A 221,233-nucleotide genomic window follows, 5' to 3' on the forward strand; every position below is an offset into this window, starting at 1 on the left:
TCGAGGATTCGAGGAAATTTCAATTTCGACGGGAAAAGTGAATGCTTGCGAGCGTTTGCATACGACGCGAGAAACTTCCGTGATCGACGCCCGACCATGCAACGATACATCGATATGCACAGTTTTCTTTAATCGTAAGAACCATATAGAACGATTCTGCTAACCGGACCAATATTTTGATCCTAAATTGGGCATAGCAAACTGATAACCCACGGGTCGCGTTTGACCATTGCTCGTACTTGAAAAATTCGAACACGATAAATAAATCTGATAGTTTTGAAAGCGTTAATCGTTAAATATAGAAAAAATGCGATCATATTTTTAAACGTTTGTACAATCTCATTATATACTTGTAGTATGATTAGATATTGATACACGAGTTGGTACTTCATCTAATACAATTAGTGGTTTATCAACCGATACAAAATTATTAAGATAAACGGCAAAATAAATCCATCAATTGTGTTTATTTATAATAGGAGGATTAACAAGAAAATCAATCAAATTTATCTATCGATATTACTTTACATGATGACAATTTTTATCGCGACCACGCGATCCTGTCTAACATTTATGGATATAAAATTAACATTAATCCTCGTTCCAAAAATGGAACAGTTATATTAATTTTTATCGTATCAGTAAGATTCTTTTCCAAACATGTAATTGATCAAATATTATTATAATTTTGTATTAGGCAAAATCACTTTCAAAACGCTTTCAATTTTTTCCTATTTTCATTTTTGCTTTGCCTATTTCCTCAACTACTGGTGCACAGAGACAGAGAAATTGATCAGCTGTAGTCGAAGTGGAAGGGGAGGTCGTCCAGTGGTGGAAAAACACTAATTACAATGAAGAAAAGTGGATCGCTGCGTGACAAATGTTTATCTTCGATCGAGCACCGTAGATCACGATTGTTTTACTTCTACTCCCACCTTCGATCTATATGCTCGACTATCGTCGAGCTACTGATCGAGAAAGTTGTATTTACAGCAGTCTCTCGATCATCAGACCTGATAAAACATTGCGAAACAGCTGTAATCGCTGAACCTTACCGTTTCGCCTTGCCTTTTCTATTTTCATTCGACGAATCGTTACATAAAGATAATAGGGACGAGGGTTGGTCGTGTATTTGAAAGAATTCATTGAACCAAGTATCAATGAAACGATCAAGTAACTCTGAACAGCTTCGACAAATTTTGTTTGCAAACGATTTTGTCCAAACTTTTGATCTATAGTGTAGGTACAAATAACATCTATAAATAACAACGGCGATAATAATAATAGGTCAATTGCTCATGTAGACTTTGTCTCTGATAACGCACAAACGAAATTGGCTCTAACCTCGTTACAATACGACGTAGGATACAGATTCGTGTCAAACAACTGATAACTTCGTAAGCAGCCGCGGCAAGATCCGCGTCGCGTTAATTAACTTCAACACGTCGTTCTGCTTTACGAGAACGTTCGCGTATTATTGCCCGAGTATTATAGAGATCAACGACGTCAGAAAAATTCCCACCCGTTGCAAAGTCATAGTCGTTTAGAGTTTCTAATCCCATATGAACCAGGAACGATATCAATTGTACGATTGAAACGCGCAATACATATAGGGGCTTTGCGACTATTTGCAAGATTGCTCTTGTATTTACACAAAGATTAAATGGAAAATTCTGGTCGTCCAATGTTACTAAAATTGTACACAATCCGATACAATTGAATAAAATAAAACAATCGTGGGATTCAATGAGTTTGACTCGGATTATTTCGAATTTCTTGAAATCTGTTTCTCATGTTTCTCTGATCCTTCGATTATAACGATCTGGTAGGCAATTTAGATATACTTTATTCAGATTTTTCTTTAGATCAGGCATCCAAATTTCATCCTGCCTTAGACCACGATGGTATAATGCGCCACTGGTTTATACTTTGTACGAGACTTTGGTTATTGCGGAAGGAGCGTTCAGGCGTAAACGCACGATCAAAAATGAATCTAAATTCGAGCAAATACGCTCGCACTATAATCGCAATTTAATGCGTATTAGCCACGCATGGCATCATCTTTAGCTAGGTAATATCGTCTCTACTGTGCAATACACCAACGTCACGAACGAATTTATAAGGATTTCACGCGATTTAAAGGATCTCCATTTTATCACGAGTCCCTTGGTAAATTGACTCGATGCAAAAAATATCTTCATTATCTTCGTAATTAACGGAAAACTGCTTCTACAGTAACTTTATACGTTTCCTCGTGCTCAGAGATTTTCGTTACAAGCTGTTTCTCAATTTATGGAAATTGCAACTGTTTTTGAGGATTTCGTACGAATTATGATCCTCGAGAAACGTAAAAAATTAAGTGGACGATAATCGAAACGGTGAAATCACGTACGCGTGACAACGGCCGTCAAAGCGTTGGCAAAACGGAGCAAAAAACTGAATTTTCTACCATAATTTTACTGAGATTATTAAATGCAAGGGATAGAAAGCGTGCGTCCGCTTCTGGTTATTGGAAAAGTGCGATAACATACACCGGTATCCGCTACAGTGTTCAATCTGTTAACAGCAATTCGATTGCAACCGATGTGAATGCTTTCGAAGCAGCCGTTTTCATTTCCGCGGGAAACGTTCGCGTTCAGCTTGTATCGTAGAGTGAGTCATCTGCGCCAGTCGTAGATCCACGCATCCTGACCTCGACTAGGTGAGAAGTTACCCGACCTCCAAGCTGAATTAGGTAGACACACTGAATCTGTCACGAGGTCACGGAACACGGACAAATTTTGCAATCCAAATTAAACTTCATTTCAAATGAAATTCACGTTTCTCGTTGATCAGACAAAGCATACTGTATTTAAAAAGAAATTTTTTTAAATTGAGGTGTCGCTTCCTAGGCTCGCCGCCAGAGGGGTCGCGCTCTCACAAGCGCTCGACCGACCCCTCGGTTGCTATAAAAAAAAAAAAGTTTTGACCCCTGCAGGTGAGGACCACCCCGACGTGCACGCTTTCCTCGATCTTTTCACATTCTCCCCCCGTTCGACTTTTGTCCCCCCCGCTCATTAAATACTATTTCCTGAAAAAGACCAAGTATCAAATGTTACACGTTGCACGCTGATAATATTTATAAGTTTCCTGATTGCTCGCACGGTGTGAGAGACAGGGGAAACCCAATTGGGAGGCAGTCTTGAGTCATGTTTATCGCGATTCGTTAAAATTCACTCCCACCGGGAAGATCGAGTCAGTTTGCAAGAAATTCCTGCACGGTGCCAAGCGATATCAGGTACTGTTCCTCGTGTCTCTTTATTCTTGTTTCGTACACAAATATTGCGCGATGTTACACACGCCCGTGCGGTTACGAAAATCGGTAATAATAGTAATTTACCAACGAGAATAAATAATAAAGGCCATGTTACGAAAAGGACTACAATGGAACCAAAAATGGGTTTTCAATCGAAGTATAGATGACCAATTAAATTAATACACAGCAATTTATTTACGACGTTTTTTCGACCGGGCAGTTAAGTTTTTATACGTTCGTTGTAAGATGTTCCATTTTACGTCACTTTTATTTCGAATCGCTCGGGATTCTGTCAGTGAGCAATATTTGCATATTTCGTCACCCTTGGTTTATATTATGTACATATTTTACACGCTTTCGACTAAACAGCAGTATGGCTAAAGGCATAATTGAATACGTCAACATCGACACTAAAAACGACGAACTTCTTTAGAGTCTAACGGAGTGGTGGGGATAGTCGATATATACTACCGCACGAGCCACGCACGTGTAGTAAAATATACATAACATTTGATTCTACGTAACAAATTGATACGTTTATTGAAAACCATAAAGGAAAAATTCAATATTTATCTATTTTTATAGTAATCGATTCTTCTGTTTAAATCATATCTTTAAAAAATATTTGTTGTCGAAGATTATAGCGTCCACGGTACTGGCTAAGAGTGGTTTTCCATTTTATTAAATTTTACTTGTACTTTCACTTGTTTTACTAAATACTTATTTCTTAATTAACCCCTTACGAGTGAGACTGCTCTGAACAACATTATTCTGAAATATTTGTGGTATACGTTTTTAATGTGGCTTAGGTACGTATGCAATGTATAAGACTTTTTATTTTTCCTTTCTAGAGAAGATTGAGGAAAAGTTTATTTGATCTCGATCCTTCTTGAGATTGATAGAAAACGTTTTATAAAATTTGTACAAATAGTGTATGTATATCCGTGGGCTGATTACGATCGAAATCTAATCAGACCTTAAAACGAGAAAATAAAACGTAAATGCAGAGTTTCATTGAAATTCATTCAGCAATCATTAATCATGTTAATAGAATACATACATAGGGGTCTTAAAACGTGTATTTCCACTAAAAAAATTTTCAAAATTTTCATTTCGTTATGGTATTTTCCTATGTATATCTAAACAGTTCGTAAAGTAAAAATGTTTGGACAATCAAGACTTGGAATCGTATGCCGATTGTCGCGAGGTCGAATGTCAGCTGTTATAAAAGAAAGAAGGAAAGGCTTACAGCCGCCTTCTTTCTCGATTTCCTCGCCACTCCGTTAGACTCTAGGAAGGAAGTTCGTCGTTTCTAGTGTCGACGTCGATGCACTCAATTATGCCAAATCTGGCCACACTGCCATAGCACAGTGAAAGGTCGAGGTTCATCTGTTTTATAATCTCACCCAAAGTTATGAAACTGAACTCGACTCATAACTTCAAAGGAATGACTGAATTTGTAGATATTTTTAAAAGAGAAAGTTATTGCTGTAAGTTACAGTTCATTGAAAATATATTTTTTGCAAAATTTCATTCACTTTGGATTTTAATTTTTCCGTCGAGTATTTCTACTCCCACTCCCAATCGGAGGAGAAATTCTGAGAAATTCCACCAATCTGATATCGTCAATGGTAAGGCAAACAGTACTGAGTGCCATCTGCTGAACGAATCTTAAAAGATTTCATCACCTACGGAAATTTATATTCTATATGTAGATATAGTTAACTCTTACTTGACCGACCTCTATTTATGAGTCATTATTATTAAGCAGATGAATTGAATGCCAAGTATAAATGCAAATAAGAATTAGTCATATAAAACATTGCAAAGATACGCAGTAAAATTTCTAGATTCACAGTAATTGCAATTTACTCTATGCCAATTATAAGTGTAGAAGCTGACTTGCTATGTTCCACAAACACATTCAATAGGCATAAAGTGTAAAAATACATGTTGCTCATAGATTTTTCTCTTTGTTTTCTTTCTGAATGCCCTGTAGCAACCACAGTTCACAAATCACCTGTCATTAGCAACGTCTAACATGTATGGGACTGGAAGTTATTTGGGACTCCTGCTAATTCTATGTCTTTCGTATAAGGTAAAGTTAAGTAAGCTTAGATTAATCTGCAGTTTAGCAGCTTTCCTCGATTTTAAGTATTTGACTTCATCGTTACTTTAAAAGCCTTTATCGTATCATCGAAACAAGGCATTTGTCTGAATAAATTAGAAAAGTACTATAGTTTTTGTTATTAAATAAACTTTAATATATCTATATAATAAGGATGTAATTTCTTGTTGAAAGATTTCGTTATTTGCTGTGTAAAATAGGTGACAGGGCAACAGCAATCGGATTACTATGTAGGAGCGGTGGTAGAATTCTCACCGAATTACTTTAGAGGTGATGCTTTGGCAACTCTGGGAAACAATACCAAATCTTATGTAGAATACATAGAAAAAGCCAAGCAACAGGTGAGACACTTTCATTACATACAATGATGTCGTTAACATTCTTTAAGAGTTTGCCTTTGACACTTTTATATACTTTCACTGTTGTAATTTCTATAATACCTATTAAATCTATTGTATTACTAAAGTTCATCTTTTGGTCGCATAAACTGTACTTTTACATAAATTATACAGAATGCTGATATTGTCGTATTCCCGGAAGATGGGTTGACGTCGACACGGATGCCGACTGTATCCCAAATGGATGCTTGGTCAACGATAGTACCTGCAGTTGAGGACGAATACGTCCCGTGCACGGGAAATTTGATGGGTGTTAGCGAAGTAAGCGATACTTTGTTTCTTATTGCACTAAATCGTTGACAATCGAATATCAGAGTCCATCATGGATAAGATCGCGGCACTACTACGTTACATTAAGAAATCGGTATACTTAATTCGAGACATTCTGTATTGTCATAGACGTTAAAGAACATATCGTGCGCCGCGAAACACAACAGCATTTACGTGTTAATAAATATCGCCGAGAAGGAACGTTGCAACTCTACCGATGAAACGATTTACCACAACACCAACGTGGCGTTCGACCGTACGGGGAAAATAATTGCCAGGTAATCGCGTTTCTATGTTACGGCGACCGATCGTTGACATATCCCGTAGCGATAATGTAGCTTACCCATTATTACGCTACGAACAGGTACCGCAAAGTGAATCTCTACATGGAGCCACGATTTCGCCCCACCAAGATACCGGAAATCGTTACCTTCGACACTGACTTCGGAGTGAGATTCGGCACATTCATATGCTTCGATATATTATTCTGGATTCCGGGTTTGAATATGACAAGGACGGCAGGAGTTACGGATTTCCTCTACCCGACCGCTTGGTTCTCCGAAGCGCCATTTTTGACGGGTAAGTTGCGAAGTCTGCTTGCGTACCACAATTTTGTGGGCTCCATCGTTTCCCGTACTCGCCGCCAGAGGGACCGTACCTCTCGTAAGCACCCGACCGACCTTCCGTCTGCATCTACATATACGATCCTCGACTGACTTTCAATATCCCTGCGAAGATGCTTTTACCGAACGAGTCCGCTCTCCCTATCCTTTTAAACGCGCTCTGTCGATCCCTAGAGAATTTGTATGATAACCAATGGTTCCTGATTTCATTTCAGCCGTTCAAGCTCAATTCGGTTGGTCCTATGCCGAGGACGTCAACCTGTTAGCGGCTGGGTATAGTAATCCAGCTTCCGGGAGCACAGGAAGCGGTATTTATTTAGGTACGCGTACGCCATATATTTATCGAGCTAATATTTTCTGATCGCTGTTTTTTTACATTCTTTATAACCGTTCAACTCTTCAGGTCGTGATGGAATAGCCAACGCGACGTTCTCTAGTCATCCTAAACATCGACTCTTAGTCTCCCGTATTCCAAAGAAGGAATTGAAGAAACCCCGATCGGAGATAATACAGGAACGTTCCTCCGATTTAACGAGATACACGCTTGAGATGACAGGGGATGTTGTGGACGGAGTATATCTTTTGCACGACAATGTCACGTTATTCAAACATATTCCTGTGGAACCGTTGATGACACAAACATCCCTTTGTCACGATGGTTTCTGTTGCCACTTCGACATTCGCGCGAACATTGTCAAGTCATCGATAAACTATCATGCCGTGGTTTACAATGGAATTCGTCGCTACGGTCGGGAAGTAGAAGCGGGCATTCGCGTGTGCGCGGTGATACAATGCTCCGACGAAGCGGGCATTTCCTGCGTTTCCGTTAGTCGATCGGACACTGTGTTTAACGAATTGAAAATCACGACGACCGTCGACGACTACGAACAGGTCCTGGCGATGCCAAGTACATTGAACGCCTCCATGCTTCCGTTCGAAGAATGGAAGTACACTAACCGTCTGGGTACAACTGGAACAAACCTGACGCTAGAGCTAAGCCAATCGGCCAAAGATCTCGTCACATTTGGATTATACATCAGAAACTTTGACAGAGATTCGTGGCTTTCTAAAACCATGGAAACTGCACCTACTGTTACCGGTGCCGGAAGTTTGTCCAACCCTTCCATAATCAATGTTTCGTTTTTCTCAATGTTTCTTATCTTTTCTTTATTTGCTCTCTAAGCTCCGACTTCATTCAAACCGACACTAATTTGTCGCGCGATTCGTTTGCGCGAAACATAAAAATATTATTTAGACATTTGTTCGCGTTCTTTTTTTTTTGCGTCATACGGCCAAAGAATGGAAGATCGACGAAAAATGTCGCTCGTCAAAATGTCAATTCGAATATTTGGGAACTGGTTGAACGCAAATCTCGTTTGCTTAAAGAATCGGTACGCGCATACCGACTTACCGGAACCGGATTTTGAAGAATATCGCCGGAAAAATATCCAAGAACCGAATGTATCGGCAAGACGAAGCAACGATGAACGGAAAATGGCGACTTACGCGGCGTCTTTCGGTACGTGTATCACGGTTTGTAAATTGTTCTTCAGAACGAAAGATACAGTGAGCGTAAAGTGAAAAAGAAACAACAAAATGTTTTTTCAATGGAAGTAACCGTAGACCTGTATAATAATATCTCAGTCTTTTACTTCGTGCAACGTTATTTAAAAATGATCGAAATATTGATCTATCAAAAATAACAGTATTGACATTTAAAAAATGTTGGACCGTTCTATAAACTTGCAGTATCATCAAAATTTTTCAAATAAAAAATTTTGTTTATTTACAAAAGTATTATTTACTTGTCAGTTGCTAGTGTCGCAGCCCTATACACAATGAAATCTCACATGTTACATTGTGTGGTGTTCATGGCTGCATCACGAGACATACTAGCAGAAGCGCAAATCGAAATTAGTTTGCAGAATATAACGTTAGGAAAAGTTTCGATTTTCAAATGGCGAGGAAAACCAATTTTCGTCTACCATCGGTATGAATGAAATAAATTTTTATCGGCTCAACAAAGATGGACAAAATTTATAGCGATTTATTCGTGACGTTTATTTAATCGAATAAAATTTGTATTGTTGTTAAATAAATAATGAATAAACACTCGTTATTCGAAACTTGTAGCTATATACAAGTTTTGCCCATCCCTTGGTCGGTAACTTGACGTTTTCCATTCGAACCTATTCCCAACGAGATTATTTATTAAGATAAACTACCCTTGGAATACGTTTTAGTCCTCAATCCATCATAGAACAAGAAAAGCTCGTGAATGTCACGCAATTAAGAGATCCCGAAAGTGACGACGAAAGAGCAAAAAGACAAGAATGGTTGATCGTTATTGGGATTTGTACTCATCTTGGTTGTATTCCGATTCCTAATGCTGGTAATATACCCGGTGGATTTTATTGTCCATGCCATGGATCACACTTCGACGGGGCTGGACGCATACGTCAGGGACCAGCGCCTACAAATTTGGAAATACCCAAATACGAATTTCTTGATGATACTACGGTTCTGATTGGTTGATTTGTCAAAAATAAAAATAATGCACATACGTTTGCTGGACAAAACAGAATAGTCGATTCGAGATATTATTTTCTTTATATCTTCATTGTTATTGTTATTATTGTCGGCAATGATTTTTGTCAAATACGAAAGAAACAACGTTTCATCGCAGACGAGGTGTACGAGTAGACCTTTCACGTTATGGACTTTCGCGGCCGAATCTGACTGCCATACCGACCTGAAAATTCGGAGGTGATTTTAGCGTCCTCTTCACATGAATGGTGGTCAGTTGAGAAACTATTCACTGAATTAATATTGATAGGCAAACAGCTGTAGTGTTACGTAAATACATGTGAGTTGACTATGGAAGAAATTAAAATTCATTTCTGAATCTGTTGGTAACGTTGCGAATGACACGAAAATGGTAATGGAATTAAGAGACCCCATAAAAATAGGCCGCAAAAATACATTGGATGAAGGATCTACTTTTATACCACATCTGTGACAATACTCTAGAATCTTTGATGAATCAATGAGAATCAAAACTAACTCTATATTTATGATGACCTATGCAAAGCAGATCGCAGCCAATTTGCTAATATTATTTAGTTTTTAATTAATAATTGCATTACCCAGCTAAAAGTGATACGATTATTAATTAAACGCTAAATAATATTACCCAGGTCTCACCACGTGGAGGTTGCTGCGAATGGAGACCCGCCCTAACCGATTCCCAACCACCCTCCATTAGTAAAGATCTTTTATGACCAGCGATCGTTTATCGAAAAAGCAATAAACGAAAGTGCAACCAACGAAGGAAACAACCAACGAGAGAGTTTTTTAAGAAAGAATTTGCCTCTAAATTCTCATCAACAAAACAGAAAAATAGACCAAAATATTGCCTGCCTGATATAACGATTAATATAGAGAACCAAACTCCTGCCTAACTATAAATCTAAATTCGTTTACATCCTACCTATCTAATTATCTAAGAAAATACCTAGAAAATGTATTCTTCCTTGTTTATCCTTTGATTATAAATCTAAATTATTAAAACATAAACTAAGCAATCTGAAACAAAATACATGAAATACATTCTTCTTTCTTCTATCTTCTATTTGTCCCACGATGATTTCCTGTAACACAAACAAAGCAATATCAAACAAAATTGTAACAATTCTTAATTCTTACTTCTATAAACCTGTAACTTCCATAGGAATATGCTCTGTAACAGAAACTTGTTTAATAGATTAGTAAGAGAATCTGTAAAACTACAAATACTACAACTACAGGCAAGTGCAGTGAGAAAGTAAAAATAGTACATAATATACGAGGTTACTTTGACTCTAAAATGTATTAGTCGCGAAATATCTTCTTGCACGTCAATCTAATGATATATTTTAATAAGTAAAGAAAGACTTTGGGTATCTTCGATATCGAAGATACCCAAAGTCGTCAACTGAATTATGAAAGTGAATTTAATTATTGAAGAATGTAAAGGACAATCGGAAGCTACTAATTTGACACTCATTCTAAAATTAATATAATTATAAGTATTATAAAAGATATTAAAACCATGACTCTACTTTCGATTGATATTACGATATTTGTCATATTAAAAATTGCGGCGTGTAAAAATATCGCACGCTTAAATAAAACGCGACGCGACACGTGCTCATAAGCGTGCAGTGAGTGTGGGTATCAGATTGATCCCCCCCGGCCTTGATTATCAGAAAAGCAAGTCGCGCCCCTGACCCACGTCTATCGGACCTCTCTACGTACAACCGCCGGGTCCTGGAGGACACAAGATCACAACAGGACCCGCTTAGTACTCGAGAACGGATATGGGTCAAGAACTCTCACCGGAGGTCATTCTCTTTTCCGTATAAAGAGGAGAATATATGCGCTCGGTGAGGCCCCACTTAAGCTGAACCAAGCTGCACCGGGGTTGAAGCGGTAAGAGCTATCACACCTAATACACAGGTGTCACATGTTTCATTCTATCAAACAGAGGTGATCGAGCGAAACTCTCCGGACCTTTCAGTCAAGACATAATCTCGGAAAGCGAGAACCAGAGAACGAGCGGACGAAAGAAAGTGAACTACTCATATATGTATATGTACTCATTATATATTCATTTTAAAATTAGTGTCAAATTAAAAATGAATCTACTATGACATTTGTCATCTTAAAAATCGCGGTGTGCAAGAAGATTATAATTTTAAGCAAAAGATACTAACTACACTTGCCAAAGAAAGTACGTATACAACCAGTTGTTTTACCCATTTGCCTTACGATTTAATTTCCAACTGTGCGTGCCAAAAGCGTCATCAAGGTTCGGCCCGGTAGACTTATCACTTCTCTGAGGCGTCTTGTTCGTGTTTGGCCCGATAGACTCATCATGTCTCTGAAACATCATTAAGCTAAGGGGTTAAAAAGGAGGTTTTTAAACACTTAAAAATGACCTATCATCTAGCTTAAAAATAAAAATTCATGATATTGTATACAAATATAGTATACGATTGAAAACAATGTTACATTAATATATCCTGCAATATTATACATATCGAAGCAATCATATAAATTCGAAGAACAATGTAAAAGTGGAAACACGGAAAAGGAAGATTCATAGTAACCAAATGAAATCAGATAGACAAATGAAGTTGAATTCACATCAAACAAACAAATAAAAATAATAAAATATAAATAAGTGGAGTGGACTTACTACTTGTTGTCAGTACATAGGGTAGTTACCACTGGGCCAACTGTAAAGTAAGAAAATATTCATATTATAGCAACGTCAGTTAGGCAAGCAAGACAAAATCAGTTCATTGAAGCGAAATTGGTATCAAACGATAGAATAGAAGAGGGGAGAGAATTTTTAAATAGTTCTTACCGTTGGTCATCACCGTCCGGCACTGGTCAGTAGTGGTCAGTAGTGGCAGGAACGCGAATCAGCACTGGTCAGTAGTGGTCAGTATTGGTCAGCCATGGTCAGCTGTGGTCAGCAACGGCCAGCAGGGGTCAGCAGCGGTCCCCGGTTCTCCTCTGGCTACTCGACACTCCCGAATTCGCGACGCGACTGAAGAATTATTCGCAGTGACCCTGCTTATATGTCTAAGGTGATGAAAGGGTGGGGAGACCAGTCAGAGCCAAAGTTGAAGTTAACAGGTAAGACTGCCTCGTCTACAAAGAAACTATTTCGATTGGTCCCACCTCTTGATCATTTCTGGATTTTCACTGGACCGCTGACCTTGATGTCCACCTCACTGTTGACCACCAGTGACCATAAGCTAGTCATTGTTGATCATCGACCCATTAAAACCATTACGAAGATTAAAGCCTTCTTACGAGGATTCCCTTACAATTTGATGCATGATCTTTTTAACATTTTGTTCCACTTTGGAAGAGTGTATCTCGTTAATTTTTGTCTTTTTGTACGTCAGTTCGAACAATTGCCATACTGAGCGAAAAATTCGAAGGTGATTTTAACGTCCTCTTCTCATGGATGGCGGTCAGTTGAGAAAGTATTCACTGAATTAGTATTGATAGGCAAACAGCTGTAGTTTTGCGTAAATCCATGTGAGTTGACTATGAAAGGGATTAAAATTCATTTTTGAATCTGTTGGTAACGTTGCAAGTGACACAAAAATGGTAATGGGGGTCCCGGGACCCCAGAAACTCGGGCCGAAAAATTACATTAGGTGAAAGGTCTATTCATGTACCTTGTCTGTGGTTTTATCTTTGAACGAGTTTTACAAACTAGTGTCGTTGCAAATCAGTAAATAAAATAAGAAGTACATACTAGCGCCGCGATTCGGCTGTTTCCGGTTATATTCGATTAACCTTAAAATCGCGGTTTTGCCATTGTGCCGTTGTTCAATTTTTTTCTGTTTTCTACTCTTCTTATGATTAGTTTTTTCCGTTTACATACGAATCGTACAAATACAATTGATCTTCCTACGCGATGACACCACCGATGGAAAGGATACAGATCTTGGAAACGATCGAGAAAGATATTATTGTGTGCCTACAAAGTGCAGGTGATTAACGCTACTCTAATTCGACGGTCATTGCCTAACCTTTTCACTGCTGAATTAATTTTATAATTTACTTGATAAATATATGGAAATATTAAATAAAAAAGTATAATATCTGATAGAATTGCCCACAAAAGCCAATAAGTTTATGTACTTATTTTCTTTAATTTCTACATCTAGAATAATGTTAACGTTTAAAAGGCAGATGTGACAACGATTTCTGTATTACGTTACACGCTAGTTTTTATCACTGTATAGGACAAGCATTTGTGGAGCTCAGCAAAGAAAAATCTAGCTTGAAGCAAGCCGAAGCACAAACTCAACAATTTCTAAAAACACTAGGTCATGTGGAGTCCAAGTTGAGCGAACAAATCAACTATTTGACACAAGTTTCAACAGGTAAGCATTGTCTATAGATAATTATTTTAAATTTTGATAGAAATGATATAACATCATCCTTGGAGGAAAAACATTATCTGAATAACCTATTTTAAGTTTCTCATCTTGTATATGACCAACAAATTTTATTTGGTACAATACACTTACTATTTCACTAAACTGGCATAACAACCAGTCCAATAACTGAAGATCTACTTCAATTTCAATGAATATAACACGTTTTACGAACTATTTTTTTAATATCGCGTCATGCAATGTTGACGGGTTTTTGTTAAAGCACGTCGAAATCATAGGGTTAATATATGTCAGGTATGTTGTTAATTTCTGTTTCAGGACAACCGCACGAAGGTTCCGGATACGCGAGTCAAAAAGTTTTGCAAATGGCGTGGCATAGGTTGGAACACGCGCGAAGCAGAGTGAACGAGCTCGAACGTATTAAAAACAAACCGAGATGAGAGCATATTGTAAATCGTTTTCGACGAATTATAATCTTAATTGTAACGCTCAAATCTAGTCGATGGATATTGAGATTTTACAATGATCGTCGATCGTATACCTTCTACGTTTTGATTCGATAATCGCGAACGATCGATCTTGTTCCAGTAAGCGTCGATGTGCGAACAATCTAACAGGAAAGATGAAAGAAAGGTATACATAATTTTGTACGTTTATTTATTCGTCCTTGCTACGTCTTTGTTAGAAAATAACGCGGTAGAAAATTTATGGTTTAAGGAACATTCCCATCGCGAAACGCAGATCGCACCGTATTAAAAAATTACGGATGTAACTTAACGTTTGTTGACTGATTATGGTAAGGAGTCGATTTGTGCGAGGTAAAAATTCAGGGCACCGATCCATCTACGACACCCATACTGCGTTTTACTGTAGCAGCTAGTGAAAGTCTCGATCTTCTCTCTTCGTCCAGCTGTTTCGTCAGCAGAGACATTTGTGATTGCAAGTCTGTCATTTGACTTTTCAACGTTTTAACCGTTTCCGATAGTATCCTACAAGAAACATACACTACCGACAGGCCCAAGACATTTATAATAGAAATTCAACGGAAACGTTTACCTGTTGCTACAAAACTCCCAGTTCCCCCTGTTATGCGTTAAAGATGTCCTATCGCGTGCTTTGTGCGAACCATATTCCAACATTGCTAAAACGGAAATAGAACATATGATACGACGTTACTATTCGTTCAAAATCGTTACGTCTTAACACTTTGACGGCCGCTGTCACGTATACGTGACTTCGCGAGCTAGCAGACGTTGGCCACTGTCACGTCTGCGTGATCTACTGTGTTTGTTGAGGTTACATATATAATTCCTTATAACAATATTTCTAGCATCTTCGTGTATCTCACTTTGGTCTACAATATCAATGGTGACGTGCAACAGTCTTCGCGTGATACGTGCGACCATTAAAGTGTTAAAAAAAGAATCAACGGGATCAATGACCTACAAGTCGATTCGCCAGAGTGCACAGTGAACCTAGCATTGACGGAAAGGCAATACGCCTCGATCACCTTCAATATAATCGCATCTTCCTCGAATTGTCGTTCATCTAGAAACGAGAAAGTATATTATCTTTTACAACAGTGTCCTCACAGTTGAAGAAGTTCAACTTGAAATCTTGAATTCGTACTACACGGTCGTGGTGCGCGTGATAAATCCAAACTGGTATCAGTTTTACCAAATGCCCTAAAAGTGTACAGAGGAGGGGCTGGACGTAACGAAGCAATGCACCAAGATGCTCTAATCCCTAGAGGTGGACAAGGTTCCGCAACTGATCGTTGCTGTTGCTGTTTCCCGTTCTGGTGACTGGAGATCTGGTGGATCAGGAAACACGAGAATTAAAGGTGTAAAGCCATCGTGCGACAGCAACAGAGGGCTCGCTATGAATTCGCTAAAATGGAAATTACAGTCTCGAAAAACATGCCCCGTTCACGTGGTCAGTATTCTACGTGTGTCAAAGGTAGAGATTACAAAGAAACTAACCGTCTACTAGTTCGAGACGGGTCCTTTCTTTCAATTCGATTTCTCGCGATGCGTATCGGTATTAGCAAAGCGAAAGCTTACTTCACACAACATGGCTGTGAAATGAAAGCATACGCTCGTTATAAACGGTAAGGTACTACATACATACAATTAGTAAGTAAAACGGGTGAAGACGTTAACTGAATAAAAAAAAAAATATATAGAGAAAACAGCCATGCCATGGAAGCTTGCCTTGATCTGTGCATCCAGAAAACGGTATAGATTTCTTCAACCACCAATGTGCATACAGCCCCGACGTATAGATCTGACTCGTTCCGTCGTGTTCGTCTTTGACGACAGGACGATCCGGTTGGATCGCCATTCTTCCAACTTTTCGTACGATGGTTTGGTGGGCGTACGGTATCGGTTGCGTGAACCTTCTCTGCGTCGAGTTTTCCGACTCGTTCGTCGTCACGTATACCGCGTTCCCCTCTATTTGCGTTTCGCTGGCATCGTGCAAACGATGACTAAAATTACGGGCTCCCGGGTCGGTCGCATCGCGAGCCGAAGGACTCAAAATGTCTTCGGCGCTTTTCGATAAATCGGACAGATGCGCGCTGTCCCTGGGAGTAGAATCAAAGGGCGAGGTGCAAATACATTGATGCTCGAAGTTATTTTCATCGTTTTCACTCTCGACGCAAGAAGTTCTCTCGGGTATTCGGATATCGTACTTGTTGCACGTATACGATTTACACGAGGAATTGATTTCCGAGGAGTTCAGCCGATAGCTTTCGGCCATTCCTGAATCTAACGAACGTATGCTAGCATCCGCGCGAGAATTGAAATCGATCTCCTGTCCAGGTGACGCGTCGGTGTTGCACGCGCGAATCGTCGGACGTTGAACGTTGGAAGCAACGGTGATCGGTTGTTCTCGAGTACATCCGGTCGCAGCGCCCGCGTATTGCTTCTTTGCATTGCCATGCCGATCTCGATGCAATTGTCGAGCGATTGGAAACGAAACGGGAAGATCGACTAAACGCGATCCAGAAACGGGTTGACCGTTGGCAGCAGTCTCGTTTCCGTTATCGGTAACGACGCCGGGCAGAGTAACGGTGGAAGTGAAAACGGTAACGGGTAAACTTTTGGTGGCCTCGCGCATGCTGTTGCGCTCGGATACGAACTCCGTGAAAGACGAGTCGTTCCTTATCCCCACTGTGCTAAGATCGAGATCGCCCAATGCGTATTTCACATCGAGGGTCAACGTTGATTTGTGCAACCTCGACGTCCTATCGTGCAGTTGCTGTCCCACGATTTTACTCGTTTCGAAACTCGACGTTTCGGAATCGTTGGACCGACATCGGTTACTATCTTGCGTCGGGTAAAGGGTATAAGTTGTTACGTTAGGCTTTCGCATTTTTACGTTACTTAAATCCGGCTTCAAAATATATTGCAAATAGAGTAATTTCTTCAGTAGTTCGGGACGTATAATCTTTCTCCTGACCAGCTTGGCAAAATACCTCGAGAGGCGAGCGTACGGAGGTAGATTACAACTCACGCGTGACGTGGTCGACGATTTCACTAGACTGCTGCTCGTTGTTTGTTCTTGGATCAAAAGTTCGATCCAACGCTGCTGATCCTCTTTAGTGGCGCAGAGCACAAGTATGCTCTCGATCATCGGCCCTAAGGGAAGAAGCGAGAAGGGGAAGGAGAACGAGAAACCGAGAGACTTTTATGAAAGGAAAAGCTCGATGGTTTCCTCCATAAAGATAATGATTTATCTTCCGTACTATAGCAAACTCGTATTAAAATCCTTACCTGTAATTTCAAAAGCGTTTCTAATTTCGTCGGTATCTTCCATTGGAATAATATTAATCCCAGTCAACGGGAGCTTTCCCTGCAAAAGGAGAGTGCGCGATATAAAATTGCTTGACCACGTCTTTGTATTGAAATTGGCGGCAAAATAGAACGTATGTGGTTTTGAATATACTTCGTAGACGAAAGAACTCATCCTTGGGCTGGCACTGAGCACCAATAAAGTTGAAGAAAAAAGAACAAAGTATCTATCCCGACGGTCTAATCCGGTCGTTCCGCTTGCAAGAATAACAGATCCGACGTAAAGGATTTCCCCGAGCGAACTTAGTTCCTCTCCCTCCCATCCTTTAATACCACTAGTTAATACTTGAAGCGCCAATTCGCGTTGCTTTCGTATGGACGCGCATCGATCCTGTAGGACGAAACACGGGGACAGTAAATACAGTAACTCGAATTACTATGATGTTTGAACATTAATACGAGTTACTATAGCATGTGGAAATAATCAAAGCTGCGTACCGCTATTTCTCTGTACACGACTATACTGCGCTGGGTATCTCCTCTATCAGGGTGGTTCTTTTCCATATACCTTTCTAACTCTTGAAGCATAGCAGAGTATTTGTCTAATCTTCGAAAGGGTTTACTAAGGCCCGTCGTTAGCACTAATATACCAGGCGATATTGCCCCGCTATCTTCCATAAATTCATTCAGTTCGTCTCTATAACAAAGCGCTGTTTCCGTACGAATTCTCTGAATTTATAGACAAGATCCTAAAATTTTCTTATATGTACCTGAAACGGTCTAATATGCATACAGCCCGTGGATGATTTCCACAATACGTCGTATGAATAGACTTCAATCTTGGTGCTAGCGTTAAGAAAAGATTACCGACTCTTGAAGAGCAACCTTGAGTCATAGCTGCTTCCAAGCTGATAAGCAATCGTTGATGCACTTCCAAAACTTCGTGCACATTACCTAAAAGTTGCTTGTACTCTTCTTTGTTTAATCTAAATGTAATATTTATGAAGAATTTCACTCGATGTGTCACGATACTAAGCATATTTACTTACACATTGGCTGATTCTAACGGATGCAAGAAACTGTTTATCAAGCCTTGTAACTCTGCTACATTCACTCTTTCAGAATCAACTATGTCTTTTAATACGATATCACGATTGAGCTTATATTGCGCAGATGACTCTTGCAGAGTTTTCTCTGGGGATGTTTTGACCACTGAAAGTCCACCGTCTAAGTATGTACAAACACGAGAATAATCTAATCGAATCGTTACGATTGTTAAAATAGTATTCTAAAGTCAATACCTGGAGCCCTGCATTCTTTTACATAATTCGATGGAAACCATCCTGTTTTATCGTTCAATGTACCCTCCCACCAACCTTCCTCGTCCATCTGAGTAATCGTTATCACATCTCCTTTTTTAAAACATAACTAAAAATAAGAATGCAAAAACAATTGAAATTCAAAGCCAACCGTGCTTCTGGAAGATGTACGACAGCTGATAAGAAATGAGCATACTTCGTCATTATTAGTTCCTTTAAAGGAAAAGAGTGCAGTTACGAACTTTGGTGCATCAGACTTTGACATGATCGTCGACTTAAATGGACAAACTCGATAGCAATTTCGAAAAGTCCGTTAGAACCACACAGCTCTATAGAAAGCCTTATACGTCAGCAACACTCTACAGAACAGCTGTCCCGTTTTGTTTTTGCTTTGTTTTTTCGTCAAGTAAACTGCACTTTAAAGAACGAAACGACACGACGTTGAACAAACCGAAGACACTCCGTACAACATTCAGTTCGTGGTAATCGACATTTACGAAAATATGTTTCACGATATTTATCCTCGAACGTTTAATAACAGTGTAGGTACGAATCGTACGTTTAACCTTGCTTCGTCGTGCCACACAATATTCGTTGCCGATTGTAGTTGATCGTACTTGACCGCGTATAACGAGTATTTAGCAGATCGAATCGGAAAATCCGAATTTAACCGAGGATGTACTGGATACATCTGTTGTACGAGGAACGTAGAGGTTACTCTTATATACAGATGTCTGTGACATCTCGGCAAGCAACTATTAATACCCTATACGTGTATGTGCAAAGCGAGTAGGTACCTAAGTATGTATGATGTCACATACATACTGTATGCGACTATTTCACAGGTATATAAGCTCCTACCTATTTACAGAGCTCACATATCCATGATCTTGGCATGGATATGATTTATTTAGAATTCCTGGAATAACCACGCCTTTTATATAGAAAACAGTAAAGGTTGCGATTAAGTCGACCATCTTTTCAGGATTATAATTTACTTTGTAACTTGATCGAAAATATCAACTCAACGTTTAGATTTTGACTCGTATGTTAAGATTCGTGCAGTTATAAATAACTGTTCGAACCTTTTCATAATCAAGCATTTCAATAATGTTCATCGATACGTTTACTTTTACCTATTTGTATCAGAATATCTGATGACATGGATACGTCCTATAAATAGAAAAGTCGTCAAACCCTGTTAATCCCTCTTTTTAACATACGTTATATATTTATTTTAAGTGTAATTTCTATAATAAACGAAACCATGATTATGAATTGATTCGTAGGAAATTTTACAATGATTCTTGTCTAGCTTAAAAATATAGGCGAAATATAGGATATACATATTAAATATTCGATGGAACTTTTCATCCTACGATTAGGAGGCTTTTAAACACAGACAAGATACAGAATAGGAGTTGCATCGTTGCACGCAATGCTTTTTTCTGTCGCACGGATTGGGGGCTTACGAATCTCCTTATCATTTCCGTGTCACAACCAACGTTATCGGTTCACACTAGAATTCGAATTCAGCACCCCTAGTGTTTGGAGTTAAGACTAAATATCGATCATCTATGATCTTTATAACACGGACGAGGTATACGAATAGATCTTTCACCACAGACGAGGTATATGAATAGACCTTTCACCTAATGTAATTTTTCGGCCCGAGTTTCTGGGGTCCCGGGACCCCATTACCATTTTTGTGTCACTTGCAACGTTACCAACAGATTCAGAAATGAATTTTAATCCCTTTCATAGTCAACTCACATGGATTTACGCAAAACTACAGCTGTTTGCCTATCAATACTAGTTCAGTGAATAATTTCTTAACTGACCGCCATCCATGAGAAGAGGATGCTAAAATCACCTCCGAATTTTTCGCTCAGTATGGCAATTGTCCGAACTGACGTACGAAAAGACAAAAATTAACGAGGTACACTCTTCCAAAGTGGAACAAAATGTTAAAAAGATCATGCATCAAATTGTAAGGGGATCCTCGTAAGAAGGCTTCACTTCGTAATGGTATTAATGGGTCGATGATCAACAATGACTAGCTTATGGTCACTGGTGGTCAACAGTGAGGTGGGCATCAAGGTCAGCGGTCCAGTGAAGATCCAGAAATGATCAAGAGGTGGGACCAATCGAAATAGTTTCTTTGTAGACGAGGCAGTCTTACCTGTTATCTTCAACTTTGGCTCTGACTGGTCTCCCCACCCTTTCATCACCTTAGACAGATAAGCAGGGTCACTGCGAAGATTTCTTCAGTCGCGTCGCGAATTCGGGAATGTCGAGTAGCCAGAGGAGAACCGGGGACCGCTGCTGACCCCTGCTGGCCGTTGCTGGCCATGGCTGACCAATACTGACCACTACTGACCAGTGCTGATTCGCGTTCCTGCCACTACTGACCACTACTGACCAGTGCCGGACGGTGATGACCAACGGTAAGAACTGTTTAAAAATTCTCTCCCCTCTTCTATTCTATCGTTTGATACCAATTTCGCTTCAATGAACTGATTTTGCCTTGCTTGCCTAACTGACGTTGCTATAATATGAATATTTTCTTACTTTACAGCTGGCCCAGTGGTAACTATCCTATGTACTGACAACAAGTAGTAAGTCCACTCCACTTGTTTATATTTTATTATTTTTATTTGTTTGTTTGATATGAATTCAACTTCATTTGTCTATCTGATTTCATTTGGTTACTATGAATGTTCCTTTTCTGTGTTTCCATTTTACATTGTTTTTCGAATTTATGTGACTGCTTTGATATGTATAATATTGCAGGATATAATAACATAATATTGTTTTCAATCACATACTATATTTGTTTCTATACAAATTCATCAAGTTTTATTTTTACGTTCTTGCTCGAATTCTCGTAATATTCTACGGAGGTATTTTGGTTCAGTTATTTGGTTGGGTAATTTGGGAGGTATTTCGTTTGATTGTTTGGTGTTGATTCCACTTGGTTTCTCGATCTCAGTTCCTTTCATTATTGCGAATGTTCGGTTTCATACCATATTTGTTTCGATGACTCTGATCAACATAAGAATGTTCGTTTTCATACGAATAACATTCTGTCGATGCATATATCATATTTGTTTCGATTACACTGATTGATATAAGATAGGTGATAGATCATTTTTAAGTGTCTATTCAATTGCCTACCATATCTCACTAATATAAATATGAGTTTTGATTTCAGTTTAAATTTGGGTTAATCGCAAGGACATCGAGGGAGAACGCCTCAATCGCCGAGGGATTTTTAATTGCAAGTTGATTAGTCTTAAGCTTCGTCGCGAGTATTGAAATTAACGTCGAAGCCTTCTTTATTATACGTATCTCCGCGTCCTACCAAGCAATTATTCAATAAGTAGCTTGTCTCTCGCTCGTTCCCTCGTTCCTAGCTTCGGTCACCGCTGTTTCATCGATTGAAACATGTGATCGGCCGTGTAGCTGATCCGAAAGATCTAATCGCCTTCCCTTTGGTAGCTCGATCGAGGGAAAATGGTACTTTGCTGGAAGGTGTGGAGTTTCCGTATCCTGCGGAAACGCATACCTTCCAGCGAAAGTCGACACTGTTTCAGGTACTCTCTCTATGTCAGACAACTTGAGTCGGGTCCTTCGGGCTCCCGGCGGGTTGCGTTGGAGCAATGGAGACCTTCGATTCGGAGTCGCAGCCGTCCGTTATCCCATAGAGATCTAGTTAGCAAGGGCAGTAGGTTCGATCCTCGGATCGGCTGCACGGTTCAGCGTCGCGTCGCGTCGCTTCGCGTGCCCCTCAAATTAACTTCGTCCCTCTTTTTAACCAAATAATTGCTTGGTACAACTAAGTCAGAACATCCAAGGAACTTTGTTTCCTTCTATCGTCCGAATTTTAGTTTTAACTTGACCAGACTCGAGCTTCGACGTTAATTTTAAGTCCCTATTGTATGCGTCTCCCAATATTGCCAAGTAATTAGTTAACAAGTAGCTTCTCTCGACTCGTTCTCTGGTTCCTAGCTTCGATCACCGCTGTTTCATCGATCGAAACATGTGATCGGCCGTCCAGTTTGTCCTGAAAGATCTAGTCGCCTACCCATGATGGATCGATTTCTAGAAATAGAAATCAATCTACCAAGGGCAGTGTCGATTCGATCCGAAGATCTGCCGCACGGTTCAGCATCGCGTCGCGTCGCGTATCCCATAATTTAGCTTCACCCCTTTTCAAACGAAATAATTACTTGGTACAACTAAACTAGAAGATCTTCTATCTCTCTAGTTTAGTAATCCAGCTAAGCTTAGCTAAAAGGGAGATCGATGGAACTTTGATTCCATCTATCTCCCTTCGGGTCTCCACTCGCAGCAACCTCCACGTGGTGAGACCTGGGGATTATTATTTAGTATGTAATTAATACAGTTATTAATTACATAACAAATAATATGATCTAATGGCTGCGTTCTTCTGAAACCATTCCATTTATCCTAACAATCGCGAAAGTATTTCATTGTGTATTAATTTCTTACAAAATTCAGACACTCTCGTCAAATACAGATCGATTTAGGATTAGATCACTTTCAAATAAGCAACTCTCGGCATAGTTAGTTTTATTTCTCACCGTGAACGGCGTTCAATTCTCATTCTATACTAAATCTATAATGTTGAAATGGTAAGGAGGTTTTCTACAGCCCCCAAAGTTTTCAAATAAAAGGTTCCATCGAACATATTCAGCCTTCTCTATGCTTCGTTCGTAATTTTATTAACATTGGTGATATTAATTCTTGCACAGAAGTGTCTCATAGTGGTCACGTATGATCTATGGATCATTTCGCGGTCGGTAACATGGATCTCTCGCTTGTGCTAAAATTAGATGTTCTTGCCCAATTCTTGTCATGTTCGCGCGAATAATCAAAAAGCGTTTTATTTCATAAAAAGAATTACATTACATGAATCACTTGAAATTCGTGCACGGGCCTTTTCGTTATGTATTCGTGTCTTATGTAATTATAACAGTCAACGAAGCAACAATATAAAATAACAGGCTCTTCGTCCACACTCTGAAAGTAATAATACACTTTATGCATTAGTTTGTTCATCTTTGTACAATTTTGCATTCGAAAAATTACGAAGAAAGTGAGAGATATATTGATCGATGACAATTTTATGTGAATTCGAACGAATATGATCAACAAATCTGTGAAAGAAATTTTTCGTAGTGAACGAATGGAATGGTATATTTACAAATATAAATAATACAAATTAAATGATTTGTAGAGATTACAAATTACATATACATATAATTATTAATTGTAAATATTGAAGTATTTAGTAATATGAAAAGTGAGAGGTGCAGTTAAGATTTTTACGAAATTTATTAATGACTAACAAACATTTGAAATATTGAACGTACTTGTGGTCTCTAACTTACAATATTGATTGTCTGTGGTATCGATGTTAAGGAAGGAAATTTTTCTAAAGTGGGAATCGGATCCAGTTCTCTGGTTTCCTTTTTCCCTTTACTTTCACGCTTGCTGACCTTTTCTCGCGATTCAAAGATCTCACTTGGGTCAGTGTCTGCACTAGAGTCGGAAACTTGCAAATCATTAAATATATTGTTATCGCTTTCTTGGTTTTTGCTCTGTAACAAAAATCAAAACTTGTAAAAGTTTGTCTTTGTTATTGATTTCTGAAGATTAGTTTAATATCTTTTCCATTTTGCACGAGCGATACGAATAAATCAGATCGTTCTTTGAAGTTCTTTTTAGTTCTTTTTAGTCAGTGTTCGATGCTTGCAAGATAAAAGGGAGAGGTCAGTGAAGTCTTAGGAATCGTTACGCCGTTCAGCCAATTAATTTCATTAGGAATTATCTCCATCGATTATGTTTTTCGACATACCCAACGACAGTAGTCGAGTAGGATCCAACCTTGTATGAGGTATATAACCATGCAAAATATTGACGTCAAACACATAACGAAATTGTGCATGAAAACGGGATGCTTGAAGTGATCTTCATCGCTGACTTCGTTGAGATCGATGTACATGTCGACGTGCTTCATTTCCATAATTCCTGACAGTAGCATTAAAAATGCCGCCGTGAAACAGCCGATGAGGACCTGTACTGATACATGGGGAGCGTTTCAATTAGTTGAATTAGGAAATTTTGGAGTTAGAATATAAAAAACGACTGTAACTTAAATATTGGGTTGTTCAGAAAGTAATTTCGTTTCTTTTCTTCGTGGAAGGGAACAATTTTCTTATAATATATAAATATTTCACCGAACTATTTACTGGCCATTTTGGTCTACACCTTTTGCCATCTTCTTGGTAGTAGCATGATTCCATGCTCATAAAATTTCTGATCTTTATTTATAAAGAACTGATGCAAGTGATTTTCGACATCGTCGCTTTAAGTAAATGTTTTATCGTTTAAGAAACTTTTTAAAGACTGGAATAAGTAATAATCCGATGATCTGGGGAGTATGGCGGATGTGGTAGCACGTTTCATCCAAACTGCAATAGCTTCTGACGAGTTACTAAACTTGCATGAGGTCTTCACGTGATCACAAATGATCGAATTTGACAAATTTAACCTCTTAACGATTTCTCGTGTTATTGTTCGTCGATTTGCTTCAACCAGCACCTTTATTTCGCCTTCGTGGGCTTTAACTAGCCATCCAGAACTTGGGGTATCTTCCATATCAAAATTGCAGGAACGAAATTTTACTAACGAGTTTTGGCACTACCATTCTGTTAAAACATCATCTCCATACACGACACACAGTTTTGGCAGTACCATTCTGTTAAAACATCATCTCCATACACAATTTTATTCTTGCTCGAACAGCATTCTTAAATGCAGCTTCTTATTTTCCATATTTGACGCGACACCAAAGAAATGCAATTGCACAGAAATAAAGAAAATTTTCTACAAACAAGCCTCGAAGTGTCAGCTGTGAAAATATATAATGAGAATATGGTTTACAATAATAATGGCTGGTTAAAAATGCAATTAACGTGTCTGTTGGCAAGAAAACGAAACTACTTTCCGAACAACTCGATATTTACGAAAGTACTGAAGTATTCCACAAAGTCTTCGTATCGTAACAAGTAAAATGAAGTCAGTGCAAAGACTAGTTGTAGTGTTCGAAGAGTGTTACAATATTTTTAAAAGACGTTGGGTGTATACCACCCACGCTGCGGTTTACTTAACTTTTTTCTATGTTTTAGGGTTAAATACGTTGGAGAAAGTATTCTTGTCCGAGAGAGATGTGTTCTTATCTTATCACGCATAACGTTTTAATGGTTACAAAATGAACATTTGTAGTGTCCCTCCTGCCTATGGGTGTGCCATTGCACATGATTCTCGAAGTCTTCTCTCGAAATAGAAATCTCTACCGATCCCGGTTTCAAGTGACCCAGCGTTATTTACTTTATCATTCCAAAATAGGAATACATAATTGTGTATGAAGTACACAAGGCTCGGGGAACATAGATCCTGGTAAATTTTCTAAGTGCATTTGTAGCTATTACGCGTAGAAACATGTGCAAACTCTTAGAAAATCGCTCCTAATTCTCGTTTGGAAGGAGATAAATTTCATCTGCCTTCTTTCCAAGTTGTCGTAGCTTGATTCCGTGATTTTAACAATACATTAGGTAGAACTGTAGCAATAATTGTCAATGAGAAATGATTGAACTTTAAGAATTATTTCAAATTGGAATGCTTTTGATCCTTTTGGTAGAAATGGTATTAAAATCGATAGAAATGAAAAGTACTGACAATTTGGGGCCTCTTCATAAAGATCTTCGTGAAAAGCCACATAACCGCGAACACGATGCTCGCAATCATACAAATTGGGTAGACGAAGAAAATTGGGTTTCTCTCTTCGGGCAATTGGGGAACGGATTCATCTTTCTCATGAAGATTCTTGTTCACGTAATGATGCGCATGGTGAAATGTTTCTATGGAGAGGGCAATCATCTGCACAAATTTCCTAAAATTATGAAAGTATTTAACCTCTTCACGCCCTTGGCCACATAAATGAACATTTTTTTTATTATAATTAAAGTTACTATCAAAAAAAAAAATCGTCCCTGAAGAGGTTAAAGAAATAAAGGTCAGCAACAAATACTAGTAGTCAAAGATCAAAAGAAATAGTTCACTTCTGTTTAGAATGATAATTATTTCGAAACAGATTTATTAAAAAAAAATCGCTAGAAGGACAATATTGGTAGCACAACTGATATAACTAGACTGCGGATCTTTATGCAAATTCACATTTTTATTAATAGAATTAATGAAACGTAAGCTTCGCAGAGGGCTGTCCCCTAAATATAATAATTCGTATCTTACTTTAAGTATTTCTTATATTTTTGCATATTAAATGCATTCTGTAGTTTTCCCATAAATGCATAAACATCCGCAGTCTAGATATAACAATCGTTTTGTTTAGCGTTCCTGTTAAAAGGCGGACGAAAAATTGGAGCAGACGTAATCGAGCACCGAAACGCAATCCTTTTCGCGAAGTGTTGAATAGTTGGAAACTGATAAAGAAAAAAGAAATTGCCCGCTGACACGCGCGTTTACGTAATGCACTTCGATGCATGTCGAGATCTCGTGTCCGATTACATAATAAAAGCAACGGAACTTCCTCGCGATTCTAAGACCGTCATTGAATCATCCGGGCGATATTTCGCTAAATTGCCCGGTGCAATTGGGTCACGGAACTGCAATCGCGAAGATATTAACGCGTGTCTCGGATTCGCTTCCTGCTGGCCAGGCTTGAACACTGTACGCGCCGATCTAAATAATTCGCGGACACGCGGCTAGCGAAATTGGATCGGCGACAACGTTCACCGACGCGATGAAGGAAGGGACTGAGTCACCAAAAAAATATTTGCGTTATTGTGAGAAACGCGATCACGTTTCATAAATATTTTCAAATTCTTCGCTCGTGTCGTTTCATCCAAGTTTCCGTGACACTCTTTTCTGCCACGAAATTTCGTACGATGAAAATGAAATTGATCGTTCGAACGAATTTTAGTAAATTTAGGGTTGAAACTATGGGCAAAGAAACATTATAATAGTTTGACATTGGTACTGTGTAATTCCTTACAGATTGAAAACAGTGTAAGCTGGCGTGAACGATGTGGGACAGATTCGGGTTCCTCTGGAATCTTTCTTTACCACTGTGATAAATACTAGCAATTTTTGCTTTTTCACGAAGTTCTCTCAATTCGATATCGTCATTTTCGTTCACCGATTGCTCACTGGACACTCGACTTGCCATCGTTCTTTTCGAAGATTGATTAAATTAACGTGAATGTCAAATCTTTATCTGAATTTAATCAACAGCAATGTGAAGTTATGGGATCACTAAATGTTGAACAAACGAATAGAGAAAGTGTCAGCAATTTATTTATTTACAAACGTCACTGGTGACTGTAAAGTATAGTAAATTGTTTTGATAACCTTACTGCACTGTGACATTTTTATTAAATATTAATTAATCGTACAATTCTCAACCCTGTCATTCGCAAAACGAACGTTTAATTTCATATAGATAAGTCGACCACTACTAAAACCACTCGTATTTCATTAATCACTCGTCGCGAAGTCATTTTATTCCGGTCATTCAACAGTAAAGTGATGTCGAAGGATCGAGTATCGTAAAGCCCGCGACATGGCGCGTTTCTTCAAACAAAAATTTGTGAGCCTCGATTATTCGCGTTCATGGCATCCGTTCTGTTTCTCATAATTACCTTTCCGTTATGCCCAGAATCGGGTCGCTGTTACGATCACGGATTCTCGGAAGGCTGAATGAGATATTTTAGAAATTTCCCAGCCGCGTCACCGTCGCCGCGCGATATATTTCGAAAGCGTCGAGACGATTAACGGACGAACGAGAGCGACAACGAAAAGCGAGGCGCGACGAGACGGCCCTTTATGGGCCTTCTTCGAAGCAGAAATACTTTCCTTAATGAAAGCGAACGCCTTATGCCGCCTCGTAATAGGCATCAATCCATTCGAGTGCGTGGCTTGCGCAATGACCGGGTACAGAAACTCGAACGAAGTCGCTCGTTTTTCCTTCCTCGACTGCCAAATCGTCGAACGGCAGAGGAAAGTTTACAGGACCACGTCGAATCGAATCGAAAACGTGGAAAACGCTTCAGGGTTCGATTTATTGCCTTTAAACGATATATTAGGTCGAGTCATAAGCAACTTCAGACATTTATTTTGCACTACTATTATCTATAAGCTTCTTTCATCTTCAGTTTATCAATTCCTTCCTTGTAAAATGTGGTTGGTTTGGACTGGAAGAAGTTTTCGACAGCCAACTCGACTTGCTCTTCGTAATTGAAGGTTTTTCCATTCAAAAAGTTGTGTGAGGAACAGAAAAGGTGGTAGTCTGTTGGGGCAAGATTTGGGGAGTATGGTGGATGTGGTAAAACAGACCATCCAAGCTCAAGAATTTTTTACTCTTTGCTAGAGCTAGCTCACTCCTTGCTAGCTAGCTTACTCTTTGCTAGATAGCTCACTCCTTGCTAGCTAGTTCAATCTTTGCTAGCTAGCTCACTCCTTGCTAGCTAGCTCACTCCTTCCTAGCTAGCTCAATCTTTGCTAATTAGCTCACTCCTTACTAGCTAGCTCAATCTTTGCTAGTTAGCTCACTCCTTACTAGCTATCTCACTCCTTGCTAGCTATCTCAATCTTTGCTAGCTAGCTCACTCCTTGCTAGCTAGCTCAATCCTTGCTAGCTAGCTCAATCCTTGCTAGCTAGCTCACTCCTTACTAGCTATCTCACTCCTTGCTAGCTAGCTCACTCCTCAGTCACCCTTGCTGTATGTGGTCGAGCATTGTCGTGTAAAAGAATGACGTTTTTGCGATTGACAAGTGCAGGACGCTTTTCACAGAGTTTCTCTGACACTGTGTGCAACTGCTGAACGTATCTATCCGCGGTAATCGTTGAATTTGACTTCAACAACTCGTGGTGAATTATTCCTTGACAATCCCACTATGGATTCCCTGAAAATCCTTTTACCATGGATGTTTGCTTTCGAATCTGATAGGGGTGGTTTATCCTTATCAAGCCACTGTCTTTTGCGGATTATATTAAACCCATCCGAGTTTAAAAAAGGCTCAATTTTTACCCATGAGAGCAGACTTGTGGCGATCGACATGCAATCTTCTTTGTTACGTTCACTGAGATTGTTAGGTACCCATACTCCTAACTTGCTGACTTTCCCTAATTTCTCCTAGTGGTTCACAGTTGATTATAATGTATTCAACCTTTCCGCTATACCTCTTGTTCATTGACGTGGATTTTGCTCCAATATTGCCCTTAAAAGGTTCGTCTTTTAAGGTCGTATCTCCAGAACGGAATTTTATAAACCAATTTCTACCCGCCCGATCAGTTATTAATCCTTTTCACCATATACACTGCATATTTTTTCAGCTGTCATCTTAGTACCATTGCCTTCTTTAAATTCCCAAAGCATTACATATGACGAATAGGTCTTTGACTCTCCATTTCAGAGATTAAAAAAAACAGTTTAACGTAATGTGTATCACACAAAACAGTTGACAAAAGGCTAACTGAAGCCTCGTCTATATAGTGAAAACAAAAACAATAGATTAGCTATAAATTAGCGATAAAAACAATACTTAGCTGCATCGGAAGTTACTTATGACTCGACCTAATGCATAAGTGTCACCAAGACAATACGTATTACTATACGAACATGATAGATATCGTGATTAGTACTTAAGTTTCTGCGTTTTAACATAAACGTGTATTCAATTTGATCTTGCTCTCGAATTACAAAATTTTTGCATTCTAGTAACTTGTATCGTTGATCTTATTTTTTGAAAGTCAACGAAACATCTATGAACAAAACTCGAACGAAAGGAGTTGTATTCGTCGGAAATAATAATAATAAATTTTCCCAAATCACTGGCATCGATTCGGTGCAAATGCATGGGTAACAATGACAGACAATAATTTAATCGGTTTTTCTTGGCGCGAGATTACCAGGTCAATCTTATGTCAATTTCTTGAGCGTCTAATTGAATGAACCACTGGAAAAATTTCCACTGGACGTTTCGCGTCGTATATGGTACACGCCTGACAGTGCACCACCACATTTAAACCTGGCAGCCAGATAATTCTTGAACGAACAATAACGTTAATGTACTTTGTATATAATAAATCTGTTAGACTGTGCATAATATTTCCGCGTGTTACGAAACAGTATATATCTGTATTTGTTACTTATTCACTTTGTAACGTAGCATTCGATTGTTAAAAAATACAGAATCCTTACGCAATGCCAGCAATGTATGCGCATACAAGCGCCTGAAGAAAAAGCGTATTTTTTTTAATTCGTTACAGCGCGGTTAGCCTTCCATCAGCTTCTAGGGTAAAAACGCATAGATTTACCGTAATTGTGGCTCATCAATGGCGCCACGGATCCTTTCTCCGCCATCTGGACAACCTTGATGCGATCCTATTCCACGCAGAAAAATACGATTCGATTTTTCTGTTGGCATTTTCCAAGAGCAGAATAATCCGGATTGTTGGCAGAGCTTTGGTAAAATTATATGACAATTTTGACAAGCTTAAAAGTGGAAAAACAGAATCATTCGTAAGAAGTTCTAATTTACAACTTCGTCGCTATTTTCTTGATACTCGTAACGCTATTTTCTCAAACTCAATGTTAAAATCTTGAATATTCGTTAGATTGTGTTTAAATACATAGTTTTCGCGAAAGGTAAAATTTTTCATCCTTGAAAAAGTCGTGAGTCGTTTTAGGTTTATCTTATTTTCTAATGACGTCATCCGGGAACAGTCGGGTCGAGAAAAACCCCCAAAAGTCCTCGAAATCGGACGCGCCTTGACGTGGGTCAGGAAAGAAAGAAACCCTCACGAAAGGGAGGAGAAAAAAACAGGTTCCCTGTGCCGAATTCCTCGCAAGATTAAATGTGTCGGGATCAAATATCTGCCGGGAATTTTGTACTCCCGAAAAAAGAACTTTTCTGGGAACCTCGGGAGGACCTTAGGGCACTAACTCCTGTTTACACAGCGCGAAACAGAACGATAGCACACCGCAAACAATTATTTACTTAAACGTTATTAACGATAGTAGACTCGTATAACGAATTTTCTAATAAGACGGAACATTGAATTCAAATAAAATGAATCGATTTGTGTAAAACAAATCAGTAAGTTCTGTTTAAAAAGAAAAAAACAAATATCTAGATCGCGTTAAACAAAATTTTCTTTCTGTCTCCTACGATATTGATACAAATTAACGAATGCTAAGAAAAACGAGAAATTATTGTGAGATATTTGAATATGAAGATTCTTACTTGTATTGTGTTCGAAAGAAATTCCTCGCATCTTTTCACATCAGTGGGTTGAACCCTCGAGGATCGACGAAGTTTGCGTAATAAGTTATCCACCAACCCCTGTACCAACATCGAAGAATAGTAAAGGATTGTTTGTATTTCCCATCGAGGAAAGTGTCTGTCAATAAAGAAACGTGCTTGGCATAGTGAATGATAATTTCACGAAACTCAAAGACGTGCATTTAATAAAACATATTTGTGACGATAAACGAATAATAATTTAGGGAAAAATTCATCGACTTGACATGTTTACACGTTCCCGTAAAACCATCTTTTCTCACACGTATAGGGTGTACAAAAATATTGCAGGTAAAAACCAGAAATCCGTATTAATGGAGGGTGATTAGAAATCGGTTAGGGCGGGTCTCCGTTCGCGACAACCTCGCGTTGAAATCCAGGCAATATTATTTAGCGTGTAATTATTAATCGTATCACTCTTAGTTAATACAGTTATTAATCACATAGTAAATAATATGAGCAGTCTACGATCCGTTTCAAATAGCTTCATCCTCAAATCCAAACCGATCAGGATTTCGTAACTATCGCCATATTTACTCTTCGCTGGCTTGAAATAATATGGCAATCTCGAAGCGTGAATGAGCTTCGCGCGGCATCGAAAAGCCGAGCAATTAATTAATTAATCTGCTAATTACTGTTGCGAGTCGACAGCTGTGAGCGAGGTTCAAAGAAGGTCGGCGCTGAATGAGACCTTTGGGATTACAGAAAAGTGCTGTCTTGTAGTTTTTACTTTAACGTTCTACTGCTTCCTTTCATCGGTCTTTTCTGCACTCCGTCGAAACGAAGCGCTCGTTAAACCTAATTTTCTTCGAGCTATTTGTTTTAATTAGTCCGTCCAGTTGTGCTACGCCACGTTTGTGTTTCCTCGAACGGCCGTGTGTGTTGAGCTAAATACACGGTATGAGAAACGATTCAGCGAGCGAAAAAGGATTTAACGCTAAAATTTTTATTGCATCCACTGTAACGGATGTTCTTCGATTTACAAAATTTATTCAGGATTTATTATCATTATCGTATATAGTAAACAAGGTCGATGTCATACGATCGAAAACATTTTAACAAAAACTACATGTTTGGACTAAACCATCGACAAATTGTTTTGCATATACAAGCAAAATTGTCTTCTAAATTCGACATTTCCTTTTTTTTTAAAGCTCCGTATGACGTGTTCGTTCATTTTCTGTCTTTCCCCTCGTATTACGCGGTTATGGTTCGCGATCCGCATCGCGAGCATGGAGGAGCTGCAGCTGCAACAGTGACGTGCAACTGCAGCTCATTCATAGGGTCATCCGCGATGCAGGAAACAGGAAATCCTGAGAAGTGAAACCAACCAGAAACGGCGGGAACGCACAGAGCCTCCACTGTCTACGATTCATAGTGGTAAAGGCAAGATTGAGGAGCTCGGGTTGTTTCGAAAGCTCATTGCTTGCTTTCACAGCGGGAGATGCAAATTATAATGCAAATCGGGGAACGTGAATTACTGTCGTCGCGCGGCGAATCAGTCGAAGAACATCGACGTAGTCCTTTTGTAAAGGTAGAAAATAGTAGTGGTTAAATCTGTTTTAATACATGAAATAAGAAGGCAATAAAAGAGTTGTAACATTTTGTTAAATTAAACAACAGGTAATTTAAATTTTTAAACATTTTATCGCAGAAACTATGACTAGAATAATATGTGTAAACGTTCTGGAAAGTAATTTGTAGCAAAGCTATAAAGAAGTAGGTATTTTAGATATTTTTATCAAGATAACGATCCTAAGCATAGATCAAGGATAGTACGAGAATGGTTGCTATAACTGTCCAAGAATGCTGTCTACTCCTCCACAATCACCAGACTTAAACTCAATTGAGACGGTGTGGAAAAACTCTTAATAGTAGAATACGAGAACACTCTATTACAAACAAAATTTATTTGCAAAATCCATTAAAATAAAGTCAAAACGATTACAAGGTATTACAACTCTATTATTGTCTTTTTATTTTGCTTATTACTTTCCATCTTCTATTCAATTCAATATGGATGATTGAGATCTATACAATTCCTTCGAGTGTGAAAGTACAGCTGACTTTAATGTAAGTTAAATTAAATTGGAAAAAGCATCCCAAATTTAAATGGTATTCCTCGTTCGTTTACATCCTTTCCTGGAAAACACGTCGAGCGTTGTATTTACCTTTCGCTGCATTTGTTTTTTCTATTTGCGCGAGCCTAGACGCATAGTTGAGACGCATAGTTCATGCGCCGATATCGCGTAGAAAAATCCAACGAGAAAGCAAAGAATGGCACAAGGTATACCAGGGTATCCGAGTGATTGCCTCGGCCGCAAATCGCGATCACTAATCACGGAATAACTAGTCGTGTAAGCAGCTGCTAGAGGTCGATCGATAATGTAAAGTAACGAGTCTAATAGAAAGCACATTGCACAACGCTTCTATCGAATGCCTTTTACACATGATCACTTTCAACGATCTCAGATAATAAGCACGGCCTGGATAAACAAATTAGATAAATATAGTTGATCTATTCGAACTATGCCGCCGTGCTAATCTTAAGCGCGAGTCTACATCAGTTTCTCCCATATTTCACGTTTTTCTTGAGGTTTAATAACACATACACGAAATATTTGCGCGCCTACGGGCGGATAATAGTTTTTACTTGCCTCTGATCGTGGAATATCTCGATTGGAAAATCTTGGAACAACCAGTATCAACATTCTATGCTTATCGGATTCGATTTATTTAAATTCTATCCGTGGACCTTGATGTCAAAATTTAAATGCAACGAATAATATTTTCGAAAAGATTTTATATGTTCAGAAATGGAGTTGGCTAGATGTCGTCGCGGAAACTGTATCTTCCGAAAGCAACGTTTAGTTTCTTATTCGTGCGTTATAAAAGTTTAAACTGTAAATGGTAGCGTGTGCACGTAAGAGGTAAATGCAAGTTCTCGCGCGATTGAAAATACCAGGTTCCCTTTGCAGATTAGCCAGGCTATATCGCCCGGGAGAAACTCTGGTTTCCCAGACGGAGTCCTCCAATTTCTGTAAACTTCCGTAAATTCTCGTCTGCGCTTTCCACCCCGTTCCTCCGTCGATCTTCCAGGTGGCTAACCGACAATTAAACTTTCATAACCTGTTCATTAGCACGAATTAACGCGGTGCGCTAACTCATCTGGATTCCACTAATGCAACGCACTTAATTTACAGCACCGGCCGTCCTCGTGCACGCTGCAGGGGTGTGTTTGCCCTCCTTCTCCCCGGAGGACACGTCGACGAAACAGAAACAGGGGATAAGTGAGATCATAAACGACACACGAGGAACAGAGACAGGAAGGGACAGGGGGAAGTAACGGGGGAGAGAGATGGAGACAGAGAGACGATAGAGCAACGACAGAGGGACATTTAGAGACTGATGGCGCAAACCTTTTAGGCAAACTAATGCATCGAACCTGTTACATCAGAGAGGCTACTAGCGCTGTCCATCCCCTTTCCTACCCCACTGCATTGCTACGTACTTGGTACGTATTGCTGCGTACGAGCTGGATTCATTACGGGATATACACCCCATGTCAGTGTTAGATGGCGCATTCCTCAAGTTCAGAACTAACTCCTTTGGGCCGTCCAAATGACCGTAGTGTAAACGTGATAGATGACAGATGAAAATTGTTCGCTGGAGTGCGTTTCGTGGCCCTGATCGACATATTTCTGTATTTCTATGTCAAACGGTGAAGCTAACAGTTTGTTTACTGCTCGAAACCCCCTTATAGAAACTGAAATACAGAAATATCAAGCAGAGCAATTACAAGATTTTCTTGAAAATATACGAAATTATTTTTGAACGAGATATCGCGAATCGCGGGACACCTTGTATATAAAGTCGTTTCTACCACCCGCTCGCACGAGAGGACACATACACGCGAGTCCAATTACTTGCTCGCCCCCGTCTACCTGTTTGACTAGAACCTGCACACATAATTACCGCGGGGAACTTGCAATTATTAATTTAGGTATTACTCCACAGACCTATATGTCGATCTCCTTTGCGGGACACCTACGTTGATGAGAGGCGTTTCGCACCCTCGTGAAAATTAATATCAAACGCGTGTTCATTTTGGAGAGCACCATGATGATTTATTTATCTTTTTTCGCGCACTGTATTTAGCGAGAAACCTTGCGAAATTCGTATTAAGGGAGACATCATTAAAACGTTTCGAAAGTGCTGGAATTATAATTTAATTTGACGACGGAAAGTTTTTCGTAATTATTACTATCTTGTAATGTAATGACAAGACTCTATAAAATATCTGTTTCGACCATTAGTGGACATTTACTTGCACGTGGTCAAATCTTTACTCGAACTTAAAATTAAAAAATCTATAAATAGAAACTGAATGTCATTCAATTGAAATGTCATTCAAAAATGATTCGTAACTGTCGATCGACGCCTCGACCACTGGGATTATTGCACGGGTCGACAGTCCTCCACCGAAAAGGTTAAATGTGAACTGAACGATAAAGCGATAACAAGAGAATAACATAGCGTTCATCCGCTGTCATAGTATTGTCAACAGCTATCGCAAGCTCGAAAACAATGGCGGGCGCGTTCCCCCTCGGCGTCCATATTACTTCGATTTCCCTTATCGTGCGAGTTCCGCGTGTCGTCGAATAAGTTTAGCGCGGAAGAAAGATAACGTTACGTTACATCATCGTGCTCGTGCTGGCAAATAAAATAAAATCAAGAGATCTAACGGTGCCAGGCTTAATTACGACACAGCATATGGACCCCAAGTTGGTTCCCCCCGCCTACATTTGTATGAATATCGCATTAAGTCATGAGGGAGAGATAGCTCCGGGCAGGAGCGAGCCTCCGATGGGAAACTATGAATTTAATAGAATAATAAATGGACCGCCAGCGTTACGGCAATGCCGCCGGATGATGGCGTACGCGAAGATCGCCACGTGATAATTCAAACTTTTCCCTCCGAGCAGCTTAATTTCAGCGTTCCTTTCGCGAACGGACGCGGGTGTATCGCGAACGCAGACGCCCGTTTAAATTGCCCCTGTATTCGTAATAATGCACGAGAAATACCGTAGGAACGTTGACTGCTTCGTAACTTTTATAACAGTGATTACGGTAATGGTCCGACGCTATACGTTCGCGGTTCCTTCGGGGAATTTCAAACCGCGGATTATGGATTGTAATAGCGCGCGGTATGAAAGAAGTTCGAGCAACGTAGTTCGAGGGGGGTCGTTCTTTAATCAAATCTCTTCGTCTCTCGCTCTCTTTCCCCTTCTACGAGCAGCAAAATATAAAAGATGGTGTCGACTGACCATTTAATGTTTCCCCCTCTCTCTTCCCACGTTACCAAGTTATCTTGATATACTAAATATAGACGCAGGAACATTTTTATTTTCCCCGTCCGCCGCGATGGAACGAACAAGGTGCTCGTAGTTAATTACATATACGTAAACCGTGTTTTACACGCGGGATCGACGAGTTGCAAAGGGGGGTGGCCGAAAATATGCCCCGATAGCCTCTAGACAGGGCCGTGGTTCGATCACGCTCGCCACCCGGCTGCAATTTTCACCGCGGAGAGGGCACATGTTAGCACAGTTTACAAAATAAACACTCGCGCTTTGCGCATCGGAAAGGGCGGCCGGCGGTTAGGACGAGACGACGGGGTGGGTGGGAGGGGAGGCAGCGTCCGTTGTGCACTGATAACACAATTAGCTTGTCTCGTCATGCGCGACCTCTGATAAGGGATTCCCTTGCTCTTGTCCTCTCTAACATCACCTACCCACCCACGGTCCGCGGGCGTCTCTGTCGCGCCCGTCATCCCGCCATGCCCACCACCGATATTCTCTGCGCCTCGTTCTCTTTCCCTCTCGTCCACTTCAGGCGTACAGCGGGCGCAGGATCGCTCGTCAGTCGAGTAAATCCAGACGAGGAGATCCCCCGGGAGTACACGGCGTTTCAGGGACGCGCGATAAGGGCCGCGGGGGTGCGGAGCTTAACCCTCTCCGATGCGAAGGTTCACAACACGGGGTGAACCGACCCCAACGTTAATACCTTCCGGCAGGTTTTCTTCACTTGATTTATTCCGCAGGGGCTGAAATCGCGTGGCACGGCACGCACGTGCGTGCACACACACGATCGCGCCGGTTTTCGCACGGACACGCGATCGTGTGGGTGTACACACGCCGAGGGGACAGTCCTCCGAGCGAGAACACTTGAACGAAGTCCACGGATGTCCAGATCGTGCCCTCGCTGGCACATTCGGCGAGACGCGAGGGATCCCACCACCCCACCGTACCAACGCTAGTTTCCGGGGGTTTTAGAGCGTTCGATGATTTCGGAAAGAAGCTAATTTTTAAATCTTATCCCGATCGCGCCTGAAGCAATCCGCAAACTTGTTCCAGATCAAATAACGAACGCTGTAGTCTTTACAGGTCACGTGGTAATTTCGATGTAATCAACGCGTGGGGTTGAAAGTTCGTTTTTAGCGGGATGTCATCATTTATTTGCATTTAGTCTTTTCTTTTCGTAACCTTAAATATTCTTTCACTTGTCGTAATTACAGGCAGAGTAGAATAGGGTAAAATCGTATACCTACCATGTTTTCAACGTTCATATTCGACGAGGATCAGAATATTTCCACGATAGTGAAATTTTAGATAACCTATTCGAAACAACGTGAAACTTATTTAACAAAATATTATGTGAATTGTTTTTGCGTTTCCAATTTACTGGTAAATTGGGTCCCACATGTTACGATGCACTTGTTCAATAACCGCGGTACCCGGTTACCCATATAAAGAAACCTGTAGTTACGTGGATTATAAACAGAAGCGTAAGAACATCTTACGAGCAAATTACATAGAACATAAAATTGATTAACTTGATTATTACTGTTTACTTTCGAATAGCGAAGAGAAATTCTTACATCGTATAAATGAATTTGCACGGTCGTGGCAAATCAGTCGTTGACAATTTTATTCTATCAGCACATGTAGAATTTTCTCTTTGCATCGCATTGTAGTTATAAAAGACATTGGATATTGGTCTGTTTAGTATACGTTCAATTGTTAATTTCGCGATTGAACCGACTATCTAAATAAAGTATATATTTCCATACATTATTGGAAGGTCTTTTCGTGCTGATTACGATAATATATCTTGTATTTATTTGCGTTTTCATTGTTCGTGTCGTGTATTTTTAGAACAACTTTCAAGGAATCGTGCCTTTGCGTGGCTATTGGAAATAAAATTACAATCCTACGATTACAATAATAATTGATCGCTGTATATAGTTCAGTAGACTTTGCTCCGTCTATTACCTCTTTTCAGCAATGGTTTACTTTTTAATCGAGAAGTAATTCAACAATAACAATGACATAAAACGTGGATACTTGGAGTATTCAAATTTAGTCATATAAGCAAGTGAATATTCAATATATAATAATATATTCAAAAGAAGAGGGAAAAGTATATTTTAAGTATAAAAAATTGTTTTTTAATTCGATCATTTAGGAAATAGGTAACGATAATCGTTCGACTGCATTCGTAAATATTACTCTCCAGAAATGGTATCCTAAGACGGATTTAGCCTCTTAACCTATTTTTTACCGATACACAACTTGTGCATGAACCGTCTGACCCGGTCCCTCAAGTCACATCCGAACCGGTTTCAGCACGTCAGACGATTATAAAGCCATTGCCAATCCCGGAACAGCATTTTTCTATCGAATATGACAAGCTAAATAATATACGAATCAGCGTAAAAAAAGAAATAGAATATCACAAGTTTCTGAAAATTATATAAAAACATTTCACATGCAAGTGACGATATAACAATAACGATTAAAAGATTTGGTTGAAACTATTACTCGTTTTAAACGATAATATCATTTCATGTTTCGATTCAAGTAAGACGTGACTGCTTTCTAGAAATTTTTCCACGCATAATATAACATAGAAACTTGTATTATCTGACAAATAGATCATGACAAAAGTATGGAGGTAGTTATCATTCCTGCTCGGGGTTCGTTCACGCAGCATACATATAAACACGGTTTTGTTACATATGTACTCGAACAAGCTGGTAAACATGAAACAAAAATACGTACTTCGTTTGCCTGAAATCCTCTTTACCGTAATACCTTCGTACTTACGTGAATTTCTTCATAGAAATCACGATTACCGTAGCAATGAATTCTTTTCCACCAGACGGAATAACGATCTATTCTTTCCTACTTATCATACATTCAAACACGACGGTTCCTTTTCCCTACTGCTCCCCGTATTACTATAACTCACTCTCCATCCCACGATTTATTCTTTATCAGTATTTACCTCCTTCGAGCGCGCAACCATCGCATTCATCGCTGAACATTATCAATAATACCACTTTATTACGTTCCATGGATCTCTGTAGCTTTCGGTGGGGTGTTTCCAAACCCATGAAAAATTAAATTAACCGTAACTACAGAAGTTTATTCTATGTCGTATTCAATTTGTTTAGTTAGAGAATTCCCCGAGAAATGTTTGATAGGTCGCGGAGAAAAATTGTTTCGCGCTTATCAGTACCAGTGCGTAGTTTATATAGAGTAGTATATTTTGCATTATTTATTCCTGGTACATTCCGTGCAACTTGCTGACTTCTTTTACTCTAAAAAATTTCTGTTTCAAAGAGTTAAAAACGCAAGAATTTTCTATGAGAACTCGATATATTTGTGTTTGCAACTATCTCCAGTTACGTAACGTTAAAATGCTCCCACTTAGCACTCTCAATTTTAAGGGCGTATTCTGACCGTTAAGAAAGCTTTTACCATATAGTTACTTTATTTACCTTCTTATTTTGTCCCTTAGCTCGAGATAGAGTGGGTTCCATTTTCAAAAATGCAATGAAAATTTAAAGTGCTTTATTAGAATTGTTTTAATCATATTATATTAAAAATACTTCGGATCATAATACTACAAGAAGATAAATACAACACAAGTAAAAAAATTCCATGTCTAGTTTAGTTTGACATAGGAGCTCAAAGTCAGCATAGAATTGTCTAAAGAATGATTTGTAACGAAATATGGGAAAGGATTAAAGGAAATAAGAATTCGTCTCGAAAGGGTTAAATAACGCCTTAAGGGGTAAATAAAACCTTAGCGAGCTTGTCCTTTTTGTTCGTAACTGTACGGAATCGCGTGCTGTATTAACATTTTTACTGAAATTGGGGGGGAAAAAAACTACGTTCCCTTCGATCGTTTTCTCAAAAGTAATCGCGTATGGAGGTGACTTAAGGGCGAAGGAAGCAACGTGTCACGGTGGCTGCGATTGAAAAGAAGAGGCCACCGGGAAGCACTAGCCATAGGCGGAGGCGCAGTGGAGCATAGGGGGTGGCAACGGTGCGGTAATAGCATAAATCCGTGGTGTAGTCGGCTCTCGATGCCGACGGGGAGGGGGAAGAGACAGGCCAGAGAGCAGTCGACTGTCGGAAGAAACGACAGTCGCCACTCGACGCCTGCATCGAACAGAAGGTGGCTTGTGCGCAGTCGCGAGCCGCATTTTTCGAGAGAGTGCATCCGTTCCTCAACGAGAAACGAAACTGGTTTTGGAACGCGGATCATGATCTCGGTGAAATCGATTGCGGCGTATGAAAAACTGTCCGTGCTCGTCGCGCGTCGTGACGCTGGTTCGTAAACATTGATGCTGCATAGAAAAAGAGTAGATAAATAAAGAAGGAGAAGACGCTTTCGCTTGGGTAGCTAGGCGTCGAACGCCGGAAAGATCGACGTCGAACATGGGAATGAACTAGACGCGCCGGCCAGTGTTTCGAGCGTACGGCCGATACCAGTGACACCGAAGTTCAGCGAGAAACGAGTCCATCGATCTCTCGAACATCGGGATCGCCAGAATCAACATCGTAAAGAGAAAAATAACGGGGCGGGAGGGGGGAGGGGGACACGGAGAGCACACGGCGGGAACGTAAGAGGGATTCGAACGTGGCACGCATGCCGAGAGAAAAAAAGAGCTCGTGAAAGTGTCCGGGCGACAGAATCGTCGGGGACACGTCTGCCGACGTCGACGATCCTCGTCGATGGGAACAGGTGCGACGCGCGTTTTCACAGACGAAACGGAGAGCAGCCCGCTGAGACGGCTGGCTAACTCGACGAGGGTGAAATGAATCGACGAACGGGGACGGGACCCAAGAACGACCGAGGAAACGGCGACAGAATAGAATAGACCCACGGTCCCACGATTTTTCGCGTGCACGTGACTGCACGGAACAAAAGGACACACACCTCCAACTCCCTCCACCCTCCTCCTCCGTGCGAACAGTTTTCGAGGACCGCGTCGGGACTTTTGCTCGAGGAAACGACGCCTTGTGCTGTGAGAGTGTTTCTGTTCGCGGACCCGTTATTTTTGTTTTTGTTTTTCTCGTTTCGTTTGACAAGTGGTTATCGTTTTTCCGTTTCCCTTTCGTGCGCGAGCACACAGCTGATCCCGAACCGCTGCCGGGGAATCGCTAGAAACTCTCGTGCAACGATAGAGAGTATTTGTCAACATCGGAGAGAGGCGATACAGCAGTCGAGGACAAATACAGAAAGGACACGCTGAATAGACGTTGTTTTATCAGATAACATCGAGGGACCTGGTGTGCGACACGAATTCGAATGGTAAGTCTGTTGCTCTCTTAATTTATTCCGAACCGTTCGCTGCGAAACCGCGCGTGAAACGTTGATTTTTTTTACTGCTGTCACGGTTGTCGATTTGTACCGATATGAAGATGGGCAATATTCTCGTTTATATACAAATTTCGATCAACGAACGAAAGCTGAACAACCGTTTGTCCATTGCCGGTTAAATGCGAACGAAAGTTTCACGGTGAACGGATAAAAATTAGTCTTATTGGTTTTTGGTTATAAATTTTACTTCTGTTATAAGAATCATTCTTGTTCTGAAGGTTAGCAAATTGTTCGTGCTGTATTTGTCACTTTAAAATTGATTTGCTATTCAAGCGTGAACGATTGTCGAAAGTCCTACAAGCGAAGGTTTACCTTTCATCGAGCCAATGGCTGTATAAACAAAATACTGTTGTAACCTTCCTGTAAACGGAAAATTTTGAAACGAAACTGTTAGGATAACCATCTGTTTTATTCTTACCGCAATTTCGCTAATTAACATTTTAAGTTTTAATAGAATGTTATCGCAAAAATAATTTATCCTACTATTCTATTCTAGTCTATATTTTTATTGCGTTGTGTCTATAGTTAGATTAATAGCAGTACGTATTTGTACCTCACAAATACATACTTATTTTTGCTTAATATTTACCTTCATATCGTATACAACTCTGACGCAATAAGAACCCATTATTATTGTTTTTAATTTAATACACAAATACGAAGTATTTACAGGAAGTCACCTTTCTTCATTCACTTTTTAAAATACGCGATTGTCATTCGAAATTGTAACGCTTTTGTGTACATGGTTTTTTTTTCTGCTAACGATTTTAAGGCATTTACGTCTTGAAATTTTAACGAAAATAAAAAGAATTTTTCTCGCGCCTCTCGACGAGTAGCTCGCTTTGTTTGGAATGCTTCGTCTATGTTCACAAAGGGGTTGGTTAGCGTTTATCGGCGCTACTTCCGCGATACTAATATCGAACAGTGGATTGAGGTTATTGTTACGGAGCGATAAATCGATACTCGCAGCGATTGAAACAGTTACGTGACCGTTCGATCGATTGATGGTGATTTGGTCTCGAGTACGGGATGTTTGTAAACAAATGACACTGTACGTCTGAAAGTATCCGACGATTGTTGATTAAGCGATTCTTTACGTAATTATTTATTCGCGTTCGCGTTTGCTGTCCATTCATGCTAGATACGTCGCATCCGTGGGTCGGAAACGAAGATAATGAAACGTTTGTCTCTACACGCGTGTTTTCACGGTTAGCAAGCCCAACATCAATCGCGAAACGTAGGATAGAAAGTAGGAAACACGAATAGTCGTAGAACACTTATCACAACGTTCAGTGAACAGTGAAATAGGACATTTTTTAATCTATCGTTTTCTTTCTTTTCTAACTTTTGCCTGCAATTTTCCATTAACTCTCTATAAACCAAATTACTTTTTACTCCTGACAATAATTCTATAACAGGATCAAATAAGTAGGCTGGGAATAATTATTTGAAATTATCCAATCAAGACAATACTTTGCTCTGTTTTTACAAATGATATCGTAAGGATTTTCAAAATATACAATACTTTAATTAAATATAGAATTAGAAGAGTTTAAAGTAACAGAATTGGCAATGATAGGTATATGTCATAAATACTAATGTATTCTAATATCGTGCATTCCTCAAATTGTCTAACTTTCTACAACCTATATCTCGCTCCACGCGAATTCCTACGAAGTCGTGCCAACCGAGCGAAAATCGCGTCTCGATCGAAGACACAATATGTTGTTCGACCATCGCGAGGAATTATTTATGCGTTATCTGTTTCCATTTGTACCGCGATTAATTTGTTTACGACTCGAGGAACATTCTGGGCAATAAACTCGACTTGTCCCTGCGGGCCACGATCGCTAATTAAGAAGTTTCGTACGAGACCAGGCGCCCTTTCGAACCTCGGCCCGCATAAACGTTCAGATATTATTAACGCCTATAAAATACCGTTACGGGGTAATTTTACCTTTCACGAATCTCCTCGCGATGCCTTCAAACTCGGTCAGTTCGTAACGAAGGAAAGAAAAAAAGGAAAAAGAAATGAGAACCCCTGGGAGCGTACTCGTTGATACTGTATGCTTTGGAGATGAGTCTTCCTTCGAGACAGATAGTGGAACCAAGGCACGACGATAAACTGGCGAGAAGGGGATAGATAATGCTCTGTCAAAAGTAAGGAACTTAATGTTCTTGACCATTAGAAGAAAGTCACAGGCAGATACGTTGGATGTCAGATTAATGTCCGACGCGACGAAGAAATATTTCTGTTTCCTTACCCGGTTGGTCGTTTAGTGCGTGCACTCCTCGTCCTTTCGAGCCAAACGGGAACAAAGGAGACCGATATTTCCGGGGATGGATTATTGGGTTTTATGGGGTGGCTCGATGGAACCTTTCCCGGAGCAAAGTTTCCTGCGAAATAAAAACACATCGTAGCGCTTGTTAATCGGTTATACGCTGTGTCCCGACCGGGCAGTTATTGATATCGAAATAGCGTGTTGAGGCGCGATCGCGCGCATAGTCATTGATGGAAAACTCGTCTGCGCCGAGGAATACCAATTTTGTTACGGTACAAAAGAAAAAAAAAAACAAGTAATTGTTCCGTCCATACGATATTTGGGCCAGAGTTTATCGCGAAATATTGCAACGGCTTTAGATTTAATCGGGTTTAAATATTTACCTAGCACGTATCATTTTAAACGATAAAACAAGGTATGGTTGGTTGTTATGGCTGTACCGATATTAAAATTTATTTAAATCGATCCGCGAGAGTCACGAATGCTGAAAACACGAAACTCGATAATTATTCGTTTAAAATTTCCTCGGTGGATAGTTGATTACCTTCGGTGGAGCGCGTCGGGGATCCAATATTTCGAGACTACGATCGATGAAAAGTGTGCCCCGAAGACAAGTTAGGAGCTCGAGGTCAGAGATACCAGGTTAACGGAGGTCAGGATCCGCGTTCAGGTCGCGTCGAGGCCATAGAAAAGCGGATCGAGATCAAAGTAGATTGCGATCATTTGTTGCGCGCCTGCTGCACTTTGATTCGTTCTTTCTCGCGGACGCTTAAAGGCCCGATGCTGTAGCTGGCCACGCAGGTGTAGGTCTTATGACAATATTATGAGCCCCGATCCGAGCCACTTGTCGATCCTGTTTTGTAACCCCGCCGGTGAGTTTATACGTCGATTTTTCTTCCGACAGCACGCTCGTAACGAGACGAACGTTCTCAGTTCCCACGTGATGTTAACGACACATTATCAGCGAAAACCAATGGAAAATAACTTCAATAGCACTTTTGTCACTTATTTTTTAGGAACAAAATTTATTTAACACTATTTCCACCGTGGTTGTAAAAGGTGTCTTTCGACATCTTTGCATTTGAATGGAAATTATTGTTAACGTGAACTCGTTGTTTTTGGCGAGATTTTGCGAGATTCTATATTAAGCTGTGTTCCATATTAGCTGCCTTTACCCTACCTCCGAAGCGTGTCGGCAAAGGGTCATCATTTCCACGCCTTTCTTAATAAACGGAGAACGCCTCGTTGCTCGGACAGACGTTAAAAAGAATAACATAAAGCAATCGATGATAAAAGGAAGAATCAGGTGTATGTAACTCGAGCGTTGAACAAGTTGTTGTTACGTTGGAACTACCTGTCGGGGCCTTAGAATCATGCAACGAAAAGAGTACGTAAGCATATCGAATTTGTTGCATGATTCTCGACACGGGATGCATCTGGAAGATGCAACTGCATCGCTGCGCGGACCGCGGTTATGCGCTAACGTTCGAGTTGTGGATTGCACGCGATGAACACACGTTGCACCCTGTACGTAGGCATATGCAAGGATAAATGATGGCGCAACACTTTCTAACGTGGCTCGATCGGAATATAGGATTCGACGTGGATCTCGATCAAGAACGACGATCACGCAAACCAACAGATTCATCTCACGTTTGCGCGGTTTGACGACGAAAGTGCACGCGAGTTCGTACGTACGCGAATCCAACTGGGTCGACCATGACACTCTTTTTTTCGTAGCTGACCATGCATCGTCGAAAGAAACTTATCGGGGATGTGAGGGAATTTTCGATGAAACCTGTCGACATATTCGTTTAGTGCCCTGGTTGGGTCCATTTTTCACCTTCACGAGCTAACATAGCGGAGTACGTAATAGTTTTCGTTGTTTTTATGGGAGATTTCTTTATTAACATATTACAAAATCAAAGTATAGGCTTTAGATTTACGAGATACAGATGTAATTAAAATCTTCGTGTATTTTTCGACTTTAATCATGGATTTCTCCAGGTATCCCCGTGTTACTAGAAGTATTCAATTATAGTACCGTGTATAAATCTCTTTGAAATACATATATCCGTCGTAGCCACGATCCATAGCTGAATTTGAATTCGAGTTTAGATTTATTTTCGGTACGAAAAGGCCACAGCTGCGCTTAGGTCACGCTGGATTGAAAACGATGGGTATGTAGGTGTGTACGATATACAAACGAATAGAAGGGGTCGAAGGGGTCGATAATTGTGACAGAAATTCAATCCTTTGGATGCTGAACCTAATGCCCTGTACTGACCGCCAATTCAATCAAGTGCCGACCAATCGCGTACCCCGATACGGGATTTTAGCCTCAGATCGTACCGAGGGATTTTGGTACGGTCCAGTGGGGCCAAATAAAATGCCGGCGAACGTATATCGTCGAAACGAAAATAGGTATTAACTATTCAATGGTGCGCACGACGAGGCGAACTGTATTTGTGTGCAGGCCGTTCGTCAATTTTGATCGTGCGAGAGATAGCTCGAAAGCAGATTTCGGCGAGACGCGGCCGCGGGTTTAGCTTGAAATGCATTCACCAAAAATCTGGGAAATGATTCAGTCCGTACAGCTGAAGGGATTTTGGTTCTTTTTATTCATTTCGTTCTTCGGCGGTCGTCGTCGACCATATCGAGTTGTTGCCCCGCAGGCAAATTTTAATAAAAGATGGCTATTTTCGTGAAAAGTTGAACGCGTCATAAATATCGTGACAATCCATTCTTTATTTTAGACCACAGTCCTTAATAATTGTCCTATTTTACACTCGGGTCAGATCAAAATAAAGTTTGTAGATCTCGCATTTAGAGTAATACTAATAAGAATATAGAGTAATAGGTTACCAAATGCAGATCAGAATTTTTTTTACGTTAAAAGTTATTAAAAAATTAAATTTAAAAATTTCAAATCGTTCTGCAAAAATTATTTTTCGTTGCAATGGTCAATTATAATCATTTTTGGTCATTAGATATACCCCCGAAATCCGACGCAGTTTCGAGAAAAAAATTCGAGAAGGTATGAAATTTTTCGACAAAACTAAAATTTCGAATCGTTCTAAAAAAATTATTTTTGGTTGCAGGGGTGACTTATAATCATTTTTGGTCAATAGACATACCCCCGAAATCCTACGCACTTTCGAGAAAAAAATTCATTACTAACATTATAAGAAAATGGTTCCTCAAAATTTCATGCGTATCTTTAAAACACCATAACTTTTGAATGGATTGGAGGATTTTAATGTTTCAAAATGCAAACGACGCGTATTTTGGCGAAGAATATGTAGAAATGCCAAAAATATTCGAAAAGTTGTTCCTTGACCCCGGAAAATGAGAAAAACCCCATAAAAATGGTCCAATCTTCAAACGACCATAACTCCTACAATAGTGAATATATTTGAATAAAATTTTTTTCTGAAGTAGTACTCTTGGATAGCTACAAAAGAGTATTAGACAACATTTCCGTACATCATCAAACAAATTTATGATAAATGAAAAACTAATCTTTATGAAAAATCGTGCTGTTTTTCAACGAAATTGAAAAGTGTCTAATTATTCTGGAAAAATTATTTTTGGTTGCAAGGGTCAATTATAATCATTTTTGGCCAATAGACATACCCCCGAAATCCTACTCACTTTCGAGAAAAAAATTCGAGAAGGTGCCTAAATTTTTGGTGAAATTGAAAAATTTCAAATCGTTCTAAAAAAATTATTTTTGATTGCAGGGGTCAATTATAATAATTTTTGGTGAATACACACACCCTAAAAATCCTACGCATTTTCAAGAAAAAAATTCGTGTAGGTGGAGAAATTTTATTAATAATTTTCAACAATAATTTTGTTAATAACTTTTTAACGAAGCTGCAGTCGACAAATTGGTCTGGGCCTCTACAATTTCTCATTAAAATTTTTCCCAGAGGTGGCCAAACACCCTCTATACATATACATATGTGTATTTTGTGAATCAAACTGATATCGTAAGGTAGTATCTCTGTATACCCAAAGTATGCAAATAGAAAATGAAAAGGAACTACTCGGGCTTCAGTTGAAACAGTAAAGTAACGCGTGACACGAAATTCACGAACGGTAGTCTTCGTCGCAAATTCCATCTTCGTTCCCGTACCCTGCGGACCGAGGCGACGTTTTGCAAGTACGCTCACGAATTCAGCGTCAAACTAAATTTCTCGATTTTCCTTTGTATCGGGTGCCCGTCGAGAAACCGTGGCCCGTTGGGGCTCAGTCGCTGCGTAACTCGGCCCGTAACGAATTAACGACACGTGTTTCGCATTCGCATCGGCGCGTTGCAAAGACGACGGAAAACTTTATGGGCTGGCGTTTCGAGCGTGAAGTCAATCGAATCATCGCATACTTGTAAACTTCGTTACGCGCGCGCATCGGCCTTTTACCGATCGCCGGCACGCGGAGCCGCGCAAAAGCTGTCGTTACAACAAATAACGCGATTTAACGCTTCGTCACACGTCCGTACGCGTTTTCTCGCGCGGTACCCCGGTCGTCGTCGTCCGTTCGCGCGCTCCTGGAACGAAACGCCAGGGCCAGGCGACGTTTCCTCGTGAACAGAAAAACCACAAGGCCAGTCTGGAAGCGTCGCGACAGTTTAATGTTACGGTAAACGCGTGCTCTAACAGTTCTGATGCCACCGTGAAGGTGTGATGCCCGAAGAGGACCGTTTGGTCTGGGCGTTTAACGTTTCCCGCCGACGAGACGGACCTTACGGGCGGAGTTAGGCGAACGACAATCACGAGAAGTTGGCCAATTTCGAACCTGGCAATGAAACTTTTTGACGGGAATCCAAAGTGTATAATTATTTATCCCGGAGCAAAACTGGTCGACCGTCGTTGAGATGATGATACATCGGCAAAATAATCGTTCAGGAAATTAGCAGATACGGTGTAATGTCAATCATATTAAAAAAAAAATTGTTGTTACGTAAGAGTAAGAATCAATTTTACATTTGCACATACACTCGTACGCAAAAGTATTGGAACGTTTGTATTTACAACGTTCAACTGTGGCGACACTTTCCTGACTCGCCAACAGAGGGACACGCTTAACCTGTAACTCTCTCACAAGTACTCGATCGAGAGATGGGTCTTATGTAAAGATTTGTTTAGTATCTTCAAGAATTCATTAAATTCATAAAATTTCAAAATCTTGAATGGAATTATCTAATTCACTTCGAAGATTAATACTAAAGATTAACTTTAAGATTGTTTATTTAATTAAGATTACTCAGTGGATTTCACAAATGCATTTTGTAGCATTTGCATCAGCGCAGACGTTGCAACGAATCGCGGAAGTTATACGCGTCTGGTTCTGCCCGAACAATTAAGGCGCCTGCACTAATTTCCCCATCGTAGGAGTTGTTACACGTTTGCGGTAGTTTTCTGGTACTACCGGTGAACCCGGTTGCGTTCACCTGCAGACGATTTCAGAGTCACGTAACCGAAAAGACTCGTGTTTTAACGGACACAATGAATAGTAAGAAAAAGAACGGTTTTTTTCTCGAACAACCGAAGAAACCACGTTTCCTTTAAAAGAATATTATTCGACTCGTTCGTACGATACATAACAGAAACTGAAAATATTCAAGCAGCAAACACTGCACATTCAATATTATAACATTAAATGTTCATTCTCTGTCAGGTTGTCACAAAGTCATCCCCACCACTTCCCGGAACTGTTCGTGTTATGTTATATCTCACTCGTTCTCAGTGTATCATCCGGTCTTATTGTTTATCTCTCTCGTCCCAGATGTACACAATGGCGAGCAAGTTGGACAAGTGTCAGCGACCATATTTTATCTACCTCTCTGGCAGGTTGTCACAGTTCAATTCTGAGCCCACGATTACCTAACAGAGAGCACTGTACTATGGTAACAATCGTTCAGTTATTTTGTGCAGTTACGAACCCAAAAATTTAGAAAATGTCGCAACTACGTGTGCAAGTGGTTCAAAGGGGTAAAGTCGTACCACAAAATCGTGAAAAATCTTCTAATCCATTTCTGTTTCGTAACGACATATCACATACGCGCGAACAATACGCTCAGACGCGAAATAAGATTACAGAAAACGGTAACATAACTCCGATTCAGTTTTTTTCGCGAACGAATTTCACGTTCAAGTGAACACAAATCCTCCGACGCTCGATGCGTGGGCGTCGATTTTTACCGGCGAGTTTTGGGCGCGCGCTTGTTTTGACCTCGTTTGAGATCCATCTCACGGCTCTGTCTCGGAGAAAGGTGGCTTTTCGAAGCGTGCTACGCGCGAGAAAAAGAAACGAAGAGAGTGGCGAACGAAGAGAGGAGAAAAAGATTAGGTTATTCGTCGCTGACCATCCGGGGGCAAAGTTACGTAATCGCAGGATGTCCGTTCGTCTGCTTCATAAGGCATTCAGTGAGCAGCTACCGTTTCCACCTCACCGGAACAGTTTTGAACCGCGCCTGGAAGCGACCGAGAAGAGAGCTTTTCCGGTTGACTCTCAGTCTGCTTTACGATACATAACGCCACGCGCACGATATGATCCGTTCTGCATTGTACGCGAACGAAACGAACAGAACCGGAAGGACGCTGATGCAGAAGAGGATTCGATGGAAATATTTCGGTTACTAGAGAACAATCTTTTTAGAGGATTTTCTCAAATCATTTCTCTCTGACTAGAATTATTAAAGCGTTGCATACATAACGAGGAAAACGATTTTAATGGTGGTACAAGAAATGATTAGTCTAAATGTATGTAATGCCTCAAGGTTTATCTTTTCCTACATTTTTTTAACAGGTATATCAGAATTTTTTGAAAGAAATAAATATTGTAAATATTTTCAATGTACTTTGCAATTAAATCGAGTCTATGCGAATAATAATTTTTTAAAGGCACTATTATCTATCGGGGAATTAGTGCAGCGAAAAAGAGTTACGCAAATTTTAGCAGAGACTGTACGAAGAAGAAAAAGTTATGCCGAAGACCTCGAATGACAGTTTCGCATGTGTTAAGAAGTAGGGCGTTACATTTACTTCCGTAAAAGTAGTTTTTAACGCACTCCTTTTTCAACTGTAACACATCAGCCACTTAATCGAAGTTTCTTTTCCGCCCGAAACAAAATAGCGTTGCAAGGAAAAATACACGAGACTAATTCGTTTTCTTTTATTTCATTTTAATGCCCATGATTTTCGTATCATGCAAACAAATTGTGTCGATTAAAAGTCTCTATAGTGTACAGGTAATGCAAGGAACCGCTCTTATCCTCTGTCGTAATAGTTTTCATGAAAGAACACGGAATTACTGTATTCTTACCATTACAGTGTCTCTTTTTTCCAACAATCATCGTTGAACACTGCCACTTGCGCTTCAATAGCTAACGGGAATTTAGAAAACAATGCAAAACTACATTGTGTCAACATTGCCTCCGGTATCAATGGTTCTTTTGTTGCGTTATGGCCAGTTCTCAAGGATCTCGGAGATCCTTGCAGTCATTACTGTCACGTATATATGATTACTCGATATCGAGTCAGGTACAAGTGGAACCCATCGATCCAGGTATTTAAATCTCAGTTACCTGACGATAAGCCGACTACGGCGTTGAAATATAACTTCACCTCGAGGATAATACAGCTTTGGTCCTATTTTCAACATTGTTGGAATTTACGACAAAGGATTTTTGAGCATTGTTGTGACACTGCTCCAATGTCCTTTCGCGAGTCAAATGAGGAATACAATAGGACAATATGAAAAGAGAGTGACGGATATTTTATAGCTCCCATAAGATCCATTTTATTCTTGTGAACTACAGGGTAAACCGAAGGGGAGTCCAACGAAAATTACGCTAAATCTATCAAATTATGGTGTCTTTCATAGTTTACTCTTATGAAGGGGATGTTCAGATTTGTCTATATCGTTTTGATAAATGATATATCGAGTTACAGTACAATATGAGATAAATGTACTTTTGCAAAGGCTAAGGTACTGTTACATGCTGTTGCAAATTTAACCTGAAATGGGTAATTAAACTTTAGGAGAATATTTTATTTGCCTTAAGTAGCGCGCGGAGGTTCATTGAAGGTTTACCCGCGGGGTTTAGTCGACCTTCTTTCTCGCCGGTTTTTTTCATGAGAAAGAGGGTTGACCAAACCTGCGGGCAAACAATAAATGGGTCAATAAACATGGGCCCCGGAAACACATCGTTTTCATGTTCATAACCTTTCAAAATTGCACGTTATTAATGTCGAGCCATTTATTATTCGCGTTTAACGCCTTCGACCAACCGTTGCAGTCATCTTCAAAGCCAACTATATTGGATTATCCACATTAAAGGGGCAGAATGTAAATATCATAAATTATACAATGAGAAATTACTGAATATAAAATAAATATAAAATAAAAAGTAAAAATTGCTTAAAAATTAATTGTTGGAATAATTTGAAGACCGAGTGGAGGTACGCAGACTTTTTTTACCAAGCGTATGTACAGTCGTTTTTACTATTTAGTAACCTGGACGTGATGAGTAGCGTGTTCGTTGGCAACGACCTTGTAACCGGAAGTTCGACGTAAGCGTTTCGATCAGTACTAAATTTACATTCCTAACATGTAACTGTAATTAGCGTTGAATATTAAGAAAAGCAGCGTAAGACGCGTACGACCCCCTATAGCCTCAACAGAAAGTAACCAAAAGTCGGTCCAGCACGGAACGTGTTAATATAAAACGTCGATTCTTTATCCAAACAAACCGGTACTCCCTGTCTAAACGTTCGTTGTACGATGTAAAATCGAACTTCCACGAAGCTTGGTCGCGTTTAGCAAATCGAGCGAGGAGTACCACGCAGTGGGTGAATCCTTTCTTTCTGGCACAATCCGGTCGGGATTCGCAGTCTTTGCAGTCCACCGAGCACCGATATAATTCGTTGTGTTTACATGCTTGACTTAGCCACTGTTCCAGTCAAGTCACCCGGCGCTTATTCATTCTACATTCGATAGGAGACGAATCAATTAGACGATCTTCAATTATGGGGGAACGCATTCACACACGCACCATCTGGGATAACGATTAACCAGAGACGTATTGTTCTTGGATTCATCCTTTCACGAGCATTGGATACATTTAATTCGACTCGTTTTTTATTTTTAATATAATAATTTAAGAAATATAAGAAATAAATTTGAAGAAATACGTAAATAAATACACCATGTACGTATTTCAAATCAAATTGTCCCACTTAATAAATGATAAATTTTTACATTTTATTTCATTCTTTTAATTGAAAATAAACTTGAACGAAATTATAGAATACAGTGAGGCTTCGATCAACTCATATGGACAGCAGGAAGTTAGATAAGTTGAGAACATGCATACAGGGTGTCTCTTATGAAGGGTTAAACTGTAGCAGTGCCCAATATTGAGCTTCGTTTAAAAGTTCCAAAGAAATGTTTATAATCAATTCTCAGTTTTGAATTCCGGTTGATTATGCAAGCTTTTGACACCGTCGAGGAACCGAGTATCGATATCGGGGAACGAAACGGGACAAAGCCTTCGCGAGGAAGAGAATTGGCGGGATTCGATGCAGAAATTTGATCAGGTTAAGGGGAAAACCCGCGTAATTATTGGCAACACTGGCTACGATGTTGCCGTAGAGGCGCGTAAGTGGGCCAACCAGTGTGTGGGTCAGTGTCAAACCACGGTCGAACTCGATCTCGACGAGGGATGAGGCTTTCTCAGGGCCAGCGACCGCGGCTACCGAACGTACTTCTGTTTTACTCGCGATCGATCGGTCCCAAGATCGATCCACGAGGCCTGTCTCGCGTTACATCGATCTTCCGTAACGGATTACCGCGAGCCGCAGGCCGCCGCGTTCGTTTGTTTCAGAAGGCTCGTTCGCCGGTCGCTTTTACGTAGAACTTTTCCCGGGGAGAATCGGAGCGCGGTCTCTCACATTTAATTGGAACTTTGTAGACATTAACGATGGAAAGAAGCGAGGTAAATGATAATTAGAAGGTTGGCTAATTGGCTGCATATCTGGAAAAGAAAAGAAACTGGTGGAAGTGTGCAACTGGTATTCTCGTAATGGGATTTCATAACCACGAATCGGAGTTTGAGGAGGAAATTAGGGCGGAAACAGTTTTTCTGAAGAAAATTGTTTTCCTTTTTGCTCTTTGGTTGCTTAGTAAGAGTAATAGAAATTCGCGCGAATAAATTGATTGTTTGGAGCAACAGTTAACACGGTAGATAAGCTCTTTGATACCTTAGTTCTTAGATACACAGTATGTAATCTTTCTGTGCCGTAAATTGCGTATTATTCAGTTTAATGAAATCTTTCAGATTACCGGTACGGGCAATATTTGCTCTTTGTTCAGCGGACTTCTGAGCTAAGACCATCCTGACCCATATACGGGTCAGCGGAATGTTAACGTGCGAAATAGAAGTACTTAAAAATTAAATTGATCGAATCGAAAGAGACGACGATTAAAGTTTAAAGGAAACATAAAGAAATTAGAAGATTGTGCATAATTTTTCGGGAGTACAATAAAATGCAGATTCCAATTTTTATTTTATCGTTATTAAATTTTGTATGAAATTGGGTCACGTTTTAACGCGTCAAATAATCTCAAATTGTTCTGGATATACTAACAATTAATAGAAAAATAATATTGGACGGGGGGGACTTAACGTCGAGAGTACAATAAAATGCAGATTCCAATTTTGCTGTGCTCCAATTCTTATTTTATCAATATTAAATTTTGCATGAAATTGGGTCACGTTTTAACGCGTCAAATAATCTCAAATTTTTCAGGATATTCTAACGGTTAATAGAAAAATAATATTGGAGGCAGCGTACATTTTAGAACAAACGTTTAGAAGCCACTGACACAAAATTAGATACAATACGAAAGTGGGGGGGGAAAACTTAACGTCGTCTGGAGACATAGAATGTAAAATAGGGTTGCGAAAGATACTTTATGCGAAGCTTGAGCCTCTGCGGAGGAGACTAAGTTAATCAGATCAAAGATCTTGTTTTTCGTGTGAACGATACTTAAATCACTCCGAGACGATGCTCGGTGCAAAGCGGTCTGGTGGCCTTAGGCTGTCGGCCACTGACACTGTTTCACAACCCGTGTTCGACGCGCTCGACGGTCTCGTGTCACGTGACAGCGAGCCAGAATCGAAGAATAAGTGAAAGATTCGTAAAAAAGCGACCGTTCGTTCTGTCCTCTTAAAATCACATTAGCCCGTGGCCAGTCATCGACTTCGTCCTCCCGAAGCCTCGCGTGAAAGGTGACTGAATTCTAATTTCGAAGCGACGCGACGCTAAAGCGGCCAAAGTTCGGATACCTTCGTCGCTTTTCCTCGTGGAGCTTTAATTATAACTTACGCTCACCTGACGTCTAATCGGAGACACAAGAAACCGAGAATCAGATAAAACAGTTGCACGACCTATATTCCTCCACGCTTCCGTTCCCATTATGATTGTTTGCTTTTGTCGGAACAGTTAGAAACAGGAATTATTTGTACTTGGTCGTGTTGAACGCTGAGAAGGAAACTGAGAAGGAAAGAGAAACAACGTTTAGCTTTGCAGTTCGCCTGTTGCGCGATTATTTCATATCAATTTCTCAGTCTATAAAATCCTTTTTATTTTTAGCCGTCTAAAAAAGAAGAACATTCCGTTGTAATTAGATATAAAAATACCACTTCACTTCACGGATTACAACCATGAATATTAATCGTAACACTTGCGCCATATGCCAGACACGAAAGCCGGAACGATTCGACATTTTCTTATAAACGTTTGAAGTATGGAAATTGGTTGGCAGTAAAAGCGATATTAATGGGCGCGTATTATTGCACACGGACCATGAATATCATTCCGATTATTCAAATTCATGTATATATTGTAATCTCCTGTTCTAAACTGTTACTTTTAAATCGTAAAAACCCCGCTCGTTTGCATACCCATCGGTCTTCGGTGCAAGATATCGGTAGAAACGCGAGCCACGATGGTCAATTTAAATACAATGAGATATAAAGTAATCCTATCGCAATGGAACTCCGTAAAACTCCCATTACCTTCTCTTAATTAAAACAAAGTCGGTCGTTGCTCGAATTACGATTTTAATCGTCCGGGCGAAGCTCGCTAAGCGCGATCTTGAATTCAAGGTAATTACCTTTCGGAACTATTTCTCTTTCAAGCGAATGAAACTCGAAAGCCCTTCGATAGAGATCGGGCCAGTTCGTTCGCGAAGGGAATCTTTCAGATTTGTTTCTAGAAAGCCCGACGCGCGGGCAGCTCGATCGTTCGTGGATAATTCGGTTAAACGGGCTATCGGTTCAAACGATTGCATCTGTTCTTCCGACTAACTGGTTTAGTTGATGAATTGACCCGACTGTTAACCCTCCTAGACGCGTGAGACGATCATCTTCTCCCGTCAGGATTTCGACGATGGTTTCTATATCGGTCGACTGCGCGCCACGTCTAGATTTGCATTTCTTAAGCTCCTGTACGTATGTACATACTTCGAACCGGTATAGTTAAACCAAGTTTTCACTAACGCTATCGAAATCGAGCCAAGTTTTATCAATTACGTTCCGGAGAATTTACTCGGAGTTAAGTAGATTCGTGAACTGTGCACTTTTCTAAATGGCGCTGATCAGACGCTCGTTACATGCCTGGTAATCTCTGCTTTTAACCAGAATCGCTGACAATGTTTCCATGGAAACTTTAACAAATGTTGAATATCGTGGCTTAATGTTAAGTTGACCGTTTCTCTATCGGCTGCAAATTAATAAAAAATAATTTTATCTATTAAAAAAAATCGAGGTTACATTGACATTGTTGAAACGACCTTGAATTCAAGAATGTAGGACCATTTTGTTTCAGTTTCGTTTAGAAATTAATACAAGAAAACACCGTAAAAGATCAAGGATCTACAGTAGTGTTCAAACGATTATTTTGTTTCTTAATTTTCATCGGTAAACCTACACGATTTATTTTTAACGCCATTATGCACGTTATTATGGCGTAATTGCAAGAACTGCAATACTATCTTTCGCTGGATAACCTCACGACTGATTTTAGAATGCCCTTTAGCGAATGGTAATGGATCAGAGTAGCGAGTAGTCGTCTTCTCACCGTTTGTCGACGTTTCGTGCTGAAACTCTTCAAGGTCGCGGAAAAGTCGGGCTCCTTCACCGAGTGAAGGTGGCCTGTCGATCTTCCGCTTGGCTAATCGAACAAGACAATGGTACGAAACGACTTCGCCGCAAGTCTCCCGCAACTCGCTTAAAAAACCAGTCGCCATAGTTTCGACGCGGGAGCACGACGATCATTTCTTTACGAAGTACTCGAAAACTCGGTTCGAAAGGTTCTGCGCACCACCGAAACATTCTGTTGACCGTTCGCTGAAACAACAGCCCGCTTAAAATATCCTGGTCGAAACGGTGTTTTAGCTGGATTGTTTTCGCGAACGAGAATGGTAATGGACGCGAGTTGTAAGATTGGGTGTCGGTGTACGCTCGTACGTGAACGTAAAACCACATAAACGAAATTGGAACCTGATTCGACAATACGTTTTATCGCAAACACGTAAAATTACAAGAAACTTTCATGGAAACACAATAAATGTTATTTAAATATTCCGTGTTATGAATCTCTGTACTTGTTGCATGCAGTTTGGAAAAATTGCGCGATTGACATGGTATGCGTTAAGAGAAAACGTATGATAGACCGTATTCGACAAATATGGAGATCGTTGCTTGTATCGTGGCCCGAAAAATTGGTAGAAAGCATGTCGAGAAGATGCCAAGCTATAATTGCTTACGAAGGAGATTGGACTCATTCTTAAAGTGAAAGCGTATTAGTGTTTTAAATGTACATTCAATTCATATAGAATTTCTTTTACAAATTTTGTATTTAAGAAATATATAGCCGATATGGTCTTTTAGGACTGACTGTAGTCATTGTGTTTTCACTGAAACTCTTACCGAAGCAAGCGTTGTAATTGCAACAATGAAGCCGATTACGCAATCGCCCCCTTTGTTTTCGCGAGTCCGCAACAATTTCCAGCAATAATGGTTACGCTACCGCGGTCATCACCGACGAACGTAGTCATCGAAATTCATCAAACTCGTCGAAACGCGCGAGAAATTTTCGTCGGTTTGAGTCTTATCGCGCCCCGATATAAACGGCTCGATGCTCGTCTGCTAATTGTTCAATTACGTCTAATTACCCTGACGAGAACAGCGACTGGCAACGAGATGTATTTTCGTCGAGTACTAGGCAATTAATAATTTACTTGAGGTTCGGAGTAATTAGCATGTCGTGTTAAACGTAATTAGCGGGGAAGCGTATCACGGTGTTTGTTAGTATATCGCTGTCGAAAATAGTGGGTTGCTAAGATCGATGTTACTGGTGGATTTAAACAAACGGAATTTTAAACTTGATTATGTGATCATTTACTTCAGTGAAAGTTCATTAAACTTAACAAAAATGAAGAGATATACAATGATAGGTTCGATTTTATTGCTGTCAATAGATCATAGTTTTTCTTGGTCATTTGACGAGGAGGTTATCACAGTATCGAAAGTTCAGTTCGATTATTTATCATAGTATTGTGGCGACACTTCTCGTACTCGCCAGCAGAGGGCTACGCTCTCTCACAAGTACTCGACTGACCATCTACTTTTCTAGAATAGGCTAGAGTTGATTTACTGACGAAATCCCTATAGTAGTCCCAAGATAAGATGGAAACAAGACATTTTCTTTCTTCCTACAGCCACTGGTAGACGACGCAAAGTAAGTTGGAAAATGGAGGAACCAAAGCGGCGGGGGACTCCTCGAGAAGAAATTTGTAGCGAGACGAGCCCCCCCCGGGACACGTTCCAGAAGCATAAAGCGAAACCGCGATTTAATATAAAAGCCCCGCCGCGTTTTCGAACATTCCGTGGATGTCTGCGCGAAAAGGCTGCAGCAAGAAAACGCGAATTGAAAGCTCTCTCGATCAGCAGCGCCGGCTACGACCTCGGGATAAGATGCTGGGCGTAGAAACTGAAAGCGTCTTTCTCGCGATGTATCTTGGCCTTCGGCCAAAACTTTCCAGACAGTTGGGCGCATTACTCGACAGAGCGCGAGGCAACATTATCGAAGGAAAAGCCTCATCCCGGTGGGAATAATATTTACGGTTCCCGGACGTTGATGGAGAGGAGAGGGTTGGTACGATCGTCGACATTGAGACCAAACAGACAGAAGCCACCTACGTTCTAGCTTATCTTGGGCTGCTTCCCCTTGCTATCGAACGTTCCGCGTGATTCCTCAGCTCGAAATGCGGGTAGTTGAAGGTGTATACAGGGATTTATTTAAAAATTATACGATATTTAAAATAGGACAATTTTTTTACAAAATATCGATCACCTTTATAATAGAATAGCTAAAATCCACCCCTTCTTAACCCTCGTGTCAAGAACCGAATTTACCCTTTTCCATATTTCATTATACATATAACGATGAAACGATCATAGGCATAATTTTTTAGCTAAATTTAGCTAAAATTGAGAAATTTACAAAATGGAGTCGATCGATTTCCTATTTTGTTTTACCAGAATAAAACATTTGATTTTGTCAATCATTAACCGAATAGAATATTGTTTCTTGAAATGTTTCGAAAATAATTTGGTATCTGGTTTCATCGAGTAAATTGCGCGACAGTTAAATATTTCCGTAAAATAAGAAGAAGTTGGATCGGAAGGGCATTCGCGAGCTACGTCATTGATTTATCGTGTAATAATCGATGCTGAAGGCTTCTGGAGTTATTTCGGCTTATCTTGGCTGAACTTGTTATCGCACGACGTGCAAAACTATACGATTTATGGATTTCTTTCAAGCCGCAGCAGATGCTCCACGTTCGGCGATAAATTTAAGCGAAGAAGCGGGGTGTGCTCGGGTATTAGAAAGATTTATACGTAAAATTTACGCGCGAAGCGTGCAGAACGATTTTCGGGAAAGGAAACATTTTAGACGCGAATATTTGGCGGTCGGTGGTGTTCTTTGTCGGGGGGGAAAAGATCGGTATCATTTATTTAAACGGATACCGCAACGACGTCAGAAAGAACGTTTAACCCTGAAAGACAAATTTATGACAAACTTTAAGAGCGAGAATTGCTGTCGTAATTTACAAGATACCGCCCGATGTATCACGGGATACAATTTTTTACCCATTTCCAACGTTTGGAACTCGAATGGAACTTGCTCTTCTTCAAGTTAAACGTCACATTTCTATATTAGGTTGCTGCAAAGGCAAAGTAGACGTCGATCTTAATAAACATCTTATATTCAGAATTAAGCCATTGACTTCTAATATACGAAATGTTCGATTCCTCAGGTTAAAATTCTTGTTGAAATAATTAATTTAAAAAGTACCATGGATGGATTCTATGAATTCTATTTAACTAAGCTTCTAATATCCAGGATACCTCAAATTAACGAACAAAGCATCTTTAATTTCTCGATTAAAACAAAGTGCGTGCTTACATATTCGCTTCTAGACACATTATGTGGTGGAAAATAGATACGAGAATCATAAAGAACACGACGGAATTTTATACTAAATATCGAATAAATTCACCATATATTTCTGCTGTCTGTCCATTGTATCTGTTGTAAAATATAACGCACTGTATGAGATATAATAGTATATTTAAAAGAAAGAATTACATGTGGTTACTTTGTGAGCTCGTTAACGACTGCCTAATATTCAGCGCAGATCGGCATCGCGGTGCTCGCGTACGCAGCGACGCCAATCGTTCGTCAATCGGTAATGTCGGTTACCGACCATCAGTATCATCCTCGAGTACGCAAACCATCCAAAATTAACGCGTAAATTGTTTTTAAGCTGTCCATTATCTCAAAAACTTCAAGCTCGTAGTTGTTATTATCCATCTCGAAAATCAACCATAATTTATGGATCCTGCTGGAAGCGTGTTCCCAGAGCATAAACGTTGCCACTCGCAATATTCGACACGGTAAAAACAATGTATAAATATTCTGGGGTCGCTTAATAGGATTGCAAGCCTGAAAATAGTATGAAATTGTTGAAATTAACATTATTTCATATTTTAATAAATATAAAAGCAGTCGAACGATCGTGGTTTTGATGACTTCTTACATGGCTAACAGCCAGCAAAAAGTCCTTAGCCTTTTTAGCGTCAACATACATCAAGATCGTAGATAAACCCGAGGCGCGTAAATGATACCAGCCACCATTCTATTTGTCGTACAACTTTGATCTCTTCTAACAATTCGTCTTAATAAGCTGGACGATCGCACACGTCGTGTTCAGTTTATTCTTCAAGGACATTTATTAGATCCCTGCCGCACGTGTTCCCTCGCGTTCCGTCGTGTCTATCTTTAAAAGAATTCTGTCTTCTACGTTTTTATTAATGCTCGCACGTACGCGTCTACGCCGTTTCGATACTGGCGCCATTTATGGATCGTCCAACAAGGAAACGTCGCGAACCCGAAATTTCAGAAAATTTTAGGCAAACGTTGGGCACGGTTTTTGGACTATACACTGACTCAAACATCGATTCAGACACGACGATTCTTCGATAGTCTATCAGAAGTAATCCAAACGATTAATTATTGTCGAGGAAACAAGCAATTTCCGATAACTATTAAATTAAAGGTTACCCTGTACATACGTAACGTTATAAATTGCCCTTACCAAGGTCTTAACATATAATTTAAACTACCGGTACGGACAAAGTCGTTATTAACCCTTCGCGGACAGGTGGGATACACCGGACAACAGTTTCTACCGTTTTATACACGCGTTGGAATATTCTCAATAAACTCGTGGACACGAATATACTAAAACCGATGTTCGTAATACGTGTGTAACAGCTCATTAACATGATAAACCCTGACTAATCACTTTTAACCCCTTGCCTTAATTTAACGATTTAATTTCCAACTGTGAGACGTCATCGTAAGCTAAGGGGTTAATCTTATAGTAGCAATATGCTCTTTGCTTCTTGCGCTACGGTGACGCGTTGATCAACGATCGAACCAGTGAGTTCTATTGATCTTTGTTGAATTTTTACAATAAAGTTTAATAGTTTAATCAATTTCAATCTGTAAACTTTTATTTCGCGCGTCGTTTCCGCGCAGATTTCCTTTGTACGTTCAAGCGCGTATCGTTTCGAACGTGGCAGACCCAAACTGTGCAAAGTAGGGTCAACCTTTCGCGCGTGTTTCGACACGAAGCAAGAAACACGCCCGTAGCAGCGAAAGCGTCGTAAAAGAGTCGAAGTCCCAAACGGCTAAAAAAGACACCGAGGGGTTTTAAAGGGTTTAAAAATACACACTCGGTCCGTGATTCACCTGAGCTCCGCACAATGGGGCCCCGTTCCTCGAGAATAGTGGCGCGCGTCGCCTTTGTTTATTTTCGTGCGCGTGCACCTTGCTGACCCTCTTACCTTGACCGTGGCGCAACTGAATCCCCCTCGATGACTCCATAGGCGTAACTTCAAAGCGAACTCTCTCGCCAGGTTTTTACCTGGCCGCCGATAGGCTGGGAAAAGGGGAATTTCCTTCGTTCGCTCTGGCATCCGGGATATGGTCGCTGGTCGGCCTTAGGCGGCCCGGTATAAAAATATTTATTAAAATCCAGTGGATCTTTGCCTGCGGGAACTTCAAGGTGGACTCGAAATTAAAGGAGGCAAGTACTGCTGGGTAATCAATTCATACGCGTACGCACAGCCGGGAGAACCGGACCTACGTGACGCACGAGGAAAGTTTCATCGATGTTTCTCCAGTCGCATAACGTCTGAAAAATTTTGATAAACTGTGGGTCTTGATGTGAACACTCCTTGGATCACGTGATTCCTATAACGCGGTACGTTTTCTCATCGAAAATATTGCTTTTGTCCAACATGCTTTGCTTGAAATAGACGATGCCTGTTTTTACGTGTTTGACTTGATAATAATCTTTCTTCCCCATTGTACATTGTGACTTTGTTTCTTTTATAGATATCGAGATCAGAGTCGAAGAATTTTAACCTCGTGTTTACAAATTGCTTGGTAACTGGGAGTGTAACTTGAAAGGGGATGATTCTACTTAAAGAAATAGGCCAAAAATACAGAATAACATTTTTTCATGCTATGCTCGGTTTTCGAGAAACTTGACAAATCCAACCATAAATTATTGTCTCAGTTCAGATTTATAATTTGTGAACACTAGCAATGTCTATCTTACTTTTCTCGTTATAAAGAAGCAGTCGCTATCTATCAGATAGGTCGTGGTGGAATATAAGTTTGCCCATCACGCTCTAACTGCGCCTAATCTAACTTCGCCCGGTTTTTATTTGTGGAGCCACAAAGTTAAGAGTCCTCCTTCCGGTTGTACCACCAGTTACCAAACACTTACAATATTAATACACTATTAATATAATACGTTATGCTTTAATCTATCAACAGACACAGGTTACGAATCACTGATCTGATACATGTTTTTAAAAATAAAACTATATCAAAATACTATATAATAAAATAAAATAAGGTCGAAATTAATTTTTACAGCGGTCATTGTATGCAAAGTTTTAGTGTATATTCGGTTTTAATTGAAGAAACTTGGTCGCTATCGGCAATATTCGTATTTAAAAAACAAGAGCAACGGCTGTTGAACGAGTTGACACCAAAGATTAAAGTGACCGTGGTGTGATAAAGTGTAGGCACATGCAGGATCATTAATGACAGAGTCATCAGCGGGTAGCCAACAAATTTACGGCTGTTTACACGTTAGACCGCTCAACGGGGAATAGCGGTAATAAAAACGTGTATTTTAGTTGCGCAGGATCAAACGGACGCCATTTAATCGTGTAATTTGTTACGGCGAACTTTACGGTTCGCTCCTGGTCGAACTAAAAATTTTTCGCAAAATTCGTTGTATTTAATGGCTCGATCCGTGCCTCGCCGAACGTCGAATGTTCTCTTTTTGTACAATTCTCTTTTTCCATGCAATTCGATTCGAATCGATGGTCGGCTATCGTGTGAAAGAATTCATTGACTTAATAGCACGGATAATTGTTTCAACAGACCGTTCCTCGGTCGATTAATACTGTAGTTTTACATCCGAACGATCGAAACGTTCCGCTTTCTAAAGTTTATTATTCAATCGGCTCTAACAGTAGAGATCATACGCTGTTTTACAGAATTAATTATTGTGCAATGAACAACCCAGGTCGTTGCACTTAACATTTCAATTGTACCATTTTTATTTTCAAAAAGATCGAAGTGTGTTCAGTGCAGGCAATGGAGGATGATTGATAATACTAAAAAAATGTACTAAAGAATTAAGTAAAAGTAACGTTTTAGAAGAAAGGAGAGGGTAAGTATATAGTAAGCAGCGGAATAATGCAAAATTCTTGAAACCTGGATTTGAAGAGTATGCGAAAGACGGATAAAAAGTAAGGGAAAATAGATCAAGTCTTTTCTCTTCCGTATCTTGCGTGAACCTTTGATCGCGAAGGAGTGTTATATCGGAAATTCAGCACCTTTCTGATACAAGAGATAAAGCGAAAGAACTCGAGTGTCGCTCTTCTGCCAGTTCTTTGGAATATCTCCCGCCATCGGTCGATTCGGCACGTTTCTCCATATCGCAAAATATGTAAACTTGTTTCCTTCTTAAGTGTTCGCCGAACTTTCGCTGGCTCGTTCGTTCGACATTTTGTTCCGCAGAATCTATATCGAGGGATTTACACCAAACGTTCTCTACGTTTTTTAACTTCATTAAATTTATTTATTTTATCATTTATATTTCACGTATTTGTAATACGAACAACGAAAATTTCTTAGGTCTGAGATTCGAGTGGAAATAAACATAAAAAATTTGACTCGTTCGAAGTCGCTTCTCGTCGCTATGTACAATTAGTTAATTAATTTGTAGACGAACTTGAACGACAGTGTAACAAATACGAAATTATCGGACGCGCGTGATTTGTATCTCATGCTGGACCGGAAGTGGGTCATATCGCCGGCACGATTGCACGAGTTCGCAGTTTTATGACTGCGATTATGTTTCGCTACGAGAAAACAACGCGAGAAACATTTATTACTTCGACTGCAAAATTTGTGAACATTTTTGTACATTAAAATTATTGTCATAAGCACGTATAACGGATCTATTGTGCACGATGAATTATCGTCATACACGTTTATCCACAACAGCAATCTAGCATACTATAGACCAATAATAGTATTCATGGATGCTGATAAATATGCTTACAACGTAATTGAGTGTTTGTTTACATTTCACGATCGGTATGGCGATTACACAAACAATATATGTGTGTACAACTGTAGAAGACACGGAAGTAACCAATCAGTTCCTTCGAGAAAATTATTTTCCATTGTACTTGACCTTTAATCGCATCCAACGACCTTTAACCACAGATCGTCGTAAAAAAACATATCACTCCACTTAAAAAAAAAAAAAAAAAAAAACGACATTAACCTTCCTATCTCCTCTATACGTGCACGCACGAAGAAAAAAACTGTTGACATCAGATTACGTACTCCCTTAGAACTGATCGAAATGATGCATTTTTTTGTGTTATCAAATGTGGACAAATTATGCAGGTGACAAATTAATTCTCAAAATTAAAGAAAATAAATCTAGATAAAACTTCTGAATTTTAACGAGCTTGTAAAAATAAGTTCTATGACAAATTGTGGGTGTACTGGTTTCCAATTTTCTAAAAACATTGTTTTGGTAGTCGCCATAGTAGCACACTCTACACGATAGTAAAATTTATCTCAACGTTGGTAAAATATTTTAGACAATTACTCCATTTTACTTCAATGAGTAAATAATTCATTTGTGGAAATATCTGTATCTGAAATTGGAGTTTGAAGACCGACGTTACTTTCTTACCAACCTAATGTTTCTAACGTTCTCCAGCAGATGTTACTAATTATAACAAAAACTGCTTAAAAAGAGACCGATCGCGGATGAATGGAATTTTTTATTTCGTGTTATGAGAATAATCTCAAAGGCCACTGTGCAGTACGATGTACAGCAGGCCTTAAGAGGTTGAACGACTCAGTATCAATTTTCACCGTTTCTCGCCACTCGACAAACATAACATCGTCGATCCTTTTTTTTTATTAAAAAAAGGAAAGAACGGAAAGAAATTAATTAAAAAAAAAAAAAAGTAGGAGTATAGTTCGCGATTTCCCCTTGTAGGTTGGGTTAGGTCCACCACCAACGTGCCCCTCGAGTTGTCACCGTCGATTTCCGTAATTCACGCGCGAATGGCCGCGCGTGTCCCATTAACAGCGCCACCACGCCCGGGCGTTTGAAAAAGGCCGTAGAAACAGCGTTTCGCAACGCTCCCTTTTGCTCCTCCTCTCTGTCTCGCCCCTGTGTTCTTTGCACTTTTTTGTTCTCTTCCGGTGTGCACGCGCGAGGGTTCACGCGTGGAGACGCTTTATTGGCCGGCGTTTATGGCAGCGGATCGAAATGAATCGGCAGCCGGCGCGCTGCGACCCTGAATCGCGGCGCATCGGTGTTACTTCATTCGTTGACCCTGAGTTAGGGTTGCTTTCGTAATCGTGGCAACGAGGAATTCACTTGGAATTCATTATGCACGCTGAAACTACGAGCGGTAATCAGGACCGTTAAATTCCTTGCGCGCCGAGTGTCTTTAACCTAGTAAACTGCGTCGACGAACACAGATCGGCGCCATTTATAGATTTCCCCTTTGTCACGCGCTAATGCGTTTCGATGCAAATCTTATGACCAATTAATCTCTCCTTTTTCTTTTTTTTTTACATTGAAATGTTACTTTTCAATAACGCGCTCGAGCGGTAGGTGTATCATTCGCGTTCGAAAGTTAATCTTATCCGCTCCTTTCACAATACAGTTTCGCTTGGAACTATTGGGTTGGCCAACGAGCAATTGCGTTAATCAAACAATGTATTCTGAAAAGAAATGTTATACCAATTAAGTACTGCAAACAATTACTTAGAAATAATAATTATTAGTGATCGAATACTGGTTTTATAAGCATTACGAATGTCTATGTACTCAAGAATATGATTCTTCATATTTCCATCCTGGTCTATGAATAAAAGATACGTTGTTATAAATAATAATTTATCGAGAAATAGATGTGGTCGGTACTGTATTACAGCGCATGATATAAGCACGCTTATAACATTAGAAGTCGTCGTAGGGCTATTCGAATAGGTGATCATGTTGACGATATTCTTTGACCCAAGATAACCCAAACGAGGTGTACCACTAAAGCCAATTTGTGTGTATTAGAGTAATTATCGCGGGACCATTTACATCCACGAACTCATAAAACACTCATCACTGGCCATCCCGTTAATTAAGCGATACTGCAATAATTATCAACAAGCCGAGCGACGTTTCACAAGCGTCCGATGCGTCGCTACTCTTTTCATCGTTACGTCTCGAAAATGTCTAGTTTTCACGGAGCCAATGGCACCGTTGTCACACCACTAAAATTCTACTTGTTCGCAGAGCCGCTGGTACCTGCGACAACTCGAAAACTCTACTTCCTCGTGTTGCTAATAGTACTGTTACGACTCGAAAATCCTCTTATTCCAAACACGCAGGCGATTCTATTATACCGTGGCCTTTACAACTCTTTCTTGTTAGTGGAAACACATTCTCCGCTTTACAATGGCGCCCGAGTGCCATTTCTTGCGTCTTTTGTCGTATTACGTACAAAGTAAATGAAGGAGAACGTCGTAGCAATGTTTTCTGCATGCGCAAATGTTGAAAAATGTTATTTCTATCGCAGTGCGATACAATGACGATTATACTTAGATATAGAGCGAACAATCGATATATTCTACGATCAATTTCGATCAAATCCGACTGTTCAGTATTGTGATTTTTAGAATACAGAAGTAACTTCCACCGTTTTGAAAGTTTCCCATCGGTGGATCTGCGCATCAGATTTTATTGCTTATTCTTAGTTCTTCGTTTTATCGCTCAACTTACATAAAATACACGGCATAAGAATTCGATGATGCCATAAAACGATTATCAAGGCATTATTCCTCATACCAATAAATAGCAATTGCTGATCAGATACCGCTAAGTGGTAGTTATAGTTTTTTTTCTTTTATCGAAACTTCGAAGCGCAAAAGCAAAGAAAGTTGATCCCGAGATTATCGTCATTAGTATATTCTTAAACGATACTTCAACGTTAGTTAAAACCCTAATAAAAACAAACAATGATTACGTAATTATAAATATTGACTCGATGGAACGTTATTCGGATATTTTCTGTACATTTGCGTTGGCTAACCGTTAAAATAATCACGATTGTTCAATGAGGGGAGATATCTAGGTACTCCAAACGCTTTGCTCGAATAAGTCAGATATAAAATAATGACTTCCACGCTTTCTCTAAATACTTTTCGGGAATAATAGAGTGAAACATGACGGAAATGTCCTTTTCGATTTTCCATATCAAGATATACAGTAAATTTGCCGTTTAAACGAGTTCTAGTTGCGAGTTATCTAGGCCTGTGATGTAACCAATCGTACCAACCGTATCAATGTATCGTGACACGTTGCGACCAAATGTTGTATCGTGCGTTGGAAATGGCGGAAAAATTTTCCGATCGCACCACGTGCCACGGGATAGGATTTCGCAGCGGGTCGAAAAAAGACCGCGAAGCATCTGCAACCTCGCGCGCCTGGATTCAATTCTTCCGCGACGAATTCCTTCGAATCGATTTTTTACGGTCACTTTCTAAATTCTTCAATGCACCGGAACGCGACGTAGATAAATCCAAACCCGATAGTACAATAATGGGCACCGTTCCGGTACCAAACGATCGTAAAACGAACGATTTTTCAAAAGACTCGAATAAATCATTTAATTAAAATGAAATTAGAAACGTTAGCGAGCAATTCGATATAAAATATTAGATCCACTTTTTACATCGACGCTTTTGCATCGTGTAAGTTCAAACAAACAGTTGATTCGTATTCGAACGATGCAAAGGGTAATTAGTATTCAACAATTTAATTTACTTCGTCCAGCAACAGCACCGCGATACGGGAATCTTAACTTTACCTTACGGCTTCGAAGTACAGAAAAGAAAGCGTTAATAGCGTCGGTGAGCCGTCGAATTGCGAGAGACTCGGCGTCGAAGTCTATCAGAGCGTGTCTGAAGGAGTTGCATTGATTTTTCATCGATTCCAGTTTGCTGCTGTCATTAAATCGAACTGCCCGACAGGGTCGGATCTAGAATTTTCTCGAATAATACGTAATATTGCTGTGCAACAGTAAATAAATAATTGTCTCCCTCGTGGAATTTCTAACGAATCGGTGGAATTCGTGATGCGATATTATATGTTACTTAATACGCCGCAAGAACTTTTATTCGTTCGCGTGTTTCTGTTTCAGAAGTAATGACCGTGACACGATGGCATGATTTCGGTCATCAAAGTTAATTTAAGACTGAATAGTGCGACAGAGACGAGTTTCTCCCGGAAAATTTACTTACCGCGGAGACGTCAGTCTGGTTTTAGATAAAACGAGGCACGGTAAAACCTTGATAATCGCTGAAAAACGGAGTTGGAAATTCGTGCAAGTGTCGAGATAACCGATCCAATAGAGGATCCGCTGAAATACCTTTTCTTTCTACCTGCAACCTTGTTCGTTCGACCATCAATCAACCTTTCTACTTGGGAACGTAAGAAAACAAACGAGGTTCTTATGTAATCGTCAAAGTTTTACAGCGGTTCGAGAATAGGAATAGTTTGGGATATTTTTTAATTTTTACGGTGGAAAACGAAGGTCCAGAAGATATCACATATTGCTATTCAATAAAATTAAAAATTTCGTAGTTGAAACTTACAATTTAAGAAGTCTCGTTCCAAGATTGATTATTAATATTTCAAGAAAGGTATTCGTACGTTTTTATATTGCGTTGGAGATATTTACACGTAGGACAAAATGATTTTTATAGTCGAGCAAGAAGTAAATTTATGAAATATATAAAACGTAAACGTAAATTTTTAAAAATCCAAGTCCAACCAGAAACTATCGTACACGCTCCGTGTAGCTGATAAGAATTTACATAATTTTCTTTTCTGGTTCCGGCAAACGAACTAGAAACAAGCTCTCGTCATGCGGTTGACCAAGTCATCAGTAGTATGCATACACGTACGTACGCATGTATGTACATCGAAAGCAAGCAATTTATCGAGTCAGTTTTGCGTGAATTTTTTATCGAACTGTTAGCACGCTAGTAAATTTCCCCAGCTTCGACCTTAATCCTTTCTTTTCCTCGACTTGTTCAAGTTCTGGATACAGTATGATTTCAAGGAATTAATCATCTTCGAAAGATTTCATTTATGTTTAATCATTAATTCAGATTTAAAATTTGAGCCCCGATAAACGTAATAAGTTGAATGGTGGCTGGCGAAGTCACGTATACGTGACAACGGCCGTCAAAATTTTCATTTATTCCGAACTTAACACAATCTCTTTAACGGGGAAAGTCATTAAACAACGAATAGAGAACTCGTCAAATCAATTTCGTTTTTTTTGATCAGACGATTCGCAGGAACATGCTCTGAGGTCGAACAACCGCATAGTTGAGTAACACACGTACGTTGTTGCTTTATGACGCCGACTGCTGACAGATTAATTAGTTTATATAAAACTTCGCTGATGGCACCAAAGCGAGACAGTTGGTCCCAAGGTCCCGGCCGCTGTTACACACGATAGCCATAAATATTACTTAATGTTACAAGGAAACTGGAGAATTCTTAGAGTCAATATTTCCACGCCGCTTACTTCAAAGGCGTAAGAAAAACGCGCAACGATCTATCGTTGCTTAACACGAGAAACGGTAATCATAGTAATTACATAATGTAATATTTATGGTTTGAATAGTCCGCGTAGCTTTCAAGATGGTAAATCGTTTGAGGATTAGCCGAGAATTTTTTATCACGATCTCAGTGTCAATTGTGTTTCGCCCATTCTTAATAAGATTCGAAACACTATACTATATCGTGACCAACAAAGCGAAGATTTTGGCAAACGTTTCGGTTTGTCGTTCAAATTTAACCATAATAAGTAATACTTTAGCTCGTTACGCTGATAATGTGTTTTAAGCTATAAATGCGGCGCGACTATTGGCTGAACATGGTTATTTTATAGCGATTTATGCAACTATTGCACAGAAGTTGCTCTGGATTGGGTTAGATATTTCGCAAGGCTCGAACCGCTCGATCGTACAGTCGGCGGTAAAATGATTTTGCGCATTTGTGTCGCGCAGCTGTCAAGCGACTTAGCGCACGTGACCGAGAAGCGTGCCGGGAAAGGGAGGGGATAGCACTTGCCCCTTCGACGGAACGAATCCACGCCGGTCAGTGTACACAAAGAACTCTCTCGGCGAAGCGTGGAAACTGAACAATCTAAAAAATTATATTACCGCTAACTATTACAGAAACAATTAAGTGAAACAACTAAACACAATATTCCACCGAACTATATAACAGCACACGCGAGAAAGAAATGGAACTCCGGCTTAATTTAGACCGCAATCCTGTTCGATACGCGGACTTAAATAGTGCACGCTAAACGATTCATTCGACTCTATTTACAAGCTCATTAACTTTGTAAAAAGTACGAATAAGATACAGTCATACCTCGGGCTTGCGTTTTAATTGGTTCCGAGATAGCAGACGTAAATCGAAAAATACGCGAGTCAGGGTAAATATAATATAAACTACACACGGACATGCGCGTTTATTATACCGTGTACACGTATACGTAACTATTTAAGTGTTAATAGTACACGCGTGTCATTATTAATATATTATTCTTCAGATGGTCATAAATATTTATGCTGTCTGCATATATCTTACAAAAAAAAAGCCATCAAGCTAGCTCTCTATCTTATGTTCTAACTTGCACTGAATTTCCTGATAGCCTGAAATATAGTCATCTAGTTCAAGTATGCGATGGTTTATGTAATTTAAACTCTCTGTTATTTCATAAATACAAGAGCAATTGTTCTCACGAGATGGAAATATGAGAAAGCAGCCAAAAGTAAGATTTACCAGTGTCGACTATGGGAATTGGATCGTTCATTGAATTGAAATGTTCAGGTGCGATTCGTGGCATTTAGAGTGCGTTCCAGTATCATTTTTTTCACGCTCGAGAGATCCCGTTGAAACGCGGCAGACTTAATTCTTCATAAAGCGGTGGATACGTTTTCCCTTTCCAATATTTCCACGTGAAAGAATTTTAGCTCTGGGTGTACGGCATAAAAGTCTTGAGGCACGTGCATACACACAACGGGGCACACTGTATAGCAATGGTTGTTCAATGCACACGAATATTGAAAGTCGCCTGTCCCGAGGGCGCGGGTTCACAGCTCACCGGGCAAGAATGTTTTTGTCAAGCCTGAAGAACGCGGGGCCCTCCACATCCATCTCATTTTATTGCGTCTTATAAGAGCCACGTCGTATTGCCTCCGCGCGCGTTAACAATTTGGGACTGGGCAGAGCGAAACCCACAGAAAACGTGAAAATGTTTCGAATGAAAACAAACAGAAGATCAAGACTTCTGGCTATGAATTATTCCTTTCAAACATTATGTACGATTGTAGCCACGAAATGTTTAATATTCAAATGGAGTACTTAACAATTTTAGAAGAGCCAACCGCTAATGGCAGTTAAGATGTTAAATCAAATTGAAGATAATTTTATTGAAAAAACCAACATTTCATATGTTGTGCCCAGGTCAGGAACAACGTATACGATTTCACCTGGCCCTCGACATATTCTTTATTTTTTTCTGCCTGATCCTCGTGTAAGAACGGAATAAATCCGTACGAAATCGTTGATCCACCCAGAAACGGAAAAAAACGTGCGCTAGCAGACTGAGAGAAAAATACATTTGCGGCTAAATATAACAGGTCGTCGGACGGATTTAGAAATCCTGCTTGGTTCGTGTTTTTTAGAGATAGGCATAAAAAGACGGAGGGATCCCAACGGTCGTCGAGATTCTTCTGGCAGCGCACGGTTCTTTAACTTTTACTGGCCACCGAGTGCCACATTCGCCTCCGCAGACGCGTACACCCATAAGATTAAAAATAATTCCCGCTTTTTTTTTCTCGAAATAAACTCCGTCTCTTTCTTCACCCACTTTCGTCAATTATCAATTCAATTTAGCGACACCGTTTTAAAAGCATCCCACGTATTCAAGACGTCTACGTTAACATCAAGAATTATTGGCAAACGACCGCGTAGTTTGAATCGTTCAATGGACAGTAGCCACAAAGACTTCCTATCCCCGAGGAATTCGTTTGATCGATATTACAGGATTTTTATTCGCGAACATTCCGCGAACGCAGTAATTAACCAGGGTTGATCTTGCCAACGCTCGCTCAAGAGATTGCCGACGCGATGTTTATATAGATTTCCAGTGAATGGTTAGGCTTGCCGCGTGTTGCTAATTAATTTCTAGGAATTATCGTCGGCATGTTTATCATCTCGAAGTGCAACATTCTGCGAGCTGCCCCCAATTCAATATCTCTTTCTATGCTACGGAATTACGACGTTTCAAGGTGTTCCCCGCGATTAACTTCTTTCCTACCTGGCGTTAGGGCTAGCTTTCGCTCTACAGGGTGTCCCACGCAACTGCTAATGTCTCTGAAATCTCGTAAGATAAAATTAATGGTGCAAACTAATTTTAATTATTTTTAAGAATTGCTTGTCATTTATTCGTTGCATAAAATTTCTGTTTTCTTCGACTTTGTCGCAGCTTTATGGAAGCCTCGTGTATCCATTTGAAACGAGCATACCCCTCAGAGACATTCTTCCAATTATAGGCGCCGACCTAGGGCGCTGAGCTTTAGGGGGCGCCTACTTTCAATGCATAAACTCGATCTCAGAGTCTCTGCAAAAAAAATTGTATCAGGTGGTACAAAGCTTCTTTCGGAGCCCCTTTCTGTCTCCATTAATAATTCTGTTTCGATCCAACACGACTTAATGCCAGAAGCCTGTAGCAGGATATGTAAATGTCCTTTGCAAAATATATGCAAATTTTTCTAGGGTTGATTCTATATTTGCACATTAAATGTTTACAGTATCTAGAGTATACGATATCTTAAAGAATTATTATTTTTAAAATTAAAATTATTATTGGTATGGGAGTCACCTATTGCCTAGGGGTGTCGTATACACCTGAGCCTGAACTGCCTAGCGCGATCATTCATTTTTCAGAAGGCAATCTCGGGAAAGTATCGCGGAGCTGCAGCTGAGAGGATCGCGATCTACGCGCTTCGAACGTTGGAAAGATTTAGGGGATCGTACCACGAAGTTGCAGTAAATCACCGAAATAACGTAGCAGAATGGAATCCGCGCGTAAACGTCGTAGGAGCATTCCAATTTCGTGTCTCGTGCTTGAATGAAAACAGAACGTTGATCGAAGAAGCAACAAACTCAAAGGTTGTAATTCCCATTAAGCGACATGAAATTCAGATCACATAAAAAATTTATCTGTACAGACTACCAGACGGAAACTTTTTATCGTGTAATTTTAGAACGTTTAAGAAGGAAATAATGTAATCAATATCGAAAAATGTTACGACCAGTTTACATTTTCGTAATGTAAAAATTCCTCGAAATCTTCGAGGGACTTTTACGACCAAAGTATTGCTTTCAACCGAAAACAAACGTACTTCTTTGGGCAGAAAATACGATGTTGATAATGTCACTAAAACGTTAAAGTGTTATCTGAGTACCGCTCTCATTGTTTCCTGTCCCTGAGAACGTCTTTGTAACGCGTATCCGTTCCTGATTGCGGGTAACGTTAAACCTCCTCACACGGGCACGATCGCCAAGCGAAACCTGCGATACCTGTAATTCACACAAGTGCTTTATTACTGGTGCTCGAGTAATTGTTGATTCAGGGGTAAAGAGTGCTTGATACGCCATTAGGAGCAGTGTTTCTCAAACTTTTATGGCTACAGGTCCACTCGACCCTCCGATCATTTCGAGTCACGTGAAACTCATAAAAATATGCTATTTATTTCCATAAAATTATTTAGTTTTGTACGCGCCTTTTATTTATGTTACGTTAAGGCGACTATTTCGTTCCGCAAAATGGATAACATTACGACGTGTTAAATATTCAGTTTGATCGATTGAATATTCGTACCGTGTAGATGGTTGTCAAGTATCGAAAAGAACAAGCAGATACGACGGAAACGCGCGTTAAAGCGCAATAAGAATTATTTATAAATTCACCGTTCGGAGCGCCGCACAGACAGTGGGCATATGCAATACGAAAGTGCGCAGAAAGTGAATTTAAGAATACATTTTCCAAAACTTTTATCCCCTGGAATCGCCGAGGCGCGCGTGAATCGATTTCCAATCGCTATCTTGTAACATTAACGTCCCGATAAGCGAACCAATGTCAAATATTTTAACAATTATTTACTCATTTCCAAAATAAACAGGAAATCAAATATACTGTATTTCTTTACAGGTATTCCGTTATTTTGTACGAGTTCTAACTATTAATCGTTAAGTTATCGTTGAATTTTTAATTTCGTTGCTTTGAAACAAAGTCACGCGATAATCTCCGTTACAATAAAACGTTTAGGAAATTGCACGTGACGTCACGTATTATGGAGCGTGAATGTACCGACGTTTGCATTACGCGAAAGTGTGCTAATTCCATCGTGGCAATCGCCCGTGAAAAATCGCTTGTCCAAAAGGAAAAATGATAACGCGCCGAGAGACACAACACGATGGAAGAAGTCTTAAAGTAAACAGAAATCGCGTCGCCCAGACTCATTACTCAACCTCGAGGACAGGTGTTTATGATTAAGAGTATGAGGGACTGGTGTTTAGGAACGGTGGCAGACTGGCGGATCGCCAAAGTCTTACTTCTTACAACGACCCAGACGAACTTTTGGTCGTACCGATTATTACTGCTTCTTTCCAACCTCCTTGGCCACCGGCCAAACATGTTGCAAACATGCTCTGGAATTCCCCGCGCGAACACCTTCGATACGTGCTCATCGTACGCCACGCGATCTTCGATTACTCACCAGGAAGAAAAAGCTGTGAGGGACAGTATTTTCGGCCGACTCGAAGTTAAAACGATAACAATGGTCGGGTATAAGTGCAAAAACTGTTAGGCTGTTCGGTCATCCCATTCATTCTGTCATCGCTTATAATATGGACCCTTGAACAATATCAGGACCTAATAATCCAATAGAAAATGTTTGGGGTTTACTTAAAACGGTTGTATACTCATCCTCCAAACACTACAGTAGGTTTGAAAGAAAAAATTGTAGACGCCTTAGAAAAATTGTAAATTGTAGGTAGTCCTAATTCGATGGGTTTAAAGAAACTTCTTACTGTGTACTTGTTACGATTGTCAAGGACCAGGTCACTTTTGTTGAAAAGTGACGAAAATCTGAGACTCTGTTTGTCGGGAACGGTACACGCTGGTTAAACGCTCATTGTACTCGAAAGCGCCCTACTAATGATTCCCAAAGTGGCAAGTAGGTAGAACGACGAGGAAAAAGCAAGGAAATAAAGCAAAACCGAAGGAACGAACGCGAGAAAGCCGCGTGTGCACCGCAGAGTAGCCGCCGGTATACGATACACGTACGCGCGTATACACGATCGCGGAGCATCGCGATACTAAATAGCGGGGACCGGGAAAAAATAAAAAGAATAACAAGAAGAAGAAGAAGAAGAAGAAGAAGAAGAAGAAGAAGCAGAAGCCGCCGCCTCCGGGAGAGGAGGCCTCGAGGTCGCGGCTGCGTAGTTCCCTACGTTGGCTCCCACGAACGAAGCCACCAACAGTCGTTTTCCAGATCAGATTCATTGACCTCGCTGAAACTCTCTCTCTCTTTCTGTGGACTTGGCCGCTGGTGCTTTTTCTTCGCGACACCGACACACCGAGATGAAGTGCGAGGAGCAGGGAACCACGGGAAAAGAGAAAAAACGCCGCTATCGTGTCCACGATTAATGCGATCTTGCGACGAACGACGACCACCGAACGATTTCTTGCCCCCGAGTTTGGTAACGGTGGCGAAGAAATGGCGCGATTTCACGGTTACCCGTTGATAAGGCGAGAGAAAAATTAAGGATTTCCGGGGACTCGATCTCGAATTTCGGAATAACTTTCCCTCCGTTTTTTCGAAGTTCCAACGTCGGTGGAACGATCATTTCGTTTGTAGTTTGTCACTGCTTTTGTGCGAACGTTCGAAGTACCAGCGCTTGGTAATCGTCAGTATTTAGAAAAGTCAATCAGCGAAACTAATTGCGACTAGGAGTGCCCATTGTCAAGCCCTTGGCGCACTCGTTGGGGAGGGTTGCATTTTACGAGGGTGATCGACAACGCCGGGGAATTTTTCCAGGTACCGACTTTCGGTGTCTTTACCGTTACGATTATGTGTCAGAATTACCTTTCAGAAAGGATTTTTCTAAGCGACGTTCGCCTTAAAAATCATTATTGTAATCCGTTTCTCAAAGAAGTGTGTCACGTCTGATTATAGCGGTGCTCGAGATACATCGCACCAGATTCTGCGTCGACCTAATGCAATTCACTACTCCTTTTTAAGTATCGCGTCGGTATCTTTGCTGGCGTCGGTTTAATAGAATCTAGATCATTTGTACGACGCTGCTTTTATTCGATCCTCTCACTGACACATTTTCCATTTGTGCGACAGGCGCGCGATGAAACATGAAATTTATTGCAAAGGCTATTACGCTTCTACACTGCGTAGAAACGTATTTTGAAAATTACTATAGTTCTATCGAGGTATCCTTACGTTCGCGATTGAACTGTTTATGCTTTTGTACAAATGTCAATTGTAATTTCGCTCGATGGAAAACAGACTTAGGGGTGTTATAAAAATAAACGGTGGGCGGTAAATAACTATGCTCCAGTTTAAATATTTTTGTGGGTCGCTTCGAGTACTTAAGTATTTTTTATCGCATCGTAAATTCAAACCTGGTTCGTTCAATGATTCGCCTAAGAGCAAAGTCTGTGACAATCGAACTGCAAATTGTACGAAGAATGATAAACCTCTCAGAGGTCGAGCACAGCGAACAATCGTCGACGGAGAAAAACAGGACGGTGTCTTTGAAGTCCGTAAAAATGCAAAAAAGAGGGGGGATGAAAAAAATCATGCTTCGAATATCTTCGGAACTGGAACACGATCGCTGGCTGCCGATCGAGCAGAACCTGGCTAACAGAGAACCTAGGAGAAGCTGGTTTACTAATCACTCGAGAAACGCCACGATTACAATCCCGTGGAATGTGCTTAGAGCCGTCGTTTCGAAAGGCTTCTACTCTCACGTTCTAGCGACCGTACGTTTTTACATACATATGTATATTCGAGGTGATCGCGTGTACTCGCTATGTGCACCGGCTGCAGGAATTTGTCTAAGACCGGCAAGATCGCTTTTAATATACAGGGTGAGACGGTCAACTTTATCGCCGAAAGACAGGGGGTTACCAACTTGGTCGCTGGAGACCACCGGACGGACCCATCGATTTTATCCGCCACCAGATATATTGCCAGAGGTCGTTCGAGGATCGTGGAACAAATTCATTTTTATAGGAACTATAAATTTTTATAGAAATAAATATGGGAACGTGAATTTACCATCACGTCTTCGGAAATAATAAACGCGGCTGGTGTTTTACAACGCGTAGTATTTGACGGTATAAAACTTTAATGGTTCGTCGGGAATTAATCTTCTTGAGAGGGGATGTGAATATTAAATTAAGAGAGAAATACCATCGATGGTTTTCGAGCACATTTGTTGTTAATCCAAATATTTGCCCACGGTTTTATCTATTTGAGAAAATAATCTTACAATCCTTTATTATTGGATGAAAGCCTTGTTAATTGCACAGTGTTGACAAAAGGAGGGGATAGTCGCTAAGCAACAAGTAAGGTTTGGGTAGTAAGTACGACGTACGTGATATTTAGTTTATAGGTTGATGTAAACAGTGTTGGACGTATATGGACCATTTTGCTTGATTGATCCAAAGTAGTAAAGTCAAGTGCCTCACCCTATATATGAACTATCTCGCGTACTGTTCCCGACCTCCTTAGATCAGAGAACGTTCGATATATTCATTGAAATTGTTTCGAAACCATTCGCATTATCCTAAGGAATTCCATGTAAATCATAATGATTAATATTACACGTAATTCGATTAACGCCGTGTATGGTTTGCTGATCTTGAACGAAGAATGGTATTTAGTGCAACTTCGATTTCATAATTTTACGATGCGAACGGTTATGGATCGATCTCTTTAATTCGCGAACCTGCGTTGATAAAAATGTTAAGAAACTTCGTACGATTTTCTTTATCCTTGCAATTCATCACGTTTATGAATTTATTAGCAAAACTGTTGAAGGATAGAGATATCTCAACCGCACGTATTTATCTCTTATTACTTTCTGAAACTGTAAATTTTTCTCGAAAGTACATTTTTGAAACTGATTTCCAAATTTGCAAAGCACGAACGATCTATATCCAGTATTGCCGAAGAAGTCGAGTTTAGAATAAATGTAACTATTTTTAACCCTCGTCAATTCGATTCACTCGAACCGGTTTGATTACAAATTTCCTTTGGCAATACAGATATCATACGATGTAAATTTCTGATATTAATCGTGTAGACATTTTTGTTCAGGCGTGCCGATAGCGAAATATTTCTGAAGTTAATACAGGGATACTCGGAGCATACTCAATTGATATGAAAGTTGATTCCCTTCTTTCAACTAATGATTACCAGTAGTTAATATTGAGCAACACAACGAAGAGAAAGGTATCCTATTCATTTCATTCTTCTTGTTTCGTTTAAGTTGTTCTGCCCGCTTCGTTGTACCTTTCTTCACGCCCCATGTAACTCACTTCATTGTACTCTTCCGTCGACTATACGCAGGGAACATGGTATTCCGCGTGATCCGTGCTTTTTAGAGGTTCTTATATTTAATAAAATAATAAGAACAGGTTATTCGCGAACGTGTTTTAACATCTTCAACGTCATTTTTGTTCCGACGACAAAAATTTCACCGAGTTCTTCGAATCCTTCGATTAACGATGATTAACGGATCTGAACTCCAGAACACGCAAATATTTTCATTTCTCGTTCAGACGTAGAACAAATGAATACTCTTGCAAGTCGAATTACGAAAAGGCTCGAAGCAGGTAGACTTTCTTGCGTTGAGGTGATTGGAAAACGCGGGAATTCAATTTGAAGTCGAGAATGAAATATTACCACGGCGAAATAATGTGTAACGTTCCTCGGATATTACTGTACATCTAGAATTCCTTCTGTTTCACGAGTTAAGAATCGCTGTTAATCCTCAACAAGTAGGGTGGGGACAAAATGACCCACCCTGTTACCCTCCTTTCAAAGCGTATTTGATTGGTTATAGCAGTCGTCTACCTGAAACTTTCTGCGCTCTTTACTCAGTCTATCTTTGAACTTTATGGGAAGTGGTGTGCGTTAACGTGTACGGACATTGTCCAATATAACATCAACGTAAGTACAGACACGTATTTCATTGGACGCGTTGTGTGCGTCCATTTTGTTTTGTCGTTTCTCGTCCTGCATTAAATAGATATAAATATTCTTTCGTTTAAATCGACCGTTTGGAAACTAATGAAATACGAATTCAAGGAGAACAATACATCTGCGGACAGGATTAAAAATATTTTCAACGTGTATAGTGAACGTGTTTTAACACTAGATTTACGAAAACCGTCAATTTGACGGATGTCAGGTTCCATATTTAAAATTGCAGAACGCGTAAATATTATTTTTCAACTTACGTTGAATTTGTTTAGTGCAATGGTATGAATACATATTCTAATTAAAAGAAAAATTGTATTTTAAGGTAATCGTCAACACGAAAGGTATCAATAAATCTAGTGTTAATCAAGTGCGTCAACCTTGAAAGTTTTAATCGCGGTAGAACCACTTTTTAACGGATCGAATTCTACCAATACATCGTGTACATCGACGTTTAGCCAGAATTAGAAACGTAACGAGAGTTAGGAAATGGGTTCCGCGCGAAACGTCAATGGCGTACTGTGTTCTAACGCGCGAACAGTTGCGTTTCGTTTCGATGAAAAGCGAGCGGTGAACCGCAATCTTAAACATAAACGATGGCGGATAACGTGATGTAAAAACCTGTATCTTATCCGAGACCAAGAGCTTCATCGGAGAAAGATATTACTGTGCGCGTGTTAGGGGTGTGATTCATTTCAAACTTTTAAATCAGAATCAGACTGTAACAACAAAGATCTATCGGGAACAACTTTATCGGTTGTTTACAGCTTTAGAGGGGGGAAACGATTGTTTTTTGCGAATCGCGAGGGAATTCTCCTTAATCGAGGTATCATAATAATAAATTATCATTTATTTCGATTGGTAAACAATTTGAGATTCGTTAAGTTACTTGGCTGAGAAAGTCATCGTCGGTGCAATGATGGTTAAAGATTACCATAAATGTTAAATCGTCCAGATATTTCTACCTATTAATTAACAGACAAAATGTATCGATACTTTTCGAATTATCGAAGGAATTGAACAAGTAAAATATAAATTAGAAACTAGAAACTGTGATAAGCATTTGTTAAAAAAAGAAAGAAATCGTAACACAGTAAAACGTCTCTTCTGTTATTGCTGTTATTGCGAATCGGTGAATGGAGCGAGTACAATGAATTCGTTCGACAATGTACTACTGACTGTAAGTGGAATCGAGTATGCAACGATAACGTTATCTCGACTCGTTACATTGACAATCGTAGCGATTCCTCGAATCGCTCTTTGAAGTAACGTTCTTATCTGGCGTAGAGAAAGCCTCCGATATCGAAATGTTGTTCGGCGTGTATACGAGTAACGAAAGGGGCTAATCCATTGACGACCGTGGATAGTAACGCCATACACTCTCGCCCAAGGAAGAAACTGCTACCGCGGCTATCAGTGAAAGAGCATACATACATAGAAATGGCAGCTAGAAAGCGCACGGGATCGGTAACTTTCGTTACTCGCTCACGATGAAACGTCCGATAGAAATTTCTGTTCCTCGATTACGCAACGAAAGTTCTTTTTTCTCCTGAGAGTTCGGCACAGTATGGCGCGAGCTACGTTGCATTAGATTGTATTAATATCAGTTCCACGAAATAGTAATTTATGAAAAGTAACGGACACGTTGTGTCGTTTTTAATTCGACGGATATATTGTTTTCTCGTGTAATAACTTACGAGGCGATGGCTATGCGTAATCCTACAAATCCCCCGTGGATATTCACGAAAAATGAAGGAGTTATCACTGTTTCTTGGCGCCAACTCTGATTAACGAGTCTGATGTTGTGCTTGAAAAAAAGATAAGATTGATGTTTCCTTTTTGCCCCCGCTAGAATCCTCTCGCGCCCGGTTCGCCGGCGTTATTAAACTGGATTCTCCTTTATTTATAATATCTTAAATTTCCATAAGTCGTAACATTCGCGGAGGTTCCACCGACTGGCCAAGGGATCCCATAAAGTTGTCTTTTTCCGTCTGAATACTCCCTTTGGTCGTAAAGTTTTCGAGGGTAAACCCGCGTCGTGGGAACACATTCATTCTCAAGTTTTCTGCTCGCGATTCTTGGTAATAACAGTGAAATTGTTCTTTTTTCTTGAACTGTTTTTTAAACAAAAATCTATTCTATCTTCCTGTTACAGTTGAAAACGTCAAACAGTGTTGAAAACTATAAACAAAACGAATTAGTAGTAGCTTCGTATACGGTGAGGTATATCTACGTATAATTATTCTAATAATGATACAGAGAAACAAAATTTTTGTATATTCCCTTCTATACTTCGTAAGTTTCACGCGTTAATGTCTTATTTATTTGTGTATACTATGTTAGGGCATTTTTCCCAATTCTCGAACCATGTTGAAACGGAGACCTGTACCATACAAAGCGTTACAAATCGTTTCCTTCAAAACCATTAAAGGCAACAATTCTTTCGTCGGGTTTTAAAGTTCAATCGAGCCTTTTATGTGCAGGTAGTAACAACCCTGTTGTTCAAAAACAAATTTTTAAGAAAAATCGCCAGAGGGTAGATGGACAAATTTTTCGATGAAATTAAAAATTTCAAATCGATTAAAAAAAATTATTTTTGGTTGCAAGGGTCATTTATAATCATTTTTGGTCAATAGACATACCCCCGAAATTCTAGGCAGTTTCGAGAAAAAAATTCGAGAAGGTGTGAAATTTTTCCACAAAATTAAAAAATTTCGAATCGTTTTGAAAAAATTATTTTTGGGTGCAAGGGTCAATTACAATCATTTTTGGTGGATAGGCATAATCCCGAAATCGTACGCATTTTCGAGAAAAAAATTCCTTACCGAAAATCTAATTAGGTGCCTATTTCAACGAAAAACAAAATTTCAAATCGTTTTAAAAAAATTATTTTTGTTTGCAGGGGTTAATTACAATCATTTTTGGTGAATAGACACACCCCCGAAATCCTACTCACTTTCGAGAAAAAAATTCGAGTAGGTACTGGAATTATTCGACGAAATTAAAAAATTTCAAATCGTTTTAAAAAAAATATTTTTGGTTGCAAGGGTCAATTACAATCATTTTTGGTGAATAGACACACCCTCGAAATCCTACGCATTTTCGAGAAAAAAAATTCCTCACCGAAAATATAATCTGTGGCAGAATAATTGTTTTATAATAGGAACTACCTTTAATCTATCCCCATCTTTCGAACAGTTTCATAGTTTCTCGTCCGTACAAACACTGCTTCCCTTGTAAAAAAAAATAGTCAAGAGGAATTTAATGGTCCGCAATGGTGAAAAACATTTACCGTTGGGTCTCGAGTCTTACGAGAACCGTGCATTACCGTTATTGTCCGAAACGCTATCCGTTTATTGCCAAATTGCTATCAATGGTCGAAATTAAAGGTAACGCAAGCGACCGTGGCGATCAGTTTCTGAAACCCAAGCTTAACGTGTTTGCATTCAACGTCCCAAATCGTTCGAACAATTCGACGCACTCTGGTTTTTCCCAAGCTACGGTCAGCCAGGTCAATTGGCGAACCGCCTGCGGTCACTTCCGTTACCTTTTGTTCAGTCGATTAATAGCAATTTGGCAATAAACGGTCAGCATTTCGGGGAATTAATAATATCGTTTCCAGTCTCGAAAACATCAAACTTATTACCATTTCTAGCCATTGGAAAAAGAAATTTTTTTCATTTTTCATTTTTTTATAGCTTACGATCTTAAAATTTATGTTGTTAAAATTTCTTACTAAAATTCTACAAATATTTGTGCACTATACACCTGTTACGAGAAAGGCCCTTTCGAATCGTAAATCCGGACAACAGAATGTTATTGCTACCTTTACTTAATCGAGACCTTTAATGATTTCCGAGGAAACGACTTGGAACATTTTATGTGGTATACCCTGTACACGACCTCTTTCTTATTCTCAACCTCGCTTTCTAGTTTTTCATTTGTGAATACCTTTCTATACTCTTCGACCTGTTCGGTTCTTTTGTCTAATATCTTCGTGCCTCCTTGTATATAAATCTCTTAATTACTGTTACCTTTTCACACGCTACGCCTCTTTTACACCTGAGTTACACATAAATTCCTTCGCTGCCTTCTCACGCACAACCCATTCCCCCCATTCACCTACAGCGAGTCACAAAATTATTCCCTCGGACAGAAACACGTAAACGTGTGTAAATAAATACTGTCGAGGTTGAATAATAGTTTCGGTATTTTACGGGTTAAAGTAAATAAATAAACGAAAGAAATTTGCTCGTTCGAACACACGTAGGTCGCGTGACTTTCTTGCAAATACACAAATCGCGTGTGTAAACCGCCGTCGCAATCGTCTGGAATAATATCTTTACGGTTATTTGTTTAAGTACGCGGAAATTGTGCGGGATCGCATAATTTACTGCGTTATTTTTAGTTGTGCGTGACTCACACGAAATCATAGAAAGTGAGTCTGCGTACACGGACCGGTCGGTGTTGTCTATCGCGATGAAAATACTTATTTCTATTAAAAACACACGTTATTAATCCTCCACGTGACTTTTTCCATTTTGTACAATTTCAATGACAAATACGTATATAACAGAATCTCGACAATTATAGAAAAGCCCCTAAAATTGGGGATATCTTTGGCAACCACCCAAATGGCGCACAGACAAAAAATCGTCAATGGAGTTTTTAATTTTTTTTTTTTGTCAGCTATCTTCTGAACGCGTCAATATTAAATTTCTTAACTCCTTTTCAGATGGTTTTGCAAACTGCTGATTAAGTAATGATCCGATGTAGTCGCGTCGAAAGAGTAAAGAGACTGAATCATTATTTGTCATCGTAGAATTCATTAATTTTTGACTAAGTGCTGTAGAGACACATTTACGTTATACGATTTTGTTCTCTGATCGATTATACAAGGAATAGATCCATTTCGAGGCGCTGAGATCCAATCGATCGATCGACGTGGAAGTATATTATTTATTGCAGTCAGCATTGAATTAAATCGGCCTAATTTCTCTAACAGAAAACGTGTTTTTCCCATCAAGATAACGCCCGACTGCATGAGCAAATCAGACTCCAACACAAATCAATTAATTCAAATAGGAATGAATTATTCACGTTCCTTTTACTTTAGACACGTTTTCGTTCAATTACTGCTTATCCAGGAGTTTGCAAAACTATGTCGCTGGAAAGGGAAATCAGAATTTGCAGTATACTATACTGATTTCCTATATTATTAAAGTAAATAGAATTAATATCATTTTATTTAAAACAAACTAATCCCAGTAATCGAACTCCTCAAATTCGTGGTGTATCCACGATCGAACGTAAGTTGATCCATTCATTGAACATAATAAAATTAAACGAGATGCTTCGTCAGAATCGTTTACGATAACACGATTTGAATTGAGTTATTTGTACTATCAGCACCAAGTATGAATAGAATGGTCATGAATGGAATTAAAATTACTATACAGGGTGTTCGGCCAACCCTGGGAAAAATTTTAATGGGGGATTCTAGAGGCCAAAATAAGGCGAAAATCAAGAATACCAATTTGTTGATGGAGGCTTCGTTAAAAAGTTATTAACGTTTAAAGTTCCGCCTGTACTGAATTTTTTTCTCGAAAGTGTGCAGGATTTCGAGTGTATGTCTATTCACCAAAAATGATTGTAATTGGCCCCCGCAAATGAAAATAATTTTTCCAAAACAATTTGAAATTTTTTTTCTCGTCGAAAAATTTCACTTTCTCGAATTTTTTTCTAGAAAGTGGGTAGGATTTCGAGGGTATGTCTATTCACCAAAAATGATTGTAATTGTCCCCCACAACTGAAAATAATTTTTTTAGAACGATTTGAAATTTTTTTTTCCCTCGAAAAATGTCACACATTCTCGAATTTTTTTCTCGAAAGTGGGTAGGATTTTTGGGGTAATTATAATGACCAAAAATGATTATAATTGACCCCCGCAACCGAAAATAATTTTTCCAGAACGATTTGAAATTTTTTTTTCCATCGAAAAATTACACACATTTTCGAATTTTTTTCTCGAAAGTGGGTAGGATTTCGGGGGTAATTATAATGACCAAAAATGATTGTACTTGACCCCCGCAACCGAAAATAATTTTTCCAGAACGATTTGAAATTTTTTTTCTCGTCGAAAAATTTCACACCTTGTCGAATTTTTTTCTAGAAAGTGGATAGGAATTCGGGGATATGTCTATTCACCAAAAGTGATTGTAATTAACCCCTGCAATGGAAAATAATTTTTCCAGAACGATTTGAAATTTTTGAATTTAATTGTTAATAACTTTTCAACGAACCCTCCATGAACAAACTACCCTGTATGAAAGTACCCTAATGTCTTCGTATTAAATAGAAAGTCAACCAAATGTACGATCATAGATCATAAGAGGAATAGAATTTGTTCCACGTGTTGGAAATCCCGGGTCTTGTAAGACACGAAAACAGGGCTAAATAGAGACAATTCCCATCGTTATAACGCAGTTAGTACCTTAATAATCTTTGATAAAGATACACGGGCTGTTCACACGAGTCGTTAATTAACAGTGTGCAAGAATGTAGAACATTCTTTCTGGTATCTCTAAATAGATACTTAAGGCACGCGATTATTCAACCCCCGAACAAACCCATTATCGACATTATCATTTTATATTGCTTGTTATTCAAAGTTCGTCCAGTTACGATAATAGCTATCAATGTGCTCATGTTGGAGGCATTTGCATTCTTCTCTCAATTTTTTCTAATCCGTTTCACTTTCAACCTTTGATGTCGGTTATCAAGGAAAAGATTAGGAATTAGTTGGAGTTGAAGTATCGCTGGATTTGAAAACAAGTCAAGTAGTCTGATCTCCTTTAAAGACCGATGTTAAATGGATTCTTTAAGACTTTTCTGTTTAAAAGTTTCTCGATAATCCTGATTTATGAACGGCTTCGAGCCATTTATCTTTCTTCGTTTCGTATTCCCTTTGATAACAAGTTTCGTCTTTAGTGCAGGATCAGAGACTTCAAGTTGACCTAAACTATGTCCTCGAAGAGCAACGAAATTACCCTACTCGTGATTTACATGAGAAAATGTAGACTCTTAGAGTAATCTGACCTTTGATTCTACCTTGTTCTGACGCTTCGTTTTAATGTAACTTTCATTGTCCAGAAAGGTCGTGGTGAATATACGAGTGTATAAGATTTTAGAATTAAGTAATAAAAAGCGGCAAAACCATCGATTCAGTCTATTATATGCTGTCATCGTATCAATAATCCGTATTCGCTGTTTACGGTTGAAAGCTTACATAAGTAAATCAATTTTTACCCCGGATAATTATATATTTGTTTCATATACGCCATTAAATTTTTTTCCAGCCCGACTTGCAACAAGTTTTTCACAATGCAGAACCGATTGTACATTCGACCTAACATTTTCATACCTTTAAAGATCAAGGATATCACGTGCACGTTATCGATACGCAACAGTCAAAAGGCCATTAAATACCAATAAGGATTGTAGCATAAATGTTTCTATAGCTGACATAAAGGTGCCTTGGCAATACGTTGATTTTTTCGTGAATCCTCATAATCGAAATAGATAGACTCGGTTGAAAGTAAATTACAATCGCACGAAACAGTTTTACATGAGTGCACTTCCTCTACACATTCTGTTATTAATTCAATCAGATGTTACTTAAGTACAATAAATAATATTTGGTGTAAAAATGAATAGAAAGAATTTAAAAGAAGATTCTTGCCATTTATAGCGAATCCCCATTATAGTGAACGAATACGATAAAGAATTGTTTACGAGCCAACTTAACATAAACTAATAGATTAATAACAGTTTGAATAAGATGTCCTCTTGGTCCATTAATACAAACGAAAGTACGTGAGTGTGATGATCAAGAATGAAAGGAGCGCGTGAGAAAATCTGACGAAATGATCGATCACGAGTGAAATTTCGATTAGGAAATTCGTCGTCCGTGTCCTGTGTCCTCCGTTTCCAAAGGTGTTGATGCCTGACACGTTCGTGAGGCCGAATCTCCTATTTATACGGCCTATTCACGATGTAGACATAATCGTGGCGTGGCTGCATAACGGTAAAAACAGATCGGCGTGCATTCACTTTTCCCCGTTCCATGCACATGCAGTTGAATGCATACGCGCAGACGAAGACAGCCACGGGCATGCAATACCTTTTAAACTGACGAGTCATTGATCCATCCAGTCGCGGTGTACAAATAACTCTAATGGAATTACCCTTTCCTTTCGGCGTTACACTCGCAAGAACGTGGCCGATCCGCAATCTGCCTCGATTCGCTCTCGATTTTCGTACGGTAGGGAAAAAACGCGCGGAAAAATGAAATCGACAAAGGAAAACTCAATTCCGTGGAAACTGATACGCTCAGATCCGACGTGGGTCGAGTAAAAATAGTAGGGAACAGAGCGCGGAATAAGGATCGATAACAAATTTAACCCCTTCGGGTGTATCGATACGCGTAAATTTGATTTTAGAATTTATATCCCAACCAAAAGAAAAAGGTACATTAATGTCCGTAAATTTAGTGTTAAATGTTACAGTTTTTTTTAAATGTTAGTTTCTTGACGAAACTAAGTAAAAGCAGACTTTATATCCCCGTTGCTTGCACGTTGGAGACAAATTTTGGGAAACTCGAAGCGTCTCGGTTAATTTAGAGACTTGTTACTTCCTCGAATTCCTCCCTTTAGGACTCGAAGATTTATTGTCGCGGATCGACGCGTGATACTAATTAACTGTGCAGCCCCAGCTGTGATTTCGAGCGGATATCGTCGCAGGAAATACCAATCTGTTAAATAAGTTTCCGGAATGTACGCAGATGTCATCTAAGCAAATGGCGTCTATTAAAGCTGAAAAGTAGGCTACCGCGGCAATTAGAGATGATTCAATGCTGGAGTGAAAGTTCTGACAACCGATGCTGAATGCAAATATTGTATCACGAGCTATTTTCTTTCTCGATTCTGATTCTTCCTGAATGCTCTTCTGTACGCCGTGTTATCGATAACGGGAATAGAAGCTTTCGAACTTTCCTTGAATTATTTAATCGTTTGAAACAGTTTAACGAATCTCTGACGTCCGACGCGTATAACGCTGTCATGTTTATTTGCACGTCTGAAAATAATTGAATTAGAAGAATACTCTTAATATGGCTATGGCTCCACTTTAGACAAAATTGGGTTGTTGTTAATTAGTTATTTCGGGAAGCTAAAAATTGCAATATCCTAGAAATCGTTCAGTCATAATTGAACACGGTACGCTCGACGTTCGACCGGCGACATAATAATTATACACATATTGTTATCTTTTTGTTTGCAGACGTTTCCGATGCGTCGAGCCTCGAGAGGAAGGTGACGAGCAGGTTTCAGACGAGAATCTTCAAGATACCTCGAACGAATCCCGCAAGAAACCGCATCCAATAAAAAGAAAATGGTCGCGATAAGCCAGAGACGAAGGCATCCTCGATGGAGAATGCTCTTCGTTGCTGTCATCTTTTCCGGTCTCGTCAGGCACTGCGAACTGGTGCCTGCAAAAAGATTGACCGACTCAAATTCATCCTCCTTGTCGTCCACGTTATCAAGAAGCTCCTCCGAATCGAGGTCGCAGAACTTAGGCTCACCGAGCGAACTGGCCTGGCAAGCTTGGCTTCTCTTGGATTCTCAAACCGGGGTGCACTCCAGCTTGGATTCGTCTAGTTTCCTTCGACGTATAACACCGAAGAGCGTCTTCATTGCCCCCGAATTGCCGGCGTTGCCCCCGTGCGCGGAGGGCTACCACGCCGACACGATGGGCAGATGCGTGAAAAGCGTGAACATCGACCACGAGGCCCACTTCGATTTCCTTCTTCAGCGACTGAAGAATCGATACGCGTCCAACAACAATCCGAAGAAGTCCAGCGAACCTTTCCAACTGAACATACCCCTGTTCTCCAACGCGAACTCTCAATCCTCTAAAGTCGATCACGAGGAGACCAGAGATTCCATAAAGATCCCGATAGTGGTGCCCCATTACGACGAGATAAATCCGAACGAAAGAAAAGGCACGTCGGAGCCTGTTATCACGACTCATCAAACGAAAAATAGTACCAAGCTGGAAGAGGAGGAGACCACGTATTTGCCTAGGACTTCCAGTCCTCCTCCGTCCGGCAAAGACGATCAGAGCACTCCGTCGAAGCTCGACGATGTGATTCCGGTGGCGGAGTTCGTCGACGATACTAACGAGACCAGCTTCTCCGAAGTGGTCGATTATAAAATCCCGATTGACCTGAAAAAGCTCTTGAACATATCGGGCTTGAGGACCATCAACGTTAGCGAGGATCAGGACGCATGGAAGAACGGATCGCTGTTGAATTCGACCGAGGTGTCGCCCATGTTGATCCTCCTGCCGTCGAAGGCGACGTCGCTGAAATCGTCAACGCCGAATGGGGAGGATCTGGAACCGGACAACAGCACCAGCTACCATGCAAACGTTGGGTTGAGCAACACGACCAGGAGCGACACCGATAAAGAAACTGTCGGTGCGAATGCTCCGGAATTTACATCGGTGAACAAATTACTCGAAATACCACGCGCCGTGGTAGAGAAACTCGAAGGGAACGAGACGCAAGATGGTAACTCGTCTGAAGTTTGGAATTCGGACGGAAGGGAGTCGCAGGAAAAAGAGTCTTACTACGACGACGAAGAGGGAATGGAGGATCACGTCGACGGTACGGATTTGCCGGACGAAGAGTCGTCGGAGAGAGAAGGCGGCGAGATCTTGAAGCACGGAGAGGCTGGAATGGCGATACGCGTGAAAGACATAAAACGATTGCACATGGACAAGCATCGGCAAGAAACGGAACGGTCGAACAAGACGAGGAGAAACGAAACGTCGAGGGTCGATTTTTTTGACGAGATTTCGATCCGTTTCAACGATTCCGCCACTCCGGAGAGGGAGGAGAAGGACGAGGCTGGCAGCAACGTGTCCAGCGAAGTTAGCATCAACGGCGACATCATCTTGGAGACCACGCTTTTGGACGTGACCACGGAAAAGGCGCGTAACAATTCGAACGCGACCGACGCTAATCGTGCGAGCAACTTCGACGAGAGCGACGAGGATTTGAGAGAGCTGTTCGAGTCGGGTATGGAGCCGAATTCGGAGCCGGAAGTGGTGTTCTCGCCTCAGAACGTTCACGGGACCGTGTCCACCAACGTGCACGGGAGGATACGAAACGAGCAGGAACAGATCGATCTGCGACCGTTGGACGATCCCAAAAGCGACGAGCTGGAAGCCGCCCCGTCCTCGTCCGAGTCTCTTTTGTACGATCCTAGTTTTCGCGATCAGTACACGGAGGACGATCCCAACACCGAGATCCACATGATCGACGAGCAATCCGCCGAGAACAAGGAGTTCTTAAAAAAATCCCAAGCCTCTAGCTCCGTGAAAACTTTCGAGCCGGAGGCGTTGAATTTCAGAGCAATTCAAAACAACAGACATTCTGCCTATCCCAAGCAACCGATAAAGTTCCCTTCGGAGGACGTGAACAGTATACACAATCAAGACTACAAGGAGAGAGTTCCCTATCCCCTGGACGATGGACTACATTCCAGCACGAAGAGCAGCGTCTTCCCTCATCAGAAACCCTTCCACCGAGGAGCGTCTCTTTGGAGAACGTCGTCGCGACAGCAAACGGCGGGTCAGCAGTTGGAAATGACGTCTACCAGCCAGAGACAGAGACAGCCGCCGTTCTCTATGTCATTTTGGACGACCATGCCTCTGATGAGGGATCCTGGTCTCTACTCGACCGACCAGAACGTTCACGGAAAAACGACGAACAGTCAACCGTACACCAACAACCGATTCCCGGAGGTGTCGCCTTCCTGAAGGGCCAATTTCTACCACGCATTGTTCGCCGCGTGATGCAAATGGGGCTCTGCTCGTGCAGAAATCGGGGACACCTATCGGTGGATAATGGTGTGTCGCCGGGATTCTTGGTGTTTTCACGCCTCGTTGCTCTCAGTGGGAACGTCTACAGACTGTGGAACTGTGCCAAATAAATTAAGAGTCGTGAACTCTTGCCGACTAGCAATTTGCGTGCCGCCCGATTCGTCCGTCGCTGAGAACTGATAGACGGGTCGATTGATCGCATAGTACGCGTACTTGCGATCGAAGCTAACGAAGACGCAGATCCGCGCGAGCTGCGCCCGATACGCGGCACTACCGCTAGCATTGCGTAATTTCGTTAACAGACTTTACGCGGCGGCGTTGGAGGAATTTACGAGCGATCGTTTCTCAGAGAAGAAATAAATATACTAGATCTACCAAGGACGAGATGGGAATCATGTTGAAACTGTTCGAAACCGTGGATCGTCCACGGAACGTTTCACGATTGCGAGCGAAAATGCAATGCGCTACTAGTGGCATTCTACGAACACACACACACACACATGCACCTACACTATCAGCGACGCGAGTCTATGATCTTTCACCGAACGTTCGTTCAGGCCTAATTTCGTCACTTCCAACTCGATTTAACTAAATTCCATAGCAATAAAAGCGACTGTACAATGGATTAAAAAAAAGTATTTGCACGTCCAGTCATTTTTACAATAACTTTTTTTTGAAAGGGAAAAAAACGTTGAGACATACTTTCTTCGATGATTGACTTTAAGGAAAAAGGGACAATTTCAGAGAAATAAAAAAATGTTTTAATATTTTTTTTGCCTTCCATTTGCATCAATTATTGCCTGCAATCTTCTTGAGAAACTTGAGTTCAAAGTTTAACCAGTTTGACGATGACTTTCACCTCTAGAACGAAACAAAATAATTTGATCTTGTAGAGAAACTGATGTTCTGAAATCCTTGAAATACATTACTGTAAAAGATTTATTTGCATCTTTTAATTTAGTTTCAAAGCCATTTAGAAATAGCCATTTTGGGAATAGTTTGTTGACTATCAGATTTACGTTTTCGATTACTTTTCAAGGTATTGTAATTGTTATCGAGTTATCGAATAAAATACCTATCAGCGTTATTGTTTTTCTTCGATGAAAGTTATTGCAAAATACCTGAACGTGAAAATACTCTTTCCACCCACTGTATACGTAGATTCTTTTTCTTTTTATACTTTGCTATAACAGTTCGTAATTTCCGTTCGAAGAAAACTTACGTAGGCCTAATTTATCGATTAAGGATCTTCTGTTAGTAAGATTGATAGTATTAATAGCGTGAATATCCTCGAACTAATCGTGTAAAAGTTAAGATCACACGACGTCTTTTCTAACGCAACCATATTGATAGCAATAATATCGTGGAAGATTGTACTACGACAATGAACGAACAATGAGTTTACTTCCATGGATCACGTTGATCTTTCTTTTTTTCTCGTGTTGCGTTTTTTAACTCGTGTGACCTCAGTCATGTGATCAGCAATCCAAAATGCTCTTTAATCAAATTGTACTTGTAGAGTTAATGCTTCGATGTAAGAGTTCATTTAACAAAATTCAATACCTTTAGAGGCTTTCGTATACTCGATACGGTATTATGTTAATAAGGGAAAAGTCAGTACTACTTTAGGCAGAGAAAGTGATAAGCTAGCGAACTGAAACAGATTACGTAATAACGGGTGTTAAAATTCAGCCAACAACTGGACACCGCGAGGAGAGCTTTCTATAATCAAGTGTTCAGAATGATCGAAACAAAATATTTAAGACTTTGGAAGTATCTGGTACTAATTAAACTCTATGTAAAATGCTTAATTAACATAGTAGCAAGTATTAAAAAATGAGGGACACGTATTCATAGGATAATAATAACATATATTACTCCGTTCGTCATAAAAATAATACAAGATGACTTGACACGTGTTTATCTGTTTTGCGGTTTAAAAAATCTCATTTGTGTCGGAAAGAAGCGTGTTAAGTTTAATAATTTTCAATACGTCAGGGGGTTAAAGGATGAAACTAACCCTGCAAAGCTTCACCCCTCCGATGCTATATTCAAAATCATCGACGACGCGACGATGTTTTCAAAACACATTTTGTTATGGTTTTTGGCGGGAAATAATATTGCGTACATATCAGTGAAAAAAGAAAAATTAATAAAAAAGTAAACGAATTACTTTATTTCGCGGAGGGTCGAATCTTTCAGGGCAGTTTCATTCCCTTACGTGTATTTGCACGTAATTTTACCGCATTTATTAACAAAAATACGCGCAGTTGAAAAGGTGCTCTGCACGTAAAAATCGTATACTTTGTGAATTTTTTTTGTCAGTTTAGTAAGTAGAACCTCGCTATAAATTTCTGCAAGTAACAAAACTCGCCCAATGATCGAGATAATTGATCCAATATGGAATTCCTTTTACACCAGTATACATATATGTAGCTCTACTACCTGTTACTTCCGCTCCCGCCTTCGATCGTTGCTAAGTAAACGAGATTCTCGCGAGGGTGCATTTATAGAGGTTTTACTGTACTGTACATACTCTAACAATAAGTCCTGAACCCTTTTTTTAAAATCTTGTAAACTGTTACTGAATAAAAAGGAAATCGAAATTCTCTGCCATTTTGCGAAAAGTAAAACAACGGTAACGATTCGAAATTTTCGCAAAATCTTTTTATTTTTAACGTTCGTACTCTTTATACGTCAGAATCGTATACCTCGTGGCACGCAAACCAGAAATACTTTACCGGTATATCGCGCTATTATACAGAGAACATCGACACATGGAACGTCTGTTATGAAAACAAACGAGCTGTAATAACGACGGGCAAGGTCGCGCTTGATCATTTAATCGTTAACGGAACGTATACAAGATAAGAAATCGTACGCCGAAAATCGTAGCCCAATACTGATACTCGGATAGATCGGAAGCAATTTCTTTACAGTTTGTCGATGCGTCATCGATAATCCAATTTTCGCAACGAATAGGATATACTGTTGCTCGATATCGCTTTAGCAATAAAAAGAAAAAAGTGTAAAGCGATCGAATGTTGGATCTGGGTTAGGTTCATCACCTGTGAAAAATCACCTTCAAAATATCTGTGCATCGCGTATGTATGTAAACGCGGAATCTGAGTTCACGAACTCAAAACACACTTGTGACCCTGGTATATCGAATCAGACTGATTTTTAGCGGTATTGATTTATTTATAGAACACAAAATCACAATCTGTCACGCAAATTGTTCTCTTAAGCAATGAAATATTGTCATTCAGCTTCATCGCGTGAATCATCGTATTTACTTTTATATGGAGGAATATAAAGTGTGTGCATGTTTGTGCAATTGTGCGTGTAAACTTTCAACATTTTATGTCTCTCCAGTATAATTGAATCGAAATTTACAAAAACATGTATCCATATAGTATGAATGTTTTCGATGCATGAAATTATCATTGTTCCGTGTCAATTCTTCGAAAGTAACACCCGGAGCAGTTAGATCGTCATTGAAATCCTTCCCTCTTCTATTTTATGTGTGCAAGAATTTTCCTTGGAACACAAAACTCGTACAGATTTTATACGAAGTGAAATTTTTTACATGAGACTATCGCATACAATTAAGGAAAGAAATTATGTATCTGTCATCGTGGCCAGTAATTGTTTATTGCTCTACGTATGCTTCGATGTGGTGTGTAATCCCTCTTTCTCATATATTGAATGTTAATTTGTGTACATATTAATTTTATTAAGAAGAATTGTATATACAGCGTAATTAAGAAGCATTACCAGCATCTTAATGTGTATTAATTGTAACTGTTTTAAATACTATTGTATTATTTATAGCTAAATATATTGATGTATATTATATTTGTCGTGTTGTGTAGGAGTCTGCTAGATTGCAAATGGAAGAAGTTATAAAATCATTTGATGTTGGTCTTATACCAAAATATTGTACTTTGTTGTTATTTACAACCTGTCCAGGCATGGTACACAATTGTGTTACAAATCATTTTATCCATTAAGCACCTTTTATTGTATATATCTTAATCGTTAATGAAACTACATGTTACACTGTATCAATGGATATACCTTCTACTCCTTTAAATCTCCTAGCTAAAAAAAACTTTTCTGCAGACTCATCTCTTGTAGCTTGCGGTCTTACAGTCTTAACAGATTTATAAAATCTTAACAAATCTTTCTCCAGTTGTTGAGACTTTCCACCGTCCCATAATTTACAAACAAATGTTCCATCTACTCTCATAGTTTTTAAAGCAAACATCAAAGCAGCATATACAAGTTTCACTATATTATCATGATCCAAGTCTCTTATACCACATGCATTTGGTGCCATGTCTGATAAAACTACATCTGCTTTATTGTTTTTTAGGAGTTCCATAACTTTATCTTGCGATGCTGCATCAGTAAAATCTGTTCTACTTAACAAAGTTGCACCTTTGATTGGATAAATTGGCAGCCTGTCTATTCCAATTACATTCCCAATGGCACTGTTGTGTTTGCCATCCGCATTGGTCATTTTAACAGCAACTTGTGTCCAACTACCAGGGGCAGCACCACAGTCAATCACAGTCTGCCCAGGCTTAAATATGTTGAATCTATCATTTATTTCTAGCAACTTGAATGCACTTCTACACCTATAATTCTCTTGTTTTGCCATTTCTACATAAGGATCTTGTAACTGTCTTGCTAGCCATAATTGGGAACTGTGCTTCTTCCCTTTCAAATTTCGGGGTACTTCCCGGAATAAGGTATTACAGGTGTATAAATTCCTTACTATTAAGAGATTCGTATGCAAACTTTTCATACTCGATTATAAGTATAACCTAAAGATACGGTCTAGAAACAAAACTTCTGATATCAAAACTGCGCGCACACAATCAGTGGGAGGACGTTACGACTCCATAAAATATATCTTTTGCTGTTTTCACAGTTTCGTTGTAATTGTAGTCGATAATTGAACAAAAGAATCGATATAAATAAATTGCCCAAACGAAATCACAACACCAAAACACGGTTAGTTGGAATTTCTTGTTTAAATAAGCGCCGCAAAACTACGCAAGACCGCGTCCTGGACCCCGGTTTTGATATCAGCTGATTAATACGGACGAACACGCATGCGTTAAGACCCTATGATGGTAGCGGAACTTCGTAGTAGTTACGAAAAGTATGCATCTTGTATGCTTGCCGGTGAAGATGTGATAGAATTCCACGAGTAAACGATTGTTTGAACGAATGTTGCGATCAAAGAAATAACTTACAATGAACCTAACCACTGGTAATCCTCACGGGAATGGTTTGCTCTATGCTGGTTTCAATCAGGATCAAGGTATGTGACCAACTGCGCTACATTTGACAGTCCATGACCGAACTGTCAAATTTATTTTTTTACTTCTAACCTCTGCATCCAATGCCTTGTATGAATATATCATGACTTTGTTTCTTTAGATCATTAGTTTTATTATAATATGTAGTAACGTATCTTCCTCGCATATTATTTGCTAAAAAATCATTGCAATTGAAATTTTATAATCATTTTCTATTTTCTAACCTATTTCGTGTAGATTTTTTGTTAATTTTTGAATAATAAATTTATGCAATACTTTTCTCGAGAAATTACTTTTGAACAATATACGTTATTTATTGTCTGTTTATTATTTAAATTATTCTTGCAGCTATATGACTAATTATTTTGTAATAATATGTATTTTCATCATCATTGATTTGTTTTGGTAATATTAAATATAGAAATTTCTTCAGTGTTACATAAACTTTTGTTAATATTGTTAGAGAATTTAGTTTTCATAACTTGACTTTTTCTTCAGCACATATTATGCGATACAGCACTATTTAATGAAACATTTCATGATAATTATGTTTATCTAATAGCATTGGTTTATCTTATTACTCTTGTTTGTGTTTGCTCAGATGCATGCATTAAATAAGAAACACAAATGCTTTAAATGCTGTATTGTAATCACAAAGAAAAGAGATGAATATATAACACACAAGCAGATAACAATATCATTATTACTTGTATAACTTTCCACTTATAGGATGTTTTGTTTGTGGTATGGAAAATGGTTTCAGAGTTTATAGTTGTGACCCTTTAAAGGAAAAGGCACGTCATTTCAGTGATGGAGGCCTGGGTTATGTGGAAATGCTATTTAGGTGTAATTATTTAGCATTAGTTGGTAGTGGAACTAAACCTATGTACCCAACTAATAAAGGTAACTTTTTACGCGTTATCAATACTTTAAGTAAATAAGATAAATGGATTCAGATGGATTACTTTTCTTATGTTATGCTTTGCAGTTATGATATGGGATGACATTAAAAAATCACCAGCAATTACTTTAGAATTCAATGCACCTGTGAAAGGTGTTAAACTGAGAAGAGATAGGATAGTAGTAATTTTAGAAGGTGTTATAAAAGTTTACACATTCACGCAAAATCCTCAGCAACTTCATGTCTTTGAAACTAATCCAAATCCCAGAGGACTGTGTGTATTATGTCCAAATAGTAGTAATTCCTTGCTTGCTTTCCCTGGTAGAAAAAATGGACACGTACAAGGTAAAATTTCACATAAAGAATTTAATTGTTTTTCGTTTTGTCCTTTTATTTTATAACTTTTCTATGATGTATAGTGATAGATTTGGCCAATACAGAAAAACAGCCCTTAAATATTGAAGCACACGAAACACCTTTATCTTGTATAGCTTTAAGCTTACAAGGTACCAGATTAGCCACTGCTTCTGAGAAAGGTACATTGATAAGAGTATTTGAAACACAAACTGGGAATATGATTAATGAACTGAGAAGAGGTGCTCATCATGCAAACATTTACTGGTGTGTAAAAACAAAATTCAGTTAAGAGTTTTATTTTATTGTCAAAATGGTTTCATCGATTAAATTGATATAATTACAGCATAAATTTTAATCATGATTCTACTTGGCTATGCGTAGCAAGCGATCACGGAACTGTACATGTTTTTGCTGTAAAAGATCAGAAATTGAATCGCCAATCTAGTTTTGCATCCGCCACCTTCCTGCCAAAATATTTCAGTTCAAGCTGGAGTTTTTGCAAATTCGAAGTCCCAGGAGGTTCACAATGTATGTGCGCGTTTGGGACTGACAGTAATAGTATTATAGGTTAGTTTTACAGTCAACAGTATTTTGATTTTCGATATATCGATATCGAATGTTGTCTGCTTTTTTCTTATGTTCCAGTAATATGTGCAGATGGTAGTTATCACAAGTTTGTATTCAATAACAAAGGTGAATGCACGAGAGATTTTTATGCACAGTTCCTTGAATTAACTGATGATAAAATGTGATTGAAAGATGAGGAGGAGGTAACCTCCTAAATACAAAGAATTGAGACACACACACACACACACACACACATTTTGCAATTTTTTTTTTTTTTGTTTATTTATTGGTTATTAACCAAACGAATGAGAGTGCACTTTTCATACAATGGTTTTAGTGTTCATTGGATATGGTAAATAGTTTACATGAAAAGTGACTGTTGTGTTTGTTATTTAAAGTCGTGCTCTATATGATAGAGGACCAAACGAAACGTACTATTTTTGTTGTTGGTGATATGTGCACTGTGTGTGAATTATAAATGATACATTGTAAAAAAGAACTTTAAAGAACACTAGAACATGTTGTTATTCACTTGTTATATGGGCCTATTGCTGGAATGCCTATTTATAGAGCCGCAAGTTTTTAAATGTTGCAAATGAAAATGGAACACTAAGAATAAAGTTACATTTAATGCGTTTGTGTAAAATATATCTTTCTTACATTTAAATTACAAAATTTATAGTTAAAATCGATACAAATAGTTTGAGGGAGATACCATGTGAAAATAATTAAGTGATCTTTTTGTAATAAGTGTGCTTCGCAATTCAATCATGTATCTTTTTTTCTTTTTTCTTTTTATATTTATTTTATAGAATTATAAACCTTTCGTTTACGATTATAGAAAAATATATCAGGCCTGTAATTGTTTCATATCACTTATTATAAATAAGTTTTGAAATAATATAAAAATATACAATTTGGTTAATTATTGTACACAACTTCGACAATTAGCCAAATGAACGATGAGACATATATAACATATTACAGTTTTATAGTCTTTATTTTTATGATTTCCATACATTTAATATACATATACACAAAACATAACTACATTCAGTTGATACTATTGAAATATTACCACAGAATATCAAGGTTGTAGTGTCATAAAGAAGTTGAATTGAATATAAAATAAAAATTATTGCGAAACCAAACTCTGTATCTATTTATAATAAAATATCGATGACCCGTTGCAAGCGATGTATTTAATTCTTTTTCTTTCTTTGTTTTTTTTTTTTAATTTTTTTTTTTTTTTTTAAATTACCGCGTGATTTATGGATTACCTTGGAATGTTCTAACAATTAAGATTCAGTCTTACAGAAGGAGAATAATTCCGTCGCCTATACGAAAATTGTAACCGAAACGGTTGAATGTAGCGTCGTTGTTAATTTAAATGATTTTATGTTTATCGTGATAGCAAACGAATTGAAAAATATATTACAATGTATGATGCGCCGTCGCATTCCGATATGCAATTTTATCATTACAGATTTAAGAATAATTGTAAGTCTGTGCGTTGTTGTTCAAAGTGTAGTTTCAAAGTATCGTTATTGCACAACGCGAATTATCAACAAGTAATTGTAATGCATGAGCAAGAAATAACATACGTAGTGTATGAAGCAAGCTTTTTGTACTGCTAATTGTTTTTGAGCTTTGTAAAGTGAAACGTCTTCGCCATGTTATACAACATGCACAGTGTTTTTCCAACATGAAATTACCATCTTTATCATCGTTAAACCTTCCGTTCTTTTTCTCGAAAAAGACATGTTCAACTTCTACTAGTTTCTGAAACGTTACGATCATTTGAATCGGAAACTCTTTTCAATGGTGATTAGAAAATTAGAAAAATAATGTTATTTATGAATGTCTTTTAACGGTAAAAATCACGCCATAAAATGGATACTCACGTCCGTTGTAATGAATAAATCCGATTTTCCGTAGTTACTCTTACACCCACGGAGTATCTTTAAACCTCGAACGGCTTATTTGCGCATGTTTGAACAGCTTTCGATATTTGTACGACTGGTACAGGCGATTTGAACGGCATTGATGCTATGGGCTGTTTCTTCACACCGTGAAGTACGTGAGTTAGTCCCTTTTTCGTCTCAAGGCTCTTATAAGTGCTGTAGACCACGAACCACAAGTAAGAGCTTAAGAATATGAGCCAGAGAACTAATATACCTAACAAAATAACCTTCTTTATTAATAATATAACAGAATTACCAGAAAATCATTGATACTTTTGTAGATAAAGCAGAGTTCTGATTTGTTTTTTTTTTTCTATTACGAGTGATCTCAACGTTGTCTTTATCGACTTTCGGAGGCTACCATGTGACGATCTCTATAATTAATACTGTTTTAGTTTTATTTAATCGGAGTTATATATATTTTGTTAATTTAAACATTCAATCAATTATAGCGCCAATTTCGAATGTCGTGTGATAATTTGTTCCCGAACATTACTCGTTTTATCGTTCAACAAATCAGAACGCTGCCTTCGTGGATTATTATTTATTGGCGTACGTTCGTAAATGCCTGCTTTGCCGCCAAGAGCAGCAATAAAGGGACAGTCTTGTTCTACCAAGAACAAGGATAGCGTCAACGCTGATATTATCGTCATCGTGACCATCAACCACGGCGCCATAAGGTGGCGTTTGTTCTACCACAAAAAATTACTTTGTTCAATCAAACGTAAATATTCTTTCCTAGGTAAAATATGATTACCGTTAGCGCGCCGTGTAGGAGCAAAATAGTGGAGCCACAATGGACCATTATAATGCTCAATCCGCAATATATCGTATAAACCATTTCTATAACAAATGATTACGAGAAACGTATAAAATTGTCTGTAATATAAGCTCATATAAAAAAGAACCCTTAAACAAAGCGTAGCCGAATTCGCAATTACGTTATAATTAGATAAAATTCTGTAAGCACCAGTAGCATTGTGATACGCCACATCCATTTTTTTGATGTTAAGATGATTAGATGATATATCTTCCAGGGCTTCTCTCGCAAGAGCGTCTTCTGTATCTCTGACCACCATTTTTTCAACCTCCATGGCATGCTCCAATGCCAAAACCAATACTGTCATACCGGGTATGAATATAAACTACAGTATAAAAATGCATTAAATTAATTGCAATGATCCCAACAATTTGCACAAAAAATATTAAGTTAAATGTTAAGTGAAAATGAAATTTTAATCCATCAAGAAATTCATTGTTTCTAAGGTAATAAACGAAAAGAATTATGGTCTTTTGGAGCATTTCTTGAAAACATAAATATGCTTCAAAAACCATGTTGTGGTTATCAGAGATGTAAATACATCGCGAAACCCTTCCGTGTTCTTTTTTTTCTAGCAGATCCTGTCTAATATCATTATTAACAATTTTTACGTTTATATTACATCGCTAATAATATTACGCCAATGATAATTCGACGATTGTTATATTTACCAATTGACACACAGCTATAAGCACTGTGCCTTGTTTCAAAGTGGAACAGTGAAATTTCTTCATTAACCCCACCTTCATTTTGCTTTTTTTTTTTAAATAAAGCTTCTTGTAAATATTATCCCTGAAAAATTAACGTAAAATTACTTCATGAAATATTAATAACAGTAATTGGTGTTAAATAATTTCTGTCGAAGACGAACCCAAGCAGAGTAAAATAACAACACGAGAATCTCACGGATCTATCGTGATAATAAAATATTGAATTCGATACATTAATCGTGAAATAACATAAAACTGTTATACAAGTTGATAAGAATCGTTGAAACAATTACAATTCTTAGTATAAACATAATGAAAATTGCAAATTAACGTGGAGTCGCTGCAATCGTGTCGCTCGAAGTAACGATAACAACACCAGTATAAGTATTGCTTCTTATAAAATATGTAATCAGGTTGTCGCTCCGATGTTAGTTAAATTTTGAAAGAAAAAGCGAGCATTGCGTATCGTTACTCACCTTGCGGTAAAAAGAGCAGCGAATATCACTGAAATGTATTTCACAATGTGAATCAATAACTTTCACTGTCTTGTCGATAGAAAGCGAAATATCTGATTATCAGGCGAGATGTATCGCGCGAAATCAAAGAAGTCGACTCAGAGACCTAATCCCTCGATAGGCGCCTCTTTCGAGGCTCGTTAGCAGGACGAAATTCGAGGGATGGTGATCTGTGTGCCTTTGACGCGCAAAACGCGAGTTTGCGTCTGTCGGGGGTTGGAAGGTAACTCCTAGTAGTAGATTACACGTCATGCGCACCAGCTCGGTTCATTGCCGCATCCTTCAAGGTGTATCCGTTACCAATTGATCCATTCATATTAGTTTTTGCCCCTTTAAATATTGCGAGAAAAATTGTATCGATATTTCATTGCGATCAAAATTGTATTTCAATTACATTGACATATGAAATCAATGAAAGTAGAAATTTTTTTGTGGCACAGATTACAAAAGTTTCTGAGTTTTTTTAGGACTAATACTCTGGTGCTTTTATTGTAATATTTCAAATAATTCGTTCTTATGTTTTTATATATTTTATATTTTATGCTTTCAAGTTTTGTTTTTAGGTGGTTCCACAGGTGTTCAATTGGATTTAGATTTGCATATTGAGATGACCAGAAATTATGGGACAAATCGAAACAGGCAAGTTATTTAAGGCGATATAAATCGAAAAGTCCTCTGCCATATTGCAATCTGTAGCTTTATTTAGAAGATATTGGCAGTTGTAATTCGTAAGTCTAATTTCCGGGTGCACTTTTTAAATTTCAATCGGTTCAGCGCGCGCCGCACGCCGCGCATATGTGCACGCGCACGCGAGAACCCTGCGTCAGTAACGGTCGCGCGCGTAAACTGGTAGTATTGCGCTAAATGCATCTCCGTGGAATTTAAAAATTTTTAAATAATATTAGTGTTGTTAGTGTTATCAGTGTTATCAAACATACCTGTGATATCTCAATAGAGTTCCCGGTCCCATGCCAAGGCATCTGAGAATCGTCACCATGAAATTTTAGCCGGTAAAGTACGACATTACCTATGGGCCCCCCCTTCGGGAGGCTGTTGTAATATTGAGAAATAACCGAATTAAATAATGCGACAACAAAGGATTTTTTAAAATTATTTAACAAGTTGTATTTTATAAAAACATTCGTAATACAAAAGTCAGTTTTTGGGAAATATAATTAAATATTTTTGGAAACAAATACACGGAATACAAAATTAGATTTCATTAATATATTTTTAGATACAAAGCAATATGAAATATGTCCATTCTATTAAAATTGAGGTTACATATGCTGATTATCTTGTAAATATGGAATCAAAATATACAGCGCGAAAATTACAAAATTCGTAAAAATATATAAGTATATATCTTTGCACATTAATCATAGTGCGAGTCCTATGACACGAAATTAATAAAATTACAATAACATTTCTCATGTTAGCTATGGTCTACATGGTACAAATTACATACAAAATTAAAGATATAGTTCTATTCTATTCAGTAATAAGTACTGAACTGTTACTAGAAAATTGTGGCACGCTTTAGGATGTATATATTAACCCATGAAAATTTACACTTTGTGACAAAACTGTAGGATCATTAAAAATTATTTGAAAGATAAGGGCAAGGATTACAAAACGCAATAATTAATGAATCGCAAGTCTTATGCTTTTGTTACAAAGTGCACCTTCAAATTTGTGTATACGAATGACTGAGAAATGCAAGTAGTACTTATAATCGATCAAATTAAATTATGATATTTGGTTTAGATTATTACATTATAACGAGTACAAGATTTCATCAATCTTTTAAAAATTTCTGTATATTTGAAAAATGTAGCGTTCAAATATTTTGATAAATCGAATGTTTTTTAACTTTTATGGTATTATAATTCCATAATATTATAATTTTTAAATAATTTAAAGTTCTTACATGCTTAGACGTATTCAAAAATCAATCCATTACATTACAAATTTCTGTCTAACATTATACGAAAATTACTTAAAACAGTAAAATGAACTTAAATTAATAAATTATACGTGGAGAATAATTCAAATTCCGGTATTTTATACATACGTCGTTCACAGATATAATTGTTTACCGAAACAATTTACACATATAAATTTTATGCATTAATCAATTTTAATAAGTCATAATAATTCGAAAAATTATAAATATAATTTCCCTTTGTGCATTTTGACATTATCAATAGTAAAATGACATTTATTAACCTTTTTTTTTTTCTTCATAAGATGTTAATAATATTTCATTTTAATAAGAATATAGAGGAAAACTTCAGATTATCTTTCAGCATAAATATAATTTGGAAGTAAATACTCATTGCATAGAATTTTAATTGTTTTCATTACTTATACTGATTGACGGATTTTAGAATTATTATTGAAAGCATCATATGTATCAGGCATCGATTCTTTTTTACTTTATATATTAATGCAATGAACTAATACCAAACGTAAACTTTGCTTTTTTTTTTGATACTATTGTAATTATATAAAAATCAATTATTTGTACGTCTAGGAATTGGATATCGAAGTACTAAAACACTATCTGCTGATATAATTGGTAATACATTGTCACAATGATGATTTACTAAATGACTTACACTATCAAAAACACGATCTTTTGTGCGGACCTGTAATTAAAGTAAATTATAAGTATTTTTTCGTTTGATAGTAAAGATTAAATATCTTGCATTATCAGAGTATAATTTTTTTCCGGAATACTTACTACGCCTAGGGGATCAATTAATAATAAATGTTTTGGTGTACCATTATTCATACCAGTAAGGACATATTGGCCAGGCGAGCCCTGAGATTCACGAACCAAGAAATCACCATCCTATCGAAATCACATATCAAATAATACTTGGATTTTTATATACGTAAATTTATATAGTTATTATTTATCATCTTACTTACTCTTGTCAACATAGATTCAGCTTCAGCACGACTAACACTGCCGTGAAACCATATTTCTTGTTTTAATTGTTGCTTCTGAGAATGTGGACTTAATCTATTCATATCTGATATTGCAGAACTAAATGGCTCTGAAAATGATATATTATTATGCAAAAAAATCTTATATTGCGAATGCTGAAAGTTACTTACGCATGTCAAATACATCAAAGAGTGATGTTTGATCGCGATGGCTTTCTCTGCTTGCTGCTATAACACTATCATTCACATAATTATGTTCAGGAGCTATATTGAAGTTTGTAGTAGACGTTCCATCAGAATTTAAGTCAATTAAATTACCAGTTTCTGCAATAGTGATCAAATTTATAATATAATTATAATATTATAATTATACGAATTTCTGATTATAACAAAAAAAATAAATGAATATTACCTGCCCATTGCTGGTGATGCCTATCAGAATTAGGAGAAAATGAGTCATGTAATATAGAGTTTTGTGCGTTGCTTCGCGATGTATGATTTTGTCCAGAATGATGATGTTTCAAATTGGGTAACGTTGATGCAGTTGGCAAGGGGGGCACTGGTGGGGGGCCAATGTCTGGTGGTACTTTGCCAGGCAGATCATTGTAATAATCTCTATCCGCTTCGCGCATACCATTTAACATAGGACTGTAGAGAAAGAAAAAACATAGAATGAGTAAAATGTAAAAATTACAATACACAATACCGAAATAAGAATTATAATTACTGTAATGAAGCTGGTTTCGTCAGGAATTCTTTAAATCGTAATTCGAAAGCTTGTCCAATAGTAGAAATAACATCTTGTGCCAATCCTCCTCCACATTCTAACACATAACAAGCGCGCCATTCTTGCATATTCTTTGCAACATATGCAACGAAATCCAGTATTTCCTGTTGATATAATCAGTTATTTTATATTTTAAGACTATATAAAAATAAATTTTTTTAAATTGTTACATGAAATATAGTTTACCGTATCTCCGCCCGAAGCAAAAGATATACGTGGCATTTCATGTTTGGCAATGATGTGACCAGTCTCTATGTTAGTCAAAGCTAAACTGCAACTGCTAATAGTCAAATTTATAGTAGCACCTGTATGCTCCATACGTGGCTTATCTGCTATTGCCCTCAGCACTTTTCTATCCACCTGGGTAATGTACATAAAACATGTACCGCTTAAAGTACAAGGGACTACAAGTTTAACATTATTAATAATGTTACATAGTTGTAAACAACAAAAGTTTATCAATTTACTGCACAACATATTGGCTATAGCAGCCCTTTCTTAAAGATAAACCTTAAAAACAAAAATAATTAGTAGTACAATAGAAATTTTGAACATGATAAAAATAATGTGATCTTTTGTTCTTACAACCATATTAGACAATATTTTTATTGAAAAGCTGCATATTATAATTAGGTAATACCCTTCTTTTTTTATCCGCAGATTTTAATCCGGCTGCTTCACAAACTCTGTTTATACATTCTCTGGAAAAATAATTTTTTTATAGACCACATGTAAATCTTCAAAAAGTACACGTATTGAGCATACATTGGAAAACTTACTTGGCAACACATGATCTTGTTTCAAAATCTAAGCTTTTCATAGATGTGTATACTTCGAGACATCCTATGTACTGAAATTCATAACAAATAGATTCGATTAAATTTCATTCTCTGATTACTGAGATATTGAATTTCATTATACAATATAAAAAACTTACCTTAACCGTGTAAGTAATTCCTTCTTTGCTCACTAAATGATCAGGGTGTAACCATCCTCTGGCTGGTTTACTTATAAAACTACTACCTCCTGTTGCCATTTCTAAATTCTATGCACATACGTATAACTGTAACACCATTTTTTGCAACTGTAATTGTAGCCTTTTTAAAACAGCTAAAATACATGTACTTAGAAACAAATTCGTAATATTCGTTCAATTAAATGATACAAAATAATTAATTGTGTTGATGTTCCCTTGCATTTGAAAGTTGTATTCAACAAAATTTGATAGCTGTCATTCATTACATAATGTCGACAACATTGTTTAATTCTGTGATTTAGTAAAAAAATCTTGTGACAATTACAAGGGAATATAAACAATTGAAATATTTCATTAACTGTAAAAACGAGTCTTTTCACTGCTGAACGAATAATATACCAGAAAATGAGATCACACCTCATAGACGATTACTGGGATCATATGTCCACAATCCAGTTATTCTCGGTCGATCTATTAATCATTTCGCAGGAACCCTTTGATCATTTCGCACAAAGTGATATTACGAGAAATGCGTGTTCATTCGTATATTCAGCCACACCACTAACATAAGGATATTCGCTGTTTTGTAAAATTCCATAAATACCAAACGGGTACTATCAATAATTTAATTGCGTTCCCCTTTTCACCGACTGTACTGTTCTTCTTCCGCTCCTGAATCATTAGGTCGGTGCACATGAAATCTTTTCTTTCCCATTGAAATTTAAATAATATTGATGTTTTCAAAACACAATACATTTAATCGAAATAAGTTTTATTGGAATTTCCTAATAAAAATCCTAATACTTTTCTTACTTTTTCGGAATGTGTATATATTTGTATTGTATACGCATATATATTATTACTTAAACGTTATTTAACTTGCTAAATGCAAATGAATAAAAGTAAAGTTTTGTGTCCATATAAAAAATTAGAAAATGCGTCATTTGTTTTAAATAAAGTTGATTTTTGTGACGTCATACTATTATGATAAGAGTGGATAAGCTAACAGACCTTTTGTTGTGGTCTTTGGTCTTTGCCAGTAGCTTACTCTACACGTATAGGGAAGCGTGTGGTTAGGATATTAAAGAATCATTAGAATCATTAGAAGAATTATTGTTCAACGAGAACAATAACCTTTATGCACAGTGCGAGAGATACGTTTCTCGTAGCAGTACAAAAAAGAATGCCAGGACCTCTCTAGGCACGGCCTAGGGTTATGGCGACATTACAATTATAGATTATAGACTACAACAATTAGTCATTTATTCCTTACGCTTTTTACTGCGATTTGTATAGTACAGAAAATTGTTTATGTGCTGAGTGTAAACAGTGCCCTTCAATTCTTGTCGTTGGAGGGGAATACACATATCATATTCCCCTTTCTCGATCGAAACGAATACACTTTTGCATACATGTGTGAATGTGTTTAAACACTGCAGTCCTGTGCGAACTTGATACTTGATTTCTTGAAAATGGCTAACATACCATTTCGTAATGTACATAGAGTATCAAACTTGTTTCAACCGTTGAATAACTCGCATTCCTCTATTAAAAAAACAATAAATATTACGAAAACTTACAAAGTATACAAATATTTATGTACTGTTCATTTTTTGTTTGTATTTATTATTTGATAAATTGTTGAATTACTCGTTATAGAATTTGATCAACTATGGATTAATCAAACCAGTTAATAATGGAATGTATGCATTTCTACCTCTGGGATTGCGTGTCTTAAATAAATTGATAAATCTTGTTGATCATGAAATGGAGAGGTTAGGAGCACAAAAATTAATGCTCCCGGCTTTAACCTCTAAAAGTTTATGGAAACAAACGGACAGATTTGAAAACAGTAAGACTGAATTATTTAAAATAGAAGATAGACACAGGAAAGAATATATACTTAGTCCAGTGAGTAACAAATGACGGCTAAACAATTGAAAGGAATTATTAAATTTAATAGTAAAGTAGTATCTGTTTTTATTTATGTAACTATGCGTGTACTTTAAATAAAATTTAGATCTGTTTTATTGCAGTCGTACGAAGAAACAATTTGTGATTTAATATCATCTGTTGGTGTTCTGTCTCCGAAGCTTTTACCCTTAAAATTATATCAAATTTCTAATAAATGGAGAGATGAGATGAAACCTCGTCTTGGATTTCTTAGAAGCAAAGAGTTTGTCATGAAGGATTTATATACGTTCGATAAAACTCTGGATGATGCAAAGAATACTTACGAGTTAGTATGTGACGCATATGATAATGTATTTCAAAAAATAGGCATAACATTTAGAAAAGGTAATAATTTAAATAGTACTGTATAACAAACGAATTAAAATAGGGATGTCACTTTAATTTCGTGTATATTTAGTTATTATATGTCATCACATTATAACCATAAGTCTGTAATATTATTGTTTGCAGCTGTTGGTGATACAGGATCAGTTGGAGGTTTGCTATCCCATGAGTATCATTATATAAGCAATATTGGAGAAGATATTATTTATGTATGTTCATCTTGCCAATACTCTATTAACAAAACCATATGCGAAGAATCGCATTGTCCTCAATGTAAGAACAAATTTCTTGAACAACACTCTGCAGAGGTAATAGGATAGGTATACATTGATATGAGAATTACTTCTCCAGTGATTATTCTTGTTTAATTCAAGGTGGGTCATACGTTTTTGCTAGATACAAAATACACAAAACCTCTAAAAGCTTTATATAAATCACACAACAACAAATTATTGCCATTGGCAATGGGTTCTTTTGGACTTGGTTTGAGTCGCATCTTTACTATCGCGGCCGAAGCATTGTCCATCGAAGACGAACTAAGATGGCCAAACGGTTTAGCGCCTTATACCGTGTGCATTATACCTCCAAAGGTATTACATTTTATACCAATACTTTTTTGTAAGTGTTAAAAACATTGTGACTTCACAGGCTGGTAGCAAGGAAGATACTGCATCTGAGTACGTGGACCAAATACTAACTATTTTAAATCAATTGAATATTGATACTATACTCGATGATAGGACAAAATTAACTATTGGAAGTCGTCTTATATATGCTCGACAAATTGGATTCCCTTATGTTATTGTAGTTGGTAAGAGAGCCATGCAGATACCACCATTATTCGAAATCCATAATGTAAGTGACTCAGCATATCATGAAATACCTTTAGAAAGTATATACAACTATTTTAATGATGAAAATAACAAAGCTGGGGAAGCGCATATTTCGAAAGTAGCTGTTTGAGGATAAACCAATTAATTTATAATTTAATCAAAAAAGTAAATTTAATTTGTGAAAGAGATTAAGATTTAATTGTACATATACATTACTTATTGTTTTGTAATAAAGCAATCATAAAAACGAAACGAGCAAATTTTACATTAGTAATATTTATATAATATTAAATTGTTTTTGGAAATTCAGTGTTCCAATTTAACTTTAACCCTGTGATATGCATTACAAAGGAAACCTCGTAGATTCCAGATATTTTTGAAACTTTCTGGCTGGACATTGTACGACGCGTCCACAGCTTTCACCCAAATTTCTGTTTCTTTGTGCTCTTTTTTCACAGGAATTTCTGCGTTCCATAATGTCCAACTCCAGTAACGACCCTGTTTAGCACTCGTGTCTTCCGCAACTAAATCAGCTGTTTGCCAAGTTGTACCTTGATCGTTCGTTATATCGACTCGAATTATTTTCCGACCACCTCCCGACCATGCGTATCCTATCGAGAAATTTGATCGAATCGTGAAATCGATTATGTCCATCGAACGCTTTGGAAACGAATTTAACGTTTTACCTTTAACATTTATCTTTCCATTTTTTACTTTGACCGTTTCCAACGGTTCCGGTGTGCAAATTGCGGAAATCACAGGCATTTCCTGTATAGCGGGTGCTTTAGAAAAATCTACGTTATCCCAATCGACGCTAGGTGAAAAACCTTTATAATCGCCTCGTTGCCATTGCGAATGGCTTTCTTCGGTTGAGATGATCATTTTGCCTGCGAGTTAATAACATAGGTAACAAAAGTGTACTATGTTTAATTAGAAAGGTGAACCTTTTTATTTTATTACCAAGCCACTTTACGTTTCTAGCCCCAACAACGCCAGGGACAATTACTCGAATGGGAAACCCATGGTCCCTTGGAATTGGTTGTCCATTCATTTCATAAGCTAAGATTACATCTGCTCTGGGATCCATAGCCTTACTAATAGGTATACTTGCACTGTATGGTGAACCAGAAGGATCTAAATCATATGCTTCAAACTGATTTCATTAAATTATTTAATTTTTAATGGATTATTGCTCGTTAATATATTTTTAGTAAATGTATATTGTGTATATAGGGCACGGCGTTTAAAACAGACCGTCTGAAAAAGTCTATTAAACCAATCTTATTTGGTTTGAAGGGGGAAATTTTATTCTATCACTAAAAGTAGACAAGCTGTTCAAGTTGCTTGTTTTAAGTGCCTTGCTCTGTATATAAGACGTTCCATAATTCGTAATACAACCTAATTACAGAACATCGCATGTAAAGCATCATAATATGTAATACCTGTACATGATTATAATCATTTTCATTGATTTCTAAATCTTTTAGTATGTCGCATAATCTTGCACCGGTCCACGTGGCATTACCGACAGCACCTACGCCCCAACTAAGCCCTTTTAATTGTTTCTCCTATAAGAAGTTGACGAGTATAATTACGTTTTTCTTTTGTTATCAGAACAAAGCGAGCCCGATTTACCTGCGCCATTTCAGACCGTCTATTCCCACCACACATTACAGCACTTGTTATTGTATACTTTGGATATTTTTTTATGTCTTCAAAAGTGAAGGTTTTTTGTGTTGTTTCTTCTACAGCTAACTCCAAAGTATAAGTTTTCATGTCTATTTCGGGAACAGGAAGATGATTTCTAACATAAAATAATTCTCTAGAACAAAGCAATATTTGGGTACAATTTTTGTCAGCAAACAAAATGCTTAAGAATCACGTTCAAGAGTTTTATAATTACGTTGGTGTAATGAAGCTTTCAACTAATAAAGAAGGAGGTGGTTCAGCGCAAAAGGGTTTATGCCCATTAATTTTTAGAGCTTTGTGTCTAGTCGGTTCTGTCGCGTATGGATCATTTTGATTATCTTTATTGGAAACTGAATCTTCTTTAGAAATGTTTCCAATTCTCATTGTTTCGAGCAGCTTATATATTTCTGGTATGTTATGATTAGCAAAGATTCCCCAAAATGGTTCGACAGAACTACCAGCTGCCATTATTATTTTAGAAGGACCACCTGGATGTTTCTCAATAAAATCTGTTATGTCATATACCCCTTGTTTAAATGTCACCCATACACTAGCTTCTTTATTATCGTGTTTGCTTACTTCTTCTAAAGTGTAAGTTTTTAAATCTGCCCTAAACTCTCCACATTGTACATTTGTCTTCTTAGGTTCATCTGTCTTCTTATACACATAGAGATAAGATATAGATAATACGGATGCAACAATACTACAATTGCCAATGTGTTTTGCAACAACTCTGCCTTTCAACCCATTTTCCCCTGTGTAAATTCTTTTATTCCAAAACGAATACAGTCTACATGTCTTAACATAATACTGTACATAAATTCTTGATATTCGTAACAGAGATCTGAAATAATGAATATTGTAGTAAAATAACGATGTACTTTGGCCCTTAAACGCAGCGCGATTTTAATCCATGTAAAGTACGCAATTAGGTTTATTATAGGCCCCAATGAGAAAAATTATTTGTTAGATGACAAATTAATGAATTGTTTATTAAAAAATATCGTGTTATGGCCATTTTATTTGAGAAATACGTATAGTTTTACGCGTTTCGTGAATACGTAATTAAAAACATATGTGTCTATTTAATTTGACCTGTGTAAATATAATTTATCATCTTCAAGTCAATATACAATGTATGAAATACGTAAAGCATTGCGGGAGATTTTTAATCAACCCTAAGACTTAAATTATTTAGTCTCAGCTTATTAAAAGTAATAAAAATATGTAATAGCGGCATAAGATTAAAGTAATTGAAGAAGATTATTTAAAACGGTAAATGATAATTAACTTAAGTCAATGAGTGATTAATAAAATAATGATATCGGAGTTTCTAACAAACCCTGCGCAATCGTCTAAGGGTTAAAGTAACAAACATACTTGTTCCTCAGATGATGTAGAATTGTCGAATGTGAAATCATGGCGCCAAATTCTTAAATCTGTTTTAATAACGAAAACAATGCAATACCGGTATTAAAACACACGTTAATTGTAACAGTTGGAGGAAGTACACGTTTTATTGTTTGTATTCTGTAACGTTTGGTTCCAAAACTGCACGTTACATAATTTATCCAAGTTAATATCGTTATCTATTCTTTTGAGTTTATTTTAACGGAATTTTTTCGAACGGACATTACTTAATAAATATGAAATGGTTATCAATTATTTCTTCGATAATGGCTTCCTGTCATTCTCGTGCAATGGTGTTTTTGTAATTCTTTCTATTATTATTATTTTCCTTTTTTCAGCATTCGGCGATTTTTCAATGAAATCTGTTAAAAAACTCAAGCACAACGAATAGTAATACTTAAAAGAACGCTTAAAACTATTTCCCGAATACTTAAAAGAACCTTTTATACGATGTCAATGAATTACTTACTTTACTAGTGAGTAAATATTTATTACTTGTTTCTCTCATATTTTTAAGAATTTTTATATTCTTCTGGAATTACAATTTTACAATAATTTTAATAGATAAATTCTTATTCGTTCGTGTAAAATAATTTACAATGCAGCACAGAGGTTATGGTAGATAATTGTTACGCATTTCAAATAAAAATTCCGAATAATATTAAGCATCGTTGTTTAAATACGTTACTTATTGTTGGAAATATGTTTACGATCGTTATTTATAGTTGTGTAACATAAGCGATTTATAATACTAGAAATTGTTGTAATTTGAAAATGAATTTACAGGCAAAGAAAATGAAATAAAACGAATAAACCATTATGGCAATGGCAATGAGAAAACGGAGCGTATCAGGCTCCAAACGACAGCATAAAGGAAAGCTCGTACCAATATATGAAAGTTTCTTCAAAGGAGAAGATTTGACGTTAGCACATCCAAATTTTTGGAACGAACTATTCTTAATCAAACCTATGGTCAGTAATTTTGTTATACGTTGCTTTTATTGTATATCAGATTTTATTTTATTATATAAATATAAGTAATAAATCTATAAAAGATATACATTTTTAAAAAGATTTCACAGTTTATAATAAAGGGTTGATATAGTATAAATTGAAGTCTGGAAGTTCTTCGGGTCTTTTGTTTGCTGTTTTCATTACTGAACATGTTTCATCTGTTTTGGATAAATTTGTTGAGAAAAATAGCACTATTTGCATCACGCAACATGTACTTGCACGATACTCATTCTCGGTCAAAGGTTTAAAAGCTGTAGCTCGATTATACCTTTTGCTGTTTCTTTCTTGGATAATTTTCGCGGAAAGAGTAATTCTCATTTTCTTGATACTTTTCATTCTCTTGAGGTTTCTTTGTCTTTGCAGTTGCTACAAATTCGCTGGCAATATAAGGACTTTTTACGCTATTAAATGAAGCTTCGGGAGGCTGTTTTTCTTTCTGTAGTATTTCTTGTTTAGATTGGTTGTCCTTGTCTAAATGATACATGGAATGAAACGGCGGAAGCGCACGTTGATTAACAAGTTAAAAAATCGTTGGAAAGTGTTCATTTCCTTTTTATTATAATGCGTACTTTTAGGTTGAACAGCTTCCTTGCATTCTAGTTCATTCTGAAGACTACCTGGCATAAATTTGCATCTGAAGTTAAACCATGCTTCGCTTGTCTGAACTCTATATTTCAAACATTTTAATTGATACATACATACTCTTCCGTAATATTTTGTTACTTCCCATGATGGCAATGACTGTAAGATTATACAATGTATTTCATATAAATGTTCAACCATGATAGCACCTTTGTAAAACATTGCAGAAATCTTAAAACTTACTTGTATAAATTTAGTAACAAATTTACCAATCATGATGGTATTTTATTAATACACAAAGTTTTAAAACATGAAATCATTAGTCAGTGGTATCATTGTTCAGTATAAAAGAATTTTTCAGTTAACCAAATAGATTGCAATACCTCAGTGAACCAACATTTCTTGTTCACCAGAAAAGAAACAACTGTCAAAGGGAGTAACAAATGAATTGTAGTGATACATTATATACTCTGTGACTAAATACTAAGTATAAACTACTTTTCCGCGAAGTAAACGAAAATATGTTCTCTTTTGATTTATTTAGGTTCCACATATCGAGAGTGAAATTTTGCATATGACATCAGAACAATTAAATGCAAGCAAAGAAAACTTGAATGCCTTAGTCTGTCATTGCGTGGACACGTTAGTCGACGAACATCCATTCAGAGTTGTATATGCTTTACAAACTTTAGCAGCTGTTATTCAATCTATGTATAAGAAGGCTAGTCAAGGCGACTGTGGATTTAATTTGATAGATATTCTAGTAGGATTTGATTCCGCGGAACAAAGGATGACTACATTAATGCAACACTGTAATAATTTTTTAACAGGTACATTTTACAACACATATTGTATGTATTTTAAAGAATTCACTTGTATTAACCCTTGGATGGTCATGCAACTATTTTCTATGCAAAGTATGCAACCCTATCCCAGACCTAAAATATTTAAATAAATTCAAGATAAATTAAAAGCATGTAACTATACCATACAATTAAAGAATAGGGGAGCCAGAGTCGCGTCTAAGGGTTAAGAAATCAAAGATTCAAATATACATTTAATATTTGAATTTTTCACAGTATTTTTCTAAAAAAGTTGTTTATTATAATTTTCTGTAATTCCAGGTGAATACCCTGATAGCTTAAAAGCTTTGTGCTTGAAATTATTATTAATTATTGTAACTGGCATGGATAATGTTAGTCAAAACACTTTGTTGGAATATGTTATGCTTAATAGTGTTTTTGAATCTCTGGTTCAAGTAGGTGTCAAAATTGGTATGAGTATTAATAAAATGGTCAGGAGCATGGTTTAAATCAGGCATTAACATTTCGTATTTCCTTTTTGTACAGTTGTTAAGAGATACCGCAGCTAGAAGCCGTCATGGCCATGACGCAGTATTACTATTAACACTTCTGGTCAATTATAGGAAGCACGAAAGAGCAAATCCTTATATCGTTAAGTTATCGATTTTAGATGACGAACTAGCTCTAAATGGATACGGCCAAGTGATATCGAGTTCATTGACGGAGTTTTGCAGACAATTTGCTCAACAAAGAGCAGGTACAGAAACAGAACTTACTCTGTATAATGTTTATACGAACCTTTTTTTATTACGTCATTTATTATAAATGCAATAATGAAAAACATTTGCATGCAGAAATACAAGCATCTTGGCTATCTTCCCTGACCAGTATAGTAGGAAGTATGTTCGTCGGAGAGGAGGAAGCGAAAACGCAACAAGTTCGCGCGAATAATGCGTTGTTGTTAGCACTTTACGAAGCGACTCATTTAAATCGGAATTTTGTAACAACTTTAGCGTACACGCAGAGCGATACCTGTGCCCCTCCATCTCCAAATAATACCTTGGGACCAAACGTGGTAGCCCCCGGAGCTCAAATACCCGACGTGATGGCTCAACCATTCAATTTACTGGCTACATTTTTACAGTATTGGTGGGAAACGCTACATTCCTTAAATTATACACGACATTCATCTGCACAGACGATTGCGTTGAATTTCACGAATGAAATGCTTTTGCTGTTTCAGTTCGATAGTCATGCAGGTGATCAGAACAGAAGCAATAATGAATAATGTTAAATTGTGCTTCCTCATATTAAGCTGCATCGCGGAGGATCAGTACGCGAATAGTTTGATGCACGACGCAAACCTGGCTTTCAGAGTGCAACTCCATCGAGTACCGATGCATCATAGAAAGATACAAGACAAAGTAGCGCCTGCACAACCTTTGGCTGCTACGTTACTCGGTACAGTTTATTATGCATTTCAATTTTATACCTGTACAGGGTCAAGACATAGTTTGTCGTGACTAACGTAAAAAATTAGAGTAACAAATACACGTCGCGTGATATTTAATATTTTACATATCTAACATACGCGTTCGTTATTTTTTTTTTATATAAATGAATTCGGTTTGGCACGGTATAATAATTTTTGTGAAATTGTAGATCTACTTGTCGAGTTTATTACATCGCACATGATGAAAAAATTTCCTCTTGAACTTTACCATCAATGCATTGGGGTTTTACAAAGGTTGCTTTGTTACCAAAAGAGATGCAGGGTTAAGCTTGGTTATCAATGGAGGGATCTTTGGACGGCGTTAATCAATTTACTTAAGTTTCTAACAACGCACGAAAGCCATCTTATTAAAAAGATGAATATCTTTCCGTTAGCTATCGAGGTAAATTTATATCGACAGAAACGAAAATAAGTACAGATTAAAGGAATCAATTTAAATTTCGTAGGTCGTTAATATCTTAAATTTGTTTATCACGCACGGAGATGCGTTACTACCTTCTCCGAGTAGTTACGACGAATTGTTTTACGAAATAATAAGAATGAGGCTTATTTTTACAAATCTGAATGCCATGGGTATGTAGATAACAAATGACCTTTTCTGTTGTTATTGTTTAACATAAATTGAGTAATGACGGGTAGTGAAAATAAAATTTATACGTTCAAGCGCTCCGATATTCAACGTGCGAATCTTACGAGTATAAAGAACACGCATTAAAATTAACAAATTGTTTGGTGAACATGAGAGACATAGGGAATCACTTTCCACCAAAAATAACAGCATGGCTGGCCAGCGAAAGTTTGTCCACGCCAACGGAACAACAAATTTTAGCGATCATAATACAGAATTACGACAGTCTTACGTTAAAATTACAAGACAATTTGGATCAATACGAAAGATATTCCGAGAAACCAGATCACGTTACATTTTTTGAAGAAATGGTAATGTTTCGATCAATACACGAAAGCGTGGACGTGATACGTTGGCTCTATACATATTTGTATTAATTTTCAGGTAACAGGAGTCGTAATCGACACCAGGGGATCGATAGATTTAAGTGCGTTAGATACACAGGCTATATTACAAGAATTATCAAATATTTCGTAACATAGGTTCAACGTGGGAGTATGAATCAAATCCTGCGCGTCCCTCTGTTATCATGATGTATTATAATGTATTTTCTCTAATACAGCCGGCTTCGCATGTATTTTTTTCATATCGCAAAGAACGTAGCTCACGAAATTTGAAAGTATTATTGCATAGTGTCATTGATTGTTATGCTATATTTCTATAAATTGTGTATACGAGATTTGAAGAGTCATTAAAATTTAATAAGTACTGAACTTTTAATTATTCAAATTATTATGTGTTCTCGTTGAATGGACGCCTTAAAAAATCGCATTCAACTTTGTACTATACTTCGCTGACTTGAAGTCTCGCGAAAGAAAAAGTAGAAGGGACACACGATACACCTATTTCCACGTACACATTGATCTTTAGCTCGCTATTCGTCACGGCAGTTACACACGCACATGTGGACTGCCTGAGAGCAACTGAGCGAGATAGATAAATGGGCGGTTCGACTCCTCTTGCGCCTGCGCTCTGTGTCGTCCCGCGGGACTTCAAGTAAGCGAAGCACAACACGTAATTCCGTACGAACTTTTTCCGATACCAAATAGTTTATTAATCGCAAATGACGAACATGTATGAAATTCATGTACTTTATTGGCCCCAATATTTTCCAAAACTATACAATTACATATATTTTTTCAGACATTCCTTTGCAAGAATTGCAACACCTGCTTTGGACTGATTCTTCCTTTGAAGCTGACTACTGATAAAATCTCCGATGTTTACTATTTGATTAAGGTCCACTCCAGTTTCTAAACCTTGTCCATGCAAAAAATAAAGTAGGTCTTCGGTAGCAACATTTCCAGAAGCACCAGCTGCATATGGGCAACCGCCTAATCCAGCCACGGACGAATCGAATACCCTTATACCATTTTCGAGGCTAGTATAAATGTTTACTAGAGCCTGTCCGTAGGTATCGTGACAATGAATTGCAAATTTATTCAGGTCGTTTAAGACATATTTTAATTCGTGCAGTACTTTGTTTATTTTATTAGGAGATCCTACACCAATGGTGTCTCCTAAAGAAACTTCATAGCATCCAAGTTGTAACATGAATGCACTTATATTGGCTACCACTGTTGGCTTAATTTCGCCTTCATAAGGGCATCCAACAATGCAAGATACATAACCTCTGATTCTAACGTTTTGTTTACTTGCTTCCTCGATGACTGTTTTAATGTTCTTCATACTGTCATCGATGGAACAGTTAATATTTTTTTTTGAAAATGATTCGGATGCAGCGCCAAAAACAGCTATTTCTTTTACACCTACTTTCAGTGCATCTTCTAAACCTTTCAAATTTGGTACCAATACAGGATAAGAAATGCCAGGTTTCTTGTTAATCTTTTGAAAGACTTGAGCATTATCTGCCATTTGTGGAATCCATTTTGGTGAGACAAAACTGGTCACTTCTATGCTCTTTAATCCGCTTTCTGATAATTTATCAATCAAGTCAATTTTAATCTCTGTTGGCACATTATTCTTCTCGTTTTGTAATCCATCTCGTGGTCCAACTTCAACTAATTTTACAAAATTGCTAAACGTTCTTAGATTTTTTAATGAAAATTTACATACATTGCAGATATCAATCACTTTAAACATTTCAATGAATTTACTTTTTTTTTTTGTACACTGTAGAATGATATACAATTATCAATAAATTAGAATGCTATGTTGTCAATTGATAACAGTAGTAACGATTTATATTTAAAAATAATGAATTTAAAATATTATACTCTAAATATACAATAAAGTTCGATAGTTTCATACAAATTATACAAATGTTTTCGTTCGCGACTATTATTACACGCTTGCAATATTCATGCATGAAACTAATCATTAGGAAATGAGATAATGCGCAGATAAAACATTATAGTAAACAAGCAAGATACACGCAACGATGGATTCGAAATTCCATAAATGTATTTTAACGAAAAAAATTATTATATAAATTAATAAGTGGGAATTAACGAAAGATAATACAACATCCTGTGATCAAAGTTCAATTACCTAAAGTTAAGATTTAAATACTACGGTACATTTAATACAAAACTACAACGAGGTTTTAAAAGTCATTTATTAAATGTTTCTTTTTTACTCGTCCTTTTTTCAATCGAAGGGATCGGAGGTACCCGTGTGGGAAAGAAATTAGACTTCCACTTTCTTCAATAAAACTATATATTGCGATGCGGGAACAAAACGTGAAACCGTCTTACGTGGGCAACAGACGGGAGCCTAATCTCCCACGCGGTCGTTACAACCAGCGCGACCGAAGCGCCACCACGAACAACCTTACGGGGAAATCCCCATAGTAGTTTTTAGCGCAATATTGAAATAAGAACCGTTTCCAGTAATCGTTTATAACTTATTAATTACATGTAAAATTAATTTCTTTTTTTTCAATAGTTAAAATATGATCACGGAGTTTACATAGGTCGAAAAATAAAAACGCCCAGGCAGTTGAGATTCGAAATCGTATGCCGTTAATGCGAGATCGGATTTCAGTAATAATTTCCACTAATATATCATAATAAATATAGATGTATCTTATTATTTGGTAGTAAAATAAAGATTTTTGTATGTTACATTATTGTTCCATGACATGCTCTGGAACAACCTTTGCTACTTTTCGAAATTCTTTATGTAATGTTTTAGGACATTGCATTTGAGTCCAACTTATAGGTATCATAGCCACACCTGTAACATAATGGTTATTAGTAACAGAAACACAGTTTATTTTTAATGTCTCACCTTCTTCACTTTGTGCTATAACTACACCTAATTCATTTTCTGCTGTACTTAGTTGATAAACATGTGCTTCTGTCATTGGCATCTAACAATTATATAGGAAATTGTACAAAATTTGTGTTTCCATAATTGACAATGGATTTCATTTATAAGATAGGACAATAAGGATACAACTCTGGCAAGAATAATATCTCCAGGCCTAAAACACTTATACATTTGGATATTATTTTTGTCCATTGCACGAACATCTTCTTTCCTCAAAATTCCCCTGTAAGGTCTTGTCAGTACAATATCACCAACACATTTTATGCTACATTTACAAAATCTTTGATTGACAAGAGTCACCATCGCTGTTATAATGTCACCAGGTGCTGGAACAATACTTTGTTCTGTAATTCCATGTACTTCTATAGTGCGAGACTAAAATACAAAATATTAATCAAATAATTATATTATATCGTCTAAAAATACATCAACTTTGTGATAAATAATCTTCATCTTTACATTTTCTTGTGGTATTAACTTAACTACACCTGCAAGTTTCGAATAAATATAACCTTGTTGTTCGTAAGTTCCAGGTCCACATATGTTTATTTTATCAGAGATGCATAATCTTTGGCCTGCCACAAAACAATAGATTTTCAATTTTCATTTTAATTTTAACATTCTTCGTGTTTCATTTACCTGGTACACAAACAATAAGTTCTTTACGTTCTTCCATGTTACTTCAAACGTTTCATTTACGTTATGCGGTTAATTAAAACTATGCAATTTGGTGATTGTTACGCTAATAATATCGTTTGTCAATAATTAAAAGATTGTGTACAAACTCTATTCAATTCTGTTACGATATAACTATTGCATAGATCATGTAAAAGATAGAATTGCAACATATCAGATACGCCAGACGGAGCCCCGAGTGCACTGGGGAGTCGGAGACCCCAAGGCGCTCCGATAACACTGATTTCGAGTCGCAAACACGTTTTCGCCGAGTTATTTTTTAAATAAATGATGTATTACAATTTAAAATAAAAAATAGAGAATTTGTGGTGTGCATATCAATGAGATACGTCCTTAGGTATTTTAATAACCTTGAAATCTTTAAATAATCTTAATCGATTGATTACTCAAGCATCGATGCAAATTTACGATCCAAAATACACAACTTCTCTTCGTGTGTATTAATGTGTGTTTTGTTGGGCGTTGAAAGATGGAAATTTATACGAAAGAAAGTATCGTATAAAGGACAGAAGATCGAAGAAACGAATACGTGATGTACGACCTTGGTTTTCGACAGAAATTCAAAGATACCATCAGTCTCCTCGAATTTGTTCATATTTTCATGCCTATTGTTTGCAATAATTATTAATTAACATCAGACAATAGTTAAAATAATGCTCGATAGCGTGGGTTGTATAAATAATTGTTTTCAATATCATTTTGCGTAGAATATTCATTTTTCGGTCAAAGGTATGGTTAACCGTTACTTGATTGGTGAACACGCCAAGGACGGTCTTCCCCACCCCTTTAACTCTTCCGCCTGAGGCTAACTGCTGGTGACGAACTCTCTCTCTCTCTTTCTCCCCTGAGCTGGCGGACGTGACGGAACGTCGTGAGTCTGCGCTCCACTTCTACCGACCACTACTGACCACTGACGAGCTCTGGGGGCTAATGCTGACCAGTAGTGACCACTAGTGACCAAGACTGACCACTCGCGAGGACTCGTGGAGAACTTTTGACCACTACTGACCACTACTGACCAGTGCTGAAATACCGTGTGTAACTATGTGACAACAAGTAGTAAGTCCATTCCACTCATTTATCCCATAATTTAGCTTCACCCCTTTTTAAACGAAATAATTACTTGGTACAACTAAACTAGAAGATCGAAAGACCATTGCTTCCTTCTATCTTTCTAGTTTAGTAATCTAGCTTGTAAGAATATAAAAGGGAGATCACTGGAACTTTGATTTCCTTCGGGTCTCCACTCGCAGCAACCTCCACGTGGTGAGACCTGGTAATCGGTGTTACCCACGATAAAAAAGCTTTTCTATCGTGGGTAACATCGAGCTAATAGCTGCAGTTTTAGGATTGCTTCTCGATATAATAAACGAATTTAGATTTATAGCTAGGTAGATGTTTGGTTAGGCATTATGGCAAACTCTAACAGTTTAGTGTTAAGATTAAACAACTGTTTCCTGTTTTAACAGTCACGCGATTTAAATTGGGCGGGAGTTAATAGTAGCGTCGGTAGATAAGAATGGAAAATTATTAATTACATGGTAAATAGGTTTAGTATAAAGATTAATATTAAAATAGCTACTTACCCCCACTTTCAAGCAAAGTCTGAAATCTGGAATCGTGATCTTGAAACTTTGAAATAAGAATTACTTTACTACAACAACAATATGTATAAATTCAATATATCAGTTTTATTAGAGTACATTGGCATGTAATAAATTAAAGATAAAATTAAAAGTACAAGGAATTATTGTCAAATACTTTCTGTACTTGATCATTTTGTACATTTAAAATTGAAAATAAACGCAAGCACAAGAAGTATTTGTGTTCTCCATTTACTTCAATGCGACGTATATAATTTGCCGCATTTTTCTTTAATTAATAGATTATTAACCGGAGAAAACGAGTTGACTCGCCATGAAAATTTAATACACTAGCAGAGATATTGTTGTTATACAAATGTACTATTTCGAACAATACTTTACAGAAAAATATTAATTGTTTATGTATTGCAATAATAACAAATTTTACTTTCACTAGTAAAACCATTTAATAATAATAATATATAACTGAGAAAGTAAAATAAAAGTTAGTTTCTTTAATCGCAATATGTGTCGTGTAAATGGAAATTTATTTATCGAAAAATATCTGTCTGTAATTTCAACATAACATTTTGTATTAAATTCGCATTTACTGTGGACAAGACGAATTAACTCGTCTTTACATATTTGTCATTAAGGGCATGGGAAGTGCATCTCTAAACGAGAAACAACGCCACTAACAGGTTAACATATAGATCATAAAGATTCAGTGCAAAAGCTTTTGTTTTATCTACAAAATTAAATATGTATATTGAAATACTGATTGGAAAATAAATTTGTCATATAAATAAAATTCTTTTCTTTTAACGTTGAGCTTATAATTATTGCATGTACAAGTAGTGCATATTGCTTAAAAGTATAAACTTTACAACTAAACATAATCATCACAGACTTTTAACGGGACCTACCAAACTGAACATGTGATTTCACGTAAAATTGTGTTGGATACGTAAACTCGATATTAAGCTTGTTAGGATTAACATGTTACTAATATAGATATACGCTATAGTTTACCATATAGTGTTTTTAAAATGTATTCCTAATAAAACATGCTATGAACATTAGTACTAAAGTACGGGCATATTATGAATCAATGCATGTATAATTGGATTACAATTACCTCTAGAATAATTTTGATTAACATGCATTTATTATAATTATAAACAAACATTTCTACCTATAATAACGATAACTAATCATTCCGATCTCTCAGAGGAGTCAATGGTTTATGCGGAGAAGAAACGGGTGTTGCATGATCGCTCTTCGGAATTCCTAACATATTTTCCTTCCCTTTACTGTGCGCACGTTTCTCTTCTGTTCTCAATTTTTCTATGATTTTTTGCTGCTGTTCTGTTATCTTTATTTTGACATGTAATTCCTAAAAATATACACTACATTTTACCATTTTAAATTTCCAACAAGAACACATACCAACATAAACGTGGTTAACAAACGGACAAACGAAAAATGAATTCATGCTTTCTTTTTTCTTTTTGAAATAATAATATTTATTTATGTGCTCGTCACTAATATAATGTATGTAATATGTGTGTGTACCGGGCAACAAATCTTCACGCAAAAGGATACTGGCCCAAATATGTATATTCAATGCACGAATTAACAAAAACAGTTTCATTGCATAACAGATAAAGCTAAATATTTGCACGAGTTTAATTTAACGATATAAACGAACAAACATCTATTAATAATAATATAAGAATAGTAAAAACAGATTTAGCGGCAGAAATTGGCAAAGAGAATTGCCATAAATAAATCGAACTGTAACCAACGAGTACTATCGTGACAATGAGAACTGTTGTAATGACGTTAGAAGAATCCATTATCCAATACAAACTGATGGCGAATCCAAGAAAGGCCATCAGACGCACCTGTTTCAGTTGGTTGATTTTATCTTTTAAGTGAGACACGTGCTTAATTCTTTGTTTATGATTCTGATGACCAATTAACTCGGCATACTTGTCACTAATCTCTTGATAATCTTTTGCGAGACGCTCGTTATATTCGAGGAGAACTTTTATTTTCCTAAGCGAATAAAACGGAACTTATTAGTTAACTACCTAATCGACAGAATTTATGAAATGCATAATGCGCGGGGGAAAAAAAAAACTTACATATCAGCTGCTTCTCGGGAGGCTTTCTCCTCTTCAAATAGCTCAGTTTTATCCTATGAAAAAAATAAAACCCCGATAAATATATTAAAATATATTTACTAATGTTTACAAATGAATTATTATTATTCTTTTTATATATTGAAAACGTTCATGAAAAATACCAATTACCTGCATGATGCTATTCTTTTCCTCGAGACCTTTAATTTTATCGCGAAGTTCTTTTTTAGCATTTGTCTAAAAATATCACATAACAATAGATGGTGCTATTTATATTCTATTATCCAACGAAAAAGACGTAATATTAAATATATATATACCTCGTTCAAAGCAATTATTTGTTTTGCCGATTGAGTCTCTAACAGTTTAGTAGTCTTTTCCATAGCTGCTTTATTAGCTTTCAAATGATCGTTGAGTTTAATATTAAGCAATTCCACTCGAGATATCTCCAACTCTTGAGCATCACACCTCTCTTCCAATTTTACTAACATGGTTTGTGCTTCATTGAGATGGCCAGCCATTTCCTCAAGTTGATTTTTCATCTAATATATCAAATTTAATTGCAATTAATCTTTTCTATAGCAACTGTCGGAAACATTTCTGATACAAAGATAGCAACACGCACCTCGATATTTTTCGCGTCTTTTTCGTCACAATCAGTTTGCAATTTCATTACTTCGTTCGTCACGATTTTTCTCAAGTCTTCGAATTTAGCTTCGAAAATAGTTCTTATCGACTCTACTTCGCTTAAACTTTCAGCCTCTAGTTGATTGACCAAGCCTTTCTTAGCATCTAACTGTTCCATTAGAGTGTGTACCTGTACATGCACCATTTGCGAATTGTTACGCATGATACTCAATAGATCACGATGCTCGTTTATACAGTCTTCGCCTCGCTTCAATTCACGTTGCAGTCGTTCTACCTCGGCGTTACTTTGCGCTAAACGTTTAGTTAAGGCAGCAACCGATGCTTGATTTTCAGCCATTACAACTTCGAATCTAAACATTTTAATATTTTAAACTCAGTTACCCCGAATAACTCGTTTATTTTTGGTGGTTTTACATTTGGAAATAAATCAGAAACATAAAATACAATTCTTTTGGACAAGTTTTTTTCCAAGAATTTCTATTTAGAATTTTGATTAATACACGCGCGCTATGTAATGAAATTCAGTTTAATTAATGAATTATATTTATAGATAATGTTTAAGATTAATAATTCTTTTTTTTAATTTCTCCGAAAAATTGAGATTTATATGCAAAGCGTGCGCTTCAATTTCGTATCCTCGAAAGTAATTGTCTCGAAAACGATGCACAACGTAAAATTTAATTCCATGTTTTCGATTTATTTTTCCGTGTAGAATTAATTCACATTTCGATTGTATCACATCACGCTAATACTTTTGGGGGAATGTATCTATATAAATAAATCATTACCTTTTTCTTCTGGACACCATTTCTGCTGCTTCCGATCGAATCTGATCTTTCAAAGCCCTCAGTTCCTCTTTTTTCCCTGCTAATTCAGTTTCAGCGCGATCTAGCTCCATTTGCAAACTTTGACTGAAACTCTCCTAATTTTTGCACATTTGATGACTTAAGATTACGTTACTGATTTCGTTGATTTGTAAGTATCGTTCACGATGCGCCAGACAAAAAAAAATAATTATAAAATACTCTAATTACCTGAGTTTCCGCAGATGATTTTAGTTCTTCGAGGATCACGGTAAGTCTGGCAATTTCATCGTCTTTTTGCACAAGATTCTCGTCCAAAGCTGTCCGTTCCGTTTCTACTCGCGCTAAACATGCTTTGTACCTTTCTAAGGTCAATTTCATTTCTTCTTCCGCGGCAGCCTTCGTTTCTTTGATCATAGTACTCATCTGCATTAACAAGCTTGCGTTAGGCTCTTCAGCGCAGAAGATGTAAAATAATATGTCTTCTATGTTAACACTTTACCGACCGATAGCCTATTAATCGACTGTTTTACCGGCCAACGCTTACCGACCGATAGCCTATTAATCAACTGTTTTATCGGTCAACGTTTACCGACCGATAGCCGATTAATCAACCGCTACCGGTCGGTAAAGTGTTAAGCACATTAGTCTTGCTTACCTTTTCGTCGCTCTCGGCGACTGTTCTTTTCAGTCTGTCCTCATATTCGCCAATTTCCTCGGTCAAATGACTGATAAAAGCATTCAGCTCGGTTTTATCATGCTCCAACGAACTGATTTCGCATCTGTGCCTTTCGGACAACTCGTCAAAGTGCATTAGAAGTTCGTCCATTTTCACGACAAGAGACTGTACCTGCGAACCGCGATTAAAAATTTAAAAAAATCCTACAACGTTTACAAGATTTATTTTCGTAATACTGTCATTCATTTATACTTTTTCCTCGCTCCTGTGATTTCTACTGTTTAATTCAGATTCTAAATCGACCGTTCTTCCCGAAAACTCCGCGATACGTTTCTTGAGAGCTTCTTCAATTTCTTTTCTAGCCTCCGTGTCGCGTTCCTTCTCCTCCGACATTTCTAACAATTTGCGCCGAAAATTCTCTATTTCGAGCTGATGTTTCTCCGTGTGGCCATTTAACACGTCCTGTTGCAGTTTCGCCTGTTGAATAAAATTTACAGATTAGGAATTTGACAATGATAGACAGATTTTTTATTACAACAAACGTTCCACACTACCATTGTTTCTATATCTTTTTTGTGCTGTTCCTCGGTCTCTGTTTGTTTCCGAAGTAAGTCTTCCAGCTGTAGTTCCAACTTTCGTGCTTCCACTTTCATGTCCTCGATGAGCTTCTCGTGCTCCTGTATAGTCTTGTCTTTGTTTTTACATTCCGCTTGGAGATCGGCGAGCTCGTGCTCGGATTTGTACTTCAATTTCTTTACGTTTACCGGAACAAGAGCACGTGGCTTCGCTTTCGAACAGGTCCTCGGCGATACCTTTTTCCGGGGAAGTTGGGGCTGTAAGCAAACACGGTTTAATTAAAATTAATTTTAATTTTTCGTTCGATTTAATTTCTGATTACTTACCGTTCTGAAACTCGCGGCTACGTTACACGTACTTTTGGTAGAAACTGATACATTATATTCTGCGCTAGCTACACTTTTGTTATCGTGGAATCTATCCGATTTCTCGATGACAATACCTTTCACTTTAACTTCGAACTTTGGATCGTACGCTCCCGGCGGTGGCACTTTATCTATAAATAGATCACGCTTTAAATAAATATTCAGCAATATTTTAAATTTCCTTAGATTTTTTATATCAATATTATTTTAGTGTAGAAATCGTTTGGTAAATTCTAGCAATAATAACAAGCACTGTTAATCTTTTTGGCTATGTTAATTTTTTTAAATATAATACATATTCAGTATACAATGTTTCTCGTATTTCTATCTTTAATTATTAATCTTTGATTATTATAAATAAATAAACATGTAGGAACTATGGGAAAAATTTTAATGAGGTATTCTAGAGGCCAAAATAAGACGAAAATCAAGAATACCAATTTGTTGATGGAGGCTTCGTTAAAAAGTTATTAACAATTAAATTCAAAAGTTTCAAATCGTTCTGGAAAAATTATTTTCGGTTGCGGGGGTCAATTGCAATAATTTTTGGTGAATAGACATACCCCCGAAATCCTACCCACTTTCTAGAAAAAAATTCGGGAAGGTGTGAAATTTTTCGACGAAAAAAAAAATTTCAAATCGTTCTGGAAAAATTATTTTCGGTTGCGGGGGTCAATTACAATCGTTTTTGGTCATTACACATACCCCCAAAATCTTGCGCATTTTCTAGAAAAAAATTCGAGAAGGTGTGAAATTTTTCGAAGGAAAGAAAAATTTCAAATCGTTTTGGAAAAATTATTTTCGGTTGCGGGGGTCAATTACAATTATTTTTGGTGAATAGACATACCCCCAAAATCTTGCGCATTTTCTAGAAAAAAATTCGAGAAGGTGTGAAATTTTTCGAAGGAAAAAAAAATTTCAAATCGTTCTAAAAAAATTATTTTCGTTTGCTGGGGTCAATTACAATAATTTTTGGTGAATAGACATACCCCCGAAATCCTGCGCATTTACGAGAAAAAAATTCAATACGGATGGAACTTTAAACATTAATAACTTTTTAACAAAGCCTGTATCAACAAATTGGTATTCTTGAGTTTCGTCTTATTTTGGCCTCTAGAATCCCCCATTAAAATTGTTCCCACGGTTGGCCGAACACCCTGTAGGGAAAATACGTAGGTAGGTACTTTATATTGTTCTCCATCTTCTATACAGGATATTTAAAAGCGATGGAACAAATCGAAACGGAAAATAATTGTTTAATCCAAGACTTTAGTTTTATATTTATACAAAAATTCTTAAATAATGGACTAATTTATTCCTGATTAAATATTATTTTCAAGACATAGGGCACTTATAATTTTTATGCGTGAAAACTCGATGGACATGCGTTTCTTGTGCGCGCGCGCGTAATTGTCTAGATTAATTTCCTCGATGTTAGGCAAAATTAAAAATTGTTATTATTCGACCTTTTCCGGGTAAAGTTCGTTGACCCTTGATCCACGTAAAAATGTATTCAAAGTTATTTGAACCAACGTTCAACTGCGTTAGTAAGACGGATCGTCGAAGTCGAAAATAACCTTCGACCCCTCTGAATCGAAGCCCTCTACGCCCAAGTCGGTTACGTCTCTATGGGGTCATAGAATTACCAGGTGTACGCTGTAACGACTGCCCCTTCTTACAGGGTTCCCCAACGAAATCGACCCTTGCATTCCACTTCCTTTTATCCCTACCCTCTTGCGTTTATTCGTACGTGAAGCATTTAAAAATTAAATATCCACGCACATCGCTATTCTCTTACATTTCAACGTAACGTTAGTTTTATTTTACATTAATCGTTCGTATTTAGTTTATTAATCATTTTGTACATCAGAGAATGTTAAGCTTTCATAGTAACTGCAGGATGCATTTCGCGCCAAAATTCCTACAGTAAATCGTCCACGTTCTGAGGTTGTTTTAAAGGTCGAACGATTTTAAAGAGAGCGAGAACGATTTTACTAAAATCGTATTTTAAACTCAAATGCTTAAAAAATTATTAGTTTCTAGTTTCACTTAAAATACGTGACCAACTTCTAAATCACATGCTCCTTGTAACATAAAATACTCAATAAAGTAAAATTGATTCTAGAATAAATTTGCAACATGTTCCACTGTTATTCCTTGTAAAGTAAATGTCCTATGCGTATTTTAATTCCGACAGTATATTCCTCGTTCAAAGTGGAATAAAACGGCAAAAAATTTAAAACATCAACTTTTAAGAGAGTCGTTGCTAAAGACAGATTTTAATCGTTAAAAAATTCAAAAAAATTCAATCTAGGGACGTAAAATTAGATACATAGTACAATCTATAAAATGATCCCAGAGAAACTATTATACAATTTTTTTTCAGAAAGATACAATAGTTAAAATATAACATTTTGGCCAAACGTAAAAGTGAAGAGTAGAAACATTTTGAAAAGATTAATAACTTAAAGATAATTTCGATGTAAAGCACCAAATAATAAATACGGTGATATTATTAATTTATTATTATAACAACAAACATATCTATTCAAGACGTATGTGCCGTTTGTATGTTAAAAATGAATGATGAAAGAGCATATGTACTTACTTTCACACTCGTTAAATCTTTGGATTCTTGCTTTTGAAAACGACATTTTTAAACGTTTTTAAACTTATTCGTAGAAAAATACACAATTGGTAGAAGCGACGTTAACACTAATTTACAATTAAACACTTAACCGACGTTGTTACGTAGAGAAATAAACTTATACACGCACGTTGAACGTCCCCTTCCTTTGAAGTCTAAACCGCGAATGCCAACGAAGATTCCTGTACCCTGCACTTCTGCATGGCAGACACTGCCCAACGTTTCTTCGTGTTGTACCGGTTTTCTCGTTTAAAATGACGGTTAAAGAAGTTCAACGTGGACGCAACAGCGAATCAACGGACTCGCATTATGCAATTGGCCAATCCGGTAACAGATGCATTTAAGTACGAGACTCAGTAGCGTAATAACAAATCCCTGTCGCCACTTCTGTAAAGTTTTAACAAATATACAAAATGTCTGTAAAAAAAGATAGTCCTCTTCAAAGAGACGATAAATAATGGAGTAAAAAAGTCCTACAACGTTGTCTAGAAAACATACAGTTAATGAAAAAAATGTTATCAAACTTATTGCAAAAGATATCGATGCATAGCATTGCTTTTGTTAAGTAACGTTCAACTTTGAACACAGTATAACACCAAAGATGTAATCATTTAAAGTGATTAGTAGAACTCGTAAAGTAAAATAAAATGGTTATAATAAATATAGATCGTAAAAATAATTCTTCTTAACATATTCAGGTTTTTATAAACCAATGTGTCCTGTGCGAATATGTCACAGTTGAGACTTTCAACAATTAATAACAGGTTGTAAAATTTAACTCGTATTGATATTTGGCAGAAATTAATAAATTGCATTTTCCATTGGTTTTTCACTTATTTGTCATAAATCTTTTTGATTGTACGATTTGAGGAGATAAGTTATCTATAGAAGTATTTTTTTCAAATTAAGATTCAAAGAAATATGAAATTTCTTCCTAACTATTATCGCAATGAATTAAATCATGAAAACAAAAAGAGGAAACCACTTTCCCGCGTATTATTTTACGCAGACTCGAATCGAGGGTGATTGATACGATAGTGACTGTAAACATTAATTTATATTCATAGAAATTTATAATGTTTTAAATTTACTTCAACGAAAAGGAAAAGAAAAACTGATGAATCAGTGGTAAAAAGAATTCCTGTTTTTGGCGGGTATCGTATGCGCGAAGAGTAAGCGCAAATGAGATACAGCTGTTTCTAGAAGCAAGCGACACGTCTCTGTGTGTATGTGGAATTACCAGGTGTACCCTGTAACGTACTGAGTGCCCCTTCTTTTGTAACCCCGTAGAAAATCGTCCCTGTGTCATTCCTTCTTTCAATCCACCTCCCCCTACCCTGTACATGTTCTTACGTGCGACACTTAAAGATTAAATATTACACTATAGTATTTCCTGTTCTTTCATTTCAGCATTACATTGTCTACGTGTCCACATTAATTATCCTTTTACGTTTTAATCCAATTTCTAAATAGAACAATGCTAATATTGCAATATACACGATTAAATACTGTAAAAGTTAAATAATGCTTACAGTTCATTATTAAATTGTTTATATACAGGCAGAGTTTAGTAACTAGGCTGGACTATAAATCTGCTCCTATCGAAGATAAAACAAAATTATACGGGAACATTTTGCATTATTCAACATAGTCTATTATCGTGTAGAGCAATTTTTTCCAGAGATGCATCGTTGCAGTTGCAAAATGTAATTGCATCTCATTTTTAATGAAATTTTACTGATCGTTTTGCATGAATCAATTCTTTACGTTAGTCGGTATTAAAAGTGTAAGGAAAGATCACTAAAAACTCAACACTGTAGGAAATATTTCATTTTGGTTTTTAATGTTATAACGCGTAATATAACGTAATATAGCTTCAGAAATTTTTCAATTTTAAAATTTCTCTGTAACAACACATTATACATTAAATTAAAAATTTTTCGAACGTATAGGTCTACTGTAAATGTTTAAAGAAATACGAACGTCTCCAACCCGATTATATTGAAATATTTCTAATATAAATGTATGGTTTTAAACACAACAGATGTCGTAGTATAAAATACTTAATATTTATATTGAGAATTTATTACATTTACTTAAGGAGTGATAAAACTTATTTTACTCAAAAAAATCTAATGATATAAAATAATAAGTTTTATCATTGTTTCAACACTTTTCAAGAGTTGTCAGAATGTTCGCATGTCAAATGCCACGTTGTATCGAACAGACCAATGGGCTTTCCACGATAAATTTGTCATTTTGTCATTACAACGTGTTCCCGGTCGCAGAGCTTTTAACGAGTTTCTGTACCGTTGTTTAAAATGGATTATAAAAATTGTATTATATTCTTAGGGCTTGTTTTGAGTCTAAACTACGTTTGTTGTCAATATAGGACAAAAAATGTGAGAATCCGTTAAATATTCTGTGACACACATGAATATTGACACGTGGAATTAATTTTACAATTGAATTTGTTGGTTTTACTTATAAAACATTCAATGAATCTCAACAAATAGCTTTTATCAATTTCTTTTAATACTTTCGTACAATTCGTAGTTTTCTAATGCAAGAAAGGATTACTTAACCTAAAATGTTAAAAATTAAATAAGCTTTAATTTTATCTCTTTCCTGTATTTTAGACTCAAGGCTCCTCTTTATCAGATCGTGTACAACAATTGTCGGAGCTAGCCCTCACAAGACCTGTAATAAAATTTAATGGGGCAAAGTTTAAAGAATATGTCAGAACTACGCCAAGAAATTATTCTATTGTGGTAATGTTCACTGCCATGGCGCCGCAAAGGCAGTGCCAAATATGCAGGTAAGTGCAATTTTACCTCAAACTTTATTAAATCATAAGTAACTTTTTATAAGTGAACTTTTCTTCCTTTAGACACGCGAATGATGAGTTTGTAATAGTCGCAAATTCATTTCGGTATTTACAATCTCATTCAAAGAAATTATTCTTTGCATCTGTAGATTTTGATGAAGGGTCTGATGTATTTCAAATGGTATATAAAGCATCATCAAATATTAACATATAAGAATATGCAATATATATTGTTAAAACTTAAAACATTTTATGTAGATGAGACTAAATACTGCACCAGTATATATGCATTTTCCACCAAAAGGTAAACCAAAGCCAGCAGATACTATGGACATTCAAAGAGTTGGCTTTGGTGCAGAAGCGATTGCTAAGTGGATATCTGAACGTACTGATATTCAGGTATTTCTACCTGCATATAGTTAATAACTGTTGGTGAAAACTGTCAGTAATATTTTTAAACCAATTACAGATTAGAGTGTTCAGACCACCAAATTATTCTGGAACAGTAGCAATAACAATGTTTCTAGTACTTATTGGAGGGTTCTTATACCTGAGACGTAATAACTTAGATTTCATTTATAACAAAACAATTTGGGGATTTGGTGCACTGGTAATATTTTATTTCATAGGATCAGTAATTTACATATCAATTTACGAATATTCTTCCGAGTGGCACTCGCGGCCGATCCATATAAAATTTCAAGAGACGAAGGTGGATAAAAAATAGATACCAAATATAAAATTTTAGCTTCGAAAATTAAACAGTTTCCAAGATATTAATAAAGGAATATTGGAAATTATATGTCGCCGTACACAAATATCTTCGTTGTGTAGTAGTTTTTGCGTCGTCGTAATCCCTCCAAATTTGTCGTCTATCGGCCGCGAATGCCATTTAGAAGAACGACCCAATTTATATTAAAATGAAATTGCTCGTAGTTCTTTACCCTCATAATGGTATCTGGCCAAATGTGGAATCATATTAGGGGGCCACCATTCATACATAAACTATCTAATGGAAACGTGGCTTACATCCATGCTTCTTCTCAAGGTCAATTCATTTTGGAAACGTATATCGTTATGGTTTTGAGTATCCTTTTTGTTTTGGGGGAAAAAAGCTCCTTTAATTTTGCTGCATTTATTTAAAGAATCTATTTATATCGTATAGTGCTTTCCTTAATGAAATGTAATTAGACGGAGCGGTGGTATTAGGTATGATATTAATGATTGAAGCAGCATCGCGCAAAGGTGATGTGAAAAAACGAAGAATATTTGCTGCAATAGGTGTCGGATTAGTCGCCATTTTCTTCAGCCTCCTGTTATCAATATTTAGGAATAAAGCACAGGGCTATCCATATAGGTATACCAGTTGAAAATATTATTAACCCCTTCCTTTTTGGCTCAAACATGAATATCATGAGCCAGACTCGCGAACAGCAAACCACGATCGTGATTGAGTTTTAGTTCCTATTGGTACGCCACAAGAGTTGGTCACAATTCTTATAATCTCTGTTACAAAGCAGTTTAGTATCAGTTTATGCCCACTGTTTGAGCCCGGATATCGTTGAGCTAAATGCCACGGGAAGGGGTTAATTATAAATAACAGAATATGATTCTTTGTTGAAATATATTAATATATTCGTAAAACTATCCGCTGCCTCTGGAGCATGCGTACATAAAAGTTCAATGAATATAATAATATATTTCAATCTTAGAGTTTCGTATGAATTAATACTATTCTCTGTCTCAGCGATGAATAATTGATCTGTTTCAGCTTACTATTCAAATAGGAGAATATCTGTAGGAAGTTATTATTTGTATATATTGCAAAGGGAATTTCTAACTTGCCAGGCGAGGTTCCACGATAAATTGTATACAAGGAGGATGCTCGTAATATTTTACATCTAATCATTGTTAACACATTGTATCATAAATATAATTTGCATTTCTTTGTACGTAATGCAAAATAAATTAATATTTAAGATCACTGTTCTTTAACAGAAATTGCTTACACTGTTGAACATGTGTACAATTTTAAAAGATATAAATTTCTCATATCATTTACTATTATTATTTTATAGTATGTTTTATTACACCGTACACACTGTTTTCCGGATAACTGATCGCAAATCGGGTAGCGATTTTTTTCAGAAGTCCGCCATCTTTATTTGAGACTAAGACCCAACGTTGCGCGAACCGTCTGATGAAGATAATGAACGAGACACGCTAAGAGTGAGTCAAATGAAATATTTTTTGCATTTAAAATATATATTTTTGTTAATTTGCCCTATATAATCGTCAGAGATCTCTTTGAGCCTCCCTTAAGGGGGCTTTTGAATTATTTGTTAGATTTACGATGCCCCCTCAGAGGGGACAGCTGAGTACAAAGGGTTAAAAATATTTTTGGGGAACGAATGTCAACGATTTATTTGAATTTTTAATAAATATAAGAAATAATTATAACAAAAATATTTATAATTACATAATGTAACACTTAAAAAAGGTATGGGAGTAGAATTTTTCGAGATTTTGGATAATTCTGGAATGTCTGTACATACCACTTATGAGTTAATACAGCAGTGCTTATCTAAAAATAAATATAAGTTATTAGAATATACAATTCGTACGCTAAAAATATATTACGAAATATTAATACCTGATTTGATAAAACCCAAAGCGTGACATAATGAAATGTAGAGCTTTCCCACAAAATTATAGAACTTGTTACATAAATAATTATCTCCGTAATTTGCAATGCACCTGATACATATTCAAAAAGACCACCCCGCGGTATCTTATACACGTTTGAATTAGTCTCGCCATCTTTATTTTTTCGTAGACTTCTAAGAACATAGTTCGCCTTGAGTTGAGCATATGATGATGATAAAAAGATTACTGTACATATTAACTGAACATATGTAATTTTCTGCCACGAGAAATTTCCTTCTGAACCTATACGAGGGATTAAAAACATTTTTAAACTAACTGAACTTAATTAAATAATTATGAATTTCATTTGATCAAATATTTGAATACACAATCACCTCTAACAAATCCTTTAGATTCACCTATAACGGACATTAAGACTCCGATATAATGAAAAAATCCAATTAAGTAATGAGTGATATTCATTTTTGCATTGCTAAAAATTGTTACATATTGTGTTTCGTAAAATCTTTTCCAGCACTGCGTGCTCAAAAGTATGGCAGCTACAAACGTACTTTCCGGAGACACTAAAAGTATAATTACCAAATAAAAACTAAAACTTAAATAAAATATTTTCGATAACTTTCGTGTACAAATAGTTTCCACTTTACGAATTTTATTGCGTTAAACTGTTTTTCTGTGCGCGTGTGTTTATACGAATTTTAATCTATAGTAAATTTAGAGGTATAGCAGAGATGCCAGAAAAGCACCGCCGGGTGCACACGCACACATGCCAGATACGCGTACGTGAGCTCGTGGAGTTTCGGAAAGTCGACAAAGGCAAACTGACGCATGCCCTCTTTCTCGATTCTCCGAAGCTGCCCGAAGTAATTTCGGATCGCCTCGTGGGAGTCGAGAGAGAAAGGCTCACATTTGCCTTCTCGCTCTAAACAACTGAAATCCGACCTCCCGTCAACGGCATACGATTTGGATTCTCGAGCCGAGATTCTCGACTGCCCAGGCATTTTTACTTTCCGACCTATGTAGGCGCACATAAGCAAAGTACCCATAATGAAAAAAAAATTTTGTAAAATTTATTTTACGGAAATACACGTTTTAAGACCTCCTGATCATATTTTAATTATTGAAAAAAAAGAAATTTTTTTTTATTCCCATGTATGAGCACACATGTATATTATTAATACGATTGAATATAAATAGCTGAATGAATTTAAATGAAACTTTACATTTAAGTTTTATGTTCTCATTTCAAAGGCGTGTGGACGGATTCAAATACGTGAACACTAAACGTAACGATGTAATTATATTATTTAATATTTACTAACTATTTAACATAAAGAACATAAAAGAAAGACATAAAACGTAAACGTAAAAGATCATAAACGTAAAACTGTGATTGCTCTTGACTAACGTTCGATACAGAGTGACGTTCCTGCAGTCAAAGTCGACCCTTCCTTATTCCTATCTTATAATAATGATCTAAACAAAACGCACGTTCGAGACGCAGTCTCTAAAACGTATTTCAGCTTAAACCTAAACACCTCACTCGATACCTACTCTAGCTTAGACTAAACACTCCTATCGACGCAAACGATAACGGTTCTCCTAGCCACACACATACACTCCTTACAGATTATACCTCTTGTTTCATAGTTGTTCCGATATATAGGCATAATGTATAAAAAATCTTTTAAATGTTTCATATAAATCTTAGGACGAATTAAATTTTATATAAAAAAAATTATATAAACTTTTTCTCTATCTTCTCTAGAAAAGAAAACATTAAATGAAATCTTATACATTACATGCTTACTTAAATCGCATTGAAAACGAATACCACAAATGTTTTAGAATAATGTGCAAAATGTGATTGCGATTTTCGCTAAGACAAATTGAAAACTCGTTTCTAACAAGGAAAAGTTGGAATGGTACCAGGTTTTGGGTTAGGTTTTACTTTGAGATATTATTAAAGTTATTACAGGTACTTATCTTCAAAAATAGAAATACGTTCAACAATCAGCGTGGCGTGAATGACAAGGTATTTGCCTGCAAGTTCCGAGCTTCTTCTGCTCTGCAGGTTCAAACCCTGCCAAAACAAATCCTTTTTTTTATTTTTTCAATCATATTTTAATCGTACACTAAATGTGACATTATATTTTTGTCTGACCTTCGAATATTTTTTTTTAAAGTTATATTTAACCGATTACATTTAACATATGTTATTTTCAATGTACGAAGTACATGAATCTGGATGGTACTTTTCACAAAAACAGTCAAAACATAAAAATTTCAAACACCACGTACATTTACTGAAAGTTTTGTTTTCACAGAAATTACAAAATTTTGTATTTAACTCTGATGGAAAGGCCGCTTCATTTACATTGATAAAATGTGAACGATTTTCGGATAGTCGTACCTTGTAGCTCGTACTTTTTACCTTATGCTTCAGGTAAAAAGGGATATAGCTGGGAAAAATAGTTTTATGACATTACCTGCTAACTTATGTTACTGTTCTACAATGAAACGCTATGTTTTGTACCTTTAAAAATATTCGACTATGTCCTTTTAAAATTTAAGATACAACCCATACTTTGTATTAAACTGGCAAACGGGATCACTTTTCCTTTGTTTCTAGTTAGTTCTATTTAGTTCGTCATAACCAATTGATACGGTTATTTCAAAACAATCGAGGAAAATCATTCTTAATTAATTTCTGCAATTATTAATTCTACTGTTTTGTTTATGTTATAAAAGTAAGAATTCTTCTTATTGAAAAATACCACAGCGTGCACAATACTGGTAAAGAGTGGAATCTCATTTTAATTTATTAATTTTCAATCTTAAAGTATTTTGATTTTCAAAAATCGTATTAATAATATACATATGTGTGCTCATACATGGGAATAAAAAAAAATTTCTTTTTTTTCAATAATTAAAATATGATCAGGAGGTCTTAAAACGTGTATTTCCGTAAAATAAATTTTACAAAATTTTTTTTTCATTATGGATACTTTGCTTAGGCGCGCCTACATAGGTCGGAAAGTAAAAATGCCTGGGCAGTCGAGAATCTCGGCTCGAGAATCCAAATCGTATGCCGTTGACGGGAGGTCGGATTTCAGTTGTTTAGAGCGAGAAGGCAAATGTGAGCCTTTCTCTCTCGACTCCCACGAGGCGATACGAAATTACTTCGGGCAGCTTCGGAGAATCGAGAAAGAGGGCATGCGTCAGTTTGCCTTTGTCGACTTTCCGAAACTCCACGAGCTCACGTACGCGTATCTGGCATGTGTGCGTGTGCACCCGGCGGTGCTTTTCTGGCATCTCTGAGGTATAGCAATTCCAATGAAACAGCAGAATAGCGACCCTTAACACTTCCAACAATGGACGTTGCGGTGAGCCCCCATTTATTTTACTTACCCAGTGGTTGTCGAAATGTTCCAAGGCATATATCTAATATCCATATAATACTTTTAGATATATCACCATGCCACAAGTATTTATAAATAACCATATATAATATATAACTTGAAGCTGGTCCAGCAAACATGTAAAAATGTTTAAAGTATCTAAAATGTTATATATTACTATCTCATTTAATCGATAGTTAACAAAATAATATGTAATGTTATTGTTATTGTCGCTTACCTTTTAGGCACTTCAATTTTTTGTACAATCGGTTGATATTTATTGACAGCAAATTTACCATAACGAAATGAACGAGAAATGCTCAGAGGTAAATAGGGTTCTAAATAATTAATCAACAACCCTAATATACCAACTAATGTGGCAGACAAAATAAATCCAATACGTATAAAATTTATTTCCATTTTATACCGACTTTTGCTGTAGCTATAAACGAATAACTTAATCTTGTTTGCACTTAGAATATTCTCTTACTGTTTGTCTATGTCACATCAAAGTACTACTGTTCCCCTTTCACGTAAATCAGGCTACTGGAACAATAGAAAGCATACGTGGATCATATACATTTTAAATAATAATTATTTCTAAATATAAATTCAGGGTATTTCGAACAAAATTCTAAGAACAATGTGTACTTCCAGAACGTAAATCTTTATTTATATTACAAATATATTCATAGTAAAAGATAAAAACAATATAAATTAACAAAATTCATTTTCGCTCGATAAAATAACGAAATATGATTTAAATTACATATTAATAAAACACAGAAGTGTCCCTGAATGTTTTTAAATTAATAGTATATTTTTCGATATACAGAAATATAGTCCACATATGGAAAAATTAAATTTAAAAAAATTAAAACTATTCTTCTTTTATTATTATAATCCTTATCATAAACTTCGTGAGGGGTCCAATGATCTAGTATTTATTATCTTAAAATAAATAACTTAACAATGAAAAAATGAAAGTAAAACGTACCATTATAAGAGATGTTGAAAATATTTATCAATTATTTATGTACAACTTCATATTTTTTTTTATTAGTTTCTAATGTTAGATAAATTGTTGGATAAAGGCCGATCTATTTTTCCTTAGTCTGGTACTCAGGTCTTATTCTATTAGTTCGACTTGTTTCCAGCGGCTCGTATTTTCTTTTATATATTTTATCCTCTCTCTCTCACTCCTTCTCTCGCTCTCTCTCTCATTCGTCATTCCATTCGCTCTCACCATTTACAAAACCTATAACACTAATACAAGTAACTTTTGAATAAGAGTGTGTTTATTACTAAAAAAACGATAAGAGTCAGAAATGAGATACATATTAACGTTGTGTAAAAGATTTTATTAATTTGAGTCTTAGTTACCCATACTTTTGTAAGAACCAACTTTACATGAAAAATCGTAATTTATTCTTTTTAAATAACTTTACTCTTAGTTTGAAAATAATTTTCAATTTACGTTTTACATATAAATAGAACTGTTATATTGATTTCATAATATAATTAACATTGTTACATTATACTGATATTTGAAATCGATCTTGAACACGAACTTCTATTCTGAAAATCAAACAATCATTTTGCAAAAAATTTGATAAATCTCGTATTCGTACGAATTCTGTGTAACCGAAACTACGTTTATTTAATTCACATATTGGTTTCCTAAACGCTTCAAAACCCGGTATCGACGAAGTTATTTCTCGTATATCTTTTTCCCAATCATGCGGATGTACCAAAATAAAGTACATTGTACCATTAAACGGCCAATCTAAACCATCATCATTTTCTGATTTCATTATGTGGAGAAGCAATGATATAAACTCAGAATCTTTAGGCGATACATTAATTCTGGCACAGATCTTATAACCAAAAGGACTAGTATAAAAACCAGGGCTATAAAACATTTTTAATGGATCATTGATCATACTTTCAAGCTTTTCACGAAAAGAATGTAGCCTCCAAATATAAACGCCATTACAATTGCGCAAAAACATTTCTTCTTGATTAAATCTCTGAGATGTCTGCAAAGTTGTAAGCTGCGTTTTTTGGTTAGAAACGGTTATGGACAGTTCTCTGTTTTGCTGTTCCAATACCACTATTCTTTCATACAGATTCCTAAAAAGCATACAGTTTAAAACATTTTACGCAAATGTTTTATTTGATAAATGTAAATTGGAAAATTTACTTTAACAAATGCTGCCATTCTAACAATGATTCATTATTTTCTAAAGATGTTGCACTTTTTGGTGGGGGGTCCCACAATTTAGATTCAGCAGCTACTGCATTAGCATGAGTTTGCATAACAGATAGTTGTGGTAATGTCTTTAAAACCATCTACAAAATAGATAAATAATAATTTTCTCATACTATAATTAAATGCAAATTCATTGAAAGAAAAGAACTGACAGTTAAATGAAGATTTGTATTTGTTTCTAAATGCTTATGTAAATCTTCTTCCGTGCAAAAAGTTTCTATACAGCCGATTTTTTTAAAATGGCAATAAATATTTTGAGAATCTGTGAGACTTCTTTTATGTATGCATTGATTTATATGTGTATCCATATCCACTGGAGATAACTTAATGTTACAACCAAATTGTTTGTAAGGGCAAGGTGTACGTTGTTGCGATATCTCTCTGCTTGTATACAAATCTCTAAATAAATCACTTTCAGATTTTAGTGGTTTACTATCAACTGGACAACAAGCACCTTCCTTTCTATAAATAAAAATCATGCAATAAAAATAAATCATACATACAACAGATTATATATATTTGTTAATTTTAAATATGAAATATAACTTACTGAAGCCAAGTGTATATACATTGCGAACAGAATTTATGACCACAAGATGTTAAAACTGGATCACGTAGCCAAGTTAAACAAATAGGACACTCGAATCTAGGCTCAAGGTATTCTTTCATACCATCACTACACTGCACGTAATAGTCGAATTATCAGTATAAACGATAAATAATAATTGTGTTAACACAAAATGTGAAGCAAAGCTTTGGGAATTTATATTATACGCACAATGCAAAAAGATTAGGTTTATTAAAAAATTAAATGTGATATATATGGGGCCATTAGTGATATTTACAATTTTATATCTGGTAAAGGTACTTATACGTACGAGAACATTTTCTCTGTCAACTGCAATTTGTTCTTTGATATTTTCTGACTTGGCCATTGTCTGTGAAAATGTCCATAATTATAGAATCAGTTGAGTCTTGTGTTACAGCGTTGTATATGTAAATATACAATTCCATTATAGTGAGATACGAGGTGAAAAAAATATTTATCTATAACTTACTTCTTCATATTTATGAATGGTAAAGTTTATATAGAAGTGCTTGCATTGTACAGTCACTTTGATTACTGTGTATCTCTAGTGTAAATTATATTCAAAGTTGAACAGGATATTGTAAGATATATATATTATGAAATAATTATTTATTTCTTTTTCTATATAATTTATTTCATTTATTATAAGGAGTTACAAGAGACACTTCTATGTACATCTGAATTTCCAAGCTTTTTCGTTTATAAAGTAAAAACCATTAATAGAGGTCCCAGAAGCCACAGTATTAGTTGTGAATTTTTGAATTGCAGCGAACAAAAAGCGGCCGCGATTTCTGTTAGTAGTAACGTCAGATGAAGCGTAGAAGTCACAAATTACACTATGGTAATTTGTATTCCATCTAGTGGAGTAGTAGGGGCAATCGATTCATAATTTCATACTATGTAATTGACATAGCTGAAGTCCGACTCAATTGTCAACAAAGCATATGGATCATCGATACATACAATACTTAAGTAACTTTGACAGCCGTCTTGTTTACGTTTGGAAAGAATAAATACATCAGATACTCACGATTCATATTTTCACGATGCGTGTTCAGCACGTAGCCAACCAGATATTTTTCATTTTTATTCTCCGACCTATAAGGAATGCATTGTACTTAAAAAAAATGTCAACAAAATTTTTTTAAGAGAAAACACGTATCCAGGTCATCTGATGACGTTTCAATTATTTAAAAAAAGAGTTTTTTTTTAATGAGACTATTAATATTATTGAATAGATAAAGCTATATTTTCATCGTGTTTACGAATGGTATAAAATGGCTGACTTACTCTTCCAAAACGTTAGATCGTCATGGAGAGAATTTCTAATGCTAAGTAAATTTTCCTATGGGGTCTCTTAACGAATCCTTATAAAATCCTACAAATGTTCTACAAGCGTTTTACAAACAGTCCCTGTCAAAGTGTTTCATAACCGATTTAATGCTTTCAAAATTCTTTATTTTTATTACTAGTCATGGTAAACAAGTATCGCGAATTGGGTTCGTTTCCCGAAAGTTTTGGAGTCTTATGGTGGTTTGTTAGCGAATGGTGATTAAAACTGTTTTATAAAAATGCTAACATATATAATAATTCTTTAAAATTAAAAAATTCTTTTTTATCCTATCTCTCTTCACCTTCCATACAACATTGCTATATCAGTAGAGCATTTAAAAACTCCCTAGAAGAAGGCATTTTTAAGAACGGTTTGCGTACAGCTCTGAATACATAAAAGCCGTTATTTCGCATTTTCCCTTAGTTTTTCCATGAGAGGAAAATTCTTAGCATGATGGCGCCTTCATGTAACCCTATGGGACAAACTCCAAAACTTACGTCTCTTACAAAACACTATAGAAATGGTATCAAGTACACACAACACTTAACATACATTTTATTCTCTGTCAATGAATTTTTAGAATCAATCATATCCCATATTATTACTGCACGATGTATGTATGTACACTCGATGTTGTAAAAATAACTAAGTACCTACAGAAATAACATTTTATAAAATAACAATTATAGATAAAACTTAATACAAATAGGTAGTAATATAATACATGGTATAGAATATAATTTTTTGGTAAATCTATTTCCATTTCCATTTTCCGTTTGTTGTGTATGTATGCATACAATTACGACTTTTCTATAAGAGCCCTTGGGTCATGAGTAGGAATGCATAGGTTTTAATACTAGGTGCAATTACCAAATTTTAGTAGGAATACTTTATTTTCTTCTAGATTAGAGTATTTGTTTGCAATTACATTTAATGTTGTATGAGTTAAAATCGTCTCACGTTTCTCAAGAATATCTTTAAAAATAGAAATGGGCGATAACCTTCGACGAGAGGTAAATATGATACTATATTCGAAAATATTGTTATTTTATAGTATATTTTTATTATTTACGTATATACACTTGTTAAGCTTTTGTTCAATCGACATGTATACCAGTAAAATTATAATCTTAAAGCACATAGCATTTTTGTAATAAAATTTGAGGCTTTTCTTAGGTTAGTTTTATACAAACGTTAAGCAGCGCAAAATCAGTGACAAAAAATTAGTAATTTGTAAATTATTGAAATCTTTGTTCTTTATACGAGCAATTTCGTCTACTGATCATCGCGAAAATTAATTTTAACATTAATCACTGCATGTTTTGTCTGTGTATTTATTTTTTTTTTTACAAATTGTATTTCTTAGGTATTACACATGTTTAAGAAACTACATCGAACACGAATGAACATTTTCAGAGGCGATGAGCACGCATTAAAAGGTAAATTAAAGATAACAATTGTTGAAATAAAACATTAATATCTTAATAAATGTCATTTAGTAACGAGGAACAGCATAAATGAGGAGTACAAAAAATATAAAAATGTTACAAACACAGCTGCTATTGAAGAGGTAAAAATTCAGCTAATAGTTTTATTGCAAAATATAATCCAATATCATTTTATTATTTAACAGTATGCAATTCTAATAATGATCTATCTAGAAGTGTCTTGTATTTTATAGTACAATATTTAGAGTTTGGAAGAACATGAGCAATCCTAAATGTCAATGACATCATTAATTAATGTTTTATTATATATCAAAAATATGCAGTTATTAACTGTCCTGAAGACATTAAATTTTTCATAATAAGTTATATATAGTATGTATGTGATATTTGACCATAAATTAAATTAATGTTGGTAACACAAATATGGAATTTTGGTTAGAATATAACATATGTATTTTCATTATTGAAAATATACCATGTGGTCCAAATAAAGTATTACAATATTTTTTATCAGAAATCAATGAAAATATCTGTTAGGAAAAAAGGGGAGGGGGATAGGAGACCATGTTAGTTATTGAATGGCGGATTTTGGGTCTATTTTGACCAAAATTCGAATTTATTATTTCGTATTCCAAAAAATTGAAAAAAAACGAAATTTTAAGTTGATTTGTCCCCGGTACGGACAAATTTGGTAAAATTAGGATACGTTAAAATTGGCCAAATGAAAATTGATCGAAATTGATACAGCGTAAAAATTATCCCGTTTTATACGATAATAGCAATATGGATAAAAAAATGTAAACGGAAACTTGCAATGCAATATAAAATTGCTTAATTTGCAATGCTTGGCAAGTTTTAAAACATGTATTAAGTTGCATTTTTGATTTGTTTCATTTTCTTGAAGATCTCTTTTAACTTGTTAAGCTATGCATTCGTACTGAACTACCATAATATTCATGTTATTTCAGTTGAACAAATTCGCGCAAGAAGTAGAACATGAAGTGCGGACAACCGTAGTTCAAGCAGTTGAAACAAAACCTGGAAATTTTGGTAATATTTTTAAAAGTAGAACTAGTTGTACAATGCATAGTTTAATTACCGTGTGTAATGTGTAATGTTTTAGCGCTTCGCATTACGCCCGATACTAAACTATTGGATAATATACCCTTTGAGGATTCTGATACAACTCAGGATTTAAAAAGGCCTCCACCGAAAAATAGACCACAAAACAGTAATTAAATGTTAAAATTAATAATAACTTAATTTTACGAGGCGTTAGAGTATCGTTAGAATATTAGGGGAAAATAAATAAAATAGATCGATATGAATTAATTTTATTTAATTATTAAATTGTTAAATAAAATTAATAGATATATATGTATATACAATCAAATAAAATAACATACAATTATTAAACATATAGTGTTTGTATAATTAATGTTATGCATGTTTCCTATGCTTAATAGTTATTTTGAATTGTTGATGATGATTAAAGATTGATTTAATGTTTTGAATTTTTAACTGAACAGTTTACCAAAAATCATAAGTCGATGTGAGAGTCAAATTTTATTACATATTTAATAGTACAGTTACACATCTATATGGGTCAGATAGAATCATTACATTGTAATTAAAACTAATTATAAATTGTCACATGCTCATTTAAGGGCAGTAATGTCAATTCAGCTGGTTTTATTTGTAGTTTGCGTCTAACAAAATATGTACAGTATTTCTAAGGTGGACAGCAATATGAAAATAGTTTCATATTAAGCACTCTTCAACATTCAACTATGTTTCTTGAACGCCTTCCAACCTCATCCTAAAAATATATATAAATAACATTTTAATATAATTGTGGATTAGAAATAAAAATAGGTTCGTTTCGCGGAAGAGTTAAATTTTTATTTGCAAATGGAAAATTTAGGGGTTAACTTACTTTCTTTGTTTAGGTTATTATGTCGACATAGATGGAGGTATTAGTGAATTGTTTCCAGGATATTTTATCCGGATATATGCGGGATTTTTTTGCTCGTTGTTATAATTTGAAGCATAGGGATAATGATCAGTATATGTGTAATGTTCTTGGTGCAAACCTAAGGTGATGTTGGTTCATGTTAGTTAGCGAATATAAATAATAATAAAGGCAATTATCTACTAACACATGTTCAGGATGATTACGAATTTGGTCAAGTAAATCTGCTGGTCTTATTTGATCAGTACAGATGCGATGCACTGCCGTGAACAAAGGAAATTTCTCCGTTAAGTTGCGACCCTTTAACATTCCATGAACTTCATCAGCTGTGGCTGGCCCTTGCAATTTCTGGCCACCTAATAATTCCTCCTCGAGTTGTCTAATGGTCTATGAGAAAAATATGAAAATATTTTAAGTTCATTAAATTTGTTAACACATTACCGACCGATAGCCTATTAATCGACTTTTTTACCGACCAACGCTTACCGACCGATAGCCGATTAATCAACTTTTTTACCGACCACCGCTTACCGACCGATAGCCGATTAATCAACCGCTACCGGTCGGTAAAGTGTTAAAACTGTAAGGTGAATGTATAAAGGAAGCAATGGGATTCGTACTTTGCCACTTTTTACGTATTGCTCGCAGACTCTGCGATTTCTTCCTCCATAGCAAGTAGTTATCAGATCGGCTACACCGCAACTTTCAAAGAACGTTGAAAGTTTCGAGCCACTGTAAAAGGTATCTACAAACTTAACCATCTCCATTAGTCCTAATCTGATGACGGCTGCTTTTGTATTGTCCCCTAATCCTAAACCATCTACGAAACCAGCAGCACATGCTACAATGTTCTGAAATATAAATTTTATAGTTAGTATATAATAGAATTATTCAAAAATTTATACGAGTTATGATACTTCTATTTAATTTACCTTCAAGGCACCGCATACTTCGACTGCTTCACAGTCGTCAGTAACAACCACTCTAAAGTTGGGAGTTTGAATGAGATCTCTCATTATTGGCGCTAGTCGTTTATCCCGACAACCTGTAATAATTAACAATTATGGAATAAAATAATTTTAGAATAATTCGAATAATTAGAATAATTTAGAAAATAATTTTGGAATGAAATAATGATTCCAGGAATAAAAACGTTACTCTGATCGGATAAGTGCACTAGGAGATTCAATTCAGTGGTCACTTATCCGAGAATTACTGTACCATACGTGATTTTCTTTTTATCGAAATTATTTAATATTAATTACCAATAGTAGTCTCGCAGAATTTTTCTTCAGCAACTTCGTTAGCTAAATTTGCTCCCATTAAAACGTAACATTGAATTCTTAGATGTTTTTCAATGATCTTTGAGATCAATTCGATGTTTGTTCCATCTCCTCGATCGAAACCCTTGATAGAAAGTTAGAAATATTTGATCACAACACGATATTTTGAATTTCTTTAAATAAAATTTGATTCAGGATCAAGTACCTTAATTAATGATAAACCAACGGCCGTTGGTTTAATTTTGTCGAGCAACGTTGCGCACAGTGTTCTTATGAATTGATGCGGTATTACAAATATAAGAATGTCCGCGTCTTTGGCGGCTTCGACGACATCTGGAACGGCAACCTGAAAATTGCACATTAAAGTAAATTAATAATTTTACAATACCCACAAACTTCGATACAAATCACACTTTGTTTAGAAAAATTTTAATGGGAGATTCTGGAGGTCAAAATAAGACGAAAATCAAGAATGTCAATTTGTTGATTGAGACTTCGTTAAAAAGTTATTAACGTTTAAAGTTCCGCCTGTAGAACTGCGATCTGCGAACAGTTGCGCGCGCACGATAGTGGTTCTACTTAGAAAACCGTAAGACTGCCGATGAGTCAGTAAGTGGAGATTCTCACTCTGAGTGAGAACCACGCACGCAGCTGTACGCAGATCGCCGTTCTACAGGCGGAATTTTAAACGTTAATAACTTTTTAACGAAGCCTCAATCAACAAATTGGCATTCTTGGTTTTCGTCTTATTTTGGCCTCCAGAATCACCCATTAAAATTTTTCTCAGGGGTGGCACTCTGTGAAAAAAAAACTTACAACATTCTCTGGAATCTTATGGCCCGGAAGGTATTTCACGTTTTCGTGCAATTGATTTATAATGTCAGTCAGTTTTTGGCTATTCACTATTTCTTCATAGACATACATCGTTACGCGTGTCTCAAATTTGTTGTTGTACTTGACGACATTGGCGCCCACAATTTTTGCAATGGCCGACCCCCTATAACACAAAAGTTGTATAAGCGAATATCAAGTGTCTTTTAAAATAGATTAATGATGAATCTCGTTCTAACACGACCTAAACCACCTTGCATTTACGTTCCATTTGTAAATTATGCATACATTAGAATTCGTTAACGAATTTTTTAAACCGATATTCAAACGTGCGAAGTTTGGGGCAAGGGCTACTGTATAAATGAATTTTTCATTTTTATTTCAGGGAAGGGGGAGAGTAGATGATTTGATTATTATAACATATAGGAAATTTTTCATTTTTCAAAATAATCGCCCATAATTGATCAGTAGGTTTTTTCCTTTTCTCCATTTCTGATAAATTGTTATTCATAATTTTTTCCTGAATTTGGAAAACAGACAAAATTGTTCTGCTTCATAAATTTGTCAGCAAATAGTCTTCGTCAAACATTGTTGGCTCGCCACCAACATCCGAGACACTTTAAAGTCAGAGTCGGTTAAATTCTAATCGCGTAAGTATCGTCTCTTCCACGAGAAGAAGACACAACGTGTTTACATCCCCACTCCTGCAGTCCGCCGACTCATAGGTATTGGTCGAAAACTGTGATGCAGATCGGTGACAGCCAATCAGCGGGCTGTAGCAAGAGTGGGGATGTAAACACGCTTTGCCTTCTTCTCGTGGAAGGACGACACGAAGCAAGTTTCGTTGGGTTAGATTTAGTAACGTGTAACAGAAAAACGTGAGTGAAATGTGAATTTGTTTCTGTAACCTCTATTTTACTTAATGACTGAAGCCATCAGCTTCATTTAAATAACACTGGCAGTATTGTTGAGGAACTTCTTCAGAAGCAGTTTAGAATGTATCCAATTTTGTGGTTTTTAATAGACAAATTCTAGGACTATCTAATAAACCAGTCTCGAGATACAAAACGAAACAAATGTCGATATCTCAGTTTTGTTGTGTTTTTGTATTTCTCGAGTCAGGATATCTCAAAACGTAAAAAAATTCAATGAACCGAATCAGAATGTATATCGCGATAACTTCGAAAGCTCTGATACGATAACCTTGAGAGAAATGATTTCTTCACGAGTACATTTCCCCTCTGGCGAAACAACATTTGTTTTTGTTATTTTATTTTAAAGTGCAAAGGCAATTGCGATATCCCAGCGTAGTTTTCCATATTACACTCTGTATACATACGTAGTCTGACCCTCTTAAAGGCAACATCTAATTGCCTCTGTTGTTCGTGGACGCGGGTTAATTGTGCAGAAAGATGTGAACTAGTCTCAAAATATTTTAAAGTTATATTTTGTTCAAAGAAAAGTCACGAAATAAATACTCTGAATTTTCGAACGATATTCCACTAAATATTATGCAAGAGCAGTATTGTGTATAAATGTTATATGTGACGTTTGATCGTACGACAAGCAATCGTGGTGTGGTCCATTTACTTTCTTGAATTTTATTTCTTCCGACTTTTATTCTCGGAAGAAACGATAAAATATTATTTACCGTGAAAGATCTATAACATCAACGGATATTAAGCAAAGACTTTGATGCACGCATCAGTTACGGAAGTAGGAAACTGGTACTTTTGATCAATTTTGAACACCTGTTGAAGCTTTAAAATAAAATTTATTTTGTGATTGACTTGAGAATGGTACTTTTTTACGAAGAATTTAAAGCATTAAAGAATTTTTTCTTTTCTCAATGAACATGGAAGAAAAAATATCGGTGACCTTGATCTTTGCAATAATGACGTCGAGGATATTTTGTTCGTAAGACTACCTCTGTTTCCATGGGCAGTTTAACCGTGCGTCGAACAACCGCTTTAAATATCCATGAAGATATTCAGGCGTTCCCGTCCAAACGACCCACTTTGTATAATATACTTAAGACGCGATCCCTGGCATGCAGCTGTATTACGTAACCACCATTCATAATCATACAAAGCGATAGGGGGAAAAATAAACAAAGTTGTATTTAGATAAAAAAGACGTGTAATCGCTTGAAATGTTATTTAAAGATAGTAATATATTTCCTTGAAACTATACACTCTAGTTTCAGCTAACAGGAAATTTTAATTAATAAAGTAATTTGTATAAAAAAAATATATGTACGTACCAGTTGCCACTTCCAACAATGCACACTCTCTTCTTTGCCTCCGTAGCCATTTTACAGTTTTTACGATACCACCAAATTAAATGTCACAAATCCGTAAGGGCGTGAGACACTCTGCGTAGGTTAGTGTTAAAAATCCGCTTATTTTCGGGCGCCGATGTACGATTGACTGACTGACCGATTAACTTACAAACTAACTTCAGCCTTCTTTGACCTTAGAAACGGTTGCAAATTATTTTCTGTCGGTTGGCGTATAGTGCGGTGGACCAAGGCCAACCTGAACGCAATCGCAAACTCTGGCCAGATTGAATGTTAAAATTAGCAATAGTTTGATAATACGCTTCACGTATTGTATATGTTTCGAATGCAACAGATCGATCGTAAACATAAAATCTCGAGGAAAATCAGTGCATACATTTATTGGTATAGTGGACCGACGTTTCAATGTCGAGCGTGTTAACGTAGAGACAGTAAATAATTCTCGTAATGCGATACGTATCGATAAACAAATTTATTAAAAAAAAGAATAAAAAAAGAGAATACATGTATAAAATTAAAAAATAAACATAATCGTGTATATAGAAATAACCTTGACGTAATACAAATAGATCACAATTTCGGTCAAACATCGACGTACAAAATGATAGTGGTTTGCATTTAAATGCAATCGCCAAAATATTAGCACAGTTTTCGGTAATTTATATTTACCGCGTTTGTTATCGCTATATTGCATCGGGTCATTGTTATTCAGCATGTTGAACGTGCGTTACATGCCTGAAATAATCTATGAATTCATACTGATTTTCTTAAGTGTGTGTAATACCAGAAGCATCTTCGTTTCTCGTCCCCCAAAATAATCTTCACAGATGGCATCTCGGTGCAGGTAGTTGCAGCATTGATGCGTTAACGTCATCGTTCCTAGATACGAAGCGAATATAATTAAAAATAGATAAATCCCTTCTAATCGCAGCAAACACTACTTTTAAACAACACGTACTTTAACACCCTAAAACACGTTCAATGCTATTCGAAGTACACATCGAGTAGCATATAGTTTATTTATTATGATTTTTTTTTAAACGCAACGCGATGTTCCGATAAAGATGATATTAAAATTTTGTTTACGAGCGCCGGTGCTGGTTATGGAAAGAGGGCAAAATGTGACTCTAAACTAAACGAAGGTTTTTAAATAAATAAATAATAGTCATATATTTTTAATTTTCATATTACAGTATTTATAGTAGCTTCGATTCTATAATGTAACAATTAACAACAACCTAATAATTCGATAAAATCGGTAATACAGGTTTGTTCACAGGATCCTCGTACTTTATATAACAATTTTGATAAAATTTTCAATAAAATATATAGTAGCGCAAATATCTTTTTACATATCACCTAACAATTTATTATACAAACAATTTGGTAACATCTATATATTCTATCTATATTTTATATAATAAAGAAAAATTTTCTGGTGTTATTAAGAGTCCATAGAAGATTTTCATTGTACGCATTATAACTACGTTTGATAAAAGTACGCTTCGTAATTAAAAGCACAAAATAGATAATCGAACGAATGATGTTAAAACAGGCGAACGTAAGCAACAATTTTACTAATGTTATTAAAAATATTTCTCATGAAATTCATTAATCACCATGGTCCTTAAAATTATTTTCTATACCATCTTTTCTCTTCTTCTATTTCTTCTTCTTTTAATTCAATGATATCGCCCTTCGTAAATTGTTTAGTAAAATACGCGACGGAAGTCATGTGATATTTGTTAGGTTATAGTAATTAAATGTGATATACGTATAATCATCTGTGCGTCTGATGAAAATTATTTTCAAAATGTTCGTAGTTTATTTGAAAATTTTAAACACTCCTATAAAGCATCTAATTGTAAACACCTGTATTATATTTATGAATGAAATAAAATTTTTTGCATCTGGTTAATTTTAAAATGATTTTATGATAACTGTAAACGGAGCATAACACATTCAAATACATTCCTTTACATAAATTTTTTTCTCGAACATAAGTTGTCGTTTCAACGAAAACGAGATGATTCGTATGATGATAAAAATGTGCTTCATTCTTTTCCGAGCATAATGAAACGTGTTTGGTACTTGTTTTAGCGAGCGATTAAAATCACTTTAGGCGTACATAAAATATTTTATTGACTAAAATAAGTCAAGAATAGGTTCGTTAGAAAAAATATATAGCTATTTTTACCGAGGTGTGCACAATGATTAACTTTTTACATATATGTACATGTTTATACATATGATACATATCACTGTCAGTATTAGGTACTTTGTACAATTCTATCGATCTTTTTCATATACGTATATTAAAATAATGGAACAGCAACATCAGTGCAATCAGGACCATGGTTAAACAAAATAGTTTTGTCGCGGCAAGATACGGACAAGATAAAAATTTATATTATTAAAATAGCAATTTTTCAACAAACTGAAATTTAAATCTCAGTGTTTTGTATAAAAATAAACATGTCCGATCGTTCTCAATAAATATTACATATTTACATGCTGTTCTTTGCTGAATTCCTGTATTTTCATGTAATAGCAGAAAAATATATCGAGAATGATTTCAGAAATAAATTTGTACAATGCGTCAAACAAAATACCTATGATACTACATCAATTTTGGATAAAGGTCAGGAATTTAAACTAATCCACCGTGCGGTGGTGACAATTGAGCTTACATGTGTTCCGGATGGTTGCGTATGTATTCAATTAGCTCCGTAGCCTTTATCTCACCAATGCAAATCCGATGTATAGCTGTGAAAAGTGGGAATCTGTTTTCCATATTTCTTGCTTTCAACATATAATTTACCTCTTCGGCAGTGAAAGGACCTTGTAATTTCTGTCCATTCAGCATTTCCTTTTCCAATTCTACGATTGTCTACGAACGAAGCAATTTTTATTAATAAACAATTTAAAGAAAAAACGTGTTTTAAATAACGATTTATAATTATTTCTGTATATTGATATTAAAAAAACGAACCTTGCCAGTTTTTACAAATGCTTCTGAAACTTTGCGATTACGGCCACCGTAACATGTAGTAATAAGATCCGCTACGCCACAACTTTCAAAAAAGGTATCGAGTTTTCCACCAGGGAAAAATACGTCCACGAATTTAATCATTTCCATAAGACCTAATCTGATCACCGCAGCTTTTGTATTGTCGCCTAATCCAAGACCATCAACGAAACCAGCGCCACAAGCTACTATGTTCTGTTCAAAATTAAAAACAGATAAATATTTTTTAAAAATTATTGAAATTAGCTTTACGCAAATAGATGCTGCATTTTTAGAGAAAACTGTCACTTTGCTGTTTCCTATTTCATTTGCAAGTTTCATCTTATGTATATTTGATATGAGAAAGCATTGCAAATATGGTTACCTTTAGTGCTCCACAACATTCAACAGAATCAACATCCTCGACGACTACAGCTCTAAAGTATGATGTTTGAATCAGGTCTCTCAGTACTGGAGCCATAGCTTTGTCTTTGCAACCTGGAAATTAAATTACCGTGATGTAGTACTTAGAAACGAAAATTTCGATTTATCGAGCTGTTATGTATAACAATATACCTGGGGGGAATTTTAATGGGGGATTCTAGAGGCCAAAATAAGACGAAAATCAAGAATACCAATTTGTTGATAGAAGCTTCGTTAAAAACTTATTAATGTTTAAAGTTCCGTTTGTACTGAATTTTTTTCTCGAAAATGCGCAAGATTTCGGGGGTATGTCTATTCAAAAAAAATGATTGTAATTAACCCCCGCAGCCGAAAATAATTTTTCCAAAACGATTCGAAATTTTTTTTTCCGTCGAAAATTTCACACATTCTCGAATTTTTTTCTAGTAAGTTAGTAGGATTTCGGGGGTATGTGTAATGACCAAAAATGATTATAATTGACCTCCGCAACCGGAAATAATCTTTTCAAAACGATTCGAAATTTTTTTTTCCGTCGAAAATTTCACACATTCTCGAATTTTTTTCTAGAAAGTTAGTAGGATTTCGGGGGTATGTGTAATGACCAAAAATGATTATAATTGACCTCCGCAACCGAAAATAATTTTTTCAAAACAATTTGGAATTTTTTTTTTCCGTCAAAATATTTCGCACTTTCTCGAATTTTTTTCTAGAAAATGGGTAGGAATTCGGGGGTATGTGTAACAACCAAAAATAATTGTAATTGACCCCCGCAGCCGAAAATAATTTTTCCAAAACGATTCGAAATTTTTTTTTCCGTCGAAAATTTCACACATTCTCGAATTTTTTTCTAGTAAGTTAGTAGGATTTCGGGGGTATGTGTAATGACCAAAAATGATTATAATTGACCTCCGCAACCGGAAATAATCTTTTCAAAACGATTCGAAATTTTTTTTTCCCGTCAAAAAATGTCACACATCCTCGAATTTTTTTCTAGAAAGTTAGTAGGAATTCGGGGGTATGTGTAATGACCAAAAATGATTATAATTGACCTCCGCGACCGAAAATAATTTTTCCAGAACGATTTGAAATTTTTTAATTTAATTGTTAATAACTTTTTAACGAAGCCTCCATCAACAAATTGGTATTCTTGATTTTCGTCTTATTTTGGCCTCTAGAATCATATATTTAATTCCACAAACTGATTATATATTACCAATAGTTGTTTCGCAAAACATCTCCTCAGCTACCTCGGATGCCAAGTTTGCTCCCATAAGAACCGACATAGGAATATGAAGCTTTTTTGAAATGATATGGGAAATAAGTTCAATACCACCTCCTTCCTTTTTATCGAATCCCTGTGAGAACAGAAAACAGTTAAAATACTTGTATTATTTAAATTTACATTACTCTATAATAGAAAACAAAAAATATTTTAAATAATTTATAATTGCGTTTGTATTTATCAGAAATATCACTAATGAAAATATCTGCCAAATAATGGAAAAAATGATGCATCGTTTTAGAATTTGTTATTCGAAGAAAACTCGAATTTCTTATTATTAACGGAGAATCATTTTTTTAAATCGAAACTATTTCAACTCCATTCAAGCGCTCATTCTGATTCGAAATCGATTATCGACTAGCTGCTGTATGTCATAAATACGAATTACGAAGTCATTTGCCTCTCTGCAAATGTAGCATGAGTCATTATAGTGTTTTAAATTTTTGCGTCAACAAGTGACGATTGAAATTACGCCATTCTTGCATTGTAGAAAAGTTTCTAAATTGTTTAAATAAATAGTCAAGCAACGAGTGAGTTATTTTCGTTTAGAAATTTTAATTGGAAGCACGAAACGATATGGCACTCGAAGCTTTTCAGAGGCATCGTATTTATCTCACAAGGGGGCAGCACGAATTCAGGTCATCGATTTAACTCGTACACGTATGATACATATTAAATACATAGAACTAGACTGGGCGAAATTTTGTCAGGAAGCGTGTTCAAAATTTTGTATTTTCTAAGTATTTAAATTCGTTCTAAAATGCTATTTGTGTTGTTACAGAGAGGGCGTTACGTAAATTTGTTTCGGGCGAAGACTCTGCAGAGATTTCAAGGTTATCTCGATTGTATCTTTTAACGGATACACAGTCTATTTCTCAGCCACGCGCGTGACTTATACAATGGCGGCTCCAACCGTTTATAATGCACAGGTCATTCAAGGTTATTAGACGAACGACAACTCTGTACATTGACCACAGGATTCCTATCACGTGAACCCTTTTGAGATTGATATTTATTTAAATTTTTGTATACGAGCATGATAAATTATTTCAAATTTGTTAACCTTCGTTTCAAGTTCCTACGTTGGCTCGTTTGGCAGTTATGGGTAGCGCTAAATTTAGCACATTGTGAGTAAATGATCGAAAGGCCATAGCGAAACTTCGTTTAACGTCTGTTTCGTTCTAACTTTCTGCTATTCGTGCAAAATACGCGTGCACGGTTAATGCAGGCAGTTGTAACCGTGTATTACGCAAAAAGCGCTTCTGTACATATTAGCCGTCGCGGTGGATAATTGATGACGACAATCTTCTCTTTAAAACCGATCTGTCGAGCCACGTCTTGGTCTAGTGTTACTCTAGATGTGAAGACCTATTATTGTGCACTGACGAACCGAATAATTTATTTAATTGCATTCTTTTGTAGACTACATTTGTATTGAACAAGGAAGGCTTATTCGAACCATACAAACCATATACAAAGGTTTTATAATTCACGAATTCCTCAGTCAAGATTTCGGATCTCTTTAAATTTTCGACTCTCATTCTTTTTTGAGCCAATACATTTCTCTGTGAGAGTAAGGATTAGAAATCGTGATAAGGATGATTGGATGGGTAATGTTTGTGATGTGACTGAGTGGCGTTTGTATGGTCGTGTTGGTTATACAACAAATTTTTGAAAATAAAGTTATTTAATTTTTATAAAATTATACAGGGTGTTCGGCCAACCCCGGGAAAAATTTTAATTTGGGATTCCAGAGGCCAAAATAAGACGAAAATCAAGAATACCAATTTATTGATGGTGGCTTTGTTAAAATGTTATTAACGTTTAAAGTTCCGCCAGTACTGATTTTTTTTCTCGAAAGTGCGTAGGATTTCGGGGGTATGTCTGTTCACCGAAAATGATTGTAATTGACCCCCGCAATCGAAAATAATTTTTCCAAAAAGATTTGAAATTTTTTAATTTTATCGAATTTCATACCTTCTTGAATTTTTTTCTAGAAAATGAGTAGGATTTCGGGGGTATGTCTGTTCACCAAAAATGATTGTAATTGTCCCCCGCAATCGAAAATAATTTTTCCAGAACGATTTGAAATTTTTGAATTTAATTGTTAATAACTTTTTAACGAAGCCTCCATCAACAAATTGGTATTCTTGATTTTCGTCTTATTTTGGCTTCTAGAATTCCTCATTAAAATTTTTCCCACGGTTGGTCGAACACCCTGTATAGAAAACAATACAAAATTTTCCATGACAAAACCTTGGAGAATTAGTTTATTTATAACAAAATGTTTATGTACCTTTGGCCTTCCAAAGGTCCTATAAATATTACAATTTCATGAAGCATTATACAATGGGGGACCTGAGTGAAATGAAAAATTATTAAGCAAGTCTTTAAAAACAGAATGCAATTGTATATAAATTGTAATATAACGAAGAAAATTGCTTTTCACTCTGCTGTAAAATACTATATAAAATACAACGTGCTAAATTTAACGCGTCAATAGCGGAAGGGTTCAGTGTTATATTTTCTCTGAACACCATATAGGGTGGGAAAACAATACACTGTTGTACCTCTCCGAATCACTAAATATGACAGATGTCGATTTCTTTCTGTGGGATAGTTTAGAGAACGAGATATACGAAGAACAACACACCATGTACCGGAAACGCTCGATAACGTTGAACAGTGCTTCCCAACCTTTTTTTTTTACATCACGACATACTTAAGAGAGGCTTCTTCGAGTAGCAGAGACTACGTTATAGCCGCAAAGAAATTTTCCAGTAATTTATATTATACTAAAATTATAAACAAATAATTACGATCGAAATAAACTACTATATTTATTCTCTGAAAGGCTACAATGGTTAAATATAAGAGTATGTTTTAAAACGCATAAACTTTAAACTTTAATGAAATATTTGGTTTTGTTAGAAATTTCCTTTTTTTTTTAAAGAATATTGTCTGAAATATTTTTAAGTGACGGTAATTCTTTCGTAAATAAAATGTTTCTGCTTGCACGTTTTTTCGAAGCATGTTACGTGCTTTTGTTACGATACGTCAGGTGTGTCACGCCACACCTGTTGAGAACCACTGACGTAAAGCAATCGTTTAAGAGCATAATTAATTGCAATATCTATACTCAAGGCTGTGTCTTCAAACGTTTGCATTAATGAAACTTTCGTAACGCTTCCGATTGTCTAATAAATCATGCACGTAACCCATTTGCATTAAGAAGAGGTTACGTTCAGTCCATATTTTCGATAAAATAGTATTAAAATCATTTTCTCACCATATGTTAAACATTAAAAAAGTCTAAGCAATCTGCTTTATTAATTTGGTATTAATCTACACTGTCGCTTAAAAGTTCGAAATTGAACTCAAAATATTGATTTAGGTATTAATTATGATTTAAAATGATAAATATATTCAGCTGAATTCAATATTTCGTGTTGCCTTGTATAACAGCGACTGATAAACTCTTAGCGTTTTTTAAACAAGTATTTACGATGTGTAACTTTTATTCGCCATTGCAAGTATTTTAACACGAAAGAGAAAATAAGAAAAAACCTTAATTTCTATAAAGGATGCTTTACTTTTGAACGGCCGTGTATATCGTCGAGTATGGAATAATCCATAAGAAATGTAATGGTCCGAGAAGAACGAAATTAACATTAATATAGTATATCTATTGTCAATTGAGTTTTTAAGCGGCTATCGCTTGCAAATTCTTTCTCACGCGACGATACGGCCAACTAGATGTAATTTGCTTCTTGATGTAAATGAGTTGAACGAGACACGATTATATGATCGCATTTAATAAATGTATTTGATCCTAAGAACTCGGAGGTTATTAGACCTAGAACAAAAGCATACAGGCCACAGAATGTGTCCCTTAAAAACAAACCAAGTTTCACTAGTAAAATTTATGTTATTAATTATTAATTTAACACACATACACACACAAAATTATATAGCCATATATTAAAATCTTACCTTTATCAAAGAGAGACCCACAGCTGTAGGTTTAATATTTCCTAGTAGAGTACTACATATCTTATCTATAAATTGATGTGGAACTACAAAAATAAGAATATCAGCGTCTTTAGCAGCCTCTACTACATCAGGAACAGCAACCTGAAACACCATAAGAATGCGCAAATTAATTTTCGTAAATATTCCTATTAATTCTTTGCAAAAGTATTTGCCCATTTATGTTATTAATACAAATAAATAATATACAATAGATGTATATCCAAAGTCGTCCATGTAAAAATCAAATCTTCTCATAACTACTTTATAATTTCCGGGAACAAATTTGGACAACAGATGTGCCGTGTAATTTAGAATTATTTTTAAAACAGCCAATTCATGTTATGTAAACTGTATCTCTTATCACCTTGATGAAACTACACTGGAAAAGTACTTATATTTGATAAATAATTGAGATATAAGGGCCTCAGGCATTCAAATAAATTACTCCTATTTATTAATCTTTACTTATTACTATGTTCTTTGCTATATTGTTCAGATTCATAATTTAAAAAAGAAAAGAACTGATATTAATCCATTTACAATTTATTTTGTATCGCATACTTATCTTATTATTATTCTCTTAACACTATTACCTGATTCTTTAAACTTTTCAATTTGTTTCTATTAAATTATGCTTTTAATACAAAATACAATGCAAAGGAACTAGCACCTTCTACATCTTTGAATAATTATGAGAATAGGGGAGAAATTTGTTAAGTAGAAATTGTAACCAGTTTCTTTCTCATATAAAATGAAAACAAAATTCTTTTTAAAAGAATTATGACTACATAACATTTATATTTTACAAGGTGTACACAAAAATCAATTTATTGTACTAGTTATGGCTGCATAAAAAATAGAACTATCCTGACAGCAGATTATAGGCAGATACAAAGGTCATAAAACAAATACAGCACTAATATCCTGTAGTAATCTTTATTATATGTCTCTAATATTATTGCTATTGATATATAAATTTTATAAACATATTGAACATATTTATGATACAGCGATACTCATAAAAATGAGTTGGCTCATAAATTTAGTGATTACAGTTACAGAATAACACCGAATACAAATACTTGGAAGCTTGTAGATATGGATAAGAGTAGATTTTAAGGGCATCCATCAAACAGTAAATATAATAAATAGAAATAAAAATTAGTAAACCATAAATGAAATAAAACACCTGATAGATATCCAATGAAAAAGTTGTCAGATTATATCAGCCATCAAACAGCAGAAAACTTGTTATGTAAGATTAATTGACAAATCTTCAAAGATATTGATATCTGTTTCTTATCAAGCGATCAAGAAGAACTTATAACAGAAATTATACACCTAATACATTTTTAATTAACTAAGTTGATATTGTAGATAACTAGAACAAATATAAAACATACAACCAGATTCAAAGATAAATGGGAAACTAAATTATATGTTATAACGACATCTAACATTATTACACATCAATAATATATTATAATTAAACAAAATTTGCTTTATGTAAATTAAGATCCTATAACTAATTCTTCAAATTTGATATTTCGTTTTCTAAATCGAAATATATACTTTTTCAAAATGGTGTAATTTCTTTTACGGTCGCGCAATCGCCGTTTGGATCGTTTTAGGTCCAGAGATCAATTTTATTTTTATTTTCCTGATAAAGTCATCGATCAATGAATTTTCGAACGTTATCAATATTTTTCAAAGATTCACGTATTATAGAAATAAGCTTAAACCTAGCACTGTCATTTTAATTTGTTTAAAGGATAATTTAAGAACCTAGAGAAATATATCTATTCGCTATAAATATCTAGAGACCGTATTTTGCGAATCGATATAACCTCAGTTGCCTTGCTCGCGGTCAAGGTCTTGCTTACGAAAGTCATTGATATTGAAAATTAAGTAACTTCGTATGCAGATATTATGCACGTGGGCTTGATCTTAAATAATTCGGGGTTAAATTAAAGAAAGTGGTTTCATTCATTTGCTAGATAGTAAATTCGTACAACGAAACAAAAGCTTTAAATCTGGTAGTTACTAAGGAGAAATTATCTGTAATTCAACAAAAGTGAAGCATTTTATTCAAAATACTGGAGATACGAGACGACAGATTATCTTGATTGTGAGTTCAAAGGGCAACATTATTAACTTAAAAGATTAAGAACTCCCTGAACTATTTCGTTTTCTCTTTCAAACAGAGTTTAACACGCAGGCAAATCACATATGTAAGTGCTACACATATATTCGATTACCTCGTGAGCATGCGAGTTACGTAAACGTGATTTATGCTTACAATCATAACTTAAACAGAAAAGCAGGCCCGTAGCAACCGTTAAGCAAAATAGGTGCAGTACCGGGGGCCCGTGATATATCTACTTTGTGAATTATATGGGGAACCGTATTCACGATTTACATTTTACTTATACTAAGTGGAAAAATATGAAAGGAAGGAAAATCATTATTTTAGTATACGAGATCTTTAATATACCTTTGCAACAAATTTTTCAAACACATATTTACGTAATTTATTATTTCTATGTTTTATATATAATATTTAATATTTAGTTTAGTTAGAAATAGCGTTTTGTGTTTACTATAAAATTGTTTATAATTTCAGCCTTCGACATCGAAATAAATCGAAAAAAACCCGTCTAATTTGACGTACATTTATCTCAAAAAATTCCAAAACAGCTACTTACCACATTTTTTGGTAGTATGTGTCCTGGAAGGTACTTTACATTTTCGTGAGTCTCATTTATGATCTCGGTGAGTTTTTTCCCGTTGATTATTTCTTCATACACGTACATTGTGACGCGATCCTCGAAGCTATTGTGTTTACTAGCATTTGTTCCAACTATCTTGGCGATAGCCGAGCCCCTATAAATTATACATAAAGAATTATATTCACATTAACAAATTGTTTAACGTATTCGTAAAAATGTATGTGCCTTTTAAAGAAACAACGAAACGTTTATCAAGTTTACGTTGCAGAACTTAATTACACAGCAGATTCTTTCGATTGACTTTTCGCAGATAAACATGCACAGTTACTGGTAAATAATAATTTAAAAATCCAAATTTTCGATTGTATTGTACACACGACTTACACAATATTATCAATAATAGATAGCTATTTATGATTTGTTTTGGCATACGGATTAAAAAATTGCAAAAGATTTACACCTTGTCATTGGCGAGCATAACAAGTGCTTCAAATTTACTTAGTTCTTGAAAAAAAGAGTTCGTTGATACGAGTACTACTGGGTCATGAATATGCTTCGTAGAAAGCAACAACAATGTAATAAAGAGTACAGGATTGTTCCATCCGTCATATGCAGCACGTGGAAATCAATGGCAATGCAAAAATTTCAATACGATCGGCTAAATCGATGGGAAAACAACTGTTCTCTGTCGTCGTAGACACAAGGTGTTGGTTAACGACTTACCAGTTTCCGGATCCGATAATACAAACACGTCGTTTGGCTGCCATAATCTTGGTTGGTTCTAATATCGTAGCTACGCGAGTACAAATTGAAAAGAATCGCAGAGCAGTAGACACGAACCACGCGGCTCCGTAGCGAGGTGGCAACTGCTGGAATAATTCTGAACATGAAAAGGCTCGCGGTATTTTACGGGGAAGTGGGAGCCTACAAATACCAGCGAACGGGTTGATAGTAACAAGTACTGATAGGCCAGTCATTTTCGTAAGCAGAACCGAACTGTTAACCAATAAAGTTGTATACGACGAGAAGTCCGTGTTATCTCTACTTTTTTTTCCCGCGATCATTTAAAAAATCGTTTAAAAAACACAATTTGCACTCCTTTCAAATATACAGCACCGTTTCAAAAATATGAAAACGATCGTTCGGTATCAATTCGACCTTGTATCTATCATCAGTTCCACGGTGTACTGTAAATTAATATGTACAGTTATGGGGGAAAAGAAATGCTACTTATTTTCAAATTTTAATCGTTTTTAAATCATGATAAAGATTACGTAAAATGTAATTTATTTTCAACACAATTTTTTATTCTAACTGGCACGATACGCGATAATAATTACGAAAGTATCGATATCGTCGTACAGGATGGGTCTGAAGTTGTTGAGGTTCGATCGCGAATAAAAACGCATGTGTTTTCTTTTTTATTATAAAATATATATAAACAAACTTGAGAATATTATATCAACGTACAGAACATAGTTATTCTACGAAGAATTAATTAAATACACTTGACAAATTTAGTAAGAACATACTTAGTAAATTAAAGAACAGCTTAGCAAAACGTGCTGCAAACATGGAGGCTGAAAAATCTGTTTATTTTGCACATCGAAGATCGAAAAATTGCCACGAATTTAAAACTAGAATTTTAAAATCGTCTTACCGAAGAACAGCGGTACATCGATGGTAATTATTTAAACAAGAGATTAGGTTTGTTTTTACATTTTATTTTGCAGTGTTTTAAAATCGCTTTCATTTATCGTAATTCGAGTCTCTTCGAATCGCTATGGTTCACGTAGGATACGATATCGGATATCATAGTTTGTTTTCGTTACAAATTTGTGAATGACGGTATCATTTATCACGGAAGTTTCCAGATTAAGAAGTGTTTATTTGAGTATCGTCTTCCCAGCATGCCATGCGTCTGTTTTATAATAGGTGTCGATTAATAAAAAATTTGATACGAATCAATTGCGACTTGATATTTAAGTTTCTTTGTAAAAATATTTAAAGCATTATAGATATTTTGACGAAATACACCTACTCTGTACATTTGTTATAAAAATTTGTTTATTTGTTGCAAAAATTCATATTATTTTGTTATTTGTTTGTTTTTTTTAATGTACCCATATGTAAATCGAATTTTATCGTGTTCCGAGTCTATGTTTTCGTTTCATATTATTCCGTGTGCTTGAATTTAAAATATATAGCACGCAGTACACGACCATAATTATGATTAAATACACATTTCCACGTTTAACGTTAATTTGCTTTTATTATATGTTTCATATCTAATTACAATTTATAATTTTTTATTATTTACGAATTACGGAAGTAAATAATACGTAACACAGTGAAAATATGATAGTTACAACATTCAAAATAATATTCCATTGTAATGCTTTTTTTTTTGTTAAATAGTATATAATATAATGGTACATTAGATACATTTGAACATATAATTGCTAACTAAAACAGTGGTTTATTGACTTTTAGAACAGTAACGAACTTGATAATACTGCAAACATTTTTCGAAAACGTAAAAATAGTATATAATGTATTCGTTAGAGAATCGATAATGGCCGTCAACGATACGACAGCGTTCGATGTCCGGAGGTGTCGCGATGCAGTGTATATTGTATTGTTTTTTCTTTTGTTCAGTTCGAATATGTCTCCCGGTGAGTACGCATACGTGTTTCTTTAACTTCTAAATATACATTTACATTGGACATTTATATCGAATGTGTCAGTTTATTGCAAAACCCAACAGTATTTAAACGTAACGACATTTTCAATGGTGACAAATTCATAGTAGCTACTAGTCATCGTAATATCAATAATACTATTCTATAGAAAGTCACGTGGAAGTTTGCCAATAAAGTGTACTTCAAGTGATACTTCTTTCTCTACCTGAACATTATTAGTCCTCCGTAGTAGATTGCGCTGCATCCAAAATAATTTCAAAGGAGAATGGTTGGAAACCGTACCCCTGTCCAGCATAAAATTTACTCTGGAACTCGACCCTATGGAAACATTTTGTTTTAATTTGATATAAATTAAAATGTTACATGGTTTGACATAACGTTTATATCTGAATATAATATAGTTTGTATTATACATAAATATTTCGTACCAATGAAGTCGAAGCGTGTGTAAGAAGGCTGACAATCCTTCCATAAGTACTAGAATACCGATGGTCAAAATAGCCCAAAATGCAAACACAGCCCACAAAAAGATACCACCGGACCAACCCTCTCGTGTCAATCCATTTCTCATTACCATGTTCCATAATACTTCCGATAATTCTAAACGAATTGAAATATATTACAGAAGTTATTATATCGTTAAAAATAAAATAATGTACACGTATAGAAAATCTTTTTAACTTACGAGCATGAGCGAGAGACAAAGCCCATAAACGTAGATACGACGCAGTATGAGACACGCTACCAAGAACATACTCGATAGTATGAATGCCCTGATGAATGAACACTTCGCTCATTTCTTCTTCTTCTTGTTTGTAGCCACCTTGCGGTACGCCATTGTTTGGTTGTATGGAGTCAACGCCTTCTATGTCACCATTCTCTGTTCCGTGATTATTTAACTGATAATCCAGAAATGTAAAAATTAGCATTCATTTTATTAATAACCATGGAAAATATGTAGCTTTATTCATAAAATATTAACATGTTCACATATTGTGAATAAACTAAATTAAAAAATTTGTACGAAATATCTAATTTAACCTGATAGTGCTGCTTCTTTCTATTGTACATTAACATAAAAGGCTTTCCCAATAACATCCATGGTATGCAGAGAAGAGCTATGACAACAAGGAGGCTTTGGAATACTTCTTGCCCGCCGTACATCCAAGGATTGCAGTCTCCTAGCGGGGTTGCAGGTTTGAAGAGTACCATATTAATAAATGTAATTAATACTGACGGTGCACAGAAAGGACCGTGCTGTGGATCCGTATCTACAGATAATAATAAACATTATAAACGATATCACATCGCCATCTTTACGTTAAACGTAAAGTATTATATTATATTACTTACGATCGCTATCGGGACCGTATTTTATCCATTTAATAAACATAAGGAGTACCATGTACAGAAATAGGAACATTAAAAATATAATTTGGGGGATAAATTCGCAAATCACGTTAAGCTTTCTTTTAAAGTACATGTGATTCCATAATCCAACGACCACGCCGAACAGCATGTGTACAACTCCGAAAATGATCGATATCTTCATTTTGTACGAGTTCAGAAAGATAATTTTATTTTCTGCCAGCTGCCAGACAGGATCCATTCCTATCGGATATGGGATCTGTAAATACTCGGTCTTCTCGCTGGGATTTAATTGCAGTTCCTTGTTCCCTCTTATTTCTGTATAGTTGTAATCGATTCTCCAATACGATCCAAAGATGTTCAACGACTTCGAGAACACATCGTTGTATATAAACCCGGTGTACATTGAAAATAAACCCATCAGGAAGATAATATATCGACCGCCGAAAAAGATGTTCCAAATCTCGTTGTCAGATTTCTTTGCGGCCAGTGGTTTTTCTTTCAACACCATCCATCCGCCAAAGAGAAACATGATAAGTCCGTGGCCGGTATCACCAAACATCACAGCGAACAGAAAGGGGAACGTTATTATAGTGTAGGGGGCTGGATTCATTTCTCTGTAAGAGGCAACGCCATACGCGTCTATAAGAGCCTGGAAACCTTTGGTGAATTTGTTCGTTCGATTGTAAGTCGGTGGATCTTCGAACGTCTCCATGCGGTTCAAAATCGGCGGCACGGAACTCCCGCTGCGTTCCTGAAAAAGACAGAAATAAATTAACACAATGTTATTACCAGACTGCGGATCTTTATGCAAATTCATATTTTTATTAACAGAATTAATGAAACGGGAGCTTTGTAGATGATTGTCTCAACCCTTAAATATAATAATAATATTATTATAACACATTACCGACCGATAGCCTATTAATCGACTTTTTTACCGACCAACACTTACCGACCGATAGCCGATTAATCAACCGCTACCGGTCGGTAAAGTGTTAAGTGCATTCTGTAGTTTTTTGAGGATTAAAATTCCCCATAAATGCATAAACATCCGCAGTCTAGTTATTACCAAATCTGTCGAAAGAATTACGAATCACTCACAGTGCCACGGCGCAATGCCAACTGAATTGTTTCTATATCCAGTACCGGAACCCAGCATTCAGCGATCAAACATTTCTGCGTCACGTCCAAATTGAACAAATTCAACGTGTGATAAATTGCTTTGATCTTACGGACTTTCACGAACCAATTTTTAATGTTCTTCGCGGCTGCCACTAAGACACGATGACGATGATCTTGAGTTTGGCCCAGAACCTAAACAAAGTTGCAGATTGAACGTAAATCGAAGCAAAGAATTTGTAGCGGCCATTGTATAGCCAGGGTATGAATGGGAATGGAATGCAAGGACAGTTTTAAGCTTTTTATTTTTCTATTTTTCGATAATTTTTCTTCCATTTTTTCTTCCTCAATAAAGACATTTTTTGAAAATATCTCGAGATCTAATAATTTTTTGACCATGGTACCCTAATCATTTTTTACGCAGAATGAACAGAAGAATCTATCTGTGTAAAAAAAAATATGCATTTCTATTTAAAGAAACGATGCAATTGTTAATTGCACATGCACTGCTGCATCTAAAAAAAATTTTAAGACCTACAGATGTAATGCTCTTCGAACCATTTATCTTTCCCCTTTGGCATTTTTTCGGAGATGCAATAATAACGGAGTTATGACTTGTAACAATTGCGTGGACCACCCTGTATATTGAAGGGAGGTTTGAAGAAGATTAGTCTGTTATAGACGCTTTACGGCCAGTCTGTTGGGTTTGTTATTTGACCCCCCCAGCCCCCTGAAATTTAAGGGGTCTGGTAACTCTAGAATATTGAAAAATTCGATGGCTTAAATAATAGTTTGAAGCCTTAAAAACATTATGCGAAAGGTCTCAGTGTCGGAACAATGTTTTTGCTGAAAATTTAGAGCCCCAAACGATGACGTGTATCTGCGTCCTGTAGCGCGTTAAGACGTATGTACATAATTGGGAGGGTACGACTTTTAAATGCATTTTCCTCGGAACTATGTTTTACAAAACGGTGTGCAGCATTACTCCAGTTCTAATTAATCAATTGCTTTGAAAATTTACAGTTATCTTTACTATTATATTTATTAGGCATTGACGATCCGTTTTTTTCAAAATTGTCAAATAATTCTGCAAAATATTCGTAATAAGAACTCGTTTTTGTGTTAAAATTCGATTTTAAGTTTCAAATATCTGCCACATTGTTAATTTTTATATAAATTGAAATGTCTCATCGTCAATGCCTAGGACATTTATCATAGTTAATGGAATATTTCGGTTTTTGTTGTACATAACAACCATTTTACCACAATCCTGCACACCAGCTGGCCATCAAAACAAGAAGTGGCTCGGGAACATGGCGCTGTGTAGGCTTAATTATAAATATTTTTTAAACATTGCCAAGGGTTTTTTTCAACATTTGTTACACCTAAATACAGTGCAAAGTTTCAGGATAATTGAATGCTTACTTTATCTTCAGTGTTGCTTAAAAAAATGCCTCGTTTTCCATACCGCTAGAGGTACCAGACCCCTTAATTGAAAAAATAAGTATCTTACCGTGTTCAAATCTTCGATTCGCGTCATGACGCCCATAGCCATTTCACGTCGATCGGCGGGCGCCTCGGGGCACGGGTACAACGTAGCCCTGAACCCCTCGCAGATCTTTTTAACTCGAGTTTTCAACTGATCTCCTTGGAAGAATATGATAAACACAGACTTGAAGACTTGATCCGCCTACAAGAAAGCATCGCGATACGTAGAAACAATTTCAGAAGAGAATAGAGTACCATGAGCAGGTCTGAGTGTTCAACTTACCGTTGAGGGATCCTCCAAAGGGGCTTCGATCTCAGCTTGGCGTAAAAATACATTACCGCGGCATGCACGCCATAGCATGCGTTCGAATGCAGGGATGCGTTCTCTTAGGATAACTCCGGCGACGAAGCTATTTAAAGAACAATGTTAATAAATGTGTATCGACAGCGAACGAACGAAGCAGAAATAATAATAAAATCATAATACTATTGGTTAACGTACTATTTGATATGAAAGAAAAACAATTTATCACGCGCACGCACGCACGCACAATCCATTCTTGAATACAGTACGAACAGAATAAAACAACAACAATTTGTAGAGAAAAAAGTTATTCTCAGATATATGTGAAGAAAAAAAAGAAACCACCATAGTTACCATTGTACATCGGTATCATTAATGGTCATGTAGTTTTTCAACCTGTATCGTTCGGTATTCTAATAATTTTATTCGTAGTACAATCGATTGTAACGTTATTTGTATATCAATGTAATGTTCACGTACGGAACGGAATTTTGTACGTTCTTATCGAAAAATGATGATTCTGTAGCCATGGTCCCTTACAACATCCTAAATATTTACCAATATATTTGCCATTAATCAGAAAATGTTGGGATTTAGGGAACCTTTTATTTTATATTATACCAACAGTATATGTATAGTGTGCAGTTTGATGGAAAAAAAAAAACATATTAAACAAGCACGTCGATGTCTGTTGTACGCAGAAAGAATGCGGTTGTACTTTACTACGAATAATGCACTCACATGTAAATAGATAAAGTGTTTAGTGATTACTATAAAAACTGCAACTGCAAATCTCAGAAAGTTCGGTTTACTATTATTAATTGAAACTCACAATGCAAAAGGGATATTACAGGGATTATAATCGTGTTAAACATTGTACGAGTTAAGGGATTGTAATGTAAATACAGCGATGTATGGTTGTTGAATTTCGTTAAATCCAGAGGACCCAGACAAAGAAAGGTAGATATAGTAATGTCGAGTAGCGACAACAAACGATAATCATGCAATATACGAGGGAATGGTACCGATGCGTTTCTAGAATTCAGCCGATTAAAATCAAATCCAAACATGATATAAATCAAACTTTCTATTTTCGACTGAGTTTAATTATGTTATGCAACTTGGAGATTTTTAATAATTTCTAAAGAAACAGAAAGGATTTCATCATGGATCTGCCTTAGACATTGGAACGCACAATGATTGATCGAGGAGTATATTCATATACAGGGTGTTCAGACAACCTTGGGAAAAATGTTAATGGGGGATTCTAGAGGCCAAAATAAGACGAAAATCAAGGATACAAATTTGTTAATTGAGGCTTCATTAAAATGTTATTAATGTTTAAAGTTTCGCCCGTTTTGAATTTTTTTCTCGAAAATGCGCAGGATTTCGGAGGTATGTTTCTTCACCAAAAATGATTGTAATTGACCCCCGCAACCGAAAATAATTTTTCCAGAACGATTTGAAATTTTTTTTTTCCGTCGAAAAATTTCACACCTTCTCGAATTTTTTTCTAGAAAGTGGGTAGGATTTCGAGGGTATGTTTCTTCACCAAAAATGATTGTAACTGACCCCCTCAACCGAAAATAATTTTTTCACGACGATTCGAATTTTTTTTTTGAAATTTAAGGGAAATAGGTACGCGTATGGTCAGACAGTACATTTTCAGTAACTAATTTTTTTCTCGAAAGTGCGTAGGATTTCGGGGGTATGTGTATTCACCAAAAATGATTGTAATATACCCCTGCAACTAAAAATAATTTTTTCAAAACAATTTGAAATTTTTTAATTTTGTCGAATAATTTCACACCTACTGGAATTTTTTTCTCAAAAGTGGGTAGGATTTCGGGGGTATGTGTATTCACCAAAAATGATTGTAATATACCCCTGCAAATAAAAATAATTTTTTTAAAACGATTTGAAATTTTGTAATTTTGTCGAATAATTTCACACCTACTGGAATTTTTTTCTCGAAAGTGGGTAGGATTTCGGGGGTATGTGTATTCACCAAAAATGATTGTAATATACCCCTGCAACCGAAGATAATTTTTCCAGAACGATTTGAAATTTTTTAATTTAATTGTTAATAACTTTTTAACGAAGCCTCAGTCAAGAAATTGATATTCTTGATTTTCGTCTTATTTTGGCCTCCAGAATCTCCCATTAAAATTTTTCCCAGGGTTGCCCGAACACCCTTGCATAGGAATATGTCGGTACTCGCGAGAGAGCGTAGCCATCTGCTGGCGACTGCAGGAAATGTCGCCACAGTATAAAGTAGAGGGAAACGTGGACCAAATTACATTACAGATTATTTTTCTTTAAAAAGATTTAAGTTAACGTGTAACAAAAAACAGAAACTAAACTACTCGTGTAATTTGTTAATTTAAAATAGTACATTAAAATATTATATTATTTAGTTAAAAGTAATTTAATTTATGCGGTGTTTGGACTTGTTTTAATCGCAAAGATCCCAGTGATGCATTAGTACCATTCCCATAAAGATGAAATGAAAATTGCGCAAAGTAAGAAGTCTCCTTATCGCATGATTATTTTTGGGGGGGTGTCTGTTTAATTGTTCCCTTTCAGTTTCTGTTGGGATATTCATCTATGTAAAAAAACAATGCATCCTTGTTATGCTCGGGTAAATCGGGCTGTGATTCTCTCGTGATCGTGTAATATTAGCAACATTTACGCATGCATAGAAGGGTGAGTGGAAGAGAAACGGGGAGGACGAGGGGAGGGACTTCTAAGTACCTCCCCTCCCGAAGAATATATTTACGAGTTTATGGTTGTATACGGCATTCACTCGTTAGTGTGTGAAACAAAATCACTCTGCATCTTCCTAGATTTCATTGGTATATTTACGGGGCGTAAACACATTCTTTTCCTCACGCTGTGTGGCTGGCAAGCTGGCCAACGTAACAGAGAATAGGTCCAACAGGTAATCGTCTAAGGGTGTGATTTCCATTCACGTAACGCATCGTGCAGAACATCGTAAACACGGTTTTAAGGGCTTTTTTTCGTATGTCATTATATACCGGGTGGTCCGCACGAGCTATTACAAATTGTTTTAATCAAGTAAACTATCAGGAATAAAGATGACATTCTTTTTTACGACTCGAAAAGTTAAGTTTTTCAGAAGCTAAAAACTAATGAAAAAAATTATTTACTGAACTTTAAAAATCTCAGAAAAAAAATAACATTTAGGAAACATTCATTAAAAGTTGTTTTCCATATTTTCTAAATGCGTTAGTAACTCAAAATGGTTCAGTTTTTTAGATGGTAACGTGTTTGTCCTTTGTTTAAATATTGAATATTGAGATTTTTTAATTAAAAATTCTTTTGTAGCTTATATGCGATACGAGGGTAGTGATGTGATCGATATCGAAGTATTTAATTTTTCAGGGGGGAAAAAGGTATTTTGCTATTGGAAACAGTTGACCAATATTTTTGCATATTTGGTGCTTCGACTATTCCCACGTTTAGAGTAATCTAAACACAGAGTCATGCCACTTCTGCCAAATTGATTTGCGTGATAGCTACTTGTTTCTTGTTTATTCGTTAACATAATAATTTGTTCCTTGTATTGTTTAGTAAATTGCTCGTAAAACATAGAGTAAAATAGTCGATTGATTCTTTTATGTTGCTTTGGTATTTGTGGTTCGGTTGTTTGAGAATGTTTGACCAAATTTATTCTTGTTCGAAGATCGTCGAGTAAAATGGTCGAGTTTTTTATGTTGCTTGGTACTCGTGGTCTGGTTGTTAGAGGATGTTTGATCGAATTTATTCTTCTTTGAAGATCGTCTGTTTCTGTAATATTCTCGACGGTACGTTTTCTTCCAGATTTCCAAAATCACTATCACTTTTCATAGAAATTTGTCCATTTTCTTCTTGGTGGGATGATATCACTGCCACTGATACGATATCTCTGTCACTGATATTCTATTAATCGATGAATCAGATTTAGCAGAGTTGGTACTATTGTGAATTCTTGCAATACACATCTTTCGTTAGATACATATGTGTTTCTAGTGTAATTAATTGTGATTCATATCATTATTCTAACGTAGAAATGGAATTTTATATGTGAAAAAATATCAAAGTTGTCTAACATGCTTCCACAAAATTGGTTTTATAAAATACGAATTGAGGATGTAAAAGCTAAAGAAATTTTCATTTAGAAATTGTTTAAGAGACACTGACTTTAAAAACAAAGCTGTGGGAATGAGTAACATTTAAATAATTGAATAAAATTAATGGTGCAAAAAGTGACTCAATGCAGGAAAAAAAAGAACAAAATTAGACGATAAGAAGATATCAAGTGTGTACTGAAGTGAATGGGCAATTTAACAATTAATTCCATGTAATCCACGATAATCTTCTGTTTTCCTACGATAAGCAAGGGATAGGCGCCTATAGATAACTTATATATAGCTTGAGTACTTAAGATAAAGAAAATTTGCTGCTCTGCTGTCATACATTAACTAAACATTTCTGATTCATATAGTGCAAACTTCTATTGTGGATATTTGTAGGGTTGCAAAAAAGATTTCGACCTAGATAAACTAAAAAATTGACACCAATTTTAGTAAACAGTATGCAGAACTCTAATTATCAGGAATGAAATTTTGGTGAAGGCTTAATTTAATGACCCTTTCTAGAGGCCAAAATAAGACGAAAATCAAGAATACCAATTTGTTGATGGAGGCTTTGTTAAAAAGTTATTAACATTTAAAGTTCCACCACTACTGAATTTTTTTCTCGAAAATGCGCAGGATATCGAGGGTATGTCTATTCACCAAAAATGATTGTAATTGATCCCCGCAACCGAAAATAATTTTTCCAAAACGATTTGAAATTTTTGTTTTCCGTCGAAAATTTCACACCTTCTCGAATTTTTTTCTAGAAAGTGGGTAGGATTTCAGGGGTGTGTGTAATGACCAAAAATGATTGTAATTGACCCTCATAACCGAAAATAATTTTTCCAAAACGATTTGAAATTTTTGTTTTTCGTCGAAAATTTCACACCTTCTCGAATTTTTTTCTAGAAAGTGGGTAGGATTTCAGGGATATATGTAATGACCAAAAATGATTGTAATTGACCCCCGCAATCGAAAATAATTTTTCCAGAACGATTTGAAATTTTCTAATTTAATTGTTAATAACTTTTTAACGAAGCCTCCATTAACAAATTGCTATTCTTGAATTTCGTCTTATTTCGGCCTCTAGAATCCCTCATTAAAATTTTTCCCAGGGTTGACCGAACACCCTGTATAAGTATCTATTACCCGCGAAAGTGTAAGTAAACACATTTTGTAAACAAGCACATTTATGCTCTGTTATCGCCATTGTAGGTATACAGTCGGTTACATATTTGGATACATGTATTTGTAAAACCAAACACACAATCTGGTTAAATGAACACATATACACTGTGGGCGAAAAGTTTCCAACCACCTTTGTTTTTTTCAATTAAAAGTTCAATCTTTTAAGTTTATCTTCGTTTTTGTATTATTGGTGAACAATAAAGATATTATAACAGTAAATTTTATAAAGCTTTGTATTTCAATACTTCAAACTATCACTAACCTCTTCAGGGATGATGGGGTCTATTTATTATTGATAGTAACTATAATTATAAAAAAAAAACTACAATATTCAAACTTGTCGCCTCATTTTGATTGATTTACGAATCTTTCACATGTATCAAGGTGGTCGAAAACTTTCTGCCAGTAATGTACATCATAGAAATTTCTTCACTGATCACATTATAATAATGGACTTATATCGTGTAGATTCGTGTATAGGGTAAAGTAAAAAATTAGTAAATTCAATTTTTCAGCCACTCACACAATATCAATTTGGCGCGTGGAGAACATGTAAACGGGACATAAACAAACGTCTCAAACAATTCGATTACGCGACGTTTTTTTAAAGAAAAGACAAAGTACAGACAAGTAAAGCGTGGAATGCGATCGCTGGTAAAATTAAAAATGAAATTTCTCAGATTAAGGGTAACAGAAAAGTGATGTTGAGTTTTCCAATACTCAAAGGGGTTTACCTGGGATTTTCTTTTAGTTTTCCTTATTATACATCTGATAATACGAGCAATTACAGTAAATTTGGTGTATAGAAAATTTTCATTCTTCTATAAATTCTCATAATTGTTCAATTGAAAGAGCAATACAATGGAGGATAGCAATCGAAAATAAACATATGTTGAGTAAGAAGTAGTCATAATTGAAAACCATTATTTCAACTAGAGAGTAAAAGAAACAAGTGGAAAAATGTCCTTTGAACATGGTTTTCTAAAAAAAGAAGTTTTACAGTTTCAGAATATTAAAAAAAAGAAAGAAAGGTATTTCTCAACAAGATAATAATCTAAAATGCATGATTAAAATTAGTTTAATGACGTCTGCTGAAGTGTCGTGAATTCTGTTTCAAAAAAGATTTGCAATCTTTAATAATTATAACTGAAAGAATTATTTTCACATTTGCTTATTCATAACAATGAACATTTTTTTTTATGAGTGATGATGAAAAAATTTATTACCATCGTGATTCATCGCAAACCTTTTTACTTTTCTTTGAGTCATTTTCGAGATATCTGAGCGACAATATTATAGTTTAGATAATTGTCATTCTGTGTATTCAATTATATTAGCTTATAGTAACGCTTATTTACTATACGCAAATAAATCGGTGTGTTTAAACTAGTACGGTGAAATTAATTAAAGTTTCATCGCGGGAACAATAAAAAAAATATAAAATTTTCATACTTGTCATTGAAATTGCTAATGATGTAGTTTCTTGGGTCGATAATATACTCTATTCAACGAATGTAGGATATAATAATGTATGGGAAGGATTAACTAGTCATGGAGTACATACCCCAGCTGGACAGGACCAAGGGCAGACTGGCGGGCGATATTATCATCACTAATCAATGCACGTGTCATGGATTCGGTGGGATTCAAGCCTGCGTGCTCTTGCTAACGACACAACAGACAAGACACAACCACATTAGCACACTAGACACGATCACAATGCTCCAATGCCACTCTGTTGTTGCATAAGTCTCTTGCGTTCAATGCGCGCAGAGGTGTGATTGAAGATATCTTTAATAGTTCGTGTTGTACAAAATGTACCATTTTACTATCCAACATTACTACAGAAAGCTACACAGAATACTGTCGATGCGTTCTGTCAAAAAGACAAACGCACAGAGTTACTTTAATCCTTCACAGGTATACTGTAATTTCACATTTTTTAAAGATTTGATAAATTTTTCACAAATGTAGCGTGTCTGTGAAGGTTTAAAGACGTATTGTGTGCACCATAGATGCATTAAAATTGCCAGAGAGGGCGTGGCCATCGCTGAAGCGCACGATGCGCAAGGCAGCGTGCGCGAAAGACTATCGGAACTTGTAACGCGAGTGCAACGCGCATCTACCTTGCGCATTACGCGGAGTTCAAGCGAGGGCTATTTCAATTTTCGTGCATCTATGGTTGCGACTTGCGACCCTGCACACGTACAAAACAAATGACAACAACAATATTATATATAAAAAAAAAATATTAGATAACAGGACACAAGACAGATCCGATAAAGTTTCTCGAAGTAGAGGCATTCCAAAGATTCTTGGACATCCCTGCCCTGTTCCTTTTTTGTTTAATGAAAACATGTATTTTTCCGTTTTAATACACACTAAATAAAAATAAAATTGAAAGCATCGCTCAAAATTCGATGATTAATAAATTGCACTATATTATTGTAGAAACTGTTAAACTCTTCATGTATAAATTTACTGTTTTACTTATAGATTGACAAATGTTATGAATCAATATTAGTTCAAAAGTCTATGCATTTAAAAAAAAAAAATAATTCGTTTCTGAAGTGATGTATTTTTGATAGATGAAACAATAAAATGAAAGACATGAAAATCATAAGTATGTCTCGTTCTAAATGGACATCACACTGAGTACACACATTAAAATTGTATTATATTACGAATATATTTAATTTTATTCTTACCGTCATCCTATGTGAACATAAAAAAATATATGTTTTCATTAAAAACAGGGGGCACCTCCAAATCTTCGAAGTTTGGACAAATGCCATACTATACTTATTTATACAAGTTTTACTATTTACTAACGACGAATATAGAAGAATTACAAATTTTCTTCCTCCTACAAAATGAAAATTGGGGGAAGCAGCTTTGAACTTCGAAAGATATCTTAAATCAGTCACAAATATTGTTTAAATATGGAATACCAAACAATACTACGTTATATTCAAGCTGTTAATATTCATAATATTTTTTTTATTTCTAGGGGAGAAGAAATATAAGAGTGTCATAAGCATGGCAATTCTTATTTAACGGATTATCTGAAAAAATTAAATTATGATTATATAAACGAATTAAAATTTCTTAACAAACTGACTAAGATCCAATGTAATTCGTGTTCATGGGTACAGTGACGCATTATTATCAATAAATTGGTTTATCTTGGAAGTATGTCGAATCGATAAAAGGAATAAAGTTTCAGTCAGAAGTCGAAGCTACAAGGACATTTTAAAGATTCGTACATCGTTTCAAGTGGAATTTATAATTTATTAATCTCAAGAAGAATCACAGTTAGACGACATTTAACATTATCTAAAGTTGGAACATGATCCATGTGGTCTTTTAAAGCCAATTTGATTGAAAAGGATTTTCGACATTTGATTGATTCAGTTAATCTCATGTCTCGCGTATCTTTTCCGCTCGTATTAAAAAAAATGTCGATTCCATTTAAGATATACTTAATCAATCTTCAAATATCCTTGACAATTCGATTTACTAAACTTCGATGTTCGCATTTTCATTCTTTTCTTTAAATTATCGTACTTTCTGAGATAAATCCATTTATAGATGAAAAACAGGCCACCCTTTAATAACTTACAGTTATACAGAATGGCCCACTCTAATTTATAAATGCAATTACCTCTCGAACTGTTCGTTATTCGCCAAAATGTTTCAAACGGGACTTGTTCTATTTCGAGGGGAAATAATTGTAATGTTAGTTTCTTTATAGGTGGACGTGTAAAGAATAAATGAAAACCAAATTCATTTTTTTTTTCATGAAAATTATATTTTTTTTATTTATCAAGAGGCTAGTCTTTATCTATACAGAAATATTAAACTATTTATGTAAAATAACTATTAATTTAAGAGATATTTTAATTTCAATTAAAATATTTCCTAAATTAATAATCATTATAGTTTAATATTTTTTTGTACAAATAAAGATGTGTTGCCATCGACTGATAAATTAAAAAATATACAATTTCATTAAGAAAGAAAAGAAAAACGAATTTGGTAACGTCGACCTACAAAAAGATTATTTCCATTGAATTACTTTCCCTTCAAAACGGATCCAATTAAAAAATTTTTCGAATGGCAAACAATTCGGGAGGAAATTGTGTTTATAGATTAAAATGAGTCACCCTGTATCGTACATTGTACTTTTTACTCTACTACAACGCTATTTCCTTTTTCTGTGTTGAACAAACTTAATACTCGATTTTGTATAAAAAATTCTCCTTTGCATAATGTGAAAGAAGAAAGACATCTTCGTATAAAGCATCATCTAACAGGCAAGCAGTATAGCAACATAAATGCATAGATTGTTCTTATTTTTGTCTAGTAGGAGAAGTTATAGTCGGATACCGAAACTACTTAATTGTAATATTCAAAGGTCGTTTAACTAATGATCATTATAAAAGAATCAGTGTGCAGCATGCAAAGTAAGCTTACTACATACTAGGTTAAGTGGATACATATATTATTATACATACCCATGGCCAGACCATCATCATTTTTGTTATTTACATGGAAGATGACTACATAATGATTTTTGCATAAAAAAAGAATGCTTCAAAATAAGTAAATCAATAATGAATGTATGAATTCATGTACGTTATTCGAGTATCACTATTATAACCCAGGTGTTCGATACAGTTTGAAAGTTTTTTTTTAATAAATTTAAATATGTTACATGGGTGATGTCAAACTGTATCAACTGTTATATAGTATGAATTTTATCTGAAACTTTTTAATGATAATTTAACATGTATTCTACTAAGAATCGAGGACTGTATAAAACGCTTGATAAATAAATGTTATTTAATGAAGCAAACAGTCGCATTTGTCTTTAAAGAGCATTTACAGTCGTTCAAGCAGTAATTTTTTTATGATAATTGCCTTTCACTACCATTGTTTGTGCAGTCGGTCGCAGAGGTATCTTTGCAACCATTGATCTCAAACCATTTGTATTTTTTTATATTTTTATTAATTGATATTGGTTAACAAACGATAGTTTAATATAACATAACCAAAACTTTCAGGAAATTAACAGTATTTGACCAGAATAATAAAAAAAACAATGTTAAACATTATCTTCGTTGTTTCATTAATGCAATGTTTATGTTACTTAGATAATATATATAAATATTCATAAAATGTATCTATTTGTTGATTTGTATATTTTTCGAAACGAAGAAGCAAAGCAAAGGTAAAACAAAAGTATTGAAAACACGAACTTTCAAAGTTTGAGACTTAGAAATTTGAAATCACATAAATCGAGAATGCGTTTCAAATTTAATTTATATTAAATCGAGACTTTATTATTGAATCGGTTTTAATGCTTCGTTCCTATTAATTTGCAGAAAATTTACAAGGAATATGTTATATTATTTCTATTTACCTTGGAAAATTATCAAATGTTTGACATCTATAGCTGGTAAAATACAAATACTTTTGACTCGCTGCTTGGAATGTCACTTAATTCATATTTTGTACATATGAAATATTGAAATATGTTTATTCAGAAATGAAAATTGTAAACAGTGTTTTTTTTTAACAAAAATATTTAAATAATATACACGTACAAAAAAGTATATACACTTTTTTTTGAGCAAAATTGAGCGTACAATTAGAAAGCTACGCAAACAAATAAATATATCTAAATAGATATGTATAGATAGTGTTAATTAATTGATTGATCGGTCTAATTAAGTTCGACTGTAGTAATATTATTATGTTTTACAATTTTCAATAAAAACTGTCTAATCAGTCGTTAAATTAGTATTATTAATAATTTATATACAGAATTACATGTTATTATGTTACTAATTTAATACAATTATAGCTTTTCTTTTATTGTCTCATTTTCTGTTTCACCATTCCAGTAAACCTAATATTTTTTTATAGAAAGATAACTGATGTAATATTAATCGAAATAAAAATTAAAAGATTATATGAAAGTCCCAATTTGTACGCTCAATTTTCTATCAATACAATATTTGTAAATATTAAACAATAGTTACAAATATCGATGAGAAAGAAATGCTGTTTTATTTTTTATACTAAATATTTCTCGTATCTCGAAAAACGAGTGTATTTTTATTAACGTACCCTCAATTTTGTGATTAATTGTACGAAACCTACCATACAAGGTTGAATTGATTCACAAGAATAGAGATGTGCGAATTTTGTTAATAATATCAATTTGTAAATATCGAAGTAAAATAAATACTTCAGCGTTATTAAGTAAACTATAATAATTAGTATCACGTAATGTCTGTTAAAGCATTTCTAATAAACATCCTTCAGAGTAAAATGTGTACATTATACATATCCATACATATACGTGGTGTATTATATATATTTATAGTGTATTATGTATAAAGCACATCTTAGATCTGTATTCGAAGAACAACGATTTTTGTTATTGTGTACTGTTACGATAATAAGAATAATTCTGTTTTCTTTTTAAACATATGAAACAAGAGCTATAAATGTTTTTAGTGACTATAATATTAGTGCTCCGTTTTCGGCTAAAAGGTTTTAGGTAGCTACAGGCAAAAAACATAGAACAAACAGTTTTGCAAGTGCAAAATAACGGTTGATAACAGCTTGCCTGAGGGGATTCCTATACTGTGCTCCTATGGTGTCTGCCGTAGTATACAGGTGCTGTAACCACAGAACACACTGACGTATTGTGCCCTTCTACTTAAAATCTATATCTGCGCACACAGCTTAATTGCACAAAGAGTATTTATCGCAAGCTCTACAATATATGCATAACGTTCGATTAATAAAACTCTAACTTTATTCAAAGAATACACGACGTATCTAGTATATCTTTCAAACGTTCCGTATTCCTGTTATTGCGAACATTATCTTTGGCCCAATACCGTAGCAAACCAGAGAACAGTCGGCGAACTCCGTTAAAGGTTTCAATAATAAAATTCACCGAGCGTTTCACGTTGTACAAAGATTTTAAGTATCGGTGTTTAAAAAAATGTAGAACGTAAAGATTTTCGGTTTTATTTTCGTACAGCGGAATCGTCTATTCTACGATTCGTTTCTGTATACTTGTTAATTTTGCGTCGCGTGAATTAACGAACGCAATATTTACACAATGCTGGTCGTAGCGTAGGGACAGTACCGTTGGAAAACAAATTTTAACAGTTGTAGAATTTTGTTGAAGCGAGATATATATTTTTGTCTTTTTTTATTATTAATTGTGCAAATCACTACGTTCTACATTACTTGAATTTACACCACGTTTAATTACCCGAGCTTGAGAGCCTGGCCGCCAGCGCGGAGGCCCTCTTCACCCAAGAGAGTGACTTGTTCTTCCTCACGGCTGGGGTCTGCCATCTGCGACACGACACCTCCATGCTCAGCCTGGCAACAGACACATGTCACCTCTCTTTTGCCCTATCTCCCGATTTGTTTAATTCTTTTCATTAATAAGTTTATCACACTCACCAATCTGAATACAGATGGTCGTTAGAAAATTCGGTAAAGGGATAGAGAAATCGGATATATGGATTTTTTACAGGACTTGACAACAATACGATAATTATAAACTTTAAAAATTAAAGATAATCATCCAAAGTCTATCTAATACTTTATCTTACTGTGTTCTAGCTAATAATGAGAAATAAAATTTTTTTACATTTCATCCTTGAACGTAATATGGAAACAATAGATAACAAGAGCAATTACATACATATGATTTGTATAATGTAAATCAAATCGTTTCTCGTTGGTTACACCAAGAACAAACGCATATTACAACTAAGATTGCCACCTTTTTGATTCTTTTTTTTTTTATCGAATTTTTAGCTGAAAGTAATCGTTACGTTTTCCGTTCCCCCTGGCCCTAGAAACATTAAACTTTTTAAAGTTTTGCACATTATTCTTAAAAATATCTGGAAATTGTGTTCGGTTTCATTACAATGCAGAGTGTACATCCTGACATGCCGATGTACTGTGTTTAAGACACGTTCGATTATTTCATTGATGTATGTTGTAAACGAAACTTGATGTGTTTTGAACAAGTAGCAAATTAAAATGAAAAGTTTAGTTAATCAAACTAATCCTTCTGTTTCACTTTTTTATTTACCAAAAAGCTTGTAGCATTTTATGTAATAATAAACTCAAGCATTGTTCAATGTCGACAAACATTTTAATAAATATAAAACTTGCGTATAAAACGGTAATGACTTTTAGAAAGATGGATGTGTGGCGTCGCCACCAGAGGGTCCGCGCTCTCACAAGCGCTCGACCAATCCCTCGATTGCTATATACAGAGTGTTCGACCACCCCTAGAAAAATTTTAATGGAGGATTCTAGAGGCCAAAATAAGACGAAAATCAAGAATACTAAATTATTGATGGAGGCTTCGTTAAAAAGTTATTAACGTTCAAAGTTCTACCCGTACTGAATTTTTTTCTCGAAAATGCGCAGGATTTTGGGGGTATGTCTACTCACCAAAAATGATTGTAACTGACCCCCGCAACCGAAAATAATTTTTCCAAAACGATTTGAAATTTTTTTTTTCGGTCGAAAAATTCCACACCTTCTCGAATTTTTTTCTCGAAAATGCGCAGGATTTCGGGGATAATTGTAATGACCAAAAATGATTGTAATTGACCCCCGCAACCGAAAATAATTTTTCCTCCTACGATTCTCAACAAAAAATGATCACCGTATCCACGATCGATATAAAATATAAAAATTAACTGTTGCTTGTTCAAAACAGATGAAGTTTTGTTTCTTTTTTATATTGTCTCAGGTGCCTAAAAGATCGTGCGTACCGCTACGATATATATGTTGTATACCTGAACAGGGTGTTAATAAAAACATGAAACATTTTTCCAAGATCAATTCTACGTGTCACAGTAACGAAAAATGTTCATATACACGTACGCCCGATAAACGGCGTTTGTTAGTCGCAGGCAATTCCCCGAAATACAAACAGAGACGTCTACGAAACTCCAACGCGTCTTACGCCAACCCAAATTGCTACACTCGTTACGTAAGAATTAAGAAAACATCAAACACGAAAAAAAGTACAGGCAAAAAGAACATGATCCGGATAGGGGGCTTGCAACATTTGGGCAAAAAACGCAGATATTTTAATACCATGCGAAAGTTAGAACGTTCAACTTTCTAGACAAACTGTCTTATAGTGCACCTGCAAATGTGTCCACGGTCCGTTGTCCATATTTTTCGAAATTTGATCGTGCTAACCTGTTGTCGACGACCTTCCGTTGACTGACCATGAAAATTGTAGAAGGACGGTTAACAAACAATTTCGAAACGATTCTGTTTTTTTAACAGACACTAGTCAAACTATTTTGGGGAACATTAACTATACAGCACAGCGATTATGGATGTAAATAATGAATAGTGAGCGTTCGAAAGAAGGATACAATTCAGTATGCATTGGAACAATAGTTCTTAACCTCTTCTTTTCGTTTATTCATAAAAAAAACATCGCAGTAATATGGCAGTCAACGTGTCAAGTGCTTACAAATTTTTTTCCAGCATTTTTTCTGTGTTGTTGTGTTTTCATATCACGCTTCTATGACTAGAATATCGCAGGATTATTGTAATAAATTATACGTATGTGTGTATCGAAAGGAAAACAATCCAAACACACATTTTTAAGCGAGTGGTAGGTTTTTCGTGTTAAAGCAAATCTTGGACAACTGCGAGAAACACGAGACCGAAGTCTCACAATTATAAAAATAGTTCCCAGTTCCCAGAAAGATAAATAAGAATAGCACAATGTGAAACTTATTTATTTACAACAATTTGTAATCCAGTTCAATCGCACACCAGTCGTATAATCGATAGGAATTGCTGAAAACTTCTTTAAGTATAAAACTAGTTATACTCATCGGATAGAGAATGAAGAGCCCTTTAAAATGAAACTGGTTTCAAGTCGATAGTGTAATTAGTTTCGGAGATATAAGGGTTCGAAATCGACAACAGCGAGAGGTCATTGAACTCTCGCGTAAATAGTAAACAATGCGCAGTAAGCGCGGCGCGCTAGACGCAGACAGAGAGAGTCAAATTAAAAAAATTATCCCTCCACATAAATTACGATATCTCCAAAATGGTAAGTCGGATCGACATAAATAAAAAACCGTTTTAAAGAGGAAGCTTTTCCGCTTCTAACAATGGCTCAATTATACATAAAGCACCAGTAGTTTCTGAACTGCACGCATCTAAATTTTTAGTACTTTTAATACGCGTTAATTGACTTTCCTAACGCGGAGAGCAAGACATAGCGGAATTTTTAAAATTACGCTTTTCTTTACACGATGATATCTCCAAAACGAAAAGTCGGATCGATATAAAACAAAAATCATTTTAAAAGGGAGCCCCTGCCACTTCTAACAGTAGCTCAATCGTGGAGAAAACATTAGTAGTGGGGGTTTTCTGATTAAAGACCAAACACGATACAACTTGGATCACATTTGAGCATTTAACACTCAGGTTTCTCCTACACATGACACACCGTGCCTTCTGTTTGCGTTAAAGCGATAACGAAATGAAAACGGCTCAGAGGATGTATGTATGCATTTCTCGACAGTATTCTACGAGACCTTCAAATGTCAAGTGGTATTCTGTGGCCTGTTGAAATTTACATAACCGTTATTTGAACGTATCGTAACGTTTTGCAATTATCCCGTAACGTTACGATGTCGAAGACGGAAGAGTAATCATCAGAAAATAAAGTTTTTCACGAGCTGATAGTGAAGGTAATAGTGTCAGTAAAATTTCATTTGATGAACCAACCAACCATGAAAATAACCAAAGTGACGAAATTCTAATGGACAATAGAAATCAGTAAAAATAATCAATTATTTTAATAACAATAACTAATATATTTGGCACTCGCGAATACGATTTTATTATACGTGTTTGGTCTCATTTTAATAAAAAAAAACTCTTACAAATACTTTGGTAAAAGTTTCATCTTTGCATTATGAACTCTGTACATATTGTCTCATGGATATTAGAGCCTAGATTAGGTTACTCTGCACGGTCCACACGACGTTGAGCTTCTAGTGTGTCGAGGGGAGTCCCCACGACTACCGTTCGCTTATCCAAACAAAAATGACTCGCAGTTATCCAAGCATTGCTATACTTTCATAGGTGAAAATGTTACGTGTGGGAAGAGTAGGGCAACTGACACATAATGCTACGGGGAGGGTGCTTTTTATCAGGCATTCTTGTTGGGCGTTTTGAGAAATTCAAAAAGCATCTAATCAACACGTCTAGCGTTACCGAACGGATATGTATATAAATTGTTTTCATCATTTGAACGTGTAGAATCGTTTCTGTAAAAGTGTTCCACACGCGTGTTATTAAGTCTCGTTGTGAAAATTTTCATTGAATTCTAGCAAGTTTACGTGTTTTTTTAATTAACGGTTTTCTGGTTTCATTACTAGTACCCCGGATTTAATAACGCGAGAAAGTGACAACCCTAGTTATAATTATTGTAAGTATAGTTATTATTTGTTATAGAAGTCACAGAATTTACGTGAGATTAAATAAGAAACATGTTTCTTTTTGGTTAAAAACAGTTATTCGTACATATTATACATATATCATGTGTATTCTAAGACAATTTTAGTTTTTCTACCAACGTCATTCTAACTAACGAAAGGCAAAATACACGTAGCTAGATATTTAATAAATATGTATGTAATAAATTTATTACCGTTCAATATAATGATACATAACGTAAATAACAATTGGAAATATCGTTAGATGGTCAGACTAGTTGAAAAATAAAAAAATTACTAAATAAATCTCATTTGAATGATACGTAATTAATTTTGAAAATGTAATAATTTATGAGAGGAATTCAGTACCGTAATAATTGTAAAAACTGAATTAGTACAGAGCTCATGCATTTGTGTCCCTAATGTACAGGGTGTATCGAAACACTTGAACGCAAACATAATGAAAAAAATTCACGTAAATATTTATTCTAACGTTTCTACGAACTTTTTTCATTATTTTTGTGTTGCATATTCGCTCTTGGAGCTATGCTCGTATGTCTCGATACACTCCGTAAATTTAGATTAAACCTAAGACGTAACGTAACATTAAATACAGTTTCAAGAACTGTTATCTAATGCATAACGCCTGTAATGTACAGGTTGTACGTCGTGACGGTATCCACGATTGTATATATACAATGTTGATAGTGTAGCAAAGAAAAGTTGTGAAATTATTCAGTTTTCAGTTTTAATACAGATTTTAAACGCGTCCATTTTTCTTGCACAAAAATAAAAATAAAAACGAATCTTTTAAAAGATTTTTAGATATTAGAACGTTCAGGAGTTTTTAACTGATCTGATAGCAATAATTGAAGGCGAATTTACAGACTGGACAAAAGAAAAAATATAATTTTCAAGTACTGTAGGGTGATTAAGAGAAATTCCAGCGACGTCAGAGGTATTTACGCTTAAAAAAGAGGATCAAAAACTTAACAATTTTTTTCTTTAACTTTTTCTGCTACACCATCATGGATACTGTATATGCACATATATGTACATAACGTTTATGAAATTATTATTAAATTTTAATAAGAAACATGCTTCATGCAAAAATTTATATACTAAATATAGTTTACATTATGCTTCTTCAGCGGCGGATTTATAAAATGTAAGTAGTTTGAATTACTATTGCTACATAATCTAGCTAATCACATGCATGCTATTCGTTCAATATTCAACATTTTAAGCTTAAATTCAAAAATTCTCCGTTCTCGTTCAAAACGTACAATATGCAATTGTTATGCAACAACCTCGAAATTTAAACGTAAATTACGTGCAAAATGCTTGGTATACGAATTAAAATTTTTTTGCTTGTCGAATAAATAACTTGATAATATCTTATACTGTTGATAAACAAACAAGAACAAATAACATTTTTCTCGTACGATTTAACATTTATTATACACATGCATACTTTTTTCTGTAATTCGTATGTACATAATAAAGTTACGATGTAGCTACTGTAATTCATAAAACAGAATTTTAAGTAATGTATGATTGTAGGTGTAGTAGATCATGTTATGATATTCATCAATTTTCTGCATGGAAATTTCAATAAACACTATTCAAAACCATTAACTCCTATAAGCATAGGGTGCCCCATTTTAATCGATCCATGGGTATAACGTCAAAATTATTACTGAAATCTAAAAACGTTGCGAGAGGTATATTGCACAACCAACTATTTTTCTAAATGGAATCGTGTACCTTTTCTAATTTATCCTACACCTTTATTTAATATTGCAGCCTCAAAAACCAGCAATAGTATAAAACTTGAAGGTCAGCTTCGTATTCCAAATAAGAAAACAAAATATTTAGAAGCCGATTATTATGTAATATGCCTCTTTCGATACCATGCAACATTTGTTTGAAACATGTTTTCACAGAACGAACGATTTACGAGTTACTTAACATCCTCGAACTAGGTGAATAGCCCTGTATATAGAGCTTATCATAAATTCAGTTTATGATTATTTCATAACTTCAATTGCAACGTAATGGTGTTTTACGAGTTGCTCCAAATCAAATTCCACAACCGTGTGTCTAAGTTTATTTTAGCTTTTTATATCCTACGCACGGAGAAATTAATTTGCGTAAAAATCTGCAAAAGTAGTTGACTTAAAAAATTTCGAAAACTCTGACTTATAGGCTGGCAAATTTAAAAAAAAAATTGTTGCATATAAGGTGTTGTTTAATCTAGCCTATTAGGTATTAGGCGACCAGACGAAATTTATTTTTTAAAACGTTCATTTAAATTCCTAAACTTAACACGTTCGCTTCCGAACTCGCGTAGAGAGTTATTTAAGGTCCCGAGATATTCAAAAATCGTGAAATTCGAAAGAAAATAATTTTTTTTTAAATTAAAACGAGACTCGAATGTATGTATATCGGGTGTGAATTTTTGTTCTTTTTGTATCACGTTACGAACGCCACTTTTACGAATACTTTAATTTCTGTTTAAAGTTTGCGCTCGTCGCCACGAGTCTGTTTGAATTTCTCAACGCAGGGACAGTTGGCACGCTGGTAGTATTCCCGTGTTAATTTCTTGTTTGACTTAACAACTTAGAAAAACTGGGAGACATACAAAACGACGCGGTACATGGGGAAGGGATTTATTACGGAGGCACGGCAACGAACGTGTTAGTGTAACAATTTTATAACGGCTAGATTTCGAAAATTAAATGATTTAACCCTAGGAGGATTTCTGGGGCCTTGCTTGACCCGCCTCATTTCGAGATTATTTACCAATGATACTGTTTTCTTTAATTATAACGAAGAAAAGCATGAAATCATTAAAACAAATTTGATTCGATTTATCGTAAGCTGAAATATATCAATATTTTATACAAATATTACTTTCTTTTTATGAATGCTACAAATTCATCTAATTCAAAACTGATAAAAGTCTTAAATATTCCCAAAATCATCCTAGGGTCAATTCCAAGGTCATCCTCTTTTCCGATTGCAGATAGAAAATATTAATAGACCACAAATTTGAATTTAATGCATTTGCAAAGTGCAATTGTACATTTCTTTTTATGTATATCGATTCTCCGCATTATCCTGCATATAAAAATAGTAATTTCAGTAAGATATACTGTTGGAAATCGGTCAATAGCGGGCGAATTCCGGGCCCAAACTAAATAGGTTCGCGATTGTCGACAATGGCGCCATCTGTTTCCTCCTGGCTTTCCAGCGAGTCTATGTTATAAGTGCGCATGTGTAAGATGTTTACCGTTACGCGGAAAGAACTACCTACTATGTATTTTCTTTATTCTTTTAATTATTCTTTGGATAAAAATACGTTTCATTTGATAGAAAACGCAACATATACTAAAAATAAATATTCTGAGAGATATTTTGACTTGTATTGCATTCTTTGGCGGTTATACTTTACCAGTAGCCTTTGGAATATCGTTTTTTAATTTCAAAAATAATGTAGCACTATACTATTATATATTATATATACATATATATTCTTGTTTTTATGTTTAGAATTTTTATTGCTAGCATTTATCAAATACCTAGCTTTAACATTCGTACTTATAGAATAATAGGGAGAATCGATTTATAAAGGAACATATGATTCCATATAGAGAAATGCAATTACACTTTCAAGGTGCATCGTTATATAGGATAAAAAAATATATTTATCATGGCTTTCAAGAATAAATCGGGACAATTAAGCAAGTAGAAAATTTCTAAAAAATTTTGATGCAAAATTCATATTGAAATTAAAATGTAAGGTAAAATTTTAATATTATTTGAACGTGTTTTATTTATTGATAGAATAGGAAGATTAAATAGAATCGTATATCGTAAAATAAATAGTTTTTCACGAAAGATTGTTAAAATTTTCGTCAATTAAGTTGAATAGAATTATTTCCAGGGATGAGGTGATAATTTTATTTTATATACTGTTACCGTTACTATTACTATAATGTATCGTTATGGAATACAGAGTGCAACAAAACAAAATATTCACTCATTCGGATACATTTTTTATTGATGGATTTATTTTTGAAAGTCGTGATAAATATTTTTTTACCACTAACAGATCGACAAAACGATACTTCGTATATAGTATTGTATTATACATAACATAAAATCCATAACTAAAATATGAAAGACAAAATTTGGATAATAAAGAGAAAGAAAGGAATTTGGGGGTTCGATGCGCGTGGGAAAATATTTGAGTAATGCTCTATACTTTAAAAGATAAAACGGGAATAACAAATGACTACGATTATAAAAAGATATATACGAACAATTTCATCTAGTAAATTTAATAGATAGTGTAATAAATGTTTAGATATAATAAATTTAATAGTGTATATGTATTAAAGTGTTTGAGTATAAAAACGATCTCTAGAGGGACTACTTAACAATATCACATATGGTCACAGAAATGTTCTTAAATGCAAGAAAGAACTTCGGTTCTAAAAATTAATATTAAGCTTGTTTACTTTTATACATAAATGCAAAATATTTTTCGATGCATGTATTATCAACGAATAACAAACACTTAGAAAATAATCACGAATGAGATACTGGGGAATTTAATAAGAATATGCGATGTAGAAACAAGGGAGATATAAGGGACATAGGGAGATAGGGCTTAAATAGTGACTTGTGTCTTTTGCAATTCTGCAACTTAGTTAGTTGGCAACACTAACACATTAATAGTCCTAAAATCACTCAACAGTATTATTAGTAACACAAAACAAACACAATCTAATGTCAACGGTTGTCTGACTTGGTATTATTAGCAATATTAATGCTCTCTTTATAAACTACCAGTTTGTATATTGTAAAATAAATTTGTTCCGCTTATACAAAATTGCAAAGCAACTGCAGAAAAGGCATTGATATTAGACACATAATGCACAATTTCCATTTACATGCATCTTAATCACTTGTATAGCTTTACAAGCTATACTTACATCCACAGTTAATGAATCATATAATTATATGTATCAAAAGTTTGTTCTTGTAAAACGTTTCGTATAAAAAAAATGGTTAGTAGTATAGTATATATCAAAATACATAAGAATATACATATGATTATTTTGATGTCTTATAAAAAAAAAAGTACATCTACATATCTGATTGTGCAAAGTTACAAATGCAAGAAACAAAATGCCAATTTATATTGCATAATATTCAGACATAAATAATTATAATGTGTTACTTTTAAATATTTATATAATTTCGTTTTGTATTATTTTCAAATTCCTCAGCTATCGTTTTAACAAAACGAATTATATCTAGAGCAGAATATGTATTAATACATACATAATACAGTATACAAAAATTGTAAAAACAAAGACAGAAAGTATAGATTAGTATATATATCGGAACGTCGAAAATTGTAATTATTTTGTTAAAATTTGGCAAAAGCGTAATGTACATTTCCTGTTGTACTTTAAAACATATAATTATACTTCTTTTAATAAACACGATTTCTATTAAAATTGTCTTATATCAAATATTAAAGTTTCAAAACCTATAGAAAATTTTATTTCAATAAAATTATTTATTATTGCTAACAACTTTGTATAAAACCTAAGTATTTCCAACCAGTATGTATACAAGGCGGAGTCGGCCAAAGAAACAACTGAAATGTTCCGATTGTTTATGCCGATACGAAAAAAGTTTAACAAAGGGAGGTTTTATGCGATAAAAAATTTGTTTTTTTTTTTACCATTTTTTATCTTAAACAGAAAGAGTGTAATGATGCACATTCAAGCAAAACACGGTAGAATTTTGTTCCAGAAACAGAATTTCTACAAGCAAATATACAGATTGCTTTTTGCAACGTAGACGCGTAAATGGACATCGTCCATACAAACAAAAATTATGTGAATAAGGACTCAAATAAAACAGTACCCTAACCCAAACTCTGGTCAGTATAATGTGCAAAATGTATACAGGGTGTACGGCCACCCCTGGGAAAAATGTCAATGAGGGATTCTAGAGGTCAAAATAAAACAAAAATCAAGAATGACAATTTGTTGATTGAGACTTCATTAAAAAGTTATTAGCGTTTAAAGTTCCGCTTGTAGAACGTTAAGTTCTCTCTCAGTATGAGAAACGCTTACTGACTCATCGACAGCGTTACAGTTTTCTAAGCGAGAACCACTATCACGCATGCGCAGCTGTTCACAGATTGTCGTCTTACAGGCGGAACTTTAAACGTTAATAACTTTTTAACGAAGTCTCAATCAACAAATTAGTATTCTTGATTTTTGTCCTATTTTTACCTCCAGAATCTCCTATTAAAATTTTTCCCAGGGTTAGCTGAACACCCTCTATGGTATTAGTTCCTGAAATTTCAGCTTAGAACATCCCAGTACATTTTTACAACACCCTCCACCGGATACACCAATTTTTGTGTTACAACACTTTATTGTCATAAGCATTCTGCTTGTCTTGAGAGTTGTAGCATATCTCTCTCTCTTTCTCTCCCTCTCATCCATTCCCTTATAAGAAAAAAAAACAATTTTTATCACTTTTTAATTAAATACTCCTTTTTTAAAACTTTTCTCGTATCGTTAGAAACAATGCTGCGATTTCAGTGTAACCATTGCCCATCTCATATGCATATAATATATAATACATACATGGTATACAGAGTGCCCCGAACTTATTCGACAAAGCAAAGCATGTAAATTCTTCAAGACAAAAGAAATAAACAACTTCTGTACCATTTTGTAATCCAGTACATCGTTTCCGTGTTACAAGAAATGTTAGCGGAAATACACTCAAGAAACGCTTGCAGACATATGTTTACATACATTGTCACGTTAATAATATCTTAAAGTATTTTTAAAGTACATTTTCGCTAGTCTTCGCAATGTTCCACGCATTAAAATCGTATACGATTCACGACAAAATGGTAAATTACTTTCGTTTTCGTTTTAACGTGAAGAGCTTGTATGTTTCGATTTGTCTAATATCTGTTGGACAACCTGTACGTCATATAAAGATACTACATCGCAATAAAACTTTTATGTGCGCTATATTATTAGATGTACAGTATTATATGACGATTCTTATAAATTGTATCATGAGGTCAGTTTTCATATTATATCGTAAAGATAAGGTTTAACGATAGTGCTCTTACCTCGTCGAAGAATACTTGTGTCTTCCTGAGTATGTGTTTCAATTCAGTCAGCTCCAAGTAATTACGTTTCAGAGCCTCCGCGTTTTGATTTACTTCCCGCAGCTCGTTCTCTAACTTTTCAAACGTCGCCTCCAAATCTATCATTTCACGAGGCTGTGGCGCCTCCGGATTCTCACCAGTGTCGAGCATAGGGATATCATCTTTCTTAATCTCTTTTTCCAAATACCTTAATTTACGTTCCATCTCGTCGCAACGACGCACCTCGCTGACGAACTTTCGTTGAAAAGCATTGACATCGGGATTAAGCTGGACGTAAAATAAATAATTATTATTAGAATTATGCAAACTCTTTTAAGGCACTTATTATTCATTTAAATATTTTCCAATTTAATGCAAAAGTCTCCATAAGTTTTTGTAAAATATTTTCCACCGTTTTCCCATTGTTTTGATAAAAGGCGAATAATGCAATGAGAGAAGTTCTTTTTCGAGTGAAATAATAAATTTTCGAACCTATTCGATATTTTAAAATCGATTATCAGGAAGTTGCACAGAGCGGAGCAAATGGAAGTTTGATGACTATGCAGGGTGTCACAAGACTTCCTGTTCCAGCTACGTTAACATTTATTGAGTCACCGATGCAACATGAAACCTGGCCAACCCTGGGAAAAATTTTAATGGGGGATTCTAGAGGCCAAAATAAGACGAAAATCAAGAATAGCAATTTGTTGATGAAGGCTTTGTTAAAAAGTTATTAACGTTTAAAGTTCCGCCCATACTGAATTTTTTTCTCGAAAATGCGCAAGATTTCGGGGGTATGTCTATTCATCAAAAATAATTGTAATTGACCCCCGCAACCGAAAATAATTTTTCCAGAACGATTTGAAATTTTTAAATTTTATCGACTTTGTCCCCCTTCCTGAATTTTTTTCTCGGAAACGGTTAGGATTTTGGGAGTATGTCTATTCACCAAAAATGATTATAATTGACCCCCGCAACCGAAAATAATTTTTCCAGAACGATTTGAAATTTTTAAATTTTATCGACTTTGTCCCCCTTCCTGAATTTTCTTCTCGGAAATGGTTAGGATTTTGGGGTATGTCTATACACCAACAATGATTGTAATTGACCCCCGAAACCGAAAATAATTTTTCCAGAACGATTTGAAATTTTTAAATTTTATCGACTTTGTCCCCCTTCCTGAATTTTCTTCTCGAAAATGGTTAGGATTTTGGGAGTATGTCTATTCACCAAAAATGATTGTAATTGACCCCCGCAACCGAAAATAATTTTTTTCAGAACGATTTGAAATTTTTAAATTTTATCGACTTTGTCCCCCTTCCTGAATTTTCTTCTCGAAAATGGTTAGGATTTTGGGAGTATGTCTATTCACAAAAAATGATTGTAATTGACCCCCGCAACCGAAAATAATTTTTCCAGAACGATTTGAAATTTTTAAATTTTATCGACTTTGTCCCCCTTCCTGAATTTTCTTCTCGAAAATGGTTAGGATTTTGGGAGTATGTCTATTCACAAAAAATGATTGTAATTGACCCCCGCAACCGAAAATAATTTTTCCAGAACGATTTGAAATTTTTGAATTTAATTGTTAATAACTTTTTAACGAAGCCTCCATCAACAAATTGGTATTCTTGATTTTCGTCTTATTTTGGCCTCTAGAATCTCCCGTTAAAATTTTTCCCATGGTTGGCCGAACATCCTGTTATAAATAAAATAATGCAGAGTTCACGCGACGGCGGACGAAGTTGAGTTTTGAATTAAGCTTCGACTATTGCCAAAATCTAATTCGATGTGATATCTGCGTTAATCTATTGGCAAAGAAGTCGTGTACCTTGGAATCCAAAATCACCGTTTGTATCTAAATGATCAGCAGTATAAACAAGATCAAATTGGGTTTAAATTCTTACTTCGTATTAATTGGGATCAATAATTTCCTTTATACTGTATCTTTGTTAAGACAAAGGAGATGAAATATAACGATAATTCTTCGTGTTCGATACACTCCATATTGTTTCAGAAGTAGGTTATCGTATAATTAAGAACACATTTCGTGAATTATTTACATCGTAATACAATATCTTAATTTGTTGCATTTTGTTTTTGCAATAAATTAATGTTTCCTTTTGAATTTTTGCATTTCATGAATTATTCGCGAAAACTCGATTTAACAAAAATGTTTGAAGGGACTATGAATAACTACAGATCGGAAATATTTTATCGTCCGTCAAATGGAACGCAATTTATTTTTAGTTGCTTGCACGATGTAGTTGTATCTTCGAATTTACATACACTTATATTGGAAATAAACATTTTCAAAGTGCCGTGCATTCACGGGCAGCTAAAATCGTGTAGACTCTAAAAATGTTGATCTTTTTTATTTTGGAGAATTTAGACCAGAATAGGTGAGGAGAACTCGCAGCATTTTGATTATTTCTGAGCATTTGTGAAAAAATATTTGATCTCAAACTGCATTTAATACGAGGAAACATCCTGTTGTAATATGAAAAATGCTATTGAATACCCATGTCTGTGGCACAACCTACTGATCTAAATTAACATTTTCATATGTGATGCAAATGAAGACATTCTTGAGATCTCAGATGTTGGTTATTCACCCAAAGGACGAATTAAATGTATGGTCAATGATGGAACCAAATTTCGACACATCTCGTAAGAACCAGTCACAGATAAATTGAATAGTTTATTGTTTAAATTTCTCACTTGGTTTTTCGTTCTGTCGTTACCCTTATAAAATAAAAAATTTGTTTCTATTTAAATTTTTCATCTAACGTTAGCTTTAATTTAATCTTCGCCTAACGAGCTCCGGGTCCATTTGGACACATGCAAACTATTCTTTCCAGAGTTGTTAAGTTTCATTTTTTAATGAATAACAGTGATAATATTGATATTAAGTGAACTTATAAAATCAGCAAGATTAATAAATAAAGAAATAAATTTAGATTCGAGTCAAAATGGCCGCGGAGTTCGCCGTTCGATCGTAAAGCCGATTCGCCATTCGAGAGTCAAGATCATTTAAAATTAGTCAATAATATCATTAAAACTATCCTTGTATATAAGAAAGATGTATATGAAAACAAAAAAATTGATCAAAATGATGTCCTTAACCACATACTTAAATTTCATAATGATCAGTAAGATTGTACCATTTTGACAGATTTATCCATTGGTGCACTGTGATACTGTATTTCACTTTGTAAGAACAAAAGTTAAAAAATATTTCTTGTATACAACAACTATTTAAAATTATAATTATACACAATTTGATACGCTATGTTGTATCAAATTTTTGACTAAATAATATTAAATTGATAAGAGTGGCAATATTATTTCTCCATAGTACTGACTGGTAAATAACTATTGAATATTTCAAGCTGATTAAATGATATAGTATTTAAGTTTACCAATATTAGAGTAGTAATTTACATATTACTCTTATAATACACTCAGGATGGCATAAGGTTGAAAGAGTTTCTAATGATATATAATCTAGTTTTCCTATTCTTGAGAATGATCGATATTTATATTCAAATTATCTACCACTATGAAGTGTGTTAAAATCGATATATGGAGGTTGTGTAAAAAATTGTGTATGAAAACAAAATATATATATAAGAGGTATTACAACATAAAACTTACATCTCGAAATTGTACAAGGCCAAGTTCACCAAGTTCCGAGACACAGGCATATGCTGCTTCACTTTGCAAAAAGAGTTGACACAAGGTCATCTCCTCGCTCCGAAAAAGCGAACCCATATTTGATTTAATGAATTTGTACTGGTCTTTGTGTACAAATAATTGAAACTAGCATAGAGAATATGCTATTCCGAGCGAGTGCAAAGAAGCAAGAAGTACAAGAATGTACTATCAATTCACTGTCTAGCACGATTGCGTCCTGCCGAATGTTCAGTACGCACACCAATTTTGTGAATCCGCATACGAGACTGTATAAGACTAATAATCAATTGAGCCAGTCACGAGGTAAGATGTCCATAGACCACAAGCTGATGGTACGTTGATATTCACATTTTTTTGTTAACGCCCAAAAACAACACTAGCGACAACCTGTAAAGATTTCACGTACCACTTACGTTCTACATAGATGACTCTAGTCTATGGTCTACGAACCTCAAAGGGACCACAGATAAACTTATGAAGATTCACGGATTTGTATACAGAATTATTAAATATTTATTTTTATCAGATTAGTTACATTTTTAAACATCAATATAAACCTTTCGGTGCTTTAAAGTGACTGCAATATATCTGTCGATATTTCAGACGGAGAAATCACTACCGGAAGTGCTACCAAGCGTAGGTAAAGTCACCAAAATCTAGTTGAAATTCAAAACTTTCTATAAATTTCTTTAGAGAACGAAATTTGCGAACGTCTGCAAATAAAACGGAACACTCCGATCGACGAGATAGATTTATAATTAAAAATTTGATTTAATAGCGTAGTTTTTCGACTCTAGGGATATCCCGCGTTTTTTTATATCCCCTAGACGAAATGAACGATGGCGCCTCTTTTTTGTCGAGGGCATTGCAATGGCGTAGTTGACTCGTCAATTTCTCACCAGATTTTATGACGATGACGTAGATGTGTGTGTGTTTTTAATAAAAGTATATAAACGAACAACTAACAGAAGGTCAAATAAACAATTCAATCAGTCATTGTTTCCCACAAGTTGTCGTCCAAAATATTCACTAACAGTACGTTTAACATTACATTTACAGAACCCATCAATTTGACTCATATCGACGAGTCGGTAATTAATTTGATTGTCCGTTTAGTTTAAAATTTTTGAAAAGGAATAATACTCGTTCAGTAACTATTCAAGATACTTTGTTATTTTGTCTATGAATAAATATCTACTTGCTAACACTTATTCTAATTACTTATGTTTTATGTACGTTCGTTTTATAAAATATGTATGTTTGAAATTAGAATTAACCGGCCGTTAAAATTTTAGTTCGCCAGAAATAGTCCTAATAGCGAGATAATGCAAAAATACTTAGAATTTTCATAACTTTCTCAGCACATGATATACCAATTGTAATTTTGTTATCCAAAACGTATAGAAAATCCCTTTCCCGTGATCTCATTTACAGGATCATCGTAAAAATATTTCGCAGGCCAGGAGAAATAGAAAAAAAAGAAAAATTTTCTTCTGTACAATTGTATAGACATAGATTTCTGTGTTTTTTGTTTCTTAGATGTCGCTGCATCTATTTTCCCAACGAGTGTATAGTCGGTGTCGGTGGACTCGGTGGCGTTAGTAGCAGACAGTGGAGCTTCCATCACGTTTGCGTGTCATATGATCAATTTGTGAATTGGTATTGAATTCCTGGGAGTGTCTCAATTTTACGGTTCTTGCTTTTAAAACAACAATGTTAAAACTATTTTGGGGTTTCATAGCTGTAATCGTTGCAGGTACGAGTCCTTTATAAATTCCGAGATAATATATTGAAACATAGTTCTTAATTGCTCGGTTAATTAAGTATATCGAGGATTAGTAATCACATAAAATATAATATTACTTTTTTCGAATACTGCAGTAAAAGCAAGCGGAGATTTCGTAGTTCTACACAGTCCGAACAGTGTTTTATTCAACGGGAATGAAGAAGTGGAACAGAGCTTACTCAAAGAAGTACTGGCTGCTGCTCTAGGTTTCACTGTTAAGCAGGTTTGTTTTTTTATATTTTATGCTTTAACCAAGTAGACCAATGGAATACGATTTTAAGGTGTAGATATAATATTCCAACTTTAATTCTAATTAATATTATTACAGAGAGGAACATGGAGCGGCATTTCTATTGCCGATCCGTTCAGTCTTCCAGAAGCTGTAGTCGCTGTAGCAATAGAAGGTGTAGGGTCTCTAGATATCCCTAGGGGCAAAAGGTTTCCTTTAAATGTCAATGAAGTTGAAGAAACTACATGGCAGGCACTTAGAGAACGCTTGGAAGAAAGAGATAACGATAATACATTAGTCAGAATATCCTTAGGCGACGGTCTTGATGCTGTAAGTATTATGATAAAATAATAGGTTTTTGAATATATTAAAAGTAATTAAAAAATTTAAGTCATTTCTAAATAATATGATTTCAGCTAGGACAGTCTGCTCTTGGTGAATTAAAGCCAACCCCCATCGACGAAGCTTCTTTGAAAGCCTTAAACTTAAGGAAGGAAGATGATAAAAAATTCCTAGAAGAAGTGCAATTGCTCCATGCTATCGCTAAGAAAGCACCTTCTGCAATTAAACCAGACTCGAAATCTGATATTTATTGGCTGGTTATATCTGGCTTGCGTCCAATCTTTGATGATTATGGATATAATTCGACCACGTCTAGGGAAGCTTTATCATTATTGAACAATGCCCTGAACATTATTCGCGATGCATTTGTCCAGGCGTACGATGGCCAGGTAAGAATTTTATTGTTTTAATATGATATTCGATTTTCGATATTCGATATTCGATATATTCGAATCTCAGGCATTTACGGGATCCTGTTCTGTTCCGAAGACCGGGATCGCGAAATTTTCAATTGTTTTGTTAGTATCGTTTAAAGTACAAAGTCAAAAATTGTTTGTTTCAGGTATTAATTGTGGCTTTCACAAACGATGCAAGCAAGGTACATCATATCCGCTCTGTCACAATAGGAAGGCAAAAACGAGATACTAACGAGACGGTTTGTATTTGAAATTCTATTTTAATTTATTGGACTAATATCTGATCATCAATCAACTTTATGTAAACTCTTACCATCGATAGAACACGAAAACTTGAACGTGTAAACTGTAGTATATCATTATACAGAAAAACTAAGTAAAATATATAATGTTTCAATTATTTCAATATATTTTCTATGAATTACTATAATTAAAAATTTACATATTTTCTGATACAATTACGTTCCATCAAGTAGTTCGAAACTTTTGTATTTTTTGATTGATGTAATTATTATTTAATATAAACCGAATATTTTAATTTCTTTAAGTTGTATTATATTTTGATTTTTATGGAAGCTGCAGGTATAGGTGGCAGATTGGATCTTATTTGTTGGTTGAAATATACTGAGATTTTTTTCACGTAATAATTATGTCAGGTACATGGTTTTAGAATATTTTACATCGTTTAATCGTGTACACGATAGTATTGTGGATTAGACAGGGTGTACCGATGATTATGCGTATATTTTTCAAGGTGAATTCGACGCTCAAAATTAATGAAAAAGTTCGTGTAAACATTTGTCCTCTTTAACCTTGTTGCCTATATTCCGTCTTTTATTTTGGGAACGAAACGCGAAGAAGCGAGACAATAGTGTAGATAAAGTGATCTTCAGGTCACTTAGGTTAGTAGGAGTAAACATATACAATGACTAACGGAAGTATTTGAACGCTTACATCAATTTTTATGAGGTCGTTGTAAAGGGTAGGCTCCTACCTTAAACCCCATTGTAAAACGAATCGTAAAAAAAATTGATTAAACCCCGTGGAGTTGTTCGAATTTTACCATTAAAATCCTCTTTCTCCAATTAGTTCACTGACCTGAAATTTTGCCATACAAAAATGTCTGTAGCTCAAAAATAGGATTAAATAGGACAAACGTTTATATAAACTTTTTTCACTATTCTTGGGTGTACTATTTGGAATTTTCGACAGAAACATTAATGTACGGAAACCTTGATAGCAATTGGTTTTACTTTGCGCGGACAATAGTTACATTCACATTGTACGCGCATTAAACGGTGAACTATGTCTAACACGTATATCTTTTATAGGATGATAAGATTAAAAATGTAGAATCTACTTCGGAACATACACAGCTGCACAATGATGCAGATTTGACTAATAATAATAATATTATAATTAAGGTATGTCATTACTATTGCATGGACATATATTTTTGAATTAGAGATAGCTTCTTGCATGGTTTCTAAACATGTTGATCAATTATGCAGTACAATATTTATGACACGATACTTAAATATATTCTTTTTGTTTCATGCGTTAACTTGTTAAGAAATGTACAACATAAACATTTCATTTTACTACAGATCATGTTGGGACATAAATTCAGAATTATTAGGGTACAACACGTTTTTACCCTTTGCACTTTAACTATGATTTCTAGGCACAGGCATTGTGACCTACTAGGATAGAAATAAATCAGGTTTATTGAATATTTTAAATGTTGAAGCACAAAGGGTTCACATTAAGACTCAAGGCTTTTGGTACTTTCTTTCGCACTGCTTTAAAATTCTTTTAAAACGATACTACAGTAATATCGTGCAACATACATAATCGAATAAGTCTTAAATTGATCAGATCACATTTTTTAACTAAACCAGGTTCTCTGCAATACAATAACGAGAAATTTAATACAAAGATGACATTCATTGTTCATAAAACTTGGACCGATGTCAAAACATAAAATGATACAGACATATAAAATGTAAGGTACACAAAAGTAGTAACAGAAATATAATCTTTTTTAAAATTATTTAATCGTTTAAAATATAAGGTTTATGTCATGTGGAATTTCCCATTTTGATGAGAGGGGCTTTATACCTGGAATTCGCTGGAGAATTTTGCTCTCAGCAGTTAAGGTTTTTATATAAGGTAAAGCGATTAGGCATCTTCAAACATGAAGACTCGTTCGCGTGTCTGTGTAAAAGAACTGTTAACTTTTGAGAAAAAAAATTCTTCGATGGATTCCAAGTATTAACTTCTTTATGGTTAATGGGATTTTTACATATTTTGACGTCACTGTTTATTTTAAAAATGGCGCATGTACATTTTTTTACATTGCTGCTCGTCAATATTAGGACACTTGGTTAAAACGCTGTTAATTTTGGGATTATTACAAAGAGAAGAAGTCCAGTAATCTTGTTGGGATTATTTTAAAGGTTGGACCTTGTACTTCCGCATTCCTGAGCTGAATTTTTTGGAGATTGTAAAGTGACAATAACCTCCAAGTTCATGGTAGTTCAGTCAATTAAATATTTTAATCGGAACTCAAAAAGATTAAAGAACAGATTCGCGTGTAATTACAATGCGCTTAATTTATGCAAAAGAGCAAACCGAAGTAAATATTCGATACATTTAATTAATTAATTGTAATATATGTATTTTATTAGCAAGCGAGTATCGTGAAAAATATTGGTGATAACAAAATGTTATTATACGATGTTAAAGTGTTTCAAGGGGAACATGTTTTTTTGCAAATTAATTCTTTTGTGTTCAGCCATCGAAGTATTGACTCCCTCAGGGTCACTAAGTTTCTTTTTAAATGAAATCGTATCTCAGTTGCATTGGAACTAACGGTTTCTAATGGAAAGAAACTAAACTTCCGATGGGTAAACGTTCTGAGACATTTTAGCTACCATTTCTTGGAAATATTCACTTGCTATACTGGGCAATCTGATTACAAGGAAATGTAGGAACAATTATAAAGAGAGATATAGATAACATTGAAACTAAAAGCAATCATTTTTCTTTTTATCGTTTAATCAATCAAGAGCCTCTCTTACAAAGTTATACATTAAACAATGCATTATATCTTCACAGTAGTCGTCATAATAAGGTATACATCGAGATAACACAAATTTAAGCACAATATGAAAATCGGGAGTGGTGTATATAAACACGAACAGAATTTTTATACATTTATGGTAAAATTCGACATAACATTCCTCAACAATAATTATATTTCTTACACGATACAAAATGGACAACTACTGTGACCGAATTGGATTCGGTTTATTCTGAGTTTTGCAAACATAAAGGTTGATTCTTATTAGCGCTCAAGGTGTGCAACATTCACGCGATGCTCACGCCCGATAAAAAAAAAAACAATATTTGTGTTCAAACGCGAGCATTCATACTTATTTATATTCATTTTCATCGAGTGTCTTGTATTTTTCTCCACGTAATAATTTATCATTTTTCTGGTGTCCCAAAATTTCTTTTTTTTTATTTTTTCTGGTTAAAGTAAGATATCTTTTTTTGTTTTCTTAGTTTACATCAAACGGTAGATCTATCATTGCTAGATTCTCATTAGACTATTTTTTGAAACGTGGCTACAGTTTTAAATATGAATTGAAGACGATAAGAAACTTAACTAAGGTTCAAATTGAAATGTACGCGGTCTTCTCGATAAGTAATCGAGTACACTAATGTACATGTTCCATGTGTGTCGGCGACGGCGTGATTATCACTTGAGTATCGCGTCCCTTCAGCGCTAGCGGGACACGGCCTTAAATCGTTCACATAAATACATGTACTTATAGCAAAATGATCACCAAGATGAAAACAAAACGGTCGAAGACGAAGAGGATACAAACATAAACATTGATAGCGCTAGCAAATACGACAGTAACGTGAACAATTCCACTGCAAAAAGTGATTTTCGTGACGATAGCGGAGTCACTGAATCTAATCAGGAATTGACTAGTACGGAGAGTAACATATATTTTAACACACAAATTATAGGACAGGTATTATAAACACTTTAATATGCATTTTAGAATTTTCTTTTGCATATTATCCGATTGTTTTAACATTTGTTGTACGATCAAAATTGGGGTACACTTCTCATGGAAATGACCAATATACCCCCGTTTGTTTCAACAGTGTACTACAATTTAAAACGATAGCCTTTAGTTTTTATAGTTTTTTAGCATACAAGTTGCTAAGCATTTTATCATCGAGAATCATTTCTTAGCGAAAGTGTTTGAAATTTTGAATAAGTTTCCGTTCAATTATTCATAATATTAGTAACCATCCATTATATACGGGATGTCCAATATGCATGCACCTGTGTTTTAACAACGAAAATATAGTGGAAATAAAATTCCTCAAATTACAAGCAGATAAAATAAAGTTCAGTTCGTCGTATCCAAAATTGATATCTCTGAATAAATTTGATTTTGGACACCCTGTATATGCACATGTACAGACGAGTCTCTTAAGAATAGAATTGTAAGTATTCCCAGAATTTTTGTTGATACGAAAACAGTTTGAAGACGGGAATGTCCGATTCGAAGAATCGCAATATAAAAAGAAAAAATTTATTAGCTATTTATGATATTTCAAATTCCACTTAAACGTACCGCACGATCTTGAAACCTCGAAAGCTGTAATTTCAACAAAATTCAGTTTTATAACAGAAGATGATTCGTACTGTTCAAAATAGCGGGGATATTATTAAAATATCTTTTTTTGAAAATATTTTCGTGCAACCAAAAACTCTGGAGACACTTGGAATCCCAGTTTCCGATGCGTCGTTCTTACGTTAGATGTATTAAGTTCGCTTGTAATGCAGTGCTTCTTAGTATTACTCTTGGAAAGTAGCTTTCCTGTTACAGTGGAAATTGACAATGCATGAAATGTGTGACGCTGTGTATTACTCGATAGAATGCATGGTATATATTTATGGGGGAAAAATTTAATACGAAAATCTGTTTTTTTAAAAACCAGCAAGCTGGTAGAGAGTAATTTTAAATTACGGTACGATTATGGAATTCGAGCACAGAATATTAGGATCTAAGATATATTTATCATTGTATCGTGCAACATTTCATGCGTTAAACTATCTGTACGAGCATTGACGAACCCACCCACAACCGAGCATCGGCTGTAATCGATGGCCGTGGCGACACTTTAATTTTTATATGTTTATTCGCTAGATTTTGTTTTATTTAACCTCTTCAGGGACGATTTTTTATTTTGGTCTATTTATTGACAGTAATTATAATTATAAAAAAAAAAACAACTAAACGTCCACATATGTGGCCAAGGGCGTGAAGAGTTTAAGTTACAGGCTTCCATTGGCGGTGAATATAAAGTCTCGAGAAACGATACGCAGTAGTACACGTTTTTAATATTGAATTTTTAATTTTAGACATTGCATCGAAACCTTACTATTATATTTCTTTTTTTTTAATTTTATCTTCGCTATAGTGAAATTTGTGACATTTCCCCGTTGGAAATTAGACCTAACGTGACTATTTGGATTTAGTTTATCATCTGTAGAATTTAGTCCGACAAGAATAATAATTAAAACATATCTGATGAATTCTAGACAAACAGAATTCAACGAAATTAATTTAATACTGTAATCTTTGTAACATTATGCGCGGAGCAGGTGAAGTTATAAGAAGTATATTTATATCTTACGTGCGTAGTGTGACTAATTCGACTACTGGAGTAGCATTTAGTTAAGAAACGAATAAAGACGGTTTAACTCGTTTTTCACCACGGAGAATGCAAGTATAACGTAATTTATACTAATACAAATATTACGATGTAATTAAATGCATAGATTGTTTTTAGATACGTAGACGAAGAGTCGAAGAAACGGAGGACGTAGAAACGTGTACAGAAGACGAGTTAACTCGTCTTTTCCAGTTATCGGCTTAAATGCATAAAGCTTTTGAGTTTTAGGCATTGAAAAATTTAGAACAAACGTAACAAGCGTATTGAGTGCTAAAAGCTCTTCTGATGTTGCAGCAGGTTGTCGTAACGGTTTAAAATATCAAGTTTGTTTGTTGCAGAAGATCCATAATCTTGCGAAAGTATACTCGGCGGATTATCCTATCATCTTTAATATTCTATTATGGTTTGGAGTTGTTTTTGTTTTTTCGCTCCTTGCTATTTGCAGTACGTAATAATTTTTATTGTTTAATCGACTAGTGTGTACGACGGTCTTTTTTGTCTAATTTTGATTTGTTACAAATGCAGTTGCCATTTCACAAATGGATCCAGGACGGGATTCGATAATATACAGAATGACCTCCAATCGTATGAAGAAGGATAATTAAATGTAAATACAAGTTAATGATGTTTAAATTAAAAATGTTGTGTTATGTAAGGTGTACTTAAACTGTCATCTTTACTTCATGAACGTGCACAATTCCATTTTAATTTCATTTTTTAAAGTTCCAAAAAAAAATGTTAAACATCTCGTTATCGGTATTACGATCGTTGTAATATATTTATATACATATTAGTTGTATCCCACACAATGCAGTCAACCATATAATATTTTTTATTGTGTATTTTATAGCGTTGAGTAGCTGCATCGCCCATGTATAAATGTATTATAGTCTAAGGCTTACGAATGACTACACCTAATAATAAAACATGTTTAAGCGTATAGTTATGGAGTAAAATAATAAAGGCTAGAAATTTTTAGGAATATTTCAATGTTCGTGGTAATCATCCTACAGTTAATTTGGCGCATTCGCAGCCCCACTCGACCTAATCTTACTCGTGTAAGTAACTCGTTTTCTTTTTTCGAGCATCCTCAAGCATGTATCTCAATTTTGTTCACAATGTTATTCATATGTTTGTAAAACATAATTCAATTGTTTATTTTCAGTAAATATAGATACGAGAAAATAATTTTATTATCTACTTTTTTCTTTAATTTTATTAAGCAAAGGTTGTTTGCAATACCGCTATTTTAAATCATCTGCACTCTAACCACTATCCACACTTTTCAGTTTCTATTTTTCAGGATTATTGATAGTTTAAGATATGAAAGTTTATTGGTTTGAAAAAAAAATTTCAAATTGTTTTGAAAAAATTATTTTCGGTTGCCGGGGTCAATTACAATTATTTATGGTGAATAGACATACCCCCGAAATCCTACCCACTTTCTAGAAAAAAATTCGAGAATGTGTGAAATTTTTCGCCGGAAAAAAAATTTCAAATCGTCCTAAAAAAATTATTTTCGATTGCAGGGGTCAATTACAATTATTTTTGGTGGATAGACATACCTCCGAAATCCTACGCACTTTCGAGAAAAAAATTCGAGAAGGTGTGAAATTTTTCGACGGAAAAAAAATTTTTCAAATCGTTCTGGAAAAATTATTTTCGGTTGCGGGGGTCAATTACAATTATTTTTGGCCAATAGACATACCCCCGAAATCCTGCGCATTTTCGAGAAAAAAATTCAGTACTCGTGGAACTTTAAACGTTAATAACTTTTTAACGAAGCCTCCATCAACAAATTGGTATTCTTCATTTTCGTCTTATTTTGGTCTCTAGAATTCCGCATTAAAATTTTTTCCAGTCATTGTTCTCGGCAATTTTGCGTCTCGGTGTCATTTCTATTCTCGAATCGCGCTACAGTTTTTTGTTTTCGTCGAGGCAAATTATGGTACAATTTAGCCGTAACCCTATCTCTAATTCTTATGCCAAGGAGAACCGGTAGAAATCGATGGCGTATCGATGCGTTCTGCTGGCTGTCAACATTTTTTTCCATTGTTTTTTCTTTTTTTTTTTTTCTTGCGAAATTATTTATCCGCCGACAATACGTTTATGTAGCCAAGGGGCCCGATACGTTACAATTACATAGAAATGAAGGACGCGTAGTATCCGATCGAAACTGGTTTGGCACGAAAGGACGCGTTTCAGTACACACACGCAGCATTCGATTCGGTAAAAAGAAAACTGTAATTCGAGGACCTTCGTTCGCCAAAAAATCGTCCATGTGGAAATGTACGTTGAACGCGATTCGAAGAACAACGTGCGGTTAATAAGAAACGAAGGTCCTTGAGTAACGTGTAATTCGTTTATATTATATTTCGCGTGTAAAATAGTGACGACCTTTGTTCTGCAGGTGTGTCAAAATTGAACACCTAAGACTCCATGATTAATATTTTAATTTGACAATAGTTTTAGTATATACATTAGAGACGAAGTGTTTGGAACGTTCGTGCAATAATTTAGCGTTTCACACTCGATCCTGTGAAAATATACTACCAGATATGTTTAACGTTCATTCGTGCGTCTCATAAACGGATACAATGGATCCTTCGATCTATTCTGGGCCCAATTAGGACGCGTTTCATTTTATTTACGATAATTCAGGCGCATTAGTTTTACTTTTTGACAGTCGTAAGTGTGAATCGTGACCGCAAACCGCGAGAACAAACATGCAAGACGAGAAGTCGAGAGTCGCGAGTCGCTATATGCGTCTGTTTTGCGCGAAACGAACTCATCATTAGTGAATAAAATTACTAATGTACGTAAGAACTCTCGGTATAGGAATAATAAACGAATTCTCGTAGCTTTAGATCTAAAAAATATTTATCATCTATTAAATTTATTTATTATTCATGATTGCAACCGGGGTTGTCGTTAAGACCCTCCTTAAAATTCAGATTATACAAATTACTAATGAATGAATTTTACACATTTCACGTTTGACGTACTAATGTGTTTCAAACGAGATATGTATTGCAATTATTTGTATAAGATTTGATGTTACCACAGTCAGTGGAAAACCCAGACTTAAACTCTGTTAAATATTTATGGAACGAAGTAGAAATACTGTTGCAACGATACTTTTAAATTCTGTTTACTAGAAGACAGACTTACAATTAGTGTTGCTACGCAAGCCAACTTCCTATTAAGACTTTCTTTGATTCGAATAACTAATAAATGTTCAAGTATTTCTGTAAGCTAACGTGTTTATAATATATTGTAAAATATATCCATCTCTTTTATAAGAGTAGCGACACTTGTCACACTCGCCATTAGAGGGACACGCTTTCTCACAAGTACCTGACTGATTCGGCCATCTCGCTTACTCGTTTCCTCCATATATCAAATCCTTTAATATTAACATACACATTTCGTTAGATAAATGTTGTAAAATGTAAGCGTCGAATACTTTCGTACATGAGTGTTACTATAAAAGTGAAAGGTCAGTGAATGTATACATTCGCCATCGAATGTTTACTATTACATGTCCGGTAGGTTCGTAATCGTTAGAAATTTCCTATTAGGTAATTAATCGGAATCGATTATCGATGTTCTGTAGATTTCAATTGAATTTAGTTGAGAGGAAGTTTCTTTATTCTCCGGGATCGAGGGTAACGCGCTGTAATCGTAATGAGTCCCCTTCAGCAAGTTTCGACGATCAGTCAGTAAACACCAGTCGTCGTAGTAATCGGGATTCCGATTGTTTCATGGCCGATCGCTCGTGGTTATTACAGTGGTTTGCGTCGATCTGCACGAGAGATCGTTTAACCTCAGTGTGTTCGTGAGTATTATTAACAGAAGAACAAATACGAGTTTCACCCTTTCCGTTGGTTAGTTTTGGTAATTCAAGGTTGGTTTAAAACAAGGAATTAAACGTTCTATAATTATCATATATAATGGGGAATTCTAGACCCCAAAATAAGACGAAAATCAAGAATATCAATTTGTCGATGGAGGCTTTGTTAAAAAGTTATTAACGTTTAAAGTTCTGCTCGTACTGAATTTTTTTCTCGAAAATGCGCAGGATTTCGGGGGTATGTCTATTCACCAAAAATTATTGTAATTGACCCCCGCAACCGAAAATAATTTTTCCAGAATGATTTGAAGTTTTTTTTTCGTCGAATTTGGGCACCTAATTAGATTTTCGGTAAGGAATTTTTTTCTCAAAAGTGCATAGGATTTCGGGGATATGTGTAATGATAAAAAATGATTGTAATTGACCCCCGCAACCGAAAATAATTTTTCCAAAACAATTTGAAATTTTTTTTCCCCGTTGAAAAATTTCACACCTTCTCGAATTTTTTTCTCGAAAATGTGCAAGATTTCGGGGGTATGTCTATTCTCCAAAAATGATTGCACTTGACCCCCGAAACCGAAAATAATTTTTCCAGAACGATTTGAAATTTTTAAATTTTATCGTCTTTGTCCCCCTTCCTGAATTTTTTTCTCGGAAATGGTTAGGATTTTGGGGGTATATCTATTCACCAAAAATGATTGCAATTGACCCCCGCAACCGAAAGTAATTTTTCCCGAACGATTTGAAATTTTTGAATTTAATTGTTAATAACTTTTTAACGATGCCTCCATCAACAAATTGGTATTCTTGATTTTCGTCTTATTTTGGCCGCTAGAATCCCCCATTAAAATTTTTCCCAGATTTGGCCGAACACCCTGTATGTAAAAATATGGTGAATAGAAGGAAAAGGGAAAATTTATTTACGAATTTGTTCAACTAGTTTTCGACGACTTTTATTTACCAATCGATACGATATCATGATTGAATGCACTGTATCTATTTTTTATTCAATGTCCTTCACTTTAATCTCGAATTCTATTAGAAAAAAGTTACAACTTATCTCAATTCCTAGGATTCGCTCTCTATTACAACTAATAATTCATGTATGTTGAAATTAAATAGGCTTTGTTATTCAAGGGACTTATTGCACAGTATCTTAATCCTAAAAAGAATCTTGATATGTATTACGACACTGTTGGTATAATTTTTGAATAAATACTGTTCAACGTTCGATGTAAGCTATTGGGTTTAACCATCTGCGGGGGATTAAAATATTAATATTTACAACACGTTATATTATAAGCTTTGCATGGAAGAATACACGAATTAGACTTCTCTAACTTCATTAAAACTTCATAGAAAATACTTCGTACAAAATAAACAACTTAATAAGAATGGACAATTTCGTCGATCTTTTTTATAACTTAAATGAAAATCAATTTTTAAATATTTTAGAAAGATACTATCAATTAGGTAGCAAACTTTCCTTCGTCAGGCTTTAGACGCTTTTAGATTCCGATCGAACGAAGGCCCATTGCTTTAAGCTGTTTATCACGAATTTAATAATCTAGCATTTCTTAATCGCAACGTTCTAGCAGGTTTTAGTAATAAATCGAAAGCGCAGAATAATGTTTCTACGCGCGATGCTTCGTTATCGGGGGAAAAACGATTCTAGGAACGGGACAAGTGCAGATGTACTAATCAGGGAAGAAGGATAACAGTTATTCTATAAATACCTATGAAAATAAACATTAACAAATAATTCGAGTATTTGAAAAATTTTCAATTTTTAATAAAAAAAATTTTATTATTTATTTTAATTGCAGGGGTGTTACTCAAATTGTATACTTTTCCTAAATAATAATATGCAGCACTGAAATATTAAGTCTCGTTATAAAGTATGTGATAAACATTTTCTATTACGTATGTTTCTTCGATATGTTACCTGCAAATGGATGCTCGATTATAAATGTTTCGACATTTTATTTGCGCGTTCTCTGTAATTCTAGAAATTCTTTTTTATGGGCTGTTATTTAGCTTCTTAAATGGTATTGGCCTATCTGGAGAGGAAAATTTACATTTTAATGATGTTTCATGCCGGACAATTGAGCAACGTGACTTAAACAATTATGTAGCTTTAGATACGTGTTTACGCATAATCCGTTAAAAATTTCACTGTGATAAGATAAATTGAGAAGAGTAATCAGGTCCGATCGGATGTGCCCAAGCATGGTCTAGGTCTCAAGTAAATAGTACACTTTTAACAACTTCTTTGGAGACGAGACTGGAATTAGGTCAAATAATGCAAGCATGTCTGACAAAATTTTTCATTATTTTCATTAAATGGAAATTCAAGCTGAATTATAGAACAGAATAATCAATTTAAGTAATATCAAAGAGTCACAAAGCACTGGAAACAATTTAATAAAATCAATTATACTAACTCCGTTTACCATTAAGAATTATTGAAATACAAAGATGGCTACAATTTGGGAACAACGTTGAATTAAGCAGGCGTTAAACTCTTTTAAACTCGTATTTATAAAACAAAAATAAAGCATTTTTTCCGTGTTTTGCGTCTTATTTGAAGCTTCGTTTGAATTGTAAACGATTTATTGTTTAAAATAGTGTATTTCGTCTGGTAAATTATAGTTGTGACTATAACTTCGTCCTGCGTGTTCTGTGTGTATAGGTTACTATTGTCAATTGCTGCATCGTCTGTTCAATTTCGAGTCTAGCTTAGTATGCGATAGCTTATCATCTACTTTCGTTATCAGTCGCTCAAACTGCTCGCCTGGGCAATGATATACCGTAGTAAATGCATTTGGTGCTCGTCAACATTTTGCTTTATTGTTATTGCAAGCAATTGGACTTACGTATTTGAAATAAAATTGTATCAGACGAAGAATAAAATGCAGAAAAAAATTCAGAAATTCCCTTATCGTGCATTGTGATCCATTAGAAACTGGATATATCTTCGATATTTTAAATAATAACTAGAAATAGTTTCTTTGAAACGCGACGTGGAGGATACTTGAACATCGACTCCATAAGTAGAAAAATTCAATTTTTTATAGCATAATTCGATAGTAGAATTCTAAAAATAATTACATACTTGTTCTAAATTTAATATTTATCAAAATGTTCGGCTGTAAAAGTATCAAAATGTGATCTTGAATGTCCTTCGATCATACGTCGTTGATCTCTGCGACGGGCACTTCCTGTCAGGTCTAATCTTCGTCCCTTCTACCGATTATATCGATTAGTATATGAATAATACAAATTTTAATATCGAGAATATAGAATATTAATTACTAATTAATATAGATTATTCATAATCTGTGCTTATGTTATACGTGTATTAAGACGTATACCTAACTGGAAATTCAGTAGCTGAAAATTAATATGCATACGAATGGTCACTGCAAATTATCACTCGAAATTAATTTTAAATTACAAGTATTTCGTCAAACGCAAAATATAAATAGAAATATTGACATTATTTAGCACGTTGTACTCTGAAACGAAAGATAAGATTCATGAGTCGACACTCCATCAAGCTTTTTTTAAGGGAAACAATATTAGATAATTTTCTACTCGAGATAATATTATGAAACGAAAAAGTTCTACATACTTTACGATAAGGTAATCCTACGTAATTCTATTGTTTTATTATAAACATTGTATTCTAACCAATAGAATCTTTACTAGCTGCGAGCAATCGTACAAGTTTCCCAGAATTTTAACACTTGCAAATGCATCGATTAGAGACAAAACATTTGTCAAAAGACACCTTCCACAATTTTAACTTGAAATTATTTTCTAAGATATTAAAACAAATGCAATTCACATTGGTCGAATAATACAGGGTGTTCGGCCAACCCTGGGGAAAATGATAATGGGGGACTCTAAAGGCCAAAATAAGACGAAAATCAAGAATACCAATTTGTTGATGGAGGGTTCTTTGAAAAGTTATTAACAATTAAATTCAAAAATTTCAAATCGATCTAGAAAAATTATTTTTGGGTGCGGGGGTGAATTACAATCATTTTTGCTCATTACACATACCCCCGAAATCTTGCGCATTTTCGAGAAAAAAATTCGAGAAGGTGTGAAATTTTTCGACGGACAAGAAAAATTTCAAATCGTTTTGGAAAAATTATTTTTGGTTGCGGGGGTCAATTATAATAATTTTTGGTCATTACACATACCCCCGAATTCCTATGCACTTTCGAGAAAAAAATTCGAGAAGATGTGAAATTTTTCGACGGAAAAGAAAAATTTCAAATCGTTTTGGAAAAATTATTTTTGGTTTCAGGGGTCAATTACAATCATTTTTGCTCATTACACATACCCCCGAAATCTTGCGCATTTTCGAGAAAAAAATTCAGTATGAGCGGAATTTTAAACATTAATAACTTTTTAACAAAGCCTCCATCAACAAATTGGTATTCTTGATTTTCGTCTTATTTTGGCCTCTAGAATCCCCCATTAAAATTTTTCCCAGGGTTAGCCGAACACCCATATGCATAAAACCGAAGTAGAAATAGCGTTAACAATCATTTTCTAGATAAACTTATCGAATACTGCTGAATTGACCCTGACTTCTGATTTAGAAATGCTTGTATTAGCTATTTTTAATACTGCACCTTGTTGTGGATCGAGTGCCAGTTAATTTCTATTCGTAATATTTTGTTATCGAATTACCAGAAGCGCCCAAAAGCGTCGATTACGACGTGCGCTCTGTAGATACTTTTGCAGTAATTTGCAAACCAATAGCAGGAAAAATTTCGCACAAATATGTATTTTTCTTCTTTTAGATACAATAACCGTATTGCGATAATTTTACTGCCAATATTGGCGATTGAGTTTACCGCGTATGTATAAGACATACCTGAAAATATGTTATTGTCGCGTTGTTGCCGAGGTCAAACTTATTGGCAGTCTATTCATGAATCCTCTAGAATTCGAGTCACGCTCGCGACCAAGTATCGTACCGCTGATATTTTTATTATACCTTAATATAATTATTATTGGATATCGATTTTATCATAACATTAGTAGAAAACATGTTTCCATTATTTTCTACGTTTAAATGTTTAATGTAATCTGTCCATAGTTTACACGAACGCCGTTAAAAACGCTCTTGGTCTCTATAGCAGCGACATTTTATCTTTGTTAGGTGTCTCTTGTTTATTAAGTTCATATATCGTAATCTAGATCATAGATCGTTGCTTTCAAACCAAAGTTATTAGGATGCAATCGTTATTATTTCGCGTAATTTTAGATACATTTGTGTAAAGAATGAACACCAATGCGTGTGGTATTGCTGCAGTTTGCACCTAATTCAGTTTTCACAGCTATTTTTTCGTTCTTCTAACTGTATCGCGTAGAAAACTGGTGCATTCGGATCATACCAATACAATTGAAGCGGAAGTACTTGATATTTACCTGAGTTTTACTCTGTCTCTCTGCAAAGCACCTTTTTGCTTATTAGGATGCAAACGTTATGATTTTGGCGTAATTTTAGGTACATTTATCTAAAGAATGAACACCAATGCGTGTGGTATTGCTGTAGTATGCACCTAATTCGTTTCCTCAAATGACATTACCAATTTTTTACTCTTTGGATCGTCAAGACAAGTTCAACGACTCGGTATACTCTGACCTTCGAATGACCTTGGATCGAGAACTGCAGCTTCGCGTGCATATTCGTCAAAACGCAAAGAACCGGGGCCACGATTTATCTTCAATCGTTTCAAGGTTGTCCAATGGTCACGGTATAGTAGACCGTTAAACTCGTCTTAACAGTACTATAAAGTAACAAATATGTAAATTAAAAAATGAAACCGACGAAATTTCTTCAAATTTTGTTTGTCGTTTGAATCAAAATTACGTCAACGTCTATAATAGTTTTTTTTTATCCCCCGAAGAAGTTAACAATTTTATTTTTCTGGCTGAATGAACGAAGGGTAATTTATTAAGAGCTTCTTGTGTCTTCCGTCAATTGCTGGACCGAGTAATTTCGATTTATTCTATATTTGATGACGAAAAGAAATACGAATTCAAGTGCACGATGACATGGTAGTCGAGAACGCAAGGTGAACAATATAATTGAGAATTGATACACGTTCACTATGTTCTTCAGACGATCACTGTGTGATTGCTAAACGACTTGGCGATACTGATTGATTGGCGTTAACACTGAATATCCTTTTCGGTATAAAACAGCAAAACCATTAAATTATCCAGCGGATAGAACATAATCAATGATTCCTATATCAGTAACTGAAGCTAGCTATCGCTATTAAAATTGCCAAAATTACTTTAAAAGTTAAATAAATATACAGATAAATAACAAGAGATCCCAAATAAAAAGAATTACATAAAAATTAAATGCACGTGCCTGATTAGTAATAAATTAATTTTGCTATCAGAGTTCGTTTACGGTTTTCAATTTTATTAAATAAATAGAAAATGTCGAAAGTCTCGTGGCCTTAATTCGATCAGAGTTAGATATAGTGTAATCTGATTACTAGACTGCGGATCTTTATGCAAATTCACATTTTCATTAATAGAATTAATGAAACGGAAGCTTCGCAGAGGACTGTCTCAACCTCTAAATATAATAATTCGTATCTTACTTTAAGTACTTCTTATATTTTTGCACATTAAATGCATTCTGTAGTTTTTTGAGGATTAAAATTTCCCATAAATGCATAAACATCCGCAGTCTACTGATTACATTTGCCACGATAAAATCATAAAACAATATAATTACATGGTTTTTGCACACTTTAAAGATTTATGATTACAAAAACACCTTGTACATTAAAATTTTCAGCAGTTCGTTTACTTTCTCTTTCACTTTGCTACGGAACGATCGGAATATTTATTCACAAACGCGATTAAAGGGGGTCTTTATCCTTTATCGACTTGTGTCCGACAATTAGTAATTAATATTAAACAATGGGGAGGCAGGAAACTGTTTTCGAGGTGTCAGATTATTCGTTCAGCGACTTGCATAAAAGTATCCTAATGTATTATACGACTTGCCTTTATAATGTAAGGCTACTTATTATTCCAATCAGTTATAACGACGATCCCAAGTAGACAGACCTTTCGACGGGGCTACTCTTCTCTTCCTTCTTCCGTATGTTACCTATATGCCAAGTCCAGTAGGTTACACAAATAAATTACGAATTTACTTCCTATGGGAAGTGGTCAGCTTGTCCGCCAACGTTTCTTGCCTACGAGTTCCTTTAACGTTAACCGTTTGTCGCGCGTAATCTCTTTGGTAACGAATTATTTAACAAGCAAACGACAGCTCGGATCGACGTTCTTGCAAAATTAATGCTGAGCTGGAATTTTAACGTAAATCATATTTTATTCGATGTCTGAATATAAAACGCAAGTACAGGGTGTTCGACGAACCCTGAAAAAAATTTTAATGGGGAATTCTAGAGGCCAAAATAAGACAAAAATCAAGAACACTAATTTGTTGATGGAGGTTTCGTTAAAAAGTTATTAACGTTTAAAGTTCCCTCCCTTGCTAAATTTTTTTCTCGAAAATGCGCAGGATTTCGGGGGTATGTCTATTCACCAAAAATGATTGTAATTGGCCCCCGCAGCTGAAAATAATTTTTCCAAAACGATTTGAAATTTTTTAATTTTATCGAATTTCATACTTTCTCGAATTTTTTTCTGGAAAGTGGGTAGGATTTTGGGGGTATGTGTAATGACCAAAAATGATTGTAATTGACCCCCGCAACCGAAAATAAT

The 221,233-nt window shown here is 35.8% G+C and overlaps 23 protein-coding genes across 47 annotated transcripts; 10 read left to right on the plus strand and 13 right to left on the minus strand.

Annotated features, from left to right (window-relative positions):
* Positions 1 to 3,156: 3,156 nt before the first annotated feature.
* On the plus strand, positions 3,157 to 8,176 carry LOC122405076 (vanin-like protein 1). Of its 2 annotated transcripts, none has more exons than XM_043409566.1 (8): positions 3,157 to 3,277; positions 5,295 to 5,393; positions 5,624 to 5,764; positions 5,936 to 6,082; positions 6,221 to 6,369; positions 6,456 to 6,670; positions 6,930 to 7,034; positions 7,118 to 8,176. In XM_043409566.1, the coding sequence occupies exons 2-8, from the start codon at positions 5,337 to 5,339 to the stop codon at positions 7,894 to 7,896; spliced, it is 1,593 nt and encodes a 530-aa protein (XP_043265501.1). In that variant the 5' UTR covers positions 3,157 to 3,277; positions 5,295 to 5,336; the 3' UTR covers positions 7,897 to 8,176. The 2 variants fall into 2 exon arrangements, with proteins under 2 accessions (XP_043265501.1, XP_043265502.1); XM_043409567.1 differs by lacking the exon at positions 3,157 to 3,277 and adding an exon at positions 4,080 to 4,104.
* LOC122405078 (cytochrome b-c1 complex subunit Rieske, mitochondrial-like) lies at positions 8,014 to 12,833 on the plus strand. Its single transcript, XM_043409568.1, has 4 exons — positions 8,014 to 8,233; positions 8,527 to 8,704; positions 8,958 to 9,480; positions 12,711 to 12,833. The coding sequence occupies exons 1-3, from the start codon at positions 8,014 to 8,016 to the stop codon at positions 9,247 to 9,249; spliced, it is 690 nt and encodes a 229-aa protein (XP_043265503.1). The 3' UTR covers positions 9,250 to 9,480; positions 12,711 to 12,833.
* A 123-nt stretch (positions 12,834 to 12,956) lies between these two features.
* On the plus strand, positions 12,957 to 14,140 carry LOC122405079 (mediator of RNA polymerase II transcription subunit 11-like). The gene is made up of 3 exons (XM_043409569.1): positions 12,957 to 13,271; positions 13,527 to 13,667; positions 14,001 to 14,140. The coding sequence occupies exons 1-3, from the start codon at positions 13,196 to 13,198 to the stop codon at positions 14,120 to 14,122; spliced, it is 339 nt and encodes a 112-aa protein (XP_043265504.1). The 5' UTR covers positions 12,957 to 13,195; the 3' UTR covers positions 14,123 to 14,140.
* A 351-nt stretch (positions 14,141 to 14,491) lies between these two features.
* LOC122405075 (rho guanine nucleotide exchange factor 6) lies at positions 14,492 to 19,568 on the minus strand. Of its 6 annotated transcripts, none has more exons than XM_043409565.1 (12): positions 18,992 to 19,568; positions 18,778 to 18,904; positions 18,526 to 18,703; positions 18,247 to 18,462; positions 17,975 to 18,173; positions 17,631 to 17,867; positions 17,459 to 17,537; positions 17,199 to 17,323; positions 15,360 to 15,495; positions 15,129 to 15,230; positions 14,739 to 14,823; positions 14,492 to 14,671 (listed from the first exon to the last, which is right to left on the minus strand). In XM_043409565.1, the coding sequence occupies exons 1-12, from the start codon at positions 19,058 to 19,060 to the stop codon at positions 14,509 to 14,511; spliced, it is 1,716 nt and encodes a 571-aa protein (XP_043265500.1). In that variant the 5' UTR covers positions 19,061 to 19,568; the 3' UTR covers positions 14,492 to 14,508. The 6 variants fall into 6 exon arrangements, 2 of the variants coding, with proteins under 2 accessions (XP_043265500.1, XP_043265499.1); XM_043409564.1 differs by having other exon boundaries at positions 15,312 to 15,495; XR_006259743.1 differs by lacking the exons at positions 14,492 to 14,671; positions 14,739 to 14,823 and having other exon boundaries at positions 15,312 to 15,495; positions 15,896 to 17,323; positions 18,526 to 18,688.
* Positions 19,569 to 91,324: 71,756 nt separating this feature from the next.
* Positions 91,325 to 94,505, plus strand: LOC122405218. The gene has a single exon (XM_043409781.1). The coding sequence runs from the start codon at positions 91,325 to 91,327 to the stop codon at positions 93,755 to 93,757; it is 2,433 nt and encodes an 810-aa protein (XP_043265716.1). The 3' UTR covers positions 93,758 to 94,505.
* A 168-nt stretch (positions 94,506 to 94,673) lies between these two features.
* LOC122405555 (rRNA methyltransferase 2, mitochondrial) lies at positions 94,674 to 98,884 on the minus strand. The gene has a single exon (XM_043410421.1). It carries the CDS (start codon positions 98,631 to 98,633, stop codon positions 97,878 to 97,880), a length of 756 nt encoding a protein of 251 aa, XP_043266356.1. The 5' UTR covers positions 98,634 to 98,884; the 3' UTR covers positions 94,674 to 97,877.
* Positions 98,885 to 98,975: 91 nt separating this feature from the next.
* On the plus strand, positions 98,976 to 101,828 carry LOC122405553 (WD repeat domain phosphoinositide-interacting protein 3). The gene is made up of 6 exons (XM_043410419.1): positions 98,976 to 99,155; positions 99,883 to 100,056; positions 100,142 to 100,399; positions 100,474 to 100,675; positions 100,755 to 100,978; positions 101,057 to 101,828. The coding sequence occupies exons 1-6, from the start codon at positions 99,089 to 99,091 to the stop codon at positions 101,161 to 101,163; spliced, it is 1,032 nt and encodes a 343-aa protein (XP_043266354.1). The 5' UTR covers positions 98,976 to 99,088; the 3' UTR covers positions 101,164 to 101,828.
* Positions 101,829 to 102,245: 417 nt separating this feature from the next.
* On the minus strand, positions 102,246 to 105,139 carry LOC122405556. Its single transcript, XM_043410422.1, has 7 exons — positions 104,949 to 105,139; positions 104,434 to 104,554; positions 103,913 to 104,087; positions 103,700 to 103,785; positions 103,499 to 103,634; positions 102,883 to 103,156; positions 102,246 to 102,760 (listed from the first exon to the last, which is right to left on the minus strand). The coding sequence occupies exons 2-6, from the start codon at positions 104,509 to 104,511 to the stop codon at positions 102,942 to 102,944; spliced, it is 690 nt and encodes a 229-aa protein (XP_043266357.1). The 5' UTR covers positions 104,512 to 104,554; positions 104,949 to 105,139; the 3' UTR covers positions 102,246 to 102,760; positions 102,883 to 102,941.
* Positions 105,140 to 107,284: 2,145 nt separating this feature from the next.
* LOC122405552 (SHC-transforming protein 1) lies at positions 107,285 to 110,491 on the minus strand. Of its 3 annotated transcripts, XM_043410415.1 has the most exons (11): positions 110,123 to 110,491; positions 109,667 to 109,792; positions 109,509 to 109,579; positions 109,370 to 109,430; positions 108,916 to 109,089; positions 108,670 to 108,833; positions 108,355 to 108,590; positions 108,114 to 108,266; positions 107,925 to 108,052; positions 107,734 to 107,844; positions 107,286 to 107,638 (listed from the first exon to the last, which is right to left on the minus strand). In XM_043410415.1, the coding sequence occupies exons 2-11, from the start codon at positions 109,763 to 109,765 to the stop codon at positions 107,504 to 107,506; spliced, it is 1,332 nt and encodes a 443-aa protein (XP_043266350.1). In that variant the 5' UTR covers positions 109,766 to 109,792; positions 110,123 to 110,491; the 3' UTR covers positions 107,286 to 107,503. The 3 variants fall into 3 exon arrangements, with proteins under 3 accessions (XP_043266352.1, XP_043266351.1, XP_043266350.1); XM_043410417.1 differs by lacking the exon at positions 110,123 to 110,491 and having other exon boundaries at positions 107,285 to 107,638; positions 109,667 to 109,768; XM_043410416.1 differs by lacking the exons at positions 109,509 to 109,579; positions 109,667 to 109,792; positions 110,123 to 110,491 and having other exon boundaries at positions 107,285 to 107,638; positions 108,916 to 109,239; positions 109,315 to 109,421.
* Positions 110,492 to 110,750: 259 nt separating this feature from the next.
* LOC122405551 (probable proline--tRNA ligase, mitochondrial) lies at positions 110,751 to 113,017 on the plus strand. Its single transcript, XM_043410414.1, has 6 exons — positions 110,751 to 111,288; positions 111,365 to 111,616; positions 111,742 to 112,003; positions 112,130 to 112,311; positions 112,378 to 112,593; positions 112,652 to 113,017. Exons 1-6 carry the CDS (start codon positions 111,178 to 111,180, stop codon positions 112,964 to 112,966), a joined length of 1,338 nt encoding a protein of 445 aa, XP_043266349.1. The 5' UTR covers positions 110,751 to 111,177; the 3' UTR covers positions 112,967 to 113,017.
* Positions 113,018 to 113,142: 125 nt separating this feature from the next.
* On the minus strand, positions 113,143 to 116,037 carry LOC122405549 (sulfite oxidase, mitochondrial). The gene is made up of 7 exons (XM_043410413.1): positions 115,906 to 116,037; positions 114,740 to 115,369; positions 114,472 to 114,658; positions 114,279 to 114,404; positions 113,797 to 113,989; positions 113,523 to 113,723; positions 113,143 to 113,447 (listed from the first exon to the last, which is right to left on the minus strand). The coding sequence occupies exons 1-7, from the start codon at positions 115,944 to 115,946 to the stop codon at positions 113,143 to 113,145; spliced, it is 1,683 nt and encodes a 560-aa protein (XP_043266348.1). The 5' UTR covers positions 115,947 to 116,037.
* Positions 116,038 to 116,273: 236 nt separating this feature from the next.
* LOC122405548 (armadillo-like helical domain-containing protein 3) lies at positions 116,274 to 121,078 on the plus strand. The gene is made up of 11 exons (XM_043410412.1): positions 116,274 to 116,411; positions 116,722 to 116,907; positions 118,076 to 118,361; positions 118,656 to 118,789; positions 118,881 to 119,091; positions 119,189 to 119,483; positions 119,578 to 119,795; positions 119,997 to 120,229; positions 120,294 to 120,420; positions 120,512 to 120,786; positions 120,860 to 121,078. The coding sequence occupies exons 2-11, from the start codon at positions 116,755 to 116,757 to the stop codon at positions 120,950 to 120,952; spliced, it is 2,025 nt and encodes a 674-aa protein (XP_043266347.1). The 5' UTR covers positions 116,274 to 116,411; positions 116,722 to 116,754; the 3' UTR covers positions 120,953 to 121,078.
* A 345-nt stretch (positions 121,079 to 121,423) lies between these two features.
* Positions 121,424 to 122,713, minus strand: LOC122405554 (hydroxymethylglutaryl-CoA lyase, mitochondrial). Its single transcript, XM_043410420.1, has one exon. It carries the CDS (start codon positions 122,576 to 122,578, stop codon positions 121,601 to 121,603), a length of 978 nt encoding a protein of 325 aa, XP_043266355.1. The 5' UTR covers positions 122,579 to 122,713; the 3' UTR covers positions 121,424 to 121,600.
* A 703-nt stretch (positions 122,714 to 123,416) lies between these two features.
* On the minus strand, positions 123,417 to 124,633 carry LOC122405557 (exosome complex component CSL4). Its single transcript, XM_043410423.1, has 5 exons — positions 124,409 to 124,633; positions 124,229 to 124,344; positions 123,896 to 124,144; positions 123,728 to 123,809; positions 123,417 to 123,673 (listed from the first exon to the last, which is right to left on the minus strand). Exons 1-5 carry the CDS (start codon positions 124,443 to 124,445, stop codon positions 123,564 to 123,566), a joined length of 594 nt encoding a protein of 197 aa, XP_043266358.1. The 5' UTR covers positions 124,446 to 124,633; the 3' UTR covers positions 123,417 to 123,563.
* A 2,625-nt stretch (positions 124,634 to 127,258) lies between these two features.
* Positions 127,259 to 134,003, minus strand: LOC122405106 (hyaluronan mediated motility receptor-like). The gene is made up of 13 exons (XM_043409618.1): positions 133,875 to 134,003; positions 131,228 to 131,397; positions 130,880 to 131,158; positions 130,578 to 130,802; positions 130,305 to 130,496; positions 129,878 to 130,072; positions 129,632 to 129,765; positions 128,821 to 129,193; positions 128,516 to 128,737; positions 128,367 to 128,432; positions 128,199 to 128,251; positions 127,956 to 128,109; positions 127,259 to 127,444 (listed from the first exon to the last, which is right to left on the minus strand). Exons 1-13 carry the CDS (start codon positions 133,918 to 133,920, stop codon positions 127,259 to 127,261), a joined length of 2,295 nt encoding a protein of 764 aa, XP_043265553.1. The 5' UTR covers positions 133,921 to 134,003.
* Positions 134,004 to 136,140: 2,137 nt separating this feature from the next.
* Positions 136,141 to 138,965, plus strand: LOC122405261 (tumor suppressor candidate 3). 2 transcript variants are annotated; one of them, XM_043409863.1, is made up of 8 exons: positions 136,141 to 136,315; positions 136,553 to 136,731; positions 136,804 to 136,921; positions 136,999 to 137,139; positions 137,210 to 137,350; positions 137,677 to 137,827; positions 137,932 to 138,097; positions 138,488 to 138,965. In XM_043409863.1, exons 1-8 carry the CDS (start codon positions 136,235 to 136,237, stop codon positions 138,495 to 138,497), a joined length of 987 nt encoding a protein of 328 aa, XP_043265798.1. In that variant the 5' UTR covers positions 136,141 to 136,234; the 3' UTR covers positions 138,498 to 138,965. The 2 variants fall into 2 exon arrangements, with proteins under 2 accessions (XP_043265798.1, XP_043265797.1); XM_043409862.1 differs by having other exon boundaries at positions 138,512 to 138,960.
* A 182-nt stretch (positions 138,966 to 139,147) lies between these two features.
* On the minus strand, positions 139,148 to 144,240 carry LOC122405098 (polyprenol reductase). 2 transcript variants are annotated; one of them, XM_043409604.1, is made up of 6 exons: positions 143,806 to 144,240; positions 143,047 to 143,351; positions 142,819 to 142,967; positions 139,782 to 139,970; positions 139,394 to 139,689; positions 139,148 to 139,324 (listed from the first exon to the last, which is right to left on the minus strand). In XM_043409604.1, exons 2-6 carry the CDS (start codon positions 143,226 to 143,228, stop codon positions 139,232 to 139,234), a joined length of 909 nt encoding a protein of 302 aa, XP_043265539.1. In that variant the 5' UTR covers positions 143,229 to 143,351; positions 143,806 to 144,240; the 3' UTR covers positions 139,148 to 139,231. The 2 variants fall into 2 exon arrangements, with proteins under 2 accessions (XP_043265539.1, XP_043265538.1); XM_043409603.1 differs by having other exon boundaries at positions 143,047 to 143,354.
* A 103-nt stretch (positions 144,241 to 144,343) lies between these two features.
* LOC122405097 (TNF receptor-associated factor 6-like) lies at positions 144,344 to 147,126 on the minus strand. Of its 3 annotated transcripts, XM_043409601.1 has the most exons (7): positions 146,960 to 147,126; positions 146,700 to 146,767; positions 145,959 to 146,018; positions 145,631 to 145,761; positions 145,233 to 145,542; positions 145,012 to 145,160; positions 144,344 to 144,941 (listed from the first exon to the last, which is right to left on the minus strand). In XM_043409601.1, the coding sequence occupies exons 3-7, from the start codon at positions 146,013 to 146,015 to the stop codon at positions 144,344 to 144,346; spliced, it is 1,245 nt and encodes a 414-aa protein (XP_043265536.1). In that variant the 5' UTR covers positions 146,016 to 146,018; positions 146,700 to 146,767; positions 146,960 to 147,126. The 3 variants fall into 3 exon arrangements, with proteins under 3 accessions (XP_043265536.1, XP_043265535.1, XP_043265537.1); XM_043409600.1 differs by lacking the exon at positions 146,960 to 147,126 and having other exon boundaries at positions 146,700 to 146,889; XM_043409602.1 differs by lacking the exons at positions 146,700 to 146,767; positions 146,960 to 147,126 and adding an exon at positions 146,139 to 146,333.
* A 329-nt stretch (positions 147,127 to 147,455) lies between these two features.
* On the plus strand, positions 147,456 to 149,770 carry LOC122405352 (complex III assembly factor LYRM7). 2 transcript variants are annotated; one of them, XM_043410034.1, is made up of 6 exons: positions 147,456 to 147,525; positions 147,907 to 148,015; positions 148,369 to 148,441; positions 148,502 to 148,572; positions 149,419 to 149,500; positions 149,574 to 149,770. In XM_043410034.1, exons 2-6 carry the CDS (start codon positions 147,992 to 147,994, stop codon positions 149,687 to 149,689), a joined length of 366 nt encoding a protein of 121 aa, XP_043265969.1. In that variant the 5' UTR covers positions 147,456 to 147,525; positions 147,907 to 147,991; the 3' UTR covers positions 149,690 to 149,770. The 2 variants fall into 2 exon arrangements, with proteins under 2 accessions (XP_043265969.1, XP_043265968.1); XM_043410033.1 differs by lacking the exon at positions 147,456 to 147,525 and having other exon boundaries at positions 147,840 to 148,015.
* A 233-nt stretch (positions 149,771 to 150,003) lies between these two features.
* Positions 150,004 to 155,027, minus strand: LOC122394855 (glycerol-3-phosphate dehydrogenase [NAD(+)], cytoplasmic-like). The gene is made up of 8 exons (XM_043392013.1): positions 154,800 to 155,027; positions 152,522 to 152,702; positions 151,911 to 152,051; positions 151,688 to 151,829; positions 151,355 to 151,467; positions 151,043 to 151,273; positions 150,610 to 150,809; positions 150,004 to 150,269 (listed from the first exon to the last, which is right to left on the minus strand). The coding sequence occupies exons 1-8, from the start codon at positions 154,847 to 154,849 to the stop codon at positions 150,239 to 150,241; spliced, it is 1,089 nt and encodes a 362-aa protein (XP_043247948.1). The 5' UTR covers positions 154,850 to 155,027; the 3' UTR covers positions 150,004 to 150,238.
* Positions 155,028 to 155,427: 400 nt separating this feature from the next.
* Positions 155,428 to 167,269, minus strand: LOC122394854 (glycerol-3-phosphate dehydrogenase [NAD(+)], cytoplasmic-like). Of its 2 annotated transcripts, XM_043392011.1 has the most exons (8): positions 167,032 to 167,269; positions 166,285 to 166,462; positions 163,541 to 163,681; positions 159,479 to 159,620; positions 158,228 to 158,340; positions 157,828 to 158,058; positions 157,526 to 157,725; positions 155,428 to 155,714 (listed from the first exon to the last, which is right to left on the minus strand). In XM_043392011.1, the coding sequence occupies exons 1-8, from the start codon at positions 167,073 to 167,075 to the stop codon at positions 155,657 to 155,659; spliced, it is 1,107 nt and encodes a 368-aa protein (XP_043247946.1). In that variant the 5' UTR covers positions 167,076 to 167,269; the 3' UTR covers positions 155,428 to 155,656. The 2 variants fall into 2 exon arrangements, with proteins under 2 accessions (XP_043247946.1, XP_043247947.1); XM_043392012.1 differs by lacking the exon at positions 155,428 to 155,714 and having other exon boundaries at positions 156,713 to 157,725; positions 167,032 to 167,265.
* Positions 167,270 to 167,888: 619 nt separating this feature from the next.
* On the minus strand, positions 167,889 to 201,317 carry LOC122405535 (V-type proton ATPase 116 kDa subunit a1). 6 transcript variants are annotated; one of them, XM_043410381.1, is made up of 11 exons: positions 201,018 to 201,317; positions 197,343 to 197,648; positions 180,184 to 180,284; positions 173,272 to 173,398; positions 173,014 to 173,190; positions 171,483 to 171,695; positions 170,370 to 171,132; positions 170,052 to 170,281; positions 169,696 to 169,909; positions 169,439 to 169,610; positions 167,889 to 169,328 (listed from the first exon to the last, which is right to left on the minus strand). In XM_043410381.1, exons 1-11 carry the CDS (start codon positions 201,132 to 201,134, stop codon positions 169,226 to 169,228), a joined length of 2,523 nt encoding a protein of 840 aa, XP_043266316.1. In that variant the 5' UTR covers positions 201,135 to 201,317; the 3' UTR covers positions 167,889 to 169,225. The 6 variants fall into 6 exon arrangements, with proteins under 6 accessions (XP_043266316.1, XP_043266314.1, XP_043266318.1 ...); XM_043410379.1 differs by having other exon boundaries at positions 170,364 to 171,132; XM_043410383.1 differs by lacking the exon at positions 180,184 to 180,284 and adding an exon at positions 185,260 to 185,312 and having other exon boundaries at positions 170,364 to 171,132.
* Positions 201,318 to 202,658: 1,341 nt separating this feature from the next.
* LOC122394875 (ATPase H(+)-transporting accessory protein 2) lies at positions 202,659 to 210,739 on the plus strand. Of its 6 annotated transcripts, none has more exons than XM_043392055.1 (10): positions 202,659 to 202,812; positions 202,938 to 203,065; positions 203,171 to 203,401; positions 203,488 to 203,802; positions 203,976 to 204,068; positions 205,161 to 205,253; positions 207,672 to 207,878; positions 209,937 to 210,042; positions 210,124 to 210,205; positions 210,449 to 210,726. In XM_043392055.1, exons 1-9 carry the CDS (start codon positions 202,770 to 202,772, stop codon positions 210,201 to 210,203), a joined length of 1,296 nt encoding a protein of 431 aa, XP_043247990.1. In that variant the 5' UTR covers positions 202,659 to 202,769; the 3' UTR covers positions 210,204 to 210,205; positions 210,449 to 210,726. The 6 variants fall into 6 exon arrangements, with proteins under 6 accessions (XP_043247990.1, XP_043247991.1, XP_043247992.1 ...); XM_043392056.1 differs by having other exon boundaries at positions 210,578 to 210,701; XM_043392057.1 differs by having other exon boundaries at positions 205,164 to 205,253; positions 210,124 to 210,739.
* The last annotated feature ends 10,494 nt before the right edge of the window (positions 210,740 to 221,233 follow it).

Source organism: Colletes gigas, unplaced genomic scaffold (assembly GCF_013123115.1).
Source record: "Colletes gigas isolate AHSC1104 unplaced genomic scaffold, ASM1312311v1 Colletes_gigas_Sc00004, whole genome shotgun sequence".
NCBI classification, from domain to species: Eukaryota; Metazoa; Arthropoda; class Insecta; order Hymenoptera; family Colletidae; genus Colletes; species Colletes gigas.

Excerpts from the sequence above, each read along its gene's own strand:
- LOC122405076 (XM_043409566.1), top strand. The coding sequence starts at position 5,337 with ATGTATGGGACTGGAAGTTATTTGGGACTCCTGCTAATTCTATGTCTT. Across the intron at positions 6,083-6,220 it reads ATTTGATGGGTGTTAGCGAA|ACGTTAAAGAACATATCGTG; the intron begins GTAAGCGATACT and ends GTATTGTCATAG. Across the intron at positions 6,370-6,455 it reads ACGGGGAAAATAATTGCCAG|GTACCGCAAAGTGAATCTCT; the intron begins GTAATCGCGTTT and ends CGCTACGAACAG.
- LOC122405097 (XM_043409601.1), bottom strand. The coding sequence starts at position 146,015 with ATGGCCAAGTCAGAAAATATCAAAGAACAAATTGCAGTTGACAGAGAA. Across the intron at positions 145,543-145,630 it reads TGTATATACACTTGGCTTCA|AAAGGAAGGTGCTTGTTGTC; the intron begins GTAAGTTATATT and ends TTTTATTTATAG. Across the intron at positions 145,161-145,232 it reads ATACAAATCTTCATTTAACT|ATGGTTTTAAAGACATTACC; the intron begins GTCAGTTCTTTT and ends TCTATTTTGTAG.
- LOC122405554 (XM_043410420.1), bottom strand. The coding sequence starts at position 122,578 with ATGTTTAAAGTGATTGATATCTGCAATGTATGTAAATTTTCATTAAAA.
- LOC122405549 (XM_043410413.1), bottom strand. The coding sequence starts at position 115,946 with ATGATTTCACATTCGACAATTCTACATCATCTGAGGAACAA. Across the intron at positions 115,370-115,905 it reads CTACATCATCTGAGGAACAA|ATCTCTGTTACGAATATCAA; the intron begins GTATGTTTGTTA and ends TCATTATTTCAG. Across the intron at positions 114,405-114,471 it reads GACGGTCTGAAATGGCGCAG|GAGAAACAATTAAAAGGGCT; the intron begins GTAAATCGGGCT and ends AACTTCTTATAG.
- LOC122405098 (XM_043409604.1), bottom strand. The coding sequence starts at position 143,228 with ATGGAAATAAATTTTATACGTATTGGATTTATTTTGTCTGCCACATTA. Across the intron at positions 139,690-139,781 it reads ATCTAAAGGATTTGTTAGAG|GTTCAGAAGGAAATTTCTCG; the intron begins GTGATTGTGTAT and ends TCCCTCGTATAG. Across the intron at positions 139,325-139,393 it reads TTTGGGTTTTATCAAATCAG|ATAAGCACTGCTGTATTAAC; the intron begins GTATTAATATTT and ends ATTTATTTTTAG.
- LOC122405557 (XM_043410423.1), bottom strand. The coding sequence starts at position 124,445 with ATGGAAGAACGTAAAGAACTTATTGTTTGTGTACCAG. Across the intron at positions 124,345-124,408 it reads ACTTATTGTTTGTGTACCAG|GCCAAAGATTATGCATCTCT; the intron begins GTAAATGAAACA and ends GTTTTGTGGCAG. Across the intron at positions 124,145-124,228 it reads AGTTAATACCACAAGAAAAT|TCTCGCACTATAGAAGTACA; the intron begins GTAAAGATGAAG and ends TTTGTATTTTAG.
- LOC122405106 (XM_043409618.1), bottom strand. The coding sequence starts at position 133,920 with ATGTCGTTTTCAAAAGCAAGAATCCAAAGATTTAACGAGTGTGAAA. Across the intron at positions 130,497-130,577 it reads ATCACAGGAGCGAGGAAAAA|GTACAGTCTCTTGTCGTGAA; the intron begins GTATAAATGAAT and ends CGCGGTTCGCAG. Across the intron at positions 128,433-128,515 it reads AAATAATTGCTTTGAACGAG|ACAAATGCTAAAAAAGAACT; the intron begins GTATATATATAT and ends TGATATTTTTAG.
- LOC122405556 (XM_043410422.1), bottom strand. The coding sequence starts at position 104,511 with ATGAAGGTGGGGTTAATGAAGAAATTTCACTGTTCCACTTTGAAACAA. Across the intron at positions 103,786-103,912 it reads GGCGTATCACAATGCTACTG|AAATGGTTTATACGATATAT; the intron begins GTGCTTACAGAA and ends CATTTGTTATAG. Across the intron at positions 103,157-103,498 it reads CAAAGCAGGCATTTACGAAC|GTATATTAGTTCTCTGGCTC; the intron begins GTACGCCAATAA and ends TTATTTTGTTAG.
- LOC122405079 (XM_043409569.1), top strand. The coding sequence starts at position 13,196 with ATGACACCACCGATGGAAAGGATACAGATCTTGGAAACGATCGAGAAA. Across the intron at positions 13,272-13,526 it reads TGTGTGCCTACAAAGTGCAG|GACAAGCATTTGTGGAGCTC; the intron begins GTGATTAACGCT and ends ATCACTGTATAG. Across the intron at positions 13,668-14,000 it reads TTTGACACAAGTTTCAACAG|GACAACCGCACGAAGGTTCC; the intron begins GTAAGCATTGTC and ends TTTCTGTTTCAG.
- LOC122405535 (XM_043410378.1), bottom strand. The coding sequence starts at position 201,134 with ATGGGTTCGCTTTTTCGGAGCGAGGAGATGACCTTGTGTCAACTCTTT. Across the intron at positions 171,696-173,013 it reads GAATCGAAGATTTGAACACG|GTTCTGGGCCAAACTCAAGA; the intron begins GTAAGATACTTA and ends AACTTTGTTTAG. Across the intron at positions 169,329-169,438 it reads CACACGCTTCGACTTCATTG|GGTCGAGTTCCAGAGTAAAT; the intron begins GTACGAAATATT and ends ATGTTTCCATAG.
- LOC122405075 (XM_043409564.1), bottom strand. The coding sequence starts at position 19,060 with ATGTCAAAGTCTGATGCACCAAAGTTCGTAACTGCACTCTTTTCCTTT. Across the intron at positions 18,905-18,991 it reads AAGGAACTAATAATGACGAA|TTATGTTTTAAAAAAGGAGA; the intron begins GTATGCTCATTT and ends TCTTATTTTTAG. Across the intron at positions 18,463-18,525 it reads CCGTTAGAATCAGCCAATGT|ATTAAACAAAGAAGAGTACA; the intron begins GTAAGTAAATAT and ends TATTACATTTAG.
- LOC122405551 (XM_043410414.1), top strand. The coding sequence starts at position 111,178 with ATGGCTAACATACCATTTCGTAATGTACATAGAGTATCAAACTTGTTT. Across the intron at positions 111,289-111,364 it reads ATATTACGAAAACTTACAAA|AATTTGATCAACTATGGATT; the intron begins GTATACAAATAT and ends TACTCGTTATAG. Across the intron at positions 112,594-112,651 it reads TGTGCATTATACCTCCAAAG|GCTGGTAGCAAGGAAGATAC; the intron begins GTATTACATTTT and ends GTGACTTCACAG.
- LOC122394875 (XM_043392055.1), top strand. The coding sequence starts at position 202,770 with ATGTTAAAACTATTTTGGGGTTTCATAGCTGTAATCGTTGCAG. Across the intron at positions 203,402-203,487 it reads TAGGCGACGGTCTTGATGCT|CTAGGACAGTCTGCTCTTGG; the intron begins GTAAGTATTATG and ends ATATGATTTCAG. Across the intron at positions 210,043-210,123 it reads TTCGCTCCTTGCTATTTGCA|TTGCCATTTCACAAATGGAT; the intron begins GTACGTAATAAT and ends TTACAAATGCAG.
- LOC122394855 (XM_043392013.1), bottom strand. The coding sequence starts at position 154,849 with ATGGCTACGGAGGCAAAGAAGAGAGTGTGCATTGTTGGAAGTGGCAAC. Across the intron at positions 151,468-151,687 it reads ATTCTGCGAGACTACTATTG|GTTGTCGGGATAAACGACTA; the intron begins GTAATTAATATT and ends TAATTATTACAG. Across the intron at positions 151,274-151,354 it reads AAGTATGCGGTGCCTTGAAG|AACATTGTAGCATGTGCTGC; the intron begins GTAAATTAAATA and ends TTTATATTTCAG.
- LOC122405078 (XM_043409568.1), top strand. The coding sequence starts at position 8,014 with ATGGAAGATCGACGAAAAATGTCGCTCGTCAAAATGTCAATTCGAATA. Across the intron at positions 8,234-8,526 it reads GACTTACGCGGCGTCTTTCG|TTGCTAGTGTCGCAGCCCTA; the intron begins GTACGTGTATCA and ends TTTACTTGTCAG. Across the intron at positions 8,705-8,957 it reads CCAATTTTCGTCTACCATCG|TCCTCAATCCATCATAGAAC; the intron begins GTATGAATGAAA and ends AATACGTTTTAG.
- LOC122394854 (XM_043392011.1), bottom strand. The coding sequence starts at position 167,075 with ATGGCAGCCAAACGACGTGTTTGTATTATCGGATCCGGAAACTG. Across the intron at positions 166,463-167,031 it reads ATTATCGGATCCGGAAACTG|GGGCTCGGCTATCGCCAAGA; the intron begins GTAAGTCGTTAA and ends TATAATTTATAG. Across the intron at positions 158,059-158,227 it reads AATGTTGTGGAGCACTAAAG|AACATAGTAGCTTGTGGCGC; the intron begins GTAACCATATTT and ends AATTTTGAACAG.
- LOC122405261 (XM_043409862.1), top strand. The coding sequence starts at position 136,235 with ATGGATTATAAAAATTGTATTATATTCTTAGGGCTTGTTTTGAGTCTA. Across the intron at positions 136,732-136,803 it reads AGGCAGTGCCAAATATGCAG|ACACGCGAATGATGAGTTTG; the intron begins GTAAGTGCAATT and ends TTCTTCCTTTAG. Across the intron at positions 137,828-137,931 it reads GTATATCGTTATGGTTTTGA|ACGGAGCGGTGGTATTAGGT; the intron begins GTATCCTTTTTG and ends AAATGTAATTAG.
- LOC122405553 (XM_043410419.1), top strand. The coding sequence starts at position 99,089 with ATGAACCTAACCACTGGTAATCCTCACGGGAATGGTTTGCTCTATGCT. Across the intron at positions 100,057-100,141 it reads TATGTACCCAACTAATAAAG|TTATGATATGGGATGACATT; the intron begins GTAACTTTTTAC and ends TATGCTTTGCAG. Across the intron at positions 100,400-100,473 it reads AAAAAATGGACACGTACAAG|TGATAGATTTGGCCAATACA; the intron begins GTAAAATTTCAC and ends TATGATGTATAG.
- LOC122405555 (XM_043410421.1), bottom strand. The coding sequence starts at position 98,633 with ATGAAAAGTTTGCATACGAATCTCTTAATAGTAAGGAATTTATACACC.
- LOC122405552 (XM_043410417.1), bottom strand. The coding sequence starts at position 109,765 with ATGGCAACAGGAGGTAGTAGTTTTATAAGTAAACCAGCCAGAGGATGG. Across the intron at positions 109,431-109,508 it reads ACAAGATCATGTGTTGCCAA|AGAATGTATAAACAGAGTTT; the intron begins GTAAGTTTTCCA and ends TTATTTTTCCAG. Across the intron at positions 108,834-108,915 it reads TTGCTTCGGGCGGAGATACG|GAAATACTGGATTTCGTTGC; the intron begins GTAAACTATATT and ends TTATATCAACAG.
- LOC122405218 (XM_043409781.1), top strand. The coding sequence starts at position 91,325 with ATGGTCGCGATAAGCCAGAGACGAAGGCATCCTCGATGGAGAATGCTC.
- LOC122405548 (XM_043410412.1), top strand. The coding sequence starts at position 116,755 with ATGGCAATGGCAATGAGAAAACGGAGCGTATCAGGCTCCAAACGACAG. Across the intron at positions 118,790-118,880 it reads TTTTTGAATCTCTGGTTCAA|TTGTTAAGAGATACCGCAGC; the intron begins GTAGGTGTCAAA and ends CTTTTTGTACAG. Across the intron at positions 120,230-120,293 it reads TCTTTCCGTTAGCTATCGAG|GTCGTTAATATCTTAAATTT; the intron begins GTAAATTTATAT and ends TAAATTTCGTAG.
- LOC122405352 (XM_043410034.1), top strand. The coding sequence starts at position 147,992 with ATGGGCGATAACCTTCGACGAGAG. Across the intron at positions 148,016-148,368 it reads GCGATAACCTTCGACGAGAG|GTATTACACATGTTTAAGAA; the intron begins GTAAATATGATA and ends TGTATTTCTTAG. Across the intron at positions 148,442-148,501 it reads CGATGAGCACGCATTAAAAG|TAACGAGGAACAGCATAAAT; the intron begins GTAAATTAAAGA and ends AATGTCATTTAG.